The sequence below is a fragment of the Clavelina lepadiformis genome, chromosome 5 (assembly GCF_947623445.1).
Source record: "Clavelina lepadiformis chromosome 5, kaClaLepa1.1, whole genome shotgun sequence".
NCBI classification, from domain to species: Eukaryota; Metazoa; Chordata; class Ascidiacea; order Aplousobranchia; family Clavelinidae; genus Clavelina; species Clavelina lepadiformis.
In genome coordinates, this window is record NC_135244.1 from 3,118,112 (window position 1) to 3,391,660 (window position 273,549).

Genomic DNA, 273,549 nt, shown 5'->3' on the forward strand with positions numbered 1-273,549 from the left:
GAATCATTGTCGTGAAAAGTCGTGAAAATAATTTTTGTGTGGTGAAAAGAATTTCCTCAGTCCGACAATCAAGATTGTGACGTCATATAGCATCAAGTACCACCAAAGCGTTTTCCAGTTTTCAAACAACTCTCTCATCAGCGCTTTTTCGGGACACTTTCAAAAAACGCGGGAAAAAGACGGGCAGATGGAGAAAAAGTTATAACGTAAAACTTGTTTCATTCATTTAAAGTGAGGGGCAAGTCCAAGAACATGTTGATCTTGTATGAAAGAACACTATTAACTTAACCTTGTGGTAAAATATTTTTGAAAAATAATTTTTGGTTAGGTAATTGTTAGCAAAAAAACACCTCAAAATTGGCCTTAATTGTGACGTAGGACAAGGCTGGCGTGATGTCATGAGTGATGACAGACAAAATTTGCAAGATCATAAATTTAGCAAAACCTGCTGTATATATGTCACGTTTGTACCTGTTACAACCGTAAAGATTGCTCCAACAACCAATAACATAAAAGATAAACATGGCAACTCTCCATAAGCGAGCTTACAACTGGAAGGGAAGATTTATGTTTTTATCAGAAACTAATTTAGGGCAAAATGTGCAAATGACATCGATTGCTATGACTTGGCACTTTATCGTGGTAAGAAGTCGGAAGCATATTATTGGTTATAAGCTTGTGTTTTTCCATTGCCTTCTGCAAACTCGTGAGCTGTGAAAACCGATAACTGAGATACCAACGTCAAAACGCACGCGCTAATTTTGCAACTTGAGCTTATTTTGAGCATAAAATGTTTCGAAAAACGTCGCAGAAGTCATGTTTAGTAAAACAGTTTATGATAAAAATCTGCAGTTCAATTGACCTCATGAGAACCACGTGGCACACGAGTGACATGGCGCAAAAACCGAATGTTACGAGTTCAATGAACCATAGCTGGTATGATGTAATAAGAAAGATTTTTCCCAAACATTCGCGTCAGTTATCAAATCACCACCAGCAGTACAGGTGTTTAAGTCGCCTGATTTATTTATTTATTCGCCACAGTAACTTGTATCAGGCGATTAATTAGAAGGTGTAATTACGTGAACGAAGAAGAACGAGGTAGCAATGGGCAATTAGGAATGCAGCAAAATAAAAAGGGCGACATTTAAGGTGTACACTTAGTTACAAGTTCAAATGCCCCGCAAAATCAACGAACCGTTGCGAGGGGGAAGCTGACGCAATGGCAGGACCGATTGAACAGGCTTGGAGCAGTAACGTCGATAATTTTGCAAATTAGGAAAAGCTGATTTCGTTGTTTACGGGTTTTACCATAGCTTCGCGAAATAGCTCCTCAGACCGTTTTGAACAGTTGAGTTGAGCACTGATCGGATCTCGCTAAAATCTTGAGAGGCTGAAACGAAGAAAATGGGTGCAGTTAGGAAGCACTGTTTTTATTTTCAGCCTTTTCAGACTCCTGTGTGTCTTCGCTGATCTAGTTTGTCTTCTCTGGCAAAATATTTTGCGTCACCCAAAAAAAAGAGAAAAACTGTGCGGCGGGAAACACGTGCAATAGTTTTTATTGGTGGTCTATACCCCACGCCCCCTTGCATCCTTATTTTGTCTGTTAACGCCCCGTTTTATTGGGATACGTAATTTCTAAAGTTACGTAATAATGCTACTATATATGCTTCTGTTGCCTTAACTTGAAAGCGGTTGAACTGCGTAGTCTCAGCAGCTGCTAACAGTTCGGATACCTGAGGTTATTTTTACATTACTGTAGATCAGACATGTGGAACCAGCGGCCCGCCAGGTTGTTCCGTGCGGCCCGCGTGGTGCTCTGCAGAATGTTAGAAGTGTATGCTAGCCATCACTCTTTGATGCGGTTTACATCAAAGCAAATGAAATTTTCGCGCGCTGTGTACAGTAATATTGCACTGAAGCTTTGTGATGTAAGAATGTATTTCTTTAAAAGCAAATATTCCAAAAGTTTGCAAAGATCTGCAACAGCAAAAATCACAATAATTTGTGATTAAATACGCTTGACTGAATTTAGTTTCCTCATCTTCCATCAACAATTATTCACAGTTTTTCAATAAACTGTCGCACACACGTGTGTCGTGGACTGCATGAAATCTGTTTCTTGACTACATAAACTACTTTCATAGGAAAACGATACTAATTTTTTTTTGAAAAAATTCATGTGGCCCGCGATGTCATTCAAAATTTTGTATTTGGCCCTCCAGTGAAAAAGGTTGCACATGCCTGCTGTAGATAAACATTTTTCACACGTGACAGTTTATTGCGATCCCTTTTTAATGTAAACGTACGATTGTGGGTGTTACCAGCGCCATAACCAATAATTTAGCTATTTTAAATGCAAAAGGTGTGAAGCATTAAATTTTTTGCAAGTGTCAAACAAACTCAAGGATGACATTAAAAACATTTTTTCTCTCCATCAGTCAAGCATCAAACGCAACGGCAGATTGGCGGGAAAACCCGTGAAGCATGAAAAATAATCCTATTGATTAATCGGTGTCCTCAGGTGTTAGTAGACAGATGCAAGATAGTTGGCGAGCCATGCTTTTACAATTTCTGAAAAAGTTGTTCGACCTGACGGATGCTTTATTTTATTGCTATATACAAGGTTGCTTAGTGGTGTCTAACTATCAATAGCAAGGAGACTAAGGTGATCATAGCTATTTGATTTATGGCTAAGTTTACTGCTTTGGCTTTGTTACGTCATACTTGAGGAGCGTATATGTCACAAAAGTGAAATTAACGGGTAACATTTTCTATTTAACAAAGTAAAACTTCATTTCTTGCTAATAGGTCTTTAAGACCTGATGACTGAAATTAGTTACTAACTTTGCATTCTTCTTTTGTAGCAATATGTCGGATTGTCTTCAAACAAACTTCAAAGCAAAAAGCCATAAAGATCCGTGTTGTATTTATTCTGTGTTTTACTTTTACGTTATCTTTGTAAGCTGAGCCTACTTTGCATGTATAGTTGTTTCAACAAACAACTTTAAAAACATGTGCGACCGTGATAAGATCTTGGTGACAGCTGCTAGAGCACGTGCTAAGTTTTCTTGCAAAGTTCAAATGCCGTAAAATCAACGAACCGTTGCGAGGATACTGGCGCAATAGCAGGATCCATTGAATCGGCTTGGAGCAGTTTTTACCAAAACAAGAATAGCTTTTAGTTTTAGTTTAACTTACTTTTAATTGTGATTTTAAACCGTAACTTCTTGTTAATGTTTGCATACGGTATATGTTAAAAAGTCTGTAGAACGAAGTTTACAAAGGACTATACTGGCTTTGTTCTCAATTTCAGACTGATTTGTAACAAAACCCGTTTGAAAAGTTAATTATTTGTCTAAACAATGGAACCAACAAACGAAGGAAATTATTCTATTGCTTCAAGCGATGGATTAGACGAACTGAACAGCGAAATCGACGTCCCTAGATCTTCTACTCCGGTGGATGGAAAATCGGATAAGAAAGCTCCTCCATTCCAAGCTGAGGATCTCGGAGCAGTTTCTCGTGAAGTTGTCGGATGCAGTTACCCGCTAAATCGAGGGGAAAATGAACTCGACAAATCGGTTGAATCTTCCTTCTCAAATGGTGACGTCATCAATGAAGTGGAGGATATTCTGCTGAAACAAGATGGCCTTGTTTCCGAAGAGCTTGCCGGTTCTAATCCCAAGGCGTTGGAACATTTCAACGAGTTGCAACGGTTGGTGAGAAACAAGTTGGATAGAGTCAAGCAACGGGCAATCGACAGGGAGAGAGAGATAGATGCTTTGAAGCAAGATGGTGAGACGCAGAAAAAAGGACAACCTGAAGAAGAGAAGCTTTGTTTCACCCCGGAACAACAGTACCACGTCGATCAGTTTTATCAAAGATTGCGGATAGAAGCGGATAACCAAAAAACACAGCTCATGGTTGAAAAAGAGAACAACAAGGAACTCGTAGAGAAGGTTTCCGATCTAGAGAACCAGCTGAAACAGAAGTTGGCAAAAATCGAGTCTCTAAGTTGCGAAGCTGAAATGCTTCGTTCAGAAGTACGCAAGAATCCTATTTCGTCCTATGTCGAATGGCAGCACAATTTCCTCAACGTCTGCCTTCCGAATAATTCCAACATTTGTGTGAAAGTTTCAGGCAAGTAAAGGTGAAATACATTGCTTTACAGGTGTACAATCGATACACAGTGTGCGCCGAATTGGCGAAACGTATCAGGCGAACTCAGTTCATTGTTTGTTGTTTGTTTTTATTATAAACAAGGCATTGACAGGTAATAAATCGAAGCGTAGATAATTTTTCTTGAAATGTGCATGTAACAATTTGACTTTAGGATTATGTTACAATGGATTCTGGATGATGTCACAATTTCACGTTGTTTGTTCTCTGTATTTATTTTCTTGCAAAACAAGCAAAAAAGAACTGTAAAATGTCAAACCGCATTTTCAATACAAAAGTTCCTATCAAAAGTCTATTTTATCTACCGTACAGTACAAGCTAAATTGCACTGAAAAGGATACCACGATCCCATATCACCATGCGAGTTCTACCCAGCGATTTTTGCAGCGCTTGCTCTAGTGCCAGCAGGGGGCGCTTTTATACCAAGATATCTGCCTTTGTTTTCAAACAAAACAGGTGGTTCGTAAGCCATGTTGAACTCTGTGATCCGCGGATTTGAATCGTCGGAATCCACGGACCCCGTATCCGCTTCATTTTTTTCTCCGTTTTCATTTTGAGGACTCGCAGCTGCTGCCAGAGCTTTGAGAAAATTTTCTGCTTCTTTCTGCTTTTTAAGTCTTTCGCTCACCTCAGCAGTCCGCAAACGCTTTGCCAAGTCAGCAATATCGAAAAAGAAGTTTCCAGAAGGAACCAAATTCCTGGTGAAGATCTGCCGACGTTGCTTCTCGCTCGTGGTCTGCACTTTCCTTACAACGAGTTGGGAGGTTGGCACGATGTTATCCACGGATACAGACGTCTTATCCTCCTCTTCTTTATCGTCGTCGTTTTTTGAAGACAAGATTCCGTCCTGGATGAGATTTCTTCGGACTTCGGCGGACGAGAGTCGTTCTTGAGGAGGAATCAATTTTATCTTTTCCAGGGATTCCGCTTTGTGTCTCCGGAAAGTCATCTCCTTTGCTGCGTCATCATGCTCCGGAGCATCCGCTTGCTCCAAACTTCCTTCCTCTTCCGAATCCGTCAGAGTCTCCGCTATTTCGGGGATTGTTTCAAACGCTGGGGGATTGGACTTAAGAAAGGATCTGGAGGATTGCATGGCAGGAGCAGGAGGTCGGATGCTGGGAGCACTGAAAGGATCTGGACGAGAAATCTGAAGAAGAAAATAAAGTAAAGATATAAGACATTTTACTACTCAACAAAAACTTATTGTATAAGAATGCAATGACGCTTTGTCAAGTTAGTTTAGGTTTTTTCTTCAAGGAGAGTCAGCTGTAACAGAAGAAGAAAGAAGAAGAAGCTTGAAGGAATCTTATGAAACTGCGCTACTCGTGCCTTCAACTCATGATGTTACGGTGACCGTCATATGTCTATAACATCCCGAACATCCTTCATTATTAAAGCCGGAAAACAATGTATAGCAAGACAAGCTTCAACGGCATCACAACGTGTGTAGCAGCAAGCACGCCGCTGTACAATCACAAACGTCTTCTACTAGCTGTAAGAAACTTTTACTAAACATCGTCCACAGCACCTGGTCATCCATCAACGGGGTTGCATCAAAAACGTCGCTTGGATTTAGCAGAGCAGGACTGTTCATTGACTCTGGCCATTTTGACACGTTCAGCACGTTGTCGGAAATTTCTCCATCAAATACCTTCCTCTGGACCTCCCTCATGTTCAGATGAGGAGCTTTCTCGTGAACCAGGGCAAGTTTGTAGACGTCGTTTGCGATTGCCGGAGTGTTTTTCCTACGTATAATGTTGTTAGCAACTGAAACGGAGAAAAAAGCGCTAATTGTAGGATTGAAAAGTGCAAGTTGTCACTGGCTCTAAATGAGTGTAACTTTTAGCTTGTATTTATTTGTGTAACCAACCAAAGCGTACATTTCGTATTCTCATTTTTTCAACTCCAACTTTAACCATATCCATGCTTATTTACAGCATAAGTTAACTTTGTTACAATCAATTAGACCAGGGGCTTCTCAAACGTTTTTGTTCTGCGACCTCATTTTAGAAACAAAATTTCAACGCGACCCCTTGAAGGGTAGCTTACACGTTAATGATATTGAAACAATAAACGTCTCATCACAAATATCAAGTGAAATTTTGTCTATGGCGAAATTGTACAAATGCACACAAACCACGAAAGTAACTGTACAGCAATAAAAGAACAGCGTAATGGAAACAGTAAAGCGAATCAAAAATTAACCAAAAAAAATTCAATTTATATATAATACAGTAGTTGAATTTGTTTCACGACCCCAAAGTTACATTATGCGGCCCGTTTGAGGTCACGACCCATAGCTTGAGAAGCCCTGAATTAGACTATGTTTAATCTATTTTATTATCTCAAACTTAACCGATCCATAATAAAAATTACATGCAATGCTGCTCGTGCTGTTTCTGGGACCTCGTCTTGATACAATCCGGACATGATTCCGGTCCTAGAATTTCGCAATGTTCTTTCGCCATCAGCGTGTTCTGATTGGTTAAAATCCTGCTCAGGGATCTGAAAACAAGACAGAGTCATTCAAACGTCATAATGGGAAGCAAACTTCGTGAAAAAAGTGTAAAATCTGCGTCTGGCAATTGGCAAAACACGAAGTCACTTATGGGTAAAAAGAATACGAAATATGAAGACGTCAAATTCAGCTATAGTGGCCGCTTTGGCAGAAAATGTAGACTAAGCTTGAGTTTTAGGTAACACCAACCAGATCGCCAAACTTGCAGTTGACGATCAAGTTCCGTTAACATTTACAAGGAAAATGTTTTGAATACTTTGATAAAACGAAATCAGGCTCGGGTTTTTGTCACAAATAAAAGCTTTTTGACTTACCTTCCCTCAATTTGAATCTCGGGAAACTCTGAACAACGGACGCATCTCTCCGCAAATGCATCCACCTGCGAATAAGATCTTTGTGATCCGTTTTCTCTTCCACTCCGGCTCCAAATTCCTGAACCCTGCATTTAATAAATTACTTTTAATAACCGAAGATACCGGAAGTATCACGACAAGTTGGTAGTTTCAAAATAACGATAGACAAAAGTTATGGCCGCGACGTGGGATACTTTGTCGTCTAGCACAGCTTATTAATCTGTACAATAACCACGTATTAAACTATATTACAACCAACAAGGTGTATAGTAAACAAAAATTCTGATATAATATCATGTGTGATGTCATATGAAGTAACCATATCACATGATGTGATATTATCAACAGAATTTTACAATCGTATTAACAATGTGACCGTTTTCCTGTCATAGTATTAGTATTTCCTTTGCAAGGCGCAAAGTATTCACAAAGTCAGTTAAACTCATCCATACCTTCTTGGGAGGTGTCTGCTTAATGTAGGCCACCACCACGTCACCAACTGTACTTGGACGTTTAGAGGCTGAAGCTGGGGTTTTTATTGTATTGCTCCTGTAGTCATATTGTGTAGCTTTTGAGGCCTGGTCTGCGTGAAAACTGAAAAGTAAAACATTGCTTAGAAAACAAGGTTTCAAACGTCAAAATACAAGCACTGTGCTTGACTTGAAATTTCCAGGTAGTTGTCTTGAATTTAGATTAAATCATGTTTCATGTCCAAGTCGACACAACACTACAAGTAATTATTTTAAAAATTTTTAAACACTTGATGGGGTCGTTTTTACGCAGAAATCTAAATAGCAAGCTGACAAGCTCCACGGTATAACATGAAGCTTCTAATGTTCATCACATTGTCTTGAAATGAACACCTCTCGGAAGCAGGGCTAGTCAGTCTCTCCACCAGATTTTTCGCCAACCTCGGAGTTGATATTTCGGACCTCGGCGAACTGAGCGGCATAGGGGAGAGTCGATTCGACGCCTTTTCCAAGTCCAGAAATTTGGACGGCGACACCTTGCGGTAGCCCTGCTGCAGCATCATCAGGGAACGGCCAAAGGATTCTTGGAGGAAGTCTGGAGACGGAGATTGAGCCAAGGCAATTATGTCCGCAGGAGAAGGATTCCTGCCTGACGAAAAAGAGGAGTATTTGTAGAAAAGGTGTCACAACATTACAAATATTATTGGACTCTTCAATGATTCGGTAGAAAACGAAAATATAGTTTTTGAGTTCCCAGGTTTAAGATTTGATAAACTGACGGCCAGGATTAGGGCGAAAGAGTGAAATTCTGGGGGTATTTTATTTAAAATTTTCATTACAACCACTTACTTCTCCTTCGGCTTCCGCTTCTGGAAAGCTTCAGACGCGCCGGCGAGGAGACGGGTCGGGTTCCATGGCTGCTGAAGGTCCGGTTTGCGTCGAACTGATACTGGAACTCAACACCGGGGTTATATCGCCTCAACCGGTTCGAGGCGGTTGTGGCAGACCTGCTTCCACTAGTCACCATGTTTTAACCAAGGGTTCAAGAGAATTGTAGAAGAAACTGAACAACTTATGTAGTTTCAACTTGATTAACCTACCCTTCTGCAAACATTTAGTTACATGTATTGGCCATAAAATTTGTAACAAGCCAAGTTGGTATGGAAATTGTTTCAATAATTTGAAACGCCGCCATGATACGGGGCTGAAGACATCTATCAAGACGGCTTTCGCTGTCAGCAACGGAAATATGTGTCGGCCATTAACTGAAACGCTCATGCAGTATATGGAAGAGTTAGGAGCAGCTTTTGTTGTAAACCATCAGATCACCGCATTGAGTTGCTCTGATTATATTTTACTCCTTGCGTGTTCTGTTTTATTTCTACGGTAAACTTCCAAGTCTAGCTTATAACTTACTCAACAAATTCAATCCTATTCTTTCTAAAAAACGGTTTAGCCTTGAAATAAGGTATTGGCCTGACAACCGGCTGCTATTCCTGATACCGGCTGTAAATATGACACCAGCTGAAACGATAAATTAGACTCTGTCAGCTTAGGAAAAAATAGGCGTTATTTTCGTGTTGTTATGCTATTAAAGGCCCATGCGAGCGCCAATAATTCGGCTATTTTCCTTGTGTGAAGCCTTTAATGTGGTGTTCTATTAATCTTTTGACGAGAAGCGTTCTTAGGGTTTCAAATTTCGTTCAAGCACTTTATATTGTTACGTAACAAAGGTATTCATCAAACAATGAAAACAAATAAAAAAATACAATTACCAGTCGTGGACGGAGTTTTAATTGTGACGTAACAATGTACTTTTGTTTGCGCACAAGTGAACAAAACGTCTTTGTAATGTCATGTTTTTATCAGAACTTGGTGAAGAAATAACCGCTTGTAGAAAATCAAATAAATGGTAATTAAGTCCTAACCAAACAAAAATTAATCAAGATTGATCTATTCCTTTGTACATAGCAAGGAAGCTGCGTATCCGAGGAACGTTTTAAAGGGCGGCCAAGTCGTGATGGCATATCGTTAAGTTGATGAATGACCGCGATATCGAACATTGGTAAGTTGTCAACCACATAACATAAGTTTATGAGGTGACGTAGAAAATGATAGTCTACGAAAAAAGTAACTAAAAAGATTTCCGCATTATTAAATTATTGGAAGATGTTTTGTCAAAACGCTCTCTTACATAAGCAAACGTGACGGTCAGGCAAATGTCCTAACTCAAACAATTCCGATCTAGAAATTGCAACGTCTTTTCCGTTTCAATATGCAAACTATCTCTTACTTTGAGCCAAAAGATGTTACGTCAATGCAGCCCTTCGCTGGCGAATTGTGTAGTGTTACGTCATATTCGCACGATTATGACTGCACAAGTACGCCAAAGCATCCCAAAAGTATGTTTATGGTTTACGACAGAACGTCGAGGTTGAGAACGAAACTTCTTACTCAAATAAAATCGAACGAAAGTTTGATTGACAATTTTCCAACAACAGCGGCGACAACTGCCCAGGGTTAGAAATATAAACGGGAACATTTTTGGCTGAAAAGCACGGCAGTGAAATTCAAAAAAGCAGCAAAAAGGAGGAGGCGCTGCTCGCTGTGGAATAAATAAAGTCATCGCGCGAGAACCCAACTCTTTATTCTCTCTGCTCCAAGAAGGAAGTCAACCTTCGTCTGTGCTCGGCGCTGACCGCGATGCTGTCCAGGTGCCTCGCGAAGGAGTTCGTTATCCGATGAATCGCGCTCTTTGTTTCCGCTTTTAAACTGTGCTGCTGACGTAATAGGGAAAGCACCGCTGGCGACGATGACGTCACCGAAAGTTTGCAATTTTTCTCCAGGACCTGGGTATAAGGAGAATAAATTGAAAAAAATTTGTATGTGTCCAAAATTCTTGCGCGGGATTTCTCCCATAACAGCTACTTGGAGTGACAACTAAGATTAAAGGTGGGCTTTATAAAGCTAAACCGCTCAAGCAAAGCTCATGAAGGCAATCTTTCCAGTCATAATAACCACACTGAGCAGACAAGTTCAAATAAATTAAAATCTAACTTACCGACAATAAATCAAGGAGCGCTCCGAGTACTTCGTGGAGTCTCCTTTGAACGAATCCGTAATCGTCTTCAGTGATAGAAGCAGCGGTGAGGAATGAAATACTCTGGATCGACCATCTGTAGATTTGGTGATCGGCGAAAATATTGCCCGCCTTACGATCGGGTAACTGTGGGTTTGGAACGTAGATGGTGTTAATTGGCACGGATGGAAACGTTATGTTATTTCAATTTACGCGATTTACTGACAATTGTTTAATACTCTGCAACACATCTACGAGTCGGTGAGTCGGGCTTGTATACGGCGAATACCTCTGTTATGAAATATGATACAACGGATATCCCTCTAACAGATTGCAGCAACCTTGCACCCAACTTCTTAAGCTGTCCCTTAAATGTTTCATAACTTGCTTCGTCGTCCTACGAAAAATAACATAACAGTCAAGTATTGAAGCTGAACGTAGGGTTCAGCAACCGCATACTTTCGAAGCAGGAAGCTCCACGCAAACTTTGTGCTTGTCACACGCGGTTTTTGAACTTCTTTTTCTCAGAATTAGGTCGTATTAAACCTACCTGGTCCTGCGTGGTAGAGCTGCCGTACACTGAAGTAGAAACGTTTGCTTGGTTCTGAAAGAAAGAAAGGCGTAAATTTTTCCATTAACTAGCGGCACATTTTCCCCAGTAAACCTGCCTGCTCCATATCACGCACTTTTAATCACAGAAAATCAAACATGAAATGAAGAAGCTTAGCAGAAGAAGAAAATAAAAGATAAATACAACGTAATAGAATTTGTTCACCACCTTGCGAGCTTGTTTTGTCCACAGCTTTGGAGTTGGGACGGCCAGAGATCCGTTAAGAAGAGCTGACGTATTAAGTTGACTTGGAGGAGCATAGGAGGTGTCAAGAGAGGAAACCTAAGATTTTCACAAAACAAAACTTGCATATATAAACAAAAAAGTATACCATATTACATTGGTGAATTCAGTTTATACTATACACTAAATGCATAGACACCGCATAGTGCATATGTTCGTTGTTAGTGGGTTGAAAACAAATTACTCCGTTGCAAACGATTTCACAATCATATAAGTGTTACATTTATTATTCATACGAAGCATTTGATTATTCTCATCGTCTCACCTCAAAATAGGACATGTTGGGATTACGGTTACTGTCAGATGCCAATGGCCTTCGTCGTAGCATAGATACAGACAATACTGACTGTGAACCTACAAATAGAAATTATGATGTTATTACTCATATTTCAGATAAAAACAGTCAGGTAAGCAACTTAAAAAAGGCACTGGCTCTCTCTATAGTTTGGATACAAGGAACAATATTTTTGAAATAGCAGTAAAAAATGACATCCTCAATTTATGAGATCCTGATAGGGTTCAACCTGAATTTAAAGATGCTGAAGATTGTGAAGAAGTTGAAGATGACTTTGAGGAAGATCTTTTTGCATCTCCTGTAACTAATCATAAGGTGATGAGAATTAAATTAACTTGATATTAGCAATAGCGGCTGCAGCATGAATGTGGAGCTGCACTGGTATTATTTCTAATAGTGCATAATCAAATTTCTTACTATTTGCAAAATTATCAAATTTAATCGACCAAATTTTTCAACAACTCATTTTACAAAAATGCCATTTTAAATAACTCACATGATATACCCTGCTGATAATCTTTGAGTTTTTTCGTCAGTGTCGAGATGCGGGAAATGCATTCGTCGGCAATCACTTCCCATTTGAAGAGTTTTCCGCTTCCTGATTCGCTTCCGAGCATAAAGATTTGTTTTCTTTTGGAGGCGGAAAATTGGGAAATGTAACTCAAATACTGGAAGGCCATATGCTGTATAACCAAGTACAAGTGACATACAATGTTGTGATATCATGGTTTTGAAGCAAAAACATAAATTTTTAGTATTCACGAAACAAAATGTTACTGATGTTTGCTAAATAAAAAAAAAGAATTGTATTATTAGTAGCAAAAAAGTTTATTGCTGGTTTTTACCTTGTATAACCAACATCCCAACTAATCACATTAGTGGAATAATAAGATTTCTGCATAAAGCCACCAGACATATCAAATTGTGCCAAAGGACCAAACGTGCATTTCAATACACAAAATTGCTTACAGTGTGTTACAACGTGCATTATTTTGCATGACAATGGTGATATTTGGAATGATTTTTTTTACAAATACGTAAAACTTTGACATGCACAGTAATTAATCTCTGGGCAACACATCCTGCCAAAAGTGCAAGAAAAAGTTTACAACGCTTAATTCTGAGTGTATTGCGTCAAGAAACTTTGATGAATGACATTAAAGAGACGTGCAGGAAAAATTTGACGTATTGTTAAGGACTAAATTCGGCGTCAAGCTTCAGCAACATAATCAGCTCAGATAATAAACATTATGACAAAACAAAGCAATTAGTTGCCTCCTACCCTCGGACAAACTAGAACCTAAAATGTTTAAAAACAAGGGAAGTATGATTCAAGTCTTACTCATAACTTGGATTTGCAAGCTTGTGAAGGCAAAAGGTAAAAAATATATAAAATATTTCACAAAGGTTTTATGCATCCAGTCCTTAGTGATGCAAAAAAGTGGAAAAAATGAACAACATATAGAAAATGTTTTCCAATTTCAGTTGAAAAGAAAGCATGACAGCATCTGCAAAAATAGCTATGACAGTTTATTACACGTTTATTTATAACAAATTTTCAGCAGACACTTGCATGCCGAACTACAAGAAGCCATGTGGCACGGGCATAACAGAGGAAATATGCCATCAAAGAAATTGTTGTTTTCGGCCGTCCTTCATACGAAGGCACAACTGCTTCCAAAAGACAGGCAAGATAAAATGCAATTTAAAATTTTTATCATATTACGCTTATTACCGAATATTATTCAAGAAAAATTATTTACAATTTTTGCCAACTAACAACCTGCATCAATAGTGCCACACACAATTTGAGCTGGAGCATTTACACAGCACAATGGCCATTACCACAGACCAACAAGATTAAATAGATGCTTAGGAAACTTACTCCAACCGTAGCCTTTAGATCAAGTTTTTTTTTCTAATTTCATGCAGTGCAAGACACGCTAGACGCCAGTTTGCAATATCTAGGACCAGTTGAACGTAACCCGGGGGAGATAGCGCCACCTGATGACATACAATTATCAACAGAACTAAACCGTGAAGTGGAAACACTAACATATACTGGTGTAAAGCAAATTACACCTTCTCAGGCCTTAAGGGTTGCCTTCTGGGTAAGATGATATGGAAGTTTTGCCTCAGTTAACCGAAATGGAAACAATGTCAAATTCAGTGAATAAACTATTTAAATTAGTGCAGGAAAAAGTAGTAAACGTGAATTTGAAATTTTTGGTAGTTAGAAAATTTTCTCCGACACAAAGCTGAAGAAGGGAAAGACGTCAACTGGCAATTCTCAAAAGAGAACGTATTCCACGCAGCAATAAAGGTAAAATTTAAATTTTGAAATTGCTGCCAATTTTGAAATTGAAATCACTGCTGTGGTCGACACAGAACGAGATTTTAACAAGCAACGGTTTCCTAGGTAAGGCGAGAAACGTTTCTCGATGAAGTGGAATTTGAGAGTGGTTCAACGATCCAAGTGGATCCTGTCAATCAAAACCTGATGGAAAATATTTCGGCACTTATATTTGTAGAATACTTGACAATGGGAAGAATATTACAAAACCAATCCAGCGAAACCACCAAGTCAGTTTAACTAGTTTATAATGATCCCAAAATAAATTGGTACCTTTAATAACAGAATATCGAAGTATGTCAGTATTGCCACGTCTGACATAATCTAAACACACTCAAAATCGAAACTAATATTGTAGAAAATTAAAGCAATATCCATATATGAAGAAAAAAATTTCCAGATCATACATATAACTAGCAAGGCAAAACAAATACCTTTTTTCAGTGCCATTTATTTATGCAGGCAAATAAATAGAAATATTAGTTGCCCCGCCGAAGCCCACTTGATAGACAATGCTACAGTGATATCAGTAACAGCTTACGACAAGCATTGGGAGGAAATGTCAATTGCACTGACATTCTCAGTGAAGGGTGTAAATCAATCTGAGCTGATGACAACTAACCCTGAGAACAGGTGAGCTGAATGAGTAATGGCAAGGGTGGTCATCAATTTTATCAGAAATCGTAGATTTTTATTTCCATCTGGTGTTTACGCAGGTTGTCTTGCGAGTATTTTAACGAAAACAGTCATCAATGGTCATCGTCTGGTTGCGTTGTGCTTGGTACGATGGAAGAATCGATCACGTGCAGTTGCAACCACACGACAAAATTTTCGGTGCTTTTTGTCGTGCACCCGTTGCCGTTTGTCGTGCAACCAGAACATTCAGCTAATGTGAAGGTGAGTGGAAACACATCCATTTGTCCACACAACAAATGTTTTGTTCACCAAAAAAAAACAAAGTAATCTTTTTTCCAGGTTCTTGAATTTGTGATGGAAGGTCTCTCGTTTGTCTGCCTGGTTGTCACATTCCTCAGTCTCATTCTTGTCCTAAGACGTCGATCAAAACCATCAACTAGCGCAGGCGTCAGAGCGAGGGAAAGAATCGTGGTCCACATAAATTTTGCTGCCTCACTTTCTGCCCTTCACTTAACAAGACTGACCAGTGACGCTGCTTACGACTACGAAGCTACCTGTGCTATTACTGTTGTTTTAACGTAAGTTTTTCACTGCAACTGAAAAACTGAGATTTAGTGACCATTAAAATGTCCGGTGAATCATGCAAAATCTACCAACCTGAACAATTTTTGTTGCAGACACTACTTCATGCTTTCCAGCGGCATGTGGATGCTGATTGAAGGAATCGTGCTTTATGTGAATGTCATTGTTAAATCGATGAAACTGACCAAACTTGGTTGGTACAAGTTCGTGGCTGGCTGGGCAACCCCTGCCATTATTGTTATAATTGCAGCAGGTAGTCGAATGTTTTTTTTTCCTGGAATGGTTTTTCCTAGTTGCCAGTTGCAGCAATAGCTTGCAGACTAAATAACTTTGTCTCAATGTAATTTTCTTCTCTATACAGCTATTGGTTTTTCAAATAAAACCTACGTCCAAAGAACTAAACAGAAGTTCCAATGCCCTTACAGTGAGGATGAAGCTGAAACTCTGGTACAATAGCTTTTTTTAGCCGGATTTTTAGACGTATAAAATAGCTTTTTGGCTTAAAATCTATAACGTTTATAGCATGCTTGCTTTAATTTTTTAAACCTATTTTGATCGCTTTTTTCTGCAGAGCAATAAGTATGAATATTGCTGGGTAAGTGTGGATAGCAACATGATTTGGTCTGTGACGGGACCCTTACTTGCAATCTTCGTCATTAATTTCTTCATTCTAACCCATACTGTGGCATTTGTGCTGCAACTGAGTCTTAAATCGGACAGCATGAAGCCATCTGGACAGAAGAGCCAGCACGGACAGCATATCTGGTGGGTAACAAAAACAGTTTGAAGCAATATAAAGACGATATCATTATGTTACAGCAGTTCCAGACCAGCCCAACCCACAAATGGTTTCACCCGGAACAACCCAATCAACAGCTGGGTTAAACCACCATCCATAGTGGTTAAACAAGGTTATTTTTGTTTTAGGAACACCACAAAAGGCATCTTAGTACTTTTTCCAATCCTTGGCGTACCTTGGCTCATAGGCTTTCTGATAAATATAACGGATTACCGCGCCAACATCGCTTTTAGATATATTCATGTGACCCTCAATGGATTGCAAGGAGTGTTTATATTCATTCTCTACTGTGGAGTTAACAAAGAGGTAAAATGCTTTCGTTAAAATTGCATCCGTGCAAAATTTACAGACATGATCACTTGATAAACTTTTAATGAATCATGTTCAGCTTCATGAGATATTATTTACAATTAAATCAGCTAAAACGCAGCAATAAACAACATTGGTTTTAGACGTTTGAAATCGGTTTTGTTATCAAAATTGTTTTAATACAAAGGTAAGAGAAATAGTGGGCAGGGTTGCCAACAATAAATGGCAACAACATAAGCTGTCCTTGTCAAGATCAGCCAATAACTCAAGCACAACACCAAGGGAAAAGTTTAAAAAGAGCATCACAAGTTTGCTGGGTTACAACAGCCCCGCAGTGAACAAGAGGCCAGGAGGGTGAAAATTAAGGCTTTTAATTTCTTGATAGGGAAAACTTTAACTTGCTACTAATAAGAACAAGAATAGGTTAGAATAATACATCATGTTTTGATATTAATGATGTTTCAAATCAAAACCAGATTAATTTACTATTTTGTTCATTTAAACCGATTTTAGACCACAAAGAGTGGGAAGTCAGATAAGCCAGCAATCTTACCAGACACAGCAAAGACCAAGTTCCGCATCTGGTTCAGTCAATAGCACTATTCTGAGACATAAAAGGTACCACTATAGCATCAATCTATCGTTATTATTATTAAAGCAAATCGACTTAAATAAATTTCAAACGCAGATGCCTATTTCATAGAAACCTTTCACTGTATCAGAGCAAAAACTTTGTGAAACACTTTATAAAGATTTTATGCACTTCATTTCAACCTTCACGTCGCACATATTTATGAAACAGAAAATATTCATCAACATCCACTGAGCAATTCCAAGTCGGAACAAACCGCAGAGTTGGGTACACGGGTGGCCTTGGGTACACCGGGAGTTTGCCCCGAGGTTGGAGCTGTCGGGCCCCACCTCAAGTAACAAGAACCCCGAGTACGAGGTCTCTGCGTTCAGACACAAGCCGTAATAACAGCATCCCAAGGATTTGCACTGCCTGTGGGGCCCTGCGTAAAGGTTGTCGACACGAGACAATTCCAGGGACCAGCAACGATCCAAATGAACCCACATTGACATATATGGAGTTTCATGACAGCATTGTTAATGAATTGCCGACCTTTAATCCACGCTGGCATCGAATGACAGCCGAGGAATTCAAGCGATTTTCATCGATCCCAGAGGAAAAACGAAGAAGCGGGATTAATTCTTTCATCCTGGACAGCGGGGATGGAGCAAGCAACATCGCTCATGCGTGGGATAAGAAGGCAAAGACTCTTGGACGCACCAACATCTCTGAGTCATATGGAAACACTTTTAATGTCTCCGTTGACATCCATTTCAGTGGCACCGAATCACAATCCGAGGATGATGCTGAATCTTCCGACTCGGATGAAGGGGATGTTGGCTTTGAGGAGGAAGCTGGAGACAAGAATTCACACAAAAGCATCGAAAATGATGAGGAGGAGGTCATGTTAGACACTAAACCAGTCTACAATGAACTAAAATCTTCGGACAAAAACATTGTGAAAAAGAGCAGAGAAGACATCTTCCGAGAGAAAATCGGTTCGAGCAAAAGTACTTCAAAAAGTTCAAAACCAATCGACAGCAAATGTAGACTCAGTATGCCAACCCCACCAAAAGCAAAGCGCAAAAGCAATCGCATGTCTGGATACAGCGAACAACTCCTCAAAGCAATCGAAAAATGGAAAACAGAGGCAGCACTAATAGCCCAAGAAAAAGACACCACATGAAAGGAGCAAAATTAAAGTTCTTTTGCAATGCAAATCTATTGGAAATTCTTTCAAATTTAAACCATGTTAAGTTCTCAGATAATTTATTAAGAAAATGTATGTCATGATTACAAGTACTGCAAAATAAAATGCCCAAATGCAAGATTTACCTGCACCACAGTAGGCTGAGAATTGTTTAAATTTGTGGTCAACAGCTTTGGGACATCTTCGGGAAAAACAGAATCCATTGGAAATGGAAATATCTACCAACCGAAAAGTATACTGTTTAAGCATGCTGGTAAATAAAATCCATTTCTAACTTGTATAGTATTCTGTTAGGATTGTGTGTGCGTTTACGATGGTTTACAAACTAAAACAACCATTTACAAATTTCTAATAAATGCTAAGTACTCCCTGGCACTCTTCATACCGTAAATGGTTACGTTAAGTTGAAAGTCAAAACCTTTAATATCATCACCTGCGTGAGATAAACATTAAAAAGATGCCACGTCAGATTTTGCAGCAGAAGAACAAATGTCCCCGATAGCCACAATGACCAAGCAAGTGGAACCAGATCAAAGAGGTTCCATAAACTGATTATATGACCAGCACTGCAAGACAATAATATGATTTTTATGGAAACATGAAAATGGGAATAACAGAAATTTAACTGGTTACTGGTTCAACATTTAATCTTGTTTATTGAGGTAGCGTTTATAAATATATACGATTACACATTTTGTGAACAGCCCATACCAGAGTGGAAAGCCCAGCAATGTTGCCAAAAAATTTCTTCCAAGAAATCCAACCAAGTAATACACTAGAAGAAAATACGCAAGAATCTTAGCGCAGACTGAGGCACTCTTCAGCATCAAGTTTGTCAAATGGCATTTAACTGACAGAAATCTTCCTTGCTGCCAAGAAAAGAGGAAGGTTAACAAACTAATTACTTTCACAACAACCTACACACCACTACATACTCGCTTCACATTTGCTTATTGGTAACTTGCTGACACGACGAAATTTAAGAAAAAGGAAATTTCAGAAACCTGTGAAAATTTGTGTAGGATTTCACATGAAGCACGTACCTGAACAGGGGGGAAGAACAATGTACTTTCACGATTTTCTTCACGAAGAATAAAGCTTACTGATCCAACAACGAATCCAAATAAATGAAAGATGAAACAAGATTCATTAAAACAACTGAAATGGAAAAATGAAAGAAAAATTGTAGCATTCTTAAAATACAAACAGTTTTTCTTTCAAACGATACAATGATAAATATAATATATATGGATCATAATAATACTGATTGCACGAATAGTACCGCGCAAACATATTGCAATAGTTTCAATAAAACATAAAGCCATGAAAATACTCAAAGTATATATATAGATATAAATAAAAACAGGGCAGCTTGACTAAACCTGTTGCTTTCTGGCAGTGAATTACACAGAGTTGAAATATGTGTGAAGCGAGTTGGAACAAAATTCGATATGAGAAATGCAATGCAAGTTCCCACAAAAGCATGGCTCAGAGTATAAGCAATGCTCTTTGGTCGCACATGCTTGAGCAACATATCTATTCTAGTTGACTTCATTCCATTGTTCACTGCAGATGCAAAAGAGGATAAATTAAAACTAAGGTTTGCAATTGCACCAGTTATGCTAAATGTCCTTTTAAGGTAAAAGCAATTAAATACACATTATAAAGTTATTGTTTCAGGTAACACGATAAGAAAGTGTGTATTTGCATACCACTGTAAGTGTCCTTATTAATCTTGACATATAGAACACATAGACAGGCGATGCAGAAGGCTAGAAACCATGATCGAAATGCAAAGAGCAAAACAAAAAAATCTATAAATATATAAAATAAATAAAAGGTAATGTAAACAAATACAATGATTTTCAAAAGTTGATTGCTCTTTCCACATAATCCGGCAGTGGTTGAACTTGAGGTCTGCTATGAACAATTCAGATTCTTTGATACCCACCATACAGAATAAAAATATTATACGGAGGCAGCAACCAGGTAAAGAGAAATCCCGCAGTGACAAGAAACGTCAACAACCAGATCCACACGGCACATGCTGCACTTCGCCATCTGAGTTCCTGCAAAATAAATCCAAGATAGGCAGCTGAGTGAATAAATTTATGGTAATTCGTGAAATATATTCTGCATTAACTAGATTAACACTTTCCACCTTTTAAATCATTCTGTAAACCTAAAATACAAAAGGGTTGATTCGTGACCATGTTTAATCCACAGGTTTTTGTGCCGAAAATGCTTTCCCCATGTTGGATAGGGCCAAACTTAACTCGGAAAGTCCACTCAGGAAAGCTTGCAGTGTGTGGCTGATTTATCGACCTCCCATTTTAATCAAATTGTGTATAATCAAATGATCAATTGCACAATCCGCAACATACAGCCCATAGTGGAAAGTGTGGCACCTGCACGCACAAGGTTTATCAACATACCCGACGAGAAATGGATGCAAAGGTGTAAAGATGCAAATTTTGGCGTAATGGTGTGCACTGAAGCCTCAGTTCTTTGTTTATATATTATAAATTAGCATTCAAACAACCAGTTTTTTCTTTGTTTATTATAAATCGGCGTGAAGATAAAAAATTCGGCATGCACTTTGATGAATCTCCTGCGTGCAGCTGCCACACTTTCCACTGTGGTTAACGTGCATGCTAAACTTTTCTATCTTTTCGCCGATTTATAATCAATATAATCCAAATATAATCAATAAACAAAGAATTGAATCTTCAGTACATGCCATCAAGCCAAAAATACGTCTTTGTACGCACGAAATTTCGTAGAACAGACGAAAACTGCCGCACTTTCCTGTTGGGCATAAGAACATTTTGAAACACAGCCACATCTTACTTACCAGTAGGCTATATACAGTTTTAACTTTGAAAAGCAGACCGCATCTGCATATTTTTTTGCAATTAAATCTAGCTGCATCAGCTTAGAACTTTTGAACTTAGCCAAACCAATGTCAGAATGTCAAATTATGTCAGTAAACTATGTTCAGTACTAACCTGTGCCATTAACCAATGTTCAGTGTTCATATTTTCCTTTGTTCTTCCACTAAATAAAATGGATGCGTTTACAATTCGTGTAGCCTATGTGTCATATGCTAAGCGAGGACATTCACCAAGTCAAGATTTAGACGAGAGTATGAACCAGCAGCCAGAAAGCCTACTTTATTTTCCACCACATCAACAAGAAATATGCTCAAGATTTCTATGAAATAAACACCTGGGAAATAGGATGCCAATAAAATGGATGAAGTTGCGTGAAATGCAAGAAGAACAGCCCATTTATGATATTGTAGACTTAAATTTAAATTTTTTTAAATAAATATAGAGCATTTAAATTAAACAATAATTTTAGAAAAAATTATAAAAGTTTATTTCTTACCGTCTGTTTTGTTCCATCTTTTAAGTATTACTTTGTTTTGTTAGGTAAAAGAATTAATTCTCATCTTCTTTTAACAAAGCGCGGCAAATTTAATTTAAGATATTTTTTGGCAGAAAACAAGCATACGCATTTGCATATACCAACTTTAAAAGTATTTTGATAGATAACAATTATGGGTTAACTTAAGAGGTTTTCGTTACTTATTCTTAGTTTTACGTGATGTTTGGAAATACACAGCCCATTTTTTCAAAATTAAATTAGGCTACAAGGAATGAAAGCTGCCTCTTCACATTCTATTACAGCATTTTTCTTGTAGACATGATTATATTTGTTCTGAAATAGTCAGAACTATTTTGACGGGCATAAGGTTTTATAAACACTTTTAAAACATCATGTAGCTATTGTTGCAGAAGTTGCATGTAGATATTGTATTGTATTGGTTTATTTATTTTCTTTGTGTATGTTACTGGCAGTAAGACCGTTGCAGTGCAGTTTAATTTGCCTAACCACTGTTTGTATTGTGTTAGTCTATGTATGTGTGTCATGAGTGCGGTTTATTTTTATTAATGTATTATGTTTGTTTCCACAGTGAAGCAGTCTAATTTGAGTTTAATAAAACATACTTGAAGCTTACGTGATAACTTTTTTCCACATATTACAGAACAAGCACTTGCAAAAATTGATTAATCTAAAGGCTTATGAAAAAGTTTAATATTTCTGATTAAATCCCGCAATTTATGATAGACGATAATGCGATTTCATTCAAAACAAGTTATCCAGACTTACGTTAATAGGCCTATATCAATTGAGTACATGATATATGTTGTCACGTTGCAGTGGGTTTTTTTCAATTTTTGTTGCAGAAAAAAAATTATAGTTAGTTCGAAAAATCAAATTAAAATCAGAAGTTCAAACCTAATGCTGAGATGTTTATACGCAAAAATAAATTTTCTAGAGTTGGGTAATCCCCAAAGCTGTAAGCCATTTCAAAATAAAAGTGAATCGCTTAAACTGTGCTGTGAAGTGCAAAAATATGATGCCGTTTTAGCACTACATGAACAAGCTTATAGACGATCACTAAACAGTAAATGCAGCTAAGACCTAAAGGTTTAAAGTCAGAGTTGTAACGAGTCAACCAAAACCCAAGTCTCGATTTAGAATGGAATCAAAACAAATCAACAAAGTCATTTCTTGCATATAGAATCGCCTATTCACTGTAAAAAATCTTTTCTAATTATAAGTCAATTTTACAATTGAGACTAACTATAAGCCTTACTTTTCGTTGGAAGACTAACTATTAGTTGATTCGAACAACAAGATATCAAATTGAACTTATTACTAGTCTGCAAATGAAAAAACTAATTATAAGTCTTTGATTTGCCAGACCTCTATACATGCCAAAAATGTTTTTCTAATTATAAGTCAATTTTACAATTGAGACTAACTAGAAGTCATACTTTTCGTTGGAAGACTAACTATTACAACATTCGAACACCAGGATATCAAATTAAACTAATTACTAGTCTGCAAATGAAAAAACTATTTATAAGTCTTTGATTTGCCAGACCTCTATAATAATGGCTTCCTTAAATAGTACAGAAATCGCAATTCAGACTTATTATTAGATTTTAGTTGCGGTATCGCAAAACAAAACTTGTTTAAGCTAATTCTTTAGCAAACTATACTGAAGTAATGTACATTCGCAAAAGATCCCTTACAAAAACGTAAAAATATTTTATGACGTGTTCGCATAAATTGCACAAGGATTCGGATAACTGTTAAGTTAAATTAAAAGTCTTTGATATATTGTGAACAATTCGACCAGAAAATACTTTGCAATATTCGATTGAAAAGAAATGAACATGAAACGGTTTAACAGAAAAATTCAGAACTTAGCCGGTTTTGTTTAGCTGGTTTAGAACGGATTAAAAACATATTACAGAATGCGTTAAAAACAACTATTTGTATGACTCATCTACAAATCCAGTTAAGTCAATTTTAGATGGAACATAGACAATTTCATTTATCAAGTAAAACGGAAGAGGTTCATAGTATAAAATATCATTGTAAGAAATAAACTCCAAGGCATCCATGGCACGCAATACATAACAACAACATTTCGAATCCACGCCTTCTGTGGTAAACTTTTGCACTAGAAAAACATACTTGTTTTGGAGGTAAAAAATAGCTTTTACTTTACCAAATGAAGGTAAGTCATTTTCTGGTTGACTAGTAATAAAACAATCTTCCTTAAATTTCATTCCGTTAAATTGAAACCACTTCAATTGCAGAATTTCTTGCAACAAAATACCGGGTTGATATTGATATATTTTATGAATGATGTCGTGAGAAGTTTCACGAACTTCAGGGCCATGTTGTGCATTGGAAGAAAACATGTTCCCGGTAAGCATGTTTGAACAGAGTGCTTGTTGTTGTCTTTGGGCCATGTACTTAGTAATATTTTTATATGAGGCATTTGCGGCAAGGTTTTTAAAAAACGAATGTTTTCCTTCAAACCTCATACACCAGTATCTCACGCAAGGTCCAAGCCTCTCTATGTCAGATGGCACGTGAATAAGGTAATGCTGTTTAGGTATAATGTTCGCTTCTGGAAAACATTTCTTGAAGGTTTCAAGATGGTGTCGTATTATTAATTGCAAATAGGGAATTTGACTTTTGCTAATACAAGGAGAAAATACTATTGACATAATTTCCAACAAAGATGAAAGACAATCCCACGGACTTTCCTCAAAGTCCACCACCCCATGCAAGTAGAAGGGCATCAGTCGACCGAAAGCCCACATTTGTGAGGCGGACTGTCTAAGACTTCCATCCTTTTCCAGGTGATAACTTTGGATAGGACTGGGTTTGTCGACTTTGTCTAGACTCTAGGTGATGATAAGGAAAATCACGTATTTGTGCATTAAACTGCTCCACTGTGAAAACTTTACGTGTTACGATGTAACATCGAAGAATGTTTTTTAGGACATAGGGAAGACAGCCTTCAAGGATTACGTGCATTGCGTCTTGAGGAATGCCGTAAAAAGGGTTAAAATGACTAATTCCAAAAACCTCTGCAAGCCTGTTAATGCCATATTCGACGGACGTTTGTTTGTTGATACTTTTGCAGTGCACTCGAATGTGTGTCTGAATATCTCTTAACACAAATTCACTTTCCCTATAACGTACCTGCATTTTATCAAAATTACATAAACATTGACGGCACTTTTGGTTGGCGAAACCTACACCTTCTTTAAAACCAGATATTTGATGTGCAGCCAGAGTATCAGCGACGATTGCTAGCAGAGTTCCTTTGAGGGTGAAACCAGGGCGGGATTTCGTTTCAATGTGAAAGCCATTGGTTGACAAAATGTTTAGCTCCTTGTAAAATGGTGTCAAAACTGCATCCAAGCCAAACTTCGCCACATCGCTTGCACGGGCGAGTGCAAGTAGGAATATATTGCCCAAACGTGAACGAAAAACGAGGTTCAATATTTCCAAATGATATGTAGAACGCTGTAATCTTGTGTTTCCGAGACTTACTGCCAAGCGGATTGCACAACTCAAGATCGTCGAGATACAGCAGAAGTTGCAAAGTGTGACAATCTTCTGACAGCACAGGATGATTTTTGTATACCAAACCATCGCAGAAATCCTTAACAACATCTTGGTGGCGGTAACTCGCGAGACAATTTTGACTATAATTCACAAATGAGTCGTAAAAAGAATCGTTTGCAAAAAGAAAATTAAGTAATTTTTGAAGGGAATTGTACTGCATTGTGGAGGGTTCTTTTTTAAGATGTTGCGTCTTGTTTGAAACCATTAGCCTTGTAGTAAATCCTAAAGTAATTTCCAAAGGCATTGCAAGATTAAAATTTTTGGCGTAAAATCTCCGGCGCTTGTAAGACGTGTTGACTTCTTCAAACTGACTTCGTAAGGAAGACGTGGCGGCAGAAACTTTCCTCAAATCGCTGGGCTCAACCTCTGCTTTAATAATGTCCCATAGTTTTTCTTGATTTTTACTGATTGCATCCACTATATCATTCATGGCAACCTGGTGCAATCAAAATAAAATACGTAAGAATATTATATAAGCAAGTAAGAATGTTATATACTCAATTAGGGTTTTCCGAAAGCGACCTTTCAGATAAGTTTGTCTGGTCCCAAATGCGTACTTACTTCTAGTATAAAATTAACTTTCTCATAAATTGTTTAAGTTAATGTTTCGCAAGCAAAAGTTTACCTCCATTTATCGAAATTGTTTGTGAAATTGATTCCTCTTATTCGTGCGATATTGATAAGAACCGATAGCTTATATACCTATACAGAATAACGTAATAACAGTTCATTACCTGGGTCAAATTATGTCGAACTTCCATGAAAAGAAGCTGCTTGGCGACTTCATACGTTTTGCATTGAGTATCCACATGAAATCCAGAAATTGAGTTTTCTTCTTCGGAAGTAACTGTTTTCAAAAACAAGCGCTATCACTGTCATGAGATGTGGAATAACCTTATTTTTATGAAATTTGATATCATAAAATTGTGATGATGTCAACCAGAAATGTAGACGTTACCGCTTGCTGAGCTGTTTGCAGGTGTGTGTTGGTTGGTTTCCAATTCCGTTTCGTATTCTGAAGCGTTGTTTGAGCAATCCACAGTCGCTGTTGCCAAAGTAGCTGATCTAACTTGTGTTACTGTGGATCGGATTTTTTTTTGTAAACGTATATGATGCACTCGGGACCAGTGTCGTTTAAAAGCAGCATAACTCTTAAATCGTTGTGGGCAACTATCAATTTGACATGTTATGCAAATATTTGAATCTTTTGTATGGACTGTCCTCAAGTGATAAGCGTAATTACTTAAAGTTGAAAATTGATCCAATTTTCTATCATTTTGCAAGCATGAATGGCAAACAAACATTTCTACTGGCGCTAGCTTAAAATAAACAAAATACAATATTACAGATAAACACAACTTTCCTCGTGTAAAATGATCATTGATCAGTGATCATTGACCACTAATAACCTGCAACTTTGTTCATTGGAATACAACGAACATCACAAGCACACTCGCGCACTACACACGCAAGTTAGAGGAAAGAAGAAAGATAGATTGTGCTTGCGCGCTGGATGAACCAACCTTTAAATTTGTAACTCGGGTTTTATTACGTCATACTTAGGGTTTCTCTTTTCGCAAAGATTGTAGAATGTGTCGCGAGAAATTACGAGAGTGCGTTTTTGGCGTGTTACAGTACTGCAAAGAAGATGGACATTGTCGAGGAAGCAAAAAGAAATTGTTTGAGTGAACGTATCATCAAGGAACTGAAAGGTATTTTAAAACAGTTTGGGCTCTTATAGTCTCATCTTATATTTTATCTTATTTGCGCTGCTGCAGTTTGTTGGAATTGTATATATTATATCATAATGTTCCATCATTGACTTATTTCCGCATGCGTGAATTTATTTCAAGTTTCGTGTTTGGTATGGTTTTGTTGGGAACTAAAAGAGCATAAGCTATAAATCAATGGTTTGAAGTATTTGCAGTTTGTGTCTCCCATTTTCTTGTAAAACGATACTACTTCACCCTAAATTGCTTACCAATCTTTTAATAGTTGATACGGGGCTATACTGGTCGGTAATGCAGAACAGTCTATTTTGGGGCTTTTAAAACAACAGACGTTGGTAAAACAATGTGAAAACAAAATTGTTTGTGTAAACCTAGCGCAACAACTTTTTTGATTTATCTGAATTTCACGGCATCTTCGTCCCATTTCGCAAGATTTATGCAGCTGTGAAGCAATGCGCTAAGCAATGTTCCCTTTAATTTTTCACGAGTCTCAGCAAACACACTAACTCCCTGAGCGGTCCCTTGGACCACTGTGAGCAACATAAGACATGCGCGTCGTCATTATTATGCGTTTATTTCATTTTCAATTCAGGTTGGATTTTTTTCTTGTGCGCAGGACAGATTTTCTGTGAACGGAGACAGTGTCAGCAGCGCGCATTTGCGCACGCCCGCATCTTAGAGGGAACATTGGCGCTAAGTAATAGGCTACATTATAAAAAAACGAAAACTAGAGGTCCAATACTTTTATGAGTATGAAATCGGTCATTTTATGTTTCCTCAAAAGCGCGGTGGGGACGAAAAAATCAAAACAGTTATTATTACCATTAGGGATGTGCCACGAGGAAAATTATTCGGGTTCGTGCGAACCCGAATATCATGAAGGTCGACACGAACGAATCCCGAATCTATTCGTATTAGGACCAAACAATAAAATTTCCTCCAAAATTTGTCAAGTCTTGCTTCTAAAATGACTTAATCAATGGACAAATCGCTTTCTTTCGAAAAATAGTTGTTTCGAAAGACGATCGAAAAAGCAAAATCGTTAGGAAAACGACCTTCATTGTAAGTACTGCTGACTCTAGTTTAGCATTGTCCGGAAACTAGATCATCAATTTTTACGAAAGTCAGTAAATTTATAAAGTAATATTATATTCTGGTGCGCCATCTTGGTATTCGTGTTCGCCCGAATTTTCCATAAAGGCGATATTCGGCGAATCTATTCGGGTTTGCGTTCGTATCGGCCCATCCCTAATTACCATGCGCCAATGAACAGGAAAAAGTGAACAAGCCGAAATGGCTTAAAAAAGTTAAAAATCACTGATAGTGATAACAACTAAAACGGCCACTACACCCCTAAATAGTTAAATCCACAAAACATAAGTTAGAAAAGCTAAATTAAGCAGACCAGCAAGTGTGTGTCAAACTTGGCATTGTGATGGTACTCTATTACGTCTTGCTCATTGTTTATGTGCCGTTTAAATAATAATTAATTCCGTCTATCTGTTAGCTTGTTGATGTTATGCAATGCAAGTTTGTCAATATCAAAAAATGTTGTAATTCGGTTTTCAGGTTTTGTTTTTGTCCTTTTGTATAAACTATAAAACAATGAAAGTATAAATTTAGCATAGTGAAGTTCTTCTTGTCGAAGTTTGTACAATTAGCCTACATACAACAACTGTTGTTTGCCAACCATGGCATGTTTATGTTTTTATTGTTGTATTGAGGAAAGTCATTGCAGCACTGCAGAACAAGTTGTTATTTGTTCTATTGTTTATGATTTTCACTGTCATCAGTGAAATCGAGTCTTTATTTTATGGTATGGTGTGATTGGTGTCATAATATTTAAAGTCGGACCAAGGTAAGATTTGCACGACTTACACTTACTAAGCGTTTCATTGATCAAGCCCTAAAGTTTTAATGTATTTGTATCGTATCGTTTATCTTTGTCATTAACTGTAGGAAGAGGAAACCTTGTGCTATGGTAGCTTACAAGGGTCACAACAATTACAATTTGGGTTTCCAACATTTCCGTTTGGTCCACTTAAAATATTGTAGGCTACCGTATAGTGCAGTATTATGCACATTATACCTTCTACAAAAACGTAGATTATATAGGCTTAACTAAGACAATACAGTATAAAAAATACAGTACAGTAGCAACTTACGACAGAATTGTCTGCGAATGACATATTCAAGTTTCCGAATATTGCTTGTTATATAGGCTGAGAGCCTATGTGCAGTATGCATGTAAGTGTATATAATGATACATTTATAACCTACAAATGTGTAATGTTTACTTCAATTGTTTTTTTGTTTACCATACTCCTTGATGCTCTCTGTTAACTGTGTGTAATACATTGTATATATATTAGATTCAGGAATAACAGTAGAAGATTTACCAGTTGATGGAGCAACAATAAAAGAAGAGTTTCCTTCCTTAACCTTCAGAGAAAGACAAGAACTGAAACAATTCTTGTCAGATGTATTGAAAAAAGTAAGTTTGCAATGAACATGTGTTGTATACTGAAAACATTTTTCTACTTTGGCATTATATCCATAGGTAAGTTGTATCGCTGTACTATGGTTCAACACTGAACAAATAACATCCATACCCACGTTCAGTTTATTTTTGTATTTTTTATTATCAATCATCATCATCAATAATTTAATTATCATTGCGAAGGTCACGTTAAGAACTTGCTCATATCGATAATGGTATGGTGTGATAATATTTATCCTTGGACTGACGGAAGTCTGACTACAGATTTTGTAGTCACAATAAAAATCAGTTGGTTTATTTCATGCCTGCCTAAACATGATTTCTAGATGTTGCCATTGCTAATTGTTTTCTCTGTGGTTGTTCGCAGTTGGAAAATGTATGCAGCTTGTTTGCATTACCAGTTTTGAGATGTCACACAAAAAGAGCAATATTCATGCGCTTCGTTCAATGTTCATAGTCTCACAGTTTCACTAAAATGGGAATCCAATATTTTCCACGGGGGTGCTAGTGAAAGTTAAACATATTCCCTGTAAACATTCTTTATTTTGGGTCTGTGAAACTACGGTTGTGCTGAATAGAAATAAATTTAAATACTGTTACTATGGTCTACCATCTACCTACCAATACTGACTATATTTTGTTTGTAGCCGAAACACAAGTTTTTTGTACAAATTTTTAATTTGCATGGACTACGAAAACCCCAAAATTGTTTCAATGCCATCAGGTTATACAGTTTAAAAATTTGTTGCAGTGTCATGTAATAAAAAATAAGTTAATTTATTCCATTAAATAATAACATCAGCTTACGTGTTGATTAAAATTTAAAATATCAAAATATTAGTTGTGTAGAAAATCAACACTGTTGTGTGTTTAATAAGTAAAATTGCCTAGCCAACTTCGTTAAGTTGCTATTGTTGTATTTCATTTTAGAAAGATGCATCGACTTCTGACATCTTTGGACAAAGCTGTCTCATGCTGTTGAATTCTTCAGCTGAAAGCAGTTACTCCACTTTTCTGACATCATCTCCAGCTCCTGAGGGTGAAAGCACACCTAGTTACGTTGAAAGTGAAGTGTCAGATGTTGCCAATGACATTTTTCCACCCAGAAGCAGTGCAACACTGCTGGAAACCAGACTCAAGACAAACGAAAAGACCATCAGTTCCAAAACATTCACATCGGTGAAAGCACAACCACAGCAGAACATATGGAATATGCAACCGTATCCAGGCAGCTTAGGGACTCACTTCCCCTTTACAGATATCGAAAAACATTTTCTTAAAACTGTGAAAAAAGAGGACCTGAAACATTCTCAGTTTGTATATATAGTTAAAAAAATAGAAGAAAACACTACAATCAGACTACAAAACAAACCAACCAAGAGTGAACAAGTTATAATAGCAAGAAACTTGATCACAGAATACCCGGTCCTAACTTGCAATGGAGACCAGCCCTGGGCAGCACTAATGGCTGCCGTGCGCAAACGAATTCACAACCAATTTTCAAAAGCAACGTTAGTTTTGGGAATTCATAATACCAAACCCAAATCGCCAAAAAAAAGAAAGTTGTCCAAGAATGTGTCGCAGGTAGATGCAACTCAACAGAAAAAGTGGGAGGATGAGAGAAATGATAGGATGTTGGAAATAAAGCATCTTTGTTGTAATAACAGTGTAGAAGAAGTGCTTAAAAAATACCCTGAGTATGGGCAACATCCAGAAAAGGTAATTCAATTTATTAATTTTGTGTCACTGAAAGTTTTAAGTTTCACGTACCATGCTATTACATACACTGAGACAATACACATTTATTGTCTGGATATGGTAAATTCATTTGTAGTAACGATTACTAAGGTTTTTTGTGTAGTTTGCTTTGAAAAGTAAAGCTGTGCTTCTTTTTACTTGCAGTGCATTGAGGAATATGCAGCAGCAACTAAAAGAACAACAGATACTTTGTGGGCGGATTCAAAAAAGAATTGGGAAGCTTTCTCTTCTAAATGCACTGTAGGAGGTGGAGACCCACACAGTTTCGAGTACATGAAAAATGTTGTAGCCAAGTTGGATGTTGAGGAAAGTTACATTTTTTTATTTACCCCTTTCGGACTTTTGGAAAGTTTAAAAAAATCTCATGACCAACCGTTTTTACTTTGTTTGGGAAATAAAGACGACCTGGAAATGCAATGTAGCATTTGCATTGACAGGAAACCTTTTGTTGAGATAGGAAAGGCAAATGCATTCCAAGGCATGGTGTATTTGCTAGCAACATATTATCTGTTAAATTTAGCTTATCCAGTGCAAGCCAAGCTTGCTTATCAAGCATTGGAGCACCATGTTTTTGGTGTGGGAAAAACTCCTTGCAATAGAAAATATAAGTCGCTGTTTCAGTGATAATGTGTTTCACTATGTATCCATGAAAATGTGTTCAACAATGTACTATTTCTTTGATGTATGTGTTCATCATGATAATGTTTTCAGCAGTATTCAATTTCTTTGTAATGCATGTATTCATCATGATAAATAATGTTTTCAACAATGTATTTGTGTATATATTCAAAGTAATAATGTATAAAAGGAATGTCAATAAAATAACATTTCTGACTACATTTGTACTGAAATTTCCACCTGTAGTGGTTGTGTACCATGTAAATATCCACCATTTATTGATTGAATGAAATGTGACTTGTAATTAGTGTTAAATTGAATTTAAAAATTAGTCAACAAATACGACTAATAATCAGTGGAAATGACTAATAGCTAGCCTTCAATTGCGGCTAATAATTAGTCAACAAAACAAACTTATGAAAGTGGGACAAAAAAGCACCGTTTTTAGACTAATTATTATCCTCTTGTTGACTAACTATTAGATTTTATTTTTTACAGTATACCCAATGATTTTATGTGTTGTCTGGCAGAGTTACGATATCAAATGTGTTTATAAAGACCAACAGGTAAAATCAATCAAAATTAAAATTGTTCATTTGCAGTGCTTTTACAGCATCAGATTCTTTTGGAATTGAAAACGAAGTAATAGAAAAACTTTCAAAAAACTTGAATGCAAAAAGTTGTACCACACCAAAATTCACTAAATTGGCACATAAGCCAACGTTTCATCTGGCTCGTCATAGATAATACGCAAGAAAAAATTCGTTTTAATGTAGGCCTAGATTGTTGCCTACCAGAAAATTTAACATACAAGATAACAAAAAGTCAAAAACTTTTCCAAAACTTTTTAAAAAGTGCAGGATGTTAGTGATACGGTACCAGAATACAGTGGTTCTGTGAATTGTGAAAGAAAGTTAGCCAGTTAGCCCGACCACGAAACAATCAAAACAAACTGAGATGTAAAACTTGCAAAGAAAAGTATTTACGCATGATTACTTACTGTTGCGTTATAAAGCCTACTGAAGATTGCTAAGGGCATGCTTGCAGGTACCGAAGCTACAAAGTCATAATTAATAGTTACAGTTTAATCAATTGTCTTATTTAGGCCTATGATATTAATGGTTTAAAACAAATGCTGGAATGTTTATGTTCAATCATAGACTATTACAAGACTAATCTTGTTATAATTTATAGCTTAGTCATTGCAAAACAATCAATGTTATGGGTAAGTTTTGCAGGTAAACATTTATTTTACGAAAACAGAAAAAAATCATACACGAAAAAGGGAAGTAACTTTTTCGTCAGAAGTTCAACTTAACAGACAATAAAGGCAAACTTTTTCTCTAGCCTTGCATTAGTCCACTGACAGTAGACTAAGCTCACTTTCTGTGGCTAACATTTCAATTTGCTGAAAGCAGGCTGTTTGAAACAACATGTCCAGTTCAAGATTTATCTTGTGCCTTTCGTTTTCTGTTGTGTTTGTTGCATATTACTGGCTGAATTATACTAAGAAGGGTCCAGTTTATGAAAGCAAAAAACATTTAAATGGCAAAACAGTTCTGATCACAGGTACCTCAATTTCTACTTGTATTTAATAGCCTAGTTAATATGGTAAAAATGATTCAGTTTTGGACCATATAGTTTGACTTTGATTGCAAACATTTGTTTTTTTCTTACTCTGCGCATGTTGCTATAATTTTTTTCCACTTCTAAGGAGGAAATGCCGGCATTGGTAAAGCAACTGCCTTGGAATTAGCCTGAACTGGCAAAGAAAGGAGCCCGAGTTGTCATTACTTCAAGAAATATGAAGAAGTCGGAAACAGTAGTTGATGACATCATCAAAGAAACTGGAAATAAAAAGGTGACACCTCTAATGCGTTGACTATGATTTACAATTCTGAGTTATGAGTCACATGATTATGATTGAATACAAAAGTATTTTCATGTTAGATTCGTTCGATGCATTTGGACCTTGCAAATTTTGACTCCGTAAAAACGTTTACAAAAGAATTTGATGAAAGCGAACAATATCTTGATTTTCTTATCAACAATGCAGGTGAACTTGTAACAGTAGTTTAAAAGGTTGGCATCAGTTTCTTGGATGAGCATACCCAATTTGAATGCTACATATAAGTTTGAGTTTTTCAATCTTTCACGGTAAACTTATCCATTAAAAGAAGAGTAGGCTCACTGGAAATTGTTGAAATGCAATGGGATATTTTACAGGCATGTTGACTGCAACAGGGAAAGCACCATCGGGAGTTAACAAGTTATTTGCCATAAACCACTGTGGTCCTTTTTTATTGACAAATCTCTTGTTGCCAAAAACGAAAACGCAGTCAACATCCAGACCTGTTAGAATACTCAATTTATTTTCAGGCATTTATCAGTAATATTTATTCCACTTTCTTTGATACTTATTATGTAAACACTAACAAATGTAATTTTCCAATTTTCATCCATTACATAATTGCTTATGCAAGACTTTAATGTCAAAGGTGGGGTGTTATTACCGGAGGGAATATGTACAAAAATGTCACATCAAGCTGGGACATGTATGAAGTGTATGCAGCAACAAAAATCGCTAATATTTTTTTCACGTCTAAGCTGAATGACATGCTCAGTGATTTATGATGTCACAACTTATGCAATAAATCCAGGTTGGTCGACTTTTTTACGTTTTCAAGATAATGTGCGTAAAGTAACGTACGTTGTTGTTGTTGTTGAAGTAACTAAAATGTAAAGTGACAACAATACAGTGGAAGTATGTTGACGCAAAGTCGGGATAAAATCAAATTACTTCCCGTGATTAATTTCAGAGTTGAACAATCAAATGACTCTTGACTTGAGTTTTTAAATGTTATACACAGAAGCCCATTTGAGAGTTTCAAGGAGAAAAGGCATGAGATTAAAAGATCAATCACAAAATTAACGTTTTTTGCTTCTAGTCTATAACAAGCTATGAACATAAAGCAAATCAACATGTTGCTTACATTGCAATTAATGGATTTTGAGACAAAGAACATTGCAAAGCCAAAACCAAAGCCCTGAAACCACAGAAACACTTAAGTTAATTGAAATTTCTGGTTAGAGACCTTCGAGTTATCTGTAGTCGTTTCTATTCTAATTGGAGTTTCTCCAAAGCAGGGGAAGTTGCTTCAAAATGTCAAATTTACTGAAGTTTGTGAGCTTTCACTCTGTCTGACAATTGCACAATACTCTAATTTTGTCAAAGATCTTGCTCTTGGTAAGCTCTTTTCCTATGATGCAAAAAACTCTGGAAATATTGTAATTTTGCTTAGATTTTATTGACTCTGAACTTGAAAACAACTTTACTGACTTTTTCCAAGTCTTGGTTAAGATTAATGCAGTTTTGTTTAAGAGGTAAGAAAAATGCACGTTTGCAAGTTTAACTTAATAATAAGTCACTTGACCACATTCATTGTGAGCATTCACCACTTTTACATTGCAGGAGCATCTTCTATGGATGTCAGACTACGCTGTACTGCGCTTTGGACGACGAAGTAACTGCCGAAAGTGGACATTACTTTAGCAACTGCCAACGTGAGGAACTGTATGCTCGAGCAACAAATAAGACAAAGGAAAAGTTACTCTGGGAAATCAGTGCAAAAATAACTGGCCTTAAGATATAATTAACAATGTTTGTATTTTATTTGATCGCCATTACTTCTAGCTTTGAAGCTATGGTACTTCTGAAGTTGATAATTAAGTTTTGGTGGTGTATGCTTTTGTGTACCAGCTATTTAGAGCAATAACTAGCTTTGTTAAATTAATAATAGTTTAGAATTACGTTTGCCCATTATGAAGAATGTTTTGATTGGCACATTTTCATGATTAATGGACTTTGTTGCAATATACCTCAAATTCCTTTTTTTAAGATGGAATGTTTTCAATGCAATTTGAGTCTTGGTAGTGCTTGTTTGTATGTAACTATGCTTGTTAATCATGGATTTTGCCTAACAGTGATTTTAAAATTTGTCCAATCAAATGAATTTTTTCACCATTTAAAGATTAGCTTTGTTTCGAAGCTAACAAGCCGAGGCTGGCATGAAGTTGGTTACCTGTTGCATACTTTTTACACATTTGATATTTATTCAAGATGTGAAGTTAGATACTTATTTATTTGTGAAATAAATTGTTTGCCAGTATAGCCTACTTCCTTGCAGGTAATTTTGGTTTCCAGTTTATTTACCCTGTCGTTAAAATCAAATAATTTCAGTAAGTTAAAACAATTTAAAGTCATTTACATAATTAAATAGAATAAAACCTAGCAAAAGTTCACTAAAATTTGACCAAACTTCAATACAATAGCCTAATTCCACGGATTTTCGTGGAACCAACCCAAATTTTTTGGGCCATAGGCCATTTTACGTCGTCACTCATTTTTGTTCATTGCATTTCCTTGCTTGTGACTACTGTATCAGCTCTAACCTATAGGAAAACATAATAAGCAGGTATACGGCGTTCCAACATCGTTATAGTTAACAGCTCTTTTACATTTACATATGAGAATATATTTCGTTGAAGGCATTTTAAAGCGTTTTTGAGGTGTATAACCCCAAATTTTTTGTGCCTTCCATATTTTGGGCGAAGTGGACAAGCACGGCAACTTTAGACCTGGTTTTTAAATTTTTCAAGAAACATAAGATCTTAATTCATGTACCTGTTTTGTTTGAAAAGAATTACTGAGTTGTGAATGTACAAACAAAAGATTTTTACAGGTGGGTAATCCCCAAATCGGAAAGACATCATGAAGTGCGATGTATTTATTAGGGATGCGCCGCGAGGATGATGATTTATTCGGGTTCGTGCGAATCCGAATAACTTAAAGGTCAACCCGAACGAATCCCGAATCTATTCGTGTTAGCACCAAATGGTAAAACTCTTTCAAAAAGTTGCCAAATCTTGCTTGTATCGTGACCTAATTACTAAAAGTTAATGATTTGTAACGGAAAGTGGGTATACGGCACCTGCACTTGAGATTGACCCACTTCACTACAATAAGTACTTGTTGAAATGTTTATTTCGGGTGTTCATATATGAGTCTCATGAGGTCGTTGTCTGCTTTTCTCACCCTCAGATTTAATTGTTCACCTTGACGGCTTATTGTCTGAAGACTAGCTTCAATTAGCAGTGATTAGTAGTATAATGACTTGTTTTCCACTGCTATAATGTATGACCAAAGTCCTTGTTGGCTTGCAAGGATGACAACAAAGTTGTCTATCTTGACACTGAACTTCTTCAAATTGAATTCAACAATGGTTACATAGGAATGACAACCGTATATACTGATTATATTGAAGTTTCTTTGAACAATTACATTTTGACAAAACATTGGCACAGCAACAGCATAAAGATGTCCATGTTGCAGCGATGATCTTAGTAGAATAATGAATTGAACAGCTGTGCATAACTCACGCAAGATAGGCAGGCACGACATTTATGTCACGACTTAAAACAGAAAACAGGAAGTTATCGGTATGCAATGTTATCTATCATTAACGTCACGTTTCGTAAAGCAGATTTCTGAAAATAAGAATAATATATTCCATTCGAATTGTATATTATAATATCCCTTTATCATCACAGATTAAAAGGCGATTTGAAAAGTGAAATCCTTAAGTAAATGATTTTCGGTGAGAAATGTTGACTCTAGTTTAACATAGCCAGGGATATAGATCATTATTTTATTACATTATTAAAGTTGATAAATTTGTAAGCAGTATAGTTTTCGGGTTCGCCATTGTTAGTATTTGTGTTCATCCGAATCTCCCACAGAGGTAATATTCAGCGAATCTGTTCAGGTTTGGCTTCTTGTTAGTACTTACTCATTCCCTCACTCAACAAAAGACTGAACTAAAACCGTAAGATGTTACCGAGATGTTGTATTACGTTTGGGCAGGGGTGAAACATTTTTTTAAAGATTTCCACATAAAAAACTTGACGATAAATTAACGAATTCATGTGTTTCATACAGAGTAGGCCTAAAGTAGCTGACCAACTGGCTTGTTTCATCAGGAGCATAGTGTTTGCGTGTTATTGGTTCTGTAATAAACCTAGGCCAGTCTTTAAGATGTTGACTTGAGTAACCAAATTCAGAAATTTGCAGGACTCCATTTGCATTTTTTAAAATTTTGACCGCAGTTAATTTAGAGGCAGATGTTTGAAATGATTTATATATATACACATGCTATATGGACTCTTCCTGACTTAAGTCAGCAAAAATTATTATATTGCAGCTCTGATTTAAACTGATCTCAAGGTGAGTTTACTATATTTGTAGTTTTTTTCCCTAGCAGGGCAATAAGAGAGTTTTTGTTACAATTTTGGGTGATATCTGATGTTGCTGAAAACAGGCTGTGTAACTGTGTAAGTAACTGAAAAAACATGTTCAGTAAAAGATTTATCTTATGTGTTGTTGTCTTGTTTGTTGCGTATTACTGGTTGAATTATATCAAGAAGGGTCCAGTTTATGAAAGTAAAAAAAGTTTAGATGGCAAAACAGTTCTAATCACAGGTACCTTAGTTTATAACCTACTGCTGTTTATTAAGCTTACTTCGTAGAGTATTAATAATAATTCTAATTTGAATTAAGTACTTTGTATTTTTCATACATTTTTATATATTGCTTTAAATTCTTGTTTCTACTTTAAAGGCGGAAATGCTGGTATTGGTAAAGCAACTGTCTTGGAATTGGCAAAGAAAGGAGCCCGAGTTGTCATTGCTTCAAGAAATATGAAGAAGTCCAAAGCAGTGGTTGATGACATCATCAAAACGACTAGAAATAAAAAGGTATTGATAATTTTAAAGTTATAACTCATTACAATAATTTGTAGAACCATAGATGAAAATGCACTGTTTACTTAACTTGATTTCTCTATTTTAGAAAAAAGAATTTTATGTCCTGTGTTTCTTCGCATGTTTTAAGTTTCAGAAGCTGTTATATAAATTTTTACATGTTAGATTCGTTCGATGCATTTGGACCTTGCAGATTTTGATTCCGTAAAAACGTTTGCAAAAGAATTTGATGAAAGCGAACAATATCTTGATTATCTCATTAACAATGCTGGTGAGTTTTCAGCAGTAGTTTAAAAAGTTATCTCAGTATCTTGGATATGCTTTAAATTTATGTGCTTGATATTTTTCAATCTTTCACAGTAAACTTATCCATTAAAAGAAGAGTAGGCTCACTGGAGATTGTTGAAATGCAATGGGATATTTTACAGGCATGTTGACTGCAACAGGGAAAGCACCATCGGGAGTGAACAAGTTATTTGCCATAAACCACTTTGGTCCTTTTCTTTTGACAAATCTCTTGTTGCCAAAAATGAAAACGCAGTCAACATCCAGACCTGTTAGAATACTCAATTTATCTTCAGGCACTTACAGGTAGAAGTTACAGAAAACCCAAAACTTGTAGGTAATTACTTATTGGTAGAAGATACTCAAGCAACTATTTACTGCTTTGATAGTAGAAAAAACATAAAGATGAGCCTGTGTCATTCATTTCTGTAAATTGCTTATCTAGAAATATTTTTGTAAAGGTGGGGTTTTGCTACCAAGGAGAATATGTACAAAAATGTCACATCAGGCTGGGACATGTATGAAGTGTATGCAGCAACAAAAATCGCCAACATTTTTTTTACTGCCAAGCTGAATGACATGCTCAGCGATTATGACATCACAACTTATGCAATACATCCTGGTTTGTTTTTGTAAAATACTGTACATAGAATCACAATTGGGGTTCTGAGCTTATTAGATTATACAATGATAAATCAATTATTTTCTATTGTATTAGATTTCTCTGATTTCTTTCTTCATGTTGTTATCTTGTAATTTCTTCTTTGTGACACAGGAACTCTCAAAATGTAGGGAGCCCAAAGGGTTTAGCAGAAAAGGGAAAATCTTTTGAGAACATCGACACAAGCACAATTCATATTACATTAATAATAACAGTATTTTCTTTGTAATTTTGCACAGGTTTTATTGATTCTGAAATTGAAGACAACTTTACTGACTTTTTCCAAATTTTGGTTAACATCAATGCATTTTTGTTCAAAAGGTGAAACAAATGTGGACCATCAAATGTTTTGTAAACTTGTTCACAAAAGTATCTTTTACCACTAGCTTGAAAATGATGAGTAGATTGAACAGTAGATAATAAATCCACGAACATGTTTATGTTATTAGTAAAGGTATTCTTCTCATAAACCGAACCATGTCAGTATTTTCTGCTTGTGCATTGCAGAAGCATCTTCTATGGCTGTCAGACTACGCTGTACTGCGCTTTGGACGACAAAGTAACTGCCGATAGTGGGCATTATTTTAGCAACTGTCAACGCGAGGAACTGTATGCTCGAGCAACAAATAAGACGGAAGAAAAGTTACTCTGGGAGATCAGTGCAAAAATAACAGGCCTTGATAAATGATTAAAACCGTTGCACTCAAATTTGCACATTACAGTGTGTATAGCAATTTACAGTTTTTATAATTCATGTTCACCACCTTAGGTTTTAAAGCTCAGGTAGGCCTACATTTACTTCTGATGTTGGTGATTAATTGTTTCTTAGTCGTATCATGCTTTTAATGTACCAAGTGGATGCCATGTTTGTAAAAAAATGTATTTTGTTTAATTTTAGGGAACGTGTCGTGTCTAATATTAGACAAATCATCGTAATTAATATTTTGCTGAATAAAGATCATTTTTCTCCATCTCAATTGAATGGTGTAGAATGATTTAACTTGCTTAGAAATTTTGTGAAACCATTAACATGATAAGTAAACTTTTAGTTAAAATTATTGCCTGTATAGTAAATTTGTTTTCAGATTTTGTACGAAATATCTGAAGTGTCATTATAGTTTCGCATAGACTGGCAATAGCTCATAAGAATCAGACAGTTTAAACACTTAACAAAAACGGTTTGCTTCTTGAAAGCATATAATGTATGTCATAAGTCGAGCAAATATTAACTTTCAGGGATTTAAAATGGGCTCAGTGCTTAAATTAAATATCTTTTCACCTTTGTGCCGACTGAAAAGGGCAGGCTGTAAAACATGGTTTAATTTTTAAATGCGAGAATCTACATTTTACTGTGGTGAAATGTTAAATCATGGACAACACCGACCATGAAGATTGTCATTTTGTCAAATCTACACCACTCATCTCCTCATAAAATATTTTAAACTTTCTTTTTCGTTGTCCGCATCAATTTATTGGAGGCTATAACGTTTCGACATAGACTGCCTGGATTGTAATAAGCGCACAAGTGATGTGATACAATTGAGTGATGATCAGAAAGCACAAAGCGTTGACTGCTGTAAGCCAAAGTATCGGACGGATAAATGGAACAAGTCACAGTCAATAAATATTTTGCGAAATATTTTTTCTTGATCTACTAACACATCTTGATAGGCTATTCCATGTACAGAAGGACGTGATACAGAGCTTTATCAAATATTTGTCAAGCTTGTAATCGCTAACTTTGTTTGCCTTGTTATGATTAAGCGAAAACACTCATGCAGATGTTTTTGGACGATCTATTATAATTGAAACAAATTTTCGGAGATAGAGTTTACGAAAAGAATTACAACAGAACAATAAAATGCAAAATTTTCCTCAAGCAAAAAGCGTTTTGTTATTTAGAACTTTAATTAAAGTAATTTATGTTAAACCATCTTGATTATCATCACTTGCATGTTAGTGTTTTTGCATTGAATAGCCGCATGGGCTACGTAACCTTGTTTGCACTCTTTTGGCAAAAATTTAGGTCATAAATTGTCATGATTTACGACTTGCGCTAATAGGTCTATTATCCCGCTTGTTGAAAAACTTCCCGCTAATTTTGTAGCAAACTTTGCAGAAAACATGGGATCTCAACGCGACATCACCATCGTCACAACTTACGTAACAATGTAATATTGACATGACTAAAAATCCGTCATTTAATTTTCGGAAACTACGTTTGGGCGATATATATAGGCTTAAAAGCTTTGCCAAAGCATACTCCATCTCGTACATAAATGTCTCAGAGTCATAAGTCTTTTGATATTGCGACACCTTGCTGGTTTGTGGTTATATAACTTCGCATCATTTCAGCAAATATGATTAAGCTAGCGATGATGACTTTGCGAATCAAAATCGGAGGAAAAAAGAGGCAATTGCACCAACAAACAAACTATTCAGCGGCAGAATTAAAATGGCATGTTTCTAGATTAGGCAATTGTCATTTAGGCGATAAGAAGTCTGTCTCTCGTAGGAAAACAAACAAGTAACATAGTGACTGTTGTCAAAAGCCCATTAGCGAACTCTTTTTCGCTTTCTCCTAGTGTTCTGGTCAATTATCAACCTGTTGTTTAGAAGCAAAAGCCACTATTTTACCGTAAGCAGGTCACGTAGCCCGTTGTCAAAGACAAGCGATTAAAATAAGAAATTATGCAAACTTAAGTTGATTTCAGCTATGGAGGGTTTAATTGAACTTGGATTTAGATTAAAAGGTATATTTAGGTTACTGCGTAAGAACATTCAAACGAGGTCGACAAGAAACTAGAAAACATTGTTTCGAAAATACAACCTTTTCCGGTGAAGTGATGGCAGCCTTTACCTTCTAAAATAGCATAAATGAAATTAGGCAGCTGTTATGCTGCTTGCATCAAGACATACAATTTTACAAAGCAAGCTGAAGTGAAGTTTAAAAGCTACTTAAATCGACAAGAATAAGCTTTGGAACTGCAGCAAAATCTATCAAAAAATTACTGGCTTAGGCATAAACTCGCACCATTTAGCTTGAATAATGTTTAAACTTTTTGAAAAACAGAAAATAGCGGAGCACATTGTGTTACTGATTCATAACATGGCATTAGGTATAAGAAGTTTTTCGTTTTGGCTGGGCTGTATTTTATTTGCTGAGGTAAACTTCTTCATATGATCAATAATCCGTTTTGTTTATTTCTACAACTTTTCTAACTCTTAAAGCCGTAACTTACAAGGCAGTAAGCCTACAACTTATTGAGTGCAATACGCTAGTAGGTCGAGAACCAAATTTCGCGCATAACATCGCATTAGAACAAAAATGCAAAGCATGTGAGTACAAAGTAACCGTTGCAAAACACTGACGTTAGCGTTTGACATGTAACTTCTTCCGCAGATAACAGCGGGTGCTTACTTTCGAAGTGTGATAACCACCATAGAAAGAAGGTTCGGGTTGCCGAGTACGATGACCGCTGTTCTTACCTCCAGCTACCAAATCGGCAACTTGCCGTTCATGGTCGTGATCAGTTATATTGGAAGCCGTTACAACAGGTAGCTTATGAATTTGTTTTTTTTGTAAATTCTTGCATCTTGCAGGTCACTTATATGGATTACTTGCGGTGGAGTCTTTGTAAATTCTTGATTTAGTAGGACAGCGCTCAAACGTTATTTTTTTCATGTTTAGGCCGCGTTTAATAGCGATGGGAAGCCTACTAGCGATGCTCGGGTACATGTTAACAATTTTGCCTCAGTTTATTGGAGAACGTTACAAATTTGTGGACATTTCCCGCAACACGTCAAACAACGAGCACGTTTTGACTTGCAGTAGGTGAGGGTTGAACGACACAAGTTTTTCGCAGTCACGATGACTAATGTCTCACCGAAGTGGCAAACAACATGTGTGTGCTAAACGCTTGTTTGTTCTAACTTTGTACCACAACATGTTGCCAAAATGCTACTCTTGATGCAAAACATGATGATCGATGCAGCACGAGTTACTTCATCAGCATAACGCGCTTTGTTTTTATGTCAAACCAAACAACTTTTCTACAGTTATGAAGCAAAAATTTCTCCTGCATGGTGTAACCATGGCCAGAGAAACACTTTTGGGTAAAGATATAAAATAACAAATGATGTATTTTTGTTTGCAGCAGCAACTCCAGCGTAATCCAGGAACAAAACTGCGACGAGCAAAACGACGCCGAGTCTTCGAACCTATACATATTTATCTTGATCGGAATCATGATAACCGGAATTGGGGGATCCCCTCTGCAGCCTCTCGGGTTTTCTTACGTAGACGATCACGCAACAAAGCACAATGCAGCCCTGTACATTGGTACTTGTTTGCTTACAACAACTCTGTGGCTATCCAGTCTACAGCAGTTCGTGAAAATCTATGAACATTAAACATGTAACACTTGGATGCATGAAGTAAAGTTATAAGGGCTGGTTTGTTAGGTTTGTGACGTATTGTGCAGGTATTGTGACGTCCATCGGACTTGCCGGTCCTGCACTTGGTTTCGTTCTGGGCTCGGTAACGATGAAAATGTGGGTTGATTTTCCGTGGGTGGATACAGGTGAGTGAGTGAATTTGAACACACAGCTGGACTTGCCGTATTACTGATGCAAGAGCAGTTTCATGCAAAACAACGACGACCGACCAATTTCATTCATACACAGATTCATAAAGTAAGTTAGCAACAGAAGTCTTTTTACGCAGCAACGATCGGAATAAATCCGCGACACCCGGCTTGGGTGGGGGCTTGGTGGGTTGGTTTTATTGTGACGGCGATAGGGATATTTCTCTTCGGCCTTCCACTCTGGTTTTATCCGAAGGAAATGAAACAGGAGATAGAAGATATGAAGGAGGTACAACTTAGGTTGGAATCTTTTAAATTATCATTTTACGAACTTTGTTAATACAAAGTCGTGTAAGACCAAGTAAGCTACAATTAAGTCTCAAATTTTAAGTGATAAAACTAACTCAGAAACCAGCACAGAATGGAAAGAGCCCAGCAAATGGTTTCGAGGTTGGAAAAGTCAAAGCATCTTTCAAAACTGACACCGGAGTCGTGGAAGCCCTTAAACAACTCGCTTGTAACAAACGGTATATTTTGGTACTTGCGTTGTGGACATCAGAAGCATTCAGAATTTCTGGAGGCGCAACGTTTATGATTAAATATTTGGAAGTTGGCTTTGGAAAGTCTGCATCTACAAGCAGCTTTCTGATTGGTAAAACGTCTTTTTATTGGCCTAGCTGACTTTAACTGGGTTGTAGTCAATTTCCGTTTGCTAAACTAAGATATTAACTGCTTGTAGGCTTATTGTTGTTTGGTAGGGTACTGGTTTAATATTGTGACAACCGAACCAAAACCACGTGACTCTATGCTACGTCATAGTACTACGTTTGGAAAATATCTGCATCGGAAACGATCATGTGAAGACCTCGTGATCAAAAACAAAGAACAGACCTTACCTTAATTAAACTGGTAGAACAATTTGGAAAACACATACGTTAATCATTTCCAGGCTCAGCTTTGAGAAAGAGTTCCCTTAACTGTTACAACAAAGTATTTTTGCTGATCCGTTTTATAGACTCCCGACTCGCTGCTTGTACGGGCTTTTAAAGGTGGTTTTCCTTAAATTAGGTTGAACTTTTCGACACTTAATCATCAACGAAGCTTTGAGCTATGTGGGTTTTTTGTGCTTCGACATACACAAATTGTAATCTGAATATGTTTTAATGCAACACGTCTTTTTTGTTTTATACCCAACTGTCCGTTTTTTACAGCTGTCGCGCCTTTTTCGAACAATTAAAATCATGCTTACATTATTTTTTCTTTTTGGTGCACACTTACCCATTTTCTCTTTGGTGCTCGTTGCCATTATACGCATTTTTGTTTTAGCTCCGCAATAAAGGGCCTGTCTTAAAAAGGTTTTACAAATAGGGTCAGGTTTGAACGAACTCTCAATTCTGACGTAAGTGTTTTCCAAATTGTTGTACCAGTTCAATCGAGGTAAAGTCTTTTCTTTTTTTTTTGATCACGAGGTCTTCACATGATCGTTTTCGATGCAGATGATTTCCAAACGTAGGCTTATGGCGTAGCATAGAGTCACGTGGTTATGGCTCGGCTGTCACAATATCTTCTTTTTAGACGTGGAAATGACGTTAAAATCATATCTGTAATACTATTGTAGGGGCTTTAAACTTGCCATTTCTCATACTTGGAACCATCACTGGAAGTTTTATCATTAAAAGATGGAAGCTAGAAACATCCGGTATTATCAAAATCAGCATTTATTCGCTTTTTGGAACCTTAGCCTTCTTCGGGCCTCTGGTCTTTGTGGGATGTGATACTATTGATATCGCAGGCCTTACAGTACCCTACAACGAAAGGTAGAGTACTGTACAGCAGCAGAAGAGTATAACTTCATGATTTAGAGAAAACAGTGTTTTTTTCTAAGTCTGTTCTCCGTTTTAGCTTGCCTGGTGCCGAATTGGGTTCAGCTAGTACCATATGCAACGCTGATTGCAGCTGCCAAGACAGTTTTTACGCGCCTGTTTGTGGCCCGGATGGCATCACTTACGTTACACCATGTCACGCCGGATGCACGGGATTATCTAGTGATGATAGTGGAAGGATTGCCGTGAGTCTTTGGCGTTAAAAACTACGTATTAGAGTTTCTATACTAACTTAACAATTCCCATTGATTTAGTCAAACTACTGCGTTTAAAACGTATTTTATTGAAAACGTTTAACAAAATCGTTCACTATTTCGTTATTTTATTTAGCTAAACCAGACAATTAAATGTGATTTGATGATAACTGTAAATTCAATTTTAGAATTACACGTCATGCGCTTGTATTCCCGGTGAAGGTCACGTGGGGGTTGGCCGTTGCACAGACAGCAACTGTGAAAACTTAGCCTGGCTAATCATTGGTTTTAGTATGGTTGCAAATTTTCTCGGTGGTATGCAAGTTACACCTATAATGGTGCTGATACTGAGGTAGGAAGAACGTTAGCATTTGACAACTGCTACAACTTCAGTAAACGTTATGTGTCGCTGTAATATAGTACTCTATCTTGTCCTCCTTTTAAAACGTTGCTCTGACAACCGTTTTACGACAATTTGCACATGACGCAGGTCGCTCCCTGTTCAACTGAAAGCTTTCGGTATGGGTCTCATTCTCTGCAGCATTCGGTTGTTCGGTTACATACCTGGTCCTGTCATTTATGGGAAACTCATTGATAGATCTTGCTTACTTTGGAGCCGGAAGCCTTGCAGCGATAGAGCATACTGCAGTGTAAGTTTGCTTTCAGAGCGCGTCCAATGCACGAATACGGAGTTGATAATATTCTACCATAGCTTGCAGCAGGGATGCATAGGCCTACTGCAGTTTAAGTTTATTTTCAGAAAGTGTAGTGAACAAATGCGGAGATAACATCTGTAATTTGGTTTGCTTATGAAACTATCAAACGAATAAGCCATGTGGTGCAGAAAGATAATTTATTTTATCTTCCCCAGTGGAAAAAATACGTTCGACAACTTCTAACACTAAAATAAAGTTTTGGAGATTTAACGTTGTATTGCCTTAAACACATCAACCCATTAACGCTGAGATGTTTTGTCTTCCCAGGTATACGACAACGCTGGGTTCCGATACGGATTTCTGGGCCTCATGAATGCTATGAAGATTGTTTCAATTACGTTGGCACTGACTTACTATTTCGTATTTGCGAAGCCCGACGCTGAAAAACTAAAGAAGCAAATCGATCAAGAGAAAAATGGCAAATTGCAAAATTTCTCAGAAAACGCAGGACTGTTGCAATCTAAATCCATTGAATGCTTGAAGCAAACTGACATTTGAATGTTTACTGATTAATTATTTGCAAATCAAGTTCTGTTTTTATTTTGGTAGGAAATGTTGCAATTGAGCAAAGATAACAGGACTTCCAAACCATATTAAGTGCTAAACAGTAGACAATGACCAGAGCTAAGGTGGGCAAACTGCGGCTCGCCGACATGTTTTTTGTGGCTCTTCTAGCTGAATAACTATAGCCCAAATTGACTACTAATTATTTAATAACCAAGTTGACAAACACCACTGATTTTGCGACTCGCTGGTGTTTGTCATTGAACAAGTTTGCCCACCCCTGGACTAGAGCATACGGTTGGTCCTAAACTAATCATACAACGGTGCCACAAAAACTGGATATAAAAAGCTTTTATAGCCGTATATTTTACTTGAACCATTCAGTTTTTGTACCAATGTTTATTGCATTCCTGATTTCATTAAATATAAAAGTAACAAATGCAAAGCAGCGGTTCTCAACCAGTGAGTCAGAGCATTTTGAGATGGGCCAGATTATTTATATTTATCAGACTATGTTTCTATTTCGTGAAATCTCAGTCTATTCTCTTATTTCAGATGTTGTATTTCAAAATCAAAGTCTTGTTTTAGCATTTAAGCTGAGATGAACCTTAAGCTAGAAAGTAAGGCTTAGAAATTTTACAAGGGAGGCATTCCATTCTATTTAACAGTTACATAACCCATTTAAGCAGAGAAGTGGGCCACAAAATATTTTGCAGAACAAAAGTGAGTCACGACTATTGACTACAGCCTGTTTTAAAGCAATGCTTTACCAACTATTTTGAATGCGGTCTCAGCATACATTGGATAAAAAGCTACAACAAGGCAGTAAATACAAAGGTAAGCGTTAAACTTCATATATAAAAGAACTATGCAATTTAACAATAGATTTCATCATTCAGCAATCATTTAGCAATTGACCATCTCCAAATTTAAAAGAACTACAACACCAATTTTTCTATAGTAAGTAATTCATTAAGCTTAAAAGCTAGTCATCGAAATGGAACTAGGTTATAAGTTACTTACTGGCAAGTTTCACATGAACCAACCAAAATAAAAAGGTTTGGTGCCAAATCAAATATCCACAAGTCAACAGTTTAGACAAAACTAAAACAGCTAAATGTTAGCAAGTCAACCACTTCAAGCGGTTTTAAAAATTTAATACAAAAAAGGTCAACTAATTTTATCAAGATCTGGCACTTCTTTCTGTTTCAATCAAACATTCCCGAACTAAAGCTCTCGCGTGAAGGATGCCTCGCTTTAGTCTATCACTGGCGCTTCGACTGCCAGCATATGTTGGTTTGATGTCTTTACCCAACTCTTCTATGACCGCCAGTAAGTCAGCATATTTACTCTGAGGCACCTGGTCAGGAAGATACATGGGCATTTGTGAACTGGAGGTGTTTGGATATGTTTTACCCGACATTGCCACTAATCTTAAAATAGCTGTTATGAGAATTTTTCCAGTCCAGCTCTGGTGTATACAAGTTAATGATTTACTTTTCAACTTTTTGCAGCTTCAATATTTAGCCTAATTCACAGAGTTCTGAAAAAAAAAACGTTTTTAAACGTAACTTTTTATATCGGTTATCTTCATTTTCCCAAACCAATTGAAACTCAAATCAGTGTGAAAAAAATTTGACAAACAAACGGCAATAAAATAGCAAGCCTTTTATAATATTATCACTAGAATGAACTTGGTTGGTTATGATAACTAATTGATTGGCTCAGCAGCATAGTGGAATGTACGCAAGTCGTAAAATCCAGGTCCAATACAGTCAGCATTACAGTTGAATTACCCAAGCTCAAGGCATTGATGATGTTTGCTCCTATTCGATGGTGATCAATGTTCCCTCTAATTTTTCACGAGTCTGAGCAAACACACTAACTCCCTGAGCGGTCCCTTGGATAGCTGTGAGCAACATCAGACGTGCCACGTGCGCACTGTGGCCATTATTATGCGTTTATTTTATTTTCAATTCAGGTTGGATTTTTTTCTTGTGCGCAGCACAGATTTTCTGTGCGCGGAGATCGTGTCAGCAGTGCGCATTTGCGCACGCGCGCAGCTTAGAGGGAACATTGATGGTGATGCTCATGAGATCCAAATTCAAGCAAGGCCACAAAAATGTTTACAAAAAATACAATAATCGGAAAATCCACACATACTGACATACCAGTTTGGAAACTCTGTAACCCGGACGGCACAGTTCACCAGTCAGGTCGTTTTCAGCAAGATCTTGCGTGCTCCATAATCAAAACCGGCAGAAATGCTTGGATGCACTTGGGATGTGCAATTTACACAGTTCCACTAATTCAAACTCTAAATTAGTAGAAAAATGGGTGTACATAAGCTCTGTGTCCAAGTCAATAAGTGCAAAGTTATGCACCTCAAGTGCACTACTGTAGCCCAAGGAAAACTATATCAGTGTATTGAGTGCACCTACAGCAAACTCTGCAGTCTGGCGTGTGACTGGGCTTGAATGGTCAGGAATTAGGCTATCACCAAGTTAAAGCAGCTTAAATAATTTCGTCTTTCTTCAGTTTGAGAATAAAGATGCAGAAACCATATCAACTAGCTCGACTGGAAAGTACGATAGTTTTCAACGAGAACTCAAGTATGCAATGAGTTTGGCATGATTACATGCATTAAAGCCTCAATTCTCAGTAGGCCAATATTTATTATAACTTGTCATTCAAACAACCAGTTTTTCTTTGTTTATTTATTATAAATCGGTATGATGTTTGGAAAATTCAGCGTGCATGTTGATGAATCTCAGGGTCTAGTATACAAGTGCACAACCAGATGACATCACAATTTGAGCAGCTGGGGTCTAATTTACAAAGGCATCCTGTGGTTGTGCACTTGTAAAGATCTGTTTAAGTGGCATACTTTGCACTATGACCAACTAAGCGTAACAATTCATGGGGTATGATGTTCCTATCTGCCTACAAAATACCTGCAATTCTGGTACCTAAAGCCAGTAGCGTTAGTTCAGCATCACAACTTACCGTCTGTCCAGGAAAAATCGTGCATCCAAAGCCTTTTTCGAATTTATTTCTTTTTAACTTAGTTTGCAGGTTATGATAAACTAACCTCGACCAAACTCAAATCTAGTTTATCTTCCAACAGTTACAATTCAATACTTCTTTCGCCAGCATTCAAACCATAATTCTACTGGTTACGAAAAAAATCATTTGTTTTTTCAAGAAATTAAAACCATCTGCTTTCCTTACACCGATTTAACCACCTATCTTTAACAACGGGAATGACCTCCAACTAAAGCGATCACATCTAGTCATCGACGACTGAACAATGCCTGAAAAAAGTAACTACGAAACCAAAAATAGATTGTTTCTTACTTGATAGCGGTGGCTTCTTTTCATCACAAAGCAAACCTTTACTTGTTGCATGCATAGATATCTTATAAAGCAGGTATGAAGACTGCTTTGAAAATGCAACCGATGTTTTGATTGAGTCGGTTTTTAGATAAAATTTACTAAAATATTGCAATTGGTATAACAATTTTTGTTTAATAGTTACTACAGCTATTAAGGGATTTTATGGTCACAACTGTAATGTTCTTTTCTCCACAGTTACAAAGGCCGTCCTCAGAATATTTTCAAATGGTATGGTAAATTTTTTTTATACCAGTAATGATAAGTATCGTAGATTCGTGGTATAATTTTGCCTCTTTACGTCTAAAAAAATGCTTCGAAATAAAATATATTCTCAAGTTCATATGAACAGCATGCAATTTACGGCAGATAATTTTAAAACGTCGCATATGAAAATTTGTAACGCCGTATAACTCGACTATTTTTTATTTTAGAAAGATCAGACTAGTTTTTTTCGATAAACAAAACTGATGTTGCGTAGGGCGGAAATAAATTGAAAATTTTGTGTTGTTTATGTTGTTCTACACGAATCAAAGAGTAATTTTGTTCGATAAGAAGACTTTTTTAATTAGTAGCAAAGCTTATTTTAGATTGTATTGAGGAGGAGGCGGGCAGAATCTTTGCTGGCCCTGGTATTGTGTCCTTTCTTGCCGTGTACCTGTTGAAGTTACGTGTGACAATGAGCAATATCACAGAAGTGGAACATGGCCGAGTGTCAGAGGTAGTGTATGATCAGCAATCTGATGATCCTGAAGACTACCTCAGTGAGCAGCTGAAATCACGAAAGCAAAGGATGGGCGGATTGATTGGTACAGTTACCAAATTACAGAACAGGTTTGATGCACTGATGACCAACAATGCATTGCATTTAGTGGTTGCTAAAGCAAAGGATAATTTTGATTAGAAGTTGGTAAGCTGTCTGCAAACATGCCAGGAATACCTTCAAAAAGTTCCACAAGGTGCTGAACGTAAAATAAAGCGGACGGAAGCAATCCAGAATCTCCAGGAAATAGAAGAGGGAAATTGATATACCGTAAGGCCTATATTGTATACGCCCAGCAGTACAACATGGATGCTTCATCTCAACGCTCCTATGTGTGGGCTCGGTCTTCGAGAGTTAGCACTTGCTCAAGTGCAAAAAGGAAGCAACTGTGGCAGGGCTCTCTCAAAAGTGCGCAAATGCGCACGAAACTACGTCCTTGCAAATTACTTTTCTGTCAAACTTATTTTTGCGGTTTTAACTTTGCGAATTTTAGTTATAATATTTTTTAAACAACATTTTGGTTTTCTTTTCATTGAAAGCTATGAAACCGAGATAAATGCGGAACCGATATAGCGCTTTTAACTACAAAAGGGCATTAGGATTCTTCTTCTATCAAATGTTGTGGAAATGTTTTAATAATTTACACTCATTAATAGCTATAATAGTTTTACTAATTTTAGAACTTCAGTTTAGGTTTATGAAATCATGAACGCGGCATGCAAAAATGAACGCTCTAGAGCAGTGGTTCCTGACCGCCGGTCCGCGTAATTTTTTTGCCGTTCGCAAAGTATCTTACTTTCTGCCAAGCTAGTTTTAATATGGACTCATAAGCATTGCAAAGCTGTTACTCCCTGTAAAACGCATTTTACGCCTGGCCGATTCACAGCACTAAAACTGGCGGATCTTGGCTTCGTTGATACCGCAAACGTAACGACAACTTTCGTAAAGAAAAAGGTTACACAAGTCTGTTCTATTCACTCTGATCTTTTGTTGCCGGTCCTTGAATATTTTTTAAAATCTTTACCGGTCGGTGAACATTTTTTTAAATCTTTACCGGTCCTCAGGTGTAGAAAGGTTGGGAACCACTGCTCTGCTTTAGAATAGTGGTTTTTGACCTTTTTTATATTCTTTTTCTCTTTTCTCTTTTTTATATTTTACTCTCTTTTTTCTACAAGTTTACCAGATTTACCTCCAAGACATTCAATGGTGATTATTTATTAAAACAAAACTAATAAATTTAAAATAAAGAAAGAAAAACATGAAAAGTTGCAACTCGGTGTTTGTCAATTTTAGCACCACTCATGCACCTTACAATCAAGTGAAGAAGGTACTTACTCCAGAAATTCTGCTTTAGTGCGAAAGAAATTCAAGTTTGTTAAGAAAAAGTTGTCCGTGATTTTCGCCTACGGTTCAATAAGCAAGCGCTTGAACAGTCTTTGTAGTTCATATCACTCTAACGCAATTGAAGGCGACGCGGTCCAGTAGCATCAGCGAAGCCGAACTTGACGAAAAAAGTGCTTTCTAGATATGAATTTTAACTCAAAGCGCAACTACTAAATATGCGCTGGTTGCAGCGGATTTCAGTTTTTTGCACCAAACGGTGTAAAATGTAAGTGCTTTCTATAGTCAGGATGATCAAGAAAAAATTAACAAGGATTATTATGGAAAAATTACAGTATATACCGGTATAGAGAGAATACGTAACAATGGAGAATAGACATTTTTGAAGATAGTTTAGTTTTGCATAAAAATAAACTTTTATCCAAATAAATATTTTGCAGAATCCTCGCAAATTATTTATCAGCAGCCAAAGTTTTCAGCATAGCATCTTTTTGGCAATGCTTGGACCACGTGCACAATATTAAGTGTATACGTTGCATTTAATACCATCAAGTTACCGCAATCGTATAATATCATCAGAGGATTTCATTGGCCAAAATAAAAACAAGCAACAAGAAATACTTAGCGTAAAATCAAATCCCTACATCAAACAGCCAATGAGTGGCCTAAACCGGTGGTTTCCAACCTTTTATTGTTTGCAGACTGTTAAAAGTCAAAGCAATGCTATGAAAATCGGAAAACTAAAACTAGAATTAACTATATTTGTTGTGACTTGAACAACCAAAGAAGGCTGATCCATCCCACATGCACAAGTAGACCTAATATCAAGGCTTATTAAGGCTACATTTCAGCTCCCGACAGCACTGAATGCGAAAAGTGTCATCAGGACCGTGCAATTAAAATGTGAAGAATTTGAAAGCGAAAACTGAATTCAGAAAAATTAATGTGTCATGTTGCTTTCCACTAAACATTATTAAAAGGTTCTCTCTGCATGACTGTAATGAATGACAATAATATTTGTGCGGAGACCGACTGTTTTTTGCAATGGTACCCACTATAGTGGTGACTAACCAGTTGCATATAAGAAAATCATCAACATAATTTATAAGACATACAAGCTGCATTTCCGTTTGATCAAAAGCATTGCATGCAGAGTTTACTTTTTCTGGTTTCATAACCGGGAGAAATAAGTCACTTATTTCCTTTAAAAGTGATTTAAAGAAGCGGTTAAAAACCACTGAACTAAACGACAATATAGTGTAAACATAGGCTTAGAGGAACATGCCGCAAAAACTGAAATGAGAACATCATAGTTGATGCAAAATTACCCTTGGACAAATGCCAAGGCCAGTTACGAAGCAAGATTGATTGCTTTAGGTTTTAAATTGTAAAGTTTATTCTGTTAAAGTTTAAGAGATTACTTGATGTCCAGAGATGACGTCTGAAACTTCTGCTGACAAAGGGCTGTCGCTAGAAAGGCGGTATCGGTTGTTTTTGGCAGGAATCTTTGTCAATCTAACAGCTGTTCACGGAATTTTTTCCATAGTATCAAGCCTTAACGTTCAGGAGGGTCTCGGTAAGTGGAAGAAACATAATTAAAAAACCGTTTGCACAAAGTATCGTCATGTACTTTTGACAAGCAACTTTTGTTTGATGTGAAGGTATTTATGCTCAGCACAAACCTGCTTTATTGATCTGTAATTTTATCATGTTTAAAAGGAACCACGTCTTTTGCGGTGTCCTACGCCACTTCGATAGTTTTCACGGCTTGTGTTCCGGTATTAATCGAATTTGTAAGCATCAAGAAAGTCCTTCTATGCGGACAATCGGCTTACTGCCTGTTTATGGCTGGAAATGCTTACACATGTGAGTGATACTTCAAGAGCGTTAGGGGCTTTAACCATTACAAAACGTTATAAAATTTCAAGCATTGCAATGCGCAATGATGAATTAACTATATTGCTAATTGTTGACAATCTTCAGCATACTTTACTCTTATCCCTGGAGGAATATTTCTTGGGATCGGCGAGGGCGTCTTCTGGTCATGCGCTTTCATAATGAGGGGGTTCTTCGCGCGCAAGTGGGCTAAGAGCAAAAACAAAGACTTCGACAAAACTCTGTCTTATTTCAGCGGGCATTTGTTCACAGCATTGCAGTGCGGAGTGGTGAGGACCACACGTTTTGATATTTCTCATGGCTCTGATTTATTTCTGAGTCAGATTACGCACAAAGTACACACCACGTCTACACATTATGCACTGCACAGTATTTCTATATACTTCTCAGCCAAGTCTGCTCCTATACAGGACCACTGTTGCAATACATATATACGACATACCCTTTAGTTAAGGAGTTTGTAAAGCGCCAAGCAACCAACATACATCTCGTGGGACTTGGAAAACAAAACTTCTCAACGCAGCTTACTTTAAAGAAATACTTTAAACTGCTATGTAAAAGAAAAAATGCATGACTTATTTCAATGCATGAGGTAGTTGCTATTCTATTTTTTGTTCAGTATTTAAGTGTTTTTTATTCTTTGCAGTTGTGTGGAAATGGCGTCAGCTCTCTATTTCTCTTTGTGGATCGTACTTTATCGAAACGGGCTGGAAACTTCACCCGTTCCACCGACTTTACATTTTGTGGAGTGAACGACTGTCAGGCGGATAACGTGACCTTGGCCAATATTGAGCAATACACTCCCTACTACCCGGCAACTAGATATTGCCTCATTGCATTTCTCTGTCTGCTCGTCACCATCGCAATTTCTATCCTGTATCTGGCTATTCCGGCAGACGCAGCAGTCGGTGATGATGAAGAAGATGTGAATATAGATGAAAATCTCCCTTTGGAAGAGGAGATTTTGATAGAAGCAAGCCACGATGAGGAAGCGAAATCTGATGTAAAAAATGAACTTGCTTCCAGTAATTCAATAGACATTTTGCCGGAAATACAATTGATACAAGTTGATATAATTATATATAATAAGTTTTTTTTTCAATTTTTATAATTCAGTAAAAATTTATAATTCAGTTATAGATTATAATTAATTAATTAATCAAATTAATTAATGAAATCAAATTAATCAATTATATAATCAAATTATAATTTGATTTATAATTCAACAATATTTGATATAATTCAGAATAAAATTCAAAGCACTGACGTTTTGTTACCTATATGAAAAGATTTTACAACAAGTTTAATATTCGGAAACAGTTTCTCCGAATAATTGAAAAATAAACATTTACTACGGCTTGTATTTATTCATCTGTAGCCGTTGGATTTCTAACCTTGTTCAAATTTTCTATTTATAGCACATCTCAGCGTGTAGCAAGATCACCGAAACTTTCAAAAAGATGGCAAAATTTACAGTCAAACGAAAACACCTTCTCGTAATGCTTTTCCCCATTTACGACGGAATGTTAATTGGATTCGTGCTTGCCGAGATCACGCGATCTTTCGCTTCCTGTGTTCTTGGAGTTGATCAGGTACAACGGTAACGTTTGTAGTTCGCTTTCGCTATTTCGCGGTTTTCGTTTTCTAGACACGCTTCAGTTAACTGTTACCGGCCTATTCCTATTGCCGGTTCGAAGAGACCTGCAGTTAACTATATCAGAATTTATTGCAAACGATAAAAACAGTGCTTCTAGCCGAAGGTTGACAAGACTGAGGCGCGACAAAACCAAGCGTATCAGAAAACAACGTTACACTCTTCCTCGCTCCAATAAATTTCGCTTCGGCATTGTTTGAACATCAGTTAACATAACTAGCTGTAGGTGAAGCATATCCATAGTGCATATGCACGGTGGTGAAATATTTACACCTCGAAAGTTGGCCCAAACTGTCATCGATCCGTGGTAAAGGAAAACTGTGCTGCTTAGTGCAATCGTTGACAGCCCTGTAGTCAATGTAAAGCCATACGTTGTCGTCCTTTTTTACCAACACAACTGAGTTAGGCCAAGACGACTGTGAGTGACTAATAACGTTAGCATTTAACGTATCCTTTAGCAAATCATCTAACTTTCGTAGGTTTTCTTCTAACATTTTTCTCGGGTGTTGGCGTATCGGTGCGGCGTCTCCCGTGTCGATACTGTGAGTAAGAATATTGGTTTTGCCAAGACCACGTTTACAAAGTTAAACAACAGCTTCCCGCTCAACATCTGACAAATTAAGATCATTAAGATCAGCGGTTCTCAAACTTTTTTTAAAAAAATTACGCAACGGTCTCCTAGCAATTTTTTAAATGCCTCACGGTCCCTTAAAAAATCAACACAACACAACACGTTGGTTTTTATGGTATCAATGTGACGGGTGTACCTGCTTCTTTGCAACCAGTTCGGTTATGTTTGGTTCCGTTTTGGACAACGCAACCCTAACATCGTGAATCACATTCAACCGATTTCGAGCTTTTGGCTTGATGGCAAGTAGCGCCGAAAATGCAGATTCACACTCATATGTTGTTGGGAATGGTATTAGTACTTTCAAGGCCATCTTCGAAATGTCAGGGTAGGTTTGTGCCATTTCAATCCAAAAGTCACAGCAAGACTTTTCTATAAATAAGCGTCCCCCATTTCCATCATTCACCAAATCAATAAACTGTTCTTGAGGTAAATATCTTGTGAATGCAGTTCTCCAACACTCGTTCCAAAATGGTTATTTACAAAACGACCACTATACCGGCAACGGTGAAGTTTAGCTTTGCTTTTCCTGCCATCGCAATAACGGTTTTACTTGCGCTAAGAAATCGAGCATTTGAAGGGCAGTTCTTTAAATCTTGAGCGGAACATTGTTGGAAAGCCAAATGTGATATGACGGTAATTGATGCACCATTGTTAACAAGCGCAAACAAGGGCTTACCATTAATGACAACATTAACGTACCTGTATTGCTCTGCAGAGACGGTCTGTTATTTGTAAGTAACCAATTCTCGTTTTGGTTGTGGTGATGGAATCAGAGGAGGACACCCGTCCGCCCCGTTGGCGTTTTCCTGGCGGTTGCGTTGGAGACTATTTCTCCGTATGCAAAACACAGGCGTGATTCTCGTGGGCGAAAGGGTTGATTGTGGTTAAGACACTTGTCCGCGATATCTCCGATAGTGACTCACGTAAGGTGTCACTTCCTGTCACAGATCCTGGATCATTTGTCTCATGCGCATGCGCAGGTTCTATCATTTATAGCTTTTTGACAGTATCTACAAACTTTGAACAGTGTACCTCAATGTTGCGCGTCACCAGCCTGCTTCATGTTTGTTACGCAGTCCAGCTATAAAAAAGTTATACAAGACATCCTTCTTTGTGGCTTCATTTTCCGGTTTCGGGTATGCAATTGCTGCCAAATTGAAAAGGGCGTTAACGTGTCTTCGCTTCGTTTCACCTAGAGCTTGGGTTCTTTGTAAACGCTGTTGTTTGGCCTTGTTAGACCGAAGTGAGCAACAAACAACTTCCTCAGCTTTGGACTTTAGTTCTTCACAGTTCATGGTGCCTACTTCTGCACCATTGCATTTCATTTCCAACTTAACTTCTCCGATAAACTCAGCATAAAAGCATGTTTTCAAGTAGCTGCCGTTGCGTCCACACTGTGACAGAAACTTTCAAACGTAGATAAAAACTAGCTAAAACTTTCTCTAAGTTCAAACTTCGGAGAAAGATAACAAAAATTCATCTTGGATAAAACCTGGTCCAAATCACTTCCTTTATACAAGTTTTGAAACCGCAGGTCCTGCCGTGCTCGCCAAATGTTACCGGCCTATTTCTATTACTGGTTCGAATTGACCTGCAGTTAACTATATCGGATTGTATTGCAAACGATAAAATCAATGCACGTCTACACAGCAGTACTGGTATCAGTAGAATGCTCACTCGTTGTACAATGAGCAAGACGTAACCAAATTAATAAGTGCTTCTGGCCGAAGACAGACAAGACTGAGGCACGACAAACCAAACGTATTAGAAAACAACGTTACATAGCAGCTAAATTAGTTTACAGCAGGTTGCTAATTACAAAGCAAACGTCAGTTACAATTATATTTATAGGTTGGAATCGGAGTGCTTTTGTACGGCACTACAGACGCCTTGTTCTCCTACGTCGGCGGCAAAGTGGCGGGAAAATACAATCGAAACATTCCTTATGCCTGGGCGTTCATTGTTGACATCACGGCTTACGTATTTTGCCTTAACTGGGAAATCACCCAGGACAATTCCTGGGTTGTCTACATTTTATTTTTGGCATTTGGAGTCAGCGATGGAGTTTGGCAAGCGCTTACAAATGGTAATTTTGCTTTACTCAGTAACATTGGCGTACGCAAGGAAATGTTTTGAGGTTGAAACCCATGTTGTACGTTAATACTTTACAACCAAACAGTTTTGTGTTTATCAATAAGCGTATTACGTAGTCTCGTAGAAGCCTCTTTGTAAAAATTTTACGCCAATGTCTTAAGCGTTTTCATCCCAGAGCTTTAATCAGTTAGACGTCTTTGGTTTAGATATGTACGGGCACTATTTCAAGGGCGAAGAGAAGATAGCTTACAGCATGTGGAATCTTTTGGCCATCGCTGGAATGTGTCTTCAATTTTCGATTAGCAAACTTTTCTGCATGTATCAAAAGATCTACATTCAAATTACAGTGCTTTGTGCTGCTTCTTTAACTTACGGTAAGATGAATGCTTGTTTTTTTACCGTATGCAATGGTCATAAACGTTTAGTAAATTTTGGGTTTTGACTGTTTAGCAATTTCCTATTACATCTACTACATTCGAGAAAACACAACCAGTCCAACATCAGGCGGAGAGAGACACCTAGTGTCTGAGGAGAAATCCACAAACGAACGAGAATCCGATGCCGAATCCACTGGAAAAGCAACAACTTCGGCATAAGCTTTGGCTTTATAACAGGGATTATACTGTATTAATAACTGTCATTTTCGAATTGATTTTGTGTGCAACATTTTATATATATAATATATATGCTCAACTATATAAAGTTATAAACTATAGCACCATTTAACAATTTATGAGTACCTCATACCAGGTGATATAATATGTAACTTCTTATCTGTTTAGGTAAGAAATACAGTAGATGCATATACATATTTAGACCAAACTAATTGATTAAAAATAAATAATACTTTTAATACATTTTATTCTGTAAAAAATCCTTGTTGGAAGATATTTAGGTGAAGCCCTAAAAAGGCTCAATTAGCCTACCGGTATGTGAAACCTGCATATATTGCTTTATCGCTTAACCTTGCTGTTAATAAACTATCGACCAACAAAAAATTGTGCCAATATCTAAGCTCTACGACTTAGTAAAACATCGTGACTTATTTCAGGCAAAATATAATGCTAAAGGTTATGTCCGTTCGGTAAATTACAAAATAGTAGTACCAGTAGCCTAAATAGCTGTAATTCTTCTTGGAAGACTGTAATATCGTACACACGTGGATGACGTTATATGTTAGGGTTTCCAACTTGGGTTTTCCCAAACCGGAAACCCTTTTATTACCATTTTCTTCTACCGAAAACCGGGTTTTAAAATGTGGAACCCGGATCTTTAGGAATAATTCAGCAAAAGTGTCGCATTCAAAAGTTTTGCACATTATGGCGTGGTTGTTTGCAGTCTACTCAATTCATTGTTTGGTACTAGTATTTCATCACAATAGCCTGCATGTTTGCGTAATACTTTTGTAGACAAGTTGGGTATTAATTTGTATTGCGTCATAAACAAGAAACTTTTAAAATTTGATTAAAACGCAGAATACAACGTGACACTTCAGGGTTAATTTTTTAGTACTTCACACGAACTTGACCTGGCATCATCAGTTGTACCGGCGGTTGTAACTAATTACACCCGGGCGCGCACAGTCACACAATTAAAATAACTTTATTCAATGCATGTAAAAGTCAGTATTTCTGTAATCAGTATCAAGGTATAGCAAAGCAAAATTTGCACTGCAGTTCTAAACACTGATAACTTTACAAAGTTAGCCAATCATTGACATTCACCTTGTTTTTAAGTGTTTGTCAATTCTAACTCTAAACCTATCAAATATAATTAACCTTGCCGCAAAAAGTTTGTTGTAATGTAAAGTAATTACTGTTTAATGCACATTTTTATTTAGTTTTTCCCCTATTATGAATCTTAAAACATAATAAACTTATGAATTGCTTTACGCTTGAGCCAGCCAATAGTAGTGATTGCTTTGACATGTTTTCAGTTATAGCTTCCTATATGAATTCTCATTGTTGTATTTTTGTTTTGAAACTGTCTTCCATGATCAATTTCCAGGGGTAACCGCCGTTAAAATCTCATCTAAGTTTGTTGCATAAGCCAAAACCAGCCCAGAGCCTAGGCCACAGGAACACCCAAGTGTATTGCATATGTAGGTAGTGACTTTGGTTATCGATCACCGGTTTGCACCATTGCGAAAGTCGCTCAGCCCTTGACCCAACTTTGACTCTGTGAATCCGAATCCTGTTAATGCAAGACTTCTTTCAGCAATTGTGTGATCGCTATGCGATCAGCAAACGTGGATGCTGAAATGATTTTTTCCTTACTGACTGACAAATGTACCGTAAACAACATTTCAGTCTTATCACGGAAATGATCACGCATTTCCCACTAAACGTTTTAATTTGTTTAGTGTATACTTCTCACTATAGGAGCCCGATAAAAGTCGTTGGTCTTCACGTTTGCAAACGCTGAGACGAAGGTGCCTTAAACCTGATGAAGAGTTTAGAGAATTTAGAGGAAGTCATTGTGGCAAAATATTTCAAAGTAATGTAAGGTTTGATCAAAGCTTTTTATACTCACATAACATACCAGAACCAGGAAAGCGTGTACGGTATGCAACCAACAATGCTATTTTAGGTAGAAACCATTCTTGCGAGACAGAAATGTATATAACTTATACAGTATACCAGGTTAAGCGTCAAATTATTGACGTTGCATAACAAGACAACAAATTCATTTGCAGAGAGAAAGAGGTTGATGCAATCGCATCTGGTTGAAAGTGCATAATGAAAAACGGAAGCAATCGGTTTTTGTAAACTCATATTCGTGTTTATAGTTTCCTTACTATAAACTATATATTAACGACTACAGTATGTGGTTAGGTATATCTCGCGATAACATGTTCATAGGCGATGCATACAAGCTTTCACTTTGAGTGTTTCAAACGGATTTGGATTGTAAATGATTTAGTGCACGAAAAGTCTAACCTAAGAAAAAGAAATGGATTCGGCAAAAATACAAAAGGATTTTGTTGTATTCCTTGTTGCTGTAATGTTGACGACTGCGGGCTACAAAGCTGTATTTCCACTTGCGTCCAGTTTAAATGCTTCCGAAGCTGTTGGTAAGATTTTTCATTTTCAAAGGGCTTTGAGCATTCCTCAGGGTTATCAAAATGAACGTTTTACATTATTTATTTGTGCACTATACTTTCGCGCTAATGTCGAGTACGAAAGTTTTTTAACGTATTGAAAATACCGTTATCTTTTTTAGGCACAATCTCGATCGCAGTTGGCTATTTGCTGTCAATCATAGCGATTCTCTTATTTCCAATTCTTGAAAGTGCGTTTAGCCTCAAGAAAATCATTATTGTCGCACTGGCATTTTATATACTCTTTATACTGGGGAATTGTTCTGCAAGTGAGCCGTACACATACTATGAGATAATTTCGTCTTTACACAGAATGACACAAAGCGCAGACGTAAACATTCGTGATTAAGACTTAAATTTTAAAATACACTCGGCTTTCACATTTCCAATTGCTTTGACTGGAAGGAAATATGATTGCATTAGCTATGTTTACACTTTAGCTATATTCACTTTGCTCCCGGCTGGGTTGCTGTTTGGTACGGCGGAAGGTTTATTCTGGACAGCTGGGCCGTTCATTTCAGTAAACTTCGCACTCTCGAAGACAAAAGGGAGATTAAGTGACTTCGTTAAACAAAGGAGTCGCTTCACCGGATATTTCTTTGCAAGTGCTAATGTAGGATCTGTAAGTAGTTGACACTTACAATACAGTTTACACGTAGATGCTTCTGTTTGTTTGTTATTAAGTTACTTGCATTTTGAAAGTGATAATATTTAAGCCTACATGTAACACCGGCGATTCTAATCCGTAAGTCAATACCTTCAATATAACATCCTATACTTTAAAGCTTCTTTTAACGAATTTAATAGATTTTGGGCAGTGGTATCAGTTTCTTGTTCCTCTTTGTGGATAAAACTTTGTCTGGAAAAGGAAATTTCACCAGAAACCAAGATTTTTCTTTCTGTGGAGCAAATGACTGTCAAGACCCGAACATAACTCTTGCTAATATTGATCAATACACCCCAGCCTATCCTGCCACGCGATATAGTCTGATTGGATTTTTAGCTCTGTTAGAAGTTATAGCTATATGTTTACTGCTTGTGTATTTACCCAAGAATATTAATCAAAATATTGATCCGCTAGAGGGCATCGAGAACCCAACAAACACAGCGAGTTTGCAACCTTCAAAATTAATTTGTCGAACAACGATTGACAGGCAACAGGTTTTTAACTGAAAACTCTATTTTTCGTTGTATGATTATTACACATACCGTAGTAACAGCAAAAATGTTCTGTTATTCAAACACTGTAGTAATCTAGCAGTAATTGTTACAGCAAGCGCCGAATTAGTTTCCTGCCTTATTGCAGGTAAACCGTCAAAAATTTCCACAAGTGCTGAAGGCTTCCCTTCTGCACACCTTTAAATTACTAATAAAAAAGAAACACATCTTGGTGATGTTGCTTCCGATGTATGAGGGGATGTTGAACGGATTTTTCTTTGCAGACATGACCCGTGCTTTTGTGTCATGCGTTTTAGGCGTGGACAAAGTAAGTTGTTGTCAGAAGTTTAAAACATGACTTGGATGTTTTTCTTTCGAAGCACTGACTTTGGAAAAAACTTAATTTGGATTCACTTAAAGCAACAACCTTGTTTTTACAACAGGTTGGCATAGTTGTTATCGTTTATGCAGCCGCGAACAGCATTTCATCATATCTCGCTGGACAATTAGCTGGAAAATACGGCAGAAATTTTCCTTTTCTATACGCGTTTCTGCTCCACATAGCAACCTTTGCCTTGTGTTTGTACCTGAAGATTACCCCAGACACTTCCTGGACAGTCTACATTACAGCGTTGCTGATTGGTGCAAATGAAGGGGTGTGGCTAACTTTGACAAATGGTGAACGACATTGTAATAATTCTATTTCGCAAAACTCATTTTTAAACTCAAAGGTTAAAACAAAATCTATGGATTTGCCAACATCAACCACCAACTTGTCAAAGCTGATTTAACGGCTTTATTTTATTACAGAAATGTATGGGAGTTATTTTCAAAAACAAGGCAAATATGCTTACGTCGCATGGACCTTGATGGCTCTATGTGGGATGACGATACAACTTTCGTTGAACCGAATTCTCTGCGTGCGACAGAAAATCTACTTGTTGATTGCTGTGTTGCCAGTCGCACTGATTTCATACGGTAAAAGTTTAACTGAAACACGAAGACTCCATAATGTGGCAGGAGAGTTAAACATTTTGTTTCCGACGGTTTAGGTGCATCCTATTACATTTATGTGCGGCGTAAACTGAAATCAACTTCAACCGATGAACACAAAATGACTGCTATAGATATGGATGGCAACCAAGTTAGCCAAGTTTTGTTGTAACATACTTTTGATTTACGGTAATACAATTAGCCTACTTACAAAAGTAAGCAAGATGTTACACAGTGTGTCGACGGTTTTATACGAACTATTTGAGTAAATGCATCGTCCCGCTTGTGCTGTACCATTCGACTTTTAAAACGCACATGCAATGGTTAAATATCCAAAATACAATTGCCTGTTTAATACAGAACCATCAACAAGAATTACAGTTTACGTCTGATCTTATGCGTGCACATTTAGTAAATGTCAAAACAGACTTCAGAAATGTTCAAACCACAGTCGAGGAAATAGATTGTTAACCCTTTCAGTCGATATCGAAAATTCAACATCGATATCATATATTTAGTCTCTACAGAAAGGGTTCATCTAATTATAGCTGGAATGTAAATAAAAAATCTTTTCTCAGAAAGTTTTTATGGATAATATGTTTAGTTTGTATTATATGCAGTGTTACCACTATTTTGAAGCTTCTTTAATTACATTTTTGAAAAGTAGCCGAAAGTTTAGGGCTAATTTTCAAATATCTACCGTGGATAATTTAACTGTATAGCTGTGCCCAAAACTGCGTAAGTGCGTATACATTTATACACGTACACCTATGTCTGTTCCCTATCAAAAACGTTTTGCTGTCTTAACACGTTATGACGTATGCATTTCCGATGCTATATTTGATATAAACCTTTCTCTCAAATGTCGTGAAAAGACAAATGGCGCTTTAACACCAACCAATATGTGCATTGCGTTGTTTTTGGAAAAGCATTTCACGTTCAGCAATGGATCTATTATAATTATCAAACTGGGCCAGGCAGGGAGCCGCATGGAGAGAGTTACCTAAAGGCTATTCCGGAGTTTCGCCTTTTATGCAGTCAGCATTTCTATATATAAGCCACAGTAAGCGTGGTTGCGATTGTTTTTGACAATGTGTCTTGAGAAACACTTTCTCATTTACTTGGCAGCCATTTTCCTCACAGCAGTAGGCGTCAGTGGGGTATTTCCCCTTGTCACTAGCCTGAACATTGAAGAAGCAGCAGGCGAGTGAATAGCATGGCGTGTTTCAAATATTATAAGAATTAGTGACAGGGTCTATTCCATCTATTTAACAGCCTATCTCTAACTATGGGCTGCGTGACCTACTTACGGTGAAATAGTAACTCTGTAAAAACTAACTGGCTTTATGTGCTGTATGTCCTTTCTCAACGCCTAGTTGCTTATCTAAAAACAAATGTTGCTTGCCGGTGAAATTATCATACCCATAGTAACAGTTGATATTTTTTTCAATTGACAATAACCAATCAATACAGTCTGTTTAGTAAATAGAACCTATTTTAAACAAAAGAACTACTTTCATGTAATACTTTCATTGCAATACTTTCATGCATACAACTACTTTCTCTACTTTCGTGTAGAAGCAAAACTCATGATCTTACAATAAAAATAAGTTATGTTCTAGTAATGTAATCTGGCTAGATCTGTTGCCTATCGCGACGACATGTCTACACCTGCTACGTCCAACGCACACACCTTACACAGTGCTTTAAAATATTTTTTCAGTAACGGCTTCCATCGCAATCGGGTACGCTTTGTCGATAATATCAACCTTAATAGCTCCATCGATTGAAGTTGTTTTTGGTGTGAAAACGTTGATAGTGGCAGCTCCTGTCCTTTTCTTGATGTTCGTATTGGGAAATATATATGCAGGTAAAGTATATGGACGCCATATGGGTCATTTTTATACTTATAGAGAAATCCATATTTCTGTTACTTCGTAGTTAATTTAAAATGACTAGTAGACCTATCATAGAAGGACTAGTAACTCGCACTCTCGGGTTACGGAACTTGGGTCCCAATCACAGATACTAGTGCGCCGTCACAGATTCTCAGGTGTGCCGCGAATCTTTTAAATTTTGGAAAAGAACTGTATAAATATTTAAAATAAGGCATGCAGACAAGCATATGTGACTTTAAAGCTTTCTAACTGCTTCAATAGCTGATAAATAAGCACATGTGACGATGAAACCAATTATAGGCTATGGCAATGCCGATAGAGTAGGGTAATTTTTTAAAGCAACTTTTCTTTTTTTCTATTTACCGTACTCTAAAGTGGTATCATTTCCAACTGATGAAGTAGAACGAAACCGCTGGATTGATGCCATGCCAAATGAACGTTCTAGTTTGCTACAGCTTAAGCAGATCTATGCTTGTGCTAATCATTTTGACTGTAAATGGATTTCAGTTAAAGGTGGAAAAAGACCAAGCCAACCACCGTCCATTTTCCCTGGAGTTTTAAAGTCATGCTTAAAGCAGGTCTCTTCAGCACCCAGAACTAGGCCTAGAACTGCTTCAGCAGAGGCGAGAGCTGAAAAGGAACGATTCCGTACTGAAGGCCTGGATAAGATAGCTGACTTTTCTTCTTTTTGTAATGAAATCAAGCAGCATTTCTCAAAGGATCATCTTTTTTTGTGATAGTGATGACATTTACATTTCTAAAACTGATGCAAAAGGACGTTCTGTTATTCAATTTCTTCATTTTCAACGCGTTCAATCGTCATTTGGATTTTTGCATCTTAAATGTGTTGAGAAAAATGGAAAGGACATACCTAAAACATATTTTTTCAAAGCTGGTTGTCTGCAAAAGAATAGCCTTCTTAGTAAATGGTCACAGTTAGACAAAATTCTGTCATGCATTACTGAGTATGAGTTCAAAGATACAGACTATCTAAAAAGTGCTGTAGAGGAATTGAATAGCATGAGTTGTTCTGATTCGCCTCATTTCCAGTTTATTTATGCTCAGTTACAGTTACTTTACGTTACGCATTTACCCTGTTGCAAAACTTAATTCAGATCAACTCAAGAAAATTATATTGGAAGCTCTAGTAGCGGTAAAAAATGCTGGTGGTAGTATAATTTCTTGTGTAGGTGATAATTGCAATACAAATGTTGCAGTTTATGGTAAATTACATGGCCCTGGTAAAGTCTTCATTGACGCTATAAATTCTTATGCTTTCCTTGTTTTTGACTACGTTCATTCTTTTAAAAATATAAGAAATAACTGGATAACGGTGCATGATAAGGAACTTTCTTTCACAAAAGATGGAAACACATATATTGCACGATGGAAGGACATAGAAGCACTGTACAATGAAGACCGGAAAAACAGCATCCGTCTTACCAAGATCACATACACAGCTGTGTACCCAAAATCTTTGCAGAGACAAAGCGTGCCTTTTGTATGCCAGATCTTCAATGACAAGACAGTTGCTGCTCTTTCAACTCTAAAGGATAAACTTGGCATTAACGAGGGCACCATCATTTTTGTCAAACTCATCACTGATTGGTTTCACATGATGAATGTGAAAGATCGATATTCTGGTATTAACATGCGTGATGAGTGTCGTCAACCATGGACCAAGAACTGCACTAGTTTCAAGAAACTTAATGAAACTTGTGACATTATATCCTCTTGTGCATGGTCAGGTGGTCGAGGTCGGACGCAGAAGCTTACTAATCAAACTGCAGAAGCATTTGTAGTGTCTACAAGAGCCAACATCGAAGCCGCAGAGTTGCTACTGACTCAGCACAACTTCATCTACGTTCTACCTGGTGTGTTTGCTGATGAGGCCCTTGAAAAGTTCTTTGGTCAAGCCAGACAACGCAGTGGAGGTAATTTCTATATTGACATTGTAGATATCAAGGCAGCTGCAAAAACCAAAAATCTCCATGCACTTTTAAAATATGAGTCAACTCCGTGCGAGTCTCATGATGTGCCTTGCACCTCTAACATTTGCATTGATGATGATCAATTTGACATCACCATTGCTGACACTGAAGACCTAGTGCAATCTAATGACAGTGTCAAGCATAAATGTATTTTTCTAGCTGGATATTTGGAACACAAATATCCAGCTAATATCTTGTGTATCGAAACTGAAAATGATGACGACCATCGGATTAATTCGGAGTTTCTCACAAACTTAAATAGAGGTGGACTAACTGTACCTCTACTCTCAACAGTACATTTTGTACACTCAGCCTATAAACTGTTTGGTAAGTGCAACTTGCATTGCTGCCGAGCTCATCTCTGCCATGCTTTGCGTCGTATTGATAGTCCAATGGTTGTAATTCAAGGAGCATGTCTTACTTTATCAAACATTCTTTTGAAAGCATTTGTGCTTGACAACAGTGACAAAGAAAGACAACTCGGCTGTTTGAGAAGAAAAGAAAAACTCTCTACTAAAAACTGAACAAGTATCTTTAGTATGCCAACAAGTATTTTGATTACTCATTTCTACAAATTTCATTGTTGTTTGTTGTTGTTTTTTATTGTTGTTTCACAAATTTCATTGTTCGTGTTGAAATATTCAGGCTAAACTGTCCATGAATACATTTTAATTCAGTCACAGGGGAACATACTGTGTGTTTCAGTTGTTTAAGTGAGAAAATATGCAATATTTTGAGTGATTTTGGACTATTTTTTCGTGATTTGACCTTTAGATGACCTTCAGATGACCTTGTAGAAGGTTAAAAGTATGAAAAAGTAATTCCTCACCCTTCAAAACCCCCCTAGAGACACCAGAATGAAGGTTTTACCATGTATTTGACACAAATTATGATGGGACCCAAGTTCCAACTTGGGACCCAAGTTCCAGATACCGAGCATAGAAGTTACCAGTCCTTGAGACCTATAGACAAATAGATTTTCTGAATCTAACTTTCTCTTAAACATATTTTCATTCTCAAACCAACTCATCCTGCGTAGCGAGTTACACTCTGATACCGGCAGGATTGTTCAATGGAATCGCGGAGGGCTGGTTTTGGGGGGTAGGGACATATGTCGCGGCCAATTTTGCGATCTTAGCCTCCAGAAGTGATAGCAGTAATTACTCAGGACGGAGAAGTCGTTACATCGGGTTTTTCTTTGCAGCAGCACAAAGTGCGGTTGTGAGTATCCTACCAGCGTTGGGTTTTATGACGCTAAAAAGTTTTAAGCTTATGAATTTTTTTTTGAGTTTCTCGTTAATTAAACAGGATACGTCGTTTGTTTCCAGCAGTGGTATCAGTTTCTTGTTCCTCTTTGTGGATAAAACTTTGTCTGGAAAAGGAAATTTCACCAGAAACCAAGATTTTTCTTTCTGTGGAGCAAATGACTGTCAAGACCCGAACATAACTCTTGCTAATATTGATCAATACACCCCAGCCTATCCTGCCACGCGATATAGTCTGATTGGATTCCTGGCTTTATTGGAAGTTATAGCAATAGTTTTGCAAGTGGTGTATTTACCCAAAAATATCAACCAGTGTATGAACCAGCTTGAGAGTCCAATCCCAGAAGGCGGAGATCGAAGACAAAGCGATATCGTGGGTACTTTGCTTAAACCTATTCCAGATCTTGTCTTGCTGACCATAATAATCTTTTTGTATAGGCTACAGTTTGGTAAATTTTAAAAATTCGTCTAGATTGAACCCTGCCGTACACTTGAGGGTGCGAGTTTAGAAAGTCAATCACCGTCTGATCTGCAGCAGCCAGCATCATCCGACCAAGCTCAGAAGGTAAAACCCCAGATGAAAAATTTCCAATTTTGGGAAGCTGTAAGTTTCAAGCCTATGACTATAGTTTTTAACCGATTTTTAATCCTAAGCTTGCAATTTCATTTCAGAAAGATCCTCTAAGCCCCTTACATGTGTTGAAGACCTCATTAAAATGCACTTTTGAGTTATTGTTGAAACCGAAGCATCTCCTTGTGATGTTACTTCCTATTTATGACGGATTGCTGATTGGATTTTTCTACGCTGAAGTGACTCGCGGATTTGTTTCTTGCGCTTTAGGAGTGGACAAGGTAATTTAAAAAAAAGGTTTTGACAAACATAAAGCCTGTTGACTGTTACTCTGTCGGTTTTCCTGTTATAACGATAGACATTATACTTAGCCTAGTGGCGTAATTTAAATATGCAAAATAGAGCATCGCATAATTTAAAATGTATATCGACTACTTTTACATTTGTCTTATCAAGTTGAAAAAGGCTTAAAATAAAATCGGTTTCTAATAGGTTGGTATAGCCACCATTTTGTTCGGAGGTTCAGACGCGCTCACCTCATGCTTGGTTGGAAAGTTTGCAGGAAAATATGGTAGAAATATACCTTATATCTTTGCATTCTTTGTCGATATTGGAAATTATACTGCCTGTTTACATTGGAAAATAACGGAAGAAAATTCTTGGGCAATTTACATTCTATCTTTTTCGTTTGGTTTAACGGACGGTGTGTGGCAAACCCTTAGTAACGGTAAGACCTGGTAGTACTTGCAAAGCTTAAATTAATTATACTTAATATCAAATCTTTCTATTCTTTGCTGTTTCATTATCCAATACAGAAATGTACGGAAGCTATTTCGAAAAAGATGCTAAATATGCTTACGTACTATGGACGCTTATGGTGCAATTAGGACTGCTGATACAATTCTCCATCAGCAAGGCTTTGTGTGTGTGGCAAAAAATTTACTTACAAATGGCTGTATTATCGGTCGGATTTTTTTTATACGGTAAGTGACCTGTAGATAGAAATTATAAGCAAACATTTTAAATAAATCGACAAAATATTGAAAAGGTTTTTGGCTCAAGCACGTTTTCTTTTAGGAATTTCATGGAGCTTCTATGTTTGGCGACGACGTCAGCTAAAAACTAAAGATTGCGATGTCGTTGTTGTAACTGCCACAGGAGAAAAAGATTAAACATTATCCTACCTCTCAAACCCGAGATAGGCTCTCAGAAATCGCTGTTTTGTGTATGTGATTGCACATAATGAATGCTTGTCGACAATCAATAACGCCGTCAAATAGGCAAACGAAATCTTCCGTAATTGTTTATATTTGTGTCTATTTCCGGCCGGTACACTTGCAAGCAATCTTGTTCAGCTTCTCACGGCAATTTTTAATACTGGAACATTCATACTGAGAAGTTTTAAAATTGATGTTGTGAGAGTATGAGTAGATAGTGGTGCGGCATTATAAGCTTCATCTTCAAACTGAGAAAAGTTTTTGTACAACGTAAATTCAGTGACGATTTCTATCTCGCGAGCCCTGGTTTGCAAATTGTTCTTTGTGCAAGTTTAAATGAACACATATTTTTTAAGGAGCCTATAATTTTTAAAGTTGTGTCCTGAGTTTGGAACTACTTGTCAGTAGCCTACCACTGAAACAGCATCGTTTATACCTTGCTGAAGGCAGTGTACAACGTATAAGGCCAAAGCTCGGCCAAAGCCTCATATTCTATATAAAAGTAATTTATATAGAGGTATACCGTAGTTATATAATAGTATGACCCACCGTAAAGAATGTGGAATAATTAAGAGAACCTTTATTAATGTCGACAAGCATACTGATTTCTTTTATTTGCAAATAACGTGATGACATGTTTTGGCGTAATTTCCTTTCTTATTAAATACTTTCGTAAAGCAAAATGATCAAGATCTGCATATTTGTATTCGCACGAGCATCAAAACCGGTGTACCGACACTTAATCACGCGACACTTAATCACCGACACACAATCACTTGAACATTTAATCACGCGACACATAATCACTTGGACATTTAATCACGATAGATTACAGCATGTGGAATCTTCTGGTAATCGTTGGGACGTGCATTCAATTTTCGATTAGCAAATTTTTTTGTGTCTATCACAAGATCTACATTCAAATTACGATGCTTTATGCTGCCTCTGTAACTTATGGTGAGTTAAGTTCATGACATGATGCACTGAATGGCCACATGCTCATTGTGGCTGATACCCGTCAACTCATTATGCTATTTTTCTAGCAATTTCTTATTACATTTACGTCATTCGGGATAATCAGACATCGGGCGAAGAGAGACATCTAGCGTCTGATGAAAAACATGAAAGCAGACGAGAGTCAGATGCCGAGTCCGCTGGAAAAGCAGCAACTTCGGCATAAGTCAAAGAACGTCGCTTAACACTAGAAGGACGGCAATTTTCGTATACCTAGAAGGACGGAGTGCGTCAATTGACGCAAAAGGTCAAAACGGCACAAATCTAACGTTTTTTGTTGAGAAAACTGTGCTGTTGCTCCGAAAAAACTACTTCTATCGCATGTCCGCTATGTCCATTTTAATTAACAAAAGCAATCGCATTGAAAATACAAGCCGTCGTGCCTAAACACTTCTGTTTCACGTAACTCCTTTTTCTTCTTGCACTCTTTCGGGACTTCTCTCCTGTTCTGGCGCATTGTCCCTACGAGGCTGCACTTCTTTTCCGCAAGTAGCAACGCTAGGTCAAGTGAGGTGAAAAAATTATCGCAAGTGACGTTGTAACCTCCTTGAAAAAGCGGAGCCATGAGTTTCAGTACAACGTCGGTGGGCACACTCCCTTGGGGGCTCCTTGCGTCATCTTTTCCAACGTAAGGAAAACCGTTGAATAAATATTTGTTTTCGACGTCAACAGTCAGCCAGAACTTTAGACCAAACTTGTCTGGTTTATTGGCCATATATTGGATGAACTTGCAGCGTGCCTTACACGGCAATAGTTGCTCATCCACAGTTATCTTCCACTGTGGAATGAGTGCTTTTTGGCAGATTGATATAAAACTGTTCCAAAGTTGTGAAGCGAGTGCAAATTTATCATGCAATAGATTCCTACGCCTTTCCGTTTTCAGATCGAAGCGAAAGAATCGTATGAGCTCCAGAAACCTGTCTCTTGCCATGGTTTGGGAAAACATCGGACATCCCCACGAATTCCCCCACAAACTCTTCACAGGGAAATTGCGCCCTCCTGTCACGCCACGAGCAACCACCGACCCGACGAATTTATCTAATTTATCTAACTAAGAAACTCTTACTACACCTACGCTTCGATAAACTTCAAAATTTCCGATATTAGGTTGCGCTTGTGACGAAACTACTCTGTTTTGCGGAAAAGTCGACTTGCATAGTTTGTCAACACGTTTGTTACACCCCCGTGCTGGCAGCTGTGACCTAATTCGATAAACCTGTAATTATCAGCAGAAACAAAACATTGCTCTCTATTGCGAGAACTGGTTTTTGTAGTGTGAAGTAACGATGCGTCAATTGACGCACCCCGTCCTTCTAGGTAGTGACCACGTTAATTATCTCTACCGGTAAAATAAAAACTTCATATTCATGGGTTAGTTACCTAACACTTATGTAGGAAAAGTCAGGAAATATCACGGTTGTGCGATGCCCCACTAAAAAGTTATAGATGCACTTAGGTTGAAAATGCGTCAATTGACGCGCCCCGTCCTTCTAGTGTTAATGTGAAGAACTTATTTTGAAACGTTTTACAACAGATTACTGATTTTTTTGTCGTTAACATAAATATAACAACGACATTTTTATTTTTATTTTTTCAATAGAACCTGAACTAACAGAAAATAGCACTTAATTTCTCTACAATGTAATTAGTTTCAGACCACCGGGTATTCTAGTTAAGGAATAATAACAAAGCTCATGTTCTTGAAATCACTCAAAGAAGAGCTGTCGTAACTATCGAATCTATACCAAGGACTTTGTTTTCGAAAGTACTTAATCAAAACATCAAAAAGCAGGCGTTAAAATGACGAATTTTCAATCAACATATCTGCATACATTTTGACTTTTAAGGTTGGACAAATAGACTAGAGAACAGACATGATGGAAATAGGACTTAAACTTTGTAATGAGGCTCCGTATGTAAGCTTGTAAAAAGGCCTAACTTTTTTGTTTATTTTGTTATAAAGTGAAACTACTAAAAATGCAATTAATCAAAAAATTCCGAATAGGATTCGCTAAAAACTTGTATGTCACCTTTGTATGCCTTATTTAGGTTTTTATTTTATGAAATACTAATAAAATGACATATCACACATGCGATCTGGAAATTTTTAATGCGCCATTTGCCAGGGTAATCCCCGCACTGATAAACAACACCAACAATGCTGGTCTCTTATTGGTCTAACACACTTTTTAACCATTACAAAAATCGTCCAACAAAATCATGGAAACCGCACGATTTTAGCATGTACGGCTCCATATAAGTAAAATATAAGTAAAAAAATCACATGGGTTTTGATGAAGCAAACACAAACCAAGGTGAATTGAAAAAAAGCTTGCTCCAAAAATCATATTTTGATACAAATCTGAAACCTAGCTCATAACTTTCATCAACTTTTCGGGCGTAACGCAAATTGTTGTCTGCGTTTCCATGGTTTTATTAATTACTACATAAACGTTTATTTCGTTTCATAATATTTATATTCAGTCACTCTGTGTATGTTTAAAATATATTTCTCAACTGGTTTCATTTCCGACATCCCTTCAACCGATCAGTAACTCGATAAATGAGGTAGTTGACGTTTATCACTAAATTGCTTAATTGGATTGTTTTATGGAATGTGCGACGTGTCTTGCTTGGAGCTAAACGGCCCGGGTTCTAATTAATTAGGAATTTCGTGTCGCGTTTTTTACTAAATTACATTTTACCAATTTTTTCTACTTAAACTGAAGCCGCGTTGCCAAGATCAGCAAAAGCTGTAAAAATGTTGGTGCAACGACAAGGCTTGAAACTAGTACGCTTCTCTATACTTGACGTGCTACTTAACTAAGTCTCGTTTTGGTTTTAAAATAACTGCAGAAATTAACTAATACTCGCTTCCTTTATATGCTTTTAACCTTAACATACCAGCATTTACATTAGCACAGTGATGTTTAAAGGGTAGAAACAAACGTTCGCGTACGTTGGTTAAGTACGGTTTGTGTACTGGTATATATTATGTGAAGGACCAACGTTAAGTATGCAACGGTTACATTAACATTTAACGCTATTGTATTTCAGGTGCCACATTTTGTGATAACAAGCAAAAATGCCTTCAGAAATCGTCCATGAGAAGGAGAAATTAAGACAACGGTGTATTTTCTTTTTCGCCGCCGTTTTTTCCACCTCCACCGTTGTGCATGGAACATTCTCCATCCTGTCTCATCTTCAATTTGAAGAGGGCTATGGTAAGTATGGTTAAAGTCCGACAGACCTGATCATTGTGCTTTTTACATACGTATACTTGATCGACAACTGTTCAGTGTTTTGTTTAAAGGAACAACGCCTTTCGCCATGTTCTACGCCACTTCGTTAGCTTTCACGGCTTTTGTTCCAGTATTACAAGAATGTGTTTCCGCCTTAGTGATTTCCATTGCTGGTCAACTGTGTTATGGTTTAATTTTGAATGCATATTTTGATGATCGTAAGCAGAAACTTTACCTCTGATTTCTCAAAGCTTTGTGTAAAAAACAAAAACAATGATACCGCTTACACTTTCAGGCAACTTTGCTTTGTCTGCAACGGTATCTTTAGCGTTGGGCGACGCGTTGTTCGGTTCAACCGTGTTGGTATTGAAGGGAATTTTTGCAAGGAAATGGGCTAAAATTGCTAATGTCCCCGTCGATGAAACACGACGTTATTTCACTGGGTTACTATTCGTGGCTCACCAACTTGGAATGGTGAGTAGTTCCTGTTTCTACCATTTTTGTGGGTTTGTGACATTACTACATTCACAAACATTATTTTCATGGATATTTTATTTTCCAGCTAACCGGTAACGCTCTCAGCCTCGGGATTTTATTCATAGATCATGCCACATCTAGCAACATGGGCAACTTTCCTCCTACGAACCAAGCGTTTTGTAGTGTTAAAGACCACCATCAACATCATATTGTCACAGACGACAGTGTATACCAATACACTCCCTACATTTCCGCTACTCAAACACTCCTCTCTCTAACTTTTGTAGTGATTTTCTCATGTGCGTTTATGTCTTTATTGTATGCTGGTGTAGTAGCCACAAGGTTTAATGAAGTCGATGATCTTGGTCAAGTGGAAGATAAAAATCCTTTTTCGGGCGAAGAGTCCATTCCGCTAAGGATCATGGCGCCAGGCAATAATATCGTAGAGGAAATGAACCCAACAACTTATCACGAGACGGCTCCCGATAATCAGTACACCGCTGTTCTGCCTTCCCGTAGTCAGAATAAAGATTTATCTCGATCAATGGCAAGTGCCGTACCCTTTGTGGAAGAAACCTCGCCTGTCCTGTCAAACGAACATCGACTAAGGTTGCAGGTACTGTTAGTCGGAAAAGATTCTCTACTGTCCAGATTTTGTATAGTTTTTTAAAGTTTCAACTAGTTTTCTCTTTTCGGCAGGAACCGCCATTTTATATTAGGATCAAAAACCTCTACAAGACAATGGTACGACTTACATTTACAAGAAGACACCTTCTCGTTATGCCTTTGCCTATTTACACCGGAATGTTAATTGCTTTCGTGTTGTCGGAACTACCACAGTCGTTTGCTTGCTTTCTTGGCCTTCATCAGGTTTACGACGTGATTTATGAGTGGCCCCAAAAACTCACAGCGTTATTTCTTCGTCACTATACGCTAGCGCATTTCTAGGCTTAACATTTTCTAACTTTGAACCGTAAGTTTTTGTAGGTTGTGCTCGGATTGGTTCTGTGTTGCTTAGCGGGCTCCATTTTCTCCTTCGGGATTGTCATAGCACCAGGGAGACACGACCGAAACGTTTGCATTGCCCTCGCTTTACTTCTAGATCTGCCGATATATTACTTCTGCTTCCATTGGCATACGGTTGAGGTCAACCCTTCGCTTATCTTCGTTTTATTTCCAGTAATTGGCGCCTGTGCTGGAATTTGGAAAGTGATATCAAATGGTACACGAGTTTTTTGTTATACCTCCTGCCTCTAAGACAGTGGTTCCCAACCTTTTTTGCTGCTCGTACCCCTTTGTCAGGTCAGAGTATTCTTCGCAACCCCAAAAAAATTCTGATGGAATTTTTCATATATATGTTGGGAAAATTCCATCATTTTCATATATATATTGCTCTTTGGCCCAACGATCTTCGTACCCCTTGATGTTCAATCTCGTACCCCCAGTTGGGAACCTCTGCTCAAGACGTTCTGAACTTTTCCGTTGCTGTGTTCTCTAGATATCTACGCGCACCATTTCAAGGGCGAGGAAAAGATAGCCCACACCATGTGGAATTTTTGGAAACTAGCTGGAATGTGCATTCAGTTCTCGATCAACATACCTTTATCCATGAATGACAAGGCCTTGGTTCGACTTACCGTGCTACTTGTTGCTATTGTTTTTTACGGTGAGTTCCATGTCCAACTTGCTGTACTGCAACCTACATTAACCATACTAATTTCTCATTTTTCTAGCTATTTCCTTTTCCTGTTATGGCAATCGGCGAGACCAAAGGCCACGTGGAGATGGCCAGATTTTTTCAGAGCAGAGATCTACACACACACAACAGGTGGAAGGAGTGGCTACGTCTTGGATTTATAACCACAATGCTTTCTGCCGTGCCCAGTTTTAAAATTTTTCATCAATTGTTAACGTAATCCGCAGATTTATCTGTTCATTGTTTTTACTGCATTTTATACGATACCGATTTAACACATTACGCTATAATAAACATTTTATATGATACAAACGTAGTGCTTAACGAGTCGATGAAATAATTGGCATTGGTAACGGGGTGTTTCAGAAATCTCATGCATCTACACTGATCTTTTAACTCTACTTAGCAATGAAAGTCAAAAATAGACCTTGGTTATGACGATTTTAACTCTGCCACCAAGGGATGTGCCAAATCGACAAAGATTCGGACTCGTGTAAGTACACGAATAACAGATTTGACATTTGTGCAAATTGGAATCATCTGCCAACCTTGTTACCTGCAATATCACTCGTACAAGATTTCTGACAACCAAAAAAATCATGCTAAAGTTTGTCACTTCGTTAATGTATTCGAAGAAAAGTCCTCGAAACTTGTCGGATCAAGCCAGAAATTTGTTGTTTTAAGAGTATTATATATTTCGTCTTATGCAAGGCATCTTCAGTTTCTTATTCAAATAGAATCACTGAAGTGTGATGTCAATAAACTTATTTTTTTCATTTGAAATTTAAAAATGTGCGCTCACAAACATTTCGTCGTCATTAACAGCTACCAAACAAGTTGGAACCTCACTATTTTGATTTTCGACAAATGCGTTGGTGCAGGTTGTAAGTAGTAACTAAACCACTTGCGTTGTTTAATGTGCGAATGTGCGGGAATGTGCGAAATGTCTTGCTTGGAACTAAATTGCCCGGGCTTTAATCAATTAGGAATTTCGTGTCGTGCTGTTCACTTACTTGCATTTTTTACATCTTTTTCACTTCACCCGAAATTTTGTTACAACGATCAGTTCGGTTGTAAAATGTTGGTACGATGTCAAGGTGTTTAGGTGATCGTTTTTTTATTTCTATTATTTCCACAACAACAACAACAAGAACAACAACAAACAACAAATAAAGAGTAGTATAAAATAAATGGCAAAGCACAATTAAAAAAATGAAAATCAAAAGCATGGCAGGCAAAGCCCCCATTTGCTATAATGAAATCTTAGTTTATTTTTTCTTTTTGCTGAACACCTCTCGGATTCTTCAGTATCCTTCAACAAGTGTTCAAAGAGCTCTATTGATGGTTTTCTGTTGTTACACTTGGCCCGATATATATTCAAACGCGCTATTAACAATAAGCACTTAACAAGCCCAAAAGATATTGTCAGTTCAGGAATACCGAACAGTAAGTTTTTATACTGAAGGCTATGAGACCATCTCAAGCGCACAGCAATCCAGTTACATACATTTTCCCAGACAATTTTCGAAATTGAGCATTGAATAAATATGTGTAGTACAGATTCAACATTATTTCTACAGAAAACGCATTGCTCTGAGTCTAATGCTCCAAACGCGAACTGCGCCTGGTTGGAAAAAATAGCTTTAAGGTTAAGTTTAGTATGAAATGAACGTAGTTCTGTTTAATTGTTGAGTTGTAATGGGCGCGGTATAATTCTTTCCATGTTTTCTCGGGTATGTCAATTCCTAGTTCTTTTTCATATTTTTTTGTATGATATTGACAGTCGTAGCTTTTCGCTGAAGAATGAACTCGTAGCTGCGTTTTGATGTTTTCTAATGGTGTATAACGCATCGTTTTAAAGATGCTAATGTGTTTTTGATGTGGTCATTTTGTCGCGAAGTTTCTTCCCAGTCACCTGGGATTGCAGATTTAAGTTTGACATATTCCACGAATAGTTGAATGTTAGGTACAATGTCATTGTCAATCATAAGCTTGTCAAAATTGATATAATCACCGTTTGTGTCAATTAGTTGGTAGTAATCTGTGATACCTTCACGAGCCATAGTGGATACGTAGCATAACTTCTTTTTATATCTAACTAGTTTATTGAAGAAAAGCGGTTTGGTTTGTAGGTTGAGTAACTTTATTTCTTCTGACGCAAATGTACGCCATGCGCTTACCGAAGATCTCAAAGAGCGTAGTGGCAAAACAGTTTTAGGCAACTTCGTAGGAGGCATGAAAGCAACGAGTCTCTGAAAAAAGGTTTTTCCAGTTCTTTCCATGAAGACTAGTCACTAGGGTCAATTAGTAGCTTAATCCATTTTATTTTTAATGCGTTTATATATTCCTTGATATCAATCATGTTTGCACCGCCTTAAGCATAACTAGTGCACAAGGTTTCGCGTTTTATTCGTTCCCATTTGGAACTCCACATAAAGCGGTACAACAAAGCTTTAACTTTCTTCATAAAGTCGCCGGAAGATTAATAGGAAGTACACTTGCTTTGTAAGTTAAAATTGGAATTACTAATGGTTTAAGAATAGTAATTTTCCCTGTCAACGTCAATCCCCTACATGTCCAAAGGTTTAGTGAGGTAGACATTTTGTTCAAAACTTTTGTGAAAATTCATAGTAAACAGTTTTTGGTTATTTACTCTATCTACTGGAACGATAATTCCCAAATAATCAATAGAATCAGTGGGCCATTTTAAACCTTGCTGGGCTAATGGTTTACTTGTCGTATTTCTCCAAGATCCAACGTAAAACGCCTGCGATTAATCAAAATTAACTCTACAGCCAGAGATTTCGGCAAAGATTTTAACATAATGTTTACAGCTGAAAAATCTGCTGGAGAACCTTTTAAAAAAATTAATGTGTCGTCTGCGAAAAGCGACATTTTAAAAGTATTTAGGCCCATTCTTATTCTATTAAAAGTACTAGTTCGCAACATAAATGCTAGTATTTTTATTCTCAATACAAACAACAAAAGGGTCTCCTTAATTGTCGAACTTCGCGGCAAATGGCAAAGTTTTCGGATAAATATCGGTTGTTTGTGATAACAAAGCTAGGAATCGAGTAAAGTGTTTTCACCTACTTAATTAGTTGTGTCTGGAACCCGTAGCCTTCGAGACAGCATCAATAAATAAAGTTCCAGTGAAGGGAATCAAAGGCTTTATATATATCTAACGATATAATGGTGCCGGGAATTTCAAACTCATCCGCGTAATCAATAATATCATAAACCATACGAATGTTATTGCCAATAAACCAACCTTTTATAAATCCATTTTGGCCATGATGGATTAAGTTAGCAACTCGTCTTACAATTCTTTTGCATATTATTTTGGAGATTATTTTATAATCTGCGTTTAAAAGCGTTATTGGTCTGTAATTGTTTGCAAACAATCGATTTTTATTTGGTTTAGGTTTAAGAGTTTCCACTCCTTCTCTCTGTGAGTTAGACATTACCCCTGTGGCACTAGATTGATCCATTGACGCCATAAAAAGTGACTTAATATCTGACTAAAATGTTTTGTAAAACTCTATGCCAATGCCACCGGGACCTGGAGATTTGTTGTTAGCCATACTTCTAATTACATTTATACATTCAGATTCTGAAATCTTTCTACTTTGTTCGTCGGCGCTGTTCCCATCAATCTTAGGTATATCGAGTTTGGATAAGACCGAATTTATCTGGTCAGGTGTTGCATTGTTGGCGGGGCAACTCTGTAGCGATGCGTAGAACTTTCTTAGCTCTTGTTATAAAAGAGTTTGGTCGGTTAAAATGTTTCCATCAGAGTTCAGACGTGTTATCCTGATTTCGTCTGCATGACGCTTCTCTAAGTTTAAAAAATATTTGATTTAAATAAACAATGTCACAGAACGTCCAACAAAATCATGGAAATCGCAAAATTTTAGCATGTACGGCTCCATATAAGTAAAAAATCACATGAGTTTTGATGAAGCAAACACAAACCAAGGTGAATTGAAGAAAAGCTTGCTCCAAAATCATATTTTGATACAAATCTGAAACCTAACTCATAACTTTCATCAACTTTTTCGGTCGTAACGCAAATTGTTGTCTCCGTTGCCATAGTTTTATTAATTATTATATAAACGTTTATTTCGTTTCATAATGTTTATATACAGTCACTCTGTATATGTTTAAAATATATTCCTCAACTGGTTTCATTTCCGACATAGCTTAAATCGATTAGTAACTCGATAAATGAGGTATTCGACGTTTATCACTAAATTGCTTAATTGGATTGTTTTAGAGAATGTGCGACGTGTCTTGCTTGGAGCTAAATGACCCGGGTTCTAATTAATTAGGAATTTCGTGTCGCGTTTTTTACTAAATTACATTTTTTGATTTTTCTACTTAAACTGAAGCCGCGTTGCCAAGATCAGCAAAAGCTGTAAAAATGTTGGTGCAATGACAAGGCTTGAAACTAGTACGCGTCTCTATACTTGACGTGCTACTTAACTAAGTCTCGTTTTGGTTTTAAAATAACTGCAGAAATTAACTAATACTCGCTTCCTTTTTATGCTTTTAACCTTAACATACCAGCGTTTACATTAGCACAGTTATGTTCAAAGGGTAGTTGGTTCAGTACGGTTTGTGTGTTGGTATATATTATGTGAAGGACCAACCTTAAGTATGCAACGGTTACATTTAACATTTAACCCTATTGTATTTCAGGTGCCACATTTTGTGATAATAAACAAAAATGTCGTCAGAAATCGACTATGAGAAGGAAAAATTAAGAAAACGGTGTTTTTTCTTTTACGCCTCCGTTTTTCTCGTCTCCACCCTTGTGCATGGAACGTTCTCCATTGTGACTAATCTTCACTTGCAGGAGGGTTTTGGTGAGTTAAGTTCTATTAAGTCTGATTTGCCTGTTGTAGATTTTTACAGGTGAATACTTGACAGATAATTGTTTTGATTTGCAATGGACAATTTATAGGGGAGGTGAGTTTCGTGGAATACTACGCCACTTCGTTGCCTTTCACGGCTCTTGTGCCCGTTGTACAAGATTTTTCAACCGCCTTTTTCGTTGGTTTTCTTGGTGTATTTGGTTACTTTGCACTTATCATCTCCCACTACACTGGCGGTAAGTGCATTGTTTCATTTCAGTAACCTTTAAAGGTTGCGATTTTATTGTCGTGCTAAATTCTCCAAGAGGTAATGCAGTAAGAAAAATGACATTGCTTTACACATGCAGGCTACGTTCTACTTGAAACGACACTTCTGGCTTTCGGCGATGCGTTGTTCGGTTCAACCGTGTTGGTATTGAAGGGAATTTTTGCAAAGAAATGGGCTAAAAAAGCAAACCTCCCCGTCGGTCAAACACGATGTTATTTCACTGGGTTACTGTTCATGGCTCACCAACTTGGCATGGTTAGTAGTTTGCGTTTCTGACATTTTTCTGCGTCATTTACATCCGAAAAATTGTTTTTATGCAACCCGTAACGTTTTCACGTTTTCAAGCATATTTGTTTTCCAGCTAACCGGTGTATCTCTCAACCTCGCGTTTATTTTCACGGATCATGTCACTGCTGCCAACATCGACGACTTTCATCCTATCGCCCACGCGTCTTGCTATGTCTGTCATCCGCATCGTAATTTCACAAACACCACTGTGCACGAGTACACCCACCTTCGCCATACTAAACTCTTCCACGCCTTAATTCTCTTCTTCATTTGCGGATTTGGGGCGGTTTTCTTCTTCTTAGCTATTCCAAACGCCACAAAATTTAATCAAGTGGATGCCGATGTTGCTGAACAGCAAGACGGAGATCGTTCTTCGGCCGAGTCCATTCCGCTAAGGAGCATAGTTACTCGTAATGATGTTGTAGAGCATGATGTTGCAGAGGAGGTCGCCATCCCATCCACCCATCCATCGACTCCCGAAAATCAGGATGAACCTGATGGCCAGTCTTCCAGCATTCATGAAGATTTCCAACCATCAATTGTAAGGAGAGTACGCTTTGTGGAACCAACATCGCCCGTCCTGTCAGACGAACACCGACCGAGGTCGCAGGTACTGTTAGTCGGCAAAGAGTCTCCTACTACCCGGTCATAACTTTCAATCAGTTTTCTCTTGGCAGAAACCGTCATGCTGTGCTAGGATCCAAAACCTCTATAAGGCGATGTTGCAACTTACGGCTTCAAGAAATCATCGTTTCGTTGTATTTTTGCCTATTTACACCGGAATGCTGATGGCTTTCGTGATGGGGGAACTTCCGCAAGCGTTTTCTTGCCTTCTTGGCCTTTTCCAGGTTAACAACGTGATTTATGTGTCTTTCAATTGCATGCTAGCGCAATTCTCCACTTGCACTTCCCTAACTTGAATCTTAACTTTCTGTAGGTTGCTTTCGGATTGGTTTTAAGTGGCGTCATGGGTTCCTTCACATCCTTTGTCGTCGGCAAAGCAGCAGCGAACTTCAAGCGACAAGTTTCTTGCATCGGCGTTGTTTCCTTAGCGGATATAGTCATACATCTCTTTTGCATCTTTTGGTTTTTAGTTGAGGATGTGCCTTCGCTTATCTTCCTTCTATTTCCAGTAGTTGGCGCCAGTGCTGGAATTTGGAAAGTGATAACAAATGGTACGTTCCATTTGTTTATTACACATACTTCTAAAACCGTTCTAAACTTTCCCACTGCTATGTTCTTTAGATATCTACGCACAAAATTTCAAGGGCGAAGAAAAGATAGCACACGTAATTTGGAATTTTTGGGTAATAGCTGGAATGTGCCTCCAATTCTCCCTCAACATAAATTTATGCATGACTGCAAAGGCCTGCATTCGCCTCGTCATGCTTTTTGTTGCTGTTGTGACTTATTGTGAGTTCCATGTTTAACTTACTGCACTGCCACATACATTCCTGATACTAATCTGTCGTTTTTCCAGTCAATTTCGTACTCAACCATTGCGATCCGCAAATCGGAACGCCAAGTGGAGATGGCCAGCTTGTTTCAGAGGTGAGATCTACAAGCACAGAACAGGTGAAAGAAGTGGAAACGTCCGTCTTATAACCACAATCCTTTGTGACGTGCTTAAAGTTTTTTTTAAATTTTACATCAACTGCTTTTAACAAAGATACGCCGATACATCTGTTCATTGTTTTTACCCGCAGTTAATAGGATACCGATTTATCACATTGCGCCATAATAAAAGTTTTCTATGATACATACTTAGTGCTGAAAAATGTTTTGTACAGTAAGTCGAAATAGTTGCCATTAGTGACCTAAACTTTCATGTTGTACCACGTCCGCCGTGATCTCTCATCGTCTTCTAACCCTATTTGGCCACAATAATACTACGCCATAAGAAGCCTTTCCTATATCGTCTTGTCACCGGCCATCACACAATTTTCAGAAATAAAACCTTCAGGCCATCAGGAGTTTTTGAAAAAAGTTGTAGTCCAGACTAGAACACTTCAAACAATTGTCATTTTTATTTCGTTTTCTAGGTATGTGAAATCGTTATTCATCAGTTCGGTTTAGATTTCTATCGTTGCTGTGCTGAGCTCATCGTCCACTAGCTGTAACTTACTAATTGCCTAATTTTATTTTCAATGTTGACTACAGCTACATGTTTGCGGGCAAATCAAATGTTAGAAAACTTTGAACTGTATTTCAAGCTTCTCCAAAAAAAAAGTTTTATATGTATGTGTTATACTAAATAACCTTATCAAATATAGCCTAAAGCTGTCTGTCGACTAACGAGACGAAAACGTAATGCTATCTGCCCAAGGATATGGACATAGACAATTTCAAACATGCGGACAACATCCTGGGCTTGAAGTCTCAAAAGAATCATTTCAAATAATCCGGTGAGAAAATCGTTTCCGACGAAAGGGCAATCTCAGAAGAAATCACATTTTCAAATGTTGTAAATATTTTGAACTAGTGTTTGAATTCGTTTCGTGTATAATCAATCATGGTTGAGTCATGAAGAATGTGAGTACGACCGTTTACTTACCCCGTGTAAAAGTTGTTTCATTTTTATAATACGATAATAATTTAATTTAATTTACATATCAAACGGGATGGTCCTAATTCGAAACTCGTTCAATACCGTTTATTTCTCTGACTTTCGCAGCAACAGAAAACCTCAAGGTGGCGCTACACTCCATGCTTTTCTTCCGATAGTAAAATTTGTTTTTAAACCTAAACACCTGTTAATCAACCTACTTCCAATTTGCAATGGAGTGGTGATAGGTTTTGTTTATGGTGAGCTGACTAGGTCTTTCGCCTCGAGTGTGCAAGGTGTTGACAAGGTACGCGAGGTGACTGCAAAATTCATCTTCGGCTTTTCTAAGATGAGCTAGTTTATAAATATTTCTTTTCAGGTCACCGTGGAGATTATCGTATTCAGATTTATGAACGCACTCTTTTCATATCTTATCGTTAAATTTTGGATGGAATTGCCCGTACGGTCTCGCTTTTTTCATGGATAGGACCATCTTTTCTTTACAATGGGAAATTACACTCGGGAATTCCTGGATTGTTTATTTGTTGCTTTCCGCTTTCAGTTTGACTGATGGTATTCGGCAATCTCCAATAAACGGTTAGTAACGATTTATCAAAATCGAAAAGACAAACTGTCATATCAGAAATCTCTGTTTAATTTCTTGCTTTTTATCTATCTATATCCATATGCTGGAATCTGGAAATTAATTTAGATGTGTACGATATCTTTGTAAACGAGCAAAAAGTAGCGTATACAGTGTGGAGTTTTCTAGGAACTCTTGGGGTCACCATCCAGTTTGCCACAAGCAAGTATTTACGTGCCTTTGTCAAATCAATCTCTTGTCCGTCGCGATTCTACTTTACGGTAAATTTAAATACAAGCACCTTTTTATTTTATCAAAAAGTTTTATAGATCTTCGAACAGGATCGAGCAGCATGTAAATTTAACTGTATGAAACGTACGTACGCTTGAGCAGAGCCTGTATTTTTTCGCAAGAATTGTTCGTTGTTTGAATTTATATTGCGGTAACGATGTAGATTTTTGCTGTTATTTGTATAAAGCCCAACACCAACAAACCACAATCTTTGTTTTCGATATGCTGCCATTACACAAATTTTCAGCAATTGCTTCATAAAAGGCTTCAACGCTGCCCTCAACCAGAAGAAAATGAGATAGGAAGTTTACAACATGGACGTGGATCTTCAACATCTTTTTGCGTTAAGTTCATATTTATAAAATGTGAAATTAAGAATTGAGTCGTGAAGTTAAGGAGGATGCTCATTCACCCTTGTAAAAAAATTTACCAGAATTAAGCTTGCACTGGTTTGTACAGTAGGCCTACTCACTGTGATAATAGTCATGATCACAATTTAAGCTGTGAAAACAAAACCAAAGTTATTCAGTCGGTAGAAGTTCGTTCATAGTAATCTACGACGCAAAGGTTTCATTGAAATAAAATCGATTAAACCTGCTTTTTGGTGCATCTTCGCCGATACCTCGGATTAATTAGCTAGCTTGGGCTGAATAATATTAACTTAGGGGAAGGTGGGGTAAAGCGGACCAACGGGGTAAAGTGGCACACCACTCTTATTTTCTTAATAAAGTTTTTTAACCGCGCGGATACCACTAAGTTTAGATACCGTTAGATACCGATACGGATACCGTTCATGACATAACGTGGTTGCACACGCCATTATTCGAGGTTACGTGGAAAAAAAGGCAAGAAAAGGCACGGAATTCGTTTTTTGTACTCTCTGATCTATTGAAAGGTATGTCTTGTAACTTAGATTTTATTTTACATGCATAAGGTAGAAGTTTGGTTGAATGGTAGAAAGGAGTTTTACTGTATCACGTACGCATTACATAGGTTCCTTCCGCTTACTGACTAGCCAAAATTTGGCCAACAGTCAAAATAATAGTAACCAAGGGGTGGGGGTAAAGTGGACCAGTGGTGGTAACTTTTTAACTTTTAACTTTTTCTTGTTTATAGTTTCATGAACGAATTAGGTGATGTTTATCTTGTAATCCTGTTTTGTAGAATGCCTCGTAACCGCCAAAGGACATCAACTCAACAATCTTGGACCGAAGAGGCTATGACTATCGCCATTTGGGCAGTAAATGAAAAGAGAATGGGCTACCATAAAGCAAGCAAAGAGTATGGAGTTCCCAAAACGACACTGATAAGAAGGGTCCAAGGAGATGTAGCCCACAGCCAATAGATGTAGCCCAACCGTCCTCTCCTGAAGATGCAAATTCCAGTTTCACAATTATAAGTCCTGTTGAACTGCTTCCTATGCCGAAAGCAACTCACATTCGCCAAAAGAGGAAGTCTAAGAGAGGTGCAACTGCTATTTTAACCAGTTCACCATACAAGAAGCAGTTGGCTGCAACGAATCGTAGCCAATCCGTGGTATCTGGCAACAGCAGTAAAACAAGTTCATCGAAAGAGCGTTCTATGAGGAAAGCTAAGGTTTCCAGGTCATCAATGCAGCTGAAGGACACAGTCGATGAAAGTGATAACAACGTAGATGCAGAACGTAGTAGCAACGTGGATCCAGTGCTCCAAATGCATGCGATGGGCGCATGAAGCCTGCTCTGGGTGTAATGAAGAGGATGACAACTTTATTTGTGAATTATGTTTTTAAAAATTGATGGTGAACTGCGATTACTTTCATAACTACTTCGCTTATGATGACAATTTGTAAATAAATTGATTGGGATGTGGAACAAATTGCCTTGCTTACTCAAAACTTACGGTGGTCCACTTTACCCTACACATGTGGGGTAAAGTGGACTATTGAAGGTGCTTTTAAATCAAAAAAATTTTATGTAAGAAGGCAAGCAATCAATAAAAGGGCACTTCAAAAATTAGCGAAATACCTTAGAGTAAACTCTCAAAACAAACAAGTCAAATGTTTTGGTGAAATCAGTGAATAGTAACGATTAAGCCTTAGGTGGTCCGCTTTACCTCACCCTCCCCTACTTTTGCACAACTGAAGAAGTCTTGTGCGGTCTTTTGTATAGATCCAAGTCCTGTATGTTAGAAAGCAACCGCCGATACAACTGCCTTGCGCACTCGTTTGCTGGCGAAGCTTTGCATCTCTGTAATTTATTTGCTTGTTTAGTGTTTTTTGATCGGTTGTTTCTAAAAAAAATCACATGACCTAAAATCAGCTCAGTTCAATGCAGAATCCGGCAAAAAGCTCAAATATTTTTACATTTAATGGACTCACAAATTGGAATTTCAAACTTACGTCGAACAAAAATTGAGGAGTTACAACGACGCTTTAGCAATGTACATTTTCGCCGAACCCGCAACAAAGGATAAAAGCTCTATGTGCAAAATTTTAACAGAAAGCGGTTAACATGTGACTGGTAGGCTTCCGATGAGGAAAACGCAAAAATTGTGAAGCTGCACAGACAAAAACAAAAACAAACAAGTTGTAGTGATGGCTGCCGGCGCAAAACAAAAACTGAAGAAACGATTTAGAACGCGGAATAAAAACTACTTGTACATCTTATAAAGAAATAACACAGTTGACACGCGACGATAAAAAGGAAATTCTTAAGGTTGACGAATTTTAGAAAACACTTCTGGCAGAAAAAACATATATTCTATAAGACTTCAAGTTCTAAGTAATAACAGGAAGACAAAGCAAGAAAAGCTTCAGAGTTGTAATCGGAGGTCGCAAATGGAAAGTAATGAAAAGTTCCTACCCAGATACAAAATATTTTTGTAATGAAGACAGTCGTACGCACAAAAAGCACGAAACATGTGTAAATGAGTGAAGACTCTGGGATAACATTCCGTTTGAGAGACACATACTGCATAAGTAGGCTTCTGCGGACGCAAAAAAAACTTGGACAAAATGACGCCAGGCACGCGAAAGCCTTCACGTATGAATTCGCGCCTACTGCATAGTTACCGTTCTCGGAGAGCTGAAAACCGTGTGATGACCTCATGAGTGACGTTATCAAATCACTTGACAGCGTCATACCACTGATAGTCGGGGTAAGGTGTCGTGGTGCTGTTACTGTTGCAGTCGGTGCTGCTATGAAACGGTGGAATCTGGTGTCCATAGTGCCCCACTATAGCGCTGGGGTCGACTCCTGGGTAAGGAGGGGCCTCTTCCGGTATGTCCCAGGTTATGTGGCGGTTACCATTCTTTGGGTCGCTGTAATTGTTGCTTAGCAACGAGCAATGCGAGGTGTCGTCAGGAAGGATGTCCTCGTAGCCGGAGTCTCGGTTTGTGGACTTCCGTGGGATAGAGTTATCAAGGTCGGGGTCATGCGCATCTTCCCTGTTGCCGTCATCACCAGCATCATCGAGGTAATTATTGTTGTTGGAAGAGACATTCTCCTCCTTGCGACAATGTGACTTCGATCTTCTATCTACTCCATGGAGGCTTCGACGTCGCTGCTGCGTCATCTCACCTGTCTGCAGTGACATCACAAAACTACTCGATGAACATCCGGAAGAGGAGGACGAATGTCCTCTTGCTCTGTGATACGAATTGGCGTCAACCGAAGAGTTGTCTTCCTCTCCTAGACTTGAGTTAACTTTAAAGAGAGGGGACTTTCTCGAGGTGTCTTCTTTTTCTTCGATTTCCTCTCTGACATCTTGCACTTTGTGATCTTCTTCAACATCCAGGTTGGTTTCCTTGATTGGGTTCAAACTTCCGCTTCTGGATAGAGATCGAGAGCTTTCAGGAAAAAGTTCCAAAAGATTTGCTTTTGCAGACCTGTCGGCATCGTTGCTCGTTGAAGTTTTTTTCTCTGATCGATCTTCTGTTTTATTTTTCTCCAGGGTGGTGTTGCTGGGAGTAAAAGCGAATAAATCCTCCGAGGTACTGGAGCACGACTTCCTCTTTGAAAATTCGCTCTTGTAAAATGATCCACTGAATCTCTTCACCCTTGGTGATGAATCTCCGGCAGTCTGGAATAATGAATTGAGTCGAGACATATCGGGCAAGCTGATGCAGCGTCTTATCACTCGGACGTTGCGCGACAAGACAAACATCACGGACGCCAACGACTGTCTATCGTTCTTCACACTGGGGATCACTTCTGTGCGCTTCCTGGCGCACCACCAGGATGCGAGGTTGTTTCCTCTTGGAGACAAAATCATCGCACGATTTAGGGCGTGATGGCGATCGCACTCACCACACTGGGAATGCGCGTCTTCGGAAGAGTGGATCCTGGAGCGAGGAGTCGTCTGCCCGCTTCCATGCACTGAAGAGGAAGGCAACCTCTCACTTGGAGATGGGATCAACAGCGGAGATTGAGGTGGAGTTTGGAGCAATCCTCCTCCTAATTTTATTTAAGAAATTTAAATTTTATTCCTTGCTTTTATCGAAAGTTTTCAGGTATCAATTTCTATGAATGTTCTGTTCACTATTGTTACACAACAGTTACAAACTGACTTAAATACAGAAAAATATTGTCTGTTGAACTATACAAAATAATAACTGACTGGTTAATCTTAGACACAAAGAGAAAATAAAACAACAAACCAAAAAGAGATTTTGGTCTTCTTTTCTTGGAGTTGGAAGGATTCATCCCAGATGATCTGGGGCTGGAGGTGGCCAGATCAAAAGTCATCTCCAAAATAGCGCGACTCGGCCCATCAGTTAATTTGATTCGACCTCCGTCAAGATGCTGTTGAAGCATGAAAAATCAAACCAGATCGGTAAAGATTTTGAAAGAGACATTTTTTGCGAAAAAAAAGAAATTAGGTAAAGGTGACAATGAAGTTGCATTTGTTTTTCTAGATAAAACGTAACATTAGGAATAAGAAAAAGTTTTCAAAATTATACCAAATCATGAAAACGTTAGATTGACTTTACCAAATACCTAAATCGAATGAAGTTGAAGAGTTGAGAACCAATTTTCATCAAATAATAAACACCAGAAACGTAAGAACAGACAAGAATCGAAATAGTAAAAAGTCCGAGAAGAATTTTTGTACAAAATATTCTACTCACATCAAGAGTGGAGAATGGGTTTGAGAAAACATCGTTGTCCCCGATGGCAAAGTTGTCATCAAAGTTATCAGAGGAAGCGACTATATTGGCAGCATGGCTGAGTAATTCCCTTGATATATCAGAGAAACTTCGTGACAGCCTGCTGCCGGTGGACGGTAGCTGGAAGATAAATGATGTGTTTAGAGTAATAAATAACTCAGCTTTGCTTTGCAAAGTTGCAACATGTGACATATTACAGCGTAGAATAGGACGAGTCGTTATCGGTTTGAAAGTTTCCTTTGTCTGGCATTTCTCTGCGTGCCAAAATTGATCTATTAATAACTTATTAAATGTTATCTTTTCAATAGGAGAAGTCGGTATCTTTCAATGCAAGTAGAAAAATATTTGCGCAAAGTTTTGGTTGTAAATGCAACAAAAGTCGAAAGATTTTTGAAACCCAACCGATTTCCCAGCGACCGCATCCGTCAAATCGGGCATGGATGGTGCTGTACGTGTTTAATGTACGCGGTACACAAACCGCAAAGTTTTAATGTTTGGCTGAGAACTAACAGTTTGTGATTGCTGTTACCAACGTTGACAATTACCAATTTATTTCAAATAAAAACTGCATTAAATATGCCATATGTCCTCCAACGAGTACGGAGAGCAAAAGATACCTTTGGTCTTCTTCCTGCTTGACCTCCGACATCGCTCGATTCATCATGCGCAGGCGTACACTGAGTGTTTATTCCACTGACTCCGCGTCTCCGTGGAAGAGTACTGGATTGGAGTGACTGCTCGTATTGTTGTCTTGCGTCCTTGCAAACTTCGAATAACGAAAACCAGGATAAATAACATGGAAAAACGAGAAATTTATTAATCGTTTTAAGTTTAATACATTCAAAACAATCAATTTAAGTCTAGAATGAGAAAAACTTAAATCAAGAAACAATCCCTCAAAAATGCAAAATGCTTCCGAAATATACTACTTACAGACAATAAATAATAATAAAATACTAAAATATATAATAACAAAGCAAATAAAACTAAAAATAAACTAAATGCTATGATGCAATTTGTAAAGACTTGTAATCGGGCCAATTTTAATCAAACGAGCGATTTAGCGAAAAATCATGCAACGTTCTAAATAGTCATTTTTTTGTCTTCGAAATTCTCTGAAAAAAGCGACGTGAATCACCAAACGGAGTGCTGTATAAGAGCACCATGTCGTGCATGTATGTGCGCACTTCCTAGCTTTTGGTGCGAAAACATGTCATACTTAATATCGCTGCTCATAACTAATAGGACATGTCATGCGTCCAACATGTTCGAAAAAGAAGTATGCAAGCCTCCGTGATGTGAAGCGGTGTTACGTCGACAGCTACTACAGTTTTAAATGTGCGAGGATCGCCTGAAGACACGTCTGCAGACTGCAAAGTTTTCAAGAAGCATCGCAAACAGGAAGGATGATCGTGATTGATCGATGGAAAATTGCAGCATAAGCTATTTATAGTACAATTAACAGCGCGGCCTGTTACAAGCTAAGAGAATGACGAGCGAGGCCCCGTGAAACTGTCCACATTGCAAACACATGCATTGATCACAATCATGTTGATTTAGTGTAGTTATTTTTGCGGTATATAAGCCTACAGAACAATGATTTTCTCTATTTGCAACAACAATATCAGCGTGGTTTCTGAATAAGTTCATATTTTATGTCTCGCTGCCAAACGGGCCCAAACGCATTCCTAGAAAAAAAGATATTTTCGGCGCGTCTATTTTGTGTGAACAGTGACTATATGTAAAGTATGTTTGTGTATGCGCCGCTCGTTGAATTGCCGCATAACAGGATGCTAGATAGTTTAGCATTCACCTTGATATGTAGGGAAAACACTAACATTGATTCATTGTAGTAGAACGTGAACATAGACCAAAATATGTGAGAATGAAAAATGATACGTCTTATCCTGAATGCGTTCCACATTTGACATCAAATACATGAGAGGTTTACTACATTGTTGAGTATATATTAATTAAGAATGGCCTCTGTCTACAGGGCTGGTGTCATGTCACTACAGTAAAACAATGATACATACACTCAGAATGACCCATTTCTGTCGAGTATGACACATAATTTGAAAAGGTTTCGAATGCCCGATGATGTAATCAACATTCCGTATTCGAAGTACATTGTAACAATCACGCCCACAGCGCACGATGTGTGGCCCATTACCGTTATAAAATGTACCAAAGCCTCCCATAGCCACAGTAAGTATTATCATACAGGTATGTTATTAATCTTCCGATAAATTTGGTACAATAGCCCACAAAAGCAGTGAAGTCGCTCCACGCTGTTCGGAACAATAAATTTCAAGTTTCACAACACAAAACTTCGCTTGTAAATGAAAGCGTTGTGCGCTGTTTGGATTTTATAGTAGCGGTCGTTATTTTCTATTTCACTCTGCGACCGTTGTAGCTACCTTTATGGGAGAGTGACCTCGAGACTTTCTTGCGCTTCAAATTCTTAAGTTGATCTTCTAACTTCGCCACGATCTCTTTGAAAGATGGACGGCTTGTGGGATCGATCTAAGCAATGTAATAAGACAAAATCAGACCTGATTAGTGATTACACACAGGTTATAATGTTAATAGGTTAACAAGTTACATACAATGCAAAGTCAGACCAAAATTAGGTCTTGCATTTGTCACAAATCTCCTGCCATTACAACAAGTCGGGATGAACATCTGAGGACCGTTAATCGATCTCAACTTGAATGACATTTTAACAGAAAGGGGGTATTTCGATCTTTATCGCGGGGCTAATATTTGGCAAAGACAACTCCGCCTACATTTGAGTTCTATAAATATTTCACTTGCGGTTGCGTGCTACGAAAGAAAACGCTGAAGAATGTCCAAATTGATTTACAGTTTTCGAAAACGTTACAAAGCGAAAGTGACAAACGTGACGCATTGCTATTTACAGACATAAGCATATTGTTCGCAAACAATTGGAGCAACTGACAGCAGTTAATGGTTAAATTTACGCATTGTTTTGTCTAAATATCCGGCTCCCCCTATCAACTAATGGGAGATAACATGGTTGACGGAACGCCAAAGGGAATTTCCATCGAGGTTTCATTACTACACTTGTATTAAGCAACGAATACGAGCATACAAACGATATATAACAATAGATAACAACACAAACGAAGTGATAAATAATATATACATCATGGATGAGAACATAATATCTTTCGACCAAATTGGTTAATAATTTACCTGGCAGCAGCCGAAAGCCAACTGAAGAAATTCCTTGGGTGGAGGTGTGGAGGCATCCGGACTTTTGTTCCTGGGAGAGGGATTGTTGGCCATCTTCAGGAAGAGATCCTCGGCGAGTCCAAAATCATTTCTTCTCGGCAATTCCTCCGGATCCGACGTGACAAGAGCAACCAGCTGACAGATGAGGAGTCCGAAAGAGAACACATCAGCCTGGACATACAGTTGTTAAGATTGTGAATTAATCCCTGCTTGCAATTGAATTACATCTGCAAGCGTGAAAGCTTTTATGAAGCAGGAGCAGCCTTTAATGCTGCGCTATTAATTTTAAATGCACGTTTAAAAGGAAAGCTACGAATAAAGAAGACTGTAGCGAGAAGACAGAACCAATAACGGTTGCTCATAGCATATTCCCTTAACATAACAGCATAATATATACAACAGCCTTTGTAAATGATAAGATTTCCATGAATAGAAACTGACAAAAGTATAGCCTGGTATTCAGCAATCACCAGCAAAAACGACAACAGCGAATACACAGAGAGAATTGTGGATGGATCTTTAGAAAATTCCTTTACCTTTTCGTCATAGGGTTTGTTCTTCAACACTTCAGGCGCCATAATATATGGGGTTCCGACAACGTTAAGACTCTTTTGCTCCTCGGGGGTTGCGGGGATCTTCTCAGCAAGACCCAGGTCTGCCACAATTCCTGTGTATTTCTTCTGTCCGTGCTTCCCGGTGGTAATTTGAATCAGGCAATTCTGCAGGAAACAAGCTTTGTGGTAATAGATCAAGTTAAAATGTCGATCGGGTCCGGAAAACGAGGTTCATTGGAAAACTTGGATCGTTCAGGATCCACCATGGCATGGGTAAAGCGTCTTAATAAAACGACGTAAGAGTCTTACTTGTTGTGTATCTGCCTGCGCTTGGGTAGAATCAGTTTTTCAGCGCAATAATTGAAAAATCTAGCAGACAGACAGGCTCGCATGAATCGCATTTTACGCAATTAAAGCGGTCATGCGGGCCAACTACGCCTATATGGAAGTCATAGGCCATACGCTATTTAAATAGAATTGTGGGTAACAGTACATGCAAGTGGCATTTGACTGCATTCATGATGGCACGTCTGGTATTGCAGCAAGTGCTTCACATGCAAATTATTATAAATACGTCCTGTATACCAAGGGGAGTTTCCCTATATGAATGGGAAATTGAATTAATCTCTAAATTAGTATTCACAATTCGTGTTTACCCAACCAAAAATGATAAGATAAATGAATGGAGTGGGACAGCTTGACTTGCAGGTTTATAAATAAAACGAGCTTCTAATACGATGAGCTGCATTCGAGCAACGTGACGTGAATGCACTAGATCTACTTCAAACTCATTCATTGACACAGGGATCAAGCCTATACGGAAAGAATGTGAAGCTGTCATAGAACAAAGGAAGCTACTTTAAGTGCTGTTCACCTTGGCACTCAAATCTCGATGAAATATGCCGGTGGTGTGGAGGTAGTTGATGCCCTGCGCTACGTCCAGGGCGACTTGAACCCGATGCTTCCAAGTTAAAAAGACGTTTTGCTTCGTAAGCATTTGTTCCAGATCACCACCGTTGATGTACTGTACAAAAATAGACTTTATTAAACATATCTTCTGCGTCCGTTAAATGGTATTTTGGAAGAAACCATTTAAACAATGTGGGCGCTAGGCTCATTTCACACGCTACAGGAAATCATTTCCTCTACATGAGGAAGTAAAACATCCTACAATAAAAGGAGCATGATATAGTGAGTGGCGCATGTATTAGACGCATTATGAGATTAAGGAATGGAGGGTCGCGTGGGTTCGTCGAAACTGACGCTTCATGCAGGTAAACACGAGAACTTCACATTGCTGGGCATGGGAAAACATTGACTCAACCCACTTACCTCAGTCAAGGCATGTAGTTGCCCTTCGTGAACACACACGCCCTTGAACCTAAACGAATATGAAGGCATTATTACGTGTGAGAATGAATATATGACTTTGTTATACATTTATGATTACAGGATAATCTTCAAAATTTCAACGGTCGAACGGCGTAACCAGCCAATCTAATTTTGGAAGGGTTATAAATCCCACGCACCGGTGATATACTGTAAATATGAAATAAAACGGACGAATATTTACTTGAGTATGTTTGGATGGGATAGTCGGTTCATCAGCTGGACCTCGCGGAGAATGTTCATCTTTGTATTCGTGTCTTTGTTCCGTTTCAAAACCATAACTTTTCCGGTTAACTTGTGCGTAACCTACACATAGGAACAGCAGGGTTTGAATTTTAACTGTCCTGAGAATAACACGCCTAAGAACTTTGATTTTAAGTGCTTCCTTGTGTTTATGAAGGCGATAACTTGGTTTGTTTCGGTTTCATTGAACTAAACGGTTAAATACGCCACTTCACTTTATTGAAGTCGTTAAACAGAAATGACTTGGGCTAGTACGAATGAAATGGCGTGAATCGTGAATTATGTATTTAAGATGATTTGTCCAATCACGGTTCACACTTCAGTTTAAAGTGATCCATTAAGGGCATTACTTGGGATTATAATACACGACCATGGTAAATAAATTTGGGAAACAATGCAACGCAAATATGACCTCAACTTTCCCAGCGACGACCGGGGCGTCGAGTGTTTTCACAGCAAAAATTCTTGATAATGCCAGAACGTTCTTTCAGGAAACGCCGTGCGTACCCCCAAAAGAATGCGAAATGTTTACAGTAGTGTACTCCCTCCCCTAGTAAAGTATTTGGATTTTTACGACATGCAAATATAACACAGCCATGGTACTTCACCCATTCACTTTCCACGATCATTGCGCTCTGAGACATTAATTACGAAAGGAACTGCCGACTAGCTCCAGCTTGAAATCAATCATGAAATGTTTGTTCACTGCGCTAAGTAAATCATATCGGAGCACGATTAGGTAGGTTCGTGTAAAGATTTGTGACTGTCGACTTCGAGTAATTAAATTCCACCCGAAAACTTATTTCAACCGAACAAATAATTAAACAGGCATTTTTATTGTCCCGTGAGAAAATACAGCCACAGTAAAGATAAGGAATTATGTGTATTTCCGATATTAGTACCACGTATAAGTGAAACTATTTTGTCCAAGCAACGGGTTCCAATTCAAAGAAAATACCGAGCAAGCCGTTCGAGTTGAAAACAAAAACAAGAAACCGAAAACCAACAACTGTACATAGCAGGATTATCACTGGTAATGAAAATGATACAAAGGAAAACATAAATCCAACGTCCTCACACAGAAAAAAACGTAAGAAATTATCCGAAAGTTAGTGTCAAGCTCATACAAAGAGCATAAGGGCATCTGCAACAGGTTTAATGTTCACTGATAGAATTAAATGGGTCGATCGTATGTCAACAAGACGTACTTATTCAATTTTCTATGCCTTTGATCATCGAACTCGTTCATAGACGACCGGAAGGGTAATTTGTCATAAAATATTTCCAAAAGGAGAAGCTGAACGTTGCTGTCAGTTTGCTTGTGTGATGTGCGTACACTCATGTCAGAGTGCGTAAAACTACTGAGCTATAATTAAGTAATGTTAATTCAGGCAATGCAACAGAAATAGACCCAACGGATGATACACGCATAGCGACTACACAAGCTCCAAGGATTTATAACTAACAACGCTCTGACGAAATCGATCACATTTTACACACAATCTGTGCAGATTAATTCAGTCCGAATGCGTGTGCAGCATGCAAGCGCGTGTGACAAATAACCGTGCAGTGATTTCTTGCGCGTGACGAATCAAATGACTAGAATGAACTCCGGTAACTCAATCGCTGCAACCAAATGGCTGCAGGTATTTGGACCAGAGCCATGCACCCTAACAACAGTAATCGCATACCACAGCACGTTGTAAATATCAGGAGCCGCTGTTACCAGCGGGGCAAATAGCACGAACAACCGGCGTATTGCAGAGTAGACGTGAAATTTTGCTAATTCTGGTTTCAGCAATAAACACTTGTCAAAACTTAAGAACTCATCCAATAAAAACATTCTTTAAAGGATATTTGACGCACACGCTCCATTTCACAGCGAGCAATTTGGGAAAACGCGGCATTACAAGAGATGGCCTTTGTGTTGGAGTTAACCATGAACGCGCATCGATATTCTAAGGGCAAACATAACCGGATCAAAGTGGTTGGCAGGATACAGCCCTTGCAATCCCCTTAAGGTCAAACCATATCAAACATGGCCTGCGATCGATTAGTAAACTAGTAACTCACCGGATGCAGCGTTTAGGGAGAAAAACACCCTCTGTTATCGGTTCCTTTACAAAAAGAAATAAGCGCTTTTACCGGTTGTAATTCAAAGATAAGTCTTTGGCGATTTGATAAAGCCAGTAGGCCTGGTACCGCTGTTTGTGGGTTCAGTGAACTGAAAGGTTGTAAACACCCCGATCATTGCTTTGATGACCGTAAAACAATCGAGGAACGGACGCTGGAGGCGACATGTAAAACTGCGTCAATGAAGAACAAAAAGTTGTAAACAAATAACGACATTTCAGTTACAGACAAATTAACTCCTGCTCTCCGTTGTCTAAAAGCAATCGAGTCTTTAATTGTTCCTTGCTTGTCTTTTGAACAAATAGAATTTCAGTAGGGCCGTGTTTTTATCAATAATAGCAAAAAATCAGAACCAGAATAAATTCAAAATGATCTGAATAATAACATTAACGCAATAACTTCTCATATCTTTTCCATCTTGACTAAACACGATGTTGGTTATATTTCATCTTTTGATGGTATTTTTCAATTTTTTTGAATTTGAATCAATAGGCGGCCAATTTATCATCTTATTCATTTCATTTGCTCATTTCAGCCGCCTAGAACAAGAGTCGAAGCACCAATTGCCAATTAAGAACGCGGTAAAATGTCATCAAAGCGAAGAGCAATTATCACAAATACACGCAAAAGCAAAAAGGTTATGACGTAATTAGCCTACAATTGGCGTAATGACGGTCGACGAACACAACCAACAAATATAGTTACGACTGTTGCAAGCACAACTGCATGATGCAATTAAACGACACACTGCATAGCAGGTTGCATTGAATGCGTAAATTGTCGCATTTTCTGACGTTTTCAGACACCTAAATGTCGTCGGAAAGGTTGCGGTTTAGCAAATAAGCTGCCGGCGTACATCACAAGACTGCGTTTTCGAAGCAAAGCTTACCGTAGTCATAAATCTCGAATGTTACAGGAATTCCCACAACGGTAGTGTAGAAACATCATAGTATTTAGTTATTTACGACCCACTTAAAAATTATTTACATTCACGCCACAAATCTATTTGCGACAGGATTTCGAAAAACAGAATCCAAAATTAGTGGCAAATAATTTTGAAAATTGTAAACACTTTACCATTGCTGACGACAACAATATTTGCGGGAACGAGGGTACGTATAATAATGAGTTGAATGAGTACAGCAAATAATAGCAAAATTGATACCAATCAGCTTGTGAAAACAGGTTGCACGCCAGATAACGAGTAGAGGGTGCATAGGCGGAAAACGCGTAAGCAATTCTGTCTTCTGAATTAAATTCGCCCATTGACCTAAATCGGTAGCACTTTTATTGGCATGCATGGTACTTTGTTAATGGATCACTTTGCAGCTTGATCGATTATTCCAGCAATGGCTTTTGTATATAATGCTAATAGACTTTTTCCCACGCTAAGACACATCACTACAAATGATAAAATCGTAAATAAGGTTAAGTTACTCTAAGTCCTATGCCGCCAAGTTGCTCTGCCCATTCACAATTATATCAGTACATATGATGAGAAATTGTTGAATGGAAAATCAACTTAATGCAGAAGATAAAACCAACAGGAATTTTTGGTGCGAAAAAGAATAGCAGGACAACCTGGTCTTACACAATTTCATTAGTAACATGGTTCGCTGTGGAATTCATTCTTGGAGGATTGCAAACCTACTAGTGTAACTAAATACTCGTGGTTTATCAGCATATCATGCAGAGATAAATTATAAAATACTGACTTATGTAATATGCGTAAAATACAATTATCTGTCAGTTGTAATTCAGTAATTATACCTTACCTAGCAACCACTTTCACTAGCAATTACCAAACACATATTTATAACTATAAACAACATATAGGGTAACATATACAGTATATGAATGAGCTTTATTTAAAAATGTTAATACCAAGGTAAATGACTTATTCATAATGCAGTAAGTGCAGCTAATAAATAATATATGAATACTTTTTACACGGGAATTGTATTTGAATAAGGGGCTCGCTTAATATATTCATAAATTAATATGGTATTTTTTTCATTCATAAATCTCCCTGGTCAGGAAGCCTTCAGGTGACTAATAAAAATAAATACTGTAATCTATCTTTATAAACCTGTCTTAGTGTTTTGTGGAACATTATTTGAACTGACTAATTCATACATATAAAGTGCCGGAACAATTTAAATAACTGCACACATATGCTTAATTTTTTGGGGAGTAAATTAACTGGAACATGACAAATAGAGTAAGCTTGAAAAATTTTACTACTTTGCTAACAAAAAATTATTTGAACACAGCAGTGTGCTATATTCTAACTAAGAACAGAAACAACAGCATTAGGGAACTATTCGCAATCTTTTCACAAGAATGCAAATGCTGTGCATGCAACTTTCAGAGAAGTAGTTGATGAGCTGTAGTAAATCAAGAAAACAACAAGCCTAGCAAGTTCCACATTTTGTATGTCTTTGTGCAACCCAAGCACAATTTATCATCTGGACAAATACTAAATAAAGAGCTGCATGATTAGTTATACACATTGAGGCATTACACGTGTTCCGCTATATAAGCCACAACGTCTTTACGAATTAAATTTTAGTGGACAACTACACATCCATAGATACCTTAAATACATCAGAAAAGAATCCATAACCGAGCTCTTCCAAATGAAAATCATCAATTCGAGCCAAGTTTGAAACTGCATTTTGCAAAGCATTGAAATGGGAAATATTCAAACTCCTTCGGCGAGCTGCAGCTGATTGGCCTCTCGATGATGAGGCTGAGGAACGCAAGGTAACTTGGGGATGTTGCAATGGATTTGGAACAATGTCATCTGAATTAAAGTTATTGGGTGGCTGATTCATAATTGGTGGCTTACATGCCTGTAGCAATGACATGTTGATTTGATGAAGTTGCAGCAGGTAGCATTGTCGTTTTCAAATAAGATTGTGATAAACAGGACTCTGCATTACTTGTTTGTGTTACCAGTATTTTATCTGCATATAAACCAAAATGTTGCAAATATTACACAGGTACATATTTTAAAGTCATTCCATAAACAAATGCTTGAAGTTAGCAATAAAAGCATTATCATTCTGAATAAATTCGCAATCTGATGTCACAATTTTATTAATTAGTTTTTCTTGTTAATAAAGAATACCAAAAAAATCATTGGTATTTTCTTATTTTCAATATTTTCTGGCCTAGCTCAGTGAGATGGCTGTGTTCTGTCCATTTTAAACCAAACAATTTTTTAATTTATTGTCCTTTAAAACCTATAGCGCTGGATTGCATCCACCAGATTTCAGGTTTCACTTTTCTGTTTCAATCTAGGCTATTTACAGTACATTTTTACAAAGGCTGAGCGTGGAAGGCTTATACTGCAGTAACAAACAGTTCCAACTACACCTACGAGTTCAGAAATTGTCTGCAGTCTAATCTGTAGTTTATTTTTGACTACACAGTCTATTTTCACATTTAACAGTTGAAACACCAAAGTCTAATGTCTTATTGCGAGTGCTTTAAGCAGGCTAAAAACCGATTTGATTGCTTAATTATATTCGTCCTGGCCTACATTTAACTACAGAACCATGAGCCTAAAATAAGAGGCTTTCAATTTGGCTGCTGACGCGTATTATAACTACAAAATCTGTTATTAACTGACAACATGACTGTATATATCAGTAAGCTCTACTGCTACTACTTGTCCTGGCGAACCGGTAGTCTACAGTCTAGAAAACAGCACGAAGACTCAGCAGGATACCGGTACGATCACATGCTAAGTTCTATCTATAGACTGATTTAACTTGGTTTGTTTGATTAACCAGCGTGCAGTCTGCTGTTTTACCTAGACTAGGTCTTTACTACAACGCATAACCCTCTAAAGTAGCCTAGTATAGTATCCTATACTACATTATTTCGTTGGCAGTGGCGAATCATCTACATTCCGAACCACTTCCAACAGTCTTCTATCTACTGTCATTTAAACTCAAGCACTAAATCAAAACAATACATTGGGGGCGTTGTGCTTCAGAGTAAGAAAATTTGCTGCGAATCTTTGTTGTCGTCTAGCGGTGAGAAAAATCGTAACAAAGTGTATGTACATTTGCATTACATATTGATATAGCAGGCCAGAGCCATGCCTAGCAATCTGTATGGTGAAGCAAAACAGACTATTGTAATATCTACAAAATAAAAACACTATATTAGCTATAGCCAAACAGCAAACAACCTTAGTATTTTTATGAAACAACTTTAGTTCTGATTCTTAGCAGACTATGCTTGATTGAGTTCGGATTGTTACTATTGAATAGAAAGGTGCAAACTCCGGTATCTTCAAAATACTCCATACTGATAGCTTTTTGGAAAGCTTTAAAAATTATGTTACAAAAGTTATTGTTCGTTAGCATATAACTACAACGGATAGCAACATAACTTTCGCTCCGCAGAGTTAATGGCGAAAAATAAACATTGAAATACATAAAAATGGTAATAACTGCCTTGTAATCAAACGACAAGCACTAGGCCAACGAATTACTTGGCTGGACTAGGCTCCCACTATGTCATTTTTCGATGAAATGTGACGTAATTTCCTACTACATGATTCGACTAAAGCACAAAAGCCACGAACTTGCAGTTGCATTTATGCCATCTATATTCAATCAGTTATTCTCTTAATACAGTAAGCTAAGCAACGAAACGAAGGATATATGTGCGTTTGCGTGTAAGTTATATTTTTCTGCAGATTAATGCATGATTTGCATAGAGTGTTATACGAAGAACGTCAAGATTGGTATAGTGGGCTAATGTGTAACTTAAACTACCAAAAATATTTTGGAGACCTATTGGTGTTTATAGCTCAAATGCATGAGTAGCCTGCTGTTTGACTGCTCAGAACAATTCAACAAAAGTCTTAACATAACATGTTTATGCGGCTGGTGTGTTTTTGTGAAACTAATGAACTCAGGCGCTGATGTTTTGTTAATTCTTATTCGTCTTTATAGGTAGTGTAGGGCTGTAAACCTATTGGGTCCCATTTTGCAGTGCTAACAACGTGGTTATGAAATTTTGATTGACGTGCAGTTACAGGAAGAGGCCGCTCCCAGTCTTTTAGAAGGTTTCTTATCTGCTACTACCATGCTGGGATGCCTCCCAAGCTGTAAGGCTACTTACAATCAGAATATATAGAAGTTGGTATTGGTTAAAACGTGCAAGACGCTTCTTTGATAAGTTAAACCTTTTTGATGAAACATAGAAAACTGTTAGAAGCCTGGTCAGATTCTCACCACCGCAAGCTGGCAGCCGTGGTGCGTCGTTGAATTAGGCCTTTGCTGAAGATTTGCAGAACTGCGCACCTACAACACAATTTTTTCTGTTCATTTGACCACTCTATTACCGCGTGAGAGTATGGTGGCAGTTTGATGTCAAATGGAAGAGAAAGTAACTTGAGATGTGACGTCATCTGAGATGATAGAAATATAGCTTTTGTGAATCATTATGTTTACCACCGCTGATCTCAGAAGCAAAGTAGTCTACGTGTGGAACTCGTAGATAAGAGGTAGTTAGACAACAGAAGAAAAATGTGTTGTCGTATGGGAGTTGTCTTTATTTGTCGATTTTGGATCCCGCTGTGTCGCTAACAAGTTCTATTCTTTTGGGAAGAAACTGCGATGCAGTTAAAGAGCAGACGCCAGGTTGAAATGCGTGACATATAAACAGAGTATAATGACGCAATCATCATTACACCTCTCTGTAGAAAATAATATTGCCTCACACCAAGTATGAGAATTACCTTATTAATAGCTCAGAGCTAACAATTAGATTTTTCGTTATTGTTTTTTTCACAGTCATATGCAATGAAAAACACTCAGTGTCTTAAACGTAAATAACGTAATTAATTTACTCTAATCCAGCAACGACGTATAGACTACTAATACAAAGTGAGTTAGCGTTGAGGTATGTCAAGCATTTTAGCGTTGTGAGGTGAGGGATTATATCGAAGACTGAGAGCTTGTCATTGCTTTATACCATTACAACGGGCCCAATACCGTGCTGTATGAAAAGTTCTCAGCCGTTTAAAAAGATTTAATATCTAACCAACACATTTCCTTTAAAATAACCTGTCTTGGATGTTAAACTACAAAGCTGGTGATTGTACTAGTCTGTTGTTCAGTGGTCACGAGGTCTCGCTGCAGCAGCCAACCTACTGTTTTCGAGTTTTACAGGAAATATTTTAGAGCCGTTTTTGGTTCTTTCGGCTTTGCGGTTCTTCTATTAGCTATAATAGTATGTGGATAGACTGGATTGGTTTTACATTCGAACATTACAAAAAGCTTTATAGAACTTGAATTGTGGAGGACTTTTTGTGTAAATTGAAAACGACTTTAAGTGGTTTGTCTTTGTGTGAAACTTTTAAATTAAACGAGACTTGAAAGCGTGATCATTTCCGAGAGTTACAGATTACACGACTAGGACACGGCGTTGTTGCTTACATTTCCACCCGCCAGAAAATAGTAAATTTAAATGTATGCTCTTACTCTAAATCTTAATAACAGGACAGACTGTTATGGAGAATGCATGTTTTGCGCAAATTGCAAATTTCTCACGCTCGACATCCCTAACTTTGACTCGACGAGATTGTATATATAGCTGTCTGAACAAAACGGTTCCCGATGCTATCTATATGTTTGTTTCTCAGAGTTGAAATTAAGCAATTTATCTGTGGAAACGGTCAGAGTCTATTCTCTTGGGAGGCTACTGGTACCCAGACATCCGCCTTTTAGGACTTGCTGCTGAATATTTTATGAGCTTAGGTGCATTTCGCACAGGTTGGTTTGCTTGGATAAAAGAAAAAACGCGAATGCAGACCTTATATGGTTGAAATTCGGAATTGAATTCATGACAAAAAATCTGTCGCCAACCGCTCTATATTGCATTGGTGGTTTCAGATATAGCTTACATTTAGGCTATACGAACGTATTCTTTCAACAGGATCGACAGAAAACGTTCAGAAGTACTTTAACCATAGTTTTTGCTACTTGTGTATTTTGTAAAAGTTTATTTGCTATATGAGAAGACGCTTCTTGATCATTTGCATTAAAATAAGTTTCAGGGTATAATTTGGCTTCAAAGCAATATTAATTGTTTACAACTACGCCTATATATGGTTTAGTAACCTAGCGTAAACGGTTTCAGTAAGACGTTTTTGGTTAGATTTTGCGTGGCTTGATTACACATATTTATAGTATATAAGTCCATTTGTGGTACCGTTAGACCTTAAAGCCCTAATCTAATAAGCTTTAAGCTACTACAGCTTGATAGCCCGAGTTGTGTGAAGTCAAATCACATAATTATTTGAATTATGCAATTATAGAAGCCTATACGGCTATGTCTATTGTTTATTTAAGTGAAAGTACACAGTTCTAGTGATAATTTTCCACTATTATAACGTGCTTATAACACAACATATACAAGCATTTGATAGATATCTAAGGAAGCGATGTTTTTCTCTAAACAGATAAATGGTTCAATGTGCTGTGGAAGTGATTAAATATGCATTAGCTTTTACTTTGGTGTAGCCTACGTAAATAATTAGGGCTATTTTTTGTTCTAAAAATACTCTTTTAATTTTCTAAATGGAAATGGTGACCACGGAATTACACCGATGCGTAACGTTTGGTTTGTAGTAGTTTGTTTGCTCTGGTTTCGATATAATTTTATATTGTAAGGCTATAACGCTGGTATGGTATGATATCACCATCTTTTTTTCGATTTAAAGAAATTCTTTGCACGACTTATACTCGGCGATAATTCCTTATCGCTCGGGTCCCAAAAATGCAATTTGTCTTTGTACAAGTTCAGACGGACGCATTTTTACTGATTTTTTCATTCTCGTATTTCCCGAACTTGGAACTATTCATATGGACCACTGAATAAGAGCAAGTGTTGTTGATGCCTTGCTGTGGGCATTAGCCTACTAGGGTATCGCCGCTGGGTATCGAACACGGATCCCATCACTACGAACCCAGCGCTACAATCACACAAAAATCCAGCAGACAAATTAATGATTTTTTATCGAAATAAAAGTTTTTCGAATTGATATAGAAGTCAATTTCTCGTGACTGCATGTAATTCCACGCGAATCAAAGTTTATATGGATTATACCATTACTTTTTCGAAGTGACTATTTCACCGTATGCAGGTCACGCAACTTGTTGTTGTAGATTGGCGGTTAGGTTAGGAGAATGGATATGCAAAAACTTGATTTTAACTATTTAAGGTTTTGTTGGAGTTTTAAAACATGCCGTAGAAAGCGATCATATTTAAGTAGAATCACGCCTGTGACGCGCTGTGATTTTTGTTGTTTTCAAAATTCACTTTATCCTTTATATAGGACAGCATAATGCATTCATTACGTCAGTTTTCACTCCAAACGTCACAATTTGCTGTGAGCCTACGACCACGTAACACGCTGGATACGTTCATGAAAAACCTTTAGCTGTGGAAAAACATTAGGCTGTTTAATCTACGTTGTCGCTTGTTGGTGTTAAAACAGAAGATAGTTTTACCTTCGATGCACCCTCATGGACGTGTTGATAAATGAATACGTGAGCCTGACTTGCCTAGCCTACTTCCTCGATAAAGTTTAGCATACGCTCCACTACGAACTGAGATGACCTTGGAGTCACGTTACCGCTTTGGTTTGTAAGTTGTTCGTGTTTTGCAATTTTATGGAGATGTCTATAACTGTGCGACCGCCCTCGGACAGTGCCTCGGCTTGAGGTTGAGGCACGCTACCATGTTTGGCGAAATATTTAAGCAAAATCTTGGCGCGTGACCAAACAGGTCATTATTTCGTCATAGAGATCATGAGCTGCGTAAGTGATTTGTAAAGCAGTATGTGGTGATGAAAAAAATGTTTATTTTGATTGATTGGGCATGAGACCAGCAGTGTCACCCAATTGGTGGTTATTTTAATGGACTATGTCAAGGTTAGCAGCAGATAAAGAATAGGAATGTGGTGCAAAAAGATATAGTCAAAACGAGTTGATTTAGTTGTGTTGCAATTTTACGTGACAAAATCGCTTGTCTTGTTTGTAAGCAAACTCGACTGGTTTTCTCTGTAAGTTTTACTCTAGCCCTAGGCTACTGCATATATGTGTTCATAAACATGTTTAATACTATGTTAGTAAATAATGTTAATCTTTCTCGACCAGTACTTAATAGTTTGCATTTTTTTCCGATAACTACTTCAAGTTAAAACATATTCTGTAACTGTAAGCAATAACCTATTCTAGGTTAGTGCAGGTTTGTGTGTTTTGACGAAGCCATGTTATTGAGCCTTGGCGAATGGACCAGCGCTTAAATATGAACTTAATTTGAGGCGCATTCCCAGGCAATGTGCGTTATAATTCGGAAATATGAGATCTGAATTCCGATGCTAAGTGCCCTGGTGGCATATTTCGGCCACACATTGACTTTTGACCTTTTTGAAGGTTGTAAATTGGCCGATGATGTCATCGCAACTAGTATAGCCTACTGCATATATACAAATGTTGGGTGAGATATTTAAATTGTTTATAGTTTTCTTCCAGCTTATGCGCTAGTTAGATTGTGCTACTTTCTCCTTGTATTAAAAAGTGTTGGAAGCGTGTGCAGCTGCTTCAAAGAAGCCAGAAAAGACATTTTTGCTATCTCCATCATTTTGACTTAACCTCAACTGTTTGAACATGGGCTCGATGTGCGGAAAAGCGTCCGCCAAACAGGAAGCAGCTAAGGAGGAACAGGCGGAGCAAGAGGTAGGGGAAAACCAACAACAGCAAGAAGCGAACGGAAAGCCTGCGGAAAATGAAGAACAGAAGACGGAGCCGACGGAGCAGAACGCCGAGCCAACGGAACAGGAGCAGGAAGCTGACCGAATGTCCACGGAAGTCGTAAAGGACGCAGTGGCTGAGGCGAACCAAGCGGAATAGAGGCGGAGAAACTTTGAAAAACTCCCATGAACGATCCCTCAATGAGAGGGTATGAATTTTTATTTAAGTTCAGAAAACATAGACAAATTACTGTATCATTTTCATCAGTCCACGTTTCGCTTTAATTGCATTTGTTAAAATTTCTTCTGTAAAAATTCTTATGTCACATTTGCGAAATAATCGCAGCCTAATAATTTGTTAAACGTTAAACTAAAATTGTATAAGTGTGTTTAATGGCGGTTTATGCCCAAATAAGAGACAGCAGGTTGCACCATAGCGTTTTGAATGTTCATCTTAAGGTCTGACGCTGGCCTATAGAGATATTACATGACCCGAGGTGTAATGTAATGTCTACGATTGACCCATGTAAAAATCGGTGTTATACACAACGGTATGGAACAGAAACGGGAAAAACTATATAACAGTTGCGTACTCGTTAATGGTCATGTTCCTCTCTATTGTTTAAAATTCAACGTGTCAGTTTTTCTCGCATATGACGTCATACAAAATGAGTGTGTCTTGCCTATGTGGTAGGCGTGGTGAAGTTGTTTACTGCATTGGACCGAACGTGTGCTAAAGATAGAAACTTAAAAAGTAATGTTGTCATATCACATTTGCAATGTAACTTTTTTCACAAATATTCTAAGATAGTCTGGAAATCTGATTTATCACTATTATCAATTCCTTGCTGTAGGGTAAGTTTGTATTATTTTCATGCATAAGCCTTTACCGTTCTCGTTTGTTCATGGATGCATTTTGTGTTATTAGACCCGCCGAAAATGCTCCAAATATCCTTAATTGCTTCCGCGGTTGCAGTCATTTTGCCTGCGTCATCACAAATTGCGTTTCTATAATTGGATAGATTTGTCGTCAACGAGACTTTTGATAATCAGGATATGTCGATCCTGGCTGTACAATTCGTAATGCTGCTGTTTGGGCGTTGTTATAATATTGTGTATGACCGATGTCGTAACCTACGTGTCGCTAGGTTGGCGATTCTGTTAATGTTTGTTATATACCAGCCTCACATGTCATCAATAAAGATGTCAGTACATTACAAGGACGTGAAAAGTAAGTATGGCAAAACTACTTCAACTCTTGCAAAACAATCTTTAAATCCGGCTAATCAAAGTTGGCCCGCGAACTGATAGTCAGCTTTGATAGTCGCTATTGTCGAGGAAGAACCTCGACCGCAGATGTCACATTGATCAGCATGAATAGCTAAAAATTTTGAACTATTCTAATTTCAGTTTTAATTAAAAAAGAGAACTTTTTTCAGTTCTAATATCAATGTCACATTGTTCTTCAGTTCTAATTTCACATTTCTTCAGTTCTGATTTAAAAACATTGGCCCGCAAGATAAAAATTTTTTTTGATTTTGGCCCGCGATGAAAAGAAGTTGGACCACGCTGGGCTAGAGTATAGGGGTATAGGCTAAACTGCGGGTTCGCAAACAGATCGGTGGCGTCGTTGTTTATAAAACAAACATTCAAGCTGTTATCTAATAATTAGGTTACTCTCGATGCTACTTATTACGTCATAATAGGGTATCGATTTATCGTGAAACGACTTTCATGTCGTGTTAGCATCATTAGCGACAAAAGCCGCTTTCCCAGAAGTTATGATGTTTGCCTGTTACTCATGGATTCTATAGTTCATATTCTTTACTTGCACTATGCAGTAGCAGTTTTTTCGAATGCAACATTTCCGAAATTTCCTTTAAATTCCTCATTAAGTTTTGTTATGGTTCAAAACTACTACATTGTGCGCGAAATTCCGAAGTATCTCGTAATTTCCAACCCTACAGTAGCTACAATACTGTTGTTGACAAAAATCATTTCGAGGCGTCAAGCCGTCGGGATATGAGTGTTCCAAAGTGATCGAATGCAGGAGAAAACTGCGTGCCTTGGAAGGCATCGGCCACGCCCTTAAAGACTGCCTTCCAAAGGTAGTTACGCCATTCGTTCAGTGCATACAATCACGCAACGCATCCAAGGCCAAATGTGTGGTGATGATGAGAAAGGCACTTCGTAGTTTTGTGCTAATAAGAACAACGGTTTCCCGAACAATGGCGCAACTCGCAAGTGGTACTTGGCAACGTTATGATAATGTCTTTATGACCGTGATTGTGTGTGCGAGTTGGCTGTTGTAAAAAGTGGTAAGTACGTACGCATAATACCTCTAATGGCGTCATAAACGTCAAATGGCCAAACTAAATCAAGATTTAGAAATGCAAAAAGGTTCTAAAGTCCGCCTTGTAAAGATCTTGAAAAACCAAACGCAACAATACCTAAAATAACAGCATTTTGAAAATTTAAATGCAAAATCGCATTCTCTTTAACGTGACAGTTTTGGATTTCAATGGCATGATCTCATTTATCGTGAGCAGATTTACTATTTAGCGTCACAATAGCAATGCCATTTCAAATTTATTTGTAGAATTCTTTCCGGACACTGGTGAAGCCATGCCTTCCTTATTAAGACTTGTTTGCATTTGTTCCAGTTATCTATCTGTCTGTTTGAAGTGCTACCTACTGTTCCGTCTCTACGGCAGAAGTTCCCCACCTTTTTTATTCTACACACCCCTAAAAAGCATTTGTCGTGTTGTCACACCCCTGGCTTTTAAAAAACCTAAACATTTTAACTAAACTTGAAACCTAAATGTGTCCCAGTTAACTGAAACGTAGCCTTCGAATAACAAAAGTTAAATACTTTAGGATCTAAATAATTGATTTTCCCTAGGTTTTTCACCCCCCAAAAAGTTATCTCGCACGCTCTGGAGGTTTAAAACCCCTGATTTAAGTTATTCTGTAAGAAACACGTCGCCTGGTACGGTTGCTAGGCGCCAAGGTGTCTGGGGAGTGCGGCAAATGGGATTAGCTAAAATACTTCATATAATAAAGGCATATTGCATTAATGTTGTTTCTGATCCAATTTGCGAGTGTCATTCTGAACTTGTCTTCTGCAGAAAGGGAAATCCAACAAACGCTGTGGCAACGAAATTCATTTAATCACTTTGAATTTGAGAAAAAACATCCCTTAAAAATACACGGTGCCATTACATCGCAAGACGGCATACGCAGCCAGAAGGTAAAATCGAGTTTCCAACAACCATCAAACCTTACATCTTTAGAAATACTAAGGTTCTCGGAGTGGGGACAAAAGCACAGCTGCTTAACACTGAGCCGATATAATTGTGTTGTAACCGGCAGCGTGTGAATGGTAAATGAGTCAATAAAACCAACTCCCCTTGCGGATGGCGACGATAATATTCGATTACGTAATTCTCAGGGTAAATTGGGTTTGCTGTGTGTTCACACCATACTCACACACAGTGAGTATGGGAGGTTCTTTGGGTATTTTCGGTGAAATTTTAATGTTGTTCCATACATCGCTGATGCTCCCTTAAAGTAAATAACGACCAGGTTTTCATGGAAATTTACATTATTAGTCATACCGTTACTCCAGTACGCTTGGCACGAATATCTGAAGCTTGATGTCATCAGTCATACCGTACGCATTTGAAAGAGGCCTGCTTATGCCTACATTGTTTCTTCAAGAAAAACGTACTGATCCGAAAATCAAGAAAAAATTAGCTTGGCAAAAAGAACCGCGCTTGAATAAGCTTGGTATTAAGAGAACAAAACTGTAGGATGCAACTTGGACAAAATACGGCTCCTCTACTAAAAAATACATGCATGAGGAGCGATATATGACATCACAGTATATGGTTGTTTTCATAGCAAACAGCTAATAAGGATGCTTTCACAAATTCTACCCACAAGCACACGCAATTAACTTAAGGTACAAAAAATAGCAAAATAGTATTTCTGTGCCTGCATTTTATAACTTTAATCACAAAAAACGAAGCAGCGTTAATACAGTCAACCAGGCAAAATGAACTACTTTTTTGAGCAAGGTCCTAATGCTCCTAGCAAGAGTAAGTGGATGTTGTGAAACAGCCATAGCAAAACGACAAAATTTCTAAACCTTGCGTTACAACAAGTAATAATTAAATTTTTAACAATGGCTTTGTTGTCAAAATCATCATCTTGTAGGTAAAATACAGTAGTTCAAGTGCAACCTTGTTAAGATACGTTGACAAGGGAATACTAATGCTTATTCCATGCAAAAGCCGATAATGAATTTGCCAATAAAACGAGGTACGTCAAGGTAGCCTACATATGATTAAGATGTCTATGGATCGATTACGAGTTCATTAAGTATGAAAATGTAATCCGATGGCACCAGTAGATGGCAGAAGAGAGGCTAACAGAAAATAAATTTCTTGAATGCAACACTTGAAGAGAAAATAAAATTTGACACAGAAAAAAATACGAGAAAGACCTTACAAAAACAAAAAAAAAACAAAAAAAAGGGATGTGAAGTGGCCAAAAACCTACAAAAAAGCATCCATTTTTAGCCGAGACCTTTTAATGTTTGTTTTGTTTTCTGTTCTTCATATTTCTTGATACTGCCTCCTCCTCTAAAAGGGCAGCCTGAAAGGTGTCCAATTTTTCTATAAATATTTCAAGAAAAATTCTTAATAAAACATTACACATGTATTTAATTGAACAAACATGCGTTTGGATGGCTTGTTGGTGATCTGTATTGTCTGGGTTTTTCGACAAGTAACTACAATTATGAGATGTCAGATCAAGTCATTTTAATTCATCGTTTAATTTTGTCGTTTTATGTGAAATTAGGAAAAAGTGGAAACTTAAAATTTAATATTTCAAATAATTTGGTTCGCATTTTCATTAAAATATGTCAGCAACAATATTTTACACAAGTTATTTAATAACACACTAAGTACTTTTCATAGCAATTTAAAGCAAACAAACCCATAAGATCGTTCCTCAGTTTTTGATATTCTTCATTAGATGCTCGGAGTTGATCTTTTAACTTGGAGACATAATCCTCAGGGTCAAAATCCACATCTTCGGTCATATTGAACAAGTTAGCAGACTGTGACATTGCTGCAGTAACCTGCATTTTATTCGTAAAATGATAATTAAAAGAGAAAATAAACAAAATTTAACACTAAACTCACAATGCGTTACAAATTTAGGATTTGTTTGAGGGTCATGGCCCACATCGTGGCAAGCCGCCAATCCATATTTGCAAAAATATTTCACAAATTTAAGATTTACACTTGAAGTAGATAAACTAGCGTGAATCTGGTTACCTATATCCCTCGTTACTCATTCAAAACACAAACTTAGTGATCCGACATGTGGTTTCTTATCCAGTTACTCGTTTGCAGCTGGCTACATGCCACACAGTTACCTGTTCAACTAAATATTCTTATATGAAGATATTTATCGATATTGAATAAGCAACCAGGGAACCGGTAACCAGCTTCATGCCGGTGGTCAATAAAAGTAAATAAATCGCATTTGCCCACCCCGTGTAAGAAGTTTCGGTGAGATTCTACTGTTTCTTCCTCGATCTCCTGCAGCGTTGAAACGGTCTGATGCACTTCAAACATCTCACGGGAGACTTCGTTTTCCTTAAATAGAAAAGACAACTTTGTAGAATTAAATCCGCTAACATGGAGGCAAGAACAGCTTTCAATTCCGAACTCAAGCGCACTATTGACAGATTGATGTAAATTTGTTCAACTTTCCAAGCACACTCACACACAACGAGCTGATAAGGGCAAGATCACTGTTGTTTGGTGAGTTAAGATTCATTTGTTGTGGTGACTCCTCGATTCTGTCCAAAGGTCCTCCTCCTACTGCCGGTTTCTTCTTAAAAGGTTCTTCCATTCCTTCCTCCACTGCAAGCTCCTTAACTCTGTCATTATAAGAAATTGGAAGATAATTAGTAATCTGAGCTGTAAAAATCGTCGTAAGTTAAATATCGGTACTTAAATTTGTGAAGTTATACGAGCGCTTTAAGCATTATTGATATATTAATTTCATGTTTAAACTTAATCAAACCAAACGGTTAATCTCAAAATAAAACACTAATTTCACCGTTAGCTAATCAAATAAAATAGGCCGAGCCTATGAAAATAAATGGGAATTTAATTCTATGAGTAATAACTCAAATCATTGAAAGAATTGTTCAGACTCCTTGCCTTGCCAACAGCAACAAGCACAACACACTTACAGGACAAAAACATGGTGTTGTAACACAGTTAACAACAATCAGCTTTAAAGAGCACAAACAAAAAGAAGAAAGTTACAACAACCAATGATCTGAAAGCAAAATGCAAAACTAACTCAGGGGAGATTTTAACATCTTCATCAATGTATTCCAGTTCATCCAGATCCATGACTTGCCCACTGACACATTCGGTTAAAATATCAAGATCTGCCTGCAAGTTGTATGCTCCTTGAAGATTAGCAAATGAGTCAACTGCGGCTGAAACTATCTCAACGTCTTCTTCATTGCTGCTGTATGCCGATAAACACGAGTCACTGTGACTGGGAGCAATTTTCTTTTGGATGGTGGAAGACACAGGATAAGAGTCTTCTCTCCTCCTCCTCCTCCTGCATGGAGTGGGGATCTTACTGGATCGGCTTGGAAGACGGGATTCTGAATGTGCTCTGTTTGTTACTTTTCGTTTCACTTTCGGTGAATTAACCACGAGCATTGTGTCTGAACTATATACCGAGAACTCCTTAACTCTGATGGTTTCAGATGAAAAGCGTGAAGACAAACAACAAGCACGTAACAATGAGACAAACAAACGACCACATATTTACCAAAATCCAGCGGGAAGTAAAGAAAACAAAAATCAACATATATATAAATAAATTGTTGCTGAAACCCACCATATAGAGGTAAAACGTTAGTTAAACAGCGGCTTACAACTCAAAGTTACACACGACAAAAAATACAATTACTTCAACTTCTATATTGGCATCATACGTTATTGCAACACAGATTTCTTCAAAACTTTTTGGAGATAAAGCCACGTTTTTACCTGTCTGCATATCGCAGTGTGTTGAGAGTGTGTTCACATGATGTGATACCAGGTGAAATGGTGGCTATCATGCACGTGCGTGACCTTTCACCGATGAACGAATCACGAAGCACTTGTGTGAGTTTGCTTGCACGGAAAGGAAGATGTTGCTTATTCTGGCTCATGGCTCTGATGCATTCCTGTCATTCCAACACATTCATTGGCATTAAAATGTGATTCTACATACCACAAATTTACTTAACTTCAAACTTAACACATAAAAACATAGCATAAACACATGAGCTTCTGTGAAATACTTGTAAACTTCTTGATGCATTTTTTCGGTGAGGTGACGTTTTGGTATATTTTTGTACAAGCCTTAACATGAAACTTTGCATATAACAACATACACAAACTTGTAACTATTAGTGAAAAGCTCTATGAAACATAAGTTAGTGAAAGTGCAAAATAACATTGAAGACTGACCTTTAGTGCAAGAAGACTTTTGTTAATTTCCGAGCCCTCAACTCGAGTTTGTCGATCAGCGCTGGTCGTGTCGGCACCTCGTTCATTTCCTTTATGCAGAATATTTCGGTTAGAAACACCCAAGACAAAATGCAGGTAAGACAAGAATTAATGATGACAAATAATAATGACACAAATACAATTCGAAGATCAATTATTTTCGCCAAAGTGAGGTGGTGTTGTTGTGAAAGGGGAAGATATATACCGGCTAGATCAATCAGTGAAAACTTCCCGTGCAACATCTGACGAGGTCCACTTCTCCGTAGAATAAGCTGGAAGACGGCGTGTGATCGTGAAGAATGCTGATTGGCTGATGTTACACCGGAGGTTCTGCGCATTGGTTTATCATTTTTATAAGGTTTAAAAATAAACTGAAAAGTCAATAACTGCACCAGGAAGAAAATAAAAAAATTAGACATCTTTAAAGGAGAAGAAAAATAAAAAGAGTGGAATAAAATAATTCAGAAACTTTTACTACGTGCAAACCTGCATCTGGTCCCTTCAGCGATGAGTTGTAAGACCTCGTCAAGAGTCGAGACCCTTCGTTCCTGGAGTCCAACGACTTGAACTTGCTGCCTGCCGTCTTCAAGCACTCTCAATCGACATTTCTTATTGAGTAAATCGAACACCTGGCATGACAGGTCTAATGAGCATTGATCTTAATTTTTAATCCGTCTATGACTCATCTCTTAGTTTCATGTTTTAAACAAAAGTTTAAACGTTTAACGATGATTTCATTACTTACGGCGACGTTGATGATGTTATCAGTTATCACCACACTAAGCCAAACAAAGCCGAATGTTGCTATTTAAGTGTTTTATATGTCACCTTTATTATAGTATAGCCGATTGCAATGGACTAATTAGCACAAATAATTATGTAATAACGAACACACGTTATTTCACAATCAAAAGCACACGAAACTAATCGACTTTAAGAGCTATCATGAGATGTTAAAATTCTACTACGAGGGACGTTTATGTCATCACAAAGGGAGTGACGTTCTCCTAACCCTACTCACGCCATCTATTGTTGGGCACTTGTTCCATGTCACCAGACACTTTTAATAGAAGTGTCATAATAATACAAGTTCTACACGTGTGGTTGTAATGGCTCGGTAACCAAAACAGAGCAAAGTTTAAAACCTATTTCTGAAAGTGGTGTAATTGAATTTCATACAATACAGCAAAATGGAATTCCGTTAAATTCATATGCTTCACATATTTATGCATTTCCAAATATGAAATATTTGCACCTTTCCACTGTATATTTCAAAAAAACTGGCATGAACTTCAAGGTTTAAATGACGGTAAGTTTGCTTTTGTAGTTGATGGAAAACGTCTTGTGCTGAGGAAACGGAAGTAGTTTTAATTGTTTTTAGGGAATCATTCACATTCATACAAGGAATAAATCAAGTCATACCAATGTTAATATATACAATACCTGCCAACGCATATATGCCTTTTCTCGTGTCTTGTGACTTCCCTGCCGTGAAATCTCCGCCCATGGTCTGCACACAGACATACATACAAGTTACTAAACATAAATGTGAACGGCCTGTGTGACCTGAGAATCAGTGTAATAACAATCAGAATGAAAGAAGTTATTTTTCTGAACCCTGCTACTATCAAAACAATCACAACCATTCATATTTGAGTTTGGTATTTAAACAATCACAATTCAGAATTTAACTCACATGGGTCTTTCCACTACCAGTCTGACCGTATGCAAAACATGTGGCCATACCACCATCGAATATGCATTCAACTAGTGGTCTGGCTGTGTACCAATACACCATCTCGTTTGTGCAAGTATCATCAAATGAATAGTCAAAACGAAACGTCTGGTTTTCCAGATATTTTGTCATATCTACCTTTGACTTTGGTTCACTGACCTGCGGAAACATAAGAAAAATTTTCCTAACAAACAAAACATGAAAAATACTTGACACTAAAATGTCTTGACATGAGAAATGATTCATGTTAAATGAGTTTTGATTACTAAATGGGGTTTTACTGAAAATGCTGTGTAACCAATCACATAAACTATATTATGCAAGCAATCATAAACTGCCGGCTTACCATAACCACATTTTTACTGGGAATAGTTGTAACGTCAATCTCTTTACGGTTAATCTCTTTCTTATTAAGCGGTCGCTTTCGAACGCAAACACATATTCTGTGATCTAACACTGGGTCAGCAGCAGTCAGTGGTTTCATGTCAAGGGTGGCTCTGCAGTGGATATATCGGTGTTAATGTAAGGACCCTCTCAAATAATTTAGTCACATCAACCAAAGCATCAGTATAATTACATTTTAATGCCTTAAAACATTTAATTGTCGATATATTAACAGATTTGGAAAAAAATTGTCAAAATATCAAAAACATATTCACCTAAATTCTTTAATCATTATTGCAAACTCCCAATTAGCGTTATTAGGATCGTAAAATTCTCGTCTTCTTTCTCGTTCGATGACTTGAGCGGCTCTTCTTTCTTCTCGATTGCGTCGAAGTCTTTCAACCTCATCAACAACATTAGATTTGCGACCACCTAAAAACCAACAACTTCAAATTGAGCTAAGACTAACAAAACTAGAGCAAGCCATCAGATTATTCCCAGGACAACAACAAAATTTGGAATCGAAATTTTTTTTAAATCACTGACGTGGTGGAGCTTTAGGAGGAGGCATCATTGATCCATTTCCATTGACATTATTGTTAGCATTACTCATTTTACTATCAACATCATATGGTTTTGGGATGTTGGAGGACATGCTTTGTCGCGATGACGCTGGGGCATCGTTTTTAACGCTCCGTCTTGGCTGATATGCTGGAGACGGACTTCTGTTCTCCTTCTGCTGCGCTCGTAGAGCTGAGCCTGGGACTGGTAAGATCGTACGACGGTTGCCACCCTGTCGGGCTTCTGTTCGCTGATGAATCAATAAATACAACGATGAGTTGTTGAATTGATGTTTCGAAAATTCTTCATAGTGTCGTGGTTAATTTTTTTGGATTACCTGCCATTATTTCTTAACCAATTTTATCTGTAACTTATTTCAAGGTAAATGCAGCTTAATTCATTATGATTATACAAAGCCCCAAATAAATCAAATAGGCCAGGCTGTCACTTACCACAATATATGATTTGGTAAATTAAACAAAGGAAATTCTCAGAATATATATTAATTACAATCAATTAGTTTATGGCCGATTAGTGTATGACTGATGACTCATATATAAATGTTTCATGTTGGTATCATACACAATTGAAACCACAAGTTATGGAGCACAGTGTCACTGTGATCAACAAGCATTATATATATATACATATACATAATTAAATCTCCCCAATTGAAAAAATATGTCAAAATCAATAACCATGCCATACATTTATATTTCAATGCAAATGTTGAAAGTGTTAAAATATGCTGAAATAATAATGGTTTATTGCTTCGATGCAAAATAACTACAAAGCAAAACCACAAAAACAAAAACCCATCCTCGCAGATTATACAAACTTGTAGATATCTGACGGCAAAATCTACAGTTTTAAAGCTCAAATATGTGTACTTGTGTAATATGTTTCAGTTACTACATAGCTATACACCTGCGAGACACATTACGTAAGGAATATATCAAACAGGACAACATTTGCATATTACAATTGTATGTTACAATTTTCATACATGACAACACTAGTATTGTGTCACTGTAATCCGTGTTTACCAGTGGGGTATTACATATAATAAAAGTTTCGGACATAGATGACTTATAAAAATCCAAGTTTCTGGAAAAAAAGAAATATTAAGAAAAAATATAAAAAATACTGCTGTTGTTAAACTAAAAAGCTGTGACAAATTAAACTATTTAACAATTTTTAGCATCATGGTGATCGACTGATCATGACATAGTTTGACATGGCTGGTATATGTAAAAGAAAAAAATATGTTCGCCTTTTTCTAGATTACGTAATTTTTCATGATTACAAGATTTATGTTTACCATATTTTAGATTAGAGCTTTATCAGTTTAACCAGTCATGCAAAAACAAAGGATGAAAACTCGGAAAAATAATTTAAAGAAAATGTTGCGGAGATGTTGCAAATTAATCTTCTCATCAGCCTTAACTTAGCCAAGTAAAATTAAGATTTTTTGTACCTACGTATTGTTTTACTTGAATATGCAAAATTTATTGCCAAAATGATGTCTGCTATGATTCCGAGAATTGTAAATAAATAAACAAGAAAAATGAACTGCTGATAATGTGACAGTAAAACCACCCATGCATCGATAATATGGAAAACGTGAAGATTAAAATTTTAGAATTGTTTGATTCAAGAAAAAAAAACCTTTGTTCCTTTAGATTTTCGAAAAGACCGATAAGACTCTTTTTCCTAAAAGTTACGAAATACTGCATTAAAAAATATTAAATCAACAAAGCAATTTCTTAGGGTATCAACGACAGCATCATTCACTGAATAACAAAACATGGATGCTGTAGGTAATAGGTCTCATCATTACTGTTTTAAATGTATAGTGTATAAGTTATGATATGACCAATACATACATATACAATAAATACAAGATTTGGTATGGAAGTTTCTACCCTGGATGCAGGTCTTCCTGGAGCAGGTGTTTGAGTTGGCTTCAAATTTGATGATGCAAGTTCAGGATTTAGTTCGAAAATCATTTCTAATGTTACCTGTTCACAAGCAAAACGGTCAATGCCTTGCACATGAGAATATTTATTAAAAGAAAAACAGCTTAGATAAAGCTAAACAAGATATATCTACAGCAACCACAAGTTTTAAGCTAATTTTCCTTATATCTATATACATTAATACATACTATATCTCTCAAAATTATCGCATTTACCATCTTTTCAGTGAAAAGTTTTCACAAAATAAAATTGTAATAAAACAAATTATTTTTTGCACTAAAACAACCTTTTTTGATAGTCATTTAGCTGTTCTATCTATAACAACCGTAACTACAGTAATTTAATGGTAAAAATAAGACTGAAGGAACCACCACATAGCACAACTGCAGAATAATGCTTGCTGTCTTCCAAAACTTTGTTTAATTTCAGTTAGAGCTGCTATTTGGGGTAGAGCTTTTTATCACAGGGGTACTCTACAATTTTGCTACTAGAACCTACTTTTCAGGTAGGAATTATAACACGAAAACACAGTTATTGACATGACACATTCGCCAGCTGAACTGGTTACCCCAATCAACATAACCTTAAGGCAAGGAGAAAGAAAACTGAAGTAAATAAAGTTGGTTATTTATAGTTGGGTTAGGTTAAAATGTTAAATTTGAAGATAAATATTCTTATGTACGAGTAGGGTCAGATTTAAGTTACTGGTATTGTGCATATTCAGTATCACCTTTCAAAATAGGTCAAAATTCAACTTTAAAAAATTGCATTAATAGAGTACTGGTATTTTTTCAGGTTACAATGTTCCTTGTATATAATAATCTATATCTACCTCCTTTCCTTTAGTTTCATCATCCTCAAACCACTCTACTGTGACACTTGCAGAGCTTGGTTGAAGTTGAGTTACAATTGCCTTGTGAACACGACCTTTGTATAACAAGAGTAAGCACATGCATTAAGCAAAAAACAAAAATTTTTAGGCACAATGTATATATAAAGTTGATGTTGTCTGAACCGTGTTAACCAAATTTTTAAGTAAAATAAGAAACAGGATATAGTTTGGCACTCTTAAGGTTAACTTTATATTTTTCGACAAGAGCTTTCGCAAGCATAAGCTTGCTTCTTCAGGTGTACTGTGAAATGAACTTTCATAGTACTGTGAAATGTACTGTACAACATGTACTATGAAAGTTCATTTCACAGAATACCTGAAGAAGCAAGCTTATGCTTGCGAAAGCTCGTATCAAAAAATAAAAAGTTAACCTTAAGAGTGCCAAACTATATCCCGTTCCTTATTTTACTTTTATATATATATAAATACACTGTTTATAACATTTGTTTCAATTAAGTGCTTGGCTATTGAGATAGCAGAAAGACATAGAATAACTTCCATTGTCTACGAATAAAATATCTATATTTGGTCTGAAAGCTGGAAAAGCAGTTTTCTTGCCATGATATTTGTTATTATTGATGACATAGAAGCCTATTTTATGCTTGTGGTCGAGGCCCATAACAGTAGCCTAGAGTTATGAAATAAATCAGAAATCTTACCATTACTTCTTCTTATGTGAATGCTGGAGCCTTTTTCCAATGCACCAAAATCAACGCTCATATTTTAATTAGGAAAAATCTTCTGGTTAAGTTGTAAGTCTTCAGAAGGTTCTAGCTTGTTTAGGTTTTAACATCAGATCTGTTTTTCTTTTTTGTTTTTAGTCCAAGTATTATGTCACAGTGAAAGGCTAACTCATACAGAAAAATCTGTTAATTGCTGAATAGAAAAAACCAATGTAATAAAATTTTACAATGTAAATTAAATACAAAACGCCTTTTTGACTAGTAGGCTACAGTTAATTTTTCTCTTGTTTAAGGAATAAGACATCTTAAGCATTTGTTCCTCTGCACGCATGATTTCTCATTGAAAACTCAGCATCAGCTCGATAATCGAGTGGTTCGAGTGCTGGCCCTGCAATAAACGTGGTTTGTGTTCTATGTTCGATGCCCAGTGGCGCCATATTGTTGTAATGGCCTAGGGCAAAGCATTTAACAACACTTGCACCTGTTCAGTAGATCAGACTGGAAAGTACAGCAAATTGACGAGAAATCATGCGTGCAAAGATGCAACGTTTGGTGTGATGACAAGCACTGAATTCTTAACTCTTGGTTTATCTATTATAAAATGTTTTTTTAACAACCAGCTTTTGTTTGCTCTTGTTAACTGAGTTAAGATTCCATCGTTGTAACACCACTGTAATTCACGTATTGCACGTTTTAAGCCCTCGAGGCTTTGCTGCCTTTTCCTGTTCGTTAATTGCCTGTGAGCATACTTCTTGTTTGACCATTCAACAATGAGTTTAGCACAATATTTTTCGCTTCCCACAGTCATGACTGCAGAGTATGGCAGTTTTGGCCGAGATTTTAGGTGTGCAACAATGAAGATGGCGTGCACTGTGACTCGTGGCCCAAGGTTGCCCAGAGTTTGTGATAGGCAAGGTACGACCCCTTACAATCAAAATTGAGGAAAAAGCAGTTTTTCCCAGTTTTTTACAGTTATCGTTTGTAAATACTAATTTTATAGTAGAAAGCGTAGCAAAAATTATTGTCTCCTTTTTTTCTGGAGACACCAGTTTCTCCTGGTGTGCAATATATGATATGTTGGACATACTCTGCAGTCATGACCCACAGTCAATGGCGAATGTGACAATGGCCACAGTCAAAAACAAACAATACAAAAAAACTATAATTTTGCATTAAGATCCAAAAAACCCGAATAAAAAATGTGTGACAATTGGAACTTGCACAAAGGCTAGCTCGGTAACTGGGGCTCAAGCGATGAGGACACAGTTTAAGTCATGCAAAGACTTTCCTCAGTCCGACTGCCCGAGGATAAACATTATCACACACATACCAAAGCGGCGCAGCCTGCCTTACAATTACATATGCTTTCCACTCTGAATCATCAAACCACATTGTGATAGCCTATAAGATTAGTCTCGCGCAATGCATGAAATAAGGTAAGCTATAGGCTTCATACCAAATCTTTAACATATAACTGAAATAGACCTAACGTACATATTCTGTGATACTGTATGAAAAAAGTCGATTCAAGCTATTTAGGGTTTAATTGAAGATAGATTTACATTAGACTTAAGTTACTATGTTATAAAATTTAAGTTAGGTTAACAAGAGGCCATGAAGAATAGCTTTGAATGTACGATTTTTTTCCGGTGTAATAGTGACAGCCTTTGAAATTACATTCGACAACGTTCACGTCTATATGCCTAGCCTAACTGCGTAAGAATAGAACAGCTTTCGGGTCTAGAACACAAGTGCACAACCGGATGATTTGAATTAGAGCAGCTGGGGTCCAATAAACAAAGGCATTCTGTGGTTGCACGCTTGTGTACTAACCCCAGCTTTCTACCTATAAAGAAGTCTGGAAGCAACAGTCCGACAGTTTTGGTGTTCAAACATCAAAGTGCTTTAACTTTGAATAAGGATTCCACTTCAGCTTCAACTTTGACCCCAACATTGTAAGACATTGTTTTATTAGAGCGGCAAGGTACTGTCAAGCGAAAAGCGGTTAAACCTTAAACATTGAATAAAGTTAATAATAATTTATTGCTTGAAAACCGCATAATACTAGATGTATCTTGGGAAAAACTATTTTAAATACTACTAATACTAGTTAACTTAAACATGATGCATTTTCAATTTCAACTTTTGTTCCAAATCACTAAACGGTAATATAGATCCTAAATCTTACAAAGAAGGTGTAAACTTTTATTTTACGAAGAAATGCAAATTGGACACGCAGTATGAACTCGCAAAGGGGTGCCAATTTAAAAACTAAGCAAAAAATAAGCATGGTAGAGTTTCGATCAAAAAATAGAAATAAGCTTGCGAAAAGAGGTTAATTTATTTATGAATGGTAGCATAAAATTAATTCTCAGCTATTTTGGTTTGCTTCTTTACAGACTTGATCCTATTCCTATGCTGAAGTTATTGATACCTTGGTTTTCCAGTGTTTGCCTTCGCAAGATTTAAAACCCAAAAAAGATTCTGTATTTGTCATGTATAATTTAACATTTCTTTAAAAGCACTAAATAACTACTTCGCCGAGTTTGAACCTTCAATGCCATAATATAAAATACAGCTGTATAGTATAACTAGAAATAAATTTTCGTGTTCCTCGGCATTAACGTGCTTTGCGGTAGCCTGACTACACTAAGCAATCATTTATAACCAGTGGTGGGATTTATATATTTTAACATTTCGTTCTCTCACTAGCAGCATGTCATATTGACCCGGGAACAATTTATATAGACCTATACATACGCTTGTTAATAACCGGTTCGCAGGAACCGGCTGAATCCCGCCACTGTCGATGGCATTGTAACTACAGATTTATAATGAGCAGCCGCCCGAGACCAGCAACTTTGTGATAAACAAAAATTAATGTTAAACTCACCAAAAAACTATTTTGTCACTTTAGAAAGTGATTTAGTAGTAACCATTGCAGATTAAAGTAAATAAAAACATAGCAATGATTAGTAAAGCTGAATTTTGACTCGGCATTGCTTCTCAAATTGACCTTCTCCCACTAAATCAGCTGTCAAGCAAGTAACTGATAATATTACCAACCAAATGTAAAAACAGGTTTTGTTATGTTAGAATATTTTTCTAATAAGCGTCGTGACACTTATGTTCAACAGTAACAAGAAAATGTTTAAAATTAAAATGGTCTAAGTGGGTTCTAGAGCAGGTTATTAGTACGATTTTGTTAGTGATTCCATGGTTTTTTCATTTCCAGTATAACACATTGCAGCCTTCAATGAGTTCTAAAACAAGCATTAATAGTATTAATAAAAGTACTTGAGTATATTCAAGTACTCAAAAATCAGTAATCAAGTAAAGTACTTTACTTTAAGTGAAACAGCTCTGTTGTACACGTACAGTGAATGTTAGATTAGAACACAAGTAAATATAGATATGATTTCTAAGTGCATTACCATTATACAGTGCATAAATTGGAACAGGATTGCAGCAAAATGCTCTACAGCTAACACAGTGCATATTGTCAAAGATAAAGAACTTTACAAATTACAGATCTTCGTGCAAACTTCAAGTGATACGAAAGGAAGAGATTATTTAAAGGAAATATATTGGTTTCCTTATATAAATTCATTAACATAAATGCTTCATTGTATCATAAAATGTTAAAAAGCAGATTTATGAAAATACAAAAGGCACCAGACACAACTCAAGACATCAGTAAATGCAGTAAACTACTTTACAATCAATGTTGTTCATATCAGGGATGGGTCGGGAGGACGATTATATGGGTTCGTGCAAATCCAAATATTATAAAGATCGACACTAACAAATCCCGAATCTATTTGCATCAGCAAATGATAAATTTGACCAAAAAGTTGCTAAATCTTGCTTGTAACGTAATTATTAAAAATTCAACATCAAATGGCGATTTGATAAGCAAAATCCAAAAGTAAATGATCTTCAGTAAGAAATGTTGTCTCTGGTTTAGCTTAGCCAGGAAAATAGATCACCCTTTGTTAAGAAAGTCCGTAAATTTTTTAAGTAATATTGTATTCGGGTTCATCACTGTTGTTAGTTCACTGAATCTTCCACACAGGCGACATTTGGCAAACCTGTTTGGTTCGTACCGGCCCATCCCTAGTTCATATTATGTAAATAATTTCACTATGAATACAAAGTATAACATATGATACACTTTGCAAGTGTATGTCTTTTAAGATTACTTTTCACGACATTGGATAAATCAGAAAGCATGAGCATATGATCTACAAGCCATTACAAATAAGAAAAATGGTAGTATATTGGGAAGACTGCATTTGCATAAACTACAAGAATACTTTGAGACCTTTACAATGTGTTCAGTTGAGCATTTAAAATGTGGCTGAGATATTTCTGTTGTACAAGGTTCAATCGCATTAAATACCTGTCATAGTGTCATATACTGATAGTTTGAGACAAAATTTGTTTCTAATTTTGATTATATATTACATTAAGACTAACTATTTTGCTAAATCTGTTTTACTACAGCTCCTACGATGACTGGGAATATGTGAATGCTTCACTAAATTAAAAAAGAAATTTAGACTAAAATGGAAGTTCTGAAAAATCAGATAATTGTTTGCCATACAACTGTCGTTCGTAAAGCAGCAGCTGATCTAAAAATCCTGAATTTGGTTTCACAGTTGGTCGACGTTCTTTCAACCAATCACAGGCATTCTGTAAAGTCCATTTTCTGGCCTCCATGAGGTAGCCGAGAAGTACAGTAGAGCTCCGGCTACGACCAAGGTTGCAGTGAATAAGAACACGATTTCTATTCCCACTCGATTCAACTCCACTCCCAACACTGTCTGCTCGATCTCCAACTTTAAACGTCGCATGACTGCAAAAAGTGTCACTTGGTTAGCTGTCCAGCACAATTTTAGATAACAAAACTGCACAAGCTAATAAAATGGTTTCGTTTTTGAGTTCACTATTTCACTTGTTCAAGATTGGGTGGTAGAGAAAGGGTATGTATTTAATAGGTTAAATTCAGTTCAGATGATTTAACAATTTGGTTAAAATTGTTTTTGGGTAAATTAAGTTATTTGACTTGGAAAATTCGATTTAAATAAAAAATTTTTGTGTTTGAAAAATTAGCAGCTATTGAAAAATCTTGGGTTCTATATCAAAAATGAAACGCTTTTACACGATTTTTCATGCATATATTACCAATCATTTAAAGCTGCACTAATAAATTTTGTCGTCTTTGGCAACCATGTTAGTAAATCTGAAGACGCCACGTCATCGAGCCGAATTCTCATGTACTTGATTGTGTCCGGGAAAGCATTCGGGTGATCAAGAGTTACATTTATTATGTGAGTAATACCTAACAAGCAAAAATATCACAATGAATTAAGTCAAAGTAAGCTGGAGTGGACAGTACCAACTAAACTATTCCAGGAAAATGAAGTAACACAAGTTGCACAGATTTTTGGTATATTTCATTATACTACTCTCTGTATAAAAAACAGGAATTAATTTCACTCACCTAAACCTTGAATAACAGTGTCATCTAGTGCTTGTTCAGCAGTGCCCTGGTAAATGCACTTGTCCAAAATTTCTGACGGCCAAGTCTGATTAAATGAGGAATACAGCAGCATATAATGCATTTGTTAGAGTGGTACTATAAAGTTAATAAGTTTTGTGTTATAAGAAGATGCAAGTTCAAGAAAGCAAACATTGCCAAATGCCAAGTTAACAACCATAGTCAGCAAATATTGATTCAAATTTTAAAACCTTAAAAATTTCTTTTCTTTTGTCCAGTGTATTTGCAATCTCCACAGTGCAAAGAAACGGATATTTGCTTCGGAATATTTGATAAGGTAAATTGAGAACATAAAAATTAAGATTTCTATTTTGCAAAGCTTCTTTGATATTGTTGTTGCCATCACCATATCTGTAACAATAAAAAAAATATTTGAGTTGACGTATATAAATTCTTGGGCTAAGGTTCATACTGTAATAAATCTGCACAATGAATTTTCAAGCCAGTTTTTGTTAATGACAATTATGCGCATTTCACAGCAAAACAAATTTCTTTTTTACTTAAATCCTGATAGGTTATGTACAGAATTAGCCCCTTATTGACTCATAAACCAGAGATTAAACAGCCTTAAGAAACTCACATAACAATAAAATCGAAAGATTCCAGTTGGCCCGGTACATCCAGGAGACAACCAAACTGAGTGTGGAGGGCCGTGTGGTGCCGTGCTGTCACGATGTGATCCATTTTATAATCTTCACTGCTTCTACATATTTATATAAAAGAAAAGTTAGGTTAACATGGTAACTCTCAACCATGTAGTTATCGCAAATATTTCTCAGTCGCAGCAAATGCCAGCATGTTACAAGTATATTGTACTGCATATGGAAGCAAAGCCAGCAACTTCAGAATATCGGGAAGCTAATTGACAACAAGAAAAACAATGGCAATATCCTTGCAAAGCAATAAAAATTAAACTGTACTCAAGCCTGCAACTTACCTGCAATCTAGTAAGAGTAAGTAAGAATCTCTTTCAAGCTGAGGTTTTCCCTGCCAACACTCAGCTATAAGTGTGTTATATAATTCAGCCAATGACCAGAGTTGGGCATCTTCAACAATGTCACCGTCATCATCAACCCTTGGTGGAAGGGAAGACGGTTCAGAGAAAGAGGCCAATTTTTTAGGCGAATTCATGTCATTAAACACAGCATCTGTGTTCCCATTAGGTGTGAGTGGTAGGCTGGTGGTTTTTGATGTCAAGTTGTCAATGTGTGATGGAAAATCCTCTAGCGCTTTTTTATGGAGAAACATCTACATAAATGTTTAAGCACTGTGTTTAGTGGGTTGCCTGGCTGTGGCAGTACATCTTTATCATCTAGATCAGCGTGGTCCAACTGCAGGCCCGCGAGCACCGATTTTTTGGCCCGCGAACTGATAGTCAGCTTTGATAGTCGCTATTGTTGAGGAAGAACCTCGACCGCAGATGTCACAGTGATCAGCATTTAAATTTTATCAGCTAAGTTTTGAACTATTCTAATTTCAGTTTTAATAAAAAAGAGAACTTTTTTCAGTTCTAATATCAATATCACATTGTTTTTAAGTTCTAATTTCACATTTCTTCAGTTCTAATTTAAAAACATTGGCCCGCAAGTTAAAAAATTTTCTGATTTTGGCCCGCGATGAAAAGAAGTTGGACCACGCTGATCTAGATTCTAGATGTCCAGTTGGGTATAAGTAGGCTATGTAAAAATTGATGGTCTGTAAATAACATTATTCATCACCGATTTAAAATGTGGTTAATTTAAGCTGGAAAACAAATACATGTCTGACAGCAGCCAAACTTAAAACTGTTGATCATTCACAAATAACTCTAAGATTGATTGAGCAAAATGCTTAAGCTTTTTTACTCCTTGGTTTGGTTACAACTGCTCAGACAGATGTCAAATATTAACTTGTGGACTTAGCAAAGAAATAAAAAAACAAAGTTCCAAGAGAATAATTTATTGTATGGTAAGTGGTAACTACATAAACCAAAGAAAGCATACTTTATAAAAATTGCATTCGCCATGACAATTTCTCAAATATGTACTGAAAATTTAAGTATGTAACCCTTTTTTGTTAAAAATGTGGGAAAAGTTTGCCCATATCAAGAGTCTCAAAACTGAGCACTGTGGTATCACTATTATTATGTCATAATGCCTCCCATCGCTATGTGTGTGCCATGGTATAAACACAAGACCCAAATAATTGTTATTCGAACTGTTCGATTAATTGATTTTAGACATCGCACTGTTTATAAAAACAAGCTTATAGTTCGTATTACTAAATTGCCATAATACTCACATCATCTTTTTCCACGTTCCCTTCAATGGATGCCAAGTATGAAGGGAAACTTATCGAGCGTCGGGCACGAGACAATTTGTCATTTTTTAACTGCAGCAAGTTGGACGTACTTACATGACGCAACTTCTTCTTTGAAGACCCTGAACCCATTCTTTTTTGTTTCAGCACATTTGGTGTAATACAATTAGCATTGAACAGAATGCAATCTTATCACATGGTTCATTCCCATTAACTTTATACTCCTCTTACTAAAAAAAATGATAAAATAGGTTGGGGAAACACTGTTCAGAAATGAACAGACGTACATTTTAGACATGATAAACGTTCTCACACCAAACATCATGTTCATATGCCTTAGGTTAAAGATGTTTTGGAAGCATAGACAAAAACATTGAATAAATGACAAATCATGCCCACTCGTTCATATTTAAAAGATGATAATTATATAACTTTTTTGTTTCACTTCCTAATTTGATTTATGTTCAGAATCTGACAATGCTATGTTTCCTGGTGGAGCCACAAAATAATCTTCCATAACTGACTGCGCGTTCTTTAAAATATTTTCAGCAGAGCCCCCTTCAGTGACAATGTCCTCCCTTAAATAAAGAGACTCATCTTCTAAAACAGTATATAGAGGCTCAACATCATCCGTATTCACAGTCAGCAAAATATCCGCAAATCGAATTGCATCTTCCAGCATGGTTTTCTCGACGTTAAGATCTTCATATTGAACAAGAGCAAGATTTTCGATGTGACGAACTTCTTCTAGTGACAATATAGTCTTGGATGGTAAATCTTCCTCCTTAATTTCGATCCATTGAGAAGTTGATGGAACAAGATCTGAGCCAAAAAGACGGCAGTTAAAATGTGATGAAGAGAGTTTTCTTTGACAAAAGTTACTTCGGAATAAAATCTTCAGCCAATTGCATCTACAGCAATGATGCAACATGATTAAGTCTAGTTAGATTACTAGCAACTGTAAAACAAAAATAAATGTATGATATATATATAATATATTATATACACGATACACATTCAGCTGAGTAGTCATAGGCTAAACAATTAATTCAAGTGGCCCTAGTAAAAAAAACAGGGAGAAAAGGAAATGTCACTAGTTAAGCATTGTGCCTTGTAGAGCTCTGTTATTATATACTCAGATAAAAAATACAAATTTTCACTTTTCAAAAGATGGAAATAAAGTCATATATACTTGTGTATGAAGTCAAATCATGATTAATGCATGGCATGATGTAATACCTTTTTGTTCAGGCTAAAAGTATAACGATTTTCAAAGAGATAATGCATATTGATTACTACAATACCACATTAAAACATTTGCATTAAATAGTTGATAAATCAGCTGCTTTTTTAGTCCCATATACAGAATAATTCACAAATTTTGCAAAAAAAATGCTTTATATTTCAGGTTCAGCCCAAACATGCATAAGCATAGTGAAACGTGACCAAACCCTATCCTTTCAATTAACAAAACTGGGGTGCATACTGTGCATCTCCAGATTAAAAGAAATCTGCTATTAGCCAGTCAACATAGCTTAAACATAAGTTAAGTGGCTAAAAGTGGATAACAAGAAACTTAGCTCCAAACCATCAAACATACAAATGTTTCCGGTAACAGCAATAGATTGATGAATTTGCCAGTGGGCACACTTTTCACTATGGCTTTTGAACACCTAAAGAGGCTAAAATCTTGTCGAAAAGATAAAAATATACAGTCTAGGTGTTTTTTGGCGGCATACAGGTTTGTCTGATTGCAAAACTGATTATATCAGTATGCTTACTGTCAGACCGTGCGCATTTCAATCGCCTAATTTTCATGCTCACATTAGGCAATTCTTCAAGCCTATATACAGTCTGAAAGTACTCACCATTTGTTTGGTATATTTTTTTATACAATAGTTTGAGTTTAGACATAAAACTACAAAGTGTTTGTCCCAGAGTACTGGAACAGGTCAAGGCACAGGGACACATCACACAGGGCTATTTCCTACTACCACTGTAGAGCCTACGAGACTGGACCAGTAGCGACCAGTGGGTACAGTATATTGCAGAAGTGCACAACCGCGTGATGCACTTATATACTAGCTAACTAGCTCCTGCGCGTGCTCGACAAATTGTGACGTTATTTGGTTGTTCACTTCTGCGCTAAATCCAAGTTATAGAAGTCAACCAATGTTCAAACATTTTTTCTGAAAATTAATGTACACTTTTCGGGTCTAGTATACAAGTTCACAACACAGTTAGTAGTTGGAGTCTAGTATACAAAGGCACTCTGTGGTTGTGCACTTGTATACAAGACCTCACTTTTCTTGAAATAAAAATCGACATTAGCGAGCGCTCACTTCGTTGAATAACTGAACTGTAACAGTTCAACTGTTATTGATTGTCATTAAAATCCATTCCAAAATACCTGTATTGTGGATTGAGGTTCATAGAAATCTCCTAGTTTTCTAGGGTCTCTGAAGTTTTCAGAGTTTTCGATTTTACAATCCTTGAATTGCAGGATTTCGTGGATGGAAAAAACCTTGAGAAGCTGAATGTTGTATCCAGGGCAGGTATGTCTGCATAGTCAACGAGTGACTCTAATGCAGGGTTGTCCAAACTTTTTTCACTGAGGGCCATGTGCTAAAAAGTTAACCAGTGTCCGGGCCACTCATTATGTGTGAAGATCGCTGCTTTACCTACAACGTAATAAATATCGTAAAGACCATGAACAAAGGTATTGGCGGCAAAATTCATTTCTAATTGAAAATGTTAAATATTAAACTGAGAAAAATATCGTCCAAAGCAATAAAAAGTCACACAACTGTAGCGACTCCACACATATCCACACGTCACACATCCACATCCACTGATGTACAGCACTGAAGCAATTTTCATTAATCAGTTGTTTGAACACATCACCTGCTCGTTTGCTTAATTTTCGCTTTTTCAACTTATGTTTTATGGATTTAACTAAGTATAAGTTTAGTGACCATGCTAGTTGTTACTAGCAATTATTAACGTTATTTTTCTTGAGCACGTTTTAAGCCTTTTCGGCTTTGTCACTTTTTCCTGTTCATTGGCGCGTGTTAATAACAACTGGCTTGATTTTTCGTCTCCACCGTGCTTTTGACGAAAAATAAATGAATGACTCGCTTGCCCCTACAACTCTAACAGGTACCACAAACGCAAATTTTACGCCGCCCAGCGCTATATAAAATAAAATGCCATAGACGAATTAATCTAATGTAATGAAATGCATAATGGGCGGATAAAGCATGGCAATATTTCAACGTTCTTCGTAGGAGCAGTGATACGATGCGAAAACGTCACATAAATGCTTATTAATCATTCTGGTTCTCATGTTATTTTCGTTTTGAATTATATAACAATGAAGATTTTTGCTTTATATGTGTGTATTCGAAAAGTTCCTTTGGTTCTACCATATTTGATGTAACAAATAACAGCACTTTACTGCAGTGTACAGGCACTACAGGGTCTTGTTACAAGTGGGGCCATAAGAAGCTACAGCATTGCAAAGTTCTTGTGATACGTAATTTTTTAATTTCTACGCAATATCTGCTCAATAACGTAACGTAACTTTAAGTCATTTCGCAATTAACAAATGCAAGTTCATAATTACCACTAAACGCTTCGAAAAATAATTCGCTCCTGAATAGTTTAAAGTTGAACAGTTTTATGTAGACCATATTAAAATAAAGTTTGTTAGACTTAAACTTCCAATGTTTGTTTCGTATTACGTTATCTTTAGTACGAAATTACGTGCCGGGTGCCTGGTCTTAGTTTGGACTCCACTAAGTTGCAGCAGAGGTGGATTTAAAATATTTTAACATCCGATTCTTTCACAAGCAACAAGCCATATTGACCCAACTATTGAACTGACATAAGTGGGGATGATTTGCTAAAATAAGCTGCTAACGAAAGGCCATTTAACCTCTTGTGTTGTACGGTTGCTATTTTCAATAATGCACTAGACTAGAGCGAAGCACGAATGACGCTTGCGATGGTTCCAGTTGACAAAATGGCAAATTTTAAAATCACAAAAAATTAAAATACAGTAGTACTAAATACAAAAAAATTGCCCAAATTTTAAAAATAGCCTAGATAAGGGAAATATTACGATTAAATGAAACGTTTTTTTCGGTTGAATAAGACATAATATTTACTTGCGCAGGGCCAATGGCGACAGACACACTTGACACTACGTTAATCCAGCCCTGCTCAACAGACTAACGAAGTCAGTACAAGAAAAAATTGAAATTAGTACACAGTGCATCAAAATTTATATCACAGTGCAAGACCACGTTAATCGGTAGTGTATGATTACGTAGATGTTTTTTCATGGAAAAGCGACTCCATAAAAACCATGGCCTTCTGAGTTAAAGCACTTGTAAGAACAAAGCAACGCACGAACGGGAATGACTGCATTTCTGCACTTCCCTATTTTTAGTTCCTGAAAAGTAGGTAAGGTTATTTAAGGCACGAATGCTTTACGCCTGGAGCTTTTTGAAAACAAGATGTTTTAGTTACTTGATATTTCAAAAAAGAAACAATAGCTTGGGTAAAATTATCTACCTTTTTGGCCTTTACAAATTTCACACATTCCAACCATGTATTGAGAAAAGCTTCAGAGCACACTGCGCACCTACTGGCTTGTGATAGCATGTCGCGCACACCGGGAAAATACCGTATCATTTGACGAACAACAGAAGACCTACAAAATTATAAGGCACAAATAAAGTAAGTTGCTGAATGCCATGATGTTGCTTTTTGTGCACATAACCTTCACTGACCAATAAAGACCAATTTATAGTTCAGCTTACTTGTCTTTTACTTGCTCCATGACAAGTCTTGCAGACAACTCCTAAAATATAATATGCAATTAGACATGATAATTGTGTTGGAAGTAGGCTATACCCCACACAGCAAAAGATACAATAATGAATGGAAGTTGGTTTTTACTTAACTAATATTAGAATCTTCAGACCAATTTTATAACGTAATTTTTAAGGCTCTGTTAATAATTTACACAAAAGTTTAACATATAATTTTACATGCTTTTTATAAATGGTTTTTTATAAATGGTATAAAAGTTTTCAGAAAATAAGCAAAAATATATAGAACTTTTAAAGACAAGATTTCTTCTTCTTGAACGGAGTGAACTGGAATTTGTTCCAGAAGTGGATTTGCTTCGCAGTATAACTCACGCAATGGAATGTTGTGTGTCTACCAATTAGAAATATACAATCAATCAAAATGTTGTTCGAGTAAAACATAAGATACAACTTCAAAAGTTTAAATGATCAGAAATAAAATTGGTGTAAATAAATAATTACTTCAGTAGGGAAAATTCTCAATTCATTTCCTGCGATGTCTAAAACAAAAAGCTTTCGAAGTTTTCCAAGCCCCTGTAAATAACAAATGTATCAGCTATATATAAACTTTTTGAAACTATTTTATTTCACAAAATGATTGCATAATAATAATAATAATGGTGTAGTTGGAGTTTTCATATCTACTTTTAAACATGGTTTGTTACCTCAGGTAGTTCTTTGATGTTATTTTGTGATAGAAACAACCTTGATAGTTCTGAGAGATAGCCTATTTCAAGTGGAAGAGATTGAAGCTCATTGTGCGTTGCTCTTATTTCAGTTAGTCGCGTTAATGTACAAAGTTCTGTTGGAAGTTGTTGCAGCTTGTTCCTATCTAAGCTTAAAACTTGCAACGATTCCAAACTTTAAAACATAATTAAGACTTCATCAAAAAAATCACTCTCGACTTAAGAAGAGAATGTTGGTTATTGCTTATGTAAGCTTGTTTATTTTACTTTTACTTATCAGCTAATATACCAGGTCCCTCTAAATCAAACTGTAGATTATTTATCAAACCAAATTATGACTACAAAGAACCCTGTTGTATTGCGTTCACATAACAATGTTGCTCGAAATATATTCAAGTCCATTGATAAAAGCAATTAATCATTTTCATTAGATATGATTTTGTGTCATATTACACCAGGTTCTTGGAATTTTTGTTTCATAACATAGTCCTGGGTAGTTATGAAGAAATGTCTTGGAATTGATTGCAAATTTTAAAAAATACATGTTAAATGCAAATATGAAAAAAGAAATTCAATATTCGACTGGAATTCATGATTAGGTTTATATGCCATATTTTGTAAGTTACAAAGTAGCACAAACAAGGCAACATACAGGCATTAGGATGTCATAATGCCTGTCTGTTTTTGGTGCAGCCCTCCCCCCCTTATTCGTCAGTTCTTATATATTTAACCTAATAACCTTTCAAATTAAATGTATCAGCATGAGTGTAATTATTCTCACTGTGAGTGAGAATACTTGCAGCATTAATTGATTAAAGCAGAACCAAGAGCCGAGGGGTGAATCTGGCCCACAAGATTAGTTTATCTGGCCTGCCTCACTTTGCCACAAATGCGCTTATTGTATAGTAGCCTATTGAACAAAGCAGTTATTCGGCCCGTGATCATCATTTTTCATGCTCATTAGGCGCTTAGTACAAAAAGTTTGGTGATGACTGGTTTAGAGGACCTGAATATAAGCCTACCAGCCAATCTCAGGTGGTAATTCCATTAGTTGGTTGTTGTTCAGGTTGAGAAACACAACACTTTTTAATTTACCTGTAAAGAAATGAATTGAGTGTTTTTGAAGAGTTTACGGTTCAGCGAAAGCATCATTTAAAAAGTATAACAAAATAAATTAAAACTGTAAAACGTTACACTAGAAAATGTTTATTAATATCAACAGATTTTATCAAAATATTATACATATAAGGTTTAAGATCATATGAGCATAGCTTTGTAAATGTGATACAAATTATCGACTACTTTGGCTTACTCAAAACAGTCGGATTTAAATATGTGAGTCTATTTCCAAACAAATGTAGTTTGATCAGTTTAATCATGTGCTGGAGAACTTTTGGTAATTCCATGAGGTTGTTGTTACCGAGGTTCATGATTTCCAACTGTTGTAAAAATTAACAGTTAAACCAGACAAAAATAGTCTGTTACTAAGCATACTGGTAACTTAACAGAAACTACAACATAGGCTATCAACATTTCAAAAATATATATAAACATGTATATCAAAAACTTTACATGAAATCATGACTTACATCAACAAGATTAGAAAGAAAATCAGGTAACGTATTCAAATAATTATTCTTCATTTCTAATGCAAGTAAAGTTTTCAATCGACATATTGGCATGGGAACATATTTTAAATCTCTTCCGCTCAAATTCAGACTTCGTGCTCCGCCATGCAAAAGACGTACAAGCTGAGGCTCTTCCATAGGTTAGAATCTTATTATTTCGTATCTGAAACTTTAACAAAAAAAATTTTCGAAGCATTTCATAAAGATTTGCAAGAAATATTTTTCAATCATTACATTTTAGAACAGAAAATGTTTTGGTGAGTAAGCTCTCGAGTCTGTAAATAGGGTCAACTGGCCCTAGTCTACTAAATGTGTGGAGTAAAGCGCCCAGTAATCTAGTGCTATAGCAAGTTAATTAAAAGCTTAGTCGATCAATAAAACATCACTCGCTTGTTTAGCGATTAAATATAAGTTATAAAACTCTGAGCTTTCAATAGTGCGGCCCTTGCTTGATACCCGGTGGCGCTATTGTTGTAATGCCCTTGGGCAGGGCTTTTACCACACTTGCTTCTGTTAAGAGTTCAGTGGTCCTGATCTCAGTGACCTGTTGAAGAGTTCTGAATTCAAGCATTACGATACAAAAAATTAAAATATGTGTATCAATCGGAGCTTGCACAACCGCTATAGCTCGGTAACCGGGACTAGAGCAGTAATTAATCATCGCCGAATTTAAGTCGTACAAAACTGCAAAGACTTTACTCAGTTTCTAGGCCTATACCGAACAAACTTTTCTGTCCAAAAAATCGCTTTCTTTATAGGGGATTTTTTGTCGCCTAAGCAACGTGTGTAGATCATAGAAATCTTAACAACGAAAAGGTACCTTGCATAAAATCAGAACATGTAACAAAGTGTTCATATACAGTACTAGTTAAATAGTATAAATTGAAATAAACATTAAGTTAAATTGGGCACGAAATTATTTGTTTAAAAATCTGAATGACTGTCATTGTATACCGAAAAAAAAAACAAACGACATCTTGTATTGGTCATTTTTGAATCACATTTGGCTGCCTGCATTGCCGATTGAAAAGTGAACAAATTGCATTAATTTAAAACGTTTTTAATTCCACCTTTTCGATTTTCATCTTTGGAATTTGTTCAGTTATATTCTTGTTTAAATTAATGTAAGTTGTTCACTTTTTAATTGCAATGCAAATACATTTCTTGTAGAAACTAATAACTAGGGCAACCAAAAGTCAATATGGTCAATTTTTTTTTACCTGCTCAGAATGCTATGAAACAAGCACAAAACAAATTTCAGCTTTGTACGACGTGTGGTATAGAAGTTATTAGGTCAGATAAAGTCAAAATGTTACGTTAGGTCAAAATACGGTCAAATTGTTTCGTTAGGTCTTTTTTTTAGGTCAAAATCTATTAAAATTGTAATTTTGTAACCATTTTGTAATATTATTCTTCCGTTTTTCTCTTTTCTTGTACCGCAAACAATTCCAGTCCCGCAAATTTTACTTAGAACCAAAGCCACAAAGAGAGGGAAGGCCTTTCAGCGCGTTTGGTGACGTCACGATGTGACGGCATTGCATTTGAAACTGCAAGTTGTCAATCTCAATACGCAGAAACGAAAAAAAAGTCAACACTAGAAAAGCATTTTGTCATTTTTAAATGCAGCTTTAGATTAGAAAGTTGCTGTAGACATTGTAGAGACTATCAGTATAGCGTTTTTCAAAATGAGGTCAAAATTTAAACGTTTTAGGTCAAAATAAGGTCAAAATTTAAACTTTTTAGGTCAAAATAAGGTCAATATTTAAACTTTTTAGGTCAAAATGAGGTCAAAATTTGCAAATTTTAAGGTCAAAATTTAAAATTTTTAGGTCAAAAAACTGGTTGCCCTACTAATAACTTACAGTTAATTTATTTCTTTAGTTTGTTATTTCCAGTTTTCTAATTTTCTGTGTAGATGTTTTCAATGTTTATATTAACCTGTTAGGAAAATTTCAGCTTGTATGTATCCGTACAGCGTTCGCATTCCTGTTTGTATTACTTCTATTTTCAGTAATGAAAGGCAAGATAAGAAAAAGATACACTAGGGTTAACTTTATTTTTAATTTTTTAACACGAGCTTTCGCAAGCATAAGCCTGCTTCATCAGGTGATGTACTATCTGTTGAGATGTAACATCTGTTGTGTTGGGAGGCTACAAATAAAGTTAACCGCAGAGTGCCATACTGTCGTCGCATATCTTGCCATTTTATTACTGGTTATACCGCTTTAACGCGGTTCAGCCACCATTCTATTTTACTGTGCCACTGTAGAGCCATCTGAACATAAATGATAAAGATATATAAGCTTCTATACTTTTATTTTCAACAACTAATTCGTACGCATTTCTAGTTGCTCAATGCAAACTGCAAAAATTTACTTGTTTTCATTACGCGACGGGTGAGCTCGAAGTGAGATGTTAATAGGTTAACCTGCTGGGCCCCCGCAATTCCTAAGGCTAAGGCTAAGAAATAGAACCAATGAAGCGAGCAGCAAACAGTACGCTCTCTGCCCGTTTCCTTCAACACGTTTAACGGTGGAGTCATCGTGTATTATTACATCACAAACGCAGTTTTGGAATCGTCCAAACTAGTGAAGGTGCACCTCTGACTACAGCTGTTGTCTGATCACGTGGAATAACGACCTTATGGACAGATAAAAATAAATCGATTTACGTAATAATTGGATTTCGTTTTATGGACCCCTTAAAGCATCTTCTCGGATCCCTTAGAGCAGGGATGTCCAACCTGCGGCCCGCGGGCCACATTGCGGCCCACCTGATATTTTTGTGCGGCCCACTAGTCATTTTCACTCCAAGTAGTATTTTGAACTTTGGAATCTTAGCCTAATTAAAATGTACCAGTCAGCTCTTTATGTATCCATTTTTCTTGAAATTTAATAGGTTCTGCGGCCCATTGAATTATTTCAAGTGACAATGAGGCCCACTATAATAAAAGGTTGGACATCCCTGCCTTAGAGGTTCATCGACCCCAGGCTAAGAACCCCTGACCTATAAAAAGTGATGTGTGCAAACAGTAAGAATCGATACAGTACTGTAAGCTATATATGCACGATTGCACATGTTTAAGATGATTTATTTGATTACGCATATAAGGTGATTGTAGTTAGTCAGAGTATGATTTAGGTTCAGGCATACCTTGACTCATGCGGTGACCGAAAACACAATAAAAAAAGTGTTTCGGTTTCATCTTATATTGCTAAGCCGATAACAAGTTTGACAAGGTACAGCCGTTTTTATGTTGGCCTATACGTAAGTTAGGGAAATTACAGTTTTTTTATAGACTAGTGCAACAGTTATACGAACAAAAGGAAAAACAATTTACCACAATGGTGAAATCGAGAAAAGCGGAATGCTTAAAATAGCAAGAAATTATGTTATACGATATGGTTTTCCAAAATAGTCTATATATGCAGCGGTGGGCAGTCGGTACTTAGAAAGTATCGTCGGTAACGGTAACGGTAACGGTACAGGTACTTGGCAAAGAATGTACCGACGGTTCAGGTATCCGGTACAATTTTAAAAAAGTAGTTCTGTACTTTGTCGGTACTCGGTACCGGTACTATTTGTGCAAAAGATGCTGCTGCAAATGCAATGTTTGCCGCTATTATATCCCCGGTAAAGGTTACTGCAGGTCAAAGCATGTGTGATGTTACTCGCTTGCAATTTTACTTGACATTTCTAGAATAAAAAAGATCAACATATGCTAAAATTAGTATTAAGGGTTAATTAACATGTATTTTTGAAAACATACTTGTTAAAATTTTGAAATATTCACATGAAACGTACCGAGAACTAGGACAGACTGAAGTTTTTGAAAAAAGGAATTCGGTACAGGTATCGGTCCTGAAAAAGTACCACGGTACTGCCCACTTATGTCTATATGTGTAAATATTTCCCTGTTGTCCGGTATTATTATTATTGAATAATGTGGGTGTTTTCAGGTGTGGTTCCTGTAGTGTACTTTTAAGAACAGAATAATCAAATGGCGGTTTGGAGGGCAATGACCGCGTCTTTGATAATAATAAGTTCTTTCGCAATTCAGCTTTGCAGTGGAAACCAAACAAGCACAGGTAACTTGGTGTTGTACTCAAGCATTGTGATGTTGCAGACTTTGCTATTTGTCATGCAACTTGCTACTAATTCCAAGAACAAACCTGCACTTTTTCTACGAAACTGGGCTGAAACTTACATCACTGTAAGATCAGCTTTACGGAAGTCACAGTAATTGATCAGAGTTAAATCTTGACTTATTGTGATCATTGAATCGCGTATTGGGATTACTTACTAGTGATATAGTGGAATCCTGTCAAGTTTCATAAATTTACTCTCACTGGAAAACTTCTTATATTAATAATGACCACCGCCAATTCGATTAATCAATATGAATTATGGTTTTCGTCATCTAATTTTACATCACTGATTTTTAAATAAACATCAAAATGCGGGTCTTTATGCATTTTGAAGCTTATTATTGTAGCGTTCTTATCAAAGAAAAGACAGAAATCATTCAAAGAAAAACATAGAAATAACATTAAAATATTATAACCAAGGAGAAATGTAGTTTTAATAACTACGAATGAACCTGGCTGCAGTTCTGAACAATTTTCATTTATTGATGAATGGATTGTGACATAAAACAGCGGTGGAAATTGGTTTAGCTAAAGTTTGTCACAAACTTGCGTTTTTCTTTTGCTGAAATATATAACTTCTTTGAAAAAAATTTCATGATATACTAAACTATTTAATGTATTAATAGTCAATACTGTACTTTGACAGCAATTTAGTTTTATGCACTGAATTAAAACCTAAATGTTATAAAAATATTTTGCAACGTAACATTTAAATTTGCAGTTACCATCAGTACAACATCTCCACCAGTTGTGGAAACCACAAACGTAAACCTGGTATGTGCTATCAATCATTCATACCAAATATCAGTCTTACAATAATTAAGAAAACCTGATTCAGATTTCCTGTTGTGGGTGATTTTGTGCGTTGTATTAACTGCTTAAACACTTTATGGTTGTTATATTTTGTAGATTGATCACACAGACACGTCTACCGTCGCTATAGCAACAACCAGCAGTACTTCGACTGCTGGTTCAACCAGCACAGATGCTGCAGAACCCATCGAAGATATGATGGTTTGGGCAATTAAAGTCACTTCAGTTATACCGTACTTGGTAAGCTATAAGGCTTAGAAAATTTTATTTCAATGTTGGAAATTAGTCTGTTTCATTCGACAAATTTTCGTTTTCTTTTGATAATTTCTGACATTTTTGGATATTTTACGCTTATCAGCTTACACATTTAATGTATTCTTTTCATTTCTTGCCTTTATTTATTGCCTAAGTGTCGTATTACAACTACAAAAAATGCCTTTTTAAATATCCACGAAACTTGAAAGCGTGTCTAACAAACGTAATTATAACTTTATACTTTGTTAGAGTGGCTTCTAACTTGTTGCATTACAGTCTTTACAGGGCGATGACCACAGTGTCCTTCAGGCTGCACTCGCCGACCCAGACAAAGCATTCAATGCCGATAACACGCTGGCTACAGAGGAGCTGTACGTCGGTCAAGATGGTTCCCAATTTTGGGCGCTGGCTGCCGACTACAACAGAAGTCGAATCTACTTCTCAGATTTTAGCAGCAACCACATTGGCGTTTACGATATGAAGGTAGAGAAAACAATAGGGCTGAGATCTCAAGTATGGTACAATGGTGATGAAGTACATACGGTTCTGGTGTGGTTGTCTGTCTAAAAACGTTTCCTTTCTATAAAACGGTTAGTTGTAGTAAAATTACAGTAAGAGGAATTGTAGTACATGATGTTTTTAAGGCTAAAAATATCGTCAAAAACCAGAGGAAAACCAATGTATTTATCTTTTAGCATTCATTATAGACAGGTAGGACTATTGGTCGTTGTTGTACAACGTAGCCTGCGTTGTTATAACTGGTCTAATTTTTTGTGAGGTATTCGGTAACGTTTTTCTTAAAAAATTGCTTGTTAAGTTTATTGCAAAGCTGCAGTAAATGAGTGATGTATACAATCTCCAAGAATACCCTTCGTCGAGAAAGATGAGTCACTAATGACAACACTTAATGTTCGCATTAATTCACCTAGGCTTTATAGGGAGGCTATAAACTAGTTCATTTCAGGCTAAAGAGTGAGGAATAGGGCGATGACACGTCCGTAAACTGTCCCATACTAGCGCTACTTTAAATGGACGGATTGTGGTGATAACACGTGACGTATGTGGTGATGATATAACATCGAAATCACATATGTATCATTTGTGTGATTTTGCGTGACCCAATTTTCTGCATGATTTGTTCGTGACGCACGTAGTAGCTAGTGTCGCTCTCATGCCACGCTTGTTCCAGGCATTGTGACGTACACTTGTCGCATGACAAAAGGTTTCCGCGAAAAGACTTTGGAGACTGCTGAAACTTACAAACGAGAAAACAAGACTTACAGGCCTCCTGCTAAAACAAAGTTTTTGGTCAAAAAACTTACGTGGATGTTTAAACTGTTCAAGCGTTTTGAAGCTATCATGCTGTTTTTTTTCTTTCTCGCTAAGTTTTTTCGTTTATGATAATAGTTATGATCATAATAATATAATATATATCATAATAATAATTATATACATCATAACATCCTTTATGATATTGTAATAGCCGTATGAGCTATTATGCTCCATTCGATTTTTTCTCTGTGCACTTGTAATCAGCATTCACGTAAAGCTCTTTCTCTCAAACGTGCTGGCGAGTGGCACAATTTTTTGCTCGCGTCATTCACCCTACATCACCTCCTTTATTTGCAAATTTGACGACACACTGTATTTATATTGCACAATACTTTTAATTTTGTTTTTACTTTGTTACTTCATAAAATCCTGTTGTGTTTGACACAAAAACGCATTAATATCACCTTTTTTTACGTCATTTTAGGCCAAAACCTCGCGCATCGTTTACGAAGATCTCAGTTACGGAATCGATGGAATGGCAGTGGATTGGTTCACGGGGAATATTTATTGGACGGATACGGATCTTCGTGTCATAACAGTGGCGGATGCGGATTTTAACTACTACAAACATCTCATTAATATAACAAGCGAAGTTCCTGCCAAAATTGCGATCAACCCGATAAAAAAGTATACTCTTGAAGCAAGCATTGAGATTAAAACCACCAGAAAGAATGTGTAGTTTTATATTTGGTGTTATATTTATTATAAAAGTTATTACTCCGTTAAATTATATGATAAAATGCAAGATTGGAAACCCTGATGTTCAATATTTTCCTTGGGACTTTTGCCATATTTGCCGTTATTAAAGTGAAGTGTTGCCGCATAATTAAGCATCCATCGTATACCTTACCCCTGACAGTTATGACAGTAATGACAGTTGACTTAAACTGTGCTGCACTGATTTAAGGTCGCTTTTCTGGTCGGAGCGAGGTACAGAAGAATGTCGACTGTTCAAAAGCGATTTAAGCGGCAACAACATTGTTCATCTTCATACCTTTACTGATGTGGAATACATAGATGAGATGACCATGGACGTTTCAGAGAATAGGCAAGATTCTTCATAGTATACGTCATGTCATTGTTTCCGCGACCTATAACCTAAATCTTGCCCAATAAAGACGTTTGATTTTTATCACATTGACTCCGTTACAGTTTGCGATTTAAACATCACCTTTGATTTACATTTACAGGTTATATTGGAGCGAGACAATACTTGATACATTCTCCGCAAGAGTGCGCTATTTCAACCTTGACGATCCCAATATCATAACGACAATTTATTCGAACAGTCTGGGATTGTTCATGGGCTTGGCTTCCTACAAGGTACTGCGGTTGTTTAAATTTAAGCTACACGCTTAATTATACTCCCGCCCAAGGGCCACTAGACGTCAGTAAGCTGTGTGCAATTGTTTACGGAAGAAATTGTTCACACAACAAATGTTTTTCGCAGGAGTATCTTTACATTGGAAACAGTTACGATAGAACAACACGGGTTCTGAACAAGGCAAGCGGTTTTGTTTTGCCTCATTATTCACATAAAGATACGGAAATTCCACGTGGTGTGGTTGTGTTCAGCGCCTCTGTTCAACCATGGACCGTTGGGGATCATCTGGCCCGTGAGTACAAACTTTTAACGTCGATGGCAGAGTGGTTAGAAAACTTAACAAATGAATGAAACTATGAAAGACTTTAATTAATAACAAAGAAGTAAACTAGAATGACTAAAACTTTAGCCTGCTTTAAAAACAGCACCTTTATCACTATGACGCTTTGAAATAGTTTACCACTACAAATAGGATGAATAATAAGTAGGGCGAATATTTTTTGACTTGTCAAAAAAAGTCAAAAATTTGTCAAATTTTCAGCGTTAGGTCAAAAATTGTCAAAATTGTTTAAAAAGTCAAAATTTTTTACCAAGTCAAAATTGTTTGCAATCTGCATTGTCGTGGTGTCATAGAGGTTGCACTGTAGGTGAACTTGTCATTTTATATTGTAGCCTACACCTTGTAGTCTACTTTATACTGTTGTAAATGGCCCATTGTCTACTTGTTGTGAATCAGCTCTTGCTTCGGTTTTGCTTTAGATACTTCATGTATCTTTAGTTTAGACAAATGTATTGAACAGTTTTTGTTGTGTCTTAGTTGCAGTTTTTTGGCAGTGGTTTGTAATTAGCTCATTTTCCTTTTCAGAATAGGCTAGGTCTGTGCATGTTTAGATTTTTGCCCTTCTTTACTACAATAAATTTTAACTTTTTGTACAATAATGCGTAATTCAAATACTTGAATTCTTCATACGTCAAAATTTGTCAAAAAAAGTACTTTAATGTCAAAATGTTCAATTTTTAGGTCAAAAACTTTCGTTTCTTAGGTCAAAAAATAATCGCTCTAATAATAACTAATATTTAGTGAATGATGCTAGTGAACAAAACTAGGGTTTTAGTTTATATTTGTTACTATATTACTTAATGCTATATGAATTATTTGCAATCTACAGACCCATGCGCCGACCACAGCTGTTCTCAACTTTGTCTGACCGATGGTCCGTCCATTCATGTGTGTGCATGTACCTCTGGCTCCATCCTGCAACAGGACGGAAGGTCTTGTGACGTCACAGTGATCGAAGACGACTTTGCCCTTTTGATGGACGCGGAGCACGGCAGAATCTTTCAGGTGACGAAAGTGTATTTGATATGCTTGAAGCATCTATGCTTATTTCCAACACAAATAGACATTTTTCATCATAGTCACACTTTACTATCCAAGGTTCCTTTGACTGATCCATCAGCTTTTGTTTTGCTTCCATTGACTGACGTTGGAGTTCCTCAGTCTGTCGATTATGATGAAAAAACAAAGAAAATTTACTGGGCGGACACTGCAGGGTCCAGAATCATCCGCAGCAACTTGAACGGAACAGAACAAGAAGTTATACTCACAGATGTTCAAAGTTAGTCAGCGTCCGATCTAACACGGAACTATTTACTAAATTGATTAATGGCGTCGGGGAGTATTTTGCATGCTAGCTACAGTTTTGCAGTAGACTGAGTCTTTTCTGTTTGGTTAAATCAATATCTATTATCAATCTCACGAAATTGTGATATGTTTGTAAACAAAAAATAGAAGGATATCCAGATAAATCATTGCTATAACCAAGCTTGTTTTGGGAAAGTGGATTTTGTTAGATTTTGTGCTTTTTCCCATCCACGGCCCTGTCTTTCAACCTTGACCCTTATAAGTCATGAAGTAAAGTACGAAAGCTAACAGTCTGTATAATAAGGTTTATTTTGTCTATTTGTTCATCAGCTTATTCCATTGCGCTGGATCAGGCGTCACGAAACCTGTACGTCGTCGAGGCCAATCGGGATGCTATCATTGTGATGTCACTCGAATTACCATCTGTAACGTCAACTCTACACTTGCACGATATTCACAGAGTTTGGAAGCTTTTGCTCAGCAATAAACTCAAGTAAGTTGTTCGAAACTAAACTTGGAAAAATGACCAAGGAATACGTTGTGCAAGACATTACAGTGATTTTAAACTAGTCAATGTCTTGAATAATTATTCATTATTGGTTCTCAAGGAAACGATTATTGTTTCCAGAGCACAGAATTAGGCTGTAAATAACAGACTTCCGATATCAGAACTAACGCGTTTAGCGCTGTAGTACGAATGACGTAATTCGGAAGTAATCAAAACCGGTTCGCGTATACTAAACATGACCAAAATATACCATATCGTTTTTGTTAAACACAAGAAATAGAACACTAATAACATTATAAATCATCGGATCTGCACGAGAATTCGGTAGGAATAAAGGGTAATTATGACAATTAATTAGCACAATCAAACGTTTCTTGACTGACTGGACTTCTTCTGTGAAATACATACCAATATATTCCGCAACCAAGCGAACGTCAACCACAAATGGCACCAAAACATCTTTTGACCGATATGTTTCAAGGAAAGTGTTTTGGTCGGAATGGGGTCAGCTTGAGACTTCGGATGATGTCATGAGCGGAGTCATTGAAGAGATGAACCTGGATGGAACAGGAAGGAAGATCATCGCTAACGATACGGGAGGACCTCAGGGACTCACAATTGACCATGAAAGTAATAATATTTGAAAGTTACACTATAGACAACTATGGTATGCCGTAGACTAAATGGAAAAAGGGGCTTAGTAAATAGTTGAATACATAACTACCATGATATATTCTTGATTAATAACTATGAATAACATCCCTTAACCCATGACTAGAGGAACTAATTAGTCTTACTATATACTTATTGCTACTTGTGTTATGCTTTGTAAGCTTAAATATTCATCACCGGCATACAATGGGAAAGGGGTGGGTTAAAAGACAACGAATGTGGGAAATAAACCAACGTTTGAAAAAATAGAATTTGTTAATGTTATAAACAAATTGGTAAACCAATTAACCTGTTCGAGCAATACATTTAATCCTAATTTTCCTGCGTTCCTTGGTGTTTAGAGGATTGTCTCTACGTATCAAACTGAAGGTAAAGTTATTCGATCGTTTTGTTTTAATTTTTATTTATCTGTTTAGACAATATTCTGTTTTGGACCGAAATCCTCTTGGGCGCAATCGCGTGGATGGACCTCAACAGCGGTGAACGGGGAAGATACGATCTTCAGTTCCACGTAATTGCCTCGTATTTAAAGTAGATCACACAATGTGACCTGGTCTCTTTTCGTTTGATGGCTTGGTTTTGTTTTTCAAGCGTTAACTGCAAACTATGTAGTGATATTTTAGAAAGTTTTTATTTACAGCAAAACTCTTTTGATGCTGAACTCGCATACCACAATGGCTACATCTACCTTACCGACCATAGAGAATCAAACGCATTACGTGTGCTAGTTAGTGATGTAATGAGCAAAGTCACCGCCGACCCAGACGATGTTGAGGAATTTGGTCCCCGAGTTTTCTACGATCTGTCCGGGATTAGGATTTTTTCATCGGCCACTGTAAATGCAGGTAAAAACGTTCAAAAACCTAACATCTGAAGCATCTCAATACGATCAAAATGCGATGTTTTGGCTGTTGACACCAAAAGTAACATTCAGTACAGTCCGATCTTGCCTGTTGGCTTTAGCTTAGTGCGGTACCGGTTATTGCTGTAAAAACAAGAATGTTTTACCGGTACGTATACCATTTTCTGTGACATTTCTATGTTAAAAATAACCATTACCTGCTACTAATTACTTAACTATGCGGAGACGTAGTTCATCCAAAATGCGTTAGCTAGCCTATACCATTAATACCATACTTAACTCAAATCGCGGTCATCAAGCATGTTGTTTCACCATCGTGACGCCACAATAAAATCGCCATCTTAGCCATAAAAGAGGCCAAATGTGTGATAAAGTTTGGCAATAACTGCTTAACCACTACATAATATTAAAAATCCTTTAACCACTGTGTTTAGTGACAATTTCTCTTCGATTTAAGACCAACTCGTTTTGGACTTGTCGCTCACTTGCCGCGTTTGTCTTTAAGCATTAAACTGCTTTTTATTTCAACATAAAGGTTTTACTATTTTGTCGTCTATACAAATACAGTATATAATTAGATTGTTTAATCCTAAGCAATTACAGTAAATTAGTGTTTGTGCAATTTATTTTTAGACACCAACAGCTGTTCAGAAAACCGGGGCGGTTGTCCGCAAATTTGCGTTCCCCGCCAGTCCAACAGAATCTGTTTGTGTGATGATCATTCGGTCTTCGTACCAAGCAACAACACCTGCACACAAATCCGGCCTTCAGGTTTCGCAGCTTTTCATATATTTATTTCAGCAATCAGCTTTGGTAAATGTTTGCAGCGTTGCATAAAAACATGTTTGGGCTGTTTTTATCTTAACACCAACCAAATAAATGTTACTAAATTGTACTCAAGAAATATTTTATTTCTAATGAAACCTAGCCCTATCTACACTATGTTGTGGCCGAACCTGCACACAGTCACAGCAAAACGTGGCGTACAGTTGCACTTTTGCTGTAGAAACTTGAATTTTGGTGACTTTGGGCGCTTCGATAATTACTCGTGTATAATTTTTCTCGACTTTGAACGGTCATGCATAAGTTTTAGTGATTTTGAAAATGGCATTCCTGTCCATTCCTGTATTGTTGTTTACCGTACTTTGTAGGATAACTTAGGCATTAGATGATTAGACCTTGTACAGTAAAATGTCGTTTCCTTTTTGGTTTTCGTTCTTTCGACATTTTACAGTTACTTGTCGTAATATCTTTCAGCTGTGTCTACACTGATCACTAAAGTCGTTGACATTTGCATAATTCTTATATTAACGTTGTCTTTATAGTTGATGAAATCACTCCTTCTTTCGGTGATACTTGCCCGAGTTTCCAAACTCTATTAACAGACAAATGCTCAGACACCAGTTCCTTCAACTTCACCGCACCAGTTGCCACTGATAATTCTGGCTACGTTGTCGTGAAAAGAAGGGTAAAGCGTTAAAATTACTACATCATTTACTAAACGATTTTGTGCTGTAACTTAATACCATTGTCGTTTATTGATTATACAATCCAAAGGTTTTAAACCTGGGGTTCGAGACGCGTTTTTAGGAGGTACGAAACCTGTGTAAGCCTATGTGCAATTATTTGGATCCTACAAGTATGCAACCACCCAAGGAGGGGAGGGGGGAAATTATTATTAGTCGAAAATTGAATTTCAGTAAACGGGGACACAGTTAGGCGTTATAAGTTAAAACTTATGCTAAAGCAAAACCGGAGCAAAACTTGTTGCTTTTTCGTTCTTTTTAAAGGCAAATGCAAATTCACGGGAAAGAGTTTACATATTGTTCTTCTAAGGGTTGCAACAACACAATAAAAGTTTTCTAGGGCTGTGATGAAAACAAAAAGTTCGGTAAACCTTGCGTAATCGAAATTGGGTTTAGCGGAAATTCTGTTTCCCTCTGGGGTATAGCGTAAACTCTGGGCACCCGGGCCCGTTAAAATTATTATGCTCTTTTTTACCAATTATAATGTAGACATTGTAGAGTGTAGCCTACATCCGGTATTCTCTGCACTTTTTAAGTTTTTTTTTTTCAATAACTTCTGCCAGTATAGGTTTTAACATCCAGTATACCTTCAAAAGTTCAACTAAAAACGTACAGAGTTTTTGAAACAACTTTAAACAACTCTGCTATTCTAAGGCTAGTCATCATTCGCTTCAGTTGTAAGTGCGACATTATCTTCCGAACCGACCGGGTATTTCAATAACTTGTGGGAATAAAACATATAGACATATACATATAGACTTTCATATAGACATATAGACTTTCATATAGACATCATAATGCGCAAATAAACATGTTATTTGGCTAAACGATTAACAGAACACGGTTACCAGCTTGTCACTCAGTATCAAGTCTGCTTCACAAAATTGCAATTTCTTCCCAGTTCAAAAATCCGCCGCCTTACAACCTACTTCCTGGTATTCATTTATTCCAGTACACAGCCCAAGATCGTAGCGGGAACGTCGGGTATTGCATCTTTTTTGTGGACGTGATCAGTAAGTTCCTTCAGCTTTCATAAGATATATCAAAGCAGTGCAAACTATAACTTAGTAGGCTTAGTATTGATTAATATCTAGTTGATCAATTATCAAAAGTGGTTACAAATTGATGAAGATTTTTAGCTTTTTAGTATTAAATTATAGTTAGAAAAAAGTGGCAATTATATCTTTTTTGTATCAGAAGCGACTTGTAAAGGCCTGCCTCAATTTCAATATGGAATAACAATAAGCGCGCCATCGTGCGGGAACAATTACGGCTCCGTTATCAACATAACTTGCCCGGGATTCGACAAACTAAATTTTCAGGTTTGTTTGGCTTTAAGAAAAAGTTGATTTAGACCTAAAAATAAAGCGTTTTTGTTTCATGGATGTTGCAAAATTTTTTCCGGCATAAATAGGCCTACATTTAAACTGTGTGCAAAATTACCACAAATATACGGTGGTGTGGTAAATGGCTAAACTGTAAAAATAACAAGTAACTGGTTATTATTACCGTCAACAATGCAATTACGGTTTTCCGCTATTGATGAAATTGTATTTATTTTGTCTTGAATTGAATTTGTATTTATTCAACCGATTTGTTTCCTTCAAGACACAATGCACGCGTAGTGGGTCGTGGAGGTCCAATGAACCGGTAATCTGTCCGACAGCAACCATGATAACGACATCGACGTCACAAAGCAGCAAAACAAGTATGTCAGTAATTTGTAACCTCTAAACTCGCTTTTTGATTGGTGGTTGGCAATTTGTCAAACTTAACAAGTTTTACTCAGAGTTTGAGCAGTTTTCACTGACAACCTTGGCCATAATCACTCACTAACACAACATCTTGCAAGTGAGCAGAGAATACCATACACTTTATCCTGTTTTAACACTCTCACTCAAACACTCAAAATATGCTCTATGACTTTGGCAACTTGTTTTATTACAAAACAATATCAGCCACTACTACGGTAACGGCTACACCTAGTCCTGGCACAACTGAACGAACGCACGAGCCAAACGTGACCACTAGTAAGTCGGCTGGGTTAATGTGCATCGTCAAAAAACGTTGTATCCCCAGTATAATGCAAAAGTGGTAATCACAAACTTTCATTATTGTTGTCGCTTGCGGATCACCAATTTTTAAACTTGCTTGTTTAAACTTGGTGCTGTGATGTCTAGTTAGAATATCATGGCTAAACCGTTTTCAAAAGAAGAAACAATTCTCTTACTACCGTGTTTGCGATCTTATATGTTTTACAAATAATACACGCATTAGTCTGCAAACATTGTATTATTAGATATATCTGTTTTCCAAATTTTATAATGGCTTTTAATTTACAGTCATTTCAATAACTTGTGTTTTCTGTTTTTAGATTTACCACAATCGGCGGCTCCAGAAGGATTAAGTGGGGGACTGATCGCGTTGATAATTATTATAGTAGTCGTTTGCGTGGTCGCTGGAGCCGGAGTACTTGCTTGGAGGTGAGCAAAGGTCGCGATTATTTATGTGGTTGTGGTCAACATAAACGTTCACTGTGTGTACCTTTAAAGCACTATGTAGCCGACATTTTCAACACCAAATTTAGGTTAATACATTTTCCTATTCTTACTACTATGACTATAAGCTAATATTCCAACTCATTATGGCACCATACTTACAGTACATCTTCAGTGAACTGCGTGCAAGCCTGCATATAACAAGTGCACGACGTTTATATAGCGCATATAGCCAGTGTGGTGTAGGCTACGTTTCACGCATGTAGTGGTTGCTCATTTTTTAGAAGAACCGCTAATTATGCAGATTCGAAACTTTATACCATTTTGTGTAAATTTTTCGAATTTTGTATTAAGCAAAGTGTTAGAATTTATAACGAAAATTTATATGTTTAAATCTTATAGATTTAAGCAACGCTCGGTGTTTGCTAAACAAGCATTTTGGAACCAAGCTGACGGCAGCGTGCGATTCACAAATGAAGGTTGAAATTGGCCTTCCGTAGAGTCAAACGTGTAGAGTTATTACGACCAAGATGGCTTTATCAGAAAGTGCACTTAGCTTTTTTGCTATTATTTAGCAAAATTTTGAAATGCAGTTATGTGTGGAATGTTTATCGTTTGCGTTTTATTTATATACTAAATCTATTTGTTTGTATTTTGTATCTGTCCTAATTTAATTGTGTTTTTTCAGGACTCCAATATTTTTCAATGTATTATATAAAATGCTTGGGTCAAATAAAGGAAAGCACGCCCCCATTATGAACGAATTAAAACGTTTTATTATCTCACAATAACTCCCCATTAACTTGCGTTTCTTTATTTCATGTAAATATCTTTTCTTCTATCATATCTTAATGGAAGAAGACTTTTACATGGCTCTCATTTTAAATATAAAAAATCTTCAAAAAAGAGTTTTATGCTAAAAATATATCCTAATCTGACAGAGATCCAGTGTAATTAGTTGTCTGAGACGTTTTTGACCTTTTTTTGTTTGTTTGTGTATACATGTTTGTTAAAATCTTTTTTATTTTATTTTTTTAAACATTTGGGAAAGGGACTACCTTGAAATGCAAATGTAAAACCACTTTCATGCTTAACTTTCAGGCATTATCTGGCTTCATTATTGAACACCTTTGTATCGATTTTGTGTCTTCAAGAATTTTTTAGAACTCTTTTCTAACTTACTTGATCGATTGATTGTTACTGATTGATATTTCGCCTGTTCATCTTAATTTATAGATATATTGCATTTCTGTTTTCAATATAAAAGGTTTTTGTGTCCTATACAGTTTTTTTTAATTTTCAAAAACGATGTTTTTGCACAACCAAGAAGCTTGATCTGTGCACTTCAAAACATGATCATGCTGTGAATTAGTAAAACTTTCATTCTTATAATAGTTACAAGTAAAAGCCAGCAAACGTATACCCACATATTTTTAACCATTTAGAAAGAGAAAAGTAGCTAACAACCAATTTTTGACACAAGATCAATCTCAAACAATGCAAAAACAGAAAAAAACAGCAGAGTGTCACGGGCTTCAAATCATCCACGATGTTTATGCAGTGGTGTAACAAAAATGGTACGTTAATACGGCCACCATCACTCTGATCACTTGCTACGTTCTTTCTCCGCATTATTCCAAAAGGCAATGATAACAGCCTCGACTGAAAGTGTAGCAGTTTTCAACGGAAATCGTGCGTGCAAAAACGCAAATTATGTGGTATGATGGCGTGCACTGAAGACTTAATTTTTGGTTTCTTTGTTATAAATCATTGTGAAGATAAAACGTTTGACGTACTTGCTGATGAATCTCGTGCGTTCAGGCGCCATATGAATGATAATTGAGTGTTAAATAATGAATTTAATTGGCTTTTATTTTTCAACATGAAATAATGTGTTTTAGAAATTGGATCTACAATTTCTTCACAATGAACGCTCAAAAATATTTTTCCTAAAATTTCTGAGAGTTACTTTGAATTGTCAACTTAATTAAATTGACTTGACTAGTCTTAAGTATCTAAATTAACTTAAATTGACAAAATACTGTTGAAAGACTAGTCAGGTATGACATGGTATTTTCTTCACTTTTTGTGCATCGTAGCTGCAGAGTATACCATTCCCGTTTGTGAAGAGCAGCACCATATGTCAGTATAGTTTTTCTGGAAAAGACTTTCCGATGGAGACATTTTTTGTGGTGTTGCCATCTTGTTGGTTTTTCAGAAGAAGTACATTTCTCAACAATAAGAGAGAGTAAGTTGTGAAAGTTTCTACGAAGGTAAACAAAAGAAAGTGATTTTTGATGATAATTGCAATTGCGGAACATAGAAGTATAATGAGAAACGTTCCATTTTAAACACAAAAGTAAGCAATAAGTAGTAGCACTGCAAAAAATGTCCATAAATGTTGTTTTAATCTATAATATTATAGGGATACAAACAGATTATAATCGCAACAGGATTTTACATTTCTTTGCAATAATTCTTTTACTTTAGCACTTGCTGCTGTCTATAGGTATAGATAATCTGATCGCATAATCAGAATCATAATTTTCACTTTTCCATCGCTACAATTCCATATTTATTAACGATCTCTTGCTTTGTGCAATCATCTCTTATTAAATATTTTATCTTATATGATTTACGCTTTTACCGTTTCTTTTCATTATGCCTGGTGGTCAAGCGCATTTCAGGTATAGTTCCCATTGCATTGAATCTTGACTCAATTAGTAATTGAAATGTTTTTAAATTACATTGATTTAAACCGTTTCACAATTCCGCCTTTTTCGATTTCATGTCTGGAATTCGTCATGTCAATTTTTTTAAATTAATGCAATTTGTTCACTTGTTAATTGCAATGCAAAAACATTTCGTATAGAAACTACTAACGTACAGTTTATTTATTTCTTCAGTTTGTATGTTTCTAGTTCGCTAATTTTCTGTGTAGATGTTTCCAATGTTTTTATTAACCTGTTTGGAAAATACCAGTTCGTATAAACCCGTATATGTGAATTTGACAGCGCCCCACCAGTGTTGCGAGGTCTCTGTTTAAACATGAATTGGTGAGCTATTTATAAGCTATAAAATATCATAGCTATTTGAATTATAAATTTTTTACATACCCGTAAAATTATTTACTAAAAAAATGGCGATTTCGCCTGAAAAGAATCTGCATTTTGTTATGTGACAGAAGCTCGATGGTGCAAGTAGCCATCTGAACACAAATGGTTTCTTTACAGTAGGGTATATATATAAGCTTCTATACTTTTATTTTCAACAACTAATTTGCACGCATTTCTAGTTGCTCAAAGCAAACTGCAAAATTTACTTGTCTCCATTCCACCACGCTTGATCTCGAAGTGAGATGTAAAGAGGTTAACCAGGTATAGGTTAACTTGCTGGAGTCCCAGAAAATTGTTTCCAATTAGGCCCTGCAATCCTCAAGGCCGACTTAGCGCAATAGATTAACAAATTTCAAAGTGAATGACTGTAGGCCTAAGTGTTTCACTAACATAAGGCTTGCATACAAAAGCGTTTCGTTTCCTTGATCTGTTTTCTTGTTTTTATCTAAATTTTTATTTATTTAAACTTGACTAACAAATCGCAGATTGACTTTCGATCAGCAATTTAGTTAGGTGTTTTAACTTTACTCTTTTTTGTTGACCTTTTAAATTGAGTTGAGTATAATAGAGTTTAAATCTAGATTACGAGGTAAATTTATAGGTTACTAGGCCCAATTTTTTCAGTTTCGGTTCTCATGGATTCGCTGTTCTATAATTTACACCTCTAGCATCAGAAATGCGTGGTTTACTAAAATTCGTTTTCATTCGTTGCCCTTTTTCACAACAAACGCTGGTTTTAAAGGCGTACATTGGACAAAAAGTTGTGATAAACGTGTTTCACTGTTCCTACGCAATGTTTCTATTGCTTCCTTTGGTCGCTAAAATGAATGCTGACTTGCAGGACACATCGATTGCTACGAAGGTGACTGGATAATTGTCATATTTCTGGGTTAACAAAAACGAAAGAAAAAAATAATTACCACAACGGTAGTAATGCGGAAAACGGATGACGTCAAAGTAAAGCAATGGAGTTGTGATTTAGCTGTATAAAATAATAATAGAGCTGTAGTCTAGGATATAATTGCAATGTAGACTTAAAGATAAAGGTAATAACAATGCTCGAGTCAAGTTTACTTCACTTAAGTAAAGCTGCTCTGATTGCTTGTACAGTTTATTAGGGGTTAGGCATATTTTGCAATTATGCCCTTTGATTGCTTAAAAATAGCAAGAAATTTAGTTACACAGAATGCTCTTCCAAAATAGTCTGTATGTGCAAATATTTTCCTGTAGTCCGTTATTAATTCATTGTTATTGAACAATGTCAGTTTTTTCAGGTATAGCTTTTGTAGTGTACTTTAAGATATAGTTTAGGCTGAGCATCGTGTGTCACAGGCTCATAGCAAGCAGGGAATAATCAAATGGCGGTTTGGAGGGCAAGGGCCACATCCTTCATAATTGCTTTCGCAATCCAGCTTTGCAGTGGAAACCAAACAAGCACAGGTAAACTAGTATTGCACTCAGGCATTCGGGTGCTAAAGATTATATACTGAGTATTGAGTGCTCGGTACTTGATACTGAGTTTAAGAATAAACCTGCACTTTTTGTACCAAGGTAGTTGGTAAACAAAACAAACTTACGTTACTTTAATATCAGCTGTACGGAACAAACTTGTGTTTTTGTTGAAAAACATGACTTTTTTGAAAATATTGCATGATATACTACAGGATTTACTGTATTCATAGTCCATACTGCACTTTGACTACTTTGACTTTGACCAAATGATATAAAAATATTTTACAAATTAACTTTTACATTTGCAGTTACCATCAGTACAACATCTCCACCAGTTGTGGAAACCACAAACGTAAACCTGGTATGTGCTATAAATCATTCATACCAAATATCAGTCTTACAATAATTGAGAAAACCTGATTCAAATTGCCTGTTGTGTGTGATTTTGTGCGTTGTATTAACTGCTTAAACACTTTATGGTTGTTATACATTGTAGGTTGATCACACAGACACGTCTACCGTCGCTATAGCAACCACCAGCAGTACTTCGACTGCTGGTTCAACCAGCACAGAAGCTGCAGAACCCATTGAAGATATGCTGGTTTGGGCACTTAAAGTTTATTTATACTCGGTAAGCTGGGGTTTAAAAGTTTCATGGTAATGTTGGAAACTAGTCTGTTTCGTTTAAAAAATTTTCGCTTTGAGTTTTCTTACACCTATTAGCTCCCATGTTTATTGTATTTATTTCGTTTCTTGTCTTTATCTATTGCCTGAATATCGTAGCTATAATATTGCAACTACAGAAAGAATACCCTTTTAAAAATTACCCGAAACCATGTCTTACAGACACTGCTTACTAGTTTATGGGTAATTATTAGGGCAAGTTTTTGCAATTTTTGCAACTTTTTTGTTACAGCTTTCGACAACTTCCTACATACTCAGAATTCGCAACTTATTTCATTTTTACATGCATCGTTTTACTGCAACTTTTATCAAGTATTGCGCAAAATGGTGTTTGGATCACTAATTCCAACTGAATAGTGACCAAAAAGTAATTATAGAAATGACCCGACCAAACATCAGTCCAGAAATGTATGTCAAATTGTTAAATTGCGGAGCAACTTCTTACACTGTGGAACGACGTTTTAGCATGCTACGCAAACTGTTGGCAAAAGATCGCCATATCTTCTCAGATAATGTTTGAAAATGTTTAGCATTGTATGTAAATAGATCGCTTGAGTAAATCACTGTCTTTTAAAATGCTTGTGCATAAATGCAACTTTTTGCTGCAACTTATGTTAAAAGTAAATGCAAATTTCTCATGAATTTAATGCACCAAAAACTTGCCTGCACCAAAAACACTGCTTATAATGATCACTTTTAACTTGTTTTATAGCAGGGCGACGACCACAGTGTCCTTCAGGCTGCACTTGCCGACCCAGACAAAGCATTCAATGCCGATAACACGCTGGCTACAGAGGAGCTGTACGTCGGTCAAGATGGTTCCCAGTTTTGGGCGCTGGCTGCCGACTACAACAGAAGTCGAATCTACTTCTCAGATTTTAGCAGCAACCACATAGGAGTTTACGATATGAAGGTACAGACAAAAATAGAGCTGAGCTTCGTACGCTTGGTGCATTGTCGTACAGGTCTGCCGTTGTCTGCTTGCCTACGTACTCAAAAACGTTTCCTTTTATGAAAAATTGTTAGTTATTGTTGAAGGAAGCGTAATTGAACGACACGATGTTTTAAGGCTAAAATTCCCTACAAGCCTGTGGAAAACAGTATGTTTTTGCTTTTAGCACTCATTAGCATGTTTGTCTTTAAAAATTGCTTGTTAGGCTTGATGCAAAGCTGTATTAAGGAGTAAGATGTGTACAATGTCAAGCAATACCTTCAGCGTGACAGGGTTGCGTCACTAATCAATCAATTATCATAGGCCTACCAGGGAGCATATAAACTAGTGCACTTCAGGCTAAAGAATGAGAAATAGGGCAGTGACACGTCTTTAAACTCTGCTCTACTTTTAATGGGCGGGTCACGGTGATAAAACATGACACACGTGGTGACAACAAGGTATAACATAGACAACACATGTATTACTTACACGATTTTGTGTGACCCAATGGCACACTTTGCGTGACTTGTTCATGACGCATATAGTACTTGTGGCCATTGTGATACCAAATTTATTGTGAGCATTGTGACGTACGGATGTCGTATGACAAAGCGTCAGTTTTCTGCTAAAAACCTTTTGAGATTGCCGCTGGATCCAGGGAAAATTTACAAAACGAGAAAAAACGTGCAGGCTTCTTGGTAAAACAAGGCTTTTCCCCGAAAAACCTACGTAGGTTAAAATTTTTCAAGCATTTTAAAGCTAGGTATCACGCTGTTTCTTCCTTTTTCGGTAAGGTTTTTCCAGTGTGGCTGTTTAATGTTTATGGACTTTCCTTATGGGCTATTTTTATTCAGTTCGGATTTTTCTCTTATTTGGTTGAACTCAGAATTCACGTCAAACTCATTCTCTCAAACGTGCTTGTGTGTGGCACATATTTCCGCGTGCGTCACCAAGTGCCACGTAGTTTTTCTATCTGCAAATTTGACGAGCCCGTATGTTTATATTACGCAACACTTTTTAACCCGGTTTACTTTGTTGATTCACAAAGTCCTGCTGTGTTTGACACAAAAACGCATTAATATCACTTTTTTTACGTCATTTTAGGCCAAAACCTCGCGCATCGTTTTCGAAGATCTCAGTTACGGAATCGATGGAATGGCAGTGGATTGGTTCACGGGGAATATTTATTGGACGGATACGGATCTTCGTGTCATAACAGTGGCGGATGCGGAATTCAACTACTACAAACATCTTATCAATATTACCAGTAACGTTCCTGCCAAAATTGCGATCAACCCGATAAAAAAGTATGCTCTTGAAGCCTTGAGATTTAAACCACCGGAAAGAATGTGTAGTTTTATATTTGGTGTCAAACTATTTATTATAAAAAGTAATACGTTGATTTATGTAAACTTAGCCTCAATGATGAAATGTAAGGTTAAAACACCTGTTGTTTTTTACTTCCTGTGGATTTTCGCAATCTTTGCCGTTATCAAAGTTGCCTATAACATTTGCCACTGTGCCCCTGAAGACCATTGACCGAGCATAAAATGTACTGCACTGATTTAAGGTCGCTTTTCTGGTCGGAGCGAAGTACAGACGAATGTCGATTGTTCAAAAGCGATTTAAGCGGCAACAACATTGTTCATCTTCATACCTTTGCTGATGTGGAATCCATAGATGAGATGACCATTGACGTTTCAGAGAATAGGCAATATTCTTCATTGTACACGTCATATATCGATTATAACCATTAACCTATAACCTAAATCTTGCCCAGTAAATACATTTGTATTTTATCGCATTGGCTCGGTTACAATTTGCCATTATAAAATCACCTTTGATTGGCTCGGTTACAGTTTGCGATAAAAGTATCGCCTTTGATTTACATTCGCAGATTATATTGGAGCGAGACAATACTTGATACGTTATCCGCAAGAGTGCGCTATTTCAACCTTGACAATCCCAACAACTTAACAACAATATATTCTACAAGTTATGGAATGATCCTAGGCCTGGCTTCGTACAAGGTACTGCGGTTGTTTAAGTTTTAAGCTACACGCTTAATTATACTCCCGTCCAAAGGGACACAGGACGTCATTAAGCTGTGTGCAATTGTTTACGGAAGAAATTGTTCACACAACAAATGTTTTTCGCAGGAGTATCTTTACATTGGAAACAATTATGACAAAACAATACGGATCCTGAACAAAACAAGCGGTGAGGATTTGCTCCACTCTTCACATCAGCGCACCAAAACCCCACGTGGTGTGGTTGTATTCAGCGCCTCTGCTCAACCATGGACCGTTGAAAATCATCTGGCTCGTGAGTACAAATTGCTGGTAGTTTAGTTAAAGAGCTAGATGATGAAATGATTAAAACTATGAAAGACTTCAATTGAGAATCGAGAAGTAAATTTAAAAGACTGAAATTTTAGCCTCTCTCAAAAGCAGTTTCTTCATCATCAATGTTGCATGATTAATTTCAAACAGCGATATCATGAATTATATGGGTTATGAATAGCGCTAGTGCTGTAAGGTTGCTGTATGGTGAGTAGTACTAGTGCTGTATTTGTTACTATATTTTTTAATGCTATATGGATAATAATTTGCAATCTACAGACCCATGCGCCGACCACAGCTGTTCTCAACTTTGTCTGACCGATGGTCCATCCAGTCATGTGTGTGCATGTACCACTGGCTCCATCTTGCAGCCGGACGGAAGGTCTTGTGACGTCACACTGATCGAAGACAACTTTGCCCTTTTGATGGACGCAGAGCACGGCAGAATATTTCAGGTGAGGAAAGTGTAATTGAACGTGTTTAACTTCTATAGCTATATTTCCATCACGTATGCAGCATGACAGCATTGCGGAAAGATTTTCTTATGAATGAGGTTATAGAATGAAGCTTGGCATTATAATTAAGGCTGCCACTATTTCACCGGAAGAAATCGTGCGTTCAAAGCTCTTTTTCACATTTTTTTGTTAAGCTAACTTTAATGTTATAACACAATGACCTAAACCTAACCAAAATTTTCCTTCCAGTCGAAATCTATTTCCAATTAAACCCTAAATAACTAAAATCAATTTTTTTAAACATGGAAGTAGGAAATGCTAATTTGCTTGAAGCATCTATATTTGTATTTAGACGACGGTCTTAGGGGATTGAAGTCGCTCAAATTTACAAATATATTCTTCATATGTAATAGTACATAACGGTTTTTTAGCTTTGATCAACTTTTCTATACGTTCGTTTTTAAATGACGTTTTAAACGTAAAATTTACTTTGCTTTCCAAGGTCCCTTTGACTGATCCATCATCTTTTGTTTTGCTTCCATTGACTGACGTTGGAGTTCCCGAGTCTGTCGAATATGATGAAAATACAAAGAAAATTTACTGGGCGGACACTGCAGAATCCAGAATCATCAGCAGCAACTTGAACGGGACAGAACAAGAAGTCATACTCACAAATGTTATAAGTTAGTCAGCGTCTGATCTAACACGAAACTATTTTCTAAATTGATTAATGGCATTGGGAGAGTATTTTGCTTGCTAGCTACAGTTTTTCAATAGACTGAGTCTTTTCTGGTTGACGAAATCAATATCTGATCTCAATCTCACAAAATTGTGATATGTTTGTAAACAAGAAGTTGACAGCTTGTTCTGGGAACGCAGATTTTGTTGAATTTTTTTTTTAACTCATGTCCGGATACTGCAAATAAAGATAATACTAAACTGCTGGTTAAATTGATTAATGGCATCAAGGGCATTTTATCTACCAGTTGCTGTTTTACTTTAGACTGTGGTTTTTGTGACATGAAAACAGTGACGTTCTCACGTAGTTGAAACATGTTTATGAATGAAAATTAGTAACCAAACATGTTTTGGTAGCGCAAGATTTTGTAAACCTTTGTGTGCTTTCTAACCCTGTCATTCAACTGTGAAAGCCTCTGTAGTCATAAAAGTAATAAAAAGTTGTTCCGACTTTTTTGGTCTGTTTTCATGCAACATGCGTCCTAATGCGGAACTAATTGTTAAGTTGATTAATGGCGTCAGGGTTTTTTGCCTGCTAGTTGCTGTTTTGCAGTAAAAGATGACTTTTCTGTTTGATGAGTCTCATGTCTGTTTTGACGTAGCTGTCATACACTTATAAATGACAGTAAACGGTTATCCAGCCTGTAACTATGGCTAACGTTGTTTTCAAAGGAACCCGAACTTTGTTATTCTTCTTTTTTTTCGCAACGCATGAATGCCTTTGAACTTTGACCCGATTGAATCATGAAAACAACTTACGATAAACAACGGTTTCTAATAAACTTATTTTGTCGGTTTGTTCATTGCAGCTTATTCCATTGCGCTGGATCAGGCATCACGAAACCTGTACATTGCCGATTTTGACCGTGATGCTATCATCGTGATGTCACTCGAATTGCCGTCTGTGACGTCAACGCTGCACGTGCACGACATTTATATAGTTTCGAACCTCGTGATCAGCGATAAACTCAAGTAAGTTGTTCGAAACATTTCTAGGAAGAATGACCGAGATTTGATATCACTCACAAGACATAATTTTTCTTTCGAAACTGATAAGTTGTTGATGTAAATACTTGATGTAGGTGAGCAATGCAGTATGCAAAACGCTCAGTAATCCAATTATTGTAAGTTTAATATCAAACATTTCTTGACTGACTTGCGTTCTTCTGTGAAACACACGTATGCTAATCCACAACTAATCCACAGCTAATCCACAGCTAATCCACAACCAAGTACAAATTAACCACAAATGGCTCCAGAACATCTTTTGACCGATATGTTTCACATTTCAAGGAAAGTGTTTTGGTCGGCATGGGGCCAGGTTGAGTCCGAAGATGATGACATGAGCGGAGTCATTGAAGAGATGAACCTGGATGGAACAGGAAGGAAGATCATCGCTAACGATACGGGAGGGCCTGAAGGGCTCACTATAGACAATGAAAGTAATAATATTTGAAAGTTACAGTATAGACAACTATGGTATGATGCTGTATAGCCTAAATGAGGAAAGAGGCTTGGAGGATACTTTAATACACCAAAATAAGCCTATATAGTTGAATGCATGTAAGTAGCATGATATACATAATCTTCCATATTAGTAACTATGAATGGCTGCGCTTAACTCTAAATAGAGGAACTGCTGTAATTAGTCTAATTATATATTTTTTGCTATTGTGTTAGCCTGTGCTTTTTATTTTTAAATACCACTGGCACAGAATGGAAGAGGGGTGTTAAAATAAAATAATTGATAAACAATTCAACCTTCTTAAGCAATACATTCCTAATTTGCCTGCGTTCCTCTGTAATTGGTCTTCAAGAATCAAGATGACCACTTTTTATCACGTTATAGATAAAGTTATTAGATCGTTTTGTTGTGAATCTTAATGTCTATCTGTTTAGATAATATTCTGTTTTGGATCGAGACCCATTTTAACGCAATCGCGTGGATGAACCTCAACAGCGGTGAACGGGGAAGATACGATCTTCAGTTCCACGTAGCTACCTCGTATTTAAAGTTTTTGTTTGATGGCTTGATTTTGTTGGTCAGGCGTTAACTGCAAACTATAATTAGCTTGTCCCGTACCTGTTATAAATACAGTATTTTTTAAATAGGCAAAATCAGAATGAAATCTCTGTTTAACGAGAACTAATTTCGTTTCATTCATCTTGGTCAACTGAACTGCAAAATCTTGTCCAGAAATGCTTGGACTATGACAGATGTGGTGATATTTTAGAAAAGTTTTTATTTGCAGCGAAGCGATTATGTCGACGAGCTTGCATACCACAATGACTTCATCTACCTCACTAACAATGGGGAATCAAACGCTCTCCGCGTGCGAGTTAGTGATGTAACGAGCAAAGACACCGCCGACCCAGACGATGATGAAGAATTTGGTCCCCGAGTTTTCTATGATCTGTCCGGGATTAGGATTTTTTCATCGGCCGCAATAAATGCAGGTAAAAATTTTCAAACACCTAAAATCTGAAGCATCTCAATACGATCAATATGCGATGTTATGTAAGTAATAGAACACCGCAAAAATTCTTTCTCAGAACTCGTGAACAAAGAAATATAAAGAAAGCGTTTGTCTTTTAGCACTAAACAGCTATCTATTTCAACGTACATGTTACTGTTTTGTCGGCTTTGCATATTCTTTTTTATACGTACTGTTTTATTCTTCAGAATATGAGTGAATTCGGTTTGTGCCACTTTTTTTCAGACACCAATAGCTGTTCAGAAAACCGGGGCGGTTGTCCGCAAATTTGCGTTCCCAGCCAGTCCGACAGAATCTGTTTGTGCAATGATCATTCGGTCTTCGTACCAAGCAACAACACCTGCACGCAAGTCCGGTCTTCAGGTTCTACAGCTTTTTATACATTTATTCACGCAACCTGTTTTGGTAAATGTCTGCTGCCTTGCATAATTTTTATATCAAACAACACTGTAGCGACTGAGTGTTGCATTGTCAAACTTTACTGGAGAAATATTTTATTTCTAATTAAACGAAGAGGTCAACAATTAGTAGTCGCTGGTCGCAAAATATTTTAGCTATATATGTCTATGATACGCTGGCTGCCATTCACATAGTATCAACGTTAACCTTGTCTTTATAGATGATGAAACCGCTCCTTCATTTGGTGATACCTGCCCAAGTTTCCAAAGGTTAATAACGGACAGATGCTCCAACACCAGTTTCTTCAATTTCACTACACCAGTTGCTACTGATAATTCTGGATATGTTGTCATAAAAAGAAGGGTAAGGCGTTAAAAGTTATTACATCATATACTCAGCGACTTTGTGCCGTAACTTAATAACAATATCGTTTATTGATCATACGCTTCAGAGGTTTCAAACCTGGGGTGTCAGATGCGTTTTTAGGAGGTACGAAACCTGTGTAGGCCTATGGGCAATTATTTGGATCCTACAAGTATGCAACCACCCAAGGGGTGAGGTGGAGAATATTGTTTGTCAAAGGCTGAATTCGAGTAAACGGGGACACAGTTAGGCATTATAAGTTAATACTTTAGGTTAGACAAAACCCGAGTAAAATTTTTTGTTTTTTACTTTCTTTTTTAAAAAGGTAATGTAAATTTACGGAAAAGAGTTAACACATTGTTGTTGTAAAGCGTGAATTCTGTCTTCTTGTGGCTTAGCGTCAACTTTAAACGACCGGGACAGTTCAAACTATTATGCACTCTTCTACCGATGTGAATGTAGCACGTATTACTTCTTCCAGTCTAAGGTTTAACATCCGGTATACCATTAAAAGTTCAAATGATAACGTTACGTAGTATTTTGAAACAAATCTAAACAACCCTGTTATTCTAAGGCTAGTAATCATTTCGCTTCAGTTGTAAGTGCAGTTCAGCTATAAGCATTACACCCGTTACACCGTTAGTCCATTACCATTACATTACCCCCATTACACCGACCGGGATACACATGTGGGAATAAAACATTGATTTTCATATAGACATCATAATGCGCAATGAACATTTGTTTGGCGGAATCATAAACAGGTCATCAGCTTGTCACCCAGCATCACGTCCGTTTCTCAAAGTGAGCGTTTCTTGCAGCTCAAGAACCCGCCGCCTTACAACCTACTTCCTGGCCTTCATTTATTCCTGTACACAGCCCAAGATCGGAGCGGAAATGTCGAGTATTGCTACTTTTTTGTGAACGTGTTCAGTAAGTTCCTTCAGCTTTCATGGTTTCGATTTTATGTTGTACGCTGGTTAAGATATCTCAAAGCAGTGCAAACTGTAGTAGGGTTAGTGGTAATTAAAATTTAGTTTGCTAATTACCAATTGTTAATTACAAATTGGTGAAAATTTCTAAGTTTTTCAAAATATCACACTTAGTCAGAAACAAGAGGCGACTAAACCTTATTTGTATCAGGAGCGACTTGTACAGGCTTGCCTCAACTTCAATCTGGAGTCACAATAATCGGGCCATCGTGCAGGAACTATTACGGCTCCGTTATCAACATAACTTGTCCAGGATTCGACAAACCACATTTTCAGGTTTGTTTGGCTTTAAGTAAATGTTGATTTCCACCTAAAAGTAAAACATTTCTTGTTTTCTGGATTTTTCATGTATACAGTAGCTAAATGTTTTTAAGCATTATTCAATCACCCACAAATATACGGTGGTATGGCAATTGGCTAAACTGTAAAATAACAAGTAACCAGTTATTATTACCGCCAACCATGCAATTACGGGTAATTTAAAAGTGTATTCAGCCTATTTGTTTCCTTCAAGACACAATGCACACGTAGTGGATCGTGGACTCCTACTGAACCAATAATCTGTCCGACAGCAACCACGACGTCACAAAACAGTAAAACAAGTATGTCAATATTTTTTACCTCTGAACTCGCTGTTGGTTGGTAGTTGGCAATCAAACTCTGAGTAAAACTTGTTGAACATCGACAAGTTTTACTCAAAGTTTAAGCAGTTTTCACTGACAACCTTGGCCATAACCACTAACTAACACAACATCTTGCGAGTGAGTAGAAAATACCGTGCCACTTATCCTGTTTTAACACTCTCAAAATATGCTCTATGACTTCGGCAATGTATAACAACGTCTATCGTGTGACGTAGCAGCACTCGCATGCTAAAGGAAAACTAACCGACTTGTTTTTGTACAAAAAACTATTCAATGACTACCATAATATGGTACCGGCCGCACCAGGTCATGGTCCTGGACCAACTGAACGAAATCACGAGCTAAATGGGGACAACAGTAAGTCGGTTGGTTCGACTTGCTGCGTCAAAATAGGTTGTTGAAATTTGCCAAGCTTTAATTTTGTGGTGTTTGTAAACGCGAGGATGCTGCAATGCTAATAACTCGAAACCAGCTTAACTGAAAAAAAACTGGTGTTGTGATATCTGGTTAGAGTATCATGGCTAAACCGTTTTCAAAAGAAGAAATAATTCTCTTGGTGCCGGGTTGGCCATCTTATATGTTTTATAAATAACACACGCATTTGTCTGCAAACATTGTATTATTAAATGTATCTGTTTTCTAAATTTTATTATGGTTTTTGATTTGCTTTCGTTTCAATAACTCATGTTTTTAAATTTGTAGATTTACCACAATCGGCGGCACCAGAAGGATTAAGTGGGGGACTGATCGCGTTGATTGTTATAATAATCGTTTGCGTGGCCGTTGGAGCCGGAGTCCTTGCTTGGAGGTGAGCAAATATCGCGATTGTTCAAGCAGTGAAAATAAACGTTCGCTGTGTGTTTTTTAACATCAAATGTAGGCTAATAACCTTTGCTTTTATTACTGGGCTGCTATCTATAGCCTAAGGCTTAGCCCTAAGCCAGGGGTCGGCAACCTTTTGTTGGTCACGGGCCAAATGTCGAGTGTACAACTCTTTGGCGGGCCGGAATTTTCATTAATACTATAATTCACACTCACTTCAGTATATTATGCTACATTGCTGCAATCTCAATCATACCAATCACAAACAGAGAGATATATATATTTTTTCACACTTCAACAACACAGCATTAATGTGACACGGCATCTCTCTTTGTATCTATAACGACTAGTCTAGTCTACAGACAATCTCGTACTTAGTACGGGATACTAGTCTACCGCCTTCGCACCAGTTTTATGGCGTAACAATAGACTACTACGACATACTTATGGCGTAACAATACCACAATTTTTTCAAACAGTGCTAACACTGCAGTTTGAAACTCAATAAAAAAGGGCGGGCCGTATTCTCGTGATAACTAATTAATATGTCTCGGGCCGGAAGATTTCGCATGGCGGGCCGTAGGTTGCCGACCCCTGCCCTAAGCCTTAGGTTATGTTACTCTACTACTATTGCCCTGATATTTATTTAGAAGAACCGCTATTTATGCAAATTAAAAACTTGTTAAGATTTTTGTATTTTGTATTGTTAAAAGTGTTAAAATCCTACAGATTTAAGCAACACCCGGTGTTTGCTAAACAAGCATTTTGGAACCGAGCTGACGACACCGTGCGACTCACAAATGAAGGTTGAAATTGGCATTCCGTGGAGTCAAATGTGTAGAGTTATTACGGCCAAGATGGCTTTATCAGAAAACGCGCTGTATTTTTTTACTACTTGTTTAATAAAATTTTGAAATGGAGTTATTTAGGTTGGAATGTTTGTATGTATTTTATTACTGCCCTAATTTAAGTTTTTTTTTTCAGGATTCCAATATCTGTAAATATATTATCTAAAATGAAGTTTGTAAAAACACCTAAAAAAATTTGTATTGATTTTGTATGCACTTCATTCTTATTTTGCCTATTCATCTTAATTCATAGATGTATTTATTTTATTCTCGTTTTCAATGTCAAAGCTTATGTATCAGAGTTGGATCAATTACATAAATTCAGTTAAATTACAGTTATTCTGTAAAATGTTTCAATTACTCCATCCTGAAAAGAACAATTTACAATTATCCTTAGATCCTCCTCACAAAATATTCAGGAACCACAATACAACCATCAAGTTGATATTTCTGAACTGTATAGCCATGCTAAACACACTTAGCAGAGACGAATTGAAAGTACTTTTCACATAAAAACGGCATTGATCTGAAAGGGAAAACAACCATTCTCACTTTCAGCACACTTACAACCTCTGCAAATTCATTACACTAAACCTTATCCAGCCTTTAATTTTTAAAAATATAACGAAAACAGTCAAATTCACAACACATGCAGTTTTTAGAATTTTACTTGCTCGAAAACAGTTGCATTACATTTTATGAAAACCAAGCTGTGAAAAGTATCTGTGCCCAGTAAGTTTCCTTTTTTCAGTGTAGAAATTGCCGGCTATTGAGAAAATTGTTTGATAACGCAATTGTGCAATAAGATATGGTATAGGTTGCGCTAGTGTGACTACTACAATGAGACAACATAATACCTCTGAAAGAAAGCATAACCAAATGAGAAAATAAAACGTGTAATACAAAAAAATAAAACAATAAAATCATAGCCATCATCAAAAGTTAGCGGACGTATAAGCTTTCATATATTTTTTCACCTTTATGGCTTGTAAACAAAAAACTTAAAAAAGCCACAACAAGAGGTGGCCGAGAGCAGATTTTAAGAAATTAACTCTACATTGGCCGCAACTGGCAACATAAAAAATAAAAATGAAACAGACTCGGTGTATAGCGGATGGTGGCCTTGCAAGCGAATCACGCGAAAGGAAAGACACAACACAAAGAAAGGCAACTACCTATGGCTTAATCAGATCTATGATCATTCAATTGATATTACTTTAGGCCTACACTAAGCCGCATGTGCTTGTAATCCAATATCAGGCTTCAATTTTAATGCAATTCAGGTTTAGATTTTGAAGCACAGTTTTCAGTTTTTCAAATTTTTATTTATTTTTTTTAATTTTGAAATGTGCTTGATAAGAAATACAATCCTAAACATTTATGCCTAAGTAAAATGTTTTAGATGCCAATTAAGATAATAACTTATTTTTCGCTGGGTTTACTATATCTAAAGAAGCACAGCCTCTGATTCATTCTCTGTTAGTCATGCTGATCAAATTTCGTGATATTAATAATATTAGTATCACACGCACTACGGTAAATTGATATTAAGTTGTAATTGATTGCTTTCATGGCTAACTGTAATTACAGTAAGCCATGGTTGCTTTCCAATAAAGTATTGCAGGGTAATCCACAGGACACAATGTTTTTGCACTAAACTTTTCCTCGGGTTTTTTCACAAGCTATCATACCCTACAAACTACTAAACAGACTTTCAAAGACGCAATGTACGGTAGGATTGATACGTAGGTGGAACGTCTATAAAGGTGTAGGCACTAGGCACTAGGCACCCATATTAATGTGATCAAAAGAATACACTCACACGAAAATTAATCAAAGACATAGGAACATGAACATCGAACGACAGAATCAGACCAAAATCGTATTTAAATTGTATGGCAAATATACCAAAATTCACTGAGCTTATATGAAACAATTTGGACTGTCGTGAAATTATGGTTGACATTGTTCGTGAGCAAGTGTTTTACTGGGTTATCATTGCAACAGTTAGCATCGCAACTTTTGCTCCGCACAGTTAATGGCGAAAAATAAACAATACAATCTGCATACAATTTTCTGTTCAATGAAAGTTTGCTGATTCCTGTTTATCAAATACTTTAATGATTCATATTACTCACAAAACACTGATATTTCATGAACTCGTAGATCTAAACCTCAACCCATAAACTGAAAAAAGTTACTGAAAAAAATCCAAAATTATGCACTTCTGTATAGCACAAACTAAATTATACGGTATGCCGCTTCCGAAGAAATCCTCTAAAATTCGGAAAATTTAAATATCGCATCAAGGTAAGTATTGTCTTGGCCGAGACTTGAAAACCTTCATTTCGGTTAGCACTTAGCGTTGGAACATTAGGACCAATTAACCTTACTAGACTCTAGATTTTAAATTATTTTTCATAAATTAATTTTACTGAACAGCTAAAAATGCCTTACTCGATATGCATCGTTCAAAAATCTGTAACATTTGGAATACTTAACACTTCTATGTGGCGCAGTTTTCAATATTAAAATTTTGTACATGTTAGGGAAAGTCCCGGCGTAAAGCAACCAGAGTGCAATATTTAATACAGGCAATTTGATCCTTTTTACACGATTTATTGTGGAAAACTGCAACACTTTTCAGCGTGGTATACTGAATACTACACCTGTACACCTAGTAGTATTATAAATATTGGTCATAGCTAAGCAACAATAGCCTTTATCCTGTAGTGTAATCTCAAACATTTGTAGTCGCAAGATGTCAAATATAGTGGAGCTTTCAAGGTATGCCAACCATGTAATAACCTCATCTTTCTTGGTTGTGTTGTCAGTTTAAGCTTGGTTATCTAGTACCATAGTTACATAAAACTAGCACCATAGCACTAGCACACCATTAGCATTAGTCTTCATCTAGTCACAGGGCTTTGGTGCATTATTTCACCATGCTGGCATTATACCATATTTCAAATTTATTTAGCCTATGACTTTGTCATGGTTTAATAACGGATATGACAAAGTTTAATACGTTATGTTGTTACTGTTTCAGGCGCATCATGTTATGTGCTTCTCACAGGCTACATAGCACGCATCTATCAGATGAAGAAAATAAGCAATTGTATGGGAAGTGCAATAACCCAAATGGCCATGGCCATAATTACGTGTAGGTTTTAGAGTCATCGCTTTTATAGATATGTTTGGTGTGTGCTATGAAACATGATTCTGCGAAAAAATGTTGTTTCATGGATTATTGCCGGTTTTATTGCTTTTTAAAAACGTTGTCAACTTTACTATAGGACGCTTTTAGGTTGAACTTACAAATGTCGGTTGGTAGGTGGATTAGTGTTATATTTAATTGTTTTTCTATGTTTCAACTGCTTTTTAGAATTAAAGTTTCGGTACGAGGAGAAAAAGATCCTATAACGGGAATGGTCATGGATGCTGCCATCTTAAAAGATTATATGACAGTAAGCGTTTTTGATTGAGCTCAATCGCATGCGTTAAGTATGTAATTTAAGTCATCCTCATCTCCCGCTTGTTGAGTATGTGTACAATCGTTTGTGTGATTTGTTATACTTGTCATCCATGATTTTATGGAAGGTATACAGCCCTATTCTAAAGCTTTATTAGGATGACGTCACAAATTAACAAGTGTTGTTGATTCAGCAGAGAGTTTGATGTGAGTTCAAACAGTTTGCGATTCACAAACTGGACTGGACGTGTAGACTGGTTAATAATAAAAATATTGTGACGCATCATTTGCATGCTATACTTTTATCTGATTCTTGCAAAATAATTATGAGATGTTAACGTCAAAATAATAGCTAACAAAGTTTAATGGCAAAATAAAAGGCAAAGACCTTTGATATACCAATAACTCATTCACAAATCTTTATATGTGCGCATTTTTTCACAAAATGTTTTGTGAAAAAAGCCTTTAAATTCAGCCAATGGCTTACACAATTGAAAGTTTAGAGTTAGATCCCACTCAGTTTCTTACAAGAAAATGCATTTATAAGAAACCACCACTACTATTTTAACTAGTTACTGGTACATGATTTGACAAAACCATCCCAGAAAAAATTCTTTGCATACGCTAAGCTTTGAGGAATATTGATAAACAACTTAGTTTTTATTTTCATTTAGTTTATGCTTTTACAGAAAGCTATAATGGATGTCATGGATCATAAATGTCTGGATAAGGATGTGGAGTATTTCAAAACTCAACCGTCTACAGCAGAAAATATTGCTGTGTTTGTTTGGAACCAACTGTCACCTTATATGGAAAAGGAAAAATGTTCATTGCACAAAGTAAAAATATTTGAAACTGAAAATATTTGCGCTACGTACAAAGGAATGAAAGCTTAAGCACTTTACCACTGTAACCGCTTTATGTCACTGTTAAGGAAATGAAACTGACTGTACGTAATTGTGTATTGTGCAAATCTTATTTGTGTAGACAGTGCTGTAAGCTTACCGCATTCAGATAATGCCTTGACTGTATTGGTGATTTTTTGGACATATATATACAGTATATAAAACGTCGCAAAACATTTATGTTACCAGTGGACTATACATTTTCGAGCTAATTCGTGACACGTTCCCCAATTTTTCCATACCAAAAGTAGATCGTTAAACTTGTTCAGTATCATTTGTTTGCATAATTAATATTTTACTATGGCATATTTTAAAAGTTTCCACTGCTAGAAATTTGTGTACACTGCACTCGGCATATTTTATATTTGTGCTATTCATATATTAGTATCATTTTATTGAAGTGATGCTTTCCAGATATATTTTTATTGATATTACCACTTAAGTATATTCTTTCATTCACCTGGGAGTCCTGATATTGTCCTTTTCCTGGACACTGGCGTTAGACTATGAAACCTGGGTTGGAGCTTGTTTTCGTATCGTTTTAATTTTACCATTTGTGATTAAGGCAATTGTTTCTCCATGCCTATCCTGTGTTTGTAGCTATCAACATGATCATTTTAAAGTTTTTTAGCACCTAATCAACAGCAATCTTTTGTAGGTTTTTTAAAATTTCATTTATAACTTATGGTCATGAGTAAAAAGTATGTGATACTTTCATTGACTTTTCATGATGATTTTAATTTCACTGTTCATTGCTTTTCTTTTGTGCAATCTATATTTTACTGTATCGTTTGGTTTCAGAGGTAATACGGTGTTCTAATAAATGTGGATATATTCAGTCACTTTTGCTTTGCTATGCTTATGTTAAGTTGGCTTGTTTAGCTGTGCAAAGTCAACTGAATAGCAAATGGTAGTAATGTCCAAGGTACATAACTGCGGTATATAACACTTTATTTTGCAGAAGAACTAAAAAAGAAACGTTTCACGTTGACAACGAAAAGCAAATAAATCTACAGGTTAACATGAACAACGAAAAAATCAATAAAGTAAAAAAAATTCTACAAAATTCTCAGAGACATAAAATCAATACAGAGACGTTTAATATTGCTAAATGGAATAAAATAATTTATATGGTCCCAGAGAGGTTTTTAGGAAACGGGTAAAAGGCAGATGTCAAAGACAAATATATGACAAATTAGAATGCGTTTTTCAATACAAAACTGTTTCTGTAGATCTTCAGTTTGTTAAATGTGCCGTTAAAAAATGCAAGTATTCGTATGTTAACCAATGACATGAAAAGACCACGCCGATAATGCGAAGAACTGAAGACGAACTGTTGGACCTTTTTCAGTGGAATAAAAGTTCAAGGACGTTAATTTGCTTAAAGCAAGGTCAGCATTAATCTTAAATAGATACACTACCGTGAGAGTGCGTTTTGCGGTAACACACGCAAGACGCCATTTGACATTCCAAGCACAAACAACTGCATTTCAATTAAAGAATTCTGCTTAACAAGTAGGTAGCAAACAACTAAGTGCACTTGAGAAATATCATGTCTTTTCTCCTAAAACTATCTTTGACGTCATCATATGTACACATTTGACTCCACGGAAGGCCAACTTCGGCTAGGGGAATGCCCGTTTTCGGTAGTAAGCTGCACAGTGTCATCAGCACGATTCCAAAACGCTTTTTTAGCCAACACCAAGTGATATTTATATCTATAGGATTTGAACATACAGAAGCAAATTTAAATTATGGATACAAATGCTGAAACCTTACTTAACATAACATTCGACAATTTACACAAAACTTTGAGAACTTCCGGTTTTGAATTTACAAAAATAGTGATGGTGCTAAGGATGTGATATTTAATAATGTCGAAAATGCATATACAGTACCTCCAAACAAGAAATCCGGCTCCAACGGCAACGAAAACGACTACTATGACAATTAACGCGATCACTCCCCCGTTTACTCCCTCTGGTGCCGCTGATACTGGTAAATCTGGAAATTGAAAAATATGAGTTATTGAAATGAAAGCAAATAAACTACCATAATAAAAATTGGTGAAGTATGTTTAATACAATGAAATACTTTCGAGAGTAATGCACATGTGGTTTATAAACACAAGGTGCCGCCAGCATGCTGATGTTGCTTATTTCACAAAAATAAGCCAATTGATTGTTAATTAATAATAAGTAAAATGTTGGCGTCATCTTCATGCATATTGTAACATAAAAATGAACAGTTTTCACAAAACTTTCACCAAACTCAACTTCTTTATTTAAAAAAATTTTCTCCATGATTATCTGAGCAGACATTGCAACACCACGTTCAAGCAACAGAATGTTAAAAATTGGCAACCCGTTAGCGACAACAGCAACTGACAGGTATACGATCACCACGCATGCAATATAGGCTGCTTAAGTGTATTTAACTGAGACCACAACAAACACAGAAGCGGTTTCCCTGAAACGCTTCCGGACCGACTTTAGTGCAGGGTGTTTGTTAACACGGGGTTAGTTAACAGTAGCCCTCATGCAATGTAAGCCACGAATACAAACACCGCAAAATTAAAGCTTGGCGAACTTTAACAGCAATTTTTGGCGCTGGAAATTAACCCAGTCGACTTACTAGTGGCCCCGTTTGGCTCGTGCGTTCGTTGAGTGGTGGCAGGACCAGGTGTAGCCGGCACCGTAGTAGTGGCTGAATAGTTTTTTGTAATAAAACAAGTCGGTGAATTTTCTTTTTGCATGCGCGCGCTAATACGTCACACGATAGGTCTTACTGTACAATAACGAAGTCATAGAGCATATTTTGAGAGTGTTAAAACAGAGTAAGTGGCATGGTATTTTCTACTCACTCGCAAAATGTTGTGTTAATTAGTGGTTATGGCCAAGGTTGTAAGTGAAAACTGATCAAACTCTGGGTAAAACTTAACAAATTACCAATCATTGAAAATGTCAATTACTGACTTACTTGTTTTACTGTTTTGTGACGTCGGTGTCGTCGTGGTTGCTGTAGGACAGATGATTGGTTCATTGGGAGTCCACGACCCACTACGCGTGCATTGTGTCTTGAAGGAAACAAATCGGTTGAATAAATACAAATTCAATTCAAAACAAAATAAATACAATTTCATCAATAGCGGAAAACCTTTAATTGCACAGTTGACGGTAATAATAATCGGTTACTTGTTATTTTTCAGTTTAGCCAATTGCCACACCACCGTATATTTGTGGGAGATTGAATAACGCTTAAGAAACTTACGTGAAACATTTAGCGACTGTATACATGAAAAACAGTGCTGAAACAAGAAATTTTTTACTTCTAAGTCGAAATCAACATTTACTTAAAGCCAAACAAACCTCAAAATTTGGTTTGTCGAATCCTGGACAAGTTATGTTGATAACGGAGCCGTATTTGGTTTCGCACGATGGCGCGCTTGTTGTGATTCCAGATTGAAATCGAGGCAAGCCTGCACAAGTCGCTCCTGATACAAATAAAGTTTAGTCGCTGCTTTGGTCTAAATTTACGGTTTTATTAAAAAGCTAAACACCTTCACCAATTTGTAAGCAACAATTGATAACACTGGCCAACAAAAAAAACATTTTTTTGAGTGCCAAAGATATTTTGATGGTTTCTGGGTAATTTTGGGCTGCTGAGTCCGAAAATAACATTCGTTTCTTTGAATTGGCTCTAGTTTTTGAGATATCGATGTTTTTTATTTTTGACAAGAGAAAAATCGTTAACTTTAGTATCTGCCAATTGTGAACACAAGCATCAGTAAAATGCATATTGAAAATGTCTCTTAGGCAGTATGCATTACTTATTTTGGACCAGATACTCCACTATGTCTATTTGTTATTGTAGCATCCCATTACTTCAGAAACAAGGCATTGAAAACACTCCATTTTCGGCATCATTCTGATAAGCTACAGTTTCTTTGTATTGTTCACCACATGTACAGTGTAGAGTACTCCCTTCAGTTATCACATCATATCAATATCTCATTTTATAGCTATATTGTTGTAGACTAAAGATGTTATAATCAGAGTTTAATAGTTCTGTAGCCAGAGAAAGGAATACCACGAGTCAAGTTCAAGCTATTGCTCACATAACTAAGTTTGGAAAACGTGGAGGTTTTTTGTAATTCAAGTGAGAATTGAGTTCATTAGTGGAAGTTTGACAATATGCTTAGGCCTTGTCACTGGGAGGATGCATTTTCCTGTGACTGAATTGACAACCTGTCACATTTTCGTTCAGTATATATATGCTCTGCAAGTGAGAGCAGTGGAAGTGTGTTCGAAAGCAGTCCATTCATTCCAGAGCCATTCAAGCAGGAGGAGCTGAGCGATCTTATCAGGGATCTCAACTTATCCAAAGAAGCAGCAGAAATTTTGGCATCCTGACTCAAAGACAAAAACTGCCTTGGAACCGGAGCTTCAATAACATTCTACCGTACAAGAGAGAAAGAATTACTTCCGTATTTTAGCCAACAAGATGAACTTGTTTACTGCAAAGACATCGAAGGGCTTCTGCTGAAAATGGGAGTGCCACAATATAGACCTCAAGAGTGGCACTTATTCATAGACAGTTCGAAAAGGAGTTTGAAATGTGTATTGCTACATAATGGTGACAGATATGCATCTCTCCCAATTGGCCACTCAACAAAACTAAAAGAAGAGTACAACAACATTAAAACGGTATTACAGAAACTGGATTATGACGCTTACCAATGGTTAATCTGTGTAGACTTGAAGATGGTAAATTTTTTGCTTGGCCAGCAAAGCGGCTATACAAAATACCCATGTTTTATCTGCTTGTGGGATAGCCGAGCGCGCACTGATCACTGGGTGAAGAAAGGGTGGCCACTTAGAGATTCCATGAGAGTAGGTGAAGGTAACATCATAAATGAACCTTTAGTTGCTAGAGAGAAGATCATCATTCCACCGCTGCACATAAAACTTGGTTTGATGAAGCAATTTGTGAAAGCCTTGCCTGCAACTGGGGATTGCTTCAACTATATTTGCAGAACATTTCCTGCTTTGACCATCGAAAAGCTTAAAGCAGGCATTTTTGATGGCCCTCAGATCCGCAAACTCATAAAGGATGTGTGTTTTGTGCAGTCCATGACAGACACAGAGTCTGCTGCTTGGCAATCGTTTGTTTTAGTCACACAGAACTTTCTTGGTAACCGAAAAGCTGAAAATTACCAAGAATTGGTGGAAGATATGCTTTCCAAGTTGAAAGATTTGGGTGTGAAGATGAGTATCAAGGTTCACTATCTCTTCAGCCACTTATATCGTTTTCTTGCAAACCTTGGTGAAATAAGTGAAGAGCAGGGAGAAAGGTTCCACCAGGACATTAAGGTCATGGAAGAGAGGTATCAGGGCAGGTGGGATGCCCATATGATGGCCGACTACTGTTGGAGTCTCCAACGTGACTGCTTGGCTGCATCACATTCCAGAAAGTCGTACAAAAGAAAATTTACAAGCATCGACTAATTTTTTTGTATTACAGTACCGATATATGATTGATTAGCGTGCTTTGACAGCTTACTAAATGTACTTTGAGCGTTACTAAAAGTAGTGTTTGTGCTTTGACGTCGCCTGTTTTTGCGTTACAAAAATCTGTTGTTTACTGCTAACATCGCCTAAGTTTTATAATTTTTGCTTGATTTTCACATGAAACATGATTCGCGTAAAGAAGGCTCTCTGTGTTAACGATTGCATCTTTAACAATATCGCATCAGAAATAGAAGAATACTGTATGCACATGATTGAAAAGACAGATGTAGACTCATCAAAGTTGTAGTATAAAGAGAATTTTACCTATGTCAAAATTTGCGTATTTTTAGCACTTTTTGAAACAAAAATATGGAATATCTCGAAAACTAGAGCCAATTCGGAAAAACTAATGCCATTTTTGGATTCAGCGACATAAAAATACCCTAAAACCGTTGAAACTTTTTTGGCACCAAAATGTGTGTTGACCAGTGTAATTAACCAACTGGACTTTAAGTTATACTAACCTTACTATTGTTTGCACTGCTTTGATATATCTTAAACGACGTACAACATACAATTGAAACCATGAAAGCTGAAGGAACTTACTGATCACGAAAACAGTGAAAGTACAATACTCGACGTTCCCGTTATTGTCTTGAGCTGTGTACTGGAATAAGTGGCTACCAGGAAGAAGGTCGTAAGGCGGGGGCTTCTTAAGCTGGGGAAAAACGGAAACTTTTAAACACATGAAGAGAATGGAAAACCATACGGTTTGTATTTATGAACGAGGAAGCGATTTACTTGACTTTAGCCTGGGGAATGCGGTAAAAATGGTCCTGCGGTTCTCAGTCAACAGTTGTTAGACTCTCAGGGGTAGAAAATAGTTTTTGGGGGTAACCAGGTTAACATGTTATTTGAAAACATGCTCTTGAATTATATCCTAGCATCGCGTCGTTAAAATGTTTTGCATTTTTCAGACAAAAGATTTTCTCAAAGCATTTAAACAATAGCTAATATCTCGCCATTTACATTGGCGTCTATTCGGTGACCAATCCTAAAATGCCAAGCACAATTGTTCGAGCCTGATCACATCACAATCGTTGAAAGATGATTTTTCTCGGATTGTGCATTATTGAGGTTTCAACAATGGTTAATGATGTAATCTAATTTTATCGTCTTACCCTTCTTTTCACGACAACGTGGCCAGAATTATCAGTGGCAACTGGTGCGGTGAAGTTGAAGGAACTGGTGTCTGAGCATTTGTCCGTAAATAGGACTTGAAAACTTGGGCAAGTATCACCGAATGAAGGAGAGATTTCATCATCTATAAATACCAAGGTTATCATTGGTATTATGTGAATGGCAGTCAGCGTTTCATATAGACGTAGCTAAAAGATATTGCGACCAGCGACTATCAAATGTTGACCGCTTCGTTTCATTAGAAATAAAACATTGACAATGCAACACTCAGTCACTGCAGTGTTGTTTGATATAAAAATTATGCAACGCTGCAGACATTTACCAAAACAGGTTGCAGAAATAAATATATAAAAAGATGTAGAACCTGAAGGCCGGACTTGCGTGCAGGTGTTGTTGCTTGGTACGAAGACTGAATGATCATTGCACAAACAGATTCTGTCGGACTGGCTGGGAACGCAAATTTGCGGACAACTACTCCGGTTTGCGGAACAGGTGTTGGTGTCTAAAAATAAATTGCACTAAACGAATTCACTCATATTCTGATAAAATAGTACGTATAAGAAATGTATGTGCAAAGCCGACAAAACAGTGACATGTACGTTGAAATAGATAGCTGTTTAGTGCTAAAAGACAAACGCCTTCTTTATATTCCTTTGTTCGCGAGTTCTGAGAAAAATAACGGCAGGATTTTCTAGGTTACATAACATCGAATATAGATAGTATTGAGATGCTTCAGATTTTAGGCTTTTTAACATTTTTACCTGCATTCAGCGCGGCCGATGAAAAAATCCTAATCCCGGACAAATCATAGAAAACTCGGGGACCAAATTCCTCAACATCGTCTGGTTCGGCGGTGACTTTGCTCATTACATCACTAACTCGCACACGGAAAGCGTTTGATTCTCTATGGTCGGTAAGATAGATGTAGCCATTGTGGTATGCGAGCTCAGCGACAAAAGAGTTTTTCTGTAAATAAAAACTTTTCTAATATATCTAGCGTGTCTGGACAAGATTTTGCAGTTCAGTTGACCAAGATGAAATGAAACGAAATTAGTTCTCGTTAAACAGAGATTTCATTCTGATTTTGCTTATTTAAAAAATACTGCATTTATAACCGGTACGGGACAAGCTAATTATAGTTTGCAGTTGACACCTGACAACCAAGCCAAGCCATCAAACAAAAAGAGACCAGGTCACATTGCGTGGTCTACTTTAAATACGAGGCAATTACGTGGAACTGAAGATCGTATCTTCCCCGTTCACCGCTGTTGAGGTTCATCCACGCGATTGTTCCAAACAGGATTTCGGTCCAAAACAGAATATTGTCTAAACACATATTAAGAAAAGTTAAAGTTTCAAAGAATAACCTTACCTACAGTGTGATAAGACAATCCTCTAGACACCAAGAAAGAAATGCAGATAAATTAGGATTAAATGTATTGCTCGAACGGGTTTAACCTTTTATTAGTTCTTTTGAAATATGAACAGATTTAATTTATTTCCTCTAAAACTTAAGCATTTCCAGACAATGCTATTCACAGCTAATAATCCATATATATCTTATTTACTTATGCGTTATGCGTTTATCTGTTTCATTAAATACTTGCCAGAGCTTTTTTCCAATTACTGCGTATTATATACAATATAAAAAGCATGTCTATGTATGAATGTGGACAAAGCTAGTCTATGTAGGTTTGAAATATTTTTTCTTTTTACTTTCATGATCAATTGTAAGTCCCTGAGGTCCTCTTGTGTCATTGGCGATGATCTTCCTTCCTGTTCCATCCAGGTTCATCTCTTCAATGACTCCGCTCGTACGACCATCCGAGGAAACCTCCTGTCCCCAATCTGACCAAAACACTTTCCTGGAAATATGAGACGAAGCGTTTAAAAGATGTTCTGGTGCCATTCGTGGTTAATGTTGGTTTGGAAATGTGTGCTTGGAATATATTCGCATGTATTTCACAGAAATATAGTTATATGTATTTCACGTGTGTTTCACAGACGGAAGCAAGCCAGTCAAGAAATGTTTGATATTAAACCCTCTGTAAATGGACTGATGAGCGTTTTGCATACTGCGTTGCAACCCTACTTTACATCAAGTATTTATATCAACAACTTATGAGTTTTGAAAGAAAAATTACGTCTTGTCAGTGATAACAAATCTCGGTCATTCTACCTGGAAATGTTTCGAACAACTTACTTAAGTTTATCGCTGATCAAAAGTTTCCAAACTCTGTGAATATCGTGCACGTGTAGCGTTGACGTCACAGATGGTAATTCGAGTGACATCACAACGATAGCATCACGGTCAGAATCGGCGATGTACAGGTTTCGTGACGCCTGATCCAGCGCAATGGAATAAGCTGCAGATGAACAAACCGACAAAATAAGTTTACTAGAAACCGTTGGTTATCGTAAGTTGTTTTCATGACTCAACCGGGTCAAAGTTCAAAGGCATTCATGCGTTGCGAAAAAAAAGAAGAATAACAAAGCCCGGGTTCCCTTGAAAACAACGTTAGTCATAGTTACAAGCTGGATAACCTTCTACTGTCATTTATAAGTGTATGACAGCTGCGTCAAAACAGACATGAGACTCATCAAACAGAAAAGTCATCTTTTACTGCAAAACAGCAACTAGCAGGCAAAAAACCCTGACGCCATTAATCAACTTTACAAATAGTTCCGCATTAGGGCGCATGTTGAATGAAAACAGACCAAAAAAGTCGGATCCCATTAAAAACAACGTTAGTCATAATCATAGTAGGGCTGGATAACCTACCCTTACGTTCCTGTTATAAGTATGTGGCAAAATGTTTGTATGTAAAATAAATGGTAACTACGTCAATACAGACATTGGTTTCGTCAAACATAAGTGTCATATTCTACTGTAAAACTGTTACTAGCAGGCAAAATACTCCCCAACGCTATTAATCAATTTAGCAAATAGTTCCGTGTTAGATCGGACGCTGACTAACTTTTAACATCTGTGAGTATAACTTCTTGTTCTGTCCCGTTCAAGTAGCTGCGGATGATTCTGGACCCTGCAGTGTCCGCCCAGTAAATTTTCTTAGTTTTTTCATCATAATCGACAGACTGAGGAACTCCAACGTCAGTCAATGGAAGCGAAACAAAAGCTGATGGATCAGTCAAAGGAACCTTGGAAAGCAAAGTAAATTTTACGTTTAAAACGTCATTAAAATACGAACGTATAGAAATGTTGATCAAGGCTAAAAAAACGTTATGTGCTATTACATATGATGAACGAATAATGACTTTGTGCGAATTCAATCTCCTAAGACATTCGTTTAAATACGATTAAAGATGCTTCAAGCAAATTAGCATTTTTTACTTCCATATTTAAGTGCAATGTCTAGCTTGGGTCAATAATCTCATTCATAAGAAAATCTTTCCGCAATGCTGTTATGCTGCATACGTTTTGGAAATAAGTATAGGGGTCAAACACGTTCAAATATACTTTCCTCACTTGATATATCTTGCCGTGTTTCGCGTCCATCAAAAGAGCAAAGTCGTCTTCGATCAATGTGACGTCACAAGACCTTCCGTCCGGCTGCAGGAAGGAACCAGTGGTACATGCACACACATGACTGGATGGACCATCGGTCAGACAAAGTTGAGAACAGCTGTGGTCCGCGCATGGGTCTGTAGATTGCAAATTATTATCCATATACCATTAAGTAATATAGTAACAAATACAGCACTAGTACTACTCACCATATAGCAATATTACATTAGTCTTTTCTCCACAAACGAATACAGAGCTATACATGATAGCGCTATTCGTTATTTATCAGCCATCATTTTGTGATGAAGATGCTGTTTTTAAAAAGGGGCTAAAGTTTTAGTCATTTAAGTTTACTTTACTTCCCCGTTCTCAATCGAATTCTTTCATAGTTTCGACCCTTTTCGACCCTTATTTCTTCAACATTAAACCATTCTGCCAGCGACGTAAAAATCTTGTACTCACGGGCCAAATGGTTTTCAACGGTCCATGGTTGAATAGAGGCGCTGAATACAACCACCCCGCGTGGAGTCTGAGTCCTCCTATGTGAGTACTGGTGCAAAGCCACATCGCTTGTTTTGTTCAGGATCCGTATTGTTTTGTCTAGTCGGTTTCCGATATAAAGAAACTCCTGAATAAAGCATTTGTTTCGTAAATAGTTGCTCCAATAGCCTGACAGTTGACGTTTAGTGGTTTGTTAGGGGAGCATAATCAAACGTGTACGTTAAATTTAAACAACCGCAGCACCTTGTACGAAGCCAAGCCCATGAACCATCCTCGATTTGACGAATAAATGGTCGTTATTTCGTTGGTGTTGTCAAGGTTGAAATAGCGCACTCTTGCGGACGATGTGTCACGTATTCTCTCGCTCCAATATAACCTGTAAATGTAAATCAAAGGTGATTTTATAATGGCAAACTGTAACCGAGTTAATGTGATAAAATTTAAACGTATTTACTGGGGAATATCTAGTTTATAGTTCGCGGAATCAATGATATGACATTTTAATGTGGAATGAAGAATCTTGCCTGTTCTCTGAAACGTCCATGGTCATCTCATCTATGGACTCCACATCAGCAAAGGTATGAAGATGAACAATGTTGTTGCCGCTTAAATCGCTTTTGAACAATCGACATTCGTCTGTACTTCGCTCCGACCAGAAAAGCGACCTTAAATCAGTGCAGTACATTTTATGCTCGGTCAATGGTCTTCAGGGGCACAGTGGCAAATGTTATACTTTGATAACGGCAAAGATTGCGAAAAATCCACAGGAAGTACAAAACAACAGGTGTTTTAATCTTACACTTCATCATTGAGGCAAGTTAACGTAAATCAACGTATTACTTTTTATAATAAATAGTTTGACACCAAATATAAAACTACACATTCTTTCCGGTGGTTTAAATCTCAAGGCTTCAAGAGCATACTTTTTTATCGGGTTGATCGCAATTTTGGCAGGAACGTTGCTGGTAATATTGATAATATGTTTATAGTAGTTGAATTCCGAATCCGCCACTGTTATGACACGAAGATCCGTATCCGTCCAATAAATATTCCCCGTGAACCAATCCACTGCCATTCCATCGATTCCGTAACTGAGATCTTCGAAAACGATGCGCGAGGTTTTGGCCTGAAATGACATAAAAAAACAAGAGATATTAATGCGTTTTTGTGTCAAACACAGCAGGACTTTGTGAATCAACAAAGTAAACCGGGTTAAAAGTGTAGCGTAAAGTGAATATAAAGTGTCGTGATCTTTGCATAGAAAGAAAATTGTATGACAGGAGACGCAACGAAGAATAGCGCGCTGTGCGTGTCGTGCTTAACAGTGTCACGTGATTGCTGACTTGAAAGGAATGGAGAAAAATTTACCTGGAACACAATAGCTCACACGGACTAAACGGCTTCAAATGATAAATCATTGCTTGGGATGGAAAAGCCAGCATGGTAAAATGGCTTTAAAATGCTTGAATAATTCATGCAGTTGAAGGAAGTTGGCCAACATTATTGCGCCTCAATCAGTCGAAAACGAAAATCTTTTCGTATTTTTATACGTATCATAAGCGAACAGACATATTTTTGACAAATTATCAAATATATTATTTATTCATTGCATAAACGTTTCGCCATCCTGTATGTGACGTATACAACGAATGACGGCACCTGCTGCATTGTGCGTCACACACAAATCGTGCAGATGCTTTGGGTCATTGGTCACACAAAAACGCGTGAATAATACACCTGCTTATACAATACCATCACATCCTGCCCATTCAAAGCAACACCAGCAGAGCTTAAACACGAGTTACTGTGCTATATTCCATTCATTAACCTGAAATGCACTACTATAGTTTAACTTTTCCCCATTATTTAATTTTAATGCAATGCAAATGTGGCGCGTTGCTATTAGTAACGCGACACACCTTTACGATGAAGAGTGCTGTCACCTGTTAGCTTTCAAAACATCACTCCCTTTCTTGTAGTTTTACATTAACATACAACTTTTTATGGAAAATGTTTCTAAATATAACAGAAAACTAATAAACCAGCACGTCGGCGAATGTGCCTGACACGTGCAAAAAGCAGAATATGTGACTTTCCGCTAGCTTGTAGGGTACGCCCCTTACAGTAGTTTAAATACAAGCACAGCCAATTTTAAACAAAGGAGAGTTTTTAAGTATAACAAACAATCACACAGCAGTAGAACAATGTACCCTACATACAAAGCTTAGCCCTATTTCTGGCTGTACCTTCATATCGTAAACTCCTATGTGGTTGCTGCTAAAATCTGTAAAGTAGATTCGACTTCTGTTGTAGTCGGCAGCCAGCGCCCAAAACTGGGAGCCACGCTTACCGACGTACAGCTCCTCTGTAGCCAGCGTGTTATCGGCACTGATTGCTCTGTTTGGATCGGCAAGTGCAGCCACAAGGACACTGTGGTCATCACCCTGCAACAGGACAAGTTAAAAGCGATCATGATGTGCTATAAACTAGTAAGTAGTGTCTGTAAGACATGGTTCCGGGTATTTTTGAAAGGTTATTCTTTCTGTAGTTGCAATTTTATAGCTACGATATTCAGGCAATTTAAATGAAATGCATATAATAAACTCGTGAGCTGATAGACATAAAATATCCATTTATGTCAGTAATCATCAAATCGTAACTTGTTACGGACATTCCGTAATAAAGAGCCTTTCTCAACGGATAAAATGATGATTTCAAAGGCCCTAACTCACCAAGAACGGTATGAATGAAGAAACTTTAAGTGCCCAAACCAGCATATCTTCAATGGGTTCTGCAGCATCTGTGCTGGTTGAACCAGCAGTGGTGGTGGTACTGCTGGTGGTTGCTATAGCGACGGTAGACGTGTCTGTGTGGTCAATCTACAAAGTATAACAACCATAAAGTGTTTAAGCAGTACGCACAAAATCACCCACAACAGGAAATCTGAATCAGGTTTTCTCAATTATTGTAAGGTTGATATTTGGTATGAATGATTGATAGCACATACCACGATTACGTTTGTGGTTTCCACAACTGGTGGAGATGTTGTACTGATGGTAACTGCAAATGTAAAAGTTAATTTGTAAAATGCGTTTATAGTACTTATATCGTGGTAAAAAAATCAAATTTGGGGCAAACTTTTGTTGAACCAGTTACCACCACAGTTTATGTCACAGTCCTTCACTGTTGTTTGCCATCAAGTGACAAAGTTGACGGAATTAAAACTGCAACTAAATTCTTTTAAATTTTTTAAACTTTTATTTTTCTTTGGTTACGTTTTAATGTTATTTTCATATTTTGCTTTGGTAAGAACGTAGCAAAAGGTTTCAAAGTGTACGAAAAATAAAAAACAGGATACAGCTTGGCACTCTGAAGGTTAGCTTTATATTTTTCGACATCAGCTTTCGCAAGCATAACCTTGCTTCTTCAGGTGTACTGTGAAAATGAAAAAAAAAGTGTACGAAGAAAGAATTCGCATTAAATCTTGTTTGGGAAATACTGGTTTAAAATTAGATCATTGAGGTTTAAGACGATAATAATATTGATTGATGTTGTGTAAAACTGGCGGTTACCATTAAAAATAACGAGCGTGCTGAAAAAAAGAAAAGAGAATACGACAACAAAGCCTATTGTTGATCTAACAATTGATAAAGGACCAAGCAGAAAATTTGTGGAAAACATCGCAAATAGCAAATTCAGTTCTTGTTCAAAGTACCGTAATAGGTTATTGTTATTTTGAGCAAAACACGTTGTTTTTGTTTGCACCGGTCGTGAATCAACCTTTTCGTTAGTCAAGCGTTACGATGACGTCATATTATGTTAAATGAAGGAATTACCGGGGCTACCACCAGGTAAAACAACAAGTTTTTAACCCCTTCAAAACAGTGTTATGGCGAGGAATACAAATATTACCAAGCAAGTAAAACTGAGCTTTAAGATTCCTACATATTCTACGATATTAAATATAACCACTATTTCATTCTACGGCCTTAAAAAGTTAAACCACACGAAAACACCACCTGACCAACGCATACAGTCATACGAAGCCTTCATTTGTGTAAGTGCAAGTTTATTCTCAAAGTTAGTACCAAGTAGCATGACAAATAGCAAAGCCTGCAACATCACAAAGCCTGAGTGCAATACTAGTTTACCTGTGCTTGTTTGGTTTCCACTGCAAAGCTGAATTGCGAAAGCAATTGTTATCAAAGACGTGGCCCTTGCCCTCCAAACCGCCATTTGATTATTCCGTGCTTGCTATGAGCCTGTGACACACGATGCTTAGCCTAAACTATATCAAAAAGTACACTACAAATAGTCAAAAACAACTGACTTAGTTAACATGCTGACAATATTAAATAACGAACAACACAGAAATATTGGTACATAAAGGCTTTCCATGCAAACTGACTTGTCTAAGCAGGGTTTCCTGCTATCTTAAGCTGTCAAAAGGCTACATTGCAAGCTATTGTTAATGCCAGGGCGTAGTATGGTATAATGCTGTCACATGCAATATATTTCAAACAGGATACTCCTGTCGGGTGAATGGCGTAATATGACGCCATAATACTGATTAAGTTGTATCCCATGCGATATCCTAACTTACGACAGACTGTAATCACGTCATTATAGTAAGCGTCTATCATACCTGCCGCACACTACCCGCTGTGAAAATATCCGTTGTAAATGTAATGGCATACTGTGCTATAAAGACATATAAATGGCTGAAGTTTGACGGCTTTCAACAATCAAGATATTTTCATCAAATACAAATGAAATAGGCTTATGTTTGCCATCATAATAAACCAAGTTGCATCACTGACTGCTTTGCCAATGTTGTAAGTTATCAGTTTTCTTAGAATTTCACTACCTAAACCAATCCAATGCATATTGTTTTTAATGATTCTATTTTAATTGGTTAGCGGAAAATCACGAAGAGTGAAGTCTTTTATTACTTAATGACTTCACCCTCAACTAAAGAAACAAGCCAGAATTTAAAACTTTGCAATATCAGAAGACAATATTTCTCGCTCTGCAAACAAGTTTTCATTTTTGCAACAAAAGCAAGCGAGATGAACATTGCGAAAGGACAAACAAACGCATCTATTAGAACGTTTTCGGTCCTACGTAAGCCGTTATTGCAGCAGTCGTGGTGAAAAGGGCAACCAACAATAGAGAACCAATCTTAATAAACCGCAATTCCCGGCGCTCTAGCCCTTAAAAGTGATCGAAGTAGTTACGGTTTGCAGTCTTACCTACAACTTGTTGACAGTATTTTATCAATTGTTCAATATTAGTTGGTAGCCAACGTAGCCTATACTGATTTCGTCCATAAAATCAACAAGCAACGCAATGAATGCTTGCGATGACTGTACGTACCCTAAATAGGCTGCCACTATTTCACCAGAAAAAATGGCACGTTCTAAACTATTTTTCATGGTTCTTGTTAATCTAACCGTCCTAAGGTAAATGTTATCACATAGTAACCTAAATCTTCCTTCAAATCTAAAGATAATTTCAATAAATCCTAAATAGCTTAAATAAACTTTTTCCATACCCAGTCTCGTCTAACCGAACTGCCTAATGTTAACAACGGGCTGCGTGACCTGCTTACGTTGAAATAGACAATTTGTAAAAAAATTCTGAGCCTAAAATTGCGTCACAAGTCTATAATGAGTACGCGCCTTGCTGCCGATTTGCCAACACAAGAAAAAACCGAAGCACTTAGGATATTGTATTTCGATCACTTCGTTCGTTTGATGTGTGTCAATTGTCAAAGTATACCTAAATCTCACTCTGGCTAACATGCCACATCTGTAACCTTGCATACAGTATATCGCTTCATACTGCTCGTTTACGTCACTATGTTTCAGAGTTTCAACTAAGTCATTTCCGCTATGGGCAAACTAATAGTAGCTCGTGTAACGTAAGGTGTTTTAGTACGCCGCATAAACGTACGCTTCTTTTTTTACTTGTTGTTGAAGGAGCGCTTGTGTTTATGCCTTGTTCCTATAAGAAGGCCTTTTTTCTCTTCCCATCTCCATATCGATTTCTAAGTTGCCACCGGTATACCCAGCTTTGTGCTTTACCAAACCTGTACAACATTAACTCGGAAAAACTCAAATATAAATTTTCATACGGTACGATGTATCAACCATGGTCTACCACTTTTTATCAACAAAAAACACTAAGTTTAAAACGATTTCACTGATATGTTTCGCATTTTGTGAGTTGCGAAATATGTCCAAAATACGAAAAAAAGCGGATACACTTTTTCTACTTGGGTCAGGCTGTAATTATACTTACAAAAAAATTATTTCGCTGCGTGATTCCTTCACGTTGCGTCTCACGCTCAGGTTTCCAAACGTCATTGCACACGTTGTTGTTTAATATTGTTCAAAACAGTTTGTCGTGACAATCAAGGTCCTTACTTTAATTGTATTGTTTTCAGTCTGGACTTTGTGATGTTTACGCAGCCTAATTAACTTTATTAAAGAGAATGCAACTGAAGCGGCAGACAATGTTAGACAAAAGGTTTTGACGTAATTGAAAGTAACACTTTGAAACCATCAAAGGTAATCCTCTTTGTGTTATTCAAACAATTTCTAATATGCTAATACACCATGGGGTAATCTACTTGCTGCCAATCCCTTTCGTTAAACACGCTTTCAACAGTTCACGATCAATGATCGTTGTCATGTCATCCTTTGCATACTTTACACTTAATGGCACGACATAATATTGCGTTGAAAGCAAGCCTTCAGCTGTCTTAAAATTTTTAGTTTAACATCTAATTTTATCCGGATCCATCTACTTTAACAGATAAAAAAACTGTTTTAAATCAGTACCGTATTATATAGTAGATGGCTATAGGATTTAACTTCCGTCATTCGTCCAATATAAGGCGCTCATAGTTTTAAGCTCCTCCCTAGATGCAAGTCGCACAAAGTATAGCAAATAAATATCGTAAATGTAAGCAACGGATTGTATTTAAAAAAACACATTATAGTCCAATAACTGATTTTTGTAAGCAAAACAAAAACTAGCTTGTCGTAATTATAAGGCTTTTCTGATGCTTTACTATCCTTTATCTCTGATTTTTTATTGAAATCAAAATCCTTTCCCAAACCGAAAAAAAATCAAAGTTTAAAATCATTCCAAATACCGCTTGATTTAAGTTTTTTTTACCAAAACAGCGCCTTGCTTTGAACCGTTTTAACTTATGAGCTTTGTTTTGAAGAATTTTGATTTGGTTGTGGTGCTTTTCGTTTTAAATTCGGAAATTCAACTGAATCGTTACATAAACGCACGAATGCAGACACGAGATATTACAGGTCAGCCGTCTGGCAAAATATGGCATCGAGCGCCTTCACCACTTCCAGAAAAAGGGTAAGGTTTTTGAATTAAAGTTATGTACTTTCTAAAATGAACCTACTTTGGTTCCAGCCTATTTTGGAGAAAATTAGTTGAAGTTCTATGAACCTCAACACAAAAAATACTGTGAAAATTCTACTAAAATTGTACTATTGATGAGTGTTTTAATTCATTTAACTTGCGACATCATAGCCTGTCAGCCGCTAGTTTGTTCAGTTGTTTAAAAAATTTATGCTCTGCTGACAGTTAAGCTCTATCTGCTTTTTGACAGGGTGGTGGTAACTGTGGTGAATTCTGGAAAAGGTTTGAAAACTGGAAGACATCGTCGATTTCTTCATTCCACATTTGATTTTTCTGGCAATAAAGTTATAACAGCTGATCACTTGGGTGGGATTTTTGTCTTTGATTTAGCTAAAAACAGGTAAATAAAATTGTTATGGAAAAACCATTTCATTACGGTAAATAATATGTTTACGTGCCCACTAGGCCTATTTTACCAGAAAAAATCTTGCGTTTGAAACTTTTTTTCACAATTTCTTATTAACCTCACTTAGATGTTATAACATAGTATATTTTTGTCTCTGTTTTGTGAACTGCTCATTTTAATTTCATATGTAATTTTGCTCCTTCGTTTTAAAACACACCCCTGGCATATAGATGTTTTTGACTATTGCTGGGTAATCTGCAGTTAATATTTAAAAAAACATACGTCCTGGCCACTCACATCACCTACTGTCCAGTCTGGATAGTGTTTAACTTTTAGAACTTTTAACAATGATATAAAATTTTTCACCACATGAATTATGCAAATAATAACTGAATATTTTGTTAGTCCAAACTTCTTGCTGGAAATGTTGAAAATATTGTAATTTTTTATTTTTTTGCCATTAACTGTGCGAGGAAAAAGTTATGATGCTAACCTTTGTAGTTGTTGCGCCATAAAACACATGTTCAAAAACAATTAACGAACAGGAAAACGTGGCAAAGTTAAAGAGAAATCAAATAAAACCGCACAAAAGAAACTTCATCCTAGGGACCAGAATCCCATTTCTGTGACCAAAAGATGGCACGATATTGAGGCTCACAAATCCATTAAAAGATGAACACTAAGAATCAGGTAATGAGTAGCATATTGCCATAAGGAAATCATGCCTCTACATTCCCTTAAACCAGAGGTCGGCAACCTTTAGCATTAAAAGAGCCAATGTTCCCAAGTTTATTTAAATTAAGACCTATTCGGAGCCATAACATGTAACTGTCGAGTTGGCCACTAAAACAAAAGGTAATTATAGCCTACACTTCATGCAGAATTTCTTAAAATTTTTGCTTTGTACATGCGAATATTTTGTAATTTCAACAAACAAAACCCGACTATTAAACACAACACTTTCAAATAATCATTTATTCCACCCAGCTAATGCGATATTAGCTTCTGAATTTCACTGCACAGCACATCTACATTAGCTTCATAAGATGACACTTTGAGTTTCATCTGGGACTGCAAGCTCTCATCTGTTAGGCGTGAGCGTTGTTCATTTTTTAAGTAATAACTAATAAGTAAGTAAGTAAGTCAAGGGAGCCAGAGCAGAGGGCTGAAAGAGCCGCATGCGGCTCCGGAGCCGCAGGTTGCCGACCTCTGCCTTAAACTAAGCTATTATGTGACGGTAAAAGATATGTGGACGATGGCGTATACATAATAGCGATCACATTGCATCATGTTATGATAACATATAACGATGAAATAAAAAACCCAAGTCTCTTGTTCATTTTGCCCAAAGAACGTCTTGTAAGAGATTTTTGATTTAGAATATCCAGACCAGCAATGAGGAGAACTTGATATGATGGTCATGTCAAATTTTACTGGTGATAATAAAAGTCTTTTGTAAATGCCCAAACTTACGACACACCTGAAGCATACCATACCAAAACTGTATATAATTAAATAACTATAACTAAATCTTCAGTTAGAAATACATAAAATGTCTTAAAAGTTGTGTTTATATGTCGCTAAACATTAACTGATATATATAATTATGTAGCTATACCATCGCTGTGATGTCAAAACATAAAAAACATCTTGCACGCATGCCTTGTATTTGAAATTTGTGCTTTTATGTTGCTAAATGATTAGAAACCAAGTTTCTTCATTTCCAGTAATTTGTCAGCCTTTGCATAAATAACTATTTTATATATGTATTGCATGTTTGAAAACTTCCTATTTTCATATGTCAATCTTTCCAAAGTATTTATTATGGGTATCAGTTTGTGTTTTATCCGCTTTCTTTTTCAATTTAGTCGCATTAATGAAAAACTTCCATCATCAATGGCCACGATTTTTTTTTAGTAAACTTGTACCAGCTTTCTGTTGTGAGACAGTGAAGTTTGAAGTGAAGCTAAATATTTTTCTTTTCAAGGTATTCTCAAGTCCAAAGTTGTGGCCAGTCATGCACTGCTATTGTGTCCGGATTGAAAAGGAAGCACGAATATTTAGTTGGTTTGGCTGATTCATCAATAAAATGTTACACTACAGGTGAAGAATTTGGTTTCAGTTTTTTTTTTATTGTTTAAACCCTAAGTGGCTGAATTTTAATTGGCGATAAATGGTTGATAAAATGGATTAATTGCTCATACTGTATTTCCGAAAGTTAAAGTTTACAATTATTAGATCTTTAATATTAGGTTTTTTAGTTTTTACTCTCTTCAGTACTTGCTTTGTTAATTATTATCGAAACTGAAAAGGCTTTTGATTGCAATTTTCCCGATTTTAATATTATCCACAATCCTAACTTTTCAATTCAGAAAACAAAGAATTGGTGAGCTGGATGCGTGGTCACGGATCAGCAGTCCATTCCATCTCAGTGCACAGCAGTGGCAGATTTGCCATTACAACCTCACGAGATACCGCTCAATTGTGGAATCTTGACACTTTTGAAAGGATCCGTAAGCTCAACGTAAGAGTTGAAGTCCCAATACAACAGGTAAGGAAATGGTTTCAAGGTTATCGCCTTGTGCTAAAGTTGAAACGCTTTTATCAGGTGTCCAACTGACGGTGGCATACCATGAGCCTATTAATCTCACGATAATTTTTGTCATATATTTTAATTTGATGTGTTTTTTGGAACTTTAAGTGAAATCGAATCGAATTTGTTTTGTATATATATATTATCATTTCATGTTAAACTGTGGCAACTGTAGGTTTTCTACCTTCCTGGAACTGATACTATACTAACCTGTTTCACTGATGACTCAATCTTCGCCTGGGAGAGCGATAATTTTGTTGGAAAGTTTAAGCTTTCACTCGGTGATCAACTTGGGATTGGCTACAAAGCATTCGCTGCAAGCAGGCATGTACAGTTTGGCTTTTTCATTTTTAGTATTTCTGTGTCATGCAAGCAGCAGATATTGTTATGATCTTTTCTGTTTTTGTAACTGCTTTACTTGAAATATTGATAGAATTGCATGCTTTTTCTCCATTCAATTTTTTCAGCCAACTGTATTTGAACACTTTCCTGTTTTGTTACATGCTTTGTTGAAATCTATATAGGGATGGTAAAACCCTTGTTTGTGGGGGAAAGTCAAACCTTCTGCATCTTTATTCTCTTGAATCTCACAAATTAACGCAAGTCATCAAGATGCCAAATGAAGTGGTGTCTGTGAAACAACTTCTCTTTTTGTCTGATAGATTTGATGCAGGTGCCAACAAGGTAATATTGTCAATTACCAAACAATGCTAACATTTGTGTGTTTACACACAAATATATATATGTATATAACTATGTATCTTTAATCATTCACATTTTTATTTGCTGAAATGTTTCAATAACTTTGTGTAAAACTACCGTTTTGCCAAATTAGAGATTTCACTTTTTTGACATCTGCCGACCATTCCTATTTGCTCAAAGGTGCTAGGAGTGCTTAGTCAGGATGGAATCGCTCGCTTTGTTGACATCGTGTCATGCCGGGTTCTTTTTGAACTTGAACCAACGATTGAAGGCGACAAAATAACAAACATGAGCGCCAGTGCTGAGGGTGGCGACCATCTTGTTGCAAATTCAGAAGCCGGCTGTTTCATCATCTACAGCATCAAGGCTCTGTATCCAGAACTAAACATGGTACCAGTCCTGTTAGAAGCTGCGTTACGAATTCGAATATTATTTTAAATGCACGAAATGCACTTCTGTTAAAGTAGAATTACTTTAAAGTGTATTTATTTTTATTGTACATTGACATTTTGTGTGCATGCTATTGCTGGATGTATACCATGCCTTAATGTGCATATTTATAACTGTATATATTAGTAATTAACAAGATATACTGTATTGTATATCCAGATTTGAATCTTACTTTATCGTTGAAGGTATCACATATAAGTGTCACATATAACACTTTTATTTTTAAGCCGCCTGGTCCACTTGTTAAAGTGGTGAAGGATGTCTGGAAAAGAAAAGCACTTACCAACAAATCCCAAGAGAAGTCGCAATCGACTGTAAATAGTTCCCGAAATGCGACACGGCCATTAGATGGCAATATGAGTACTGGCCGTATAAAAGCACGAAGATTACAGAAGGAAAAGGATGTAACGCAGGTTAGACTGTTGTGGTATTCATTGTTTTTTTAAATTTTTAAAGACTAACTGCTTATTTTCATACCAACTGGTTATTGTCAATGCAAAAGTAAAAATTTTCAGAGACCAGTTCGGTCCACAAAAGCACCTTAAACAAACATCCACAGTATCATAAAAATGCAAATTTTGATCAGGTAGTAAAATTATTTTTTACAAAACAGACCATAAAGATTGAAAAGACAGTGTACACTTTGCTGAATTTCCTACACATAACCATCCATCTATCTTGAGATTACACAACAAAAAAGTTTAAATATGTTTTGTCATATGTGAGTTCTGCTGCTGTGTCTTAGGCTGTAACGTGGCCTCCATGAATACAGCAATTTACTGTTTTATGTCAGTTTCCCATCGGAAAGCAGTGAACAATGTTTTACCAAATAGACTGAACGTCATGTCTGCATTGGCATCTATTTTGAGTCTTGATCAATTGAGAGTTAAGGTCACACAATGAAATCCAACATAAACTTACACTAAACGGGAGCTTGAATTAATTCGGTCCGAAATCATTCAGAATATAACATTAGCTTTCATTTTGAAGGGTTTAACACTAAAGACTAGCAATGGGATAATTCCAAAATTATCACCGATGCCTATGCTAGTCAAATATTGCAATTACAATATGATTCCAGTCCCAATTTCTATTGTTGACATTTACAAATTGGAAACATTGAGCCCTTCCCATGGGTGTACAGCTGGATTTCTAGTTGGCTCAGTTGTACACCCATGGTGATGATACAATAGACTACTTGTTCAACTCAAAAATGAATTAGATTTTGTGTTAATAGTTGTTGACGTAGTTGTGTTTTATTTTCAGGAAGAGGGAGTTTTACCAAATGGATTGTCGTTTGTAAAACTTCAGCGGATCTTGAAATGGTTCGGAGAATATCCAGAACAGTATCGCTTGTTCATCTGGCGGAGCATATTACAGGTTCCTGAGAACCAAGCTGCGTTCAGTTCTCTCACCAACAAAGGGACTCACATTGCCTACGCTGCCATTGAGGAAAAGTTTCCTGTAAAAAGTGGTCGGCTTATGCGGGTTTTACGCAGGTGATAAATCGAATTTAACATTAAGTTTTTACCAACTGCCAAAAATGAGATTTTTACCAATTTTAATCGATAACGATCGATAGAAATAGTTTGGTGATTGGACTTCTTTCTTCCACAGCACCCTTTCTGTTTTGGCTCACTGGTCTGCCATCTTTTCAGAGTTGGACTACCTTCCACTTATCGCGTTTCCATTTGTCAAATTATTTCACAACAATCATTTACTATGCTTCGAAATGATTGCCACCGTTTTAAGTAAGTTTATTTAAGAATTTTGTGCCTTTAATGGAATCGTATTCAGAATTCTACTGTGAAATATTCGGTGACTTTGTTTTATTTGTATTAATTTGTCGTTTAGTACTTTTTGTAACATCATTTTGTTCGGTTGTAATCTAGCAAACTGGTGTCAGCATTGGTTTGATTTCTTCCCAAACCCTCCAGTTAATATTCTAAGCATGGTGGAAAATGTGCTGTGTCATCACGACAAGAAACTTCTTCAACATTTTATAAAATGTGAAGTAACCACCCAAGTAAGTGGATAGATGAACTTGTATAGATAATAATTTGGTCGATTAATTGGTAGCTACAGTGATATTGAGGCTGTTAACGTTAATGGCGTATATGCATAATCAACCATACAAGCACAAATGTACAGACACTGTATTGAGTAGTACATGTGGAGGTATGCGGAACTCTTCGTAATTGTGGCCTGTTTCTGTCAAGACTTAATTTCCGGCGCCGGTTGAATTTTCTAAATTTGTTCCGTTCAGAGGTGGGCAGTCAGTACTTTGAAAGTACCGTCGGTAACAGTACCGGTACTTGATAAAAAATGTACTGACAGTTCCAGTATTCGGTACTATTTTAAGCAAGTAGTTCGGTACTCAGTACCGGTACTTTTGGGGTGAAAGATGCTGCTGCAAATGCAATGTTTGCCGTTATTATGCTCCTGGTATAGGTTACTCCAGGTCAAAATATATGTGACGATAATCGTTTGCAATTTTACTTGAAATTTTGAAATTATCACGTGAAAAGTACCGAGTACCGGGACCGACTGAAATTTCTTGAAAAAACGTAATTCGGTACTTTTTTTCAAAAGTACCGACAGTACCGATATCGATACTGGAAAAGTACCGCGGAACAGTAATTCTGTTCTATAGTACCGCGGTACTGCCCACCTATGGTTCCGTTTGTAACATTGTATACTAACGCCGTGCTTTGTATTCTAAGATCTACGCTTGGCCGCTACTTCAAACTTTAATGTCAGAAGTTTTAACTCGAGACGAGTGGCTCTGTCTTTTCGACAATGTCTTCAGCAACCATCCGAGCTTCCTGTTGTATTGCGTTGTCGCGTATTCCATATGTTGCCACTCTGCATTGATGAAAGCGACACAGAAGGAAGATTTCCAGGTCAGTAAACGTGTGCGTGAAAATGTCTACTTTCCTAAATTTATGGATGTTATAAAGATGGACTTCTTTAAAACTTTATTAACTTTTTCTATCTATTATTCTGTGTGGCACAGACACCAAAACTAATCTTATTTTAATGAAACTTGCCTTACATGGACAGTATTTCTATCACCATCGGAATGCCATCGACATCAAAGCAGTAATTCATGAAGCTTACAGGATGGCTGAGGGTACCCCGGAAAGCATCGACCCCAAGAAAATGATGTCTGGGTTCGAACCCCTCCCTGTCAGCGATACTTACCCCATTTTTAACAAGTACCCCAAGTTCATTGTCGACTACCAAGCTCAAGAACGGGAAAGAATCAGGAAGGACGAGCTGGAATACTTGAGGGAAAAGTAAGTTGTTTGTTGGCGATGTTTAGGGCAATGCTTGAATTGTGGTTTATTCCACATTATGTCAAGTTACTGTTTTCCACATTGTGTCAAGTTACTGTTTTTCCACATTGTGTCAAGTTACTGTTACTGTTTTAAGTTACTGTTTTTTTTTGCCTGCTATTAACTCACTTTCTTCAAAAATGTGGCTTCATTTTTTTGATTTTATATCACAACCCACAAAATAAATTGCTACTACACTTTATTTGGCGAATCAAATTGGGAATTATTTGTAATAATGAAAGCACGTAATATCGTCCCCAGTCTAACTAACAGTTTTAACGTTGTCTGGCATAGTCTTTATGACGTCATAACATTCTTTGTTCTTATGATGGTTCTTCCCTTTGATCTTGCAGGCACGTGGCCCAGGAGCTTGCGGAGCAGATGCAGGATCGGAAGTTGCACGAGGAGGCGTGGTACAGGAGGAAGGAGATCCTGGAAGAATCAGAAGATCAGAGGAGGAAGCTCCTGGTAGATGAAGAGAGAAAGTTGGTCGAGCAAAGAAAAAAGTAAATGTCTTCCTCATGAAACTTTCTTATCTTCAAAATTGTTCAAGCTCTCGTGTAAATTAAATTAACGCTATTTTTTCGAAGTTGGTAAAATTGGCGGCAAATGTTAATGAAAACAAGGTTGGGCGATAAAAAACCTGCAATTTTTTTTCCTGTAACCTTTCTAAGCGGGTTTTATTCCAGTTTCTTACTAGTTATGTCATGAAGCTAGTTATTACGCTGATTAAGAGGCATCTGCGAAAATATCGCAGGTCATGCAGAGTTCTAAAAATCTAGACGGAATAAGTATCATGTCAACCAAATAGTAAACCGATATCACCACGAATAATTACAAAATACCGATGTGACGAACTTTTAACGTACTTTTCATTTAGGAATGCAATTTACCTTTTAAAGACCATTGAAAAGCTTTGTGAAATGGATGAGTGAAATCACTTCCTGTCGAACCCAAGTTTTACTCAGAAACGAACTCTGACTTACTCCTGACTCCTCTATTTCCTGCAGACTAGCGGCCATGAAGCGCGAACTGAAAGTCCGGGAGCTCCAACTTCTTGACAAGGCGAGGATGAGATTCGTCGATCATCAGCAGACCATGAAGCAAATCGAGGTCAACAGACTGGAAGAAGAATTGCGCAGAAAAGTAAAACGCTTCCATCTTTTTAGTCTTAAACCTTCTTATGTCACCGTTTTCACGTTACTGTTACGTCTTGCGTCACTTTTAAGTTACTGTTTGTTCATAATAGGCATTATTACGCGACGAGGAAGCCGCAGCCGCCGTAGAAAACGTTGAAATTAAAGGCTTGGAACTGGAAGCACACAGAGCAGCTTTAGAACAACAGGCAAATTTTTGTCTTTTCGTAAAAACTAACCCAAGCTTTGGTTGTTTGGATCTCATAATTTTGCCAACGTTTTGCTTGTTTGGTTTTGTCTGTAACTGATCAACAAACTGTTCGCACAAACCTCATTTCTGTTATCTAATCCCATTTTGTTCTCTATTGACTTTGAGTGACCGCCACTAACTTAAAGTTTCAAAATTTTCAATTAAACTTTTTCCTAATTGGACACTAGATGGCACGTGATCACGCCGAACTCGAGGATGACGTCAGGGCCGAGATAGATCGCCGCCGCAGACTGGAACAAGTTGAAGAGAGGATGCATGATAAGATGAAAGAGCAGGAGATTGATATCACAAAGACCAAAGTGAGTATGATGAAAGCAATAACTTTCGATTTTAACTCAGCAGGAAATTTGTGACGTCAGCCCTGATATCACGATATATCACCTGAAAGGGTAGTTGTAATAGTGACGTGAAATTTGTGATTTTTTTTCACAGGAACTTGAATCCGACTTGGCCCGGGCCGAATTACGTCATAATGCCATAAACCAGCGCACGGCGGTGACCTCACGCTTGCTAAATGGCGACATCGAGCGGGAGAAAAATCTAGCTCGATCTCTGACCAGGAACATCGACCATTTACGTCAGCAGAAGCACATCCACGACAGATTGAAGGAATTGAAAGCTGAGAAGGTGAAATGTAGCTTCGCTTCATGTTGTTTTAGTTCACTTTGTTTGGCCGATTCGGTCTTTTTTGTTGAGTTTTCGTGTTGAATATTTATTCAGTTATGTATAAACCGATTTCCGTTGATTTACAAACGATATGTAATTGGTGGAAAATAAATCATATGAGTCGTGCATAGCAATTGCATTTAGAGGATTGCATCGCTTTAAATAAACAAAGATTTTCTTTTATGAATTCCTATGCTTGATCTTTATTAATCCTCCATTCATTCATTTTATTTTTCGTTGTCAATGCGTGAGACGAAAAAATTGTGCTGACGCAGGTGGTCGCAAATATATTGGTAGTCCATGACATTTCGTTAAAGATTTTACTTTGGGACTCGTTTCAGGATGAGGAGCTTGCCGAGAGCAGAGAGCGCCTTCGATGCCTGGAGATGATGAGGAATGACGCAGATTCGAGGAGAGCAAAGATGTTGGAAGATCGGAGTCTGGAGGAGAGCAAGAAGAGGCTGGAAGATAGCGAGAAAAGAGTTGAAGCTCACATCAGGAGGTTGAGAGAGGAACACGATCATCAGAAATATGGTGAGATCTTGGACTTTGCCTCAGTTAGAATTATTATCAGTTGTCTTCCGTTTCATCAATAAATTGTTTGTGACTTTTTGCTTCAATTGGATTAAAGTCGTTACTAGTTGTTCGTTTTATTGATTAATTACATCAGAGTCGTCGGCCTATTAACGAACGCTCTTGTTAGTTTGGACTTAGTATCGCTTCATTCTAAGGTGGATTACGAACAGTCGCAAGCATCAACATATGTTCATCACCTTTCTATAGAATTATGTTGTCAACAAAACTACTCGTGTGTCTACATACGATCGATATGTTACTTATGTATAGTTTTCTCATACTTGAACAACTACTGTATCATTACTCTTTCAACTTCGATTAAATTATCATTTGCAATCGCATTTCCTCGCAGACCAAAGTTTTACGGCCGACTCCGATCGGATGACAGCAGTTAGCAACCGGATGATCATTCAGGACGCCACCGATGCCCTGGATGACACGAGCCAGTGTAAGACGAAGAGTTTTTGAACAACATTGGAACATGACATAATCATCTACACATGAGCTAAATTTTTGTTGTGTCAACAGTTACTGTAAAACGTGTTTTATTTGGGAAAAACAATTTAAATTTAATTTTAACAAGCGATGACAACAAAGTAGACAACCGCGTTCAGTTTTCACATTCGTTTTGACAGGGTCACTTGACCGTGACCGCGGCCAATTGGACGAAGAAGAAAGAAATTTGATGGAAGAAGTGAGAAATTTGAGGCAGCGTTTGGTTTCGAGTCGGGGGAAGTCCGGTTTACACTGACTCAGCGTCGAAGTATTTGAAACATGGCGTAATATGCGTGGAGTTTATTCTCTGGGGTTATTTTTGGCATGACGTGCTGCAGAAAAAAATGTTTTATTTGTTTCTTGTTTGTCATTTTAACCCAATATGCATTTATTTTATGCGACTGTGAATATTAGATACGAAATAAAACTTTATTTTCCTTCATTCCCGACCAGGTATAGCCAGCCTGTATAAAAAAATTAACCAAAATAATTTTGTGTACTGCATTAGGGAAATTCCCGGTTTCGTTTACATGCGACAATCAAAGACAGATCCTTGGTTGGACTTCTGTGCTTTTTTGACTGATTATTTGTTATATTTAGTCAACAGCAAAGAATTGTACCAATTGAGTAATACAACTTAAGAGGCCAAGTGTGATGTGTTTAGCCACCTATACCTGCCTAATTTTCTTACAATTAATGTTTCGTTGATTATTTTACCCTAAAGATGCAGGAAACAGTTTTTTTTTACAATACGCACAGGACCGAGAAATATTCATAATTCTGATATAAGTCACTTACACGTCGAATTTCGTAGAAGTAAAAACGAACTATACGTTGTAGCCTACACATAAAAATTAAGGTTGCCAAAATGATAAAATTATTATTATCAAAGCCGGAAAAACTTCGTGTATATTATTTATTTTGAACTGCATTCTGCGTACCACATAAACAGTGTTGCTATATAAAAATGCTAAAAGCTAAACTAAATCTGATAACAAAATTGCCACATTTAAATTACACCGTTTTGCACAAGCGCAAAAAACTCAACGGCATGAAGTTGAATAGAACATTTTAACAACTTTACTGGAAAAGTACACGCCAATCCGCTTAATCGAATCGTTTTTCATCGGTCCTGACTCTTGAATCCAAATACATTTTTCTACACAATTTTCCCTGTCCACCAAATGGGCCAACTTATGGCCAACCAACAGCTAGGCTGTTGATGGGAAAAGATAAGATAATAAAGTAAGATGATGCAATGTATACCACAGATACACGACTGGCATGCAACAAATATTCGAGTGTAAAAGTGCAAGACAAACAAATAACCACATGCACGAAGTATCTTAAACGCAAATTTTTAATATCGTACTAAAATATTCATATAACTTAGAGCTATACTAAAAACACACATTTTTGTGACACTCACACGTTTTGAAGGCTATGTATGGGAATAAACGCTTGGTAACGTCATTTTGCTCGTGAACGCATAATTGTTCGGCCTTTTCCACAGTTATTTTTGTAGGCAAAGTTTAGAAAGTGATTAAAATTTTTAGAGTTAAGTTGGCTTTAAGGTGTTTCTGTTGTCTTTATTATTATTTACAATGAAACTATATTCAAATATTTGTAACAGCAACCAAAAAGTTTCGGTGGGAATTTGGCTCATCAGCACTTGATCAATTGAGCTAAGACTATATACCGTTATAGTAGTTTGCAAATTATGGCGACGATAAAGCCAAGGCGAGTACCTTTTTTGATTGCGTGCTCGCCATTGTCCTTGACTTGCCCATTCATAATTGCTACCATTCAAGTTTAGTTGCGGTTGTGACGCATTTACTTGCTTTTACATAGGCCGGCGTACTGTTCACTGTTTAGGGTAGGCTTTTCGATAGCAATAACTGATTGGGACACCAAACGCAAACAAGAATCGAATTGCAAAAAACAAATAAGTACAATAACAAAACATTTAAAGCTTTGATTGTTTATGGTTACTAAGCCATGTTACTGCTGCAAATCAAACACCATTAAATTGAATATATCCTGCTGCGGTGAAACACTTGTTTCATGTTGAAAATACTCGAATCCCTCGCTTTCATATTCTTTCACTAAATTGACAAAATTCTGTCGCATGCTGCGGTCCAGACACGCAAACACCTTCGTTATTCCAAGCTCCTTGGCTTGATCTATCAATCCGATGCAACTTCCTCTGCTGTCCGCCTCTGATGATGGGACACGGACATAAAGTTCGTTGTCGACGCAAACCTGTAAAACCAACCAGGTATCGATATTTCACAAAAGATTCAGCTGAAACAAATTCTTTTCATACGCTTGTAGCGACATAGCATGTGACCTAAAATTACGCTTCAAGTGCAAGCAAAATATATGCTGAGCATGCCAGAATGTCAAAGAAACTCAAGACATGCCGTCGCTTTGTACTGTTTTAGTTCTGGGTGTGCTGTAACGTGGAAACCGATCTTGTTATTAACGACTGAAGTGTTCTAATCTGTTTCATTTGGCTCCGTCCTATTCTACACAGCATGGTTAAGCGAACGTAAACATGCCAGCATGAACAGTACACAATTTAAAGATTGTTAAAGCGTGGATTTTAGACGACATACTACGTTGATACATTTTGAATAATTAAACTCAATTAACTTATGTTAAGCCACCGTTTCTTGGTGAATCACAACATCATGTATCAGTCGTCTTGATAACGTTTCACTTGTCCTATTCATTGCACCATATTTCCACCAACTTTGCCCATGTAGCTCTTGTCCAAAATCACCTGTTCTTTGTACTTCCATGCTTAACGTTTGACTCCGGTCTTATGAGACCCAGTAATGAATTGAGGTGAAGCTGGTATTTGATATCAATTGTTTGAGGACAGCAAACAAATTAATATAAAGTGGTGTCGTTAGTTATTATGACTCGAGCTAGTCGACATGCGGAACTTTGGTTTCGCACGTCGCATAGCAACACACTTGTCGACATTGTTCGCGTTTTTCTTCAACCTAGCAGGCCTAACCCGCTAACAAGCCGGTACAAGAATATTATACATAGCTTTAGATTCGAGTAATTTACACTTAGTAGCAAATCAGGCAAGTATTGTCATTACAAGTTATTTTTAGCGAGCCTGATAGCTAAATAGGCAAGCTCAATGGTGTGTTACTCTAGAAGCTGTGATTTCTTCAAATCAATTTATTAACTAGAAGGTAAATTATCTAAACGTAGTACAATAATATTACCTAAAACAATTTTATACGTGACACGAATAAGCGAGTCATGCAACCAAAACTAAACACGTGTTTGAGATAAAAATATACGCATCTATCAGCAGCATACAGTCTGGCGTGCATTGCGAATGCTCTTGGGCATACACAAAAGCACGTTACGTTACCTACACTACGTAACGTCTCTAGCGCAGGAACGCAATAAGCATACGCGTGCACGTGAGTGCACGACAAACGTATCATAAACGTATAAAACATTTAAAATGTAAAAACGTTAAAGTGTGTTAAGATATTTGTAGAAATATTAAAAATTTAAATTTTGTAGGTGACATGGTTACTCATCCAAAACATAAATTTGGTTAACTGTCAGGTGGTTTTTTCTTCAGCTTTTTGTTTGCAGATGGAGATGATTATACAAGTTACATAATTACTAATTTATCTAATTATTCTTTAACTAAAAATATTTACCCATTTTGTGTAAGTATCCAGGGACAGGTAACCACTAACCAGCTTCACGCCGGTCACGAAAAACACCTTTTGCAAACAATGTGCTCTATGATGTGAACAATGTGCTCTATGATCAAAGCGCTAACGCATAGGTCTCGCTCTAATCATCAGAAAGAGAGAAGTTTATTCGTTTTTTAATTAAATAAATGCACACAATGTAACAAAACCAACCGTCGCTTGACTAGGGGCGACGGCAAGACCTTGCAGTAATCTAACTCTAACACATAAAAAGTAATCAGTAATCACATGTGCATTAAGCAAAGGATTTAAGCGAGAATGACACATTTTTACTTCACAAAACAAATATAAATAAATAATCAGTCAAATCAAATCCCTATTAACACAATCAATGGCGCGCCTTTGTTCACTTTATGATGGCTAGATAAGAACGACAACGATTTGCTTGTATTGAACAACATTAAGGTTGCAAAGCTATGATATTGCTTTACACCAGTGTTTCTCAACCCCGAGTCCGCAGACTCGTTTGAGTCCGCGTAAGATTTTTGTGAGTCCGCAAGCCCATTAATTTACCATATATATTTAGGCATAGGTCATAATTTTCGCGACGGCTTTTCGCCTCAGAAAGTTGGGGTCGCAAGAGATACCTTGGTGTGTTGGATAATTTTGGTAATTACAACATCCGTTTGTTGGTAATTTAGAATAGTGTGATAAAGAGCCTTGCTTATTTCTCTTGTTACGCTGGTGGCAATCCAATTCCTTAATTCTTTTGTTCTCTTCTCCTTCTTCCAACTCCTGGCGCGCGAATCACCATCTTTTTTTCTCTTTTCTAAAAGAAGTTCCCAAGTGTCAGCGCCTTTTTTGTTTCTTTCCTTCTCCCGCAATGCGATTTCACCTGCGCACGTCACACCAGGTTATGCTCGCAAATGTCTGTGCATAGGAAGCCAGATTAGGCATTGTTGGTGGCGAAAAGTTAAAATATTTAACAACTTAATGTAATATCTAGTCATGGCAAAACGAAAGCAGGTGTTTGCATATAATGGTGATTACTTGACGCTTGGATTTACTTCGGTCGAGGTAAATGGTGAAGTTAAGCCACAGTGTGTGTTGTGCTTAAAAGTCTTAGCAGACAGCTCTTTGAAGGAAGCAAAACTTCGTCGACACCTACAAGCAAACCATGAAAAATTCGTCAACAAACCTCTTGATGTGTTTAAAGAAAAAGAATATCAGGTAAAGAGAAGTCGCTTTGATCACCCAGCTGCTTGGGGAGGAGTAGTTTACTCTCACAACAAAGCAGTGCGTGCTTCTTTCTCTGCTGCTTGGAGAATTGCTCGAGAAATCGAAAAGCGCTTCCGCCCGGAGGCAGACAAGACAGCGGAATGACAAATCAATCGTAAAACAACGTAACACATACTTGTGTGAAGCTGGATTTTCAACATTGGCTATGATTAAATTCAAGTAACGGAATGAACTTCAACCAGAAGACGATATCAGATGTGCGTTGACGACCATAATTCCTGATTCCGACAAACTTGTGAAACAAGTTCAGGGACAAGGTTCTCACTGGGATAGGTCGAGCAAAGGTCGTAATTTTCAAGGTTCTCACTGAGATTTATAGTCCATATGTGCCCAATAAAAAAACCGCTTCTGCTTTTTTATCTTACTGTTTTAGTGTTGAACTAACTTATTTTTTATTCCTATTACCTGAGTCCGCGAATACTTATTCTAATGGGAAAATAGTCTGTGGGCTAAAAAGGTTGAGAAACACTGCTTTACACGGTTGGATCAAACCTGCCATAATCCCATGGGAATGTTCCACATACATGCTGGCATTTTATACGCTGATAACTGATTGGTGCGAACCTGGTGTTATTACAAATCCTATACACATGTCTCTACATCCAATTAGCTGTAATAATGGAAAACTCAATACTTTAAAGTAAATGTATCAATCACCCGACTTTTATTTACAATTAGTTAATTTACCATTCAAAATATGACACTTGACATGTTTTACAATATTGTACATGCACGTTTATACAAATCACAAGTAATGTCAGATTCAGTAAAAGTTTTTTGATGTGGTTTTGTCTTATGTTTTCTTTTATAACATAAGTGAAGCAGGTTGCAGTCAACAGCACCACATTTCGATGAAAGGAAATGTGCTCAAAATACTTTACATCTGACTAATAAATAAATAACAACATTATTCTCGAAGAAAAATGGTCAGGTAAAACAGAAATACTTGAGAAAGCGAGACACAAGAACAAGCTGAAAATGAGTACAATTGATATTGCAAACCACAATCGGGCTGTACATATAAAATGGTAAGGTATCACAACCAGACTTGGACAACTAGATTTTCTCAATTAGAACGTACTAACCTGTTACTAATTAGATGAGAACTACAATTTAAGAATTTTCTAAAACCAGAAACTTAACAAGGATTAGGTTTATCATTAGCGCAATTCAAACTAAAATTTGTTTGAAAAAGTCAATTTTTTTTGTTGTCAATTTTATTTACTTTTTAGCAACACTTTTCCTTGAAAAACATTCAAAACAAGGTTATACCGGTTGTACATTGACACTAGGGCTACCATATGTCCTCTTGACACTGAAAAATGCCCAAATGTCCTCCTTTTTTGCGTTTTCTTGCTCATATTTTCAACAGAATTATATGTTTATGTGACTTTTCGGCATGAGGCCTAAGTCAAGTCAAATGACTTTTCAGCGACAGCATGAGGTCTAATCATTTTTCTTATCATTGTTTTAAACTAGACAAACATAAAATCTAAATAAAGCTAAGCAATAATGCCAAAGAGGGAAACTGTGTTTTCTGATGAACTGCGGCAGAAGTATCCTTGTTTCAGAAAAGGACATAATGATTTTGAAGCTGAATGCATTACTTGTTCATATGCGTATAATTATCCAAAAACATGTGATAAATTCTTTAAGTGTAAAACTATATTTGCAATGTACTTGCTGGAGGAATTGTCCTCTTTTTTGGCGATGAAAATATGGTAGGCCTAATTGACACTGATACTTAGGCATAGGCCTATAGCCAGGGTTGCCATCAGTCTCAACTCAAAAATAAGGACGACTAGAAAACGAAAGACGAATACCATCTTAAACAGTGCACAACAAGAGAAAGCAACCAATGTTCCTAAAAAAAAAAAAAAAAAAAAAAAACAAGACACTATCTGCATGTTCATACTTTTGGTATCTCTTTGGTACAAAATGGTATCGTAAAGGTGACAAAATGCCCAAAATACGAACATTAGCCCTAAAAATAAGACGAAAATAAGGACGCAAGTGAAAATAAGGACATTTCTAAGAAAAAAGGACAAAAATATTTTCTAAGACACGGACCTTCAAAATAAGGACAAATCTTAGAAATAAGGACGGTATGGCAACCCTGCCTATAGCACTTTGATTTTGATCATTTTGTTTCGTGAAGGAGCTTCTTTTTTAACTTACAAAAAACTCGCTTGACAAACTAGCATTTTTGGCAAAATCGAAAATTAGATTAGAATAAAAATTAGAATTGAATTGGACAACTATGAGAATTATCTAGTTGTCCAAGTCTGGTCACAACTACTCTTACACACACAAGTACTTCGAAGTCATTTATTGCGTTGTAGAAAGATAGCAATTTACTATTAATTCCTTTTATCCGTGCTTTTTTGCCAGGATGCTTAGTTTTGCCACGTAGTGGATCAATATTAGCCAAATTTCTGAAAGCAAATAATACTTTGATGTCAACAAGCAAAAATGCATTCTATTGTTTTAAATAAACAGTAGAAACAACAAACGGCCGTTAATGCTGACAAGATAGTACTCATGAACTAACCTTTGCAGTAATTCCAGAGTTGCGCTTACTTCTTCAGGATACCATATATTAAACATCTTCAATGGCAGAATTGACGTTCTCAAAAGCACACTTCTTTTCCACAAAAATGTCCAACTTTTTGTAGGTTAAAACATCTGGCCCTAACAAAAGGCATAGCAAAGTACAGTAATGCACTACAACTGAAAACACGCAAATAATTACCATTCATCTTTTTTCAAAGAAAAATATTTTTACTTTACTATACGTCTTACACAATCAAATGTTTCTTACTTGATGATGAATCAATATATCGGTATAACATAACTTTCAAATTATTTTTATAAATTAGACATCTGTATCGACATCAGTAGTGCTCAACTTTAACAAAAGTTTATTTGGATCTTCACGGAAGTACTTACAGAGCATAATTATTATATCTACATCTGTACCTATATATATCGACCTTTTCTTTCGCCAAATTGACGTCAAGAATAATTCTATGCAAATCTGCATTTTTAGCTGTTTGCGCTTACATAAACTAGAACAATCTCTGCAGTTGATTTTGAAAAATAATTTGAAACTGATCTAAAGAAACTTGGGTGAGCCTCTTGTAATGTATCATCATCCCAACTTTTGTAAATAGGATAGGCCACTTTTCTTTCAATTTGTAAATGTCAAGCTTATTTTCATTGATTACTTTCCGTAGATGCGCATTCATCATACTTTGAACTATTTCATCTGTATCAGTGCTTTTGTTCTGATATAAGCAAATTAAGTCGTTCTGTGCTTTTCATTACAATATCCATAGAAAGATCAGCTGTGGGCTGCCATTGCTTGCAGCCATAAGAGTTTTTTTGCTTTCGTAAACTCTGTGCAATATCAGAAGCAACACCGCTGGCAGAGCTTCTACTACAGTTTGCACACCGTCTTTCAATTTGTAAACCAAGTGCCAATGCCCCTTTGTCTGCAACAGGTTTTCCTTGCAAGTCACAAACTTGTAAAACTGGAAATTTAACCCTTAAACAGTTATTACGGGCCTGGGAGGCACGGTGAGAGAGAAAATTGTTTTAACTTTTATCTTTTTTGGTTTTTAGAGCTGTTGCTCCGGAAATGCCTAAAATAGTGTCGTTTGCAAAACTTAAAACCGGAGTGTAAGGATTAATAAGTCCAAAAATAATTATGTAGGCTAAAAACTAAAGTACACCTCAAATTGCAATTTAGGGCCTCGGAGGCCCGGTTGTAGTTTAGAGTAAACTTTAGAATTATAATCAATGTAAGTTACATTGCATTTGTATAGTGGATCTCAATAAGATGAGTTCTTTTTAGGTGCACTCAATAACAACCAAAATATGTCATATGTGTGCATAGTTAGGTGTCGCCGCTGCTAACCGGGTTAGCGAGATGTTTGGAGCGTCTCCGGTTAGGGTTGTGTTTGTCAAACATTCATTCATTTACATTCCTGTTGCTACATCCGTGCATTATAAGCAACTTTGGCCTAAAATCATTTTCTCAAAACGAATACAGCCGATGTAATGAATTGAGATACGATTGACTTACTTTTTCAGATTATGTTACAATTGGGCCTGAGAGGCCCGTAATCGCTGTTTGTGTTACAGAACAGTAATTACAGTTTAAGGGTTAAAACTCATGTCCTCTGCTATTTGTAAACAAACACTTCGTGTTGGATGTGAATACTGAGCTAGAACCTCATCACTCACTATCCTAACCATGTCATTTCTCTCTAACTTAGACGGTCTTTTATTATTATCTAGCTTAGCTGACAATTTATCCCAAGGAACTGCAACTGCAGATCACTATAATCTTTATCAGAATAGCACTCTCTTTCTTCAGAAACTGATGTAAGATCGGACGACGAAAGAACTTGTAAAGTGTTGGCCTGTTTCAAGTTACTATGTATGTAGGTCAATAGCTTGCGCCGTTTGATTGGCTGAAGTATGCTTAAATCTTCCTCTTTTAGAAAAGAAAGATCAGCTAAACTTTCCACACCAAGACTTGCAACGGTGGACAGTAATTTGCTTTTATGTATAAAATCAACATTTGGCAAATGCTTCACTAATGAATCTGTCAATTTCACTGCCTCTAAGGTCTTCCGCAGGTGATTCCATATTACAGTAAAACAATTTAAAAAACCTAATCATATCTCATGTAACCTAAAATATTCATACACTAATCATGAAAACAGTCGTAACGTAAAATGAAAACAAATATTATCATCAATCAATCATTATAGGCCTATAGTAATCAACTTTTCAAAGTAACTTCATGACAGTGACTTTTGGGTTCCACGACATATGGCCGCGGGAAAGTGGCCGCGAACAAACTCACCGGGGTCAACTGAACGTGACGTAAATTGACCGCAGACAAACTGACTGTGACATAAACTGGCCGGCGATCAAATTAACCGTCGATAAATTGGCCGGCGATCAAATTAACCGACGACAAATTGGCCGTCAAAAGGTCAAAATTCTAATTCACTATCTAGTCACTTCTGTTTATTTCAATAAACGTTTCAATGTGTATTGAAATAAAAAACAATTTTGTTAAAAACAAAGGAAATAGTTACAAACAAATATTTACTTTACATATCATATACTACCGAGTTTAAAATTTTGACCTTTTGACGGCCAATTTGTCGCCGGTTAATTTGATCGCCGGCCAATTTATCGACGGTTAATTTGATCGCCGGCCAGTTTATGTCACAGTCAGTTTGTCTGCGGTCAATTTACGTCACGTTCAGTTGACCCCGGTGAGTTTGTTCGCGGCCACTTTCCCGCGGCCATATGTCGTGCTCCCGACTTTTGTTTCCTATATAAAACAGTAAATAGCATGTTAAACTTTCAATGTACATCAAAGCCACTAAGGAGGCAGCAAATGCTTAAAATTAAGATTTCTATGATTTTGTTGGACTCTTACGTCCGGCCTAGCAGTTGGTGTGCTTCAATGTCCCAGGTCGCGTGCAGAACTAAGCTAAAAATTGGCATAAAAGTAGAAAAAATTAGGTGTTTTAGGCCGAAAATTCTACATTTTCCGCCTATGTTAAACAAGTTTTTTGATGGCATTTTATGAACTGGGGGTCCAAAGCATACTAAATTGACATGCAAAATTTCAGAGAGCCCCCATGCAGGATTTTTGTAGTAATTAGTCTTGTAGTAAATTCACTGTATAATAAAACAAACAAATATTGTATGGCATTTTTTGTTGTTTTAACGCCTCCTTAAATATACACCTGTTGTGTATAATTTACTAATTGGTAGTGCTGAAGCAGATGTGAAATGCTCAAATAAACGCATGCTTTAAAATGAGAAACCTTGATCTATTAACCTTGTAAGCATTCAGTGGAAAATAGTCAGTCAAATTACAAGGCTTAGAGCAACAAAATTCTCCTAATGGTTTTACAACTTCGTATATTCCCAAGTTGGGTACAAGTATATAACCTCATATAGCCTAGTTCTGTTATTAGATACAATGCAGTTTGCATTAAACCCAAAGCAGAACTCATAGTAGCCTGCCACGTGCAGCAGCACTTATGTTATTTTCAGGGAAAGAACATAGAAATCTAAACAATTTTTTCTGAAGGATTGGAAAAATCATAATTTGAAAAAATTGAACTAAAAATTAACTTTCAATGTTAATTTAATTCAAAAAATGGTTGATATACAATATTATACAGTTTAACCAGGACTATAAACCTGTGGAAGCATTTCATGATACGTTTAGGTCTATGGGCTACATACAAAATATGGATTACATATCTTTTTGAAATATTTCATTCCAGGATTAAATTAGAATAAATAAGTTAAAATACAAATTAACCTTAAAGCAACTTTTAAAGGAACGTCAGGGATTTGCAAAAAGTGATTGTGGTTTTGGTAGAAATGTTTGTCATTAAAGCCTTGTTACAACCCTAATGACAGAAATAGAGCCCACATCTGTATTTGCTTTCCTGTATTGAAATAGTCTTTTAACAATTCTAATTTTTACTCTTAGTATACTGTTACGTAAGTTTACCATAAAATTGCAAACAAATTTATGTTTTATGGGTATACATAAAAAAAATCCAAAAACAGAAAACGTTTTGCAAATTTTGAAATGTGTAAGTAAAAAAACACATTATTATCTGTCACAAACATGGTTCCACGACATATGGCCGCGGGAAAGTGGCCGCGAACAAACTCACCGGGGTCAACTGAACGTGACGTAAATTGACCGCAGACAAACTGACTGTGACATAAACTGGCCGGCGATCAAATTAACCGACGACAAATTGGCCGTCAAAAGGTCAAAATTCTAATTCACTATCTAGTCACTTCTGTTTATTTCAATAAACGTTTCAATGTGTATTGAAATAAAAAACAATTTTGTTAAAAACAAAGGAAATAGTTACAAACAAATATTTACTTTACATATCATATACTACCGAGTTTAAAATTTTGACCTTTTGACGGCCAATTTGTCGCCGGTTAATTTGATCGCCGGCCAATTTATCGACGGTTAATTTGATCGCCGGCCAGTTTATGTCACAGTCAGTTTGTCTGCGGTCAATTTACGTCACGTTCAGTTGACCCCGGTGAGTTTGTTCGCGGCCACTTTCCCGCGGCCATATGTCGTGCTCCCCACAAACATATACATATTTTTTTTTATGTAAAATATAATTAAATGTAATTTTAAGGTTTTTTTTACAGTGCAGGCTTTAAACGAGTTTTACAGGTAGTAACAACTTTTTGCAATGCTTTTGAGTCCATATTATAACTAGCTTGGCAGAATGTAAGATGATTTGCATACGGTGTAAAATGTATTGGGGTAATTGTTCTTGGATTATCAAGCGCAATTAATATTAATAATTGATCCAGAAAGAAATATGGACAAGATCATTGCTGTCACAATACCAGTCTCTTCAAATTCAATTACAAGCCGAAGTGTTGTGAATGAGTTGTTCGAATCTAAAAGACTGGAACAGCATATTAAATCGACAGTTTCAACCATGTTCCATTCAGTGCCACATTTGTCCAACGCACCACAAGCTGCGTCTGTGGAAAATTATCAACGTGACCGTTTTCGTCGCATATTCAATGGGGAAATATTCGATGACGAGCACGAGACTGGTTGTGTTTTTACCATTCCAAGTTTGTTCATCGAGCAATCCACCGTGCAACTGCAATAGCTGTCAAAATGCTCGGCACCAGTACAACTAAACTTGACCACAACTCAACCTATAGTAATATGTTTTTTGTCATCGATCATCGAACCTACAGAGAAAGTTCATTCTTTTCAGCTCAAGCGCTTAGACTTCGCAGCATCTAGCCGGAAGTATTTGATGCGTTTTTGCGTTCACGAGCAATTAAGCAAAACGCTCAGCATAAAATCGAAACAAGACCAAGAGGTGTTAACCTTCCGAGAAACTTTGCGCAGCTAAAAAAACTTGTTAAAATGATTAATCATACGGTGGTGTGAGAATTGTAGGCTATTTTCGTAATCTCAACCTTGTCCCAACCTTGTCACCAAATTTGACCGTCTGCGAGATTTCACAAGTAACTTGTTAAAAAAAAGCATTCTTTCAAATCCCGATAAGTAAAGACAACTTTCCTTTGTCCTTTTGGTTTATACCAGCATAGAAAAATGCCAATGAGTCTGAAATGTTCTGCCTAAAAGCTTTGAACGTTTTATGGATTCCATTACGAGAGATCTAAATTTTTGTTTCGTATGTCTTGATGACGTTTTAGTGTTTTCTCGTATTCAAGAAGAATATGTGCAAACTCGTTTCTGGGTCCCACAGTGAGTGCAGAAGGGATTATCCAGCTAGAGTCAAAAGTTCAGGCGATTATTTATTTTCAAAAACCGACTGTCGTACGCCAGTTAAGGCGCTTCCTTGGAATGGTCACATGCTATGGACATTTTTTAAGACAACGCTAGCATCAGATCAATCGCTTGCTCTAAGGCCACGACAGAGGCATTCAACGAAATCACAGAACAGTTAAAAAGTAGTTGCTTTAGCACATCCGGTGTACGACGCCTCTGCTATCCTGCAGCAAAAAATTGAAGGTTGCTGGAAAACCTTTGGCATTTCTTCCTAACCGTTCCACAAATCTCGCTATGAAACTTTTTATCTATTTCGTCGAAGGACGTGAGTTTTCGTTATTGGTTGACCACAAGGCAATTGTCGACGCAATGAAGACTTGCACAACCAAAGCGTCATTTCTCTTGCATTTCAGAATTCGCTACCGATACACGCCATTTAACTGGCTCGGAAAACATGGCCGCCGATTTTCTCTCTCGGATTGACGTACACGCCCTCAGACGGAACTGATTATACCAAGATGGCCATTTCCCATTGGAAAAATTAACGACCCAAAATTCACGCTGACTATAGAAAAACGTCTAAGATCAGACTCCGACTTTCCGATGCTCGGCGCCGTGTCTAAGATAGTGCTCCAACTTACGTCTCCCAGCTCAAGTTTTTTACACCACGTGACCAAATGTGGAACTGGCTCAGTTTACGACAACATTATCAATGCTTCTCGTTTTCCCACGAATAATGTTCACGTGAACCCGCGCTTACTTATCTGCTGTCAGGTCTTTGTCGACACGATGCAGCCCGCACACCTTTGACCATACCGAGAATCGTTTAAGGTTGTTTCACCCACCTGGACAGGTCAATCCGTTCACCATTCAACAAAACCATCACGACTTCTACTCCTAAATTAACTTTTTCAAGCAAAATGTTTTTGTGAAATAAATTTAATGTAGCACATTTGTTTACCTTCTATGGTGATCTTTATAACTATCCTTAATATGAAAATAAAGATGGCAGAGAGCATTGATTGTCCAAACATTTCTTCAATTGAAATGCAACAGGGACGGATCACCTGGCTTCGTAAGTTTCCTGCTTTCTATACGTCATGTGCTGTTGTTGCAAATTGCTTACATCTGGTGTTTGTAGTTACATTATATTCCATATGGTCAATTAAATATGAATTGATTAATTCATGAAGCTATACCACCTTGATAATTTTATTGTGCTCATGTTCTTCTGCACTAATACTGGTTCCATGACATTTGACCGCGAACAAACTCACCGGGGACAACTGAACGTGACGTAAATTGACCGCGAACAAACTAACCGGGAACAGACTGACCGGAATGAAAATTGACCGGGAGGTAAATTGACCGTGCAAGTGCTGAATTATTGTGTTTAAGTTGATGGTAGTATATGATATGTAAAGTAAATATTTGTTTGTAACTATTTCCTTTGTTTTTAACAAAATTTTTTTTTATTTCAATACACATTGAAACATTTATTGAAATAAACAGAAATATTTCCGGAAATACGAGTAACAAGATTAAAAGAAGTTCACTGCAAAACACATATGACACTACATAATAAGGGCACTAAAATTTACAAAAACTGTTATTTGACAAATAAGGAAGTTTATTGCGCAAATTGTAGGTTGTGGGCGATGCCTCTGAGAAAATCTAATATGTCACGGTTTGCAAAATCTTCAACGATGGTTTGAAGTCGCGCATCCAGATCCTTGTATTTTCTACTTTTGGCAGGAGGCCCTTGGGCACAGAGCGCCTCAATCTTGTTTTTGTTTATGTTCTGCAATTTCCTCAAAGCTTCTATAAATTTCCAAATGGTTGGGTGTTGCATTGATAACATCTTGTTTATTAGATTGTGGTGACCTTCAACTTTGTTGTTGGTTCTGGCGTCGCCATTTAACACCCGAACATGGACGTTCCAGAAGTCATGTGAATATGGCGGGTCTCGTCGGAGCTGAGTCCGAAAGCGACGCCCGATGTAAGTACGCTGAAAGTAGTCGAGAAGCGGAAGCATTTCATCAGGCACAACTTCCTCTAATGTTTCAAAAGCCTCAATCAGATGCTGTATTGGAACAAATGCCAAAGCCGGTATGTGACGGGGCCTACAAGGGGCAACCTTGACTGCAATACACATACTAAATTGGCTGGGATTAAAGCTGATACGCGACTAGATAGTGAATTAGAATTTTGACCTTTTGACGGCCCATTTGTCGCCGGTCAGTTGACCATTACCAGTTGTCGCCGGTGATACTGTAGATTGAGTTTTCAAAGTGCATTTTAAGTGAAGTGAATTTAATTTTCGCTGAAGTCATGTGAGTAATAAATTCCACTGCGTAAAATTTGGAAGCTGGCTGCAATTTCACCTTTTATATAGAGTGAACGTCACTTATTGTGCAAGTGAAGTTTTGTTATTTTGAAAAGAGTCAGATGTTGTTCACTCTTTTAAAGAAGGAGGATCTTTGAGTCAGTTATTTTTTAGAGTGTACCAAACAAGAAATCAGGCTGCAAGTTTTGTAAAACTCCAGAAGACGGACATCAACCATCTACTACTCGAATGGGAGCACGACATATGGCCGCGGGAAAGTGGCCGCGAACAAACTCACCGGGGTCAACTGAACGTGACGTAAATTGACCGCAGACAAACTGACTGTGACATAAACTGGCCGGCGATCAAATTAACCGTCGATAAATTGGCCGGCGATCAAATTAACCGGCGACAAATTGGCCGTCAAAAGGTCAAAATTTTAAACTCGGTAGTATATGATATGTAAAGTAAATATTTGTTTGTAACTATTTCCTTTGTTTTTAACAAAATTGTTTTTTATTTCAATACACATTGAAACGTTTATTGAAATAAACAGAAGTGACTAGATAGTGAATTAGAATTTTGACCTTTTGACGGCCAATTTGTCGTCGGTTAATTTGATCGCCGGCCAATTTATCGACGGTTAATTTGATCGCCGGCCAGTTTATGTCACAGTCAGTTTGTCTGCGGTCAATTTACGTCACGTTCAGTTGACCCCGGTGAGTTTGTTCGCGGCCACTTTCCCGCGGCCATATGTCGTGGAACCTACTCGAATAGCCAATTAACCAAGAAATTCTTACACATATTCAATCGGGTTTCCAATTGCATTCTTCTAAAGTCTAAACTCTAAGGGGAAGTAGAAAAGAAAGATAAAATCCTACAATATCTCAACATTATTAAATCCATCTTAAAAATACATAAAGAAACCCTAGATGAAAAGAACTCCTACTCCACAGACAAAGCTAGTACAATAAACGACATCATCTGGAAAATCAGGACCAAATTTAAAAGACACTATATTTTAGAAGAAAGCTTACAACTCATTACCAGAAGACTGTACATAGTTTCATTTAACAAATTTTAATCACTAATAATAATTAAGATTAATTTCAACTTGATAAAAACTTATATGTGCAGCACTGTATAATTTATAGCTCAGTTGACTTCTTGTCACTCACTGACTCGTCAAATCCCTTTATGGTTTTGTAAAAATAAATGTCAAATATTACCATGGCTTACTATATCATGTTATCCACAAAATATTAGTCCACAATGCATTCGTATTATTTTGCTTTGCCAGCTACACAGCAATGACCAAAGTTTATTTTGAGCCCCAAACAAATCTTAAAACGTTGCTATTTTTCGCTAAATCATGTTTATTGAAAAAACTAGCCCCGGTCTACCCTATCGTGAAGGTTAGTAAACTTCGGATCCGTTTCTCACATTTGTCACAGAATGTAATACTGACTTTTAAATTGGAGAATACCGTTTCAGAAGATATGATGATGAAAATAAATTATTATATTCTAAAATGGAAGCTGTTAATGACATGCAAGTTGAAAAACCTGGATGAAAATTTGCTTCATCAACTACGCAAGTGCTTTAACAAATAACACTTCTCTTAAAGCTTCACAGTGTCTTCTTTAAACATGTAGGCTAACCAAGTTTTTCTTTTGTCCCACACATTACATCATTAGTCCGCGCTGCACGAACTAATTAGGATTGTTTATCGTAGGCAATCGATATAGCCGGCAAAGGTTAAGAACGTATAACGACCAAAACCAAATCTGAAGCAGTGTCGCAAGCCTTGGTATATTCTAGTCGTTTTCATTTCGGGCAGAGAAGGCCTGAGCCCATACCACGTTGATTAAGAGTAAGTAGTTTTTATGCATGGTGCTTTTGTACGGACGCCTATACTCGTTGAGTTCGAATTTACATGTTTGATTCCGGAGAAACTAAAGTACTTGAAAATAGTGACGAATGTACACGTAAAAGAATACAACCTGTACATCGTTCAAACAAGATTTCTATTTACCAGTGCCGAATGCCGATATGTTAAGCTTGGTTGTTGGATTGTGATTCAAAGTGACGAAACAATCGAGTCGGCCTGTCTGGATGAGAATTCATTTCACGGGAAAGCTTTGGTCATGAATCGGAACTTGTACAAAAAAAGTAGAAATCGGTATCAGGGGTTTTCACGATCCTTTAAGACAGTGGTGCTGGGATGTTAACTTAAACATCTGGAAATTTGTCCCATTTTCACATTGCATCGCAACTCGACAGCTGTAGTTGGTGTATAGCAGGGGTGGGCAAACTTTTTGTACTGCGGGCAGCATTAGAAAAAATGTTGCAGCCGGCGGGCCGCACACTCTCATTACAAAGTAGGAAAATTTACCCGGTGTGTAAATAAACGCATATTCATATTAAACACAAGTTTTGCATTTCACACTCAGTTACGTTTAAAGCTACGCAATCTTCATCCCAAAGGCCTACGGTAGCCGCTACCGTATTTGTATTTTATGATCAAACAATTGAATCAAACAATGCATGAGAAGTGTACGGCTAGTTGCTGAAAGCATGTTGCAATACATGCGCGACTGACGTGTGTGTGTTTACGCACTGAAAGTGAAGAGAAAAACACACTCGTAAAGGGTAATAATTTGTCATGTAACCTGTTTAATTAAAACAATAAGTGTTGAGTAGGAGTTTCTGCAAGTGTTATGTAGTCGCCCTTAGGCTAACAATTTCGTTTGGTTTTTTCATTGAGCATTCCCATACATAAGCTTCTTAGTCTGTCACAGACACGATGGCTGTCAACAGGGTTTTGGAACAATGGCCAGCTCTTCATTTTCATTTTACGGATTATATTGCAAACAAAAATGATCCCTCAAATACTGTAAAAACTATCCTTGATGCATTGAGCAATAAATTCCACAAGCTGTGCTGGAATTTTTAACTTTTCAATGAAAAAGAATAAATCAATTTCAACACCTTGTTCCAGATGGAAGGGGCAGTTACAAAGCTATTAAAAGAAATTCTTTGTGATTTTATTAGAGTAGAATTTGTATGCACCCCTGGATTTAGTTGACCTGGAATAGAGGAAGCAGGCCATTTAAGAATGATGTTAATGATGAGAATTTTGGCGCAATCGTCTTTCTTAAACATCAGTGGTTGGAGAATTAAAATAACAAAAATCTGCATAGTGTTGTTGCTTGCTTGTTGTCACTACTCTTTGCCATTGTCCCGGTTGAAAGACTATATGAAGCGAGAAAGCTTAGTTGGATTGTTACATACACAACAAGGAATGAAGTCCCTTGACATACCTGCTGACAAACTGAAACTGAATGTTAAATACCATACTGACATATTGAAAATGGTGAGAAGTGTTAAAAGCAATTCCACTGATACTGAAGTACCTCAAACACACTGCTGCTCAAATGAGTAGCTGGACAGTAGTAGGCTAGACCAGGGGTCGGCAACCTGCGGCTCTTATTAATTTTATTGCTACAGTAGAAACAAACAGAAGAACACTCGCGTCTTTATCTCACTGAGCACATTATAGTAAATGAAAGCACAATCATTCTGGTTGTGACGTCATAATTAGTCGATATATGATATCCATAGGCTATGTGTCGTTTTCGTTTTATTGTGAAAATAGTTTTGCGGCTCCCAGTGAATTTTATTTTGTGGAATATCGGTTAAAATGGCTCTTTAAGTGCAACAGGTTGCCGACCCCTGGGCTAGACCTATAGACTACACAATGCTGTTATTTAAAAAAAATATGGGTATATATCTGCAACAAGGTTAATTTGTTTGACATTTGTATATATATATGTATGTACTCCTACTAGCCATCTTTGAGGTAATGTGACAACATAATTTTTGTTGGAATTTGTAAGAGCCCCTGCTGCTATTAACAGGTGTTGGCAAACATTCAGTTGCTGGGCCACTTCTAATGAACCAAAAATTTGAAAATATTTTAAGCTATTAACAATTGAGAAATCAACCTCACTTTCGAATACACAAAATCGATGGCCGAAACATCTCCGGGTTATGTACGGCTAAAAATAGCCTAACTCAATTATTTTAAATGCTCCTGTCTTGAATGTTATATCAGAGAACCGTAGTAGGCTGCAATAGTTGCAGCATTTCTCACATTACGCAGGCATACAACTTTTTTTTTTGCCAGAGAAATATCAGTTTACACCAAAGAGTCGCGGATACAAAACATTTTTGAAGCGTAATATTTATGTTGCAAAATAATCTCTAGCCTAACTGAAGGTGTTCAGGTTTGTTTTGGTTTTGTTAGTTATATTCCCTCAAAGTGTCTCCTTTGCTGCTGGAGAATAGCTTTGGTAGTCTGTCCTGAACACTGTAAATGAAAAAAAATCTTGTACGAAATAATTTCACAAGATGCATTTTTCGTTGGCTTCAAGACCTATCAGAAGGCTGTTTCCAAGTCTGTGATACCCTAGCAGTTGGTGTACTTCACCGTCTTTGTCATCTAACATGTCGTGTCCGAGATCTTCAACATGTCGTCTGTCTAACATGTGATATTAAAGATTGCAGAATCTTAAGGATAGATAGGTTGGTATTTGCTTACTGGAATTTAAAAACTTACTTTTTTAAGATGTTGTGGAAATTTCTTAAAACGATTTGGTACAGCCCCAGCCTGTTTCGTTGCCCTGTTCTATCAAAATATATCTGAAGAAAATAGTCCCAGCAAATTTTTGAGTGTTTGCAGGGAATTCAACAATCTCTACGCATTGCCACAAGCCATTCTTTCCTTCAGTCCGAGTCTGATGGAAATCTTTTGTACATATACTCGTGTACTGGTAGGCTACTATAAAGAAATGTTTTAATAAAAATATGTTATCGAGTGTAGCTGAGGTAAGTTATTGGTTGAACGCATTGCCAATGAACAACAGCTGCAATGTTAATGAGATGGTCAAAACTTACAGCTCACTAAATTGAACAACGGGTGCAAAGACACGATTAATTAATAATTCCTGTTGCACAAAAACACCTGCCAGTACTACTACAGTATTGCTCTTTGCAACTCAGTTTTAAGCAACTAACCTGTAGTCGAATAAGAGATATAGCTAGACTATAGACTTATAGAGTATAGACCGTGTACATATAGAAAAAAATAGCATATTTAACACCTTAAACCAGGGGTTCCCAACCGGTGGTACGCGTACCACTAGTGATACGCGGGAGCTTTCAGGTGGTACGCTAGCAGCTCTCCGTTGCATGCGATATAGTAGTATAACAATTTAATTTTGAGTTGCTAAAATATGCGAACAACACTTTTATTTCTTTTCGTACTAAATTCTCTGCACTCAGTAAGCTACTTTTATCGATCTTGCTCCCTGCTGTCATTGTCATTAATACGATGCTGCTGTGCGAACTTAATGGTGTCTGTGACGAAACTATTATGTGTGCAATGTGAATGGTGTCTGTGACGAAACTATTACGTGTGCAATGTGGTCTGTGCAATTGCAGGATTGCGTTTATTCTGATCTTGGTTTTCCCACGTGTAGTGGCTGAATCCTGAACATTACATTTTTGTCTAAATATTTGAAAATGTCGAAGCGAACGTATAGAGCAGATTATATTAAGTATGGCTTCATTGCTATTCAACATCGTGGAGATTGCTTACCTCAGTGCGTGATCTGTATGAAAACCCTTTCAAATGCAGCTTTGAAACCAAGTTTGCTTAAGCGGCATCTTGAGTCCAATCATGCAGATAAGATGAATCGAGATAAGAGTTATTTTGAGCGACTTGGGGAGAGCGTGAAGCGACAGCGCATGGATCACACAGGCCAGTTTTACCGAAATAATGCCGGAATTGTGAAGGCATCCTATGAAGTATCTCTTCTGGTGGCCCAAAACAAAAAAGCTCATGTCATTGCGGAGTCACTTGTTTTGCCAGCAGCAAAGATATTAGTCAGAAATTTGATTGGAGAAGATGCAGTGGCAAAGTTGGATAGTGTATCGCTTTCTAACAATACTGTGAAACGACGCATCGAGGAAATATCAGTTGATATCGCTGTACAAGTGATTGCAGAAGTAAGAGATTCGAAGTTTGGATTTGCCTTACAACTTGATGAATCCACAGATGTCACAAACTGCTGCCAACTGCTTGTCTACGTCCGCTTTACACAGAACGATGCTGTAAAAACGGAATTATTGTTGAATCATGAGGTGTCCATTACATCAAAAGGAAAAGATATTTTCAACTCTTTGGATAACTTTTTCAAGGAAAATGAACTGGATTGGGGAAATCTTGTCGGATGTACGACAGATGGGCTCCCTCTATGCTCGGTAGAAAGTCTGGATTTCAAGCCCATGTCAAAGCTGTGTCACCTCGCGTCATAAGTGTTCACTGTTTCATACACAGGTAAGGTTCTTCCTGCAAAGTTGTTAATGTGCTTGAACAGGGTTGTCAAAATCGTAAATTTTGTTAACACATCAGCTTTAAATACTCGATTGTTTAAGGTTCTTTGTGAAGATCTCGGCTCAGACCACACTTGTCTCCTCTATCACACAGAAGTGCGCTGGCTCTCTCGAGGAAATACAACTAAGCGTCTTTTTGAAATGAGGAATGAATTACTTTTATTTTTCCAACAGAAAGACCATGAATTTCAAAACGATCTGGAGGACGAGGAATTCATTGCAAGATTGGCTTATTTGTCAGATATACCGGTATTTGAAGCTTTCAATCATTTAAATCTGTCATTTCAAGGGCAAAACTGCACTGTCGTAGACTTTGTTTCAAAACTGGGAGCTTTTATCTGAAAGCTGGAATTATGGAGGAAAAATGTGGAAAACAAGCGCTATGTATGGTATGTTTAAATTTCTGTCAGCCCTTGAAATGGAAATCAGTGATGACTTTTCCAGAGAAATTACCCAGCACCTCTCGCTGCTAACTGCTGAATTGCAGCATTACTTTCCATATACCACAAGCTGCCCATACATCACAGATCCTTTCTCAGTGGACCCAGCCGACCTACCTGTCGGTACAGGGGAACAAGAGGAACTGATAGACATGCAGGAGGATCAGACAGCAAAAAAACAACGCAAAGAATGTTCTGCAATAAACTTCTGGCTTAGTATGGCTTCTTCATACCCAACGCTAGCTTCCCACGCTGTTCCACAACTACTGATTTTTCCTTCTACTTGGGAATGCGAGCAGGGATTTTCTATTCTTATGAACATCAAATCAAAAAATCGAAACCGACTAAGTGCCCCTGGACATGACTTCAGATGTGCTATTAGCAAAGTTATGCCACGCATCGATCAACTGGTGAAAGATCTCATTAAATTTAGTTGTATTGTGTTTAGTTGTGTCTTTTTCTTTGTTATTCTGATGCGTCCTGTGCTGTGTGGTTTAATGGACTCTGTGATGTTTTGTTGGTAATTTTGCTACTTTCGCTGACTTTACATCCAGATTCATCATCTTGCAAATAATTTAATATTGGATCAAATTAGTTGTTTTGAAAATAATGGTACGTGTTGACAATCCGTGGTGGCTAAGTGGTACGAGAACATAAAAAGGTTGGGAACCCCTGCTTTAAGGAGTTCTTTCAGACAGTTTGATCGTTTCTGCACGGGTGGGTCAAATCGCGTTAAACACAAACTTTATTGTAGCCAGCGCGATTTGACCCACCGGTGGGTCGCATAGTTTTAAGCAACTTATAGACTAGATCACTAGAGTAAAGCTATTTGCTTGTGTGATAGACCGTAGGCAATATATTGTGAGTAATTTCTGTTTCAATTGTTGCAAAATGAATCCTGCTTCGTTTTATGGTAGAAGTGCTGCTAATTTTGACGAATCTTCAGATGAAGAGGTGTCAGATGATTCGGTGTATGAACCAAGTGATAGCAGCAGTACAGGTGTAGAAGAGGATGAAGAGGAAGATACGTCGACAGCAGATGTTGCGACCACCACAGGCATGGTAAATGGTACTTCTGGTTTAGCCACCCTTCAAAATAGTTGGACTGCTATCAGTGTTGGGCAGAGGAATTTTGGATTCACTGGTCAAGAAACTCTGTGCATTCAGGCTGAACCTTCACAAGAAGGCAAAATTTGGCCAATAGACGTATTCAGTCTATTTATATCAGATGACATCATTAGTCTAATGGTGAGAGAAACACACCAGGTCCAAAAATAAGCTGCAGAAAAAGGTGTTTGGGGTGTAATGAACTGGCATCGAAAAAGGTAAAAAGAGTGTCAACCTACTGTGAAGGCTGCGAGAGCAAACCGTACTTGTACTTGTCCTGCTTTAAAATGAAGCATTCGGACTGAAAATTAAGTGACAAATGTTCTTTTTCAATATAATGAAATTACAAACAATTTCACCATTTGTCTTTGTTGAACAAAGATTGTGAAACAGGAAAAAAATAGTAACAGTAATTTTTTTCGTAAGAACCACCGGTGGGAAACAACGCAGTAGCAAAATTTTACGCATGACCCACTTATATAGGTCGCACTCGCATCGCCGCGAAAAAAACAGTAATTTTTTAGTAGGCCTACGACCCACCGGTGGGTCACAACGCAGTAGCTAAATTTTACGCATGACCCACTGATGGGTCGCATCGCCGTGAACGTGTTAAAAGGCCAAGTAGGGAACTCTATCGCAACCGCAAAGGTTTATCTCCATCAATGTTGAAGCAGTCACAGATGCAAATTTGTGCTTTACTAATATAGTCTGTAGATGGCCTGGATCTAGACCAGTGGTGACGAACCCGTTCGCTGTCGCGGGCCACTTCATTAGTTACAGCTGAGTAAGCGGGCCGCACAACTTTTAAGTCATATGACTATGTAGTTTTTTTATAAACGATTAGAAATAGTTTATCAACAATAAGGAACAACAAACAAAAGTAATAAAAATCCCATGCGAATCATACAGTTGAAGCTATTTTATGTAGTATTGAAACATAAAATAACAAAAAATAAAAAGAAAGATTTAATAAAGTTTCTTGCTTAGTGAGATTTTTGGAAATTTTTTCTCTTGACTAAGCGTTCAATATTAGGTCGAACCGACGATGTAGCAACTCTCAACTGCATACTAAGATTTTCGTCTGTTAACCTCGACCTGTAACGACTTTTTGTAATGTTCAGTTTAGAAAAGAACTGTTCGCATAGGTACGTGCTGCCGAAAACAGATAACCATTTGAGAGCGAAAGCTCTCAAGTTTGGAAACTCTTCCTTTGTAAAATATACTCGATAAAATTCAAGCAGCGGCTTGTTCAGGTACATCGCTTTTAGCGCGTCATCACTCTGTAGTTTTATCAGTTCAAGTTGGAGCTCAGAGGGTGCACCAGGTGTAACATTAAAGGGGATGGAGAAGATATCAAGCTCCAGTTGTTTGCTTTTGATATCCTGAAATCTAGCTTTAAAGCTCTCCAAAAGACTTGAACATTCCAAAGCATACTGAGTACATGAAGTTGGATTGTGTTTGTTATCTTTCAACTGATTTTCCCAAAGGCTCAGCAGTGACATGAAAGATTTGATCTTGGAAAACATCGTGTGCAACAGTTGATTTGGCCCTTGGAGTTGTACATTTAATTCGTTTAAATATTTCGTGAAATCTACCATAAATCCTAAATCGCACAACCAGTTTTCATCTTCTATCTCAGTGAGAGGACACTTCTTCAAATTTCTAAATTCAATAATTTCTGGTAGAAGAGAATTAAAGCGTCTGAGCATATTACCACAACTTGTCCAACGAACAGCACAGTAATAAAGTAGATCATCATAGTCAGCATCAAAATCTTTGAGAACTTGCTTGAATATGCGGTTGTTTAGATCCCTTTTTTTAATGAAGTTAATACAGTCTGTAACTACCGATATCACATGATCAAACTTCACCGATTTTGCACAAAGGATATGGCAAAATACCAATCCATCATGTCTAATTCCTTTTGCACCCATTTCCTTCTTCAACAATGATACCAACCCTTTATGTTTCCCAACCATTGCTGGTGCGCCATCAGTAGCAACACCACACAGCTTATCTAATGGCAGGTTGAACTTGCCTAAAGCTTGGAGAAGCTTCTGTAGCAGATCCTCTCCACGAGTAGTTCCGTGTATCGACTCGAGAGATAATAAGTTCTCTTCAATATGGAAATCTGATGTTATCCCTCGAAAAAAGATTGCCAGCTGCGCAATGTTCTTGATGTCTGTTGTTTCGTCGAGACACAAGGAGAAGTTAACGAATTTCCCAGCTCTTTTTTTGAGATTATCTTCAATATCTTGTCCCATTTCTTGTATGCGTTCACAAACAGTGGGCCGGGATAAACTCAACTTCTGGAACAAATGAACCGACTTAGGAGCCAACTTTTCAGCTGCTTTTACAAGTATTTCCTTGGCCCATGTCCCATCGTCATACGGCTTGAACTTGTTAGCGATCAACATCATTTGTGCTGCAAAAGGAAGTCATGACACTTTGCTGAGCATGCAAATCTTTCTTGAGTTCTTTTATCTTCATTTTTCTGAGTTCCCCATCCAAGTTTTTTAACTCAGAGTGGTTGGTCTCGTAGTGACGTTTTAAATTTGACTGCTAATTCCCTTTTGCACTTCAAACAAAATGGTTTTTCTTTTTTCTTGATAAAGAAAAACATATCAGTCCATTCCTCCTGAAATACCCTTTTCTCATCTGCAATCTTTCTTGTTTTTGCTGAAGACATTGAAATTTGTATTAAATTGTTAAATTAGGTTAAAATTTTGCAGAATAATGAATATCATGTTTAATCTGTAAATTAGTAAAAAATTGGCTTTAAAATGTTTAAAAAAAAAATAAATTAGTGAATGCAAATTTGCACCACGCCGACCTGACAACTTAATACAGAAACAGAAATAGGCTAAGCCTAACGTACTGCCGCTAAGCCTAACGTACTTAACTTCAATTAGCCTAACTCAATTAATTAACAACTCAATTCAATCAATTAACTTCAAACTAGGTTGTAGACTTGTAGTCAAAGCTTTTCAACTGACACTTCACAGACTTTACCCTTGCCATGAGAATGCAGTCTTCTATTAAAAGAATCATTCATTATGCTTTCTTTGTGACGTGATAGTAAATTTCACTCGTGCATTTTACGAGTACCGTAGTTGAAAGTATAAGACAATAGAAGTGTGAAAAAAGGTTTAATTGCGCTCAGCGGGAGTCAGACTCTACGTAACAAAGAATGTTCAAACTTATTAAAAAGTGTAAAACGCATAAGCAACGATACTCTTTTAACCGGTTAACCGGCAGATTTATATCTGGATATATATGCCTTGCATGTATGGGCGTTTGGTGGGGCGCACAAAATTGTTTGGCGGGCCGCAGGTTCGTCACCTCTGATCTAGACACAATTGCAGAATTTTGACAACAATCTTCTTGATGGAATTTTGTTGGGATATTTTTTGATGACACCAATTTTAAACCCAGCTACACAAAAAGAAGTGTATTTTAATAAATCAGAATGTTTGGTATATTTGGAAGCAAAGATTTTAGTGCCTATCATTGTAAGCCAGGGGTCGGCAACCTTTTGCTAGTCACGGGCCAAATGTCGAGTGTACAACTCTTTGGCGGGCCGGAATTTTCATTAATACTATAATTCACACTCACTTGAGTATATTACACTATATTGCTGCAATCTCAATCACAAAAAGAACAAAATTTATGTATTCACACTTCAACAACACAGCATTAATGTGACACTTGATGCTGCTTGCTTTGTGAAAGTTTTTCAACATCTGGTGACAAGTCAGATGAAGCAAGAACCAGAACATTTTCTAAATGGGCGTCGGAAATTCGGGATCTTAGCTTGCTCTTCGTGAATTTCATTGTTGAAAACATTTGTTCACATCTGTACGTGCTACCAAACATCGATGCCATTTCTTTTGCATTGTTGGTCAAGCTAGGATAAACACCACTTTCAAGAAGGTACTTTTTGTAAAAGTCAAGCAGCGATATGCCCTTTGTATGAAATTTTGCCTTCAATTCGTCACTGCATGCATTGCATTTCAATAAGGTCCATTTGAAATTTTTCGGGAATGGTATTGGCGTCCACATCAAACGGAGTACTGAATAGCCTGAATTTATTTTGTAGAGAACGAATGTCGGCAAAGCGTGAGGAAAATTCAGTAATTAAATTTCGTATCACAGTGACAAATGTAGTGTTGCTACTAGGTTTGCTTTCCTCCAGTATAGGAAAGTGAACATAATTTTCTTTGTCCAGTTGACATTCCCAGAGTCGCAGTTTTGTTTCAAATGCGAGTATGTGCCTCCACATCTCATGTATCAGTTGTTTTTTCCACTGAAGTTGCAAATTGAATTTGTTCAGATGTGACGTAAAATCTACAAGAAAGCAAGATTAGATACCAGCGAACTTCGCAGAAATACAGAACCATATTGATTCTCTGCTTCTGGTAACATCTGGCGAAACTGTCGGTGATTCCGTTTGTGAGACAAAATCATATTCACAGCTTTCACCACTGTGTCCATAACACTCTTCAAGTTTGTTGTCTTGGCGCAGAACGCCTCCTGGTGAATTAAACAGTGTACCTTTGAGATTTTGTCATTGCGTCCGAGATCTTCCAAGTGTTTTTGAAGCAGAGCAACGGCACCTTTATTTTGACCGATCATTGCAGGAGCTCCGTCGGTTGTTACCGACACCAATTTTGACAGATCGAGCCCGAGGTTCAAACTGTTAGTGCACTGCAACAGTGCCTTCAGAATATCTGCTCCTGTTGTAGTGCCCTTCATAGGAACTAACTCAACGAAATCTTCAAAAATATCAAAATTTGAGCTGACTCTACGAACGAATACCGCAAGCTGAGCTGTGTCCGTTGTATCAGTGCTCTCGTCAATAGCAATTGAAAAGTATTGCAAATTTTTTTAGACAATCTTGTTGGCGAGTTTTTACATCCTGTGACATTTCTTCGATTCGTCGGGTGACAGTTCTTGCAGAAAGGCTAACATCGGAGAATAATTTTTTTTTCTCCGGGCATATGACTTCGACAACGGCCATCAAACAGTCTTTCACGTAATCACCATCAGTGAAAGGTTTCATGTTTTTTGCAATTACTTTGGCGACCTCATAGCTTGATTCAGTGTTTTGCTTTTGAAATATACTTTACTGATTTTCTAAGCAGAGTTTAAGACGGTTAATTTTGTCTTTTCTCGTTTGGCCTCAGTACTCCGAAAACTTCGAATGCTTTGTCTCATAATGACGCTTAATATTAAATTCCTTGTTTACAGAAACAGACTGATTGCAAATTAAGCACGTGCGTTTACCAAAGTGTAGTATGGAAAAGTACTTTTCCGTCCATTCTTCATTAAAACCTCGGCACTCATCATCACCCTTTCGACGTTTCGCTAACATCCTAAATTGTAACAAACTTTAGGTTAAAGCTCGTGTGCGTCTCTCTTTGTATCTATCACGACTAGTCTAGTCTACTCTACAGACAATCTCGTACTTATTACGAGATACTAGTCTACCGCCTTCGCACCAGTTTTATGGCGTAACAATACCACAATTTTTTCAAACACTGCAGTTTGAAACTCAATAAGACACGGCGGGCCGTATTCTTGTGATAACTAATTAATATGTCTCGGGCCGGACGATTTCGCATGGCGGGCCGTAGGTTGCCGACCCTGTTGTAAGCAGTTGTCTACAGTCTACACAACTTTTCTCGACGTCAGGGCGAGATAGATAGAAGATTGTTCATGACCGTAGTGGTTGGTCAATGTGATTTGCAAAACATGCTTGCATGGATGTATAACTTCTGCATAAGCCTTCCTTGAATTAGAAGCTGAAGCCAGAGACGAAAAAGTCTCAGTTTGATTTAATAAATCTAAGGAAATGTTAACAGTGACAGGTTCATAACACTGACAAACAAATGTTCTTCACTTATCTCTGTATACTTACGAGCTTGTATGATTTTTCCTGACAATGAGTAAATTTGCGATTTAAACTAACACCAATATACAGGTATTACATATCCTACGCAAACACGCCTACCAAAACAAACCTTACCTGAATCATCTGTTATTGCAACTACAGTTAAGATGTAATTTTCTTTATGAGTTACTACAGTATTAATGTCAAGAACTGATTCATCATGAAAGAGGTTTGACCTGACTAGGAATCATAGCTGAAAAACAAACATTCCTTTGCAAAACATATGTAAAACTTTAATATTTGTTATCTTGCAGTGGTACCTCAAAGCTAACAGGACCCGTGTAATAACATAGTTAACTCGAGTTGAAATAAACAATAAGCAAGTTTGGTTGAGATGATTGAACAAACCAACACTATACCTCAATTTCCTAATTATTAGGGCCATTTTCATTTTGACCTAACGAACTTGCTTATTTGTAGAGGCCACAGTTCTTCTTCCAGCTACCCAAACGTAATATTTTGTCGAAAAGTCAAGGTGTTTTATGGATTATAAAAAGTGCGTCGTGTTTTTTTGGCGATAGATTTAGGTAACTTGTGTTACTTTGTCCTTGTGAAAAAGGCACTTTGCCTCGATTTTCTCCGCATGGTAAATTCTAATAAACAGCAAATTAAACAGGGAAGAAGTAATGTGACCCCCTTCACGCGGCACTACAGAAAAGTGTTTCAACTTATTTATTGTAATACAGCATCATGTAATTTTTAACATTTTCAGGCTTGAAATTTCTGTCTTTTCTCAATAGCTTTTTCAGCATAGAAAATGAGCGTTCAACTGTAGCTGATGTTGGCTGAGCTTTTTGCAGTAACGCATAAGTGGCTGGAGGAATGCTCGAGTTTGAACTGTACATTATTGTTTCCACATCTGAATTGGCTAACCGTTGCTCGATGTAATCTCGAATTGAACAGGGATCCTCGTGAAACTGCATGTTTTTTATTAACTTGAACGCTTCTTCCATGCTGCAGTCACTAGCTTCCAAGAGTTAGACGTTGTTTGTAAGCGACTGATAGTTTGAGAGAAGGACCAGGTCTGATGCCAGCTTATCTTCGTTTATAGCCTCTTTTGCCCTGGTGACCAAAATTCCGCCGCTTGTCCAGTTGTTTACAATGGCACGAACAGCAGGAAGGTGCTCACTATAGTAAAAAGCAGCTCTAAGCCAGGTTGCCCATCTCGTAATCACAGGTAACGGAGGCGACGGTAACCCGGCATCACGAAAATCTTTAGACCGGTCTTTGTTTTTAACTGTTGCCGCCTTTACTGTTGCTAAAGCAAGTGACGTGAAGTATACAGGGATAAAATTCCTTGAGTGTCCTACCGGCAAGAGTCATGTATCTCGCAGCATCCGTCAAAAGCAAAGAAAAATGTTCACGCTTAGTACCAAGTTGTCGCAAGACATCGTCGACAATGTGAATAATGCTGCTGTTGTTAATGCTACCATCACGAGCAAGACAATCAATCAGGAAGGTTTGAGTTGGAGTTTCCAAACTTCCTACAAGCACGTTGATGTACTTTTGCCCAGCCACATCCGCCTCATCTACGACCATGAAATTTTTTTTATCATATACCAAATCACGGTTTTCATTTTCTTTTTGCCTTGCTAGCGTGGCAACGCTAGCTCGAGCAGCAGTATCAGAAGGCAAATTCTTTCCTGTAGTGGCAAACAAGGATTTTAAAGCTGGATGATTAAGCTTATGTAGAGGAATGTCACCGGATAAAAATGCGGAAACTACATTGTCAGTAAATTTCTTCGTTGGGGCTTGTTCAATAAAAGTTTGCATTGATTGCGATGCTTGTTGTTGCTCCAATCCAGCTTGATGGCGTTTACTTTTCCTGTGGCTTTCAACAAAATACTTTTTATCGCACTTCACTATAACCTCGCAAAATTTGCACCTTAAATCACCCTCGGGAGTTGCATTAAATTCATCAGAAAAATCTCGACAAATCTGTCTAACTTTTGCTGAAGTAGATTTAACTTGCTTAGGCATTTTTGTATTACAGAATGTTAGTAGGGTATTCCTAAAATCCAAACTGTTGATCTTCGAAAAGACCACGTTTATGAAGACGAACTGTTTTATAGGAATTATTTAAATGAGTAACAATGAATAAACAATGGACATTTTGCGATGAAAGTTACTGCTGATCCAAGTGGGCATTGTGACTTATTTCCTGCTTTTATGGGTTAATATGGTTTAATTGTGTCGCAGTTCCTGATTTACAATACTTCCACGAAATTAGCAGGCTTGTCCATGGGATGGGATGGAACAGCACGAATTGCAATTCCCATGGGACAGTAGCTAGGCATTTTTATTTAAAAATATTTAATTTTTAAATAAAATAAAATAGAAATTTAAATAATTTAAAATAAAATAAAATTTAAAAGTTGTCAGCAGCGTACGGTAGGCTTACCGTATGGTCTGCAGCGACTAGGCTTTAGAATTACCGTAACATAAATAAGGTGATTAGTGTCAGTATCATAGGCTGTTTGGCTCAACTGTGATTTCATTCATGAAGGAATTAAATCTTTCTTCTGAATTATCTGATGTATGTGAAGTAACAGGAACTGTAGAACAAAATCCAACAAGTGATTTTTACTTACTTTTTGTTCCTCCACCAAACAAAGCACTTAAATTTGGTACCCCTATAATGAGTAATTGCATTGAGGAGGAAGTCAACACATTTCAAAAATTACGGCAACCAAGTTCACAACCATTAGATTATTGGAAAAATGAACACAGGTTTCCACTGCTAATAGCTGGTGCGAAAATTGTGTTGGCCATACCAGTGTCATCGGCAGCGGTAGAGCGCTTATTTAGTGCAGCAGGATTGTTGTTGAGTAAGTTACGAAAGCGAATGTTACCTGCTGTTGTTATAAATTCTGTGTATAGCAGATTTGCTTGTAACAAGAAAATGGTTGAGAAACTATCCGAACTAACTAAATCATCACTATCAGAAGCAGTTGAAGAGCAGGAAATTGAAAATTTGCTAAATGAGCACAATGACTCGGAATATGAGTACCAATGATAATAAATTGTCATAGATAGACAACTTTTTTGAACTTTAAAGTTAACAAAGTCAATAAATTTTGTCGTTTTGTATCTCTCTGTACATGTAGTCAATTCTAATACACATTAGACTTAAATTTCCATAAATTTAATAACATTTATTGAATTGTATTTTGATGGGAATCCCATGGGATGGGATGGGACAGAAAAAAATGTCCCATGGACAAGCCTGGAAATTACTCTCAAGAAACACAAAAACTTTGAGAAAAGCCATATTTTGAATTTATTTTGACCTATAAACTTCTTAGTAACACTCCCCAAGGTGCTGAAAACAATTTTTTTCTTTGATTCGTGGTCAGACGAGGTCCTAAAAAATTTTTGACTTTATTGACTTTTGCGGGCCCTACCAATTATTCATACACAAACATATTTTGTGAGTTGTTAAATTTGTAATGAAATGATTGTTTATCGTTCCTTAGCCTGTAAGGACGATCACTTCAATTACAATGTTTGTCTGTAGAATTGCTTAATGTCCTCGAAGTGAAATGAGTCTCAGGTCGTTGTTTCGCTTCTCTTAATCTTAGAATCAATTGTATACCATGACAACTGTATAAACTGGTTATATTGTTTCTTGTTTAAACGATTACATTAAATAAGACATTGTGACAGCTACATAATAAAGTCGACCACTTTCTATGGTTAACTTCGTAGACTGTAACGCATTGAACAACTATGAATAACAACACACGCAAAGCAGGCATGCACGACATTTTTGTCACGACTTAATACGATAAGCAGAGAGGAATCGATTACGTAACGCAATGCTTTGCCGATTTCCGTAAACAAGTATTCTATGCAGCATTCGATTTGCAAGCAATTTTATAATATCATCACAAATTATTATATATGCATAACAAGCAGCAGCAACTGACATACCTTCAACCTTACCCAAATTTGGATCTTTCTCAACTGTTGGTGGGAGTCCACCAGTTTTAGCCCGCTCTCTGCATGTAACTGCAGCTCTTCTCTTAGTGCAATTTTTTATAGTTTTTCCAGAGCAAATGCAGTTGTTAAACTGTTCGGAAACAATGAGTTCATGCTGAATTGAATTCTGCACAGAGTTCCTTCCAAGCAGTGGACTTGGATTCCAAAGATTTGCTATCGGTTTTTTTGTATTTAATTACGCCAATGTTTTTAGGCTTATTCATTAAGTTAAGAAAAATGTTTTTTTCCGTTTCTGTAAAACTTACTCTCCTTCCCATGATGACAATTGCACCACCTGTACCGCACAAAAATTTTTAAAATTAAATCTAAGTTTATACACAAACATAACAGTTTTATAAATCCAGAAACACCATGTTAATAACTGTAAAACCATTAGGAACTTTGTTCCGTTCAAATTTATCTGTACGTGAACTGGGCCGTATCGGTGCTTTCATCCAGTGCTAAGCTGTAATATGAAAATTTGCTTGCATTCTCAGCTAAAATATCTTCAAGTTGACTTGAAAGAGCACCCGTTCTACGTCCGACAGTGAATCTCGATAAGCTAGTCTGTTCAGCTAAATACATTTTTTCAGGGCATGCCCGTTTAGCAAATATCATTATGCAATGCTTGACAAATTCACCGTCACTGAAAGCTTTTCCTTTCTCTGCTATTGCTTCGCTAATTTCTTAGCTCAATTCAGTGGTAATTTGAGAGTCATCTTTATAAACTGAAATCATTTTTTGTTGTCCCTGTAGCGACCTTTTCAACTTATTGGCTTTGTCTACTCGCAGTTGGCCTAAAATTCCATCATATTCTTTCGAGTGAAGAGAGTTGTAGTGACGTTTGATATTAAATTCTTTTAGACAAGCAATCTTGTTTTGACAAATCAAGCAAATGGCATTTGTATTTTGTTGAGTAACAAAATATTTTACAAACCATTCGTCATTAAACAACCGTCGTTCATCGTTAATTTTTCGTTTGTTACTCATAATATAATTGGATGTAAGCTAAAGACTAAATTACTGTTAAAATTATCACTTTTTATCAACTGTAAAAGTGTCAAAATTAACACCTGCAACCAAAAATAACATAAGTCAAAGAAATAGCAAACGATGCCAACTACTTAAGCTAAAACAAAATCCAACAGTAGACTATATCTATGTACCACCAACAACTCCATCAACGGCATCAAGTATGAACTGCGGTACTGTACAATGCCACACAGCTTTTTCAAAGTGCTAATCTCGCATTGCGAAATTATGCAACGCAGCATTGTTGCATCACAAAGGGCAATATTTCTATACACAGCGTGCGAAAATTTCCATTGCTTTGATGTAAACTGCATGAAATAGTGATGGCTAGTATGAAGTTCTAACATTTTGCTGAGCACCACGCGGGTCGCTGGTTGCACATGTCTGTGTTACAAACTCACAAAAATCGCTGAGCGGTGTTTGGAATGCGTAACGTGACACTCTAACAGTCTAACTCTAACCCATACACCAACAAGGCAAGCTAGAGTGATTAAGTTTTTGTATTGTACGCTACTTTTCCGCTTTTTGTATGAAGTGGAAAACCAGATTCGTAACAGCTGCAAACGAATGATGGAGAGGTTATGTTATACTCTGATGCAAGTACGGATTTTGTTTTATGTGCAAGAGATGCTGCATGCTGTTGACATTTCCAGTGGTTCTGTTCTTTTGATCGTTAAATCGGGATGGATGTCTTGATCTAAAACCATACCACCATGACTTACCAGGATTGTTTGAACTTTGCGGCCACTTAAATCTAGCATTTCTTTCACCGCTTGGATTATATATCTTCTTTTAATAAACCAGAGTTTCTTCTTCTCCGGTTAAGCAGGTTTTTGGCCCACGTTTGGGTATCAATGAAGAACGCTTTACTATAGCAACTTGCGATTGGATAAAAAGAAAAACAGGTTAATCAGTTGGTTACCATACAAAAAATTTCTTATTTATACATAACCAAACTTAGATAAACCTACAAAAATCAACCGTTTATGGCCTTATGCGATCATGGAGTGTGGTAATAGGAGTACCATATTTTTCAGACACAGCTTTAAACGTAACTTTTCCGTTTGCACTTTCACTAGAGGATGTTTCACCAGAAAGCTCGTTGAAAGTTGACTTCAAATCGTCTTCGGGTATACTTAGTTTTCTTTTTGGTAAGGTGGCCAAGCATCCTTCACAGACACCAAAGAAACGTCTTGAAAATTTTAAGTAGCTTGGAAGAGCGTTTATTGAAAAATTTCCACTAAAATTGTTCAGAGCAATGTGACACACCTCTACCAGTTCACTGAAACTAACCAGGTGTAGGATTTTACAGTTACTTGAAATTACTTTCAACCCCACCTAATAGGACCTCCACGAAAATTTAAATAGAATTAGAAGAGGAACTGTTGCGTGCGAAAAAAAGAGCTCCCTATTATTCGCGAAAAATTAAAAAATTTGTACAGGGACCAATTTCTTGCCTCAGCAAGAATTTTTGAGTACAGTGTGTTTCTTTTGATACAAAACAAGGATAATTTAATTTGTAGGTACAAACTTGAAATGTTAACAGAGAAGAGCTTTAAAATGTTGCACATGAAATTTCATTTCAAAATGTACAAAACTTAAAATTTGATTAGGGATTTTTGCATATTGACTAGCCTAACCAATTAATTGTCGGCAAGGGTTGCACTGGTAAAATACGTGATTGGCAGAATCTGTCCCTTTCCAGCAAAAAGGGCATCACAAATTTGGATCTAGTCGGTTTAAACCTAATCTGATTCGAAAAGGTACGATAGTTAAAAGAGTAGATATTTCGTGGTGAAATAGATTTTGAAATGATTTAGTACCTGCAAAAGGAGAAGAAACTGCATCAAGTTGGTTCATAACTTTCGCAAATTAATTTAGGCTTACACACCTTGTTTCACAGCACAATGACCTTCCCTTGATAAAATTGCAAAATCGCAACCAGCACTTGTCGACCATGTTTTCTTTAGAGGAATATAGCAATGTCGGTTATGCACTGCAAAAATAGAGAAAACGTTACAACAAAAATGTTGAAACGATTTTGTGTCTTATGTTTACTAACGACAAAAAAGCAGAGCATGTTGTTTAAATTTTGTGCTTAAGTTACTGAAATATCATTTAAAATCACACTTGTATTTTCTTTCAACTTGTATGATGGGTACTTTTCTAAGGTCGTTGCAGTGCGTTCGCCGCCAGGAAATTTTTTGGCAACTTCCATCCTCCTCTTGAAAACCAAAATAAAATTAAAGTAAATTAAATTTTAGTCTCGGGCAGGTTGACAGAAATTTGAGCAACTGATCATTTAACAGAAGCACTTGATACGTGGCATTTCAAAAAAACGCATCGAAAAACTTTAGGAACTTAAATCTCAGTTTTTAGGGGAATGTGAACGTCCTGTGATGTTTTGAAACGTAAGGATTAATACACGAAATTGTAATACAGCAAGCGAGTAAATAAATGATTTTCCAAAATGGTAAAGAAAGAAGAAAACATATTCATATGAAGGTTTAACGTGTTGAAAACTCGGGACTTCGTTTGCAATTGTTGTTACTATCTACTTTTCTGGTGCGGTAAAAATGGCGCGTTCATTGTTTCTGGCTAGGACGTTGGGCTGGAAAGCTTGTAATTTAAATGTTATGATTTCTGAACTTCCCCACATTTCATGTTTAACCGAGGTGATTGTTATTATAAGAACTTGCTCCGTCTGTTTCCTGTTGGGGGTAATCGAAGTTTCCCATATTTGTCGGCTAGGGTTGCACTGGTAAAATACGTGATTGGCAGAATCTGTTCCTTTCTGTTTTCCATCTGATCCGACAGAGTAGATATTTCGTGGTGAAATAAATTTTATCACTTGCCGATATATTTTTTCAGAGGGGTTCCCGTCAGCTCACTTTTCGATTTGATAATATCAAAAACTCCTGGTTGTTTGGGCGTGGGGAATGTTATTTAATCGGATGACCTGCGGGGTTTCTGACATAAAATGGCCCATTTCGTATTCAACGTATTACACGTGAATGGACGACATCACTTCGTTTAGAATCCTGGCTCTACTGTACACGAAATCAAGTTAGAGTGATAGATTTCAATTTTATTGCATGACGCTAATCACACAAAAGAAGAAAAACAAACCAAATTGCAAAAAAAGCACACTTTGACTGTACGAAAGTTTTAAACTTAGATTTAGTGAGCACGGTGAAAAAAGCATTTCTAAATAAGAAAATCACTGTGTCCTTGAAAAAAAGATTGACGGAAAAAACATGTGTACTTAGCACACCGGATAACTCAATAAAAACTGAGAAAACGGACTTTTGCGATGAGACAGAAAATTACAATACGTTTTCTAGAGAACAAGATAAAAAACACTACGAGATGGAAAAAGTTATAATAATAATAACGTATTGCGAAACATGTTCAGAAAACAAATTACACGGTGTGTATCAACTGGAAGTATGCGCTGGGGTAGGGCCTGGGTTTTGGTTTAATCGATAGTCTAATGCTCTTTTTAAGTTTTTGGTCAAGATGTCTGGGGAAAATTTTTTGCTCATACAAGCAGCTGTCTCTAAATTTCCACATTTGGTGTCTAGTCGTTGTTATAATTTCCGTTAGAGTTTTGTCCTATCTTTCGTTAAGATTTGCATTTATTGGATACGGGAATAAGTCGCAATTTAAGATAGTTTTAACAACGTTTTGCACCTGACACCATTGTAAGAAAAGGTAAGCCAGAGTGATAAGCCTGAACAACTACTACATTCTTGTTATTGTTTTTCATTTGTGGTATCTTTAAAAGTTCATAGCGTTAGCAGGGATGCTTAAAGCGCTAGCTCCAAGAACTTCAATTACTCCATCTATGTTGTACATTTGTTTTACGTTATTACCCCTGTACTCTTTCAGTAAGCCATAAAGGACGGTATTGTGCTGACCTCATTATGTTAGGCCGTCCATTTTATGATTTAAGTAGTTTCAATGAAAATGTCGACTCAGTCTTCTTTACGCTTTCTGTTTTAAATTGCTAGTGTTTTGGACATCGTCTTGTAAAGATTTGCATCTGCTACGCACTTGTTGGATACAGCGTGTTCTTCACGTAGGCTAACCAAGTTTAGTGTTTCCATATCTGTGACTAAAAGTTGGTTACATTGATTGCTGATGGCCTCGTCGATGCTGAACCAACTGGGACTGAGCCCTACCCGAGTTGAGTTATTTTTAACGGTTTCTCAACACAATCTCTGAAAGAGCCACTAAGTAAAAAGCTTGTGATTCTTCGAACAGTCAGAGACTTGAGCTAATTCGCTTAAAATTCGTATTCGTTAGCGTTGTATTCATCTATCTTTGGGATACTTAGACTTGGTAAATTACAAATTGTTGAAAGGCTATGCCGCAGTTCAAGACCTGAAGTAAAGCTTAGTTTGTGGTTGGTTGGCGCCCTTGCCGTCCGACACAGGGTCGCTCTGTTCAATTTTCTTCCAGACATTCAGTCGACACACTGCAAAAAAAAGTTTTTCTTGTTTACATCTAAAGTAGCTTAACATTCAAAAGATGAAACTAGGCAATCAATTGATTTGTTTTTTCCAAAAACAACGCGTTATGTGAAGTAACGCATAAAACTGTTAAAATAGTAATGGTAGGATGTTTATTACAAATCCTGTACACATGTTTCTACTTAGCTGTTTTAATGCAAAAATCAATACTTGTATCAATCACCCGCCTTTTATTTACAAATACCTTTCACCATTCCAAATATGACACTTGACATGTTTTACAATATTGTACAGTTGGTCACTCAGAAATTAGGCTGTGCACGTTTATACAAATCACAAGAAATGTCAGATTCAGTAAAAGTTTTGATATGGTTTTGTCTTATGCTTTCTTTTATAGTGAGACAAAAGTGAAGTTTACTTCTTGAAGTTCAGGTTGCGCAGCTGCACATTTCAATGAAATCCTTCCCCAAAATACTTTACATCTGACTAATCAATTTTATAAATGAATACAGTACTTGAAAATGAGAATGGCCCAAGTCCAAGTGATATTATTTCGAGAAAATCAAAAAAAACTTCACAATTTTTTGTTTGTTAAAGTCATCAAAGCCTGGTTAATGTGGGTAGTTACTCATGGGAATAGACAACAAAAAAGCTGTATTGTGTGTTGCTGTGCGTGAAACTTTATGCGGTGCGGATCGCCAAACTCGCTGGATTTGGACCCTTCTTACATTCAGGACCTCACAAATTTGTAATGCACTGTGCTTTGCTTGGATATATTGATAGATAGCACCTTGCCCACTGGCGTAGGACCCCCCCGCACCTTAAGAGCCCCCCTCTCGAGGTTGAAGACCAAACAACTTTTTTGGGACATCATGAAAGAAATCTGAGACTTTTGTTATGTACAGTAAAAGCAGTTTTTCAGTTCATTGCGTAAGATAAAATCAGTTTGTGTAAAAAGTAACTCTTTAGTTTTTCGTAGTCTGAGTTTTGCGCATGAAATAATGCATCTTCCGTTGTAACGAGTTGGTCTATAATGTCTCTTGTTTCTTGGCGCAAGTATTTTTTCAGTTTGATAACATCTTGCTTCTTAGCAGCCTTTATCGGTACTTGGCTAGTATAGCACTGACTAGCTTCTAAGGTAGGAAGAACGTTAGGCTTAAGGATCCGAAGTTTAGTTCGAACGAGTCCCATCATATTCTTTGAAACGTCAATTTCAAACGAATGCTCATTTCAAACGGAAGCTTTTATATTCCGACACGAGATACTTCTCAATTCCCCGTTTCGTCGCTTTTTTGAAATATTGAGCCAAGTGTCCACGATAGTCTTTTATCAAGTCTTGGGTAACTCGAACCACTTCAAACTGTTCAACCATGTTGATCCATCCATCATACGATTCCATCTTCTCTCTCCGCCGCTTCATTTTCTCAATCGTAGCAAAATGCCGGTCACATGGCAGAAAACTGTGACCCCTAATCGGCAGATTATGATCAATAGCATCAAAATCTCCTTTTTTTACCAGTGTATGAAAAAACTGAACTGTAGTGTGGTTATGGTTTTGGCCCCAGCAACCGTCAGGATAAACGTTTACCTTCTTGACTCCGGGTAAAACTTTGTTTTGGAGATAATGAAGGCACGAAACTACTTCATTTGCTCCTCTCTTTGCAACAACATGTACATCGTAGATGTTACTTGATGTTTTCGTTTTTGCACTGTACACACCAAAGTTATGCAGCCAAATTTGCCGCATGTAAAAAATTTCTCCAACAGGAAACTGAGGAAAAGGTATGTTTTGTGGAAAGTCGACAGCTAGTGTCTCCGTTTCTGGATCGTCTTCTGCCGTAGTAGAGACAACTTTCAAAATAAGTAGCCTACATAAAAAGTTTAATAATTAATTATTGCAGAAAAAGAATGCTGTTAACCGTATCACTGTCTCTCCCAAAAGAGAGAAAAATGATGCAGAATTCGCTACATGAGGTCGCGTGCAATCGGGCGTGAAATTTGATAAGCAGACCGTTGCCGATGGTTGGCTATAGAAACTAAACTGTATTTTTTTAGCAGAAACGCGTTTTAGCAATGTGCGGACCTAATATGTATGAAAGAAAGGCCGAAGTCCTGGTCTTGGGCCATTCTGCTAATCAAACAAATTTATTTGCCTGCGATAACACGTTTCAAAGCGTGGATTTGGACCTTTCTTTTGCTTATAAGGGTACTACGACACCTTATCGAAAGACACTTTATCGAAAGACACTTTATCGAACGACACCTGATCGAAACGACAGCTGATCGAAAGACACTTTATCGAACGACAGTTAATCGAGCCGACAGTTGATCGAAAGACACTTTATCGAAACGACAGCTGATCGAACGACATTTTATCGAACCGACAGTTAATCAAAACGACAGTTGATCGAACGACACTTTATCGAACCGACAGTTCAAGCAAGATTTTAGCGTGTTTCTCAAACATTGGAACAATGAGCCATTGTGATGTGCGGTCTTTGTAATGGTGTGCATTAATGAATTGTGATGTATATATCATAAAGTTGACGATTTATATTTTATATCTATATTTTATATTTGTATCATAAAGTGTTCGATTTCGCATGGCGGCCGGCCCGCCCACATATTAATAAGATATCACAAGAATACGCACGAGAATTACTAAGTACGAGATTGTCTGTACAGTAGACTAGACTAGTCATTATAGATACAAAGAGTAAGGAATTGAAGGCAAAATTTAATAGCAAGGGGCATGTCGCTGTCTGACTTTTACACAAAGTAGCTTCTTGAAAGTGGTCTTTATCCCAGCTTGACCGACAGCGCAAAATAAATGGCTTCGATGCTTGGTAGCACGTACACATGTGAACAAATGTTTTCAACAATGAAATTCACGAAAAGCAAGCTAAGATCACGCATTTCCGACGCCTATTTAGAAAATGTTCTGGCTCTTGCTTCATATGACTTGCCACCAGATGTTGAAAAACTTAACATCATTAAAGCGGATGATACAGCGAAAGCGCGTATGTCCAGAAGGAATCGGCTTGATGGATGAACTCCGCGTGACACCGAGGGGAGAAGCCTTCGTTATCGAGGAAGACGATGAGAACGAATTCTATATGTTTGCGTCTCAAAAGAATCTGGATATACTGAACAAATGCGCTAATTGGTTTTGTGACGGTACATTCGATGTTGCCCCACTTGGATACCAGCTGTACACGATACACGCGCTGGTCGATGAAAATCGCACGGTGCCACTCGTATACACCGTTACCGAGAACAAATCTGAAGCTGTGTACAATCGCATCTTTGGTTTATTGGAACAACAGCGACCAGGAATAGCCCCAGAAACCGTAACAATAGACTTTGAAATGGCAGCATATAATGCTCTTTCTTCCAGCTTCCCTCGGGCAGAAATTCTCGGCTGCCTTTTCCATTTTGGCCAATGTAGCTTCCGGAAAATTCAGGCTCTCTCTCTGCAGCGGTGGTTCAATGAAGATGCAGAGCACGCCCTTCGCATAAAATGCTTCCAGGCACTGGCATTCGTTCCGCCTGAAGACGTTGTACAACGGTTCGAGGACTTCCTGGCCACGTTCAGTGACGACGATGAGCAGCACTTGTCTGAATACATTGACTATTTTGAAAATACTTGGATTGGACGATTGTGTCGCAGGAATCGTCGTCAACCTCTATTTCCTATCCGATGTTGGAATGTCTTCCACCGGGTTCAAGATGACCTTCCACGAACGAATAATAGCATTGAAGGATGGCACAATGCGTTCAGCAAGCGTGTCTCAATATCCCATCCGACGCTTCGCAGACTCGTCAAAAAAATTAAGCAGGAACAAGGTTCCAACGAATTGTTAATTGAACAATTGAGTGCTGGAATCGATGGCCCACCACGGAAGAAGCGCTACGACGCTGTCAACCAACGTCTGAGGAGCATAGTTGAAAATTATGACTCAACAAATATGGACATAAAAAGTTATCTTCGAGCAATTGCACACAACTTGTGATTAAATGAATGCGATTGAAATGTGCACTTCGTCAGTTGTCGTGCTTTTAACAGTGCATGTTGTCAGTTCTTTTAATAAATTGTCGTTCTTTTAACAGTGCATATCGTCAGTTGTTTCAATAAATTGTGGATCTTTTAACCCTATCCTAACCAGGCTCGCGAGTTTACTAAAAAAACTAGGTGTGGCCAACCCCGCACACACATTTGCAATCGTTAATTACTAGAAACCTATGCGTCGTAGACGATGAGATTATTACAGGTTAGTAGAAACATCATCTGGCTTCCTGTATACATCATAATTGTAAAACTAAAGAAAGTGAATTTAGTGTAAATTAGGTATTTCTAAAAGTGACACATTTCTATAAATTCTTCTTGTTACGCCGCGCCCCCGCTGTGAAAAGAGAACGAAAAAGAATAGTTAGTCAAGTTATTGGTGCGTAAATGAGTAATACGTTTCAATGCGGAGAGAGAGCAAAATTATATAAATATCACAATATCTCAAAAATTACAAAATCTAACTTTATCAAACAAACATGGACAGATAGCTGAACATCACAATGACCCATTGTTTCAATGTTTGAGAAACACGCAAAAATCTTGCTTGAACTGTCGGTTCGATAAAGTGTCGTTCGATCAACTGTCGTTTTGATTAACTGTCGGTTCGATAAAGTGTCGTTTGATCAACTTTCGGTTCGATAAAGTGTCTTTCGATCAACTGTCGTTTCGATCAGGTGTCGTTCGATTAAGTGTCTTTCGATAAAGTGTCGTTCGATTAAGTGTCGTTCGATAAAGTGTCTTTCGATAAGGTGTCGGGTCACGGCTTATAAGGTAGCGCTAGGCGTTAGTAATACGATGGTGGGTTTAACTCATTTTTGCCAAAATGTGGACTTGGGCCCTTCTCATTTTCAAGTATTTAATTGCATAAATCACATGCAAATAACAACATTATCCTCTAAGAAAAATGGTCAGCTAAAACAGAAATACTTGAGAAAGCGAGATATTTATCGACAATTGTTTTATTTGCAATCGATATTGCAAACCAACTTGGACAACTAGATTTTTTCAATTAGACTCAAACTATAAACTGAACTAGGATTAGGTTTATCATTAGTGCAATTCAAACTAAAATTTGTTTGAACAAGTCAATTTTTTTCTTTTGGTTTATTTTACTTACTTTTTAGGACATTATTCTCATCACTTTTCCTTGAAAAACATTTTTCAAACATAACATGTTTTAGGCCGAAAATTCTACATTTTGCGCCTATGTTAAACAAGTTTTTTGATGGCATTTTATGAACTGGTAGTCCAAAGCATTCAGAGCCCCCATGCAGGATTTTTCTAGTAATTAGTATTTTGGTAAATTCACTGTATAATAACGCAAACAAATATTGTATGGCCTTTCTCCTTAAATATACACCTGTTGTGTATAATTCACTAATTGGTAGTGCTGAAGCAGATGTGAAATGCTCAAACAAACGCATGCTTTAAAATGAGAAACCTTGATCTATTAACCTTGTAAGCATTCAGTGAAAATAGTCAGTCAAAGTACAAGATTTAGACTTAGAGCAACAAAATTCTCCTAATGGTTTTACAACTTCGTATATTCCTAAGTTGGGGACAAGTATACAACCTCATATAGCCTAGCTCTGTTATTAAATACAATGCAGTTTGCATCAAACCCAAGGCAGAACTCAGAGGCCTGCCACGTGCAGCAGCACTTGCACGTTATTTTCAGGGAAAGAACATAAAAATCTAAACATTTTTATCTGAAGGATTGGAAAAAATCATTATTTGAAAAATGTGAAATAAAAATTAACTTTAAATGTTGTTGATTTAATTAGTTTAACCAGGACTATAAACCTGTGCCATTTCATGGTACGTTTAGGTCTATGGGCTACATACCAAATATGGATTACATATCTTTTTGATATATTTCATTCCAGGATTAAATTAGAATAAATAAGTTAAAATACAAATTCACCTTAAAGCAACTTTTAAAGGAACGTCAGGGATTTGCAAAAGTGATTGTGGTTTTGGAAGAAATGTTTGTCATTATCGTTTTGCTTTCGATCCTTTTTATAACAATAAGCCTTGTTACAACCCTAATGACAGAAATAGAGCCCACAACTGTATTGAAATAGTTTGTTTTTTTAACGATTCTAATTACTGTTACGTAAGTTTACCATAAAATTGCAAACAAATTTATGTTTTATGATTATACGAGAAAAAAAATCCAAAAACAGAAAATGTTTTGTAAATTTTGAAATGTGTTAGTAAAAAACACATTATTATTTGTCACAAACATCTACATATGTTTTTATAAGTATAATTAAAATGTATGTAATTTTAAGGTTTTTTACAGTGCCGGCTTACGGACCGGCGGTTAAGACGACGAGACGGTGTAAAATGTATTGGGGTAATTGTTCTTGATATTTATCAAGCGCAATTGATATTAAAAATTGATCCAGAAAGAAATATGGACTAGATCTTGGCGGACGAGATCATTGCTGTCACAAAACCAGTCTCTTCATATTCAATTCCAAGCCAAAGTGTTGTGAATGAGTTGTTCGAATCAGAAATTGATGCACTCTTCGAGGAATGAAAAAGACTGGAACAGCATATTAAATCGACTGTTTCAACCATGTCCCATTCAGTGCCACAATTGTCAAATGTACCACAAGCTGCGTCTGTGCAACTCATCAACGTGACCGTTTTCGTCGCCAATTCAATGGGGAAATACTCGATGACGAACACGACACTGGTTGTGTTTTTACCAATCCAAGTTTGTTCATCGAGAAAACCACCTTGCAACTGCAATAGCTGTCAACTAAACTTGACCACAACTCAACCTATATTAATACGTTTTTTGTCATCGAACCTACAGAGAAAGTTCATCCTTTTCAGCTCAAGCGCTTAGACTTCGCAGCATCTAGCCGGAAATATTTGATGCGTCTTTGCGTTCACGAGCAATTAAGCAAAACACTCAGCATAAAATCGAAACAACAGGACCACGAGGTGCTAACCTTCCGAGAAACTTCGCGCAGCTAAAAAAAACTTATGCGGTGTGAGAATTGTAGGCTATTTTCGTAATCTCAACCTTGTCACCAAATTTCACAACTAATTTGTTAAAAGCGCATTCTTTCAAATACCGATAAAGTAAAAAAGACAACTTTCCTTTGTCCTTCTGATTTATACCAGCATAGAAAAACGCCAATGAATATAAAATGTTTTGCCTAAAGCTTTGAACGTTTTATGGATTCCATTACGAGAGATCTAAATTTTTGTTTCGTATATCTTGATGACGTTTTAGTGCTTTCTCGTATTCAAGAAGAATATTTACTAACTCGCTTCTGGGTCCCACAGTGAGTGCAGAAGGGATTCTCCCGCTAGAGTCAAAAGTTCAGGCGATTATTGATTTTCAAAAACCGACTGTCGTACGCCAGTTGAAGTTCTTCCTGGGAATGGTCACATTCTATGGAAGTTTTAAAAAATACAACGCTAGCATCAGATCTATCGCTTGGTCTAAGACCATTACAGAACAGTTAAAAAGTAGTTACTTTTGCACATCCCGTGTACGAAGCCTCTGCTATCCTGCAGCAAAAAATTGAGGGTTGCTGGAAAATCTTCGCCATTTCTTCCTAACCGTTCACAAACCAAATAGGCTGTTTGAGAGAGTTGTGAGAATGTCATTTCGCTATTGAACTTTTTATCTATTTCGTCGAAGGACATGAGTTTTCGTTATGGGTTGACCACAAGGCAATTGTCGACGCAATGAAGACTTGCACAACCAAAGCGTCATTTCTCTTGCGTTTCACAATTCGCTAACGATACACGCTATTTACCTGGCTCGGAAAATATGGCCGCCGATTTTTCTCTCTCGCATTGACTACATAAAAACGTGATACTCCGACCTGACGTCTCCCAGCGCAAGTTTTTTACACCATGTTACCAGATGTGGAACTGTCTTAGTTTGCGACAACATTATCAATGCTTCTGGTTATCCCACGAATAATGTTCACATGGATCCGCGCTTACTTATCTGCTGTCAGGCACGATGCAGCCCGCACACCTTTGACCATACCGACAACCGTTTAAGGTTTTTTCACGTTTTGAAAAATGCTTTCACCCACCTGGACACCTCAATCCAATCACCATTCAACAAAACCATCACGACTTCTACTCCTAACTATGGAATAAAGACACTCATGAAACACAAAGAGAAGACGATTAAATTATCTATCCGATCTCCCATAGTTACATCTCATATGCAAACAAATCCCTAACCATTCATTCATCTCTCAGAATGAAAAGCAGCAATGCTACAATTAAATGAAGAATCCTTACTTGGGCTAGACGGATTCACATCATGTTATCACCTTACTACTGACTCATCATAACAGATTAACTCCATTTGTTACAAATCTCATCCTAACCACCCAAAATGTGGAATCCCCGGTAGGTCACTGGAGACTTTCAAGCTGCACTGGAGCAGGAACAAGACGGAATTCAAAAACTTGGTTTTACCAAAGCATTCGACAAGGTCAGTCATATTTTTTTTAATCGGCTCCTCCAACAATGATAATAAACTGGATCAAAATAATATATGATTAACCTCTCGCGTCATAGACACCTTAAATAGAAGGACTGGTATCTTCTATGCTCGGTGTCTGGAACTTGGGTCCCAAGTTGGAACTTGGGTTCCATCATAATTTGTGTCAAATACATGGTAAAACCTTCATTCTGGTGTCTCTTGGGGGGTTTTGAAGGGTGAGGAATTACTTTTTCATAATTTTAACCTTCTACAAGGTCATTTAAAGGTCAAATCACATAAAAATAGCGCAAAATCACTCAAAATATTGCATTTTTGCTTTATTTTCTCACTTAAACAACTGAAACACACAGTATGTTCCCCTGTGACTGAATTAAAATCTATACATTGACAGTTTAGCCTGGATAGTTCAACAGAAACATGACGAAGACGAACAATTTAGTTATTCTTGAAATAAGATAATTGAAAGTTAATTTTTCTACAATATATATTTAACATTTTTAGGTAAAAATTGCTAGAACAATGTTATTTCAAGGGACTCATCGCAATGAAATTTGTAGAAATGAGTAACCAAACTACAAACAGCCGAGTTGTCTTTCTTTGTCACTGTTGTCAAGCACAAATGCTTTCAAAAGAATGTTTGATAAAGTAAGACATGCTCCTTGAATTACAACCATTGGAGTTTCGATGCGACGCAAAGCATGGCTGAGATGAGCTCGGCAGCAATGCAAGTTGCACTTACCAAACAGTTTATAGGCTGAGTATACGAAATGTGCTGTTGAGAGTAGAGGTACAGTTAATCACCTCTATTTAAGTTTGTGAGAAACTCCGAATTAATCCGATGGTCGTCGTCATATTCAGCTTCGATACGCAAGATATTAGCTCGATATTTGTTCCAAATAACCACCTAGAAAAATACATTTATGTTTGACACTGTTATTAGATTGCACTAGGTCTTCAGTGTCAGCAATTGTGATGTCAAATTGATCATCATCACTACAAATGCTGAAGGTGCAAGGCACATCATGAGACTCGCACGGAGTTGACGCATATTTTAAAACTCATAGTTTATCCTTTAGAGTTGAAAGAGCATCAACTGTCTTGTCATTGAAGATCTGGCATACAAAAGGCACGCTTTGTCTCTGCAAAGATTTTGGGTACACAGCTGTGTATGTGATCTTGGTATGACGGATGCTATTTTTCCGATCTTCATTGTACAGTGCTTCTATGTCCTTCCATCGTGCAATATATGTCTTTCCATCTTTTGTGAAAGAAAGCCTAGCCTAGCCTAATTGGTTTCATCGTCACATGTGCTTATTTATCAGCTATTGAAGCAGTTAGAAAGCTTTAAAGTTACATATGCTTGTCTGCATGCCTTATTTTAAATATTTATACAGTTCTTTTCCAAAATTCAAATTCTGTGGCGGCACACTTGTGTCTACGATTGGGACCCAAGTTCCGTAACCCGAGTATTTAAGGTGTCTATGTCTCGCGTACATCCAAGCTCACAATAAATACAGATCACCTGTGGCGTCCGACAGGGATGCTACCTTAACGTGCTTATCTTTACCTTGTCCTTAGTAACCAACGTATTAACACTCCAAATGTCCAAAGAATTCCTCCAAAACAATCAGATCGACTATTTTCAACTTACAACAATATGCCGACGATACCATCTTCCTGGCAAAAAAACATTCGAACACAATTTGATGCTCTCAAAATTATAAACAAATTTAGCAAATTCTCCGGACTTAAAATCATTCGTACAACTTATCATACAGTAAGCCTATAAGTACAGGATTGTACTATTTCGAAAGCAATTTATGGCTTCTAAACTAAATATGCCTGGTACAACCGCCAACAATTTTATTCATTTTTTGCATAAGTGTGCGTGAGCGCCTTGAAAAATCAAATAGAACAGCGAACGTTAAGGTTAATCAGTCGGGAAATACAGTATTGACGCCGAAAAGGCTTTCAATTTGTGCGAAACGAAAGCATTGGTTGGTTTGTCCGCTGCTTTATATGTGTGTGAACGCGTAAGTAATGTTGAGCCGACTGTAAAAAGTCAACCATAGTCACATGTAGGATAATCAAACGCGTGTGTCTGTTGATTCAAACCGGTTGATATTCCTATACGTAATGTTAAAATGCTTTCTGCAAGTAAACTCCCCAATTTTGAAACAGGGCCACAGATTCCCACACGTGATTGCAAAATGCTTTACTTAGTGGTTATTTCTTTGTGTGTGCAATACGCCTCAAGCCAATGAACTTCTCACCATTCTACAATGTCTGCTTCATCTTGACCCCCAAGATCCTGTATCCGACATAGCATGGGAAATGCTTAACGCCTTCACACAGAACTTGCTCAAACAAATTCAAGAAGATGACGTGAAAGATTGTTCAATGCAGACTGATATTGATGATGAGGATTTGTTATGCGTGAGGTGGAAAAAGATTCTTCTAAAGCTGTGACTTCATCTACTGGATCTGTAACAACTCCTGTTTCTTCTCTTCCTGTGCGAAAAGAACCTCCTCCTGTAATTTTTAACACCTTTCTGTATTGAAATAATTTTTGAACTTTAAATTTTAGGCTGGCACGGATCCAACATACTTTGCCATCCACAAAAGATCCTGGACTGACTCAACCATTCCTTTTAGCCTTGGGTAACAGCAGCCAACCTGATCAAATATTACATTGTTGCCGATTTCACTGTCATTTATGTTGGAAATGACGTGGTGCGTGCTTTGTACCGCTTGTTCTGTTCGTTTTGGGTATGTAATATCTCCTACTACCCCAGGCTTGCACCATTCTACAATCTTCTTGAAGTGCTGGTTATAAACAAAACCCCAGTGTGCTCAGTTAAAACTGTTCTTGCTGCCATCAATGCTGTGCAAAACATTGCATGTGCTGTAGATCGAGTTGAGTGCAATTTTAAGTGAAGGCATGTTAGCAATAAATTCCACTGCGTAGAATTTTGAAGCTGGCTGCAATTTTACCTTTTATATAGAGTGAACGTCACTTATTGTGCTAGTGAAGTTTTGTTATTTTGAAAAGATTCAGATGTTGTTCACTCTTTGCAGTCACCTGTTATAAGAGCGAAGTGTTACTTTGAAAAGACTCACATATCTTCGACTCGGAGGATCTTTGAGTCACCAAAGAGTCAGTAATTTTTTTAGGGTGTACCAAACAAGAAATCAGGCTGCAAGTTTTGTAAATCTCCAAAAGACGGACATCAACCATCTACTACTCGAATACCGAAGAAATTCTTACACGAAGAAACTTACTGGAACAACTTGCGGTGCTCACCAAACCACAATCAGAACATCAGCCTTGGCACTCTGCTATAGCGTAGCAGAATACTGTTCGTCGCCAGTATGGGAACGCAGCAAACACACAGATAAAATCGACATTCAACTGAATAATAGACTACTATGAGAATTCTCTCAGGCTGCTCACAACCAACATCTGGCTTCCAACCATGACAGCAATACCTCCGAAGACAGGAAACCACCCAACGGATTCACGACCAAATTGATGACCTGCCCGACAACATTCCACTTCGCCAAGTCACTCAAAATGCACCTACCACAAAGCGATTAAAAAGCCGCAAACCTTTCTATAAATCATGCAACAGCAATTTGGACATGCACACAGCCTGGAAAACCTACTGGCAAAAACAGCTTCAAACCTAAATCGATGGGGTTTACTCGACTCCCCAACATGCAACGAAGCCCCTCCAAGATATCGACCACCTCGTGTTAAAATGCCCCAATACTAAGTTGACTGGAGACTACAGCACCGTCAATCAATGTGGTAAAAACTTCAAAAACTGGATTGACAATATGACGGTGTACGTGTGAAGACCATAAGACGATAGGCTAACAATTTCGTTTGATTCTTTCATTGTGCGTTCACCGTGAATGTGGGAAGGCAGCCCGGAATACGAAAGCAAGAATATTCGGTTGCAGTGTTACACTGTAAAAACTATCATTGTTGTATTGAGCAATAAATTCCACAAAGCGGTGCTGGAATTTTTAAGTTTTCAATGAAAAAGAATTGATCAATTCCAACCCCTTGTTCCAGACCAGATGGAAGGGGTAGTTACAAAGCTATTAAAAGAAATTCTTTGTGATTTTATTCGAGTAGAATTTGTATGCACCCCTGAATTTTGTTTTTGACCTGGAACAGAGGAAGCAGGCCATTGAAGAACCATATTCTATAAAGAATGGTGTTAATGATGAGAATTTTGGCGCAATCGTCTTTCTCAAAAATCTGCATAGTGTTGTTGTTTGCTTTTTGTCACTACTCTTTGCCAGCAGACCACAGAAATTGTATAAAGCGACAAAGCTTGTTTGGATTGTTACATACACAACAAGGAATGAAGTCCCTTGACATACCTGCTGACAAACTGTATGTTTGAGACCATCCTGACATGTTGAAAAGCAATGCCACTGATGCTGCTGTACATCAACACATGACTGCTGAAATGAGTAGCTGGACAATATTAGGCTATATAGGCCTACCTATAAACTACACAATGCAGTTATATCTACAGGTCGCTTTTAGCAAGAAACAAGGTTAATTTGTTTCAAGGCAAGGTTTCAGTTGCTGGGCCACTTCGACTCAACAAGTAGCCCTTGGTTACTAGGAATCGGAAACTTTTTCGACATTAATGGACCAAAGATTTTAAGCTAGAACCAATTGAGAAATCAACCTCACTTTCGAATACCCAAAATCGATGGCCGAAACATCTGGCTAGAATAGCCTTTTAACTTGTTATTTAACATGCTCCTGTCGACTTCTTGAATGTTGTTTCAGAGAACCGTAGTTGGCTGCAATGATTGCAGCATTTATCACACTACGCAGGCGAATATCAGTTTACACCAAGGAGTCGCAGAGACAGAACAGTTTTGAAACTTAATACTATGTTACAAAATAATCTGTAGCCTAGAGGCAAAGTTTCTCCTTGACTTCAGTTATTGTTGGAGAATTGCTTTGGTAGTCTGTCATTTTACGTTGGCTTCAGGCTGTTTCCTAGTCTGGGATAGTCTAGCTAGCAGTTGGTGTACTTCACCGTCTACTCGGGTGGGTACACGTGTTGTCTTCTCAAACGTCACATCAAAGAAAAATCCAAATTGTTAGCCTAAAGGCGACAAACTAAGTTGTAGGTAATGATGGCAACTACAAAACCTCTTTCCTTTCCCGGTATTAGTACTCTAAAGGCGATCTTCAATCAACTGCAAGACTTTTCACTAACAAAGCGTCCCGCATTTCCATCATTTACCAAATCAATAAACTGTTCTTAAAGTGTAAATCTTGTGAAGGCGGATATATCTCCAACACTCGTTCCAAAAGGATTGCTTGCAAAATGACAATACTTTCCGAAATCTTCCAAATCAGGGAAGTAATGCCGAATTTCTTCACCAAGAATGGAAATGTGTCGTGTCATGAGCTCAACATTGACGTCATTGTGTCAAAAGCAATTGAGATGCGGATAGTTTTTGTTTTGCAATTTGGAATGCCACGCCACAATGTCAGCTTCTTGTTGAATGCCGACAACTTTTCCTGACAATGGATCAAATTAGTCTCCTTTCCTAGTACCACCAGATTGACAAACACATCAAAAACCAATCATCAGAAAATTTCTGGTACAATTCTCGTTTTAGCCCTTTATCTTGCCACAAAATGAAAACCGTTTGAGTTCTTTACCCTTCGAAAGCCATCTCACAAGAGGGTTACAAATTCAGAACCATTTTCAAATTCAGAGTTGGATCAATTGTGACAGAGCTGAATGTAATCAGTTGCATTTTTCTAGTAATTGTAATTTGATAAAATTTTTGCCTAATTACAATTTCAATTACATTGTCACTGAGACCTGAAAAGCACAACATAAAATCATTAAGCCTATTTACATAGGTGTGTTATGCGTGCCCAGTTAACTAGATAATTCAGCCATGTTAAACTGTTTCCCATACAATATTTCAAAAAAAGATGAACAGCAAATAAACTCTTCCGAAACCTGTGCTGAACCATTCCCTACACCACTGTCAGAGGTTTTTAAATCTTTGACCAGTACTGAGGCTTGCTGCAACAATTGCAAAAAGAAATTCAAGTTTTCAACCAAGGCTTCATCAAACTTGATCACGCATTTGAAGAGATACTTTTTACTAGTTTTTAGCGGCTTTGTCCTGGCAGTGGACTCATTTTTAGGACGGCATACAGCTGAAAACATTGCTGAGGCTTATGACAACGTAATAGAAAAGTTTAGACTTACAACAAAAATGAAAAAAGGTTGTGTCAGACAATGCTTCCTCCATGATAAAAGCATTTCAGTTTCCCTTCCTGAGTTCACACTGCATAAAACTGGTGAAGAAATCAATGAGGACAATGAGAAACAATTAAATCCTGATCCTGAACAAGAAATGTCCGAGGAAGGTGCTGATTTACATGCTCTTCTCACTTACTTACCAGAAAGAGTAAACTGTTTTGCTCATACACAATAACTTTGTGTTAAGGATTGTCTGCAACATTCGGAGTTTGCTAAGTCTTTCGTTGGGAAGCAGCTGGGAAAGGTGGCCAAAATTGTAAATTCAGTTAGAAAATCTGTTAATGCTTCCTCTTATTTGCAATGTAAAAAAATTACGTTAAGATCACAGAATGTGACAAGATGGAATTCGGAGCTTGTTATGTTGCAGAGTGTCATAAAGGATCACGAAGAAGTTTACGCGGCTCTCACTTTGATCCAGTCACGGGAAAAAATAACAAATCAAAATTATTTGGCATTGAGTGAGCTCGTGAGTGTGCTACTGCCTTCCAAGGAGAAAATATTGAAACACCGTCTTGCATTTGTCCGGTAGTGCTTGGCTTACTGAAAGCAATGGAACAACTAAAAAACTCAAATCCCTACTATTGCCAGAAACTGGCAGCTAATCTTAAAGACTCTGTTTCTATAAGGTTGTTGCCATATGTAAATTCTCCGGACAACAGACTTGCATCTCTTCTTGATCAACGATTTAAAAACTGCCGGATTGAAGATGACGTTGAAAAAGAAAAAGCAATACGTTTGCTAAAAACTCATGTGTATTCTGATGTGAGTCTTCGTATTACAACTATAAGCCGACTTGTAATCGCAATACGGACAACTGAAAAGACACTCACCCGTGTGTGTTGTGATGTGAGCTTTCAAATTACAACCAACAGCAGCCTTGTAATCGCAATACGGACAACTGTAAGGACGTTCGCCAGTATGCGTTCGAATATGTATTGTTACTTTGTGGCGAGTGCTGAACCGCTTCTCGCAAAATTGACAAGAATAAATTCTCTTCCCAGTGTGTATGGCAAGATGCCTTTGTAGGTAAACGAGTAGGCGAAATGATTTTGAGCAAATTTCACAAGTGTGAGGTTTCAAATCCGTGTGTTCTTTTTTTTCATGACTTTGTAGAGAGCTCGGCCGAGTAAAACTTTTCCCACAAACTTTACTAGAATAAAACCGTTCACTTGTGTGAGTTTTCATATGCCTTTTGATATAACTTCTTGCAGCAAACTTTTTGCCACAAATTTCGCATGCATATGGTTTTTCACCAAAATGAACGAACATATGAGTTTTGAATAGGACAGGTCGTTTAAAATTTTTATCACAAAGCTTACACTTATATGAACGGATAAGCATATGACTTCTCATGCTGATGAACCAAACAACTTTCCACAAATCTCACAGGGATGCTTTTTATCATTTGAGTGAGTGCCAATGTGATTCTTTAAACTTTGTTTAAATTTAAATGATTTTTCACAAACTTGACAAGTAAATGGCTTCTCTTTAGAATGACATTTCAAATGAATTTGCAAACCTTCTGATCGAGTGAATGATTTTCCACATTGCTTGCATTTGAATGGTTTTTCTCCAGTATGCATTCGAACATGAGGCTTATAGTTATTGAATGTGATATCTTTGTCACAAAATTTACACTTGCAAAGACCGCCCTTGAAATGTGATCGAAAATGTTTATTCAATGCATGTTTTGATTCACTTGTTTTGTTGCAAATCAGACACTGAAATGGTTTCTTCTTTAAATGGCTTTCATTTTGACTTTCAATACTATTTGATGTTACTTGTGATACTTGATCTTCATTGAATATGACTTCACTTGCTTGATGAACTTCATCAAGGGAAGACAAATTTTTCGTTTTTTGTTTCTGATCTGAAGAATCCATTTCCATTGTTCTAACTTAACTATACTCTGTCAAATATTCAGAACAATACGTATCTTATGACTAATTTGCTGTAATGGTTAGAAACAAAGACAAAGCAAATACATAAGAGAGTGATTGATTCACCAAAAGTAGGTCAATGCAGTCCATAGTTAACTTTTGTTATTTGTTGTTTAATTACAGTTAGAATTAATTTAGAAGTTAGATTTAGGTACGGCGTTGGTTACTATGTTATAACATTAATATTAAGTTAACAAGTAACTTTGTAAAAGAGCTTTAAATGCATGATTTTTTCGGGTGAAATAGTGGCAGCCCAAACAGCTTCGCTAGCGTTTATAACAAACAATAGAACTTGTTTTACTTAAATTGCTTATATACTTGTACAAATAGCTGTTTATGCCATTTTATTGAAATTGGTGCAAATATACGTATTTCATCTAATGGCTTTATGTTCAAAAACAGGAAGCTCCGAAAGTTCTAAAGATTTCCAAAAACTTTTAACCTCTTCATCACCAGTTTATGAATGCTTGTTTGGGATGTGTAACATAGAACTTGTTTAACTCGCTCAACACAAAATGCAAACAATTCGTTTCTGAAACACGAAGGAGATTTTTCCATTTCACTTCCTATTTTTACCACTTTAAGGGTACTCATGTAATGTAGAATTGCTCATAACTTTATATCTACAACTCAATATTAATATCAGAGAACTCACATATGAGGCAAAAAAAAAAAATGAGACAAAAAATATACCGAGAGTTATCATAAAGATTTTCTGTTTCACATTTACGTCACGTTGAACGTTGAAGTAGCGTTCCATCATCAAAATATCTCGCAAGGCAAAAATGGTTTGTAAAAGAGGTCGCCTCAATAGCTCCGGCCCAAAAATTTTAAACCATATAAAACTGTTCTGATACCTTTCTTATATTATTTAAACGAGCATAATCTACTCATAATACTGACTACCTATACATTTACAGTATAAGTCGTGAATTCTATAATAACCTGAAAATCTCTTTGGGCATTACATTAGCTATACCAAAGCCAACCCTAAGAGTTTACAAAACTGTTTTGGGTGAATGATCGCAGAGTTACAACACACTAAAGCGGTTGACAGAAGTGCCCACTTGAAACAGTTGAATAGTTGCGTTGTCCCCTTTTATAAGAAACTATTGTACATAATAATAGATATATAGGCCTACTTCAGATGCGCTACGACCATTTAGCCTAGCTACTTTCCACCAATAGAGATATCGGAGTTGTATTTACCCATTCAAGCATTATCATTAACAAATCCTGTTTGATGATACCAAGCTTTACTAACGTAAAAATCACAAACAAAATGACTACCCAATGCAACAATAACACTGGTCTACACAAAATTTCAGGTTTGGGTTTTGACAACTCATTTTAGCTAATTTTGGGGCGCTGAATCCGAAAATGAACTCAGGTTTTTTCTATCACATCACGTTTTTGAGATATGAAATATCCCTAATTTTTTAAAAAATCAATTTTTGCCCCCCCCCCCCCTCTGTTGTCAAAACAAGGAATTCTGATGCAATAAACACTGTTTTACCTGCAATAATCTAGCTTTAATTAGCAAACAAGCATTCTATATTATATTCACACAAATTTGCGTTGTCTTTATTAAAATTTCATGTTTTGGAATAAAAAATAGGCATACAAAAGAGCAACCATAATAACATCAAACGCTACATTATGCTGATGAACCTGTCGATAGGACAGTGACAAGGTATTATCTGAATTATAGCCTACAGTTCACACAATATGCACATAGACAACGGAGTGCAGAATTTCTGAAGACACACACAGAAATAGCAAAGTGCCAAAATAAAGATTGACTCAAAGGGACTTGGGCAGGGTGAGTTCAGAAACAGTCAACAAAAGAGCTTTCATAAAATATGAACTCTTCACTTATCAGCTTAAAAATGCTCTTTTGAGGGACTTTCTTTTATGAGCAGCATCTGGAATTTCTCTTTTCAAACTCCAGCAATAGTCGGCCATCATATGACAATCCCACCGACCTTGATAACGTTCCTCCATAATTTTAATATCCTGGTGGAAACGTTCACCCTGTTCTTCACTAACTTTCCCAAGGTTTTCTGGAAACTCATCCGCATGGCTCTTCAAGTAGTGAACTTTGATGCTCATCCTGCATCCCAAATCTTCAAAACTAAGCAGTAGCTCCCTTAAGAGATCTTTATAATTTTCTGCTTTTCTGTTTCCCAAAAAATTTCTCACAACAGCACCGAAAGCATTCCAAGCTCTAGCCTCGAATGGCAACATTGATTTTACAAAATTTTCATCCTTTAACAATTGCCTGATTTGTGGTCCATTGAAAATCCCAGCTCTTTTTTTCTCTTCACTGAGACCAGGAAAAGCATAACATATATACTTAAAACACTCTCCTTCATGATCCAAAGCTTTTACATATTGTTTCATGAGACCAAGTTTGATGTGAAGAGGAGGCAAGAGGATCTTTTTGATATCAACTAACTGATCACGTATGATATTTTTGTCTCCAGGTGTCAAGGTAAGCCTTGGAGGCCACTCTTCTTTCTTCCAGTGCTGATCCTTGGCCCTGCTGTCCCAGTAACATAGGAAACATGGGTATTTGGTGTAGCCACTTTGTTGCCCCAGCAAAAAGTTCACCATTTTTAAATCTACACAGATGAGCCAACTATGCTCATGGTACTTGAACTTTTCAAGAACGGTTTTGATGTTCTGATACTCTTCTTTCATTGTCACCGAATGTCCTATAGGAATAGAACCGTACACGTTACCATTGTGAAGTAGAACACACTTCAAACTTCGTTTGGAGCTATCAATGAAAAGTCTCCATTCGTCTGCATCATACTGTGGTAATCCCATTTCTAGAAGAAGCCTCTCTATATTGTTGCAATAAACGAAATCATTGTGGGAAGCAAAATATGGAAGCAGTTCTTCTTCTCGTTTGCAAAAAAATGTCACGCTTGTACCAGCTTTGAGAAGTTTCCTTTCCTGTAGCCTTGATGCCAATAACTCCGCCGATTGCTTAGGCAAATACAAATCTCTCACTAAATCATTTAATTCCATCTGATTAAACTGGGAAGGCTTGTCTGACAGATCCTCGGGTGCTGGTTGAAAAATTTCACTTTCTCCTTCACTAAACGATGCTTCTGAAGAAGAAATAGCCTCTTCGTGTAGTTGTGGAAGTGATATAAATACTGGCAGTGCCTTTTCATCACTGTGAGGAACTGGCCGCAATGCCGTATGGGAAAATGATGGGGGTGGTGTATGATGGTGGTTTAGGGATGGCCTAAGCCAAACCAAGTCTTACAGTCTTATTGTCTGACTCCTATGATTGTCTTTGACTCCGTTGCGTTTACTGTCTCTATTGCTTCTTAAATCAACACCAACTTCATAAGTTCAAATTGTTATATTGTCCGAATGACTTGTCCGAATTAGAATATTTACACCATGATTCCAATTCCCAATATCTTAGCAATTACTTCAATTTACAGGAATAACTCAGAAAGAAAGAATTTCTCAGAGTAAGAGAAGAGAGCGATTTAAATCCAACATTTGTTTTTATACTAAAATATTGACCAATCAGCTATTGCCAATTAGCCCATAGTCACGTGTACATAATTCCAATTTAAGCCTTTTTCTCACAAAGAATTCAAATCGATTTGCTATCGTATACAGAAGACCACTTGACACTCTTAACTACGTCACAGGTCAATTGGAACTACTTTTATGACTACCATTTGCTAGAAACAATGCATTAGCTACGTACAAACTATTATACGATCAATACAACGCTACTTGAAACACTTCAATCTACGTCAGCCCGCTACAAGCTTTGCACATTATTATCTGCCTGGAGAGAAATCAAAACTTATGCAATGCCAATTTATATAACTAATTGCAATTTCTACATGATCCCCACAGCCGAATCCAGATTTGGATATTTCAAACGATGTTTACTCTTTTTGTTATACCCTTTCACACTAACAAGACAAAAATAACAATCGTCAACATGATTTCGTTGCTCTCGCCAAATCATGGGTATTCCAAATTTCATTTGTGAACCTTTTCCTAATATGTCTATGTTTGAAAGTTTATAGCTGTCAGAAAATAATTATATTTGACATTTTACTGTAAAAAGGGTAAAATTGGTCAATTTCATAAAATAATGACACCGATAGAAAGAAAACTTGATGTGATAGAGAAAATCTGAGTTCATTTTCGGATTCAGCGCCCCAAAATTAACTACAATCAGTTGTCAAAACCCAAACCTGAAAAAAAAAGTTGAAATTTGTAGACCAGTGTAATAATTATTAATTGTTTATTAGTTTAAAAGCTGGTCTTGTTCGCATTAAACGCAACATATTTTTTGCATTATGGCTTCATACAAGTTGACAGCACTCAAAGTATTTATAATATGTTTTAAATATGTGCGTATAGCTGTCATTCATACAATAGCTATTGGTTCAAATTCAAACAAAGTGTATTTGTTGATTTGATAAATTGCTGCAATTAAACATCGCTCTACGAGAGACGAGCCAGAGCCTTTAATGAGGATACGACCTACCAGGACCAAATTGTTGAAGCTTGCGAAGCCCTTCGATGTGAACCCGCTTGAAGGTTTTTATCCATATAGAGTTATAAACCTTCTTGTATCCCAAATTGCTACACGCTACATCGTGTCATATTACACACACTACATTACTATTCATTGATACACAGTATTAGATTGACATGCACACTTAATGCGTTGGGTGATTTGTAAATTCTTTTTGTACATATTTGTGCTTTTTACGTCTCAATAAAATTTTCTGCACTGAAGCACTAAAAAGTCATTAAGAAAGGTTCTAAGTCAACTTAACCCCGATCCATACAACCATGAAGAATTGTTAATATGTAACAAGTAATTCTGTTTTCACAAAAGGACTTTTTAAGCGCTTTTTGCTATATTTCAACGTAACAGGTTATGGAGCTGGTGTTTTCTAACTTCAGTACAATGCAACAATTGGTCACTTATTTTACCGAAGTAGGAAAGTAGGAATACAGTAAAAGGTAATTACGCTAGCCAGTAAATTGAAATGTATGGCAATTTTAACTCAAAATGATGTATTAATTTTTTGAAACTGTAAATTAACCTAAAATCAATCCCCTGCGACTTAATCTCTCACCTCTCATGACAAAGCCGAAAAAAGTAAAAATAAATTCGAACAATTGAGAAATAAAACAACGGCAGGAATCGAACCTGAGACAAACCTCCAGCATACAAACGTAAACCACTAGGCGCCGCAATTTTCTTTTACTGCCGGTATAAATCGAGAGTGATAAATCACCACTCCTCGTATCATGATTCTGCAACTTCGGTAAACGAACGCTGGTGAAATAGTCACTTCGACTGAAAATAAGCTGCTAGTACTTCACCGGAAAAATCGTGCGTTCAAAGTTCTTTTGTTAAACTCTAACATTCTTGTTATAATAGTTGCTTAGTGGCCTAAACCTAACCAAAAGCTATTTTTCAGTCTAATCTGTTTTCAAATTAACTTTAAATAACGAAAAACAACTTAACCTAACCGCCTATCTTTAACTGAATGTTCATTAATCATTAATTAATGTGCACGAGTATAGTGCGCAGAGATGACCAACATGTGTTCAGAATTTCTGTGTTCAGAATATACGTCATACTGTATACGTAACACACCAGAAAAAGAAATCTGGTCATTTAATTACAAAATTTCTTGGCATCTTCTGTCCGCATTAGAAAAGAAAAATGGAGGTCTCCGGTTCATTTCTTTCCAGTTTTCACTTCAGAAACCTTGATGCTGGGAAAATATTTTTGAAGCCGAGCAGCAAATTTGTCGCTAAAGAAATCTTACGTAACACGCTACGTCTTTTAATAGCGACTAGTCAGTTTAGTGATTTAAATCGCCGCTACAAATTTGTACAATGAACTGCGAGCGTAGTGAGATTAAATAAATCATATAACAACTTGCAGCTGGGCCAACCTCCCCTTCATTAAAACCAGGGTAAAACGGACGAAACAAAACCCATCGACGAGACGTATATAGCCATGCAATTATCTTGTTATTGATTGTCATCTTGCGGTATTTATGATACTAGTTCTGCTATCGAAATTCAATTGGCTTGCGAATTGGGCCCTCCGCCAACAAATAACCGACTGAAGTTATAATATAATAACTAACTGAAGTTACGTGGATCACTTGACAATTACAACAGAATGTTAAAATCAAGACTGCATTTCTGTAAAAAAAGTCCAAATTTCATCAATATTCAGTTATATCTTTGCCCAACCCAACAATGCGACCTGGAAAGGAACACAACCATAACATTTAACCACAATTATGAAAATCGCAAAATTTTAGCATATGCGGTTCCTAAATGTTTGTTCTTCATTTCGATAATCTGCAAAAATGCATGCATGTGACTAGTGCAAATTTTATTTATTTTTCAAGTCAGATTAAAGGTGAATCACTCACCTTTTCAAATATATGAAAGAAACAAAATTCAATCTGCGTTGAACAAGATTCAGGAAATTTTTTATTTTTTTATTCTTTATAGTATGTTTCGCAGGTTTCATTTGTGGAACCTTAGGAAAACTTTTCGTGTTAAGATACTGAATTTAAAGTTCTGTTTTGAAAAACGTACTTCTGCAAACCTTGAAGTAATCATTTTAAAAACAACGACCTATTATTTTTGATAAAAGGAAATCGATGCAAGAACATGGTACTGTTTTTTAAAGTACCGACGGTACCAGTACCGCCCTTTTTGGTTTAAAAAGTCTGTCTGCTAAAACGGTAAATAATAATTAATCTATAAATAACAAATAAATTTAAAGTATTATTTATCAAGCGATTTTATAACTAAACGTCAATTGTGAAATCGTCAAAAAGTATCACATTAGCTGTATCACATCAGTATCACATTAGAAATGTATATCATATTAACTGTCCTGCTCAAATTGTATTAATCATTACCTAAAAAAATAAACATAGCGATGTACAGTAATATATTGTTAGTCCGATCACAGTTTTCTTTGCAATTTTGTTTACTTGAAAAAGTTTTTTCCTCTGTTTGACTTCTTGTATCAAGCAACCAGCTTTATACAAATTCAAGCGTACAAGTATATTCAAGCGTATATGTCACGACAGTTAAGGCAGCGAATATGAACTAAACATCTGTTCCTGGCATTTCAAGACGTTGCAATAACAAGTACACTTGATAAAACCAGTCATGCAAGATGTAGATATATTTATACTGCGTAACAATAAAATATTAAGGGTCTAAAGAACCAACTATACGAGCGCTTTACATGGCAATTACGAGCCAAAAATCCAAACACATTTCATTTGAAATAAAACAGTACATTGCAAAGTTTTAAAAAAAACTAACGACCAAAGCAAAAATAAAACTTTCCTATACCAAATTTTACTTTTCCATCTTCAATGTCGCTCGACCATAACAGAAGCCAACTGGGCCAGGAAAATAAAAATCCAACGGCGGAAATGAGAAACTTCCGCAACGTCAGGTATCGAGTCGGGGGAAGTCCGGTTTACACTGACTCAGCGGCGCCGTTTTTCTAACATGGCGTAATATGCGTGGAGTTTATTCTCCGGGGTTATTGGGCATGACGCGCTGTAGAAAATGCAATTTTCATTTACTTTTGGTTATTGATACAAAATAAATCTTTTATTCTTTAATACCTGATTGATCTTGGGAACTTTGGTGTAGAAGGTGGCGTTGTACCAAAAGGTTCTGAAATATAAACATTTTTATCAGAGTCAATCTAAAGAATCTGAAACATACATTCCAGTTATTAAATCAATTTGGGGCTATACTCTCAACCAATCCTGAAAATTTTTTACACGGTTGCGTGAAACTACAAGAGCCAGCAAAAGGCAAATAATAATTAATACCACATCTCTCTGCTATTCATAGCAAAGCAAAGACACCTCAGTGAAGTGTTTTGCTTATGAACGAAGCCTAACACTGGACCGCAGAACTCACTCGGTGAGGGTTGAGGGAAGTTGTAATTGCGCTTCTGGAGGACGGATGTAGACGCAGGAGACGGTGCAGAAGGATAAGATGACAATGATCCGGGATAGGATCTTTTTCTAATAAACAAACTTGCAATTAACATCGGAGGTCGAGGACACACGAATAATAATGTGACCGACGCAAAAAAGCTTCCACGGAAACTTACATCGCAGGCTGAGAAATTATTCCCTGCGACTTGAAGGCTTGAGGTTTGGATGGAGACTTGTTGGTTGGCGAATCTACAGAATGTGTGAAAGGTAAATATTTGCAAACTGCTGTTGATACAATCTGCTTTGCTCAAGTGTAAATGTTATGATTTTGACTTCAGCATTGCATCATAATTATGCGTTAAATGATAGTGTGCTTTGATTTTGCTAATTCAGTCCACGCCGAGTGTCTAGTCAAACTCTGCTTGCTGTATACAGTCAGTTTATGTAAAAATCCAACACTGAAATATCGGTAGGTTACGAACACTCACATATCTTTCCATCAACCGGGGGAGATCTCAGAGAAACTCTTTTCTTTTCTGCAGTCTGCAAACAATAGCGTTTTGCCAGCAGGATAAATGCCGCATATGCACTTCGGTATTTATTTAAAACAACACAAACTTACGTTCATTAGATGCTGGTGGCCACCAATAACACCAATTTGATTCGGTCTGAATTAAATTACAAGAATAGTTAAACATTTGAGCTGTTCACGTCCACTCTCCCGGTATTCAAAAGTGCGGTGAGTAAGTAGCATTTTCACACAAGTTTAATCTTCTTGTATACGTCAACTTGTGTAAGTGCGGCCTTAGCGCAAAGTGACAAATTACTTACGTGCAAGGTGCACTGCTGTAACAGGGTGGAGGCTTCCTGTCGGTCGGGTGTAGGGGATTGTGCGAAGGAAATTGTGTGTGAGACGTCCGTGGAATGTGCGTAGGCGGAGTTTTGTGGCTTTTACTTGGAGATATTCGCTGCGGGGAGTGAGATGGCGATGAACGTGGTGATCGATCTAGATGTTTGTATAAGACGAAGAAATATCTACAGATCCTTTTTAAAGCTAAAAAGTAGAAACCTACAAAAGCTATTCTACTCATTTGTATCAATGACAGTTTTGGGATTAGTGATAACTGATACGGTAATAACGGTATGCTCAAAGTTAGTATTGCAATACTGTTATAATTGCCCTAACTTCATTCCCCATCCAGTAACTATGACATTAAACTTGGGATCATAGGTTCAAAGTTATTGCTTTTACAACATGCATTGATACCTTACCGCTTACAGCATTGAAATTTATTAAAACTAACCTGCAGTGGGGGATGGATGCCGTGGTGATTTTGGTGAAATGCTACAATTAACAAACACGTATATAAATTATTTATTAGTATTAAAGTTAATAAAAAATATGGTAAAATGGTAATAAAAGCAAATCTTGCCTGATGTTCGCTCTGTTCTTAACTATGATTCTTTTAAGTTCAGCGTTTTCTTTTTTTAAATGCCTGGAAAGTACAAGTAATGAAACTTATTGTCTATAAACACGTGACGTTCATGTAGGCCTACTCTGGTTTCGCATAAACTGAGTGCAAACAACAACTCACTCAACAGTTTCCATTGCACCACGTAATAGCTTAGCATGGTGTTCATCCTGTGAAGATATAGAGTAATAATTTCAGTTTTGTTTTATAACTGAACATGTAAAAGATGCATTCGGATAGTTTATCAAGCAACCAGTTGTTCTTGTTATGCGTAGATCATAGATGTCAATTTTACCTTCTGCGCCAAGGCCTTAAAGAACATCTTACGTTGTTTGCTTTGAAAATTTTCCACCTGAAACAATTGTTGCTTGCATATGTAGACTAATACGGATACGGAATGATGGCAAGTTTAAATATTTACCTCCAATGCTTTCTTATGTAAATTCGCAGATGGTTTGAAAAACATCGCCACACTTGCATCTAGCTGTAAGAAAAAGGTAAAAACATTGCAATTTTCGGAAAGAATGATCAAAACTGTTTTCGAAAAATTAAGTTTGCAATTTTACATTCACACCTTTTCGTTGAGTTGTGTGGTACAGCATTTTTGTTTGCAGACTTCACAAACTGGAGAAGTTGCTGCAACAAATAGTAGCACAATTAGTGACTGCTTACTTGCAATGCTAAGTGCTAACACAACGAATGGCTTCATTTTCTGGCTTAGCTCACTACACCTTTAGTACCATGCATGTAATGTTTACCTTCTTTTTCACAGTTGGAACAGAAGACATGTGCGCAGTTGGTTAGGTAAAAAGCGCAACCCTTTGGCTTGTTATGGAAAGGCACAAAACAATGATTACAATGCAGCCAATCTTCCATTAAATAGATGTATGACCCAAACCCGTTGTATTCAGGGGTGGAAAATAAAGAGTTCTTTCAAGTTTTCAATAACCGCATAAGAAAATAGGTCAATGACAGACCAGTTTGGTTAAGTAGGGCCTATATATTATATTTAATAAATCTAAGTAGGTCCTATATTCATTCATCTACCAGTGACTAAACTTTCTGCGGGTAAAGGTCGCCATCTTGCTAGCCAGCTTTTTTTCAATCGCTTAGAATATTTAATAATACACATATTTGATCTATCCACTTCCTTTCTCTTTTAAATCTACCAATGGTCACCTGAGCCAAATCCTTGCAAATTAAGAAAAAATTTTACAACTAAAAAAAAGATGGCAGCCGTTACTCAAATTGGGTCAGCACTCTGCATAAGTAATACAGGGAATGCTTGAAAAGCGTTTACTGAAAACTGGAAAATTAAAGTGGGATATCAGCACCTACGGGTAGGTATTATCTATGGCTTATCTGTGAGTTGAACACTATAGACTACCATAGCCTACATACAAATAAAAATTCAGTCAAGAACACTTAGACTAACGGTACTGTAATCTTATGCAGGCTTGCAATAAATCTGTGTGGCCGGTATAGCTTTTAACTTGATACATAAAATGGTGTTATTGCAAGCAAGCAAAATGTTCCTAATGAGTCATGGTATATCAGATAGAAAATTTGCTGTTTTTGGGTGAGAAATCCCCCGAGCAATCAAAATGAAACAACGGCCATAATATGAACACTTAATTTTTATTATTGCACTAAGAAGAAAACTTTCCAATTTGGATGGCATGACTGTTAGACTAGCACTAACCTAGCTGATTCCATGTAAAAATCTCCATACTTAGACTGTGCATCAAAGTTGCTTTACCCATCCTACCGATATGAGGCAAAAAGATCATGTTTCGACAGCATTAGTCCTAGTTTAGACATGAGAAACTGGTTACTAACTTACTGGTTATAAAATGCTTAACTTTCTCTCAATCAACAGCAAAATTTAATGTAGCCTATTTGTACCCGCACGCTGTAGGTCGCAATACAGACACTAAGGAGGTCTAAAGAAGGTTTACCATAAAACAGTATGCCAAGTGGCCAACCTCGAAAGTACCGGTAGCCTACTGCCCACCTGTACATCTTCACAATGTTGTTTTTGGTACTGGTAAGAAAAGTCCTGCATCTAACGCACGAAAATTCAAAACCTAGGCATCTAGTTCAATCTATGCCTACAGCCTATGGGTGATTAAGTAACTGAAACCGATCCTCAAACTCCATTTGTAAGTCTAGCCTAGGCCTAAACCTTTCCTGTTAACTGAAGACAAAAAGTGGAAAGTTTGGTCTTGTGTAAATTTAAATTATATAAAAAGGACAAAAATAAAGTTAACCTTCAGAGTGCCAAACTACATTCTGGTTTTTATTTTACTAGGCTATAAAATTTGATTAACGCGGTTCAAAAACATTAACTTTGCAAATCTAAACTCCGTGTTATTTGATTTCTATCGAGTTCGTTCAGACGACAAGCAACAGTTCATATAACGGAACAAAACAAATTGCCTGAAAATAAATGATTTACGTTTGCTCTGGATTTTTTATTTTCGAAACGTTACTTTTTTAATTTACGAGTAATCTATTAGCGTATTTTATAAGTTCTGAATGACTGCAAAACCAAAAATAACTGTTGTTGGAGTATATTTCTATGTACACAACTCTCAGAATTTCAACTTGTTTCGTTTGATAATAAAAATTGTAATCAAGCGTTATCCGTACATCATGCGCGGCCACTGCATATTAAGGGACCCAACGAATACCAAGCAATTTCTGAATTATCGCCGTTATCTCCTATCTGCACTTCCATAACTGGCAATGTGTTTTTGTCGGTTAAGAAACCTTCATCTGATGTCTCTGGGCCTTTGTTGGAATCACAATTACATTTGCGATTGGTTTCACGGCAGCTACCTAAAACGTAATAATTGTTAAGTAGAGATTCAATGCTTTCACTGCTTTAGCCTACTGGTGAAGATTATTGAAACGTTTCATCGGGATTGCACAATTAGCGTGGTTATACTTTTGCATGGAAATAACTAGTTTCAGTACGTCAAAATGATCCAAAACACTGACAACTAAGCCCACGAGATACTCCATAAACAGCATTTAAGGACTTAAAATAAGTTTTAATCACCTGTTTCTCCACATGCGCAATATCCCGGTCTAAGAGAAGTAGCTCCTCCCCAATATTCAACCGGCGTTCCGCTTCGTGATATCCACTGAATTGCCCGACCACCAGAGGCGTGGTTAAATAGTACTCCATTACATCGAAGCTGGGATTTGAACATGAAAAAAATGGATAATTTACGATAAACTTTAGAAAGCGCTTTATTTGTTACAAGTAGCCATAGAAACTGGGAAGCATGCTAAAGTTAGCAACTCAATTATTAAAGGCTACTTGTACTTGGATAGTCCAACATAACCTAGAAAATCTCCAAACCTTTATGTACTGCTTGCAGTTACTTGATTGTTGAATCAATGCAGTAATCTGTGACAATGCTGCTGCGTAGGTTATTTTGCGCCGATAACAATAGTTTGGTTCACACCCATTGATTCTAACTTCATCTTTGGAGTTGTGTTCAATAACGGTTTCTGTTTCCAAAATTTGTAATATTATTGATTAAATTAAATCATTGTTCTTGGCAGTCTAATGAAATGCAAAAATAAGATATGTTTATGATAGGGAATCTATACGATAAAATTACCTCTTATAGAGCCAGAAAACTTGCAGTGAACGATAAACGGAAAGTTTGGATTAGGAGAAATTAAATAATTGCCCGAATCTGTCTCAGTTCCATTGATATAATCACAAGAGAGCGGTAGAGTTCTCTTTTCTGTACAAATAAACAAGTTGAGTAGTTTAAAATGTAAATGCTTATGTAATTCATTGTATTTGCAATAGAAAACGTTACAATTGGCGAGGAATTTGGAGAATTATTAATTTTGGAGAAAGAACGGTTCTCTCTTTCTTTTCATGTATTTAAAAAACAGAAGACAGCTTAGTGAAGATAAACCCAACCCAGTTCTCTTTCTAATGTAGTTATTCGGTCTTTCAGCATCTGCATTTCAGATTGTAAATAAGCTGTTCCTGCCGCGTCTCCCTGAATATAAAAAAATAAAGACGATCCGAAAAAAATGAATGACAACTTGCTGCAGCTGACCAGTTATGTGTGCTTTGTTTAAGATTTCGTAAGGTTACTCGGAAATCATTAAATGTTACCTGCTATGTCTGTAGGCTACAGATGCCAATTTTATTATCATTTGTTGTGTTTGTGCCCACCTTTTGTCCTTTTTGCCCTGGAGCGCCTGATTTTCCAGGTGGTCCCGCGTGAAGTTGACTAGGCACGCGTACGCCCATTTCAGGTGTTTGCACGTTGTCAGCTCCGTAGACGTAGTTGATAGTGGTTTGTTGTCCACACTTTGCCTCGTCTTCGGTGACAGTCTGAGAGCTAACTCCGCTTAGCACAGATAACAGCAGTAACTCCACAGCAAACATGTCCATTGCTGGCTTACCAAACATGCCTACTTCCTGGTCACAAATTTACGACGTTCTAGCAGTTTTGTGAACAAAAGATAACCCTTGTCATTTTGAGCTGATTCGACTTGCATTATATTTTAGCTTGACTTGATCCAATTAGTACTTTGACTCGACATGACCTAAGACAACATCCCAAATGACTTGACTCAAGTCCTAAAAAATGACTTGGTTACAGCACTGTCTGTGACACTGAAAAACAACAACTGTTCCACATCAACTGGGAAGACAATTTCTATCAAAGTCAGACGGATTGCCTGTGTTGCAGCAATACTTTATTTTCGATAAAATGGTGGCAATGCATTTTTTTCTGTCTTTACGTCTCACCAAACAAGTCTTCACAAGAATCCACTCGTGACACCTTGCAAATGACGAACATAAAGTCGGAATAAGGGTTTTAATGCATGAACAGGGACTAGCGCCATTTTTCTAGTGTTTTGCGTTTCTTTTAAGCTAATTCGAAACTTGTTTAATCCCAAAATATACTTTAAATAGATACCTTGGCTATGGTTGAAACGCTGTAGGCCGGTATTAAACT

The 273,549-nt window shown here is 37.1% G+C and overlaps 25 protein-coding genes and 1 pseudogene across 43 annotated transcripts; 14 read left to right on the forward strand and 12 right to left on the reverse strand.

The window, feature by feature from the left end:
• Positions 1 to 4,457: 4,457 nt before the first annotated feature.
• Positions 4,458 to 8,730, reverse strand: LOC143460893 (uncharacterized). 2 transcript variants are annotated; one of them, XM_076958566.1, is made up of 7 exons: positions 8,373 to 8,730; positions 7,965 to 8,172; positions 7,506 to 7,647; positions 7,015 to 7,139; positions 6,559 to 6,687; positions 5,711 to 5,927; positions 4,458 to 5,329 (listed from the first exon to the last, which is right to left on the reverse strand). In XM_076958566.1, exons 1-7 carry the CDS (start codon positions 8,548 to 8,550, stop codon positions 4,550 to 4,552), a joined length of 1,779 nt encoding a protein of 592 aa, XP_076814681.1. In that variant the 5' UTR covers positions 8,551 to 8,730; the 3' UTR covers positions 4,458 to 4,549. The 2 variants fall into 2 exon arrangements, with proteins under 2 accessions (XP_076814681.1, XP_076814680.1); XM_076958565.1 differs by having other exon boundaries at positions 7,917 to 8,172; positions 8,373 to 8,729.
• Positions 8,731 to 9,220: 490 nt separating this feature from the next.
• On the reverse strand, positions 9,221 to 21,413 carry LOC143459789 (nucleoporin NDC1-like). Its single transcript, XM_076957068.1, has 16 exons — positions 21,219 to 21,413; positions 20,162 to 20,279; positions 19,923 to 20,024; positions 19,593 to 19,776; positions 19,254 to 19,368; positions 18,922 to 19,079; positions 18,644 to 18,776; positions 18,336 to 18,428; positions 12,247 to 12,433; positions 11,980 to 12,054; positions 11,721 to 11,809; positions 11,381 to 11,494; positions 11,153 to 11,206; positions 10,892 to 10,999; positions 10,585 to 10,749; positions 9,221 to 10,372 (listed from the first exon to the last, which is right to left on the reverse strand). The coding sequence occupies exons 1-16, from the start codon at positions 21,246 to 21,248 to the stop codon at positions 10,169 to 10,171; spliced, it is 1,929 nt and encodes a 642-aa protein (XP_076813183.1). The 5' UTR covers positions 21,249 to 21,413; the 3' UTR covers positions 9,221 to 10,168.
• Positions 12,969 to 18,329, forward strand: LOC143459788 (uncharacterized). 3 transcript variants are annotated; one of them, XM_076957065.1, is made up of 15 exons: positions 12,969 to 13,128; positions 13,313 to 13,438; positions 13,683 to 13,861; positions 13,984 to 14,073; positions 14,170 to 14,333; positions 14,566 to 14,736; positions 14,820 to 15,000; positions 15,079 to 15,317; positions 15,417 to 15,574; positions 15,683 to 15,768; positions 15,893 to 16,086; positions 16,249 to 16,426; positions 16,617 to 16,783; positions 16,943 to 17,047; positions 17,232 to 18,329. In XM_076957065.1, exons 1-15 carry the CDS (start codon positions 13,056 to 13,058, stop codon positions 18,184 to 18,186), a joined length of 3,066 nt encoding a protein of 1,021 aa, XP_076813180.1. In that variant the 5' UTR covers positions 12,969 to 13,055; the 3' UTR covers positions 18,187 to 18,329. The 3 variants fall into 3 exon arrangements, with proteins under 3 accessions (XP_076813180.1, XP_076813181.1, XP_076813182.1); XM_076957066.1 differs by having other exon boundaries at positions 12,979 to 13,128; positions 13,316 to 13,438; XM_076957067.1 differs by lacking the exons at positions 12,969 to 13,128; positions 13,313 to 13,438 and having other exon boundaries at positions 13,752 to 13,861; positions 13,988 to 14,073.
• Positions 21,414 to 23,708: 2,295 nt separating the features above from the next.
• Positions 23,709 to 33,581, forward strand: LOC143460512 (uncharacterized). 3 transcript variants are annotated; one of them, XM_076958039.1, is made up of 7 exons: positions 23,709 to 23,809; positions 23,892 to 24,003; positions 26,854 to 26,930; positions 29,321 to 29,442; positions 30,379 to 31,167; positions 31,351 to 33,393; positions 33,539 to 33,581. In XM_076958039.1, the coding sequence occupies exons 3-6, from the start codon at positions 26,867 to 26,869 to the stop codon at positions 31,828 to 31,830; spliced, it is 1,455 nt and encodes a 484-aa protein (XP_076814154.1). In that variant the 5' UTR covers positions 23,709 to 23,809; positions 23,892 to 24,003; positions 26,854 to 26,866; the 3' UTR covers positions 31,831 to 33,393; positions 33,539 to 33,581. The 3 variants fall into 3 exon arrangements, with proteins under 3 accessions (XP_076814154.1, XP_076814155.1, XP_076814156.1); XM_076958040.1 differs by lacking the exons at positions 23,709 to 23,809; positions 23,892 to 24,003 and having other exon boundaries at positions 26,874 to 29,195; XM_076958041.1 differs by lacking the exons at positions 23,709 to 23,809; positions 23,892 to 24,003 and having other exon boundaries at positions 26,874 to 28,806.
• A 747-nt stretch (positions 33,582 to 34,328) lies between these two features.
• LOC143460514 (retinol dehydrogenase 12-like) lies at positions 34,329 to 35,925 on the forward strand. The gene is made up of 3 exons (XM_076958042.1): positions 34,329 to 34,484; positions 35,127 to 35,208; positions 35,297 to 35,925. The coding sequence occupies exons 1-3, from the start codon at positions 34,436 to 34,438 to the stop codon at positions 35,475 to 35,477; spliced, it is 312 nt and encodes a 103-aa protein (XP_076814157.1). The 5' UTR covers positions 34,329 to 34,435; the 3' UTR covers positions 35,478 to 35,925.
• Positions 35,926 to 38,115: 2,190 nt separating this feature from the next.
• LOC143460515 (dehydrogenase/reductase SDR family member 13-like) lies at positions 38,116 to 40,566 on the forward strand. Its single transcript, XM_076958043.1, has 7 exons — positions 38,116 to 38,362; positions 38,501 to 38,637; positions 38,809 to 38,914; positions 39,072 to 39,234; positions 39,390 to 39,550; positions 39,829 to 39,910; positions 40,097 to 40,566. The coding sequence occupies exons 1-7, from the start codon at positions 38,233 to 38,235 to the stop codon at positions 40,275 to 40,277; spliced, it is 960 nt and encodes a 319-aa protein (XP_076814158.1). The 5' UTR covers positions 38,116 to 38,232; the 3' UTR covers positions 40,278 to 40,566.
• Positions 40,567 to 42,237: 1,671 nt separating this feature from the next.
• Positions 42,238 to 47,917, forward strand: LOC143460501 (solute carrier organic anion transporter family member 1C1-like). Of its 3 annotated transcripts, none has more exons than XM_076958022.1 (12): positions 42,238 to 42,342; positions 42,993 to 43,147; positions 43,281 to 43,424; positions 43,747 to 43,931; positions 44,074 to 44,172; positions 44,316 to 44,464; positions 44,584 to 44,827; positions 45,794 to 45,992; positions 46,078 to 46,243; positions 46,441 to 46,604; positions 46,743 to 46,902; positions 47,236 to 47,917. In XM_076958022.1, exons 2-12 carry the CDS (start codon positions 43,062 to 43,064, stop codon positions 47,464 to 47,466), a joined length of 1,827 nt encoding a protein of 608 aa, XP_076814137.1. In that variant the 5' UTR covers positions 42,238 to 42,342; positions 42,993 to 43,061; the 3' UTR covers positions 47,467 to 47,917. The 3 variants fall into 3 exon arrangements, with proteins under 3 accessions (XP_076814137.1, XP_076814135.1, XP_076814136.1); XM_076958020.1 differs by lacking the exon at positions 42,238 to 42,342 and adding an exon at positions 42,667 to 42,755; XM_076958021.1 differs by lacking the exon at positions 42,238 to 42,342 and adding an exon at positions 42,667 to 42,755 and having other exon boundaries at positions 44,596 to 44,827.
• Positions 47,918 to 53,095: 5,178 nt separating this feature from the next.
• LOC143460946 (protein unc-93 homolog A-like) lies at positions 53,096 to 60,234 on the forward strand. Of its 2 annotated transcripts, none has more exons than XM_076958640.1 (8): positions 53,096 to 54,545; positions 54,689 to 54,835; positions 54,953 to 55,134; positions 55,512 to 55,868; positions 56,284 to 56,457; positions 59,002 to 59,236; positions 59,451 to 59,618; positions 59,695 to 60,234. In XM_076958640.1, exons 1-8 carry the CDS (start codon positions 54,404 to 54,406, stop codon positions 59,838 to 59,840), a joined length of 1,551 nt encoding a protein of 516 aa, XP_076814755.1. In that variant the 5' UTR covers positions 53,096 to 54,403; the 3' UTR covers positions 59,841 to 60,234. The 2 variants fall into 2 exon arrangements, with proteins under 2 accessions (XP_076814755.1, XP_076814756.1); XM_076958641.1 differs by having other exon boundaries at positions 55,512 to 55,851; positions 56,282 to 56,457.
• A 1,848-nt stretch (positions 60,235 to 62,082) lies between these two features.
• LOC143460047 (protein unc-93 homolog A-like) lies at positions 62,083 to 70,362 on the forward strand. Of its 2 annotated transcripts, XM_076957402.1 has the most exons (13): positions 62,083 to 62,317; positions 62,467 to 62,613; positions 62,785 to 62,966; positions 63,152 to 63,505; positions 63,651 to 63,830; positions 63,946 to 64,180; positions 64,313 to 64,480; positions 64,555 to 64,646; positions 66,219 to 66,365; positions 69,424 to 69,605; positions 69,713 to 70,026; positions 70,122 to 70,214; positions 70,322 to 70,362. In XM_076957402.1, the coding sequence occupies exons 1-9, from the start codon at positions 62,197 to 62,199 to the stop codon at positions 66,219 to 66,221; spliced, it is 1,482 nt and encodes a 493-aa protein (XP_076813517.1). In that variant the 5' UTR covers positions 62,083 to 62,196; the 3' UTR covers positions 66,222 to 66,365; positions 69,424 to 69,605; positions 69,713 to 70,026; positions 70,122 to 70,214; positions 70,322 to 70,362. The 2 variants fall into 2 exon arrangements, with proteins under 2 accessions (XP_076813517.1, XP_076813516.1); XM_076957401.1 differs by lacking the exons at positions 66,219 to 66,365; positions 69,424 to 69,605; positions 69,713 to 70,026; positions 70,122 to 70,214; positions 70,322 to 70,362 and having other exon boundaries at positions 64,555 to 64,865.
• Positions 70,363 to 75,215: 4,853 nt separating this feature from the next.
• LOC143459848 (uncharacterized) lies at positions 75,216 to 78,168 on the forward strand. Of its 3 annotated transcripts, none has more exons than XM_076957148.1 (9): positions 75,216 to 75,242; positions 75,509 to 75,675; positions 75,765 to 75,911; positions 75,989 to 76,167; positions 76,256 to 76,786; positions 76,870 to 76,914; positions 77,158 to 77,392; positions 77,669 to 77,836; positions 77,904 to 78,168. In XM_076957148.1, exons 2-9 carry the CDS (start codon positions 75,537 to 75,539, stop codon positions 78,059 to 78,061), a joined length of 1,602 nt encoding a protein of 533 aa, XP_076813263.1. In that variant the 5' UTR covers positions 75,216 to 75,242; positions 75,509 to 75,536; the 3' UTR covers positions 78,062 to 78,168. The 3 variants fall into 3 exon arrangements, with proteins under 3 accessions (XP_076813263.1, XP_076813264.1, XP_076813262.1); XM_076957147.1 differs by having other exon boundaries at positions 75,218 to 75,242; positions 76,870 to 77,040; XM_076957149.1 differs by lacking the exon at positions 75,765 to 75,911 and having other exon boundaries at positions 76,870 to 77,040.
• Positions 78,169 to 82,571: 4,403 nt separating this feature from the next.
• Positions 82,572 to 85,058, forward strand: LOC143461109 (uncharacterized). Its single transcript, XM_076958894.1, has 8 exons — positions 82,572 to 82,734; positions 82,833 to 82,979; positions 83,091 to 83,266; positions 83,373 to 83,909; positions 83,977 to 84,147; positions 84,237 to 84,474; positions 84,545 to 84,712; positions 84,780 to 85,058. The coding sequence occupies exons 1-8, from the start codon at positions 82,596 to 82,598 to the stop codon at positions 84,902 to 84,904; spliced, it is 1,701 nt and encodes a 566-aa protein (XP_076815009.1). The 5' UTR covers positions 82,572 to 82,595; the 3' UTR covers positions 84,905 to 85,058.
• A 3,990-nt stretch (positions 85,059 to 89,048) lies between these two features.
• LOC143459429 (uncharacterized) lies at positions 89,049 to 102,433 on the reverse strand. Its single transcript, XM_076956589.1, has 11 exons — positions 102,042 to 102,433; positions 97,253 to 97,374; positions 97,012 to 97,060; positions 96,554 to 96,703; positions 95,662 to 95,844; positions 95,087 to 95,296; positions 94,288 to 94,393; positions 92,485 to 92,633; positions 91,829 to 91,987; positions 91,358 to 91,502; positions 89,049 to 91,154 (listed from the first exon to the last, which is right to left on the reverse strand). The coding sequence occupies exons 1-11, from the start codon at positions 102,312 to 102,314 to the stop codon at positions 89,824 to 89,826; spliced, it is 2,877 nt and encodes a 958-aa protein (XP_076812704.1). The 5' UTR covers positions 102,315 to 102,433; the 3' UTR covers positions 89,049 to 89,823.
• Positions 102,434 to 112,374: 9,941 nt separating this feature from the next.
• LOC143459564 (kinesin-like protein KIF2A) lies at positions 112,375 to 123,252 on the reverse strand. 4 transcript variants are annotated; one of them, XM_076956775.1, is made up of 18 exons: positions 123,040 to 123,252; positions 122,321 to 122,415; positions 121,435 to 121,530; positions 121,178 to 121,222; positions 119,495 to 119,759; positions 119,224 to 119,380; positions 118,911 to 119,061; positions 118,526 to 118,723; positions 118,273 to 118,339; positions 118,085 to 118,176; positions 117,316 to 117,458; positions 117,035 to 117,159; positions 116,791 to 116,879; positions 116,326 to 116,504; positions 115,031 to 115,187; positions 114,796 to 114,900; positions 114,233 to 114,377; positions 112,375 to 113,907 (listed from the first exon to the last, which is right to left on the reverse strand). In XM_076956775.1, exons 1-18 carry the CDS (start codon positions 123,098 to 123,100, stop codon positions 113,822 to 113,824), a joined length of 2,256 nt encoding a protein of 751 aa, XP_076812890.1. In that variant the 5' UTR covers positions 123,101 to 123,252; the 3' UTR covers positions 112,375 to 113,821. The 4 variants fall into 4 exon arrangements, with proteins under 4 accessions (XP_076812890.1, XP_076812892.1, XP_076812891.1 ...); XM_076956777.1 differs by lacking the exon at positions 121,178 to 121,222; XM_076956776.1 differs by lacking the exons at positions 112,375 to 113,907; positions 114,233 to 114,377; positions 114,796 to 114,900; positions 115,031 to 115,187 and adding an exon at positions 115,263 to 116,026.
• A 3,150-nt stretch (positions 123,253 to 126,402) lies between these two features.
• LOC143460517 (serine/threonine/tyrosine-interacting-like protein 1) lies at positions 126,403 to 131,056 on the reverse strand. The gene is made up of 7 exons (XM_076958046.1): positions 130,907 to 131,056; positions 129,564 to 129,874; positions 129,207 to 129,329; positions 128,818 to 128,977; positions 128,570 to 128,654; positions 128,251 to 128,407; positions 126,403 to 127,921 (listed from the first exon to the last, which is right to left on the reverse strand). The coding sequence occupies exons 1-7, from the start codon at positions 131,054 to 131,056 to the stop codon at positions 127,627 to 127,629; spliced, it is 1,281 nt and encodes a 426-aa protein (XP_076814161.1). The 3' UTR covers positions 126,403 to 127,626.
• A 316-nt stretch (positions 131,057 to 131,372) lies between these two features.
• On the reverse strand, positions 131,373 to 131,878 carry LOC143460518 (glutamyl-tRNA(Gln) amidotransferase subunit C, mitochondrial-like). Its single transcript, XM_076958047.1, has one exon. The coding sequence runs from the start codon at positions 131,853 to 131,855 to the stop codon at positions 131,373 to 131,375; it is 483 nt and encodes a 160-aa protein (XP_076814162.1). The 5' UTR covers positions 131,856 to 131,878.
• Positions 131,879 to 135,250: 3,372 nt separating this feature from the next.
• LOC143460611 (uncharacterized) lies at positions 135,251 to 138,799 on the reverse strand. Its single transcript, XM_076958191.1, has 9 exons — positions 138,077 to 138,799; positions 137,800 to 137,926; positions 137,510 to 137,582; positions 136,467 to 136,662; positions 136,264 to 136,335; positions 136,052 to 136,153; positions 135,751 to 135,791; positions 135,503 to 135,641; positions 135,251 to 135,380 (listed from the first exon to the last, which is right to left on the reverse strand). The coding sequence occupies exons 1-9, from the start codon at positions 138,251 to 138,253 to the stop codon at positions 135,267 to 135,269; spliced, it is 1,041 nt and encodes a 346-aa protein (XP_076814306.1). The 5' UTR covers positions 138,254 to 138,799; the 3' UTR covers positions 135,251 to 135,266.
• Positions 138,800 to 141,133: 2,334 nt separating this feature from the next.
• LOC143461214 (low-density lipoprotein receptor-related protein 1B-like) lies at positions 141,134 to 154,979 on the forward strand. Its single transcript, XM_076959044.1, has 21 exons — positions 141,134 to 142,203; positions 142,985 to 143,037; positions 143,173 to 143,316; positions 143,608 to 143,814; positions 145,088 to 145,290; positions 145,571 to 145,711; positions 145,854 to 145,986; positions 146,114 to 146,279; positions 147,157 to 147,332; positions 147,426 to 147,606; positions 147,963 to 148,125; positions 148,622 to 148,770; positions 149,229 to 149,323; positions 149,453 to 149,657; positions 150,308 to 150,445; positions 151,000 to 151,142; positions 152,102 to 152,213; positions 152,398 to 152,522; positions 152,809 to 152,908; positions 153,575 to 153,683; positions 154,101 to 154,979. Exons 1-21 carry the CDS (start codon positions 142,116 to 142,118, stop codon positions 154,180 to 154,182), a joined length of 2,913 nt encoding a protein of 970 aa, XP_076815159.1. The 5' UTR covers positions 141,134 to 142,115; the 3' UTR covers positions 154,183 to 154,979.
• A 3,096-nt stretch (positions 154,980 to 158,075) lies between these two features.
• LOC143461213 (low-density lipoprotein receptor-related protein 1B-like) lies at positions 158,076 to 170,315 on the forward strand. Of its 2 annotated transcripts, none has more exons than XM_076959042.1 (21): positions 158,076 to 158,254; positions 158,575 to 158,627; positions 158,763 to 158,897; positions 159,663 to 159,863; positions 160,989 to 161,191; positions 161,455 to 161,595; positions 161,782 to 161,914; positions 162,044 to 162,209; positions 162,506 to 162,681; positions 163,184 to 163,364; positions 164,229 to 164,391; positions 164,713 to 164,861; positions 165,319 to 165,413; positions 165,672 to 165,876; positions 166,140 to 166,277; positions 166,534 to 166,676; positions 167,441 to 167,609; positions 167,820 to 167,944; positions 168,183 to 168,270; positions 169,015 to 169,120; positions 169,864 to 170,315. In XM_076959042.1, the coding sequence occupies exons 1-21, from the start codon at positions 158,173 to 158,175 to the stop codon at positions 169,943 to 169,945; spliced, it is 2,934 nt and encodes a 977-aa protein (XP_076815157.1). In that variant the 5' UTR covers positions 158,076 to 158,172; the 3' UTR covers positions 169,946 to 170,315. The 2 variants fall into 2 exon arrangements, with proteins under 2 accessions (XP_076815157.1, XP_076815158.1); XM_076959043.1 differs by having other exon boundaries at positions 159,666 to 159,863.
• A 2,274-nt stretch (positions 170,316 to 172,589) lies between these two features.
• LOC143461215 (6-pyruvoyl tetrahydrobiopterin synthase-like) lies at positions 172,590 to 175,201 on the forward strand. The gene is made up of 4 exons (XM_076959045.1): positions 172,590 to 172,769; positions 173,032 to 173,145; positions 173,368 to 173,449; positions 174,144 to 175,201. The coding sequence occupies exons 1-4, from the start codon at positions 172,744 to 172,746 to the stop codon at positions 174,348 to 174,350; spliced, it is 429 nt and encodes a 142-aa protein (XP_076815160.1). The 5' UTR covers positions 172,590 to 172,743; the 3' UTR covers positions 174,351 to 175,201.
• A 92-nt stretch (positions 175,202 to 175,293) lies between these two features.
• LOC143461211 (low-density lipoprotein receptor-related protein 1B-like) lies at positions 175,294 to 189,425 on the reverse strand. Of its 4 annotated transcripts, XM_076959040.1 has the most exons (22): positions 189,248 to 189,424; positions 188,104 to 188,156; positions 187,829 to 187,975; positions 187,343 to 187,540; positions 186,020 to 186,222; positions 185,621 to 185,761; positions 185,340 to 185,472; positions 185,058 to 185,223; positions 184,557 to 184,732; positions 184,048 to 184,228; positions 183,273 to 183,435; positions 182,786 to 182,934; positions 182,301 to 182,395; positions 181,831 to 182,035; positions 181,434 to 181,571; positions 181,051 to 181,193; positions 180,476 to 180,587; positions 177,728 to 177,852; positions 177,339 to 177,435; positions 176,994 to 177,065; positions 176,258 to 176,363; positions 175,294 to 176,077 (listed from the first exon to the last, which is right to left on the reverse strand). In XM_076959040.1, exons 1-22 carry the CDS (start codon positions 189,330 to 189,332, stop codon positions 175,945 to 175,947), a joined length of 3,021 nt encoding a protein of 1,006 aa, XP_076815155.1. In that variant the 5' UTR covers positions 189,333 to 189,424; the 3' UTR covers positions 175,294 to 175,944. The 4 variants fall into 4 exon arrangements, 2 of the variants coding, with proteins under 2 accessions (XP_076815155.1, XP_076815156.1); XM_076959041.1 differs by lacking the exon at positions 176,994 to 177,065; XR_013118021.1 differs by lacking the exons at positions 175,294 to 176,077; positions 176,994 to 177,065 and having other exon boundaries at positions 176,322 to 176,363; positions 180,394 to 180,587; positions 189,248 to 189,425.
• A 2,902-nt stretch (positions 189,426 to 192,327) lies between these two features.
• Positions 192,328 to 203,563, forward strand: LOC143460745 (TBC1 domain family member 31-like). The gene is made up of 21 exons (XM_076958357.1): positions 192,328 to 192,482; positions 192,739 to 192,888; positions 194,882 to 194,997; positions 195,267 to 195,445; positions 195,663 to 195,811; positions 196,012 to 196,171; positions 196,370 to 196,579; positions 196,867 to 197,052; positions 197,906 to 198,138; positions 198,257 to 198,390; positions 198,532 to 198,665; positions 199,363 to 199,542; positions 199,703 to 199,938; positions 200,331 to 200,483; positions 200,988 to 201,123; positions 201,227 to 201,322; positions 201,552 to 201,683; positions 201,817 to 202,011; positions 202,392 to 202,584; positions 202,979 to 203,074; positions 203,262 to 203,563. Exons 1-21 carry the CDS (start codon positions 192,406 to 192,408, stop codon positions 203,375 to 203,377), a joined length of 3,261 nt encoding a protein of 1,086 aa, XP_076814472.1. The 5' UTR covers positions 192,328 to 192,405; the 3' UTR covers positions 203,378 to 203,563.
• A 529-nt stretch (positions 203,564 to 204,092) lies between these two features.
• On the reverse strand, positions 204,093 to 206,096 carry LOC143460143 (uncharacterized). Its single transcript, XM_076957543.1, has 2 exons — positions 205,791 to 206,096; positions 204,093 to 205,383 (listed from the first exon to the last, which is right to left on the reverse strand). Exons 1-2 carry the CDS (start codon positions 205,923 to 205,925, stop codon positions 205,123 to 205,125), a joined length of 396 nt encoding a protein of 131 aa, XP_076813658.1. The 5' UTR covers positions 205,926 to 206,096; the 3' UTR covers positions 204,093 to 205,122.
• An 18,278-nt stretch (positions 206,097 to 224,374) lies between these two features.
• LOC143458817 (zinc finger BED domain-containing protein 5-like) lies at positions 224,375 to 226,965 on the forward strand (annotated as a pseudogene).
• An 812-nt stretch (positions 226,966 to 227,777) lies between these two features.
• On the reverse strand, positions 227,778 to 229,211 carry LOC143458818 (general transcription factor II-I repeat domain-containing protein 2-like). The gene has a single exon (XM_076955691.1). The coding sequence runs from the start codon at positions 229,209 to 229,211 to the stop codon at positions 227,778 to 227,780; it is 1,434 nt and encodes a 477-aa protein (XP_076811806.1).
• Positions 229,212 to 266,278: 37,067 nt separating this feature from the next.
• Positions 266,279 to 270,852, reverse strand: LOC143460398 (uncharacterized). The gene is made up of 14 exons (XM_076957888.1): positions 269,305 to 270,852; positions 269,121 to 269,182; positions 268,968 to 269,030; positions 268,842 to 268,898; positions 268,670 to 268,716; positions 268,508 to 268,570; positions 268,379 to 268,419; positions 267,906 to 268,080; positions 267,697 to 267,742; positions 267,563 to 267,617; positions 267,251 to 267,323; positions 267,055 to 267,161; positions 266,751 to 266,802; positions 266,279 to 266,682 (listed from the first exon to the last, which is right to left on the reverse strand). Exons 1-14 carry the CDS (start codon positions 269,420 to 269,422, stop codon positions 266,610 to 266,612), a joined length of 1,032 nt encoding a protein of 343 aa, XP_076814003.1. The 5' UTR covers positions 269,423 to 270,852; the 3' UTR covers positions 266,279 to 266,609.
• Positions 270,853 to 270,999: 147 nt separating this feature from the next.
• Positions 271,000 to 273,041, reverse strand: LOC143460399 (contactin-associated protein-like 5). The gene is made up of 6 exons (XM_076957889.1): positions 272,757 to 273,041; positions 272,496 to 272,577; positions 272,182 to 272,310; positions 271,917 to 272,068; positions 271,611 to 271,749; positions 271,000 to 271,387 (listed from the first exon to the last, which is right to left on the reverse strand). The coding sequence occupies exons 1-6, from the start codon at positions 272,994 to 272,996 to the stop codon at positions 271,200 to 271,202; spliced, it is 930 nt and encodes a 309-aa protein (XP_076814004.1). The 5' UTR covers positions 272,997 to 273,041; the 3' UTR covers positions 271,000 to 271,199.
• Positions 273,042 to 273,549: the final 508 nt, after the last annotated feature.

Excerpts from the sequence above, each read along its gene's own strand:
- LOC143460893 (XM_076958565.1), bottom strand. The coding sequence starts at position 8,550 with ATGGTGACTAGTGGAAGCAGGTCTGCCACAACCGCCTCGAACCGGTTG. Across the intron at positions 7,648-7,916 it reads ACTAGCCCTGCTTCCGAGAG|TTTTCACGCAGACCAGGCCT; the intron begins GTGTTCATTTCA and ends TTTACTTTTCAG. Across the intron at positions 5,928-6,558 it reads CAGCACGAGCAGCATTGCAT|GAAAAACACTCCGGCAATCG; the intron begins GTAATTTTTATT and ends CATTATACGTAG.
- LOC143459788 (XM_076957065.1), top strand. The coding sequence starts at position 13,056 with ATGTTTAAAAACAAGGGAAGTATGATTCAAGTCTTACTCATAACTTGG. Across the intron at positions 13,862-13,983 it reads CCTTAAGGGTTGCCTTCTGG|TTAGAAAATTTTCTCCGACA; the intron begins GTAAGATGATAT and ends AATTTTTGGTAG. Across the intron at positions 15,575-15,682 it reads TATTGTTATAATTGCAGCAG|CTATTGGTTTTTCAAATAAA; the intron begins GTAGTCGAATGT and ends TTCTCTATACAG.
- LOC143459789 (XM_076957068.1), bottom strand. The coding sequence starts at position 21,248 with ATGAACACTGAACATTGGTTAATGGCACAG. Across the intron at positions 18,777-18,921 it reads TTGCTGGGCTTTCCACTCTG|TGCTGGTCATATAATCAGTT; the intron begins GTATGGGCTGTT and ends ATTGTCTTGCAG. Across the intron at positions 10,373-10,584 it reads CGCTCCTTGATTTATTGTCG|GTCCTGGAGAAAAATTGCAA; the intron begins GTAAGTTAGATT and ends CCTTATACCCAG.
- LOC143460512 (XM_076958039.1), top strand. The coding sequence starts at position 26,867 with ATGGACATTGTCGAGGAAGCAAAAAGAAATTGTTTGAGTGAACGTATC. Across the intron at positions 26,931-29,320 it reads TATCATCAAGGAACTGAAAG|ATTCAGGAATAACAGTAGAA; the intron begins GTATTTTAAAAC and ends TATATATATTAG. Across the intron at positions 31,168-31,350 it reads ATGGGCAACATCCAGAAAAG|TGCATTGAGGAATATGCAGC; the intron begins GTAATTCAATTT and ends TTTTACTTGCAG.
- LOC143460514 (XM_076958042.1), top strand. The coding sequence starts at position 34,436 with ATGACATGCTCAGTGATTTATGATGTCACAACTTATGCAATAAATCCA. Across the intron at positions 34,485-35,126 it reads AACTTATGCAATAAATCCAG|ATTTTATTGACTCTGAACTT; the intron begins GTTGGTCGACTT and ends AATTTTGCTTAG. Across the intron at positions 35,209-35,296 it reads AATGCAGTTTTGTTTAAGAG|GAGCATCTTCTATGGATGTC; the intron begins GTAAGAAAAATG and ends TTTACATTGCAG.
- LOC143460515 (XM_076958043.1), top strand. The coding sequence starts at position 38,233 with ATGTTCAGTAAAAGATTTATCTTATGTGTTGTTGTCTTGTTTGTTGCG. Across the intron at positions 39,235-39,389 it reads TTATCTTCAGGCACTTACAG|GTGGGGTTTTGCTACCAAGG; the intron begins GTAGAAGTTACA and ends ATTTTTGTAAAG. Across the intron at positions 39,911-40,096 it reads AATGCATTTTTGTTCAAAAG|AAGCATCTTCTATGGCTGTC; the intron begins GTGAAACAAATG and ends TGTGCATTGCAG.
- LOC143460501 (XM_076958020.1), top strand. The coding sequence starts at position 42,699 with ATGGCATTAGGTATAAGAAGTTTTTCGTTTTGGCTGGGCTGTATTTTA. Across the intron at positions 43,425-43,746 it reads CACGTTTTGACTTGCAGTAG|CAGCAACTCCAGCGTAATCC; the intron begins GTGAGGGTTGAA and ends TTTTGTTTGCAG. Across the intron at positions 46,244-46,440 it reads ATGATAGTGGAAGGATTGCC|AATTACACGTCATGCGCTTG; the intron begins GTGAGTCTTTGG and ends ATTCAATTTTAG.
- LOC143460946 (XM_076958640.1), top strand. The coding sequence starts at position 54,404 with ATGACGTCTGAAACTTCTGCTGACAAAGGGCTGTCGCTAGAAAGGCGG. Across the intron at positions 54,546-54,688 it reads TAACGTTCAGGAGGGTCTCG|GAACCACGTCTTTTGCGGTG; the intron begins GTAAGTGGAAGA and ends CATGTTTAAAAG. Across the intron at positions 59,237-59,450 it reads TTGGCAAGCGCTTACAAATG|ATATGTACGGGCACTATTTC; the intron begins GTAATTTTGCTT and ends TCTTTGGTTTAG.
- LOC143460047 (XM_076957401.1), top strand. The coding sequence starts at position 62,197 with ATGGATTCGGCAAAAATACAAAAGGATTTTGTTGTATTCCTTGTTGCT. Across the intron at positions 62,967-63,151 it reads CAAGTGCTAATGTAGGATCT|ATTTTGGGCAGTGGTATCAG; the intron begins GTAAGTAGTTGA and ends CGAATTTAATAG. Across the intron at positions 63,831-63,945 it reads GCGTTTTAGGCGTGGACAAA|GTTGGCATAGTTGTTATCGT; the intron begins GTAAGTTGTTGT and ends TTTTTACAACAG.
- LOC143459848 (XM_076957147.1), top strand. The coding sequence starts at position 75,537 with ATGCCTTCAGAAATCGTCCATGAGAAGGAGAAATTAAGACAACGGTGT. Across the intron at positions 77,393-77,668 it reads TTGGAAAGTGATATCAAATG|ATATCTACGCGCACCATTTC; the intron begins GTACACGAGTTT and ends TGTGTTCTCTAG. Across the intron at positions 77,837-77,903 it reads TGTTGCTATTGTTTTTTACG|CTATTTCCTTTTCCTGTTAT; the intron begins GTGAGTTCCATG and ends TCATTTTTCTAG.
- LOC143461109 (XM_076958894.1), top strand. The coding sequence starts at position 82,596 with ATGTCGTCAGAAATCGACTATGAGAAGGAAAAATTAAGAAAACGGTGT. Across the intron at positions 83,910-83,976 it reads AACACCGACCGAGGTCGCAG|AAACCGTCATGCTGTGCTAG; the intron begins GTACTGTTAGTC and ends TTCTCTTGGCAG. Across the intron at positions 84,148-84,236 it reads GCCTTCTTGGCCTTTTCCAG|GTTGCTTTCGGATTGGTTTT; the intron begins GTTAACAACGTG and ends AACTTTCTGTAG.
- LOC143459429 (XM_076956589.1), bottom strand. The coding sequence starts at position 102,314 with ATGTCATTGCTACAGGCATGTAAGCCACCAATTATGAATCAGCCACCC. Across the intron at positions 97,375-102,041 it reads TCTTTTCTGATGTATTTAAG|GTTACGCACAAGTTAACCGG; the intron begins GTATCTATGGAT and ends TCCTATGTGTAG. Across the intron at positions 95,297-95,661 it reads ACAAACCCTATGACGAAAAG|GCTGATGTGTTCTCTTTCGG; the intron begins GTAAAGGAATTT and ends CTGTATGTCCAG.
- LOC143459564 (XM_076956775.1), bottom strand. The coding sequence starts at position 123,100 with ATGAGCGTTGATTTTGGTGCATTGGAAAAAGGCTCCAGCATTCACATA. Across the intron at positions 118,724-118,910 it reads CCAGTAAAAATGTGGTTATG|GTCAGTGAACCAAAGTCAAA; the intron begins GTAAGCCGGCAG and ends ATGTTTCCGCAG. Across the intron at positions 118,340-118,525 it reads CTGGTAGTGGAAAGACCCAT|ACCATGGGCGGAGATTTCAC; the intron begins GTGAGTTAAATT and ends GTCTGTGTGCAG.
- LOC143460517 (XM_076958046.1), bottom strand. The coding sequence starts at position 131,056 with ATGGGTTCAGGGTCTTCAAAGAAGAAGTTGCGTCATGTAAGTACGTCC. Across the intron at positions 128,978-129,206 it reads TCTTTCGATTTTATTGTTAT|ATATGGTGATGGCAACAACA; the intron begins GTGAGTTTCTTA and ends TTATTGTTACAG. Across the intron at positions 128,408-128,569 it reads CACTGTTATTCAAGGTTTAG|GTATTACTCACATAATAAAT; the intron begins GTGAGTGAAATT and ends TTTGCTTGTTAG.
- LOC143460518 (XM_076958047.1), bottom strand. The coding sequence starts at position 131,855 with ATGTTGCATCATTGCTGTAGATGCAATTGGCTGAAGATTTTATTCCGA.
- LOC143460611 (XM_076958191.1), bottom strand. The coding sequence starts at position 138,253 with ATGGAAGAGCCTCAGCTTGTACGTCTTTTGCATGGCGGAGCACGAAGT. Across the intron at positions 137,927-138,076 it reads TTCTTTCTAATCTTGTTGAT|TTGGAAATCATGAACCTCGG; the intron begins GTAAGTCATGAT and ends TTTTTACAACAG. Across the intron at positions 136,336-136,466 it reads ACATCAAAGAACTACCTGAG|GGGCTTGGAAAACTTCGAAA; the intron begins GTAACAAACCAT and ends TGTTATTTACAG.
- LOC143461214 (XM_076959044.1), top strand. The coding sequence starts at position 142,116 with ATGGCGGTTTGGAGGGCAATGACCGCGTCTTTGATAATAATAAGTTCT. Across the intron at positions 143,815-145,087 it reads TTGGCGTTTACGATATGAAG|GCCAAAACCTCGCGCATCGT; the intron begins GTAGAGAAAACA and ends ACGTCATTTTAG. Across the intron at positions 150,446-150,999 it reads CACACAAATCCGGCCTTCAG|TTGATGAAATCACTCCTTCT; the intron begins GTTTCGCAGCTT and ends TTGTCTTTATAG.
- LOC143461213 (XM_076959042.1), top strand. The coding sequence starts at position 158,173 with ATGGCGGTTTGGAGGGCAAGGGCCACATCCTTCATAATTGCTTTCGCA. Across the intron at positions 161,192-161,454 it reads GCGATCAACCCGATAAAAAA|GTCGCTTTTCTGGTCGGAGC; the intron begins GTATGCTCTTGA and ends CACTGATTTAAG. Across the intron at positions 166,278-166,533 it reads CACGCAAGTCCGGTCTTCAG|ATGATGAAACCGCTCCTTCA; the intron begins GTTCTACAGCTT and ends TTGTCTTTATAG.
- LOC143461215 (XM_076959045.1), top strand. The coding sequence starts at position 172,744 with ATGTCAAATATAGTGGAGCTTTCAAG. Across the intron at positions 172,770-173,031 it reads AATATAGTGGAGCTTTCAAG|GCGCATCATGTTATGTGCTT; the intron begins GTATGCCAACCA and ends TTACTGTTTCAG. Across the intron at positions 173,450-174,143 it reads TCTTAAAAGATTATATGACA|AAAGCTATAATGGATGTCAT; the intron begins GTAAGCGTTTTT and ends ATGCTTTTACAG.
- LOC143461211 (XM_076959040.1), bottom strand. The coding sequence starts at position 189,332 with ATGGCGGTTTGGAGGGCAAGGGCCACGTCTTTGATAACAATTGCTTTC. Across the intron at positions 188,157-189,247 it reads TGGAAACCAAACAAGCACAG|TTACCATCAGTACAACATCT; the intron begins GTAAACTAGTAT and ends TTACATTTGCAG. Across the intron at positions 185,473-185,620 it reads ATGGACGTTTCAGAGAACAG|GTTATATTGGAGCGAGAGAA; the intron begins GCAAGATTCTTC and ends TTACATTTACAG.
- LOC143460745 (XM_076958357.1), top strand. The coding sequence starts at position 192,406 with ATGCAGACACGAGATATTACAGGTCAGCCGTCTGGCAAAATATGGCAT. Across the intron at positions 195,812-196,011 it reads AAAGCATTCGCTGCAAGCAG|GGATGGTAAAACCCTTGTTT; the intron begins GCATGTACAGTT and ends AAATCTATATAG. Across the intron at positions 201,684-201,816 it reads TTGATATCACAAAGACCAAA|GAACTTGAATCCGACTTGGC; the intron begins GTGAGTATGATG and ends TTTTTTTCACAG.
- LOC143460143 (XM_076957543.1), bottom strand. The coding sequence starts at position 205,925 with ATGGAAGTACAAAGAACAGGTGATTTTGGACAAGAGCTACATGGGCAA. Across the intron at positions 205,384-205,790 it reads TTGTGATTCACCAAGAAACG|GTTTGCGTCGACAACGAACT; the intron begins GTGGCTTAACAT and ends TTGGTTTTACAG.
- LOC143458818 (XM_076955691.1), bottom strand. The coding sequence starts at position 229,211 with ATGTTGATCGCTAACAAGTTCAAGCCGTATGACGATGGGACATGGGCC.
- LOC143460398 (XM_076957888.1), bottom strand. The coding sequence starts at position 269,422 with ATGGAAGATTGGCTGCATTGTAATCATTGTTTTGTGCCTTTCCATAAC. Across the intron at positions 268,899-268,967 it reads TACATAAGAAAGCATTGGAG|GTGGAAAATTTTCAAAGCAA; the intron begins GTAAATATTTAA and ends CAATTGTTTCAG. Across the intron at positions 268,571-268,669 it reads GGTGCAATGGAAACTGTTGA|GCATTTAAAAAAAGAAAACG; the intron begins GTGAGTTGTTGT and ends TGTACTTTCCAG.
- LOC143460399 (XM_076957889.1), bottom strand. The coding sequence starts at position 272,996 with ATGTTTGGTAAGCCAGCAATGGACATGTTTGCTGTGGAGTTACTGCTG. Across the intron at positions 272,578-272,756 it reads CAGGGCAAAAAGGACAAAAG|GGAGACGCGGCAGGAACAGC; the intron begins GTGGGCACAAAC and ends TTTTATATTCAG. Across the intron at positions 271,388-271,610 it reads TTGCGCATGTGGAGAAACAG|GTAGCTGCCGTGAAACCAAT; the intron begins GTGATTAAAACT and ends ATTACGTTTTAG.